The 284,514-nt window shown below is 38.0% G+C and overlaps 3 protein-coding genes and 1 long non-coding RNA gene across 6 annotated transcripts; 3 read left to right on the forward strand and 1 right to left on the reverse strand.

Moving 5' to 3' along the window:
* Nucleotides 1-1,976: 1,976 nt before the first annotated feature.
* Nucleotides 1,977-43,344, forward strand: OTUD4 (OTU deubiquitinase 4). 2 transcript variants are annotated; one of them, XM_079921136.1, is made up of 21 exons: nucleotides 1,977-2,264; nucleotides 6,494-6,604; nucleotides 9,763-9,813; nucleotides 15,400-15,446; nucleotides 16,149-16,221; nucleotides 17,370-17,451; nucleotides 19,107-19,239; nucleotides 21,751-21,808; nucleotides 22,058-22,175; nucleotides 22,272-22,336; nucleotides 24,806-24,900; nucleotides 25,965-26,065; nucleotides 26,163-26,349; nucleotides 30,180-30,342; nucleotides 32,631-32,754; nucleotides 33,053-33,108; nucleotides 33,631-33,705; nucleotides 34,657-34,795; nucleotides 35,305-35,565; nucleotides 36,853-36,893; nucleotides 38,324-43,344. In XM_079921136.1, the coding sequence occupies exons 1-21, from the start codon at nucleotides 2,106-2,108 to the stop codon at nucleotides 39,533-39,535; spliced, it is 3,351 nt and encodes a 1,116-aa protein (XP_079777262.1). In that variant the 5' UTR covers nucleotides 1,977-2,105; the 3' UTR covers nucleotides 39,536-43,344. The 2 variants fall into 2 exon arrangements, with proteins under 2 accessions (XP_079777262.1, XP_079777263.1); XM_079921137.1 differs by having other exon boundaries at nucleotides 6,494-6,577.
* Nucleotides 43,345-44,454: 1,110 nt separating this feature from the next.
* Nucleotides 44,455-82,098, reverse strand: ABCE1 (ATP binding cassette subfamily E member 1). Its single transcript, XM_079921138.1, has 18 exons — nucleotides 82,090-82,098; nucleotides 76,682-76,815; nucleotides 75,590-75,675; nucleotides 72,938-73,035; nucleotides 71,820-71,937; nucleotides 71,320-71,457; nucleotides 71,090-71,159; nucleotides 70,775-70,871; nucleotides 69,764-69,853; nucleotides 65,019-65,140; nucleotides 62,219-62,440; nucleotides 61,150-61,209; nucleotides 60,992-61,050; nucleotides 59,604-59,714; nucleotides 59,370-59,512; nucleotides 59,132-59,254; nucleotides 49,360-49,471; nucleotides 44,455-47,791 (listed from the first exon to the last, which is right to left on the reverse strand). Exons 2-18 carry the CDS (start codon nucleotides 76,782-76,784, stop codon nucleotides 47,744-47,746), a joined length of 1,800 nt encoding a protein of 599 aa, XP_079777264.1. The 5' UTR covers nucleotides 76,785-76,815; nucleotides 82,090-82,098; the 3' UTR covers nucleotides 44,455-47,743.
* Nucleotides 80,170-155,584, forward strand: ANAPC10 (anaphase promoting complex subunit 10). 2 transcript variants are annotated; one of them, XM_079921139.1, is made up of 5 exons: nucleotides 80,170-81,638; nucleotides 83,823-83,949; nucleotides 99,144-99,234; nucleotides 110,214-110,334; nucleotides 155,171-155,584. In XM_079921139.1, the coding sequence occupies exons 1-5, from the start codon at nucleotides 81,627-81,629 to the stop codon at nucleotides 155,399-155,401; spliced, it is 582 nt and encodes a 193-aa protein (XP_079777265.1). In that variant the 5' UTR covers nucleotides 80,170-81,626; the 3' UTR covers nucleotides 155,402-155,584. The 2 variants fall into 2 exon arrangements, with proteins under 2 accessions (XP_079777265.1, XP_079777266.1); XM_079921140.1 differs by lacking the exon at nucleotides 80,170-81,638 and adding an exon at nucleotides 82,332-82,433.
* Nucleotides 155,585-181,368: 25,784 nt separating this feature from the next.
* LOC307186189 lies at nucleotides 181,369-284,177 on the forward strand. The gene is made up of 3 exons (XR_013828267.1): nucleotides 181,369-181,607; nucleotides 183,032-183,215; nucleotides 283,940-284,177. It is a non-coding gene; the product is annotated as an uncharacterized lncRNA (long non-coding RNA).
* Nucleotides 284,178-284,514: the final 337 nt, after the last annotated feature.

A 284,514-nucleotide genomic window follows, 5' to 3' on the forward strand; every position in this document is an offset into this window, starting at 1 on the left:
TATCAGAAAGTCTGTTGCTTATTAATACTACAGAATCTCATTTTAAGAATTCAATATTTAAGCTCTATAGTTTAGATATTACTTTACTTTCAATTCCTCTGTGGGTTTATAAGGCAAGCCATATTTAAAAAAAAAAGAAAAGCAAGCCATGTTGTAGGTAGTAGCAATACTGCATAATTCTTTTTGAGTGGAATGAGAAGTATATGCAATGTATATATTTTTAAAGAAAGAAAAGCGACAGGTTTGACTTGAAACTAGATTTTTCTAAAAGTGATTCTGAAGTGTTTATTTCTCTACAAAATGTACAAAATTTAATAATGGGACAAGAAAATTCATTTAGGTTAGAATACTTTTTTGTATTCTCCAATACAAAAAATCGGATATTGAATCTTTAAACCTTAAGAAATCAAATTTAGAAGTTCAAAGGAAAGTGAATATGGGAGTCATTGTTTGCACCAAGTACCAAAAACAAATTTCTAAAATAGAACTTTCGGTAATTTGCACTGGGCTCTCACCATCTGGCCTGCCTTGCCCCCATTCCAGAGCCTGCCTGACCACATGTCTAAACCTACAGAAACTCTCCAGTCCCCCCAGCCCCATCCTGGCACACCATGGCCTCAAGGCTGGAGTAGATTTTATGGTTAACCATGTCTTTAAATGATTAGGACACCAGATGCTGTTGTACTTTAGTAAAAATAAAATTCTGGTGTCACAAAAACATGCTGGATAAATTCTAGGTTCTAAAGCATATATTGTCATTCAACTTCGTAGGGTGGGAAGTTGAACGGGAATCCTCCAGCAAGCACTGCTGGAACCCAGGGCAAGTCCAGCACGTTATCAAGCAATTACGAGATGAATTTTTCAAGAAAAAATATCTAAGTTTTTCCGACCGGCGACCATCTCTTTGTGCCGCGGTGGGCAGCTACAGTGGCACGGTGAACCAAAATGTCTGTGGCAAAGGCATCATCTTGCTATAGTGCACGAGCTTGTACATCTAATCTCTAACAGGAATCAGCAGGCCACGGTTGATTTATGGACAGCCTGTGTCGCCCCGCACGGTGCCAGTTCCAGGAGCCTTCGCCAATTAGCTCTATTTTCTGTTTAAGCCGTTAAAGCCACCTCCATGGAAACGCCAGGAGAAGAGGCCGGGGAGGGGAGCAGACAGGTGCGCCCTGTGTTTGGAAATACACAAAGGGCCGACCCAGCAGCCTCAGTGTCCCTGGCGACTCCACGCACGCAGGGCACGCGCACTTCCCGCGGCCCCGCGGCGCAGTGGGCGGACGGCCGGGCGGGGCGGCGCGCGCAGGTTGCTGCACGTCGGCCAGCTGAGACCCTCGGCCTGCTCGCGGACGCTGTGCCCGGAAAGCTCGAAGCCGGCTCCGGGCGGCTGCGGCGGCGCCGCGCTGTAGGGACTTGTAGTCCCCGTGCCTCCCGGGCGCCTCCGCCGGGTAGGCCGGCCGCGCGTCCCCGCCCGCCGCAAGCCGACTTCCTGCCGCTGGCCAAACTACATCTCCCGCCGTCCTCTCCGCTGTCTGGCCGAAAGCGAAAACAAAATCTGGGCTGCGAGCGTGCTGCCCTCCGCTGGGCGCCCCCGCCCGCTCCCCGCCCCTCCGGCGCCCTCCTGTGAGGTGGGGAGACGAAAGGCCGCGTCTTTCTCTTTCGGCTTCCTCGGCTGCCGGTGTTGGGGCCGCAGGCCTCGCTTCACCTGAGCCGGCTCCGCGCGCGCTCGGGTGCAGGGCTTTCCTCGCCTCAGCCGGGTCGGGACAAGGAAACTTGTGCGGGCGGCGACCCCCGGGCGCAGTTGCTGAGCCGGGCGGCGAGGCCGCCGGGAAGTGACTCCTAGCTCTCGGGTTTTCGTGAATTTCTCCCCCGTTGCCCCTGGGCGCGTGGGCCCTCGGGAGGTGGCCGCGTGCGCCTGGCCATGCATTAGGCAGGGCTCCCCTATGCGCGCGGACCGCTGCCTCGGGCCGCCGCCTGCAGCCGCCGCCGCGTGCCCAGCCCGAGCCCAAGCCGCCGCCCGCCCCAGGCCGGGGCGTCGAGGAGCCGGCGGCGCGGCCATGTGGGGCTAGCCCGCGCCGCGCCGGGCCTGCAGCGCGACCGGCAACATGGAGGCGGCCGTCGGCGCCCCAGACGGCGGCGACCAGGGCGGTGCGGCGCCCCGGGAGGACGCGACGCCCATGGACGCCTATCTGCGGAAACTGGGCTTGTATCGGAAACTGGTCGCCAAGGACGGGTCGTGCCTGTTCCGGGCCGTGGCGGAGCAGGTAATGGGGCGGGGGCCGGGCGCGGGGAGGCGGCGGGGCCGGGTGGGAAGCGGCGGGCGGGCCGGGCCGCCTACCTCCCGGGCTGCGCGTGGCCCCGGCGTCCTCACAGCGGCCCATTGTCGCGCCGGAACCGGACGCTGCTCCGGGTCTGGAAGCTCTAAATCGAAACTTAAAGACCTGTAAATTATCTGGGTGTCGTTCCTCCTGGCGAAGAGGTAATGAGTTGAGGCCAGCCCGTGAGGCCTGCGGAGAGCCTTGTATCCTTGCTTCATGGCTGGCGACAGGGCGAAATGTTCTTTTCCCCTCCTCTTGGTTTTATAAGCACAGAGTTCCCACCAGTAAACCGAATGTTTCCTAGAGGAGGTGGTGCACCAGACTTAACTCGCGGAACATGATTTTTTTTCCTGTTGCTGGACTTTGGAACGGAGGGTAGCCAAGCCCGCCGATGTCAGCTTGAATCAGAAGGGGGAAAATGTACAGTTTGGGAAAGCCAGACTTTGGAAAAGGTAGAATGTTTGCAAAGAATTGTCTTTGAGCAGATTCCAGTCTTTTTTTTAATGCTCTGCAAGGCAGTGTAGGTGTACTAAAAATAATTGACTTAAAAATAAAGTCTGTTTTGGAGTTGGTAGTAGGAAGGAAGGGTATATCTGGAGTTCTTTAGGCCCTTGGCCGAATTTTTCCCCCTTAATGGTCAAAATCACTTCCTACCACAGTTCTTGGGAAGATGTTTCTGATTTTTTTTCTTTTTTTTTGTAAGAGAGCTTATTCCCTGTTATATAATACTGTAGTTGGTAGGTATGCAGTCAGCAAAACCCATCCTGTATTGAAAAATAGCTGTTGAAATAGTTGGACAAAAGTTTCACATTACTGCCCTGGTGTGTATTTCCTACCGTTCACAGTTTGCTTTCCTTTGGCCTAAGGTCCACCCCTCCCGTCTCCTCCCCGCCTTTGGAGTTTTTCTGTTTCTCTTTCTCTCACCTTTTTTGAATGCTAAGTAGCTTTCACAACTTCTATTTGTGAGTAAATGTTTTACTTAACATCTATAGACCAGTCTATTCTTATTTTTTTCAATATCCAAAGACCAGCCATTTATTTTCCAAAGGCCCTCGTTTTCACATTAGTAGCATAACATCATTTTTTTTTTTAAACAAGAAATGTATTTAGCAAAGCTCCAAACCTTTGCATTTTGTTGCAGGCATTGTCATTCAAACATTCTTCTCAAAGCTTCCCAAATCGAGCTCTTTTTTTAGTTCAATAGATGTCTCTTATTTTTAGAATTTTAGGATGTGCTAATGTTGCTTTGGGATATGTTCACACAAACACATCCCAGTCTTTACTATCAGAAGGTAAACAGTCTGTCCCATTCGTGAGTTTCCTGGATCTCCATCTGTCCTGCTTCCTCTGCCTCAGCCTCCCTGGACTCCTTAGCACCTCCAGAAGCAGAAGGAAGAGGTGGAAGTGAATTCAGTCCCTATTGATACATATTGTTAGCTCTAGCAAGAATTTGGTAAGGAAGGAGGGGGAAACAAATAGAAATAAGGAAAGTATGGTGCTTATTTGGAGTTGGATTATCTACATCCTAGTTTATGTTGAAGCAGAAAGGTGTGTCTGGTTTCAGTACTACATGCTGTAGATAATTGGCAAACTTGATTATACAGAATCTCTATTTTTAAGTAGAAAGGAACAAGAGCTAGCTGGTTACACTAAGAACTCATTGCTAACATCAGCTAACACATTATTATTGTATCTTATTGTGATGGGATTTAAGTTAGGGATAAGGGACTATCCCTTCCAATTAGGTGATTCTGACTTTTAGTATACTGAGCTTTTAGAAAGCTTAATACCGTGACTCTTGGGGGCAGCTCAGTTCTTCAGTAGACAAGGACCAAAGGTAATAGCCTTCATGGCCAAAGGCAGTGTGTGCATTGCAGGGGGAGGCGGAGGACAGTAACAGACAGCAGCCTCAGGCTGCCCTTTAAAAATGTGTACAGAGGATTTACTTTTTTGCCAACGATTTCTCCAATAATATCAAAATAATTATAATTTCTAACAAGGAGTCACAGTAGGTAATCTAAATGGCGGCCTTTGGCGGGGGGAATGGAGAGGGAGAGACTTGAATTAGCAGGAGTCTTTCCCTCCAAATTACCTGATTTAGATAGGCTCTTCCCTTTTTACAGTTCTGGACGTGGGCCTACAGGAGGCCTGACCTGAATCAGCTCTGTGGCCCTAGAGCTAAAAATAGGGCGCTCTTAGAGGACTTGGAGAAGCAGTGCGTCTCGGCCTTTCTCCGTGTTTATCACCGTCTGCCCTAAGTAAAGATTGGAAAGCCTCCTATTTCTAGCTTATTTTCATGTATACAGTGATTTGCAAAGATATTTGTCATACCATTTGAATTCTTCCTGAGTGTCCTTGAACTTGCACAATATTACGCTTTTTAAACAGTTGTCATTTAACCTTGCTTCTCTTAACAGTGCTTGGCTTTGTAAAGCCCCGGCACCCCGCACTTGATCAGAAGTTGCTGAGAGTTTTGCTTCTGAGTAACAGGTTCAGATTTCATGTGCTAATAAAATCTTTGTTAAAAGAGGAGAAAAAACAAGAGATATGCCTGTCATTGTTTTTGGTGGAAAATAAGCTTTATTCACTTATGTCTGCCACCTGTTGCTAGGTAAATGGCTTTAAGACTAGCTCCACTTTACTAATGGCAGGAAAGCCTGATCGGATGACACTGTGGTTTACTCAGACTAATACGTTGATTCATAATAGTGTCTAGCATAGCTTCTGTGAAGGAAGTGTTGCTAAATTGTCATTTGTTGAATTGGCAAAGACATTGTGTGGTGGTTATTTTTTCTACTACTCAAATCTACTACTATTTGGGTAGTCCTTCCAGTGCTGGAAGCTTAGAATATGTAAGGATGCTTTTTTGTAGTACCCAAGACAACAATATCGGCATACTCTGTTAAGCTGAAAAACCAGCTAGTATGCTGAAGACAAATTCATTGCTCACCTCAGCTAGTGCATCTTCAGTGTGTCTCAGTGTGCAGGGACCTGCTAGCTGTCTAAACAGTTGTGCCTTTGGTTCTGTGGGTATAAATGAGCCCTGGCTGTTGCCCACAGTGACCTGTAGAATGTGCAGCTGGAGCTTCCCTTTTCCTGAATTCTCTGCTCACCCTGAACATAAGGGAGAATCACTCAATTGGAACTCTAACTCTTAAAGTTACTTTATAATAATAGAAATTCTCAAGAGGCCTTGAGAGTAGTTTGAGATGTGATTATTTTATATGTCAGCTTTTTTTCTCCTACCTTGACCTTGTAGAGTACCGGGAATACCTTCGTTTGAGACACCTAGTTATAGAAAAAAAAAAATCTCTTTTTAGCATGGTAGTTAAGCCAGAGGGTTTCAAACCAAAGCTTTAGACTTTTATAAGAGACAAAATGCCAGTAAGTTATTCTTTTGTTGAACTAGTTGTTTAACAGAAGAAAACAGAGGCTACAAAGTGGGAGGATTTGGATCATCTTTGTAGTATGACTTATTTCAGGTGGTGCTTTAAGATTTTGGGCAAAAGAGCAAGTTTCAAGGCTGTTGGGATGACAGCACACAGGGGCACGTTTGCATCCTGTGTGTTGCTCCCTGGATGTTCTTTCAAGAATCATGTAAGCCTGACAGCTAAAGGATTTAAGAATGAGTGCCTTAATTTTTCTGAAACCACGGTGGACTTAAATTTATACATAAGGCAAATAGTTCAAAATTACCGGGAAAAAGAAATTTCTCTCTTATGGGCATAAAGCCGCAAAGACGATTTGTGTTGAAGTTTCCTGTTTGTTCTCTTTTGCAACAAGCATAGGATGAGGCTAAGCCCTGCATTGCAGGAATTCTGTTAGCCTTGCTTTGTGAAGAGCAAAGTTACAGTAGAGGGCTGGCCAGGAGAGGAAAGTGTCTTAAGTTTGCAAAGATTTCCCCAAAGGAGTAATTTCAGTGACTTAAAGGAGAAATGGTAATAAGCTCTTTATAGAGTGACATCTGGCTTAAGTACTGCTGTTTGTATGTGTCGTGTCATCTCTCTGGTTAGTGGAAGAGGTGGGAACGAATAAAGAGCTAGAAATGATAGTAAGGGAAAGGGAGGCGGATGTCTGCTGGTTGTGAGGTTATGTTGGGTGTGAAAGAAGGCACTAGGTCGTAGCTTGAATCTTCTAACAAAGTGCTTGACAGTGTGCTGCTCTTTCCTTTGCAGGTGCTGCACTCTCAGTCTCGCCATGTTGAAGTCAGAATGGCCTGTATTCATTATCTTCGAGAGAACCGAGAGAAATTTGAAGCGGTAATTTGTAATTTTAAACATATAATGGTGTGTTGACTTATATTTACATTTTAGCCTTTAGAATGGTCTAGTGGGAATTTCACGGGTTGGATCTTAATACAGGTTTTGAAAATAACCCTTATAAAAAAGAACTGCTGGGTTTCCCTGGTGACACAGTAGTTAAGAATCCTCCTGCCAAGGCAGGGGACACGGGTTCGAGCCCTGGTCCGGGAAGATCCCACATGCCGTGGAGCAACTAAGCCCGTGCACCACAACTACTTAAGCCCGCGTGCCTAGAGCCCGTGCTCCACAACAAGAAAAGCCACCGCAATGAGAAGCCCGCAAACCGCAACGAAGAGTAGCCCCCGCTCACTACAACTAGAGAAAGCCCGCATGCAGCAACGAAGACCCAATGCAGCCAAAAATAAATAAAAATTTTTTAAAAAACTGCTTTTTGGAATTCAAATCCAGTTACAGCTGTGATTTTTTTTTTTTTTTAAGGCCATTTTGTGGTATTCATTTATTCAGACATTTAGAAAGCTTCTGTGACAGATGGGTCACTGAGCTGTGGAGGCTGGAAGGATGACTTAGGCAGGACCCTTGTGTATTAGGAGTGAGCTTTGTCTGATGTGATCAGGGAGTAAGGTCTTGTGGTTAACAGTTTTCCGTGATTGGCGACCCCATGTAAATTGTAAAAATTGCACACTTAGGGTATAAGAAATATGCTGAGCATAGCTAGAGTTGAGCCTTTGATTTTATCAGGAGGCATTTATAAATTTTTAATTTTCAGGGTTCATCATTGTGAACTACCTATCAAAGCATTGTAATTATGTAAATAATGATTAGTAGTTAATAGAATGTAGTATAGTTAATTAGTAGTTAACAGAATATCAACTTACTGTAATTTTCTCAGTAGTGTGTAGTAGGCTGTGAAATAATGCCACAGTGACCTATTTTCATTTTACATTGAAAGCCTTATAGGATTTACTAGTTATTGGTTTTATGACTAGAATTATCATCTGACAACTTTCAGTGGTATTTTCCCCCCGTTGACTGCCAGAAGAACATTGACACTTTGCATATAACTCAATTCCAAGACTTAATAGGTAAATAGTGTTTAGATGTGTTCTTGGGTTGGAGTTCCTATTTTCAAGCAAAATTTTATTACTGGTGACATTTTTCTGGGTGCCATGTTATAAGATGGACAGTAATATATTCCAGGAAGGAGAGGTACCTGCTTGATCAGGAGATTTGAAAACTTGTTTTATTAATAAAAAGCTGGTAGTGTGGAGGCTAGATAAGAGAGTATTATAGCAGAGAGGAGGGCAGGGGAGTGGAGTGGTCCTTGAGTATTTGAAGAAATTACAGGTGAATTAGTTATTACTGTTATTGGCTGCTGTTGACAACAGTGGAAATTGCTAACATTGGTTGAGCATTTACTGTCTGCCAGGAGGCGTTGTTTTAAGTGCTTTGCATATATTTATTTAGCTCTACCATCCGAGGTTGAAAGTTCCAAGGGGGAAAGTTTTGCTTTCCTTATAATGAATACTTCTAACAGTTTCTATTGGCCAGAATTGGAAAAGACTCTCATGGGAAGAAGGGTGTGCCTTTTTACTGACCATGGTTAGTTGGGGCCTAGATGAATACTTGCTGATTAGAAAGGAGAATCTCAGATTGGATGCAGGCTTGTGTCAGAACACGGCTTAGGTCTTTTGCAACTTTAAATGGTTCTGTGGGGTTGTTTTATGTTTTTTAAGTCTATAGATAATCAACTAATACAGAACAGTAGCCTCTGATTGGTGGGATATTTGAAATATGTGGCTATTTTATTACAAGTCTGTGTTGAACCTTAGGATACTTTTTGGAAATTTGGAAATATACAGTCTATAAAGGAATTAATCTCCGTCTTAAAAAAAAATCCATGGGGGGCTTCCCTAGTGGTGCAGTGGTTGAGAATCTGCCTGCCAATGCAGGGGACACGGGTTCGAGCCCTGGTCTGGGAAGATCCCACATGCAGTGGAGCAACTGGGCCCGTGAGCCACAACTACTGAGCCTGCACGTCTGGAGCCTGTGCTCTGCAACAAGAGAGGCTGCGATAGTGAGAGGCCGATGCACAGCGATGAAGAGTGGCCCCCGCTCGCACAGAAACGAAGACACAACACAGCCAAAAAAAAAAAATATATATATATATATATACACACATAAATAAAAAAAGATGGTGTGGGCTGAGGAATGGAAAAATAAAATGTGGTCCATTCACACAGTGGGATATTATTAAAAAAAAATATCCATGGGCATTTAAAAGATTTTTATAGACCGGGGAGTGTATTTTAATGGTTTTAAGTGTATCACTTTGTTAAATTAACTGAGACTAATTTAAATAAAATTGAATTTGGTGTTTCAGATAAATGTCTTTTTAGATCTTTCAGTTAAATTAGTGGAATTGCTGTGAGAAAAGCAAAAAACATTATTATATAGCTTGAATAAACTCAATTTTTTTATATGTTAAAGTAACAATGAAGCAGGCCATATTAGAAAAATCTTGTTGATTCTTCAAAAGATCTTTAGCATTATTAGTTCTCGTCCTTGTTTTTAGTATAACTGACCTAAGAATGAATATTCATATCTATTAGTAAACTAATATTTCTTAGCTAGTGCATCTGTCTTTAATTATCTTCTGAGCATTGGCCATTACCAGGTTTGTCTTTAAGTGCTGCTTTTATCATGTAATTTCTCTGTTCACAGTGTCACCTGCTGGGACCTTGAACTGTCTTCTCCCTAAGTCTGATAGTCCTGCCTGGGCCCCAGGCCCTCTGTGAATAGGTGTGCAGTTGAGTTCCTCTCTCACTGCACTCACCCCACCGAGTGGCCCTGCTCCTGCTGGCCAGGTGGCTCCTGTCTTCCCAACACAGTGCTTGCTCTCCACCACTTCCTCATGATGCTGTCCCTGTGCCCATCCAGATCCTGTCCAGGAAATGTTTCCGGGCAGTGTTTCCTTCTTTAAATCCTTTTGTATGTTTATGATGTTTTCTTAATGATGTATGTATTTTCATAATTAGATTTTATCTGTGCATGTGTGTATATATAATATATATATTTTAGTATTACTGATGTATCCAAGGTTTGTGTAAAAATTCAGTAATTCACAGTGAAGAGATTAACTTTTGCTTCGATGTATTTGTAATAGACTTTTTCTCTTTTTGCAGTTTATAGAAGGGTCATTTGAAGAATATTTAAAGCGTTTGGAAAATCCACAGGTATGCAGTAATCTTCTGACGTATTTCTGTTTTTTAGATGTTAAATAATGTATTCAAAATTCATTACGAGAGATTAATATTACAGTGTATGGAGGGGTTTCCTTATAAACTTTTACTATCTTAGGTGCACGTTTTATGCAGCATTTAATTGGAAGACAGTTGGAGCTGTGTACTGTGCACTGTTGCCTCAGTAAGGACAGTCGTGCTCTCTTTATCTGTCATAATGGCATAAAAGACCTAAAATAACAGTGCTGATGATTTCCAGGGTGCAGTGTTGGTATGTGTATGGGGCTTGGTGGACAGGGCAATATTTAATTGCTTCCCTAGGCAACTGAGAAGACAGTTTCTTTTATGGAGGTTCCATTCCCCATAAAATGGTCAGTGTGAGAAGTAGGAAGAGACCGTTGGGAGTAAAAGGACAGCACTTTCCCACCATGTCCCATTACCAGCACTTCCTCAGTCATTTTGAAGTTAAAAGAATTTTTCTTTTTTTTTTCTTCTGCTGTCAAAACTAATGTTCTCTGTGTAAAAATCCAAATGTTAATGGCATACCATGTAGAATGTTCCCTCATCCCCCGAGGTAATCGCTGTTAAGTTTAAAATGACATTACCAAAGGAAAAAGCTAAGAGAAGGAGTCAGAGAGGGAGGAAAGGGAATAATAACATAGGAATAGGGTGTTTGATCAATGTTTGGTGTCTCCCTTCAATTCCCTAACTCTAATTTGAGTGCTTGTTGTGGGCCAAGAATGGCCAGGCACCCGGGAGGCAGAGGTGACTGGGATTTGGATGCTGTTCTCAGGAGTTTCCCTATAGTAGGGAACATCTCATACCAGTGAGAAGGTACATGTGTCGTAAGAAGTATAGGTATGATGCTGTAGGCATTCACTTTTATTCCTGGCTGGGTAGGCAAAGCAGGAGTTTGAGAGTAAGAGGGCACTTGAACACTGAAGAGCTTCTGGATAAGAAATGGGTGAAGGGCATTTCCAGGTAGTGAAAATTGTGCGCAAGACAGATAAAGAAAGCAGTTGGGTTTGTGTGGAGCACGGAGCACACGAAGGTGGGAGGTGGTGAGAAATGTCCGAGGGCAGGCTGCGGTGAGCTCACGGGAGAGCATCACTGCCAGCCTCATTAGCTTGGAGCTGATAGTTGAGGCCAGCATTTCTCAAAGCATCGCCTACAGGCCATTGCATCAGGAAAAATGCAGATCCCTGGCCTCTATTCCAGACCCAAATCAAAGTCTCTGCGCCTGGGGCCTGGGAATCTGGCATTGGGAAGTTTTTCAAGTTCTTTGAGGCAGGAAGTGAGTTATGTTTTGTTCACTGCTTTGAAGTGAGAATAGTGCCTGGTGTTTTTGTTAACTGGATGGATGGATGGATGAAAGAATCTTGTGTAAAGGTAGTTTGGAGGTGGATGAGACCAGAGGCAGGAAGACCAGTTCCAGTGGTTTTGAAAAATTGTTTAATACGCGGAGAAGTGGGCACACTATAGTAAGTGTAAAAAAAGGAAAATTAAGTATGGTATTACTCCAGTTTTGGTGACAAATACCCTCTGAAGATCTTTTCTCTAAATCCGCTCAAGACTACATTTTTATTTCCGTGATTTTGAAACTGAGTTTTGCCCACAAAAATGGACACAAATTCATTTTCCTGAAGTTTGTAGGTTTTTTTCTCTTAGTTTATAAGCCTCTTTGAAGGCAAGAATTACATATTTTGTTGCTTTTGGACTTCCCGTGGTTACCTGTCAATTTGGGGTGCCTGATTGATCAGTTTATGTGTGTTGAGTGCATGTTAAAGCCGTATTGCATTATATGTAACAGGTAGGAAAGATTAAACACCAGAATGTTAACAGTTCTCTCTAGGTAGTAGTACTACTGGTGATTTTTGTTTCCTTTGTAGAATATGAAGGAAACAACAAAGACCGTTTATTAATTTTTAATCAGAAAAAAAACCCCACGGTGTCATTTTATAGTCATCTTTGTGCAGCAGTTCAGGCTCTTGGGCTATGAGGGTCCGAGAAAGGATAGCAGAGACATGTGGGAGTGGAGAGAAGGGGACAGAGGGAGGAAATGAGGCAGTGAACTGAACTGAGACTGATGGGGGGGGGGGGTCTGCAGGAACGGGGAGGGCAGGTTGCTGCGATTTTGCACGTGGGACAGGTGTTTCCTTCCCAGGGTGCTGGCCAGCCAGATTTGTTACCCTTAGGGCACCCCTCCCCAATCCGGTCAAACCTCCTCCAGGTGTTTCGGGTACCAAACAGGACAGTCGTTTGTTCTTCATTATTAGCAATAAATATTTATGTCTTCCTTTGTTTCTCTTTCTCCCTGATATATGGAATGTATGAAATGAAAAGAGAAATATAGTTGATGGATAAACTCCATTGCTTCATCCAATTCTCAGAGAAAACATCCTTCTCCTTTTACTTAAAAATACCAGTGGAACATTTTGAAAAATGCCTCAGACTTTTTGCAAGAATATATTTTTGTCCGCTTTACGTAGGTGAAATTGACATACGGTAAATTTTTAAGCTTATAATTTGATGAAATTTGACAGATGCATACAGTTGTGTGACTGTCCACAGACATCGTATAGGACGTTTCCATCACTCCACAAAGCTTCTCATGCCCTCCTTCTGCCCTTAATCCCCCCACCCCCATATCCACTGATGTATTAAGTTTTGCCTTTTCTAGACAAAAAAAAAATGGAATGATATAGTTTATAGTCTTATATGGCTGGCTTCTTTCACTTAGCATAATGGAAACATTTTGAGATTCATCCATGTTGTGTGTATCGGTAGTTCCTTTTTTTTTCTTTTTTGCGGTACGCGGGCCTCTCACTGTTGTGGCCTCTCCCGTTGCGGAGCAGAGGCTCCGGACGCGCAGGCTCAGCGACCGTGGCTCAAGGGCCCAGCCGCTCCGCGGCATGTGGGATCTTCCTGGACCGGGGCCCGAACCTGTGTCCCCTGCATCGGCAGGTGGACTCTCAACCACTGCGCCACCAGGGAAGCCCCGGTAGTTCCTTTTTATTGCTGAGTGGTCATTCTCTGTATGGATGTACTGCAGTTTGTTTAGCAGTTTACCAGTTGATGGATATTTGAGTTCTTTCCAGTTTGTGGCTGTTATGATTAAAGCTGCTAAGAATATTTGCTTGCAAGTCCTTCTGTGGGCATGTTTTCTTTTCTCTTGGATTAATACTACTGGGAGTGGAAATGCTGGATCATATGGTAAATTTATGTTTAACTTAATGAGAAATTGCCAATCTGTTTTCCAAAGTGGCTATGCCATTTTGCTTTCTCATTAGCAATAAGTGAGAATTCCAATTGCTCTACATCTTCCTCAACACTCAGTATGCTCAGCCTTTTAAATTGTAGCTGTGTTGGTGGTTGTATAGTAGTATCTCATTGTGATCTTAACTTGCATTTCTCTAGTAATGTTGGGAATCTTTTCATGTGTTTATTTGCCATCCATATGTCTTTGTTGGTGAAATGTCTATTCATAGATTTTGTCTTTTTTTTTATTACGTTGGTTTTATTGAATTATAAGAGTACTTTATATTGAGTATAAATTCTGTACTGGATATATATTCTTCAGTATTTTCTTCCGGTTTGTATCTTGTCTTTTAGTGTTCTTAATAGTGTCTTGAGGAACAGAAGTTTGCTTTGATGACTATTTAAGAACATTTAAATTAGTTTTTTTGATACAGTGTAGTTCTTGAGTTAAAGTAGATTTTGTAGACACGATGTGCTCTTACCCACAATGAGGAAGTAGATTAAACATCATACAGAGTGCTGAGTAAATAAAATTATGGCCTTAAGGTAGAAGATACTGATAGAACATAGATTTTTTTTTTTAATAATTAAAAATTGACCCTGGTTAGAGAAGACAAGAAGGTACAATAGTTAAGAAGATAATTCATATATCACATATGATAGATGTGTGTACTTAACCAGACTACAACAGAATTTATTCTGAAGATTAAATATTTATAAAATGATACATTATTTGAGAGGTGGTATTGTGTTGACACTAGTAGAATCGTTTTCCATTTCCTAAAGTGGATATGTGGATTCTGCATAAAGTGAATATAGCTTGTGTTTGTGATCTAAGCTGGCTGGTTTCAGGGAAGGGTTTCCTCTATACCAGAGGGTATCTTTTGTAGCAGTCGATGAGAAGCTGGGATTGTTAGGCAGAGGCCTATTTTAAGAGTCTGTTTCAATATATGGCACCCATTGCATTTCGAAAAACAGAGGCAACTTTTGCGAACTATTGAAATGCAGAGTCTTTGGGGGGAAAGATGATCCTTTTCTGAGAGATCAAACTATCCTCTTAAAATCTTTCCATATCTCAAATTTGTTTTCTTTGAAGGAGAAAGTAGCAGCATTCATTTACCATAGCTCATTATTTTTAGTAACTCTTGGTATTAAGTCTTCACTAATTTCACAAGTAGTTTAGGAATACATTCTCATGGTGGAAGATTTAATACAGAATGAAGAGTGAAAATCTTTACATTTCCCTCATCTTGAACTTCCTGTCTCCGCTGTCAACTTAGGATATATCCTTCCAGACCTCTTTCTATGAATATATGTATTTTTTGTTTTGCACAATAGGATTATTTCATCAACTTACTTTTTACACATAATAGTCTGAGTGATCTTTCCAAGTCAGTTCATCATTCTTTTTGATGGTTGCATGATGTTTCCATACATAGTTTGGATGAACTGTAAAATTATTTAATTATTGCTTATCTATTAGTGGAATCTTGGGGCTATCTTTAAAAAGTTTTTTTAAACTATTACAAATAGCTATAGTGGACATCCTTGTTTATATACACTTTTGTGGACATATGAAATATTTCTTTAGGATAGATTTTTTTTTTCTTTTGGGCTGCGCTGTACAGCATGCAGGATCTTAGTTCCCTGGCCAGGGATCAAACCTGTGCCCCCTGCAGTGGAAGCACAGAGTCTTAACCACTGGACCGCCAGGGAACTCCCTAGGATAGATTTATACAAGTTGAATTGCTGGGTCAAAGAGTATATGGATATTTAAATTTTTGATCTATACTGGCCCTTTCCTTCTGAAAAGCTTAAGGACTTAAAAGAGACTCCTTTAGTACTAGAACTTCTACCACATGTTAAAGTGATTGCTGGGGCACTGCTTTCTTTGTACCTTCAATCATCCTGAAGAGAAAGGACCTGCCCTTTTTCATCCTTCCTGATTCTTGAGTTCTGCTTTGAGTCCACATCCCGTTTTCTGGGCACGTATCATGTGCTAGGCTCTGTTCTGGGTGCTAGGTTGGAGGGCAGAGTCTTTGCCTTAACAAGTTCTCAACTTAGAGATACTACTCCGTCATCTTGCCACATCAATAGGAACTCTTATTCTAGCTCTGTTACTAAGGATTTTTGTGACAGAAACTTGAGCTGCTTTTTAGTATATGTTATAGCCTGTTTTATAGAAATGTTTTTATAGTATTCATAATACTAACAATATTAATGAGCTTTTGTAGCTAATTAGATATGTCATATAAAGATATGTATTAAGGTATTGTAAAAAGTAGGAGACATTTATGTGCCAACTTTTTTTGTTCAATACAGGAATGGGTTGGACAAGTGGAAATAAGTGCCCTTTCTCTTATGTACAGGTGAGCACTGTAATAATGTAGGTAAACAAAAATAAAGTCAGTGGGAAATTAACATGTTCCATTGTAGTCAAGTTGTTAAAATAGCAAAGCAGTTTTATGCCTTGGTTGTAAAAGCATCTTTTCTAATGTTCTGCTTTTTCAATTGCATCAGTTAGATTTTGACATTTAGGTATCAATGTATAGAGATTTTAATTTTCCAAATATTTTTGGAATGGAATATAAAAATTTTTCCAGGCCTATAAACTATATCACTTACCATCAGCCTTCTAGAGAAATGATGTCCTACTCTGAAGGCTGGTAGCATTGAATGGCCACTAGAACAAAGGCAAAACGCTATATTGTCAATTTTACAACTTTTGCCCATTAGCGGAGCCGGTGAATGCTCTGTTTTTCCTTTTTGAAATGTCCTTATAAATATCATCTTCACAATTCCTCTGGTTTTGAGGTCTACTTTTAGAATTATATCTGAAGTTACATGTATGCAAATTACATTTAAAATTTAATTTTTTTACGAGGATACTTTTATATAAGTATGTTAGAGCTTAGTTATTCCATTACTATCTTTTGTTCACTGCTCTATTTCCAGTGCCTAGAATATTGCTTGGTGTATACTGGGCTCTTGAGTGAATGAATGAATGAGTGATTAAATCTCAATTCATGAAATATATTTCATCAGAAGTAATTTCTACGTGTTATTTTCAGGAAAGATTTTATAATTTACCGGGAACCAAATGTTTCTCCTTCACAAGTAACTGAAAATAATTTTCCTGAAAAGGTAAGAATTTTTCTAAGTGTTTCTAAAGGATTTAAGTTAAAGAACCACTCAGTTGCCATCTTGACTGCCTAAGCTATAATTTTTAAGTGACTTTTTGAGTTTTTTTAAGTTCCTATTAATCATCCATGAGTTACATTATTTTGTATTTGTTTTTTCCCACAAATCACTGTGTTGAACTCTATCATAACATTTTACTAGAGAAAAAAAATTGAGATATTGGTGTATGTGATTAATTAGACTATTACTGTTTTACATCAATATAAACAGTAAATAGAAAAACAACTTGTGAAAATGGGTTCTGCGATTGCATCCACAAATACTTTGGTAATTGTGATGTATTTCCCATTGTAAAGATAATTTACTGGCTAAGGTGCTATTATTTAGTCACAAAGCAGAAACAACTGAAAAATGATGTGAAGCCTAGAAAGGGGACAAAAACATGATTCATTATTAGAGAACTTTGTTTTGGTATCATCCAGGCCAAGTTGAAGTGTCTTATCACCATGCAAATGGTGGTAAGGGGGCAGGGAACTGAGTGAAATAGACTTTATAAGGACTTACAGGTTTCCAAGGTGCTTGGCTCTGGATCTGGCCTTTCCAGTATAATTTTTGGAATATGACGTAATCTAAGCAAAATCAGTGTGTATTTTTCTTAGCGTAAGTGATTGACTTATGCTAATACACATAAGGTAATACACATAAGACTTACCTATACACGTACAATACACATAAATGATTGACTATTTAGAAGGTACTTAAAACTGTAAAGCAGAAAAAATTTACCTTTGATTCTGCTTCTTAGAGGTAAGCATTATTTAAAGTAAGGTTTTAGAATATTTTCTTACAGTCTTTCAACCCTCATCTTTAGGTAGTTGAAATCAACATTGTTTTCATATATTGTGTGTGATTTTTGTGATCCCATAAGCATTTCCCCAAGTCATTAGGAACTTTTGATTCATTGGCTGTGTAACATTTCAGCATATGGATGTACCATAGTTGACCACATTGGAGCTTTAGGTTACTTCTAAAATATTCACTTCCTACTAGGAAATTTATTTATTAGTAATTCAGAGATATTAGAGATGTAAGTTGCTATGTAAATGTCATATATGAAGGGCTGAAAAGTGTATTTTATTTTTCCCTTTCAGGTATTACTGTGTTTTTCAAATGGCAATCATTATGATATTGTCTATCCCATAAAGTATAAAGAGAGCTCTGCTGTGTGTCAGTGTAAGTAATCACCCTTGTGCTTATATAGGAAATTTTCTTCCTAAGCATTATAGTCTTAGTGCAAACAAGTCAGGGCAAATGCACTGTTTTGTTGTAAATATATATTTCTGAGATCCTTAGGTTACCAAAAATGTTAATACTATAATAAAAACTTATTTCAGTAGGAAAAAAAAGGCACTAGTATAGATTAGAGTTTGGCTTGTAAATACAAAGTTATTTTTTCTTGCAGTAATTAATTTCAGTAATAATGATTTGTATGTGTTTTTAAAGCTGTTAGTGTATAGCTTGAAAATCTAAATGACAGAGGAAATCAAGTATTTGATCGTATTTGGCTCTAGACCTGGGTTTCTTGACCTTGGCTCTTAATATTTTGGGCCGGATAATTCTTTGTTTTGGGGGTTGTTTTGTGCATTGTAGGATGTTTAGTAGTATCTACTCTGTAGATGCCAGTAGCGCTCTCTCTCCCATGTGACAACCAAAAATGTCTCCGGATTTTGCCAAGTATTTCCTGGGAGGATAAAATACCCCTTCCTTCCCCAGTTGAGCATTACTGCTGTGGTAGCTCCTTCCTGCCTTCTTACTTTATCTCCTTTATCATCTATTATGACAAAGTGCACATGACTCATACAAAGCCGTGGTGCTGGGCATGTGATGGGCGTTTTTCCTCTGTTCTTTAGCTGGGGGTGACCAGTAAAGACATGTGTAATGTAAAATTTTAAATTGATCTATTTGAGATATGGGAGTCTAGCTGTCTGTATCCTGGGCTGTGTCCTCCACCTGTCCCAGCTAGTCAAAATCTGGACATTTCAGCTTTGGGAAGGACAGCTCATGGTGCCTACCTTTCCTGTACTTCTCAGAACCTGTGGTTCGGATGATATTGGCATGGATGCAAGGTGGTCTGTGAGAAAGGGGGTCTCTCTTGGGGACTCGTTTAGGGGGGTGGGCACCATTGTCGATGAATTCTTCGTGGACTTGTTTGGGTAAGGTTCAAAGTGAGAATCCTGAACTCCCATGTGTAGGTTTTGAATGTTTGGTAATATATATTTCTGTGTTTTCTGGAATTTGGTTTTTTTTCTTCTTTTTTTAAAGCAAAGAAGTTGTCTAAATATGCTTCAGTGGCTGCTGAGAATAAATTTTACAATGGTTTCTCTTTAGTCCATTATGAAAAGTTATCTTCTTTCTAGCAATCTTAATGTTCCTTACGTTTTCCATCCAAGCCTCTTCAGGTTGGGCAGGTTGTGTGACATCTCTAGTTCTCAGTTTCTTCATGTATACGGTTAGAATAAGAACATTTCACTGTGCTGGCATTAAATATGAAGGTGGTATGTAAAGGCTTAGCACAGTGTGTGGGATGTAGTCATTGCTCACTGTGCATGTTTAATTTTATCATACTTGGTTCAAAGTTGTGATACCTTTTTGTGTTATTGTTAGTTTTAAAAATGTCAGTATATTATATAATGATTTTTGAACTAATTAACTGCAAAGACAGAAATCTAGTTCCTCTCTATCTAGGTAACTTTCTGATTAAATTGTGTTATTGCTCATAAGGTGTTACAGGTGTTTAGTTAGGATTTGGAAGCCCGGGCAATCTCAATGTTATGTTAAAACGTAAAGTGAGTTAATATTGTGTAACATCTCTCTTTTGTTAATTGCAGCTCTGCTTTATGAATTGTTGTATGAGAAGGTATTTAAAACTGATGTTAGTAAAATCTTGATGGGACTAGACACCTCTGAAGTAGCTGATGAAAACAACAGTGAAATATCAGATTCAGAGGATGACAGTTGCAAGTAAGTAAATTTCAGTCGTAAAATATCTTTGTAGTGCCATACAAAGAAACAGTTCAGTAAATGCTTTTGCATGGAGTAGCCTCACATATTGAGGTATTATGGTATTCCTGAAATACAGCAATACAGAAATTTACGCAGTAAATTTCTTTTTTCCTGCCACTAATTTTATCTCATTTCTATTATAGGATCGTTTCTTTTGAAGGTTGATTTTGTTTGTTTCTTTGTTTGTTTTTGCTAAGCATCTATTTCTGTGTAATCGTGATGCACATATCTCTGAAATAGATTTGGTCCTGCCTATATGTGTGTATATTCTAAAATTTTAAGGTTAACCTGTCAATTGCTTACATATCCAGTGATGAAAACGGCCATTTTGATTTCCTTGACTTTCTTTTATTGTTTTCTTTCTTAGATAATGCCGCCTCCTTTTCTTTTTATATAATAAAAATCCCAAGTTGGGGTATAAGTATGTGAACAGCTCTGGATAATGCCTTTGTTTATGTTGCGAATAAACACCTTTTAACTTAGACTCTGCAGCTTATTTTTCTTTTCCACTTAAGACATATAGGGTAGTGGTTAAGAGCTTGGGCTGTGGACATCCTAACCTGGTTTCATTCTTGGCTTCCTGCCAACTAACTGAACTTGGGGCAAGTTACCTAAATTCACTAAGAAGCCTCAATTCTATAGGTATAAAATGAGGATATATTAGTATTTCTTTAAAGTGGAGAATTTATAAGAATTAAATGAGATAACATGTAGAATGCACAGCCTAGTTCCTAGGTATAGCATCCAACGTATATTAGTTTTTATCAGTGATGTTAAGAAGCTTACTCTGTATTTTATAAGAACTGACCTATTTCATTCTTGGTGAAGCTAAGAGTATATCATTCCTTTTGTATGAGAGTATGAAAGTACCCTTCATGGTGTCACATACTGTGAAACTAGAGAAAAATAAAATGAAGCCTCAGGATATCTAATTCTTTATTAAACACTTAAATATATCTCTATTTGTAATTCCCAGCACTTCTTGAATTAAACTGTAGATCCTGATTGAAAATTCGGTTGACTACCATTTTTACATAAGAAAGAAATGAGTCAGATTAAAATCTGGGTCTGCCATTGTAAATTTAATCCTAGAATAGACTAATTAACTTTGCACAGATGGAAATTCTGCTGCATGGTTTTCTCCAGGTGCCTAGTATGATTAAGGCATGTCATTGAGCATAGGGGAATTTTGAGGGAGAATGAATAACTAGCTTGTTGTAGCTTATTAACTTGGTGTGTGGGGACTTCCAGCAGATGCCCTTTGGTTGCTGCTGCAGTTTTAGCAACAGCTGGGTCTGGGATGGCAGCTGGCAGGTGAAGTAGGCGAAGTGTGGAGTAGAGGCTAGTAAGCTGGAGAAGTGTACCAGGGATGGTGTGCTCATTGTAATGATCAGTTTTCCTCTTTATACTATATTATTGAAGCCCTTGGAACATGGAAGCCTTTCTAATTAATTTTTTCTTGCATTATTAGGATTTCCTTTTACTTGTGTCATGTCTGGCTTAGGGAGGACCAAGCTTCATTTAGGGAAGAATGCTACATAATCATGGCAAGACAGATGGGCATAGTGTGTAATATCCAGGCACTGTGCTCCTGTGCCTGGATCTCTTCACGTTCATATTGATCAGTCCTGAAGTGTTAGAAATTAGGGTGCTTGTTTAGTCCAGACTCTAAATACTTAGAGTCTCTTAAATATTGCTGCATTTAAGGGTATAGATTTGGAGATTGTCCTAAAGACTAGAGATTGATTTATTAAGGAGGAGGAATTATACGACAGAAGAGTACAGGTAGCCTCTCACCTCATCACCCACTCAACTTGCCATCAACTTGTCCAGCCTCTTGCCTACCCCTGGGTCTTTGCACTTGCTGTCCCTTCTGCTTGCAATACTAAATAGCCTATGGTTTGCTGTCTCATCACATTTAATTCTTTATTGAAAAAGGCATCTTCCTTCATCCCATTTTTTATTATTTGATCCTAGGTCTCAAAACTAATTTTTTCCTACCTTTTTTTCCCCCAAAGCACTTAGCAGCATTTAACATACTGATTACTTATTTAGTTGGTGTCTACTCTTACCTGATTGTATATCTTGTTGTAGCGGAATATTTTGTTTAATGGAGCCTCATCTATATTTTGAAAGGAAATTTTTACATTAAATGTTTTTATGAACTCAATTATTCTACCAATGCAAATTTCATAGTTTATTTCTGTTTCTCTTTTCTTGATGATTGAGTCAGTAAGAATTACTGATAAAAATCTTTGACCTATATACATACGCACGTAAACACATGTACATATATACATATATATATGTATATATGCACAGTTATACTAAAACTTGTTTGAGCTCCTTGGAATATGTATAAGGTTGAGTTTTTGGAATATAACTGGGATTTTATATGACATTAGAACAAGTTAATTGCATGCAAACATTTTTGTGCTCCTAACGATGGCTGTATTTCTTCCTTTGTAGGAGTAAAACTACCACTGTTAATGATGTGAATGGATTTAAATCTTTGTCAAGTGATCAGGTATTTTTATTTAATGGTTTTTAACTGCCTCTTCAGTATAAGAAAGTATATGAATTTATAGTCTTAATTTTTTTCTCTTTTCTGGTACATTTTCAATAGAGTCAGGATCATCTACTAGTAAGACATTCTTTGATGGCCTCTTAAATTTTTAAAGTGTTCTTCTTCATTTGATTTTACTCTTATACATATCTCAAACATGTTTTGAAAGCATTTCTGTGTTGATTGGACTTCCTGACTTTGTTTATTTAGCACCCGAAAAGCAGTGGGAACTCTCCTAGCCTTCCTTTGTCTAGAAAGGTTCTTAAGTCACTCAGTCCAGCAGTCTATAGAAATGTGGAATATGAAATTTGGCTGAAGTCTAAACAAGGTGAGTTAAAAAAAAAATCTGTATTTTCCATAAATTTGCTTTGAGGCCCTTGAAAATGATTATGTCAACTTGATACAATGCTGATATTCTTTACAGCTCAACAAAAACATGATTATTCCATTGCTGCTGGCTTACAGTATGAAGTTGGAGACAAATGCCAAGTAAGTGATTACTTAGAGGAAGTAAAGATTTGACTTGAAATCTTATTTATTGTAATAGGAATCAAGAAAACAGCTCAAGTTTGGATGTGTTGTTAATTTGGGATTTCAGAATATATTGTGTGTACATTTTAATAGTTATAAATATTTAGCTTTTGAATACATTACCGAAGTCAAATATATCTTAAAACCATGGCGTCCCATCACATGATCTTTAAAACAATTTAGTCTTTGATATTACTTGCCTCAAAGAAGTAACAGTAACGTCTTAGATTTTTAGATAATTTCATTACAGTTGACAAATAATTTATTGAAATTGATTCAAACTTGACATTATAGGTCAATTTGGTATATGGAAGGCATCCTGGAAGATTCTGATAATACACAGTTTTTTGTTGGATTGAGATAAGAAAGTGAACAGTAAGAGAAGTTTTTGCCATTTACTTTGAATAAGCTGCTGCTTTGGGCTTAAAACTGTTGATTGTTAAGGGGGAAAGTTGTGTTAGATCAGTGTTTCTTACGTGGAGTGATTTTGCACCCCTACCTCCCATTTAGCAATGTCTGCAGACATTGTTACAGCAGGGAAGGTGCGACTGGTATCTAGTGGGTGGGGGCCAGGCATGGTGCCAGACATCCTAGAGCGCACAGGACAGCACCCCAGCAAAAAATCATCTGGTCCCAAGTGTTAATAATGCCAAGACTGGAGAAACCTTTATGAAAAAATATTACTCTTTCTAAAACAAAAACAACACACACACAAAATAATTGTTATTTGGAAGATAATTTTCATCAAAAATGGTCTTCATCAAAAAGTGTTGCCTTTTTAAAACTATTTTAAAATAGCCATTGACAAACATTTCTTCTTGACTTGTGGAGGAAACACTTGTTTCCTTGGTGATAAAGTGGTTTGTGAAAAGTGTCTGGGGGACCAGGATTATTTCTGGAGGTCAGTGACAGACTTTACCTTAAGAACTTTTAATAGTGTTCTGATTTGGGGGTATTTTTAAAGGGAGAGGGAGAAGATATGATTCATTTAGGTTCTTCCTTACACGATTGTCAGAAATGTGCCCTAATCACAGAACAGAATTGGGGAATCTTTTACTATAGAGATTTGGGGAACTTGGAACAGAACAAAAGAGAAGAGTAAAGCCAGGGCTTAGGGCACTCCCTCCCTCCCTAACCCCACTCAGTAGAGAAGAGAAGATTGCTTGTTTTATGCTGCATCGCTAAAATTATGTTACTTGTTATTTTAAATCAAGCATATTTGCTTTGGGATTTCAGTTGCTTTTGTAAAGCAGATGCTGTTGATAAGGTAGATGGTAAAGCAGGTACTTGTTTTAATTTTTTCCTTTTTAGAGTACTTTTTTTCTATTTCTACCCCTTGACTACTTCACTTGGATAAAATTTAATTGAAATTTTATTACGGAAACTGCTGTGACTCAAGGTGACTTTTATTTACTCAAGCAAGCTTGTAAATGTAGTTTAAACTTCTAATAAAAACTAACTTCAGAAAAATATTCTTTATTCTTAAACTCTGGAAGAGAGGAAAGCAGTGTCCTGCTGTGACTGAAGGACGAAACCTCGGCTTGAGGACTTTGATCCACAGTTGGCCGTTCCTCTGCGTATGGGTGTGGAGGGCTGACTATACTGTGCCATTTTACATAAGGGAGTCAAGCATCCAGGGGTTCTGGAACCAGTCCCCCGCGGATGCCGAGGGCCAACTGTACTGATAAAAAAAGGCGGAGGTGGCTTCACGCAGGGCTGTGTCCATCAGGCTCCCAGTGCAGTGCTTAGCGGCGCCCTGTGCTGTGTGTGCCGCTTGACTGCAGGAGGGGACCTAAAGGCTTATCGTCCTGTTAAGATTTGCTGTTGTGTAATAACCAACTGTGTGTCAGAGAAGAGATGACGGATCTGTTTTTAGGGAGAAAAAGGTCACGTTTACATGTGACAATATTGTAAATGTTGGAAAAGTGAGAAGACAATAGTGATTTTAATAATAGTTGTTCTCCTTTGTTGAGTGGTTGCTGTGTGCAGCCTGGTGTCCTTTATATATATCATGTGTACCTCATTCCACCTCCATGGGTCCTATGATGTAGGTACTATAATTAGCCTCATCTTACATATGAGGACACTGAAGCATGAGATAAGTCACTTGCCCAAGGTCATATTGCTGGTAAGTAGAAGAGCGGGGCCTGGAGTCCTGGTGTGTGTGGTGCTGCCACAGCCCTGCCTCCAGAACCAAGACAGTTTAGAAAAAACTTGGAAGAGTAAACAAAGAAAAGTATTTTGGATGGAGGTACCTAGGTCTGGGAGGTCAGAGACAATATTATTGTGTACCTTTTGAACTTCGTTTTGTTTTTAACTATATATGTTCATTTTCTCTTTAGTTGAAATTGAAATAACAGTTTAAAAACTGATGGTTGATGCGAAAGAATCAGGTGACTGATTTTTCTTTGCGGAATCGTTCAACAGGTTAGGTTGGATCACAATGGAAAATTTTCTAATGCAGACTTTCAAGGGGTTCACTCTGAGAACGGGCCAGTTTTGGTCGAAGAACTTGGAAAGAAGTATGTACTGCTCTTCAGCTAAGGTGTTCATTCACCGTCTCTTCCACTTAGCCTATTGTATAATCGTGAGCATTTCTAAATGTCCCTGTGTATTTGCAAATTCATTTAAATGTATTGCCTGTGTGTAGAGAAATATATTTGTGTAGATCTTGTAGAAAAAATAGTTGGAGTTCAAATTTAGTGTTATCCGTGTTAAGGTATTTTAAATAAATATTTGTTTTGTTGCTTACTGTTTAAAATGTGCCATTCTTCACTAAGGCAATTTGGAAAATCAACCGTATTGTAGCTGTGAAGTGGGGACTTTGGAGGACAGGGACCACATTCATTTCTAATTTCATTCATTGCTGCCTTGTGTGCAGTCTTCAGTAAATGGTTATCTGATGGAGGAGTGAAATACTTGCTATTATACAGTGTTACTTAGAGCAACTTTTGTTTCAGTTGCTGCTGCCTTTATTAGAGGAAAAGGCAGTAAATCACACCTAAACTTTACTGTGGAAAATGTCAAACATACACATATGCGAGGAGGATAGTCCAGTGAACCCCAATGTAATTATCACCCTATTTTAACAACTAACAGCAGGTTTGGCAGTCTTTTCTGATCTCTTCTCCCTAACCCCCTTAAAAAAGATGCAAGTGGAATTAGAATATTTGAAAGCAAATCCCAAACATCACAGCATTTCTCATAGACACATATATGCCTCTGTGTGTCTCTAACACGGTAAAGACTCCTCGCTTCCCCGTCCTTAGCTACAGTACTTTCATCACATCTCACAGAGTAATAGTCTTTCCTTCTTTATCTAATCTTTTGCTTAGGTTATGATTATGGCCTTTTAGTCTTCTGTCCTTGTAGGTTAGAAAATGTGCTTTTGATTTATGTCATCTTATTTGATTAGAGTTACATCTGGGTTGCTGAATGCTTTGTACTTTAATGTGTTTTCAATATAAGAACTAAACCTGGGAATTCTTAGGTAAACAGAAAGTAAAATATTTATGCAGGATACTTAAGTGGATAGTCTTGGGGGGAGCACGATAAATTACTGCAAGTCTTTTCTCTCCTTTTAAAGACTCTCCCCGAAGAACCTCAGACCGCCTTCCTCAGAAAGCTGGAACACGGTGGCAGGGAAGAAGATGAAAAAACCTCCTTCTGGACAGAATTTCCATTGTGGTAGGAGCACGCCAGGTTACCCTTCCTTTGGGGAGGTGACGGTGCTTGGGGGTGTCTATAATGGGAAGATTACGAGGTAGTTTGGCTCTTGCCACAGATGCGGACTACAGAGGGCCCAAGGCCCCGGCGAAGCCAGGAAAAGCCCCGCCCACGCTGCCACCTCGCCTGCAGCACCCTCCGGGGCTGAGGCAGCGCGTGCCCCCCGGCCACTCTGCAGCGCCGCAGTCTCAGAAGCCCTCCAGTGAGCACAGAAGTCTGAGCAGGACACCCACACAGGCCACAAGGTAACCGTCCCAAAGGCAGGAGAGCTAGAAACTAAGTGAGAAGCATCTCTTTTACTTTCTGCGTCACGTGCTTTTAAAAAGTCGCAATTTTTGTTCGTATACTTGTCTACAGCGTGACATTAAAAGTATTGTTGATAGAATAACGTGAGGATTTCAGTTCTTCATAACTCTCTTTAAACAAATCAAAGTGATTTGGTAGGGTCAGATATCTTTGTTTTTGAATAACTTTTTTCAGATGATTTAGATCGTAACCTGGCACCTCAGAGTTTTCCGGTAGCTTGTAATGTGTTAAGTACTGAATTCCAAACTGCAGCCCCAATTCCTTGCAGGGTGAGGATATTCCCCTTTACATAGGAACTTAAATCAACCAAAATGGTCAGCTTACTCTGTTCCGACAAGTTTGGATTTTTGTTGTAATGTGTCTAATACTGAACAGGTTGCTGTGGCCATGAACTACCAGCATTCTGACTGAATATGCAGAGGCAGATGAACTTCAGGGTCGTAGTTTCCTGTGCCGTGGATTTAAATTTTTCCCTAATCTGCCCTTCCTTGGAGTAGTAGTTACAGAGTAGTTTATATTCTTTGGGGGAGCTTTCTTTGAGAAGGTGTGTCTTAAGTGGAGGCTGTCCTCTTCCTGTGAACTTGGCCACGGCTCCTGTGGGTGCTTGTGGCTCACCTTCCCCATCCAAGCTTGATCTCCCCGATCATCTGAACAGCTCTAGCATCTTCTTATGTGCTTGCTAAGGTCTGGTCTTTAGTTTCTTTATTTTTGGCATTTGGGCATTCCCCTTTCTTGGGAACGTACTTAACATTTTGTCATTAAAGACAGTTTATGTAACATCTTTAAGACAGAGTTGTAGGTTCTTAGGCTGACGTGGTACCAATACTGTGTAGTTTCCTGGGGCTGTGGTAGCATAGTACCACAGACTGGCTTAAAGCAACAGCAGTGTACTCTCTTACAGTCCTGAAGGTTGCAAGTCTGAAATCAAGGTGTCAGTAGTGCTGTGCCCTCTCTGCAGGTTCTAGGGGAGAGTCTGTTCCAGGCCTCTCCTGCTTCTGGTGTTGTCCACAGTCCTTCGCGTTCCTTGGCCTGTAGGTGTATCACTCCAGTCTCTGCCTGCATCATCACTGGTGTTCTCCCTGGGTGTCTGTGTCTCTTCTAGTGAGGAACCAGTTATAGTGGGTTTAGGGCCCACCTTACTCTGCTATGATCTCATCTTAATGGCATTACTTCTGCAGAGACCCTATTTATAAAGTCACATGCACAGATACGAGGGGTTAGGACTTGAACGTATCTTTTTTGGGAGATGCAATTCAATCCGTAACAAATACCAGTACTTCATATCCATTACAGTTTTTTTAATTGAGCCAGCTGTTCGGGATAGCAAATTAATTGCTATTGTTCGAAATCCAAAACACTGAAAAGTTTGTTCTGATAATTCTCCTTCCTATCCCTGTTGTCCCAGTTGTCTAGCTTCCTCTGCAGAGGCATCCAGTGTTAACAGATTCTTGTGTATCCTTGAAGGGATGCTTATATGTGTGTAAAAAGTACATATGTGTTCATAATCCAGTTATCCAAAAGTTCTAATGAGAACAGATGATTAAAAATCAATCATAAGAAAGAATTCCCTCATCCCTCAAGGGTGGTCACTAGATACCACAACCGTGAGAAATGGCCTGGGTACAGAGTACTCAGGGCCGTGTGTTCTTGGCACACCCAGCAACAGTGTGCAGGGGCATTCGGGGCCCACGGTGGGTTAGCCTCCCCCAACAGATAGCACTTATGTCACTGAATCACCTAGTTGTGGCTGAAGTCTGATGTGCGGACATTGACCAGACTCCACTAGCATCTGGTGGTATCTTACCCAGTACAGGCAAAGTACCTAAGAGGACTAACTTACTTTGAGTATTAGCTTTGGAAACCTAAAAATGTGAAGTCAGTATAGGAAGGTCGTGGACAGAAATGAGATTTTTCTTTTTAATAAAATTCTCATTTTTTAGTGGACTAGAAGAGCCTTTTTTTCTCTTGAACAGAGGATACTCTTTAATGTCTTAAAGTTTTAAAAAAAGAACGTACACAGACTACCAAATGACTGATTTAAATACACTTTTGTTTACCACAAACTGAAGTTTTATCCAGTGTGTTTCTAGTGTTTTGTCCAGTCTGTTAGTGATTAGAATGATCAGACAGACGCGGTCCTTTTCTTGTTTATGTGTTAGCTACCTATTACTTGGTGTATAAAACATGTGATGGCAGAAGGCAGTGGAGAGTAACATAGACATAAAGCTTTGGAGAATTTTGGCACTGTGACTGATTATGTGCGAACGTAGTTGTACTTGCAGTTAGTAAGCCCTCTAGCCTGTGGGAGTGAGAATGAATTTTACTAGTGTGTTAAATTTAGAGACTGCTGATGGTTGAATATTAAAGGAAGATTCTAAAAAATTCTAGTCAAAATTTAGAATTTTATAGCTAACACTCCAGTGGATTTAAGTCCATTAGAATTTATCTTGACTTCATTTCTAATATTTCACACATTGGTTTGGAATTCTCATTATAGAATAAAAAGAGCAGTGATGTTGGGCACTGACCTCTTGCTTTTTAAATTTCTTTCTCATTGATACTGTCTCTTCCTTTGGAGAAAACAAAACAAAGTGTAACAAAAACCAAGCAGGATTGCCACGTACGCTTTCATTACGCAGGTGCCGAAAATGGTAGACGTGTCCGTGCTGAATATTTCCCCTCCCGCTAGGCTCAGGATAGGAAGGTTCTCAGTGGCGCGCGAGGGTGAGACGTGGGCTTCGGGTGATGGGGCGCAGAGGTTAGGGAGTATTGACTTTCTGGAGACTCCTGGCACTAGCTGAGTCATCTTGGGAGTCTTTGACCACTGGGGTTTGAGAAGGACTGGTCTAAGATTGAGGGTCCAGGTTTGCTCCCCTGTTTTTTTCCCTAATACTCGGGGGTTGACATGTGCCCCATTGGAATTAGGGTGTGATTTTAAGTGGGACTGAGGACATGAAATGGCTGTTCTTGATTTCAGAGGTAGGAGAATCAGATGGTATCAGTTGTGTCCTTCCCACTCTTTTTAGGGAGCTGCATCTCTTCAGTATATTTTCCCTGGTGGCTTTGGGTTTTCATTTCCCACTGTTGTGGAACTATTAGACAAAGTGTAGAAATAGTATTCATATTGCCTATAATAATTTTAATTCATATAAAAATGTTAGGGTTATGTTATAGGCTACTAGACTCTATTCATGAATTTTTTTGTCTCCTTCTTTGACCAAAGTTATTGAAATGACAGCAGTCTTATCTGTAGTTAGTATCTAGCCTGGTGCATTTTTTTCTTCTTTTCACCTTTCATCCTCCCTTGGTAGTGTCATTAAAAAGCAGGAAGATGGTCGTGGTGTGTTTTTGAACGTTGTCCTTTACTTAGAACAGAAAATTAGAGTGCTTTTGAGGCCTAAACTAGTAACCTTCCCTTTCCTTCGAAAGAGAATTCTTATGAAAGTATTGGAATATGGTGCAAAGAAAATATACAGTGCTTACATTTATGCCTTCCTGTATCACTTGGAAGTGAGTTATATTTTTCTTTTCTTTCCACCCTATTTTAAGTTTGTCTTCTTGACTCTGAAACGTAGCCTAATGCTCCAGGGGCTTCTGTTTCCTAAACATTTATTAATCAGGCAGCTAAAAGTTCTGTAATCTCACAGTGTAGCTAAACTGGTCCAATATTTGAATTGCTCAAAGCGTTGATTTATATTATTTTAGGTACTCAGTACATTTTGTCTTTTTTTTTTTTTTTTTCTCATGACAAGAATGTTTTATTTGACAGGAAACCTGATCGTGAGAGAGCTGAGGATTTTGATGCCACGACTCGAGAATCTAACTATTTCGGCCTCTCTCCGGAAGAGCGCAGAGAGAAGCAAGCTATAGAAGAATCTCGTTTACTCTATGAGATTCAGAACAGGGATGAACAGGCTTTCCCAGCCCTTTCCGTATGTATATAAAAGGGGATTTTAAAAGTTATCCTTCAGAAGTCTTTCTTAATATAGTTTTTGTATTAAGCCATAGTTTTAAATGGTAGACTAATAGTTTTTAAACTGGAAGATACCTTGGTGATTATGCAGCTATCCCTCCTTTTCATCTTCATGAGTAAGGTGAGGTCTAAAGATATTTCTAGTTGGTGGCAGAGTTGAGGCAAGTAATAAATTGGTTATCTCACTTTAAGTTTAGTATTTTCTTTTTTTAAAAAATTTATTTTATTTTTGGCTGCGTTGGGTCTTTGTTGCTGCACGTGGGCTTTCTCTAGTTGCGGCGAGCAGGGGCTACTCTTCGTTGCACTAGCCCGTTGCACGGGCTTCTCATTGCATGGCTTCTCGTTGCAGAGCACAGGCTCTAGGCACGCAGGCTTCAGTAGTTGTGGCTCGTGAGCTTAGTTGCTCTGCGGCACGTGGCAATCTTCCTGGCCCAGGGCTTGAACCCTTGTCCCCTGCATTGGCAGGTGGATTCTTAACCACTGCGCCACCAGGGAAGCCCTAGTATTTTCTTTTGAACCAAAACTCGTTTGTTTTTGCTAGCCAAAGCCAGTAACTTTCCCTAAGCAGTAGAGGTTCATGATTCAGTTAACGAGATATATCTGTAAAACCGGAAAACTCTTTTCAGTGTCCCTTATTAAACATACCAGGACAAGATTAACCTAGTACATATAAATAAGAGCTGTTGTTCAGAGTGGTCGCTGTTGGAGGTGGCAGTACATGCAGCCCTGCGGCTTTGCCCTTGCTCCCTGTGTCAGACGCTGGGCTGTGATGGGTGCTTCTCTGATGAGACAAGTGTTCCCTACCTTTAAGTTTCTGACTTCTTTTGGGGGAGTCAGAAGGGAAAACAGCTCTCATGTAGCGTGAAGTAAGTGCTGTGAGAGGAGGGGTCATTGGCAGCACAAGGCAAGGGTTAGCTACTTGAGTTTGGGGGCACTGGGCGCCCTGTGCCTATGGTCTGAAATATCGGTAAGTGACACCAAATGACCTGTGATGGAGAGTGGTGATTGGAACACTTTCTTTTTTTTTTTTCTTTTTTTTTTTTTGCGGTACACGGGTGTCTCACCGCCGCGGCCTGAGGTAGTTCAGTCTGGCACAGGGGCTGGAGTTTAGGAATTACTGGACGAAGTGCCCAAATTCACATGTGAGTTAGGCATGGTCTTTAGTCTCAGTATATTTATCTCTGTGATATATTATTTTTCCATAATATTTAGAAAATAAAAAACTACAAATCATTTAAGCTTCTACTCACAGCTTTTTGTCCTTTTTTCAGTTAGTGAATGGGGAGAAACAACTACTGTAATGTGGGAATAGATTGTGAAATTTTTTGATGTTAAAATGGAGTCTTCATAGTCATTGTCTTTAAATAGGCATTTGATCCTGTCTTGGACTTGATAGCGACTCAGGTTTGTCTTGTAGAAAAACGCCTGCCACAGAGGGCTGAGGTCGTCTTCTCAGCCGTGTGCAGCAGTTACTCACAGATGCTAGAAGAGGAGAGACCTTCAGTGGTGACTTAGCTGAGAAGCCAGACTTATTCCAGTCCCCGTGTTTCACCAGTTAGAAGTTGGAGCTCACGTGGAGCTTGGGTGATTTGTTGACAGTCTGTAGCGTGTCAGTGGTAAGCGTGCTAGTGCGCTGTATCTGCCCGTTTGCACTTGGGTGTTTTTCCCCCACCAAGGGCTGTGGCTGAGCTATGGCTGCTTTTGAAGGCTTTGTGCAGAGAATGGAAGTGTAAGTTGCAAAGTGAAGGTTTGGGCAGGGTGGCTTCCTGAAACATGGGCATACGAAGAAGTCTTCATACTAATTTAGGCCAAGCGTCTGATTGCCTTATTAGTAAGCCGATTACTATAGAGTATATAATATGAACCCTAGGTCCTATTTTTTTGTAGTTTGGGAAGTATAAAGATAGGGCTATGAATTTTTTTTTTTTTTTTTGGCGGTACGCGGGCCTCTCACTGTTGTGGCCTCTCCCGTTGCGGAGCACAGGCTCCGGACGCGCAGGCTTAGCGGCCATGGCTCACAGGCCCAGCCGCTCCGCGACATGTGGGATCTTCCCGGACCGGGGTACAAACCCATGTCCCCTGCATCGGCAGGCGGACTCTGAACCACTGCACCACCAGGGAAGCCCGGAGCTATGAATTTTGAGAGTTTTAGTTAGATGTATGAAGAGTAAGGTTAATTAGAAGATTTTGTTCATATATTTGTGAGTAAATCTTTAACCCAAAGTGTTGGGTTTTGTTTATTTTAAGAGCTCATCAGTCAGCCAGTCAGCTTCTCAGAGTAGCAACCCAGGCGTCCAGAGAAAATCATCACATGGAAGCGATAGAAAAGGAAGCAGGCGGAGAATGGACACCGAAGAAAGAAAAGATAAAGGTATGTTATTTCATCATTTGAAAGCAGATGCGAGAGATCTGTTTCTGGCTTAAAGTCAGACATGGGGAAAAGAACTTTCTTTTTAAATGATTAAGCAATGTACTGTCACGTCTCACTGTTGTAGAGAAGCATTGACTCAAGCTAAATAAAGCACATTGTGTTATTCTGAAAACTATTATCCACTGACTAAACATGGTTCAAAAGGTACTTTTGGCTTTCTCTGTCTTCACGTTTTACTGCTGTGTCTTCACACCTAACTAGTGAACGATGCCGTCTTTTTTATTCTGATCTGTTTTAGACTCTGTCCATGGACATATTCCCTTGGATAAAAAGCCGGAGCCAGGCACACTGGAGGTAAATGTTTTAAATACTAATTGCGTCTCTTTCGTTTTCCTTAACGTTGTGATAGTGTAGAAGGAGATGGAGATGACTTCATCATTTTATAACAAAGTGTTAGGGAAGTAGAAAAGCAGAAGAAAATTGAGAAAAAATTACAGTGCTTGAGGTGAATTCACTCACACATTGTAACCGTTTCTTCAAGGATACCTTATGATGACCTATCTGAATCGGTGGAACATAGCTTAGCTTTACTTTCCATTACTCTATAGCAGATTGAGATTTTTATGGGAAAAGTGCTGTTTTGAAACCATGCTCCCAATAAAAACTGCCCAGTAGTCTGATGTGATGAAGATATGGAGGCAAAATCCCCCACCTGTTGGAGCCCAGGTACAATGGAAAAGAGTAGCTGGTCGTCAGAGGGTGCAGGCAGGTGCGGGTGGGGTGAGCTGTAAAGGCGGCCATGGTTACCCCAGAATGTGGGTCTTTGAAATGCAAAAGTATGCTTTTTTTTTTTTTTTTTTTTTGGTGCTTCCAAAGAATATTAGCAATGATAAATGTTCAAGAATTACATCACCGTCAAAGAAATTAGAGTGCCCACCTCCTACAGAACAAGTAAGTACATTGTAGTGTTTGACATTGAATGCTCCATTCCCTGGGTTTCTTAACTCTTACTGTCATCATTAAAAAACAGAAAATACAGGAAATGGGAGAATTTACTCTATCTAGTATCATAATTTGGAATACAATTATGATTTTTCTCTCATTCTGTTCTTGGTTAGTCTAGAATGTTCTCAAGTTTTAATGGGATGTTATTTTTATAATCGCCATTGTCTGGACATAGAAGCCACTCTTCTGAATTGATTTTGAATAAGTTTGTATCTGGCACCTTGTGTTGCCTTTGTGGTGAGTTGGCTTGCAAATGAGATTTTTGAAGGGAAATTATGAATTTCTGTTTTACTTCAAAACTTTAAAAAAGAGTTAGACAACTCTGCATGCTTAACAGTTATTTCATAGAAGGGAGGCAATGGAATGATTGAAGAGATTAGAAAAATACACATCTAAAGTGCAGTACCACTGATTTACAGATTTAATGATGAAGGAACCTGAGTTCTAGCAGATTATTTTGGTTCTTGATCTAATACAGGAGGAGAGAAGGTTCTTATCCTTTGCCTTTCAGTTAACATCCTTCATGTCAGGTAGAAAGCGTACAGTTTTATGCTAAGTCTTTGTGTGAGGAGGTTCTAAACTCATGAATTTCAGGGTGATTTCAATGATTTTGCTTTCTTGCCTTAAAAGCCTTGTGTTCAAGTTGCTTTGTAGTTTGTTTCTAACCCTGCCAGTGACTTCTGTGACTTTTGGTGGGCAGTCACTGGTTAGGATCACATTTGTTAGTATGGAAGTTTTAGCTACTGTGTTTTTTTCTTTCATTTCTAAGACCAGAGAAAGACCATTTATGTAGAAACCACAGGTGTGTAAAAGGCAGGCAACTCAAGGTACCTGTGGTGGTTGAATTAGTGTTAAGCAAAATGAACTCTTGTCTTTTTCCACCCCCTCTCCTTGAAGAAGCCAGCAGAACATGTGTGTCTGTCCAGTCCAGCTCCCCTTCTGGTGTCCCCAGAGGTACATCTAACTCCTGCCGTGCCTTCTTTACCAGCCACTGTGCCAGCCTGGCCAAGTGAACCTACAACTTTTGGACCAACAGGTTAGATAAAAATTTAAAAAGTTCAGTGAATCAACCAGCAAAAGCCTTCCGAGTCTTGAAATTCTTGAGTGTGAGCTTGACCTCCGAGCAGGATTAGGTGTGTGGAGCCTCCCGGAGCACTGCCCTGCTTCCAGCTTTGTGTGGTGCTCATTTGAGGTACGCCCTCACAGCCTCGGCAGCAGGTGTGTGAGCTCCGGTTGCCCGGTGCTGGCAGCACAGTTTTCACCCCCGTGGGCCAGCTCTCTGCCAGGCTCCGTGTCTTGTTCATAAGAGCTGTTATTAGAAGATACTGACTCAAAGCGTGTTTTCTGGGCGCTTATTTCCTCCTTTGTGTCCAGGAGCGTGTTTGGTTGACATTAGTACTTCTTTAGATTGCTTAAACACACACCGTCTTACTAGCTATACAATTTTATAGCACTCTTCACCTTTTAGCTTAATGTAAACTTACATTTGTAGAGAATTATTTTTACCTCTTTATAGCTTTTGATTCCTTTCCCTTTCTTTTGTAGGTGTCCCTGCTCAAATTCCTGTTTTGTCAGTGACACAGACTCTGACCACTGGACCTGATTCTGCTGTGTCCCAGGCTCATTTAACACCCTCTCCAGTTCCTGTGTCAATACAGGCCGTTAACCAGCCCTTGATGCCTTTGCCTCAGACACTGAGCCTTTACCAAGACCCACTCTATCCTGGGTTTCCTTGTAACGAAAAGGGAGATCGAGCCATTGCACCACCTTATTCACTGTGTCACACCGGGGAGGACCTGCCTAAAGGTGAGCTCCTTCTCCGAGTTCAAGTTGATTTTATTTATCAAGTACTGGTACAAGTTCAGTGAGAAATGTAAGTAGAGGACAGAGGTCGTGTTGCTGAGTAAGCCAAAGGACTTGCTTGGGGAGGACAGCAGAGGTTCAGCTGTTAGTCACTCATCACTCCTGTTTCAGCTTCTGTTTGATTGGTGTTTTTATATGTTTAGTAATATATAAACTATTATTTATAGCAGCCACCCCTCCCCTTACTCCCCTGCGCCTGTCATTTTTTCAAAAACATTCTGGGGCTTCCCTGGTGGCGCAGTGGTTGAGAGTCCGCCTGCCGATGCAGGGGACACGGGTTCGTGCCCCGGTCCGGGAAGATCCCACATGCCGCGGAGCGGCTGGGCCCGTGAGCCATGGCCGCTGAGCCTGCGCGTCCGGAGCCTGTGCTCCGCAACGGGAGAGGCCACAGTAGTGAGAGGCCCGCGTACCGCCAAAAAAACAGTCTGAAACCATTTTGAATTAAATCTTAATAGTGTTACTAACCAGATAAGTAAACAGTACTGAGTTTTCACATCAGTGGTTTGGTGTTTGGAACTACTCGTATTACTTCATCCATGAAAAAAATGTAGAGGAGAATGAATAGAAAACATAATAACTGTCATTATAGTACTACCTGCAATAGTATATATTTTTTAAGGAATTCTTTTTAAATTCGTGATTTTTTTTTTTAAAGTTTAGTTTCCAAATTTCCTATTTGAAAAACTGAAGGAGTAATGTAGTGACTCTCTGTGCTCTTTACTTGGATTTTTGTGGATAATTTTCTGTTATTAGTCAGTGGTTTGATGTTTGTGTCTGTGGGTAACCGGCTAATGTCAAATGAATACCTGAGCTAGTATTATCCTACTAATCTTGTTAATGATTTAGGTTTATGTTGATTTTTACTCTTACCCCCAACTTTTTTATTTCATAATATTTTAAACCCCACAGAGAAGTTGAAAAGGAAATGCAGTGAGCACCTGAGTTTTCTTTGCACAGATTTAAGTTTAGTCATAAAAATCTCAACTTAAGCCATTTTGGGGCACGGCTGTTGGACTAGATAAAGCATGTTGAATCTGGAATTACCCTACAGTAACAGAGTCTGGTTTTGGTTATATTACAATTTTTAATATATGTTTTATATCACAGGCTAGAGAAAAACAATTCAAGTAGGCAAAGTTGTCCTTAGAACTATATATCCTTTGAGGGTAATGAACAAAAGCTTTTTGTGAATGTATCATTTTAGTGAGTGACGATGTTACTTATTTTCAGATAAGAACATTCTTCGATTCTTCTTCAATCTTGGTGTAAAGGTATTTACATTTTGTCATTTTGAAGTTATTTTAAGTTAATACTGTTTTAAATTATTACCATTTAAATAATCTTAACTCTTATCCTGTTGGTCAATAACCTAAGGTTTACTAAATCTCATTAATTTAAGAAGTAACATTTTCAGTACCATATAGTTTGTTTTTGGTGGTGATTGCAGCTCCAGTATTTGCTTGCTTTTTCTTTTAATTGGCAGTGGTTTAACCCTGTGAGTATATTCGGGAAACAGCCTAGTGGAAGTGCTCCTGTGAGGAATTAGGTGAAAGGGCTGGGTTTGAAATTCTGCTCCTGCACTTCTTATCTGTATGGCCCTGGGCAAGTCATTGAGGGTGTCTGAGCCTGGCTGTCTTCATTTATGGAACGGGGAGGATGCTCTTCTTCTGTCTGCCTCAGTTGCTTGAAAGGCTGAGAGGAGGCCACCCGTGGAAGGTGGAGCTCACTAGCAGAGCAGAGCTCCCTGTGGGAGGTGATCAGCCTGGAGATGGCTTGTCTTAGAAAGGGCTGGAGAACTCTCTTCTCGTCAGTGCGGTGTTGTCTGCTGTCTTGGATTCGTTTCTGTGGCTTCTAGACTGTTAATACATGAAATGAGGTGCCCTACTGTGTGTGGCCTATGGACCAGTTCATAAAAGGAGACTTGATTAATTTCTCCATCTGCTGCATTCATGCGTAGTTTATATTTATCTAGTTAATGTTGGCTGTAGCTGATTGGTTAATTAGCCAGTTGTCTGGTAAATTTTTCTTCGTGTTTTGGTGTTTAGCTGAACCTCTTGCAGGGGAAGGATTTGGAGTACTTCATCTTCGGTATTTATCCTTATCTGACTAGAGGTCTGACTTTAATCCTTGCAGTTGGATTGCTCTGGGACCTCCTCTGACTGTGGAGTCCAAATGTTGGGGGTCACCTCCTTCTGTAACAGCGTTTTCATGGTAGAACACGTCTAGACTAGGTAACTAGTTGGCACGGGGTCACACACTGAGTTAGTGGTAGAGCCAGAACATGAATGAATGCAGGTTAAGCTAAACAGCCAGTGATCGAGAGACCGGAAGTTGGAGGCTCAAGTGCTTGATTGATGGTGGTGGTTTCTGAGATCTGTATCACCCCAGATCACTTCTGTGCAGTTAGATCTAAAGGATGGAATTAATGATCATGATAATCTGTAGGTGGGTTCATTACTCTGTCTCCTTTCAGACCTCTGTAGCGGGACTTGGAGTTGGTTTCAGGGTAGGAGCAAGGAATGGAGTCTCATAGCCGTGACTCAATTTTGTAATTCCTTTGCATGTTGTGTATCAGAGTGATCTAGTATTTGGACTGCAGTTTATGGTCTTTGCAGGCATGAGAAACTTGTCTTGAGCCCACTTTGAACTTCTCCCCGCCCCCCGTATTGTTTATCTTACTGGTTTTCTTTGTCTTTTGTAGGCATATAGTTGCCCTATGTGGGCCCCGCATTCTTACCTGTACCCTCTGCACCAGGCCTACCTGGCAGCCTGCAGGATGTACCCAAAGGTCCCTGTCCCCGTGTACCCTCAAAACCCTTGGTTCCAAGAAGCTCCGTCTGCTCAGAATGAAAGTGACTGTGCCTGTCCGGACGCGCACTTCCCCGTGCAGCCTGAGGCCAGTGTTAACGGTCAGATGCCACAGGCAGAGATTGGACCGCCGACGTTTTCTTCAACCCTGGTTATCCCTCCGTCTCAGGTGTCTGAAAGTCATGGACAGTTGTCTTATCAGGCCGACCTGGAATCTGAAAACTCTGGGCAGCTTCTTCACGCTGAATATGAAGAGTCGCTGAGCGGCAAGAACATGTTCCCGCAGCCATCTTTTGGACCGAACCCATTCTTAGGCCCGGTTCCCATCGCACCTCCTTTCTTTCCTCATGTTTGGTATGGGTACCCTTTTCAGGGATTCATAGAAAATCCAGTAATGAGGCAGAATATTGTTCTGCCCTCTGATGAGAAAGGAGAATTGGATCTGCCCCTGGAAAATCTGGATCTTTCTAAAGAATGTGCTTCAGTTTCAGCAGCAGACGAGTTTCCCGAGGCTGGAGGTGAAGACACCCATCCTCTCCCTGAAGCCAGTGTGAGCGAGCACGGAGGCCAGGTGGAGCAGTCATCCCAGACACCTAAGTCAGAGCTGGCGCTGGCTCCCGTCCCTCCTGTAGCAGAGGGAAAGGCTCGTCTTCCCACTCCGGTCCTAAACAGAGAGAGAGAAGCTGTGCCTGTTGAACCTGAGCCTAAAAGGACCATTCCGAGTCTGAAAGAAAAACCAGAAAAAGTGAAAGACCCTAAGACTGCTGCCGACGCGGTCAGTGGGGCCAGCTCTGTGGACAACAGGGTGCCGAGACCAAAAGAAGAGAGCTCAGAGGATGAAAGCGAGGTGTCTGACATCCTGAGAAGTGGTCGATCCAAGCAGTTCTATAATCAGACTTACGGAGGCAGGAAGTACAAAAGTGATTGGGGCTATTCTGGTAGGGGGGGCTACCCTCATGTGAGAGGGGAGGAGTCCTGGAAAGGGCAGCCAAGCAGGAGCCGAGATGAAGGTTATCAGTACCATCGGAATGCCAGAGGACGGCCCTACAGGGGGGATAGGAGGAGGTCAGGGCTGGGAGACGGCCATCGCGGACAGCACACTTGATGGTGTTGCTGCGGCATTTTAGAGCAGAAGCCCTTTCTTAGGTGGAATGTTTCTGAAGTCTCTGAAAAAAATAACATTAAAATAAAAACCCAAATTGGAACTCTCTCCTCCCCTCCCCCTTTACCCTCACTCATTCTGGACAAGAGATTTTTGGATATGCGTTTAAGGGGGCAGGTGAATTCCTGGTGTTGCCATTTTTCTTCGTTCAAAATCTGTCTATTTATCGGGTGACTGCCCCCATAAAAAGTAAGAAATAAGTTTGTTAAAGTATTTTTTATAAACAGCTTAATATAAAACATTATAGATTTAGTGTTTGATTTTTTTCCTTATATAAGTTTAATTTTCAAATGTTGGAAACGTGTGCTTTATAGTGTTTACTAAAGTGACAAAATACATCATTTGACACACTATAGATTCCAAAACATAACATTGCACCAAATAGAAATGTATATTTTATTATGCAATGCCTTAGTCATAAACTGGGCTCAAACAATTCTTAGCCTAAAACACTGTTGTCTTTTGAAATGCTTCCAACCCAAAGGCCTTTCATCTCAATATCTGTCAAACTTGAATAATGTCTTCTCTTTAATATTACACATAAGGCAGCCTATTAACCTGTGTCTTAGAAATGTTGTATATAGTTCTTTTAATATTCATAGGGTATATTTTTGAATTTTGGTGAGTATTTGTTGAACTTGAGATTGCATACAAGAATAGATGTTTAAGAAATAATAGGAAATCTAATGAAATGGCTGTTTCCACCAAGAATTCTTAGCACTGGTGTAAATATCATGGTGCCTACTCGAAAGAAATGTAGATGCTATGCATTTTGAAAATAATCTGCATCTGTTAAAACTGCAGAAGTTTTTTAATGCCACTTTAACACTAATGCACTGACAGATTTAAATATTTTGTGAGAAGAAATGTTAAAAATTTTTAGCTTGACAGGTTTCTATAGAGTTACTGTGTTTCATTTTTCCCTTTGCACCGCACTCAGTTATGTGTACCACTTTACATTTGCATGTTCAATTTGTCACGGCTGGAACTATTGTACAAAAAAGGATGATTGTGACTTTGAGTTCTTCTAGAGGATGCTGCTAGACAGTGGATTTGTTTGCATTTAATAGCTTGTCACCCCTTCGGTAACATGTCTCTGATTCTGCTTCCTTCCAGTCTCTTGCAGTATTCACTAGACTTTCCCTTTGCATGTTGCACTCTTTTCCCATTTGGAGATTTGATTCTCTGAATTAACACAGTATTCATTCATCTGTGTTACTATATAAAAATAACTGTAGCTTATATTTCTTATTTGTACATACCAATGTGAAGTTCTACCCTTTTTTATGTTCTGCTTTGATCAGGAAGTTTTGAGTGCTATGCAAATAATGTAGTAATTTCTCTTTGCATGCCATGTGTAATATACCTAGCCAAAAGTAGATTTTTTTTTTTTAAAGCAATTACTTTAAAAGCAAATACAATTCACTTGAATTTGACAAACTGAAGCAGATGAGTTTTCTGGGTTCTCTGATAACCTACGGGAATGTTTGGATGCCAGCTAGGCTCAGTGAATCTCCACTGTACTGTAATAATGGTTATTTACCTCTGTGTTGTTTTAATTACCTAATGTCTTTGTAACTGCTGATTTGAGTAGTGATTAGTGTGTAGATGTTTTGTAACATAGGATTTTAGAGAGCACTTTGAAAGATAACATTTTATTATGATGGTGCTAGGTAAAAATTTGTAAAGACTGGGATGGTTGTGTGGAAAAGAAAAAAATTCTTGAGAGAACCTGTTGAAAGGAATTTCTGTTGTCACCTTCTAAGCTAGAACAACTGGGGAAGGTACTGCTTAAGCAATTTTTTTCTTAGTTAACATCAGCAGTTGTTACGGAATGAGAAGATGAGAGGGTCCTCCACTTTCAGCTCATGCTTGTATATGTAGGATTAGCTTACCTGATAATTTTAATGAAAATTACATTAGATATAATGACCAGATTTTAAAGTTCAATGTGAGTTTGATCTCAGGAGTCCAAAAGAAATCGCTATTTCCTGTCTCCTTTGTTTTATTGACTGGGATTTGATCGTCCCAGTTTCTTCTCGAAATGTTTAAAAATTGGATAGGAAAGAATACTGTTTATTTCTTCATTGTCGCTCTGTCTTACCTCAGTTGAGTAACAGAATACTCTGTAGTTCCTGAAGGAAATGCCGATTTGCTTCCTGTTTCCCATACTTACCTCCAGGACATGATGGAAACAGTGCTGAAAGAGAACTTTAGCAGTTGGTACTTTACTCAGTGACCTCTGGAATAAGAATAAAAGAACTGACTTTGGATTATTAGTTTTAAAATTATCTGTCTTTACGTGAAGGTCAGTTTTGTTTTTTTTTCCTTTAGGCTTGTTATCAATATGTTAGTCCAGGGGTTTTGCCTTATGCTGAGGTCACACTAGGGCCAAGAAAGCTTTTGTCCTCCTTCGTTTTAACTGAGTCGTATGGTATGTTGACATGAGATAAAATGTTTCAGAGAAAAGCAAAAGCTTAGAAGTGAGAATCATTTGTATTTTGAGTTGGAAATTATGGAACTTACTCTATTATGATACACATTTTGAAGAACAAATGTTTAGAATGACCAAAGCTCACCTGTTCTTTTCATTTTAGTTGCTTTTGCTAAACTTGATTCCAGCCCCTTTCCTTTTAGCATTGTGTATATTTCTCTTCTTCATTTCCTCTCAGATAAATCTTCAATTCTTGCTCCACATACCTGTTGGTGGCAGGATGCTAGCATCTGTGTGGTCCTCATCCTGTTTCCTGGTAACCTGTATGTTCATTTTCATGGCTGACCTAAGCTCAGACCCTGCCTTGGCCTGGCAGGAGTAGGTTTTCCCTACTGATACTTTATCGTATTTGATGCAGACTGTATATATTCTTGCAGTGTGTTTCCTTTGTGACTCAAGGTTGAATAATGCCTGTGAACTGCAAACTTGCTTATGATTGACTTGGTGCAATAAAGTTCCTTTCTAACCATTTCTGGTTTAGAAAACATTCAGCCATCCTAGAAACTAGCAATATTTATTTATGCCTCATTTATTTTACCTTAGTCTTTCACTTATGGGTACTAAGCAAGGTCCATTTTAGTGTAGCTGAAGAGACTACATATTTGCATATTTGGCTACACTATTTCTGTTTACTGTATTTTGCTTCCTATTTAATGTCTAAATGCTATTGTGTTGTTTCCAATCTTAATGGCTCAGTTCCAGTGTATCAATTTCAAAGAACTAAGGTTTTGCTACTAGTGGCAGCCACTTACTCTCCCACTAATTGGGATTTCCCACTAATTTAGGTTTTTTCCTCCCCTGAAATACAAATTTTAGAAAAATCCTACAAGAGGGATGGGTGCATGTCTTAATGCTGGGAAACAGCGACTTTGGGGTTGAATTTACTTGAATGGATTAAAAATTGCATTGTTACAGAGCTAGAAAAAAATTTATGTATGAAAAATGATAATAGCCTTACACTGAGTACAAATAATACTTAAAGCATGTGAAGATGTGATCATTTGTGATGTTACTTGTAAAAAAAAAGTATATATACATCTTTTGAAGTGTTGAAAGGAAAATAGTACTTTATATTCTTTATCATATCACTTTTTGTAAGTGTTGAATATATTCCTGTTTATTTTTCTATGTTCTGTTTTGTAGCCTTAAGAAGTGTTTCAAACATATCTGAATGTATAAAATAAGAGTAAATGCCCTACATGGTGTGATGCTGCATTATATATAAAACTGTGTGCATATATTAAATTTTGTCCCTTGATTCTGCTTGTGATTCTTTGGCTCTAGGGCTTTAACTGGGTAATATAGCATATAAACCTTAAGAGAAGTTTAAGTAAACTCCTAAAATTAAGAGTTGTTTGCCATGGTTTTTACCCAGTCAGAAAATCTAGTGTGTGTGCAATTAAACACCACCCGGGCTTTATCATCTGTGAGGTAAGTGCTGTTCTTTTCCCTACGGTACATGTATAATAAAACGGGGGTCACGCAACTAGTAAGTGGTAGAATTTGAATTTGAACCTAGCTGAGTGGTTTGAGAGCTAGTCCTGTCATTTTTCTCAGCAGTCAATAAATGAAATGGGGATGTGTAGAATAAGAATAATTTATAAATGACTCCGTTTTTTTAAGTTAAATAAAACACAAAGTTTTATTTGAAAACGGAGGTAGCAAGTATACTTAAATACTTTGAAAATCCAAGTTTCTTAAGGCTGTATTTCTTCGTTAAATCAAGTCGCCTAAGAATATTGCTAGTCAATACTCATTTAACCTACTCTGGACTTTCTCCGAGTGGCTTTCTCAGGAAGCAGAGCCTGGAACAAAGGCTTCATTCAGCACAGGGTTTGAGAGACAGGTGACTTAGGTGCAGGGGCAGCAAGCTGGGAGGGGGTATCCCAAGCCCTATAGGCCAGTTTGGGGCTGCCCGAGAAGGTGAGTGAACTATCACAGAACCTTGAAGGGATCAGAAGGAGAAAGGAAGGAGGAAAAGGGGGAAGCATTTCTCTGTTAGCTGTGTTGAGTGCCAGCACCTCTTCCCACGGAGTTGATAGGGAAGAAAGCAAGATGTCTGCTGATAATGGCTGAAGCCCTTGCAGAACTGGCCACTCGATGTGGATGGATAAGGTGAGACCAGCTGAGCAGTGGGCCACAAGAAGTGTCCCATGCCGGGTTTCTTTAAAAGTTTTCAGAGAAAAGCAGAATGGTCTACTTTTCAGTTTAAGTATATTTGTTTTACTTTCACTTGTTGACTCAAGTGCAGGTCTAGGGAATGATATGAGGATGTAAATAAACTGCAAAAGAGAAAGTAAACACAACTTCCCTTCACGGACCATAATTTATAAGCTTTTCCAAAAGTGAATCATGCACTCCTCAGAATAGTGAAGCTACAGTTGTTGGTATGAACATCAAGAGTTTTCTAGATCCTCCGAGTTCAAAAAATTCTGTAAGCTAGTTTCATTTTTAAAAAATAAATTTATTTATCTTTGGCTACGTTGGGTGTTCGTTGCTGCGCGCAGGCTTTCCCTAGTTTGCGGTGAGCAGGGTCTACTCTGTGTTGCGGTGCACGGGCTTCTCATTGCGCTGGCTTCCCTTGTGGAGCACGGGCTCTAGGAGTGCAGGCTTAGTAGTTGTGGCACATGGCCTTATTAGTTGCTCCGCAGCACGTGGGATCTTCCTGGACCAGGGCTCCAATCTGTGTTCCCTGCATTGGCAGGTGGATTCTTAACTACTGTGCCACCAGGCAGGTCCACTAGTTTCTTTTAAATGAAAACCTTGGTTTTGGGTTAAACGCCTTTGGGTAGAGTAAGAAACAAAGTAATGCTATGCCTATCTAGGGATGTGCCTGTTACTGTGTAACTTAGTTCTTTGCAATTTTCTATGATATGTTCAGAAATCAGGAGCCAAAAATGGAGACCAGAAACCAGAGGGCACAGACATGAAGCGACACTAATGCTCTGCTCCACGAGAAGGGACAGATGGTCATTTTTGCCAGTCTCATTAGCTGAAAACTTGTAGATACAGGAGACAGACTTGGGCACATGCAGGGTTGGGAGCTGGAACTATCCACTACAATCTGCCTGTATTACCCTTTCCTCTCACTAAGCTCTTCAGTGCGCATGCTGACTTGTCTCTGACCTGTGTTCTGGTTCACATGGATTTTCTTACCATTTTTATCATTACAGGTGCTCCTTTCCCTGGGAGCTGCCTCCTTCATGTAGCTCCCACCCAGAACTATTTCTCTTCTGAACCACGTGGTGCTCACAATACACCAGGCACTGGGGTTGAGGGCTTGACATATGTGTATCTAAATGAATGAGTGAAATTACAGAACCAACTAAGTAGTTATCCATTCTTTCTACAGAAACAAAGAACCTCTATGTAGATTCATTCCTTCGATACAGTAGGCAAACGAATGCCAGACACCAAACTGTACATTGAATCTGTAAGCGAGAGAAAGCACTGGACGACTTCAAGATGCTATGGTGTAAAATCAGGTTAACTTAAATTACATACATACACTTTTTGTAAAGACTGCTGCACACTAGGTTGACTATAAACAATTTATATGTACAAAATTTAAATTCAAAAGGTAATGGCTGTATAATATATGTCTCCTTTATTCCCTGTTCTTAACCATCAAGTTATCCTTCCCAAAAGCATTAACTTTCTTGAGTATCCTTTTGTGTATTTTAGTATTTTGTACATTTTCATATAAACAGTGGTGTATTATAATAAATTATGTTGCACCATGCTTTTTTGCTTAGAGATTTTTTCTAATCAGGATATACTGAGCAGTTTCATTCTTTTCAAAAGCTAACATCTGCATTCATGTATTTGAGTTGGTAACAGATTTTATAAAAAAAAACCTTTTCCTTGTGTTAACAGTTTTAAGTCCTTTTCTACTGCTATACAAAATTTTAAGTAACATGTAAATCTGTTTTAAAATTTTCATTTACATGCAAAATAATACAATTGATACATATTTTATCAGCAGTAAGTAGAAAGAACTGTGCTCTTATAATACAAATATTTTAAGGACATAATACAGAATCAGTAAATAAAAACAGCGTTTGTCTTATTTTATTCGATACATTTGAAATAATGATTCACAAATTTAACCTATCTTTAAAAATAGGCAATACTTATTTTAGTATAATCCCATTTATGTACAAAACAAACCCTTTACATATTCACAGTTAAGTGCACAGAAAAAAGCATGAAAGGATATATATTATTAAACATAAACACTGGTAACATTTGGGAGAGTAAAATAAAGGGAAATCATAACTCTATTCCATATATTTCTGTAATATTTGAAAATTTCACAACAGACATGTATTTATGGATTACTCAGATAAAGCAATATTTTTAAAAGGCCTAATGGGGCTTAGTTAAACCATACTTTCTATCCACTGTTTGCATATTAATTAAAGCTTCTATTGTTTCAAGAAGCTCTAAAAGTTTGTTCAATAATTTCTAATTTTCCTAAACTCTTTTCCTCACTTGTAGTATAAGTTAGTTCCAGCTCAGCGCATTAGGCAGAAGTATAATTGAAAGTGGTTTTACACTACAGGTATCCCACTGTTCAAGAAATTTGGATAAGTCTTTAGAACTCCAGCTACACACTATCCAAAACTAAGAAAAAAAAGTCAAATAATATCCTTTATATCCAAACCTGGAAATGAATATATTTGGTACCAAGGGATACTCTGTATTGCTATCTGGGGACCGCTTTGCGTTAATGTTGCCTTTAGGTAAGTGGCTCACAGTCCTTGGCTGCCCATCAGAAATCTCTGGAAGTTTAAAAATACACAGATGCTTAGGGACCAACTAAAGATTTTGAACCTGTACTGTATTTTTAAAGGAAACAAATATTCTTTAAAATGCTTTTTCCAAAATCTTGATCAGTGATTACATAAAGGTATGTTTATAGAATGACATTACCTTGAGAATAATTACAGAATATAGAATCTTATGAAATGCTACATCTAATTCAGAGTAAAGTTAGGATTTATTTTTTGGGGGGGGGGGGGGTGTTGAAATGATTTTTTTGCTAAAGATATTCAAAAGCACCAAAAACATTGTCAACAATGCTTAAGTCGGTAATAGTCTTTTCCCAGCAGTGGTGTTCTGTGGCAGATAATCTTCCTTTGAAAGTCTAAACACATTGACAATTTAATGCAAAGACTGAAAACAAATATATATAATCCTGATGTTTATTTATCAAATTTCATCAGTGGCATCATCGACCGTCTTTTAAAATAAGGGCAGTTTCATTATAGTGGCATACCTGGCAAACCATGTAAGTACAGAAACCTTTTTCAAGATTTTTAAAAGGGGGCAACACTGCTCAGCATTTGGTACCTGTACAGCTACTGAATATCTTCCCATACATCATGAAAACTTGGAGGTAATTTGTATAGCCTGAAATGTCTTCATTTTAGAATGTTACGCACAAAAAGGGCCTTATCATCAAGAACAGAAAAGTGGCATTTGCCGTATTCAGACTACAATTTAAAACACAACTGGCTTTATGTTACAGTAAGTAAATTATACTTCAATCTCCAGAGCATGTGGGACATAAAACCTGATCTAAGTTTTATATGACAAAAATCCCAGTAAATGTTTCTTTTAATAAATGGCTTATCGATATTCTCAGATTCACTCTAATCATCCAAGAAAAAGTAGTTTCCACTCTTCTTTTGTTCTACATCCTAAAAAATAAAATAGAGAAGCAATAAAAATCAACACCATTCTCCTATATGTAAGGGTAGGGTAGACTTTCACCTGCAGAATTACTTAGCAGTGTTTCTAAGTGTCTATACAACCTCTCTGCACTCACTGGCTGCTTCTGGATATGCCTGGTTCCACTACTTAAAGGCAAGATTACTATCTCTGCTACCCATCCCTACTGCCTGGACAACCTTCCTGCTGCACACCTCACACAAAATTCCATTACATAAAATACTTAAACATATAAAATTTTGTTATATAAAATACTGCTTCCAGAAAAACTATTAAATTCCATTTTCATCATTTTAACTTTAAGCTTCTGGTAAAAAGGTATCACTGTCAGTTTGAGAACTGCCTATTACACAAAAAGTATATAAAAATAATTTTTCCCAGCACTGTTTACAGACTGGCCAGTAATGATCCAACTACCTACTTGCCTAGCTGCTTGCTCCCTTATTAGGACTGAGGTATGACTGTCTAGGATGAGTGGATATACAGAAAATGATAAGTGTACCTGGGGACTGATCTAAGTCTCTACCCAAGAAAACTACAACACAAAGTGTTTGTAATGCTTCAGAAGAAATTCTTATGAAAATTAAGCTGTGCATAATAAGTGTTCTAACATTTAGTTCCTCTCTTCTGCTTAATATGCTTTTCAAAACTGAGAAAACTCTTCAAATTTAATTTAAAACTTGCCATTTCATTATCCTGGCCAGAGAGTAAACATTTATAAACAAAATATACAGTGAAGGCTAAAGGCACCCAGATATTATGTTAGATGCTTAAGAATACATGATGTGCACCATGTCTCTGCCTTCTAAGAGGACACATTTTAGTAGCGAAGCTAGAGGAGTACAAATATGAAAGGACAGTATGTGTAACATACTTCTAAAGCTTCTAAGTATTAAGGAGGATGGCTAGAGGGCCATGAAATGTAAGCAGCATTTTAAAGAAGCACTGCAGGGATACCAGAAACACAGAAATGCTTTTTTAGCATTCATTTTTCTTTTTTTGAGAGATGAAGAAATGACTTATCTTCTAAAAAACACACATTTCACAGACTGTATCAAGTGTAGGGTGCAAAATTATTTTACATACTACAAAGAAAAAACAACCACTGACAAAATGTTTTTTCATTGTTTAGGATTTAATGCTCATTGAAGAAGTCTGTTTAGACTCTTAAAATATGTATTTTAATCATGTGTTGCTCTTCTGCGTGCACAAAAAGAAAATGTGTAAGAAATATTAAGGTATTTGTAAAAACTTCTGTTTCAAGTGTAATCTTTCTGAAGACATTAAATGGCAAACTCAACAGAAGCAGTACAACAGTGGGTGCAACTCAAACAGACAATGCAGCAATGGCAGCTACATCACAACTGCTGCCTATCAGACTGAAGTATACCATCAGATACTGAAATGTGAAAAACATGAATCTTAGAATTAATGAAATGACATAAGATTTTAATGACACAGCCTTCCATTTAAAACATGCTTTTCAGTTATTTACACTGAGAAGTTATCTGTGATTTAAGGTAATTTTTCTACATACCTTAATTGAATTGAGTTTGTTTATTCTTGGCCTATAGTTGTTTGGATCTCTTCTAAATGTAATTTCAAGCTGAGACAAAAATTTATTCATGCCAGCCAAAAGTGTCTGAGGACTAGGGGAAAAATAAAATCTATCAGTTGTGATTGAATTTTACCCCCCCAGTTTAATTACTTTTTTAGGATGAAGAGTATTACGAATCACTGTTCCCTCTAATTCCCCAATCATAAGTCATCTGGATAACAGTATAGTCACAGTACATTATAAAGTCTATATTCAGAAATGTCTTTGCTTGGACTATGTAGTTTGTTTGGCTATATTTTTATGCAAAACAAACACAGTTTAAAGTGCTTCTGATCTGGAAAGAAAGTCAGCGAGAAGTACTGCTTTAGAAAAATAATGTAAGAATTTCAAATCTAAGATATTTAGGGGAGAAGAGAATTTAACAGAAAAGGTAATATTTATGTTAGAAATTAGGCACAAAGCAATATGTACAACATAATGGTGTTTAGTAGTAACACCTTTTAAAATTTCTATACTTTATTCATCTTTTCTCACCCAAACTAGTTCTTAAATCATGTTAAGTCATATCATACATGTGGAATTTTAAGCATTTTGTAAATACAAAGGGAGAATCACTATTTGAATAGCTTTATATAGTCTAAAAAATTTCCCTAACTCTCAAAGAAGTTATGTTATTTTCAGTAATTGATACATAAATTTTAAATAGAAAAAAAAAGAATTCTAAGAAGTTTAGTACTTCTATTCCTTGGATGAATTATTCAAATAGCAAATCCATTCCTCCCTAAACCAGCAAACATTGTTGGTATCACATGAACTTGCTGTTTTTACAGGTCAAATGGCTGAATATCAGGAATTTCATACAGTTCAACCTAATAAGGTTTCAGCACTAAAAGTGTAAAAAATTTCTCATAAAAAAAAATTTCCCATAAACTAGTGTGAAAGTTCTTTATATTACAAGTACTCTCAATCAAGCCAATAAGGAAAAATGAGAGAAAAAGGGGACGGAGGAGGTAAAATCATTCATTTTTAACCCTGCTGTACATTAATACCAGATATCTAGGGTGTAGTGAGCTTTACCACTAGCGGTGTAAATGGGGCAAATCATGCATCCAAATAATGAAACAGACAAAATTGAACCTGAAAGAAAAGGTGAGGGGCCCAAAGCTCCACATACTTATTCCCCTGGGTCAGGAGTTTACCATAGTCTAAAAAACGCTATTCTACCCAGGGCCATCCAGTACCGAATATGAATAATCTTGGGAGTTACAAAATCACTTCTAGAATTTCTGGTTATCTCTTTCCTTATTAAAAATGAAAACAGTATGACTAATGTCTATATGTTGATTGGAAATTTTAAAATAATTTTCTGGGGAGATTCAAGATGGCAGAGAGTAGGTGGACGTGGAGTTGATCTCTCTCCACGGATGCATCAGGAATACATCCATAGATGCAACAATTCTCACAGAACACCAGCCAAAAACTAGCAGAAGACCTTGGACACCGGAAAGGAGTATAAAGATTCCTGCATAACCGGGTAGGATGGAAAAAAAGAAGGGAGAAGGAGAAGAGGAAGCCGGATGGGACTGCATCCTGGGGCAGGAGAACTGAAGCAGAGGAGAGATTCCCGAATTTGGGGAAACCTCCTCTATGACGGGGAAATTGATTGGGACAGAAGGGAAGCATCTGAGGCTGCTGGAAGAGGGTGAAGCTGCTGATCCATAGCAGACAGGACAGAGTAAGAAATACACAGATGGCCCATACAGTGGCCCTACGTGACCCAGACTGGGACGTGTGTTCACAGGTGTGCAAGGGGGCTGGGAGCTGGTGTGTGGGGACTGGAAAACAGGCCCAGAGCAAAAGTGCTGTTGGCTGTGGGAAGACGGACCAAGGGGACAGGAGGGAAGAAATCCGCAGCAGGGAATGCCTATGGAGGAAGACTGCACTGCCATGGAAGCAGGGCACTACTGCTGAGTCCCACGCAGGGCCATTATTGTAACCTCTCTCTCCCCACATATCGCTGCCTGCCAACAACAATAAAAGAAGCCCGCTCAGGGCTGGCTCTTGTGTGCTGGCTGTGAGATATAAAAAAGCCCCCTCAGAGCTGGCCCTCATGTGCCTGCTGCCAGGTGTCGGAAAAACCCCGGCCAGGGCTGGCTCTCAGGTGCCTTACGCTGGGCGCCGGAAAAGGCCCTCACTAGGGCCATATCTCTTGAACCCATGGCCGCCGGCTCCCCTGTGCATTTGGTGCCGCTGGGGCTCCCGTGATCCAAGCAGTCATACCACCTCTGCACCCGGTCCTCACAGGGCCAGACCCAAGAGCTCCAAGGCAGCCTCACGACCAGACTCCTGCAGGCAGACCACACGCAGAGGTGGGGATAAAACCAAAGCTGAACCCCAGGGACGGGGCAACTAAGGAAGAGGATGGAAAATCTATCCACTGGCAGCACAAGCTGCAGATTAAATCCCCACGATCAGCTAGGAAGACCCTGCGTCTATGGAACATCTGAGTAGACCGATGAGTGTTCCCACAAATGAAAACAGTCCAGCTTTGGCAACTGTGGACTTTGGGGGCAGCACACGCAGGAACTGGGCCACATCAGAGCTGGAGGGGTCCCCAGGCCCACAGAAGGTCCAGAGACCAGCCCAGAGACAGAGGAGGGGTTCCTGGGGAGGTGGAGGGGGGCTGTGGCTCACGGTGTGAGCAAGGACCCTGACAGCGGAGACCCCAGGGAAACAATTATTACTATTAATTTTATTATGTTTTGATTCATTCTGTTGTTGGTTCTAGCTTCTTATTTTGTTCTTGGCTTGCTTTACTTTCTTTTTTTGTTTTGTTATTTTAGATTTTTATTTAGTCTTTTGGGATCTCTGTGTTTTATAACATATTTTTATCTTTTTTTGGTATATATTTATATTTTTACTTTGCTTTTCTGTTGGTCTGTGTTCTTGTCCCGAATTTTTTTCTTCAATATATATGTTTAATATTTCCATTTCTTCTTTGCTTTTCTGTTGTCCTATGTTTTTCCCTTTTTATTTTACTATTTTCTAAATCATTTTTATAGGTTTGTTCGGTTTCCTTGCTTTATTATTCAGTGGGCACACTGCTTTCCTTTTGTTTTTAGGTTATGTGTTTTTGTTAGTATTAATCCTAATTGTTTGATTTCATTTTTGAATTGTGCTATTTGTCTGGTTTTTCTCTTGCTTTTTTTGTTTTATTTGGCTGTTTTGGTTTCTTTTACATGTGTGTGTGTTTCCGTGCTTCTGGTTTTTTTTGTTTGATTTTGTTTTTACCATTTCTCCAGGGTTTCGTTTGTCTTTTTTTTTAAATACGTTTTCTATTTTGTCTTTTTTATATTTCTGTTTCTACACTGATTTTCTGTTGTCTTCTTTCCCCTTTTTCTTTGTTTTTTTAATATCATTTTTGTCAGTTTGTTTTGTTTCTTTGCTTCATTCTTCAGTTGGCACTCTGCTTTGTTTTGGGTTTTTGTCAACTTTCTTCTTAATTGTTGATTTTGTTCTTGGGTTCTTTTGTTTGTCTGGTTGTTCTCTTCCTATTTGATTTACTTGGCTCTGTTTTGTTTCTTTTGTGTGTGTGCATGTTTCCTTGTTTCTGTTTCTGTTTGATTATACTTCTTACCATGTCTGGGGTTTTGCTAGTCTTTTTTTTTTTAAATCCCCTTTATTGCCAGGACAACCGACTTGTGGGGTCTTGGTCCCTTGAACAAAAGTCGGTTCTGAGGCTCTGGATTGAGAGCAACGAGTCCAGGATGCTGGACCACTACAAAATTCCCAGCCCCAGGGAAGATTAATCTCTGAGAGCTCTCACGGAGGCCTCTATCTGAATCCAAGACCCGGCTTCACCCAACTGCCAGCAGCTCCCAGTACTGGACGCCTCACAACAAACAACAAGACAGGAACACAAACCCACCCATCAGCACACAGATTACCTAAACTCATACTAAGCTCACAAACACCCCAAAACATACCACCTGACACAGCCCTACTCATCAGAGGGAAAAGACTCAGCTTCACCCACCAGAACGCAGGCACCAGTCCCTCCCATCAGGAAGCCTACACAAGACACTGGACCAACCACACCACTGGACAGAGAACAGAAGGAAGAGGAACTACGACCCTGTAGCCGAGGGAAAGGAGACCTCAAATAGTGTAAATTAGACAAAATGAGAAGACACAGAAGTATCTTACAGGCAAAGGAGCCATCTAAAAACCCACAAGACCAAATAAATGAAAAGGAAATAGGCAAACTACTTAAAAAAGAATTCAGAATAATGACAGTAAAGATGATCCAAACTGCTGGACACCGAAACAAGAAACATTTAAAAAGGACCTAGAAGAACTAAGGAGCAAACAAACAGTAATGAACAACACAACAACTGAAATTAAAAACACTCTAGAAGGAATCAATAGCAGAATAACTGAGGCAGAAGAATGGATAAGTGACCTGAAGACAAAATGGTGGAAATAACTGCCGAGGAGCAGAGTAAAGAAAAAGAATGAAAGGAAGACAATCTCAGAGACCTCTAGGACAACACTAAATGCACCAACATCCGATTTATAGGGGTCCCAGAAAAAGAAAAGAAAAAGGGTCTGAGAAAATATTCTAAGAGATTGTAGTTGAAAACTTCCCTAACATGGAAAAGGAAATAGTTACCCAAGTCCAGGAAGCACAGAGTCCCATAGAGGATAAACCCAAGGAGAAACACACCAAGACACATATTGATCAAACTAACAAAAATTAAATTCAAAGAAAAAATATTAAAAGCAGCTAGAGTAAAACAAAAAATAACATACAAAGGAATCCCCATAAGGTTGTGAGCTGATTTTTCAGCAGAAACTCTACAGGCCAGAAGGGAGTGGTAGGATATACTTAAAGTGATGAAACAGTAAAACCTACAACCAAGATTATTCTACCCAGCAAGGATCTTATTCAGATTCAACAGAGAAGTCAAAAGCTTTACAGACAAGCAAAAGTTAAAAGAATTCAGCACCACGAAACCAGCTTTGCAGCAAATGCTAAAGAAACTTTTCTAAGCAAGAAATAAAAAAGAAGAAAAAGACCCACAAACAAACCCCCAAACAATTAAGAAAATGGTAATAGGAACATACATATCGATAATAATCTTGAATGTAAATGGATTAAATGCCCCAACTAAATGACACAGCCTGGCTGAATGGATACAAAACAAGACCCATATATGCTGTCTACAAGAGAGCCGCTTCAGACCTAGGGACACATACTGACTGAAAGAGAAGGGATGGAAAAAGATATTACATACAAATGGAAATCAAAAGAAAGCTGGAGTAGCAATACTCGTATCAGTTAAAATAGACATTAAAATAAAGACTGTTGGGGCTTCCCTGATGGCGCAGTGGTTGAGAGTCCGCCTGCCAATGCAGGGGACACGGGTTCGTGCCCCGGTCCAGGAAGATCCCACATGCCATGGAGCGGCTGGGCCCGTGAGCCATGGCTGCTGAGCCTGCGCGTCCGGAGCCTGTGCTCCACCACGGGAGAGGCCACAACAATGACGGGCCCGCGTACCGCAAAAAAAATTAAAAATAAGAAAATAAATAAAGACTGTTACAACAGATAGAGAGGGACACCACATAATGATCAAAGGATCAATCCTAGAAGAAGATATAACAGTTATAAATGTTTATGCACCCAACACAGGAACACCTCAATACATAAGGCAAATGCTAACAACCATGCAAGGAGAAATTGACAGTAACACAATAATAGTAAGGGACTTTAACACCCCACTTATACCAACGGACAGATCATCCAAACAAAAATAAATAAGGAAACATGAGCTTTAAACGACACATTAGACCAGATGAACATAATTGAAATTTATAGGTCATTCCATCCAAAAACAAAGGAATACACTTTCTTCTCAAGTGCACACGGAATGTTCTGCAGGACAGACCACATCTTGGGTCACAAATCAAGCCTTGGTAAATTTAAGAAAACTGAAATCATATGAAGCATCTTTTCTGACCACAATGCTAGGAGACTAGATATCAATTACAGGGGAAAAAAACTGTAAAAAATACAAACACATGGAGGCTAAACAATACGCTAGTAAACAACCAAGAGATCACTGAAGAAATCAAAAAGGAAATCAAAAAATAGCTAGAAACAAATGACAATGAAAGCACGATGACCCAAAACCTATGGGATGGAGCAAAAGCAGTTCTAAGAGGGAAGTTTATAGCAATACAATCCTACCTCAAGAAACAAGAAAAATATCAAATAAACAACCTACCCTTACACCTAAAGCAATTAGAGAAAGAAGAACAAAAAACCCCAAAATGAGCAGAAGTAAAGAAATCATCAAGATCAGATCAGAAATAAATGAAAAAGAAATGAAGGAAAAAACAGCAAAGAGCAATAAAACTAAAAGCTGGTTCGTTGAGAAGATAAACTGATAAACCATTAGCCAGACTCATCAGGAAAAAAAGGGAGTAGACTCAAGTCAACAGAATTAGAAGTGAAAAAGGAGAAGTAACAACTGACAACACAGAAATACAAAGGATCATGAGAGACTACTACAAGCAACTATATGCCAATAAAATGGACAACCTGGATGAAATGGACAAATTCTTAGAAAAGTACAACCTTCTAAGACTGAACCAGGAAGAAATAGAATACATGAACAGACCAATCACAAGTACTGATAGTGAAACTGATTAAAAATCCTCCAACAGCGGGGTTCCCTGGTGGCACAGTGGCTGAGAGTCCACCTGCTGATGCAGGGGAAACGGGTTTGTGCCCTGGTCTGGGAAGATCCCACATGGCACGCCTGCGCTCCACAACGGGAGAGGCCACAACAGTGAGCTGCCCGCGTAACACACCAACAACAACAAAAAATCCTCCAACAAACAAAAGCCCAAGGCCAGATGGCTTCACAGGCAAATTCTATCAAACACTTAGAGAAGAGCTAACACCTATCCTTCTCAAACTCTTCCAAAATATAGCAGAGGGGGCAACACTCTCAAACTCACTGTTTGAGGTCACCATCACCCTGATACCAAAACCAGACAAAGATGTCACAAAAGAAGAAAATTACAAGCCAATATCACTTATGAGCATAGATGCAAAAATCCTCAACAAAATACCAGCAAACAGAATCCAACAGCACACTAAAGGATCATACACCATGATCAAGTGGGGTTTATCTCAGGAATGCAAGGATTCTTCAACATACACAAATCAATCAATGTGAAACACCATCTTAACAAACTGAAGGATAAAAACCATATGATCATCTCAATAGATGCAGAAAAAGCTTCTGACAAAATTCAACACCCATTTATGATAAAAACTCTCCAGAAAGTGGGCATAGAGGGAACCTACCTCAACATAATAAAAGCCATATATGACAAACCCACAGCAAACATCATTCTCTATGGCGAAAAACTGAAACCATTTCCACTAAGATCAGGAACAAGACAAGGGTGCCCACTCTCACCACTATTATTCAACATAACATAGTTTTGGATGTTTTAGCCACAGCAATCAGAGAAGAAAAAGAAATAAAAGGAATCCAAATTGGAAAAGAAGAAGTAAAACTGTCACTGTTTGCAGGTAACATAACACTATACATAGAAAATCTTAAAGATGCCACCAGAAAACTACTAGAGCTAATCAATGAATTTGGTAAAGTAGCAGGATAGAAAATTAATGCACAGAAATCTCTTGCATTCCTGTACACTAACAATGAAAAATCAGAAAGAGAAATCAAGGAAAGACTCCCACTTACCATCGCAACAAAAAGAATACCTAGGAATAAACCTACCTAAGCAGGCAAAAGACCTGTACGCAGAAAAGTACAAGACACTGATGAAAGAAATCGAAGATACAAAACAGATGGAGAGATATACCATGTTCTTGGATTGGAAGAATCAACATTGTGAAAATGACTACACTATCCAAAGCAATCTACAGATTCAATGCAATCCCCATCAAATTACCAATGGCATTTTCCACAGAACTAGAACAAAAAATTTCACAAGTTGTATGGAAACACAAAAGACCCCGAGTAGCCAAAGCAATCAAGAAAGAAAAACGGAGCTGGAGGAATCAGGCTCCCTGACTTCAGACTATACTACAAAGCTACAGTAATCAAGACACTATGGTACTGGCACAAAAACAGAAATATAGATCAATGGTACAGGATAGAAAGCCCAGAGATAAACCCACGCACATATGGTCACCTTATCTTTGACAAAGGAGACAAGAATATATGATGGAGAAAAGCAGCCTCTTCAATAAGCGGAGCTGGGAAAACTGGATAGCTGCATGTAAAAGAATGAAATTAGAACACTTCCTAACACCATACACAGAAAGAAACTCAAAACGGATTAAAGACCTAAATGTAAGGCCAGACACTATAAAACTCTTAGAGGAAAACATACGAAGAACACTCCATGACATAAATCACAGCAAGGTCCTTTTTGACCCACCTCCTAGAGAAATGGAAATAAAAACAAAAATAAACAAATGGGACCTAATGAAACTTAAAAGCTTTTGCACAGCAGAGGAAACCATAAACAAGACAAAAAGACAACTCTCAGAATGGGAGAAAATATTTGTAAACGAAGCAACTGACAAGGATTAATCTCCAAAATATACAAGCAGCTCATGTAGCTCAGTATCAGAAAAACAAACAACCCAATCCAAAAATGGGCAGAAGACCTAAATAGACATTTCTCCAAAGACATACAGATTGTCAACAAACACATGAAAAGATGCTTAACATCACTAATTATTAGAGAAATGCAAATCAAAACCACAATCAGGAATCACCTCACACCAGTCAGAATGGCTATCATCAAAAAATCTACAAACAATAAATTCTGGAGAGGGTGTGGAGAAAAGGGAATCCTCTTGCACTGTTGGTGGGATTGTAAATTGATGCAGCCACTATAGAGAACAGCATAGAGGTTCCTTAAAAACCTAAAAATAGTACTACCATATGACCCAGCAATCCCACTACTGGGCATATACCCTGAGAAAACCATAATTCAAAAAGATTCATGTAAATATTCCTGCAATGAACACTGTGGTACAACTGCCAGGATATGGAAGCAATCTAAATGTCCATAGACAGATGAATGGATAAAGAAGATGTGGCACATATATATCATGGAATATTACTCAGCCATAAAAAGGAACAAAACTGAGTTATTTGTAATGAGGTGGATGGACCTAGAGTCTGTCGTACAGTGAAGTCACAAAGAGAAAAACACATACTGTATGCTAATGCACATATATGGAATCTAAAAAAACGTTAATGATGAACCTAGTGGCAGGACAGGAATAAAGACACAGACGTAGAGAACGGACTTAAGGACATAGTGGGGGGAAAAGGAAGCTGGGACGAAGTGAGAGAGTAGCACTGACATATATACACTACCAAATGTAAAATGGATGGCCAGTGGGAAGCTGCTGCATAGCACAGGGAGATCAGTTTGATGCTTTGAGATGACCTAGAGGGGTGCGATAGGGAGGACGGGGGGGAGGCTCAAGAGGGAGGGGATATATGTATACTTATAGCTGATTCAGTTTGTTGTACAACAAACTGTTTTACAACAGAAACTAACACAACATTGTAAAGCAATTATACTCCAACAAAGATTAAAAAAAAAAGAGCCAGCCAACTTGAAATAAATAACTAAATAAAGTAAGTTTCTAAGTGTTGGAACTTAGTTTAGAAAATAGTTTTACCTGTTTGCAAGTGTGTTCTTAGATGGAACACCATCAAAAACAATGACTCGATCTGCTAGATAGGTGGCCATGATGAAGTCATGTTCCACAACAAAGGCTGTCTTCTTAGCATGGAGTATGAAACTAAAACACATGATTTTGAAAAGCTTTATATCATCATATTCAAACACTATATTAAGCACTTTTGTCTGCCACTACACACGACCACAGGTAATACTCTTTATGAGTGGGACATTACCGTTTGACAACTCGAGCAGCCATCAATCTTTGCTCAGAATCCAAATATGCAGATGGTTCGTCAATTAAATAGACATCAGCAGGTTTGCCCAAACAAAGAGCTAAAGCTACTCGCTGCAGTTCACCACCAGATAATGTTTGCACCTATTTGCAAAAGAAGTTCAGTAAACCATGTAGAGACATTCAAAGTTTAAAATAATAAAATGATAAAACAACAAAAATTATTTTAGAGTACCTCTTGATCGATGATGTTTTCAATTTGCAGAGGCTTCATTACATCAGTCACAAATTGTGGATGAGTGTAAGCATCTCTGATCTTTTCATGTAGTAGCTGGCGAACACTTCCCTTATTTAATGGAAAAATGGAATTATTTAACGGAAAAGTATAGTATTTAATGGAAAAGTATTGAAATTTTATTTCAGTATAGAACTACTCTAATTTTGAATCTTGAGAAAGTTAAGCTACACAGCAAAAGTATATCAATTTGCCACCAGCAGATATCGATAGTATTTAGATGCTTATCCATCAGCTATGACATGTTTTGAGACTTTAAAAATTAAAAACCCACCATGTCCAAGTTAAAAAAAAAAACCAAAATCTTAAAATTTGAAAGTAGTAAATGATAAATGTTTCAGGGAAGAAATCATTAGAGACTAGGAATACTTCTAAAGGTCAATATGGGTATCAACTAATCTTAGGCAATCTGTGAGCTAACACAAAATGCACGATAATATGACAGGGATAAATTTAAGATGTCTTTTAACTTGTTATTTGAGAAGAGGGCTGAGTTTGAGAACTTAAAAGCTAAGCTTATAGAAAGTATCAATGATAAAATTTTCATTGTAAGCCACGCCGTCTCAAATATTCCCAACATGAGTGAGTACTGAGCATAGATACTGTAATTAATAAGTTCATTACAACACCTGCAGAAATCAAAGGAGGTTAATTTCATGTTTTAAGGCTCATCCATATTGTAACATGTATCAGTGTTTTATTTCTTTTTATGACAGAATAACAGTGGTTCTACCATTTTTCATTCCCACCAGCAACGTATGAGGTTCTAATTTCTCTGCATCCTCAGCAATACTTGTTATTGTCTTTCTGCTTTAAGTCATTCTAATGGATGTTATGTGGTCTCTCAATGTGGTTTTGATTTGCATTTCCCTAATGACTAACGATGCTGTGCATCTTTTCATGTGTTTATTGGCTATCTGTATATTTTCTTTGGAAAAATGTCTATTCAAATCCTTTGCCCATTTAAAAATTGAGCTGTAACAGTTCTTTATATATTCTGGATACTAGTATCTTATTAAATATATGATTTGCAAATAACTTCTCCAGTCCTGTGGGTAACTTTTCACTTTCTTGATGTCATCTGCAGCACCAAAACACATTAAGTTTCTGAAGATTTATTTTGGAAAAAGATGCCAAACAGACTTAAGAGTTTTCTAGTAGTGGAAATGAATAAAGAACTGTAGTAGTCCTAAGATCTTCCTTAGCCACCTTATTACACCTGTACAGAAACTAATTTAGAGAAAATTTTTGATATAGTGTAAGATTAATGCTCTAGGTATATACACATATAAACTCTTCTTCAATAACAAAATAACAGAATAACTCACGGTTGATTTGGGACTGATTTTCTGTGGCTTATAACTGACATTTAAAACTGGTACTTCCCCTGCAAAGTAATACAAATAAATAAGACACTGAAAACGGCCCAGATCTTCAAAGTTTACTATGTGGAACAGAGTAAAAAGACTCAATATTACAACAGTACCTCCTTCATCAGGTTTAAGTCTCCCAGCAAGCATTCTGATAAACGTCGTTTTACCAGTACCTGGCAACAACACAACATACAAGAAATTGACTTGAAAGATGCTTCACATTTACAGTAAATCACTAATGTACTACTGGGTTTTAACTGAGAAATTAGTTTTGAACAAATACACTGACACTACTGAATTCTGAAGGTTATATAGAAAAATACTTGAACTTTCATGATTCTTCTCTCAAGTATCATTCTAAACTAATTAGGAGGAATATAGACTAAAGTTTATGACAGCCATTTTAACAAACGGTGGTCTATAAAGTCTTGGGTTAGTTCTTGAAAGACTTATTTAGCTAAAATATCAATGCACACAATTTACTGTTAAGACAGGACAATAATTGTTATGGTTGATACCATCATCATAAAGGCCAGTTACATGAAATATTTAATTGCAACCAAGCTCAAAATTCCTGTTAACTAAAAACTGATACATTGCAACAATCTTCATAAAATTTTTTTCTTCTACAGTTTTGTAAGCTGTAAGTACACAATTCAAATCTTTTTCTAAAAATCATGAAAGCCATACCAGATATTTGGCACTCAAATTCATCTCGTAACTATGTTTATGACGATAATGTATTACTAAAAAGTGTTGGTAATACAACTATTTACAAAGTTAGATTAGCCTAAATTTAAATTAAGAAAGGTTCCAAGTGGAGGAATGCAAGAAAAACATTTTAAACTAGACTGCTTCAGAACTATCAATTTATCCTTTCCTTCCTAGTCAGTTTCTAAGATGAATAAGTGCTATTCATATCAATTTATACATAGAAAAACCAGCTTAGAAAAAATCTTATTCTCACTGAAGGTTATGAAAACAAAATAAGAAATATGAACTCGATTAAATGACAGATTAAATCATATGTTGTCACAAAATGTGAACTACACTGAGAAATGTAGGAATTCAATCCAGCTCCCAGAACTATAACTGAGTCAAAGTTTTTCATGGAGTAATTAACACTCAGTTACTGGATAAACAGAACAAACTTCCGAATATCACAAAATAAGGAAAACTTACCATTTTCACCCAACATCACCATGATTTCAGAATCTGTAAACTCTCCAGCTACAATTGCTAGCTCAAACTCTCCCATCTTTTTCTTCATTCCAGGATATTTATACATACACATCTTTTTAACTTCTTCTTCATTTGCTGTCTCAGCTACTTTAAAAACAAGTGATGCATCTCTGAATCTCAAGTTTTCTGTTGGAACGTAGCCATCCAAAAAAATGTTTATGCCTGTTGGAAAGTCATTGAAATAAATTAGTAAAGATCACTTAAAGACTAAACTTTTTCCACAAAAATAAATGATCATGTAAAAGCCAAAACCCTAGGCTCTCTTGTGAGCAATCTATGCATAGATTTAAATTTCTGTGGATTTATAGCATGCAGTGTGACAACAGTGTTTCATGTACCTAATGCCAAGTTTAAGTAATTCATGTATGCCTATATACACAAAGCATAACTTTTCATTATTACGTGATTTTTATAAGATTTTTTCCATCAGATTTTATGTGAAAGCCTATGATGCCATTTCTTCTGTATTTTAAAATAAAAAATTGTAATTTTTCTCTATAAAATGATAAGTAGGTAAAATGGAATATTTTCAGATTGACATAAAATAAATTAAAATAGTTTGAGCAATAATTTTTTAAAGATGATTTAAGTTACGAATATTCATTTGCATGGGAGACATAACCATACGTTCAAGTTATGATTTACTGCATTTGTTTTCAGATTAACTTCCCAGGTTTCAAAGAAATTTATAATAACAAACTATTTCATTAACCTTTTTTTTGGCTTCACTGTACAAAAACACCATTATCTAAACAGATTTTAATAACTGAAAGTAAACTAACATACTGTACATGAAAATTCCTCCATGCTGCAGTTGTTAAGAACCACAATGGCAGGTGCACAGAAATGGAAAAGTGGATTATTTGGGAAACAGTGAAAAGATCTGTTTTTAAAGTGTTTACTATTTATAAGAGGACAGTAGGTGAAGTTCCAGAAGGTCTTGAAAGAAAGTCTAAGGATATTATCCATGTCATCTGCAATTAAGAACCACATCTAGGCCTTTTCAGCCTAGAACACAGGTGTTCAACAAATATTTATTGACAGAATAAATAGATGTTTATTCCGCCCAAATTAGCATTTTTATATCTTAAACTATTTAAAAATTACAAATGTGGGGTTAAAAAGATTAAAACCAAAAATTAAATAAAAATACAAACTTGAAGGAAACTTAGTGGCCATTTAGTCCAAGTGCCTAATTCACCAGGTAAGAAAATGAAAGCTCAGAGAAGTGACTGTGGAAAAAACACTAACAAGTCAGCTTTATACATTAATACTGCAATGTCTCTCTTGCCAATTTAAAAATGAGTTCAAGCAAAAATTCCTTTACAGTTCATAAAGAGCTTTTACATATAATGTGTTAATTTCAGTATATTAAAGGAAAGCAGAAAGATTAAGTGCAGTTTGTTACTTGAATTGTTTTAACAGATAGGGTACATTAAAAACCTCACCAGGAACTACTTCTTGGCATAGGCTTTAGACATGGCATCTATAAATGGAATTATGAAAAGTGATTGCCAGGTACCCATGTCATTATCATCAATGCAATTCTAGAACTACTTTAGGCAGAGTAGGCATTCAATAAATACTTGCTAACTGAGGAGAATAAAACATTAATTGCTTCTGATATCATCTCTTAAGACTACTGGAAAGAAAACTGGGAAATCTCACAAATTTTCCCTTAAAATACCTACCTATCTCAAATGTATAGATAGGGACGTGAGAGCAATTCCTTCCCCACATCTTAAACTATTTATACACTTTTTATAAATTAAAAGATACCACTGCCTTTTTATGCAGAGTATGATGCAATATTAATTTCTTTCTCCAAAAGTTTCTTAGGTAACTCAAAAGCAATCTCTTTGAAGAGACAGCTTTAAAAAAAAAAAAAGAGCCTGTTCAACCTAGGGAGCTATAAGGCTACATGAATACTTATTCTTGTAGAATATGGTATTTTTTCAAGATATGGACTAAGTAGTCCTTTTAGGTGTTCTAGATTGCCAGCTTAAGGCATAGCTGGAGAGAAGAAATGTAAAAAAGTAAAAATAGGAATGAGGAAGCAATTAAGAAAGAAATTAAAAGGAAGAAGGTGTATGAGGTAGAGAGTGCACTGATTCTGTTTCAAGAGCCACTTAGTGGTAGGCTAGTTTTTACTTTTGCCTAACTTGCTTAGGGAAGAGACATGGAAAACAGACCAGAGTCCCTCTTTCCTGAAAGTAGAAGGAATAAGTGAAAATACACTTACTAAGCTATTTTATTAGAATTTTAGTCACTTACTAGACTATAATAACTATCTTATTAGACTTTTGTATAGTCTTAGTTTCACAGACTTAGGATACAGATAAATTTGAAACATGAAAACAAGATGAGCACTAAATCAATTTTAAGAGTTTTCCTACTGGTATTGGCCCGTCAAAGATAAAGCTGAACATGACAAGTAGTACAGTGATGCTGCAGAGGCCAAAATATAAAAGAAACTTTTAATGTAGCAAATAAATAGTGAAAGTGATAGAGCATTTTTACCCACAACAAAAACTTCTACAAAAAGACATAGGTTATGTTTAACAACTGATGTATATAACCTTATATATGTATATTCTATTGTGAGATTAAATTCCTTAAGGCCAGAGTTTTGGATAAGTAATATGACAGCAACACTTAACTACTTAGCATCAACAGCAATACATTTTCTAAGCATTAGAGTGAAAGAGAATACAGCATTGTGAAAAGTTTTTCAAGTTACCTTCTCTTACACTAAAAGGCATAGTGACAACACCATAAGCACTTGGTACGCCATATAAACAGCAGATGAAGTCAGAGAGATAGTCTAATACACTTAGATCATGCTCCACCACAATGATATATCTGAAAATCAATATAGATTTTTATTTTAAAATGTAATATAATATATATAATTAAAATATTTAATTATAATGAAAACTTTTACATAGTTTTTTAAAAAACTACAGTGTAAATTTCAGGAAGACAGATATATTTTTAAAAAATTAACCGTAAAGACCATATTAAGCTTAAGTTATAAAACATTTTCTTTAAGACTCATTATCAACGTTCATATTTCAAATTGTTTTCTTAAACTAAAAGAAAAGAGTTAACATGAAATAGTGTATGAATAAATGAAATAAATGTTTTGTTAATAAAATAAACTTTAAAATAAACTTTACAAAGCAGAAACAATTATAATAGATTTAAATCAGACCTATTCTAAACTGTTTATTATGCTCTTCAATTTATGCATTAAACCCTTCTACTTGTCCTGTCTCATGCTAGCTGTAGTAAGGAATGCACAGAGAATACAACAGAATCCTCAACCTGAGAATTTTCACTTCAGCTGTGGAGACAAGGAATAGATATGAAACAATACCAAAAAACACTACGTTAGCAAAATGTTTTTACAGGTAATAAAAATCTAGTGACGGTAAGAAAGAAAATAGGTTAGTGTGTGTACTGGAGCACTTTATAAACGGGATGGGCTATGACATGACTTTTCAAGTGGTAGGAAAAATGTATTGCTAGTATAGAAACTATTAGGCAAATAATAATCATAAAGCTTTTACGCATCTTATTCCTATTCAACTTAGCTCAAGATGTTCAAAAAGCAACGTCCTACAGACACCTAAAATTCTTTTTTTTTTAAACATCTTTATTGGAGTATAATTGCTTTACAATGGTGTGTTAGTTTCTGCTTTATATAAAATTCTAATTTATCAGCTTCCTGTACAAATAAAAACCAGCAATATTTTTATTGATGGAATCACTACTCCCATAAAAAAAAGAATTTTATTTGCAATCATATATTGTTTAAATTGTCAAGCATGTCTAATTCATTCTTTTCTTTCTCTATCTAGATTCTAATTCAGGCTGTCATTTCTATCAATATTGTTATAGGCTTTTAACAAACCTCATTTTCTTCAGGTCCCCAGATGTGGCTCTCAGTTCCAAATGAAACACATAACATCTTCAGACTTTCTTTTAAGACCTTCCAAAACTTTAGCTACTATAGATCTTCCTCAATTTATAAGGTTACACCTGATAAACCCATCGTAATTTGAAAATGCATTTAATATGCCTAATCTAACAAACATCATACTTAGCCTAGCCTACCTGAAATGTGCTCAGAACACTTATATTAGCCTACAGTTGGGCAAAATCACGTAACATAAAGCCTATTTTATAATAAAGTGTTGAGTATCTCATGCAATGTATTGAATACTGTACTGAAAGTGAAAAACAGAATGGTTGTAAGGGTACCAGCTGTTTACCCTCGTGCTCATGTGGCTGACTTGAAGCTGTGGCTTGCTGTCATTGCCCAGCATCAGAAGATAATATCGTACTGCCTATCGCCAGACCGGGAAAATATCAAAATTTGAAGTACAGTTTCTACTGAATGTGTATTGCTTTTACAATATTGTAAAGTCGAATAACTGGTCAACTGAACCACAGCATCTGTATTTCTTTTATTTCATTTATATATAGGACACACTGAAAAATGGCTCTTTGCTTGTTTCCTGAATAATCTACCCTTCTATCCCTGTGTGTCTAAGGGTGGTCTATCATTTCAATGGTCTAACATCCTGCCTAAAATCCTCACTTGCTGAAGTTCTACATAACCCTTTCATGGTTCACCTCCAATTCTACCTCTAGTAGGAACACCCTTCTTAATATGCAAATAAACTTTTGCCCACTGTTGAATGTGGTGAGCATCAATAAAAATGGCAAATCACCCAAGTGGGCCAATATTTATCCTGCCTTGGTATCTTTATTGGCAATGTTCCATTATCTGGAATAATTCTCTGCTTTTTTACCATTAAAATCTTCAAGGCCAAGTATAAGGCAGCATAGTTATTATCTAGTGGCTTTTAATGTGCTTTGAAAAGAAGAAAAAAATAAGTCACACCTCCTGCCTTCCCTACTTTCAAATGGAGCTTATGCAGAAGTCCAAAATGTTAAAAAAGATTTAGGAGAGCCACTCTAATTTTCTGAGGGTTTGGGAAGAAACAATAATCTGCAACATGAGAAATGTATGCTATGAAAATTTACACCCTACACTTAATTTTGGGTTATCTGTTGGTTTTTAATCTTCCTCTCGCATTACTGTTCCCCTCTCTAATCCATCCTCTATTTCTTGTTGTTTATTGGAGGATATGATCTTCAAAATCTTTTTACAGCATTAAAGACTGAATGTATGCCTTGATATGTTGTAGAATTTCAGGATGCAGATATACTTCCTGTAACTTTTTATTATCAGTCTATCACTACAAAGAAATTATTTTGACCCTTTACCTATAAAAATGAGACCCAGCACATCTGAGAAAATCTAACAATCATTTTCTTCTCTTTGTCAATCTAACCTGTTTTGGCATGTTATCCTTTTTACAACTATGGTTACTGCCCTCTCATAACATAGAATGTAGTGATTTGGCTGAATATTGAAATACATGTCCTTTTAGCTTTTTCATTATGGTTAAAGCATTATATAGTATTAAAAAAATTATGTGTAAATGTAGATAATATCTATGATATTCATTTCAGTAAAACAAAGGAATATAAAAATGTTTTATAAAAAGGTATTAGGATTGAGAACTACTGACTTGACTGCTTATGTATTCTTTAATTTACCTTATCCTGAAGTCCCTGAATATTGGGACATTTTATACTCTTACTTCCCCCAAAGAGGCTATCATAATGCCCTGGTCTAAGAATGAAGTGAAAATTATGGCTACGCTTTGGCTCAACTAAGACTGTCTCTTTACCACTGATAGTCCAAGTTTTACTTCAAGGTATGTACATGGATCATTTGCTCCTTGAATCTATGGAGTCAAGTTTTCCAATTCTGGAAAATACCCAGCCATGACCTTTTCATAGCTTTATTTTTCAGACTCCTATTAAGACATATGTAAATCCTCTTCTCATTCTATTCTCTCTTATCCCATTCTCCATGTCTCTGAACCTTCCTTCTGTATTTCAATCTTATTCTCTCTCTGCTGTATTCTGGTAGCTTGCTCAGACCAACTGTTCAAGTTTCTCACACTCTTTTCTGTTGTACCTAACCTGTCTAATCTGTCCATGTCCATGTCATGACTATACTTTTAATTTCTAGATTTGTTTGGGTTTTTTAAATATTTACCTGTTGCTTTTTTGTAGTATCATATTCTTAGTTTTAAATCTTCATGTTTTAAATTATTTTAAATATTATTTTATAGTCTCTTTGAGAATGTCACTCAAAGTTCCTGAAAGTCTAAATCCTGCTGTTTGTTGTGTCTACTGACTCATTTGTAGACAGTTTCCTCCTATCATTTATAACCCTGGGCTTAAAGCTCCTGAGTCTTTACCTGTAGAAATCCTGTGTGACCAGGGTTGAGGGCATATGCTTCCAGAGTGGTTTTATATTTGCTTCATCTAGGTACCACAGAACTAAAGATTCTAGGGCCCTCTTGTTATGTTACTTTCTTAACATGGATGGTTCTTAGACTCCCCTGATCACATAAATTTCAATTCCATATCCATGTGAGCTGCCAGTCCCTAAAGAGATCTGAAGGGGAGCCAGCCCTCCATTTCCAAGGATCTCAGTGAGTGACAGGTATATGTTTCCTTGACATCCTCCTGTGTTTGCTCTTTTGCTGAGAAAGCAGTCGTTTGAGAGTCCTGGCATTTTGTGTGATAATTCAATACAAGGCCTTGCTTCTTGCCCACAAGTGGCTGTTAAAGCTCAAGACTTACTACAGAGACAAGCAACGTCCCCTCAAGAAAGCCATCCTTGTTTTTCCCCTGTAATTTACAGTTCTCTCTTTGGTTTTTTGATCCCTAGGGATTTCTCTTGCTCTGTTGTAAGATCAGCTATGAATTAAATCAGCTACTAAAGAGAGGAATAGAAAAAGCCCTGGGTTCTTGCCATATCACAAATTGGAAACCTAGAAATAACTAGCTTTTCTGACCTTAAAACATCTTCATCTGCAAAATGGGAATACCACCTAAAGATTCTTACTTACAAGTTTACTAAGGCGCAAATGAGATAATGGATATAAAAACTCTGCAAACTACAAAAGCACCCTACAAATACAGGACGTTGTGATTACTTAACAGAAGTTTTTAAGACCTCCCTTGTGTTCAGTAAGACCTGGGAAACCGGAATTACTCTGTTCTAAAATTGTGTGTATGAGTGACATATCCATTTGAGGATCTGGTAAAAGTTAAGGATCTGCTTCCCAGAAATCCATACATATATGCCAAAATTTGCATATCACTACAGAGTATTCTTAGGCTCCCTGGAAACAGGTATGGTAGTAAATGGATCTTGCATTAAGAATCTCTTTTCTAGATAAAGGAAGGTAAGTTCAAGTGATAGCTCCAAAAACCAAGATGGAAAACACACACATATATGTGACATTGATGGTCCCAGTGTTTAAACTTTAGAAATCTGTGAAAGTCCTCAAACAAAACAGCACAGGCATATACCAAATCTGTACTTACCTATCTGGATTTATTAGAGATCGTATAGTAATAGCAGCCTTTAAACGCTGCTTGACATCTAGGTAACTAGAAGGTTCATCAAACATGAAACTATGAAAAAAAAAGCAAACATAATAATTTGAAAGGCAAGTATGATAAAATTCTATCTTGCATGTTATTTTAAAGCACTGAGATATAGTTTCTGATTTAACAACAACAAAAATCCCCTTATAATAATGAGGAGCCCACCCCATAATGGTAAAAATTTCTGTATTCTGTTCAGAAGTAGAAGGAAGAAAATAAATTACGAAAGGCAGGACTGCATATCAAGTCTGGGGAGAGACTCCTAGATTAGGCTAACTTACAAACTGTTATCTCCTCATGAAAAATATTCTGATATATTCCGAAGTAATTCAGAGGGCTCTCTTAATTGGCTAAAGTCGGTTGCACTAAAGCAAACAGAGTTTTTGGAAAGGAGGGCTCTGCCCAGAATTACAGAATACTTTATGGAGAAAAACTAGCCTGCATTGGATGCCAGAGTAGAAGTATGGAAAAAGACGAGAGCAAAAACTATCTGGGAGAAGAGAGGCATTAAAAGGTAGAAAGGAAACTCGCCTTTTTCACTTCCTTCTTCTCTCTCACATGGCAAGCCACCCTGATTTAGGATAACCTAAAAAACCTGATTTTCCACTTGAGCTATGGAAAACCTTGCCAGCCTGGTAGGAGAGCTTCATCTTAAAAAAATGTCCTTCTTATGTATAAAGAGAGTTTACAAAATAAACAGCTGACTTCAGATTAAAGAGCTCCAGAACCCATATGTTGTAAGGTACTTACCTAAATGAATTTTTTACCCCTGATGGAATAACAGGGAAATGGGCAATGGATGCACAATTGCTTCAACATCTGACCTCAAAGTTAAAACATTAGATACTCTTCCTATTAATTTCTCTCAAACCACTGCTCTATTAGCAGCATTATAAACAAAAACTCTAAAGTAGGGATAAGATTTACAAAAAGTATAAAGTAACCTACATATCAGCTTTCTGTATACAAACGACAGCACAGGCAAATCTCTGCAACTCTCCTCCTGAAAGATCTTCAACATTGCGTTCTTTTAGATGGGTTAAATCTACAAAGAACATAGAGGCATTGTGTTCAATATTATTTTATTTTACCTCTTCAAGGTAAAATGTATATTGCAAGTCATTCTCTGTTTGAATGTTTCTGTTGAAAATACGACAACTACTAGAGATTTTTCCATTTATTTCAGTAATCCATATAAAGATACCTATCTTCATGAGTTAAGTTCAGGGCCTATTAAAACACATACACAAAATAAACACTTACCGAGCTGCTGACATACAATTGCTTGTGTCTTTGTTTCATCTTTTCGGTCCAAAATACACCCCACTGTCCCCTGCCATAATATATCAGAAATAGAATTATTTTCCTTCAATACTAAAATTCCCTCACTATTAAAAAGAGTCACAAAATAAAACAAGTTTACTTTGATTTATCTTTTATATGTCCACCAATATCTGTAATATCCACTAAATTTCTCCTAAAAAGCAACTGACCTTTGCAGCCTTGGGAATCTGGTCTACATACTGAGGTTTGATAATGGCTTTTAGGTCATCTTCAAGAATCTTGGTAAAGTAATTCTGCAATTCAGATCCACGGAAGTAAGTCAAAATTTCTTGCCAATCAGGTGGGTCCTAGAAATATATGTATAATTACCTGAATTTAATAATACAGTTGCAAAGAGGATGAATGTTATACAAAATAGAACACATATCCAAACAGAATACCTCTGCTTCTAAGATAATATTAGAGGTGGATTTAATTTCAAATCAAGAAAACACCAACTCATAACAGTTTACGAAAGCTCAGAATTATCAGTTAAGCAGCATTAACAGATTTTACCTAAAAAGGAGTTTCATTTATAGTTTCTCAGCATTAATTCCACAAATAATCTTGAAAATAAGAACATTAAAAAATAAAATCACACATACTCTCTCCTTCATAGCCTCATAAAACTGAACCAAGATATTCATTTTTATAAGGTGGTAATACATACATCATATTTTCCAAGGTTTGGCTTTTGCTTTCCTGCTAAAATTTTTAAAGCAGTTGACTTTCCAATACCATTAGTTCCAACTAATCCCAAAACTTCACCTGGACGAGGAATGGGCAACCTGTCATAAGTGTACAAAAATAATAAGACAATTCAGACTTATGTAGAAAAAGTGACGTAATACCAGAATGATGTACTTTAATGCGCTTGCACTCCACACACATTCATCAATAAGACAAAAGAGATATATGCCAGGTATTACTGGCTATTAGGAAAAAACAGCAGCCAAGATTAACTTAAACTGTTGTTAGGAATGCATCCATGACTAATATACTCCAAATTTTATTTATTCAACTTTCACTCAAAGTCTATTCTAAAGTAACAATTTTTCTTTCCAGGTAAGGCTCAGTTTTAATGTATAATAAAATGGTTTGGTAGAAAATTGCACAGCAGGTGCAACCTCACACTGTCTTTCTTTTTTTTGGCCTGCCATTTACTTACAAGGAGAGACGTGCCACATCAACCAGAAATATTCCACTCATTCTCCCTGCTGCAGTAGGCCCCTTAAAGCTGGCAGGTTGAGAAATACCCTTTTATTAGTTAAATCTAGACTCCTAGATTCAAAATATTAGTGTTCAGCAGATTAAAAACCTCAAAGAATGCGTCATTAACAATATATGTCGAAGTCCAGAGTAATATTCTCTGCAGATTACGAGATTAATAGATAAATAAAATCAAGATGAGTTCCCTTAAAAGTATTCTGGGGATAAGGATATTATTAACAACAGTGATTCTCACCCCCAACTGTATATTAGAATCACTGGGAGCCTTTTCAACTTACTAAGTCCAGACTGTACATCCAGAGATAAGATGTAATTCAACTGGGCTGAAATTACCTGGGCATTAGTAGTTTTAAAAAGACCCTCAGGTAATTCTAATGTTAGCTAGAATGAACCACTGACATATACAGTATGATTCTGCATGATGTTATAATACTGTATTTTGCTTTAGTGGATGTAAAAGTTAATACCACTTTTTTTCCATTTTTGTTATTTCTCTGAAGATTCCAAATGGATTTACTCTTGACTGAAATAAAGAAGAATGTTGACTTGGAAATATACCTGTGAAGCTTGAAGGCGTTGGCACAGTATCGATGTGTTGTTTCTTTTTCCAAGTTGCTTGGTAAATTGACAATTGATAAGGCACCAAAGGGGCACTTCTGTTATTTAAAGAATTAGTTTTCTGTTAATTCTTAGAAATATAGGCATGACTAAAATGAACAGATGAAGAAATTTTTATAATTTATCTTCCAAAAGTGGGAGTTTCACATAGACGTAAAATATTGTTTCATTTCCTATCCTTTGCTTAAAAAAGTTAAGTTCCTTGAAGGCAAGAATCATATCTAATAATTCTGCATTCCCCCTAGTGACTGGTATAATCCTGGACATTTAATATGTTTAATACTTACTGCAAAACCTTACAGAACTGGAGGCTTTTGTATGAGAAGGTTAAGAGCAAGATAAAACACGGTTATTGAGCATACAGTTCCATATTCAGTCAATGAGAAACGCCTTCCCTTTATCTTCTTCCTGTCTCTGTATGCTTCCATTTCTACCTTGTAAAGTCCTTTAAGGTCATGGATTGTACCTTTCTTGGTCTACTTACGTCCCAACAACAGCTAGCATAGTATTTGCACAGAGCAAGGACTAACGTCTTTCCATTGTGATTTGTAACCATCCCATATGAAAAAAATACTTCATATTCCAACTGAGAAAATTCACATAAAAAACCTCATAGAAAAACTTATTCAAACAATAAGTGACTATCAATCAGATAAATGCCCAAGGAACAAGAATGGCAAGAACTGGAAGGTGATTTAAGAGTGGTAACGTGGCTAGAAAAATTTCTCAGCGGTACAGATGACTATAAAGGTACAACCAAAGAGTATAACCTCAGATTAGAAATCTGTTCAGCAGAACTGTTCAGTGAGCTCAGGGGACTAATTCAAGTCTCTGTATATAAAGATTTCAGGGAATTCCCATTTCCTAAGTTACAAGAACATAGAGGTTTAAAAAACAACACTCTCTGTTTGTTTTCTAGCAAAATAATCACCAACCTCTAAAAAAAATTAATTCTTTACACGAGATTTTTTCTGCAAACGGAATTACCTCCATTTACAGAATCCTCTATTACTCCATCAACGTACATAAAATGCTTACAGGCTGCAAGTAATTTAAACTTCTCTTAATCTACAAAGAAAAAAATAGCCACATTGCTCATATATGTGGTGCATTACAAGTATCTTAGTGTTCAGGGGGTATACACTACCCGCCCCCCACAAACAATTCATCACATCAGTTTCTTTTCAGCCATTGAAGTGCATACCCCAAATTCTGGAATCTCATTTTTTTATAGCAGTGAGGAAAGAAAATAAAATCGAATATATTGTTCAAAATAAGATTTCCACCACCCAAAACACTGGCAGGCAAATAATAAAAGATTAGTAAGTATTTGCTGGAAGAAATATCTCCTGCTTATATTTTAAAAACAAGAAAAAACGCTTTCAGGTACCAAGTCTGGTACTTCTGGATACTTAACCGAGGATTCAGAAACCAATGTAAAATACACAAACCTTATTAGAAAAAATAACAGATGGTATCCATATTTTGGGAAATCTCCTTTCTAAAATATATTATCTGTAAATAAAAATAACTAATTTAAGAACTTTATACACTGGCTCCTAAATATCTTTTATGAACTAAAGTTGGAAATCCATCATTCTTTAGTAAAATACCCTATTCAAACCATTCAGTATAACAAAAACTGAGGTATCTTGAAAAATTACACTATTGGGATAAATCCAACAATAGAAGAATGTATAACACAGCAAAAGCAGTACTTAAGGATTAGGTTAAATTAAAAAAATTTTTGGCTGTGTCCATTTTTATTTAAAAGTGTGAATTTAGGGGCTTCCCTGGTGGCGCAGTGGTTGAGAGTCCACCTGCCGATGCAGGGGACACAAGTTCATGCCCCGGTCCAGGAAGATCCCACATGCTGTGGAGCAGCTGGGCCCGTGAGCCATGGCCGCTGAGCCTGCATGTCCGGAGCCTGTGCTCCACAACAGGAGAGGCCACAACAGTAAGAGGCCCGTGTACCGCAAAAAAAAAAAAAAGTGTGAATTTTAAATTAAACACAGGGACTTCCCTGGTGGCGCAGTGGTTAAGACTCTGCGCTCCCAATGCAGGAGGCCCAGGTTCGTTCCCTGGCCAGGGAACCGGACCCCACGTGCATGCCACAACTAAGAGTTTGCATGCCACAACTAAGGAGCCCTCGAGCCACAACTAAGACCCGGCACAGCCAAATAAATAAATGAAATAAATAAATTTAAAAAATAAAATTAAACACAGACTTGAAAAAAATGTATGTAATGTGACTCATATTTTTTATATTTCAAAAAAGTTCTGGTAAAGACTTGGAGAATGTCCGTCTCATAAAAGGGTGAAAAAAAATTAATTTTGGTTGGAAATGGCTTTACGAAGTTGCATACAGCAAAAATAACTTTTATTATTATTTTTTAAGGATAACTGTTAAGTGGGGTGATTAATTAATTGAAAAAGCAATAATAATATTGATATAAGAACACTATTTTTCTGAATTTGTATTCTTTATTCAATGTTTTATATTTGGCTCTAAAAATAGTTATAATGTACTCAGAAGTTTTAGATTTCATTTTTAGGTTACAAATTTGATCCAATAAATAAAATATCACTTACTTTAATACAAATACCACAACCAATACAAAGTGTTTCAGAAATCCACGCTATTTTGCTCTGGGGGACAACCTCTATGCATAATTTTCCTGGCAAAGGAAAAGATAGAATTAAGTCATTTCTTCTGATGTTCTAATTTTCTGAACACTGTTATTTCGGCAATTCTGGTTCCAAATTTCCATATAGAATCAAGTTTTCAAAAAGAAAGGCCACAGAAAGAAATATAAATCAGTGCTTTGGATAGATTACTGAACTTAACTACTTATATGAATACTGTTGTCAGGCAAGGCAGAGATGACTCTAATATGCTTATTTGTTTAATCTACTACGGGAAGAAAATATGCTAATAAAAATACAGCAGATCCTAAAACAGCTTTACTTTTAAGCTGACTGACCTGAATATATAATCCATAAAATATGCCTTGAAAATGGTAATGTACACCAGATAAGGGAATGAAATACATTAGCTAAATCAGGGAAGCTCCCCAAAGGTATGTGGACATCTAATACACAAACAAAATTAAACCTGGCATTAGGGATATTAATAATGGAATTTCTGAATAGCACGGTAGACTGTAACATATGACATCTAAATTTCCTTTTAAGATTTAGTAAGCTTATACCTCACTAGTATATTTAAAGTAAAAATTATTTTGTTTAGCCCTTAAAGACGACCAACAAGTCATCAATTCTGAATGGTCGTAAATTTATTTACTCTTGAAAATATAGCAAAACTTCATGAATAGTCATTCATATTAAGCTTTTTTTTTTTTTTTTAAGGAGAATACTATCAAATATCAATACAAACATCTTGGCAGTCCTTTCTTCATGACTTAAAGTAACCATAGGATTTTGTAGGACAGTAAGAATCTCAGTAATTTGAACTCTGGTTTGATTTTGTATTCAATGAACTTAAACAGGATCATTTAGTCACAAAGCATTAAAAGAAATTTAGAACAAAATCTGGTCTTATTTTTACATTTTAAAGAAACTAACGGGGGAGAAAAGTATATACTAAAGCCTATAGAACCATAAAGACAGTGTATTCCTTTTAAAACCTTCTCTTATCCTTAAATGATCCACAGAACAGCTTACCCATTCGAACCACAGGGCAACTCTTTTTGCACTCCTGCCGACACTTCTTAGGTTTACATTTGTCATGGTTGACAATAGCAATTCTTGTTAATTTATCCGCCATAATTCTAAGGAAGTAACAATATCCAGTTCCTCTATTAAAGAAAAATTAACAAAATTATGGCATAGTCAATGCAATTAGTTAAGAGAAATAAGTCACAGGCATAAAAAGTTAGACAGGAGGAGATAAGTTATCACTATATTCAGATATTAATACCTGGAACTAGTTTAAAAAAAACTAGTAAAAGCAATAAAATAATTTGGTAAGGCTGGAAAAACAAAATTTTACATATAGTCCATTCATCAGAAGATTTATATAATGAAGGAAAAAATACCACTTTCAACAGTCAGAAAAAAGAAAAGATCTAGGGATCAACTTAACAAGATATATATACACATGTGCAGAAACTTTCAAAATACCACTGAAAGACACAAAAGACCTGAACAAGTAGAATGACATGCTGTCTCAGTTTTCACAATAAAGAATAGTCAATATCAGAGATTTCAACCTTCCCTGAATTTATATATTTAATCCAATCTCAAGGAGAGAAAAAAAAAAAAAACTGAATCAGACAAATCAAATCTAAAGCTCTTATACAAAAAGAAAAGTAGTAATAGCCAGGAAAATGGAAAAGAGCAAGGGGGAAGAGGGAACCTACACTTGACATATGAAAAAAATGATATAAGGCCTCAGAAATTGATGCTGATACCAGTGTATGAACACAGACCAATGAAACAGAATAGTAAGACTTGACATGAAAACATACATATGATAAAGGTGTTTACTTCCTCCCTCAAACTAAGCATCACTTCATGGCTTAGCCATCTGACTACAATGCACTACTGATGGAAATGGCAAATAATTATTAAGGGTGTAACCATCATGTTGGTCAACTGGAAAAAGTAAAAACTGCTTTACCTGGGAATTTACAATATGGCCATGATGAATTTTATGTTAACGGCACTGAAATGAAAAGGAGACCAAGTAACTATATGTATATACTCACTTTTGGAGCTTTTTAAAGTCTTGATATTTAACAGCACCATCAATTATGTAGTTGAGGTCAAAGTTAACTTAATCTTTTATAATATTGGACTTAGTGATTGACATTAATTTTCTTAGAATGTGATTAAAGTAAGTAATTCGAAAAAGTGCCTTACTACTCCAGTTTATTCCAATATGTAATGAAAGAACCTGAAGCCAAAAGATTATTGACCAACAAAGACATTCTGTTGGCTTTTTCTATCAATGACTGTGATCCTCTATCTAGATTTTTCTTGACAGACTGCTTCCTCTTATAGAACTCTCCAGTCCTTCTCATAACCCCTCAATATCATTAGGCTTGGAGGGGAATAAAAGATCTTGCTCCTCAGTACCGCTCCCAGACGATTCTCTCTCCTCACTAAAAACAGCCACTTTTGCCTCTTAGGTCATCCACCCGCTTTAGTCATTTACCGACCATCAGATCACTCCCTCCCATTCTTTGAAATTTCGGCCCTTAGCTAATGTTCACTCTAACAACTCTTGTCATAACTCTTGGTGATTTTAATATATTCATAGATGATCCTTCTATTAACAGCCTGTCATCTCAGTTCATTAACCTCTCTCCTCTAGTGATCTTGTCTTTCACCCTACCATAGCCACTCATTCCTTTGGTCAAATCCTTCACCTTGTCATTACAAATAACTGCGTTTTTTCCATAACCTACCTTTCAAATACCCCATTCTCCAACCACCATCCCTATCTTTTCAGTTCACCTCTCTCATACACAACAATCCAACAACCCCTTGAACTCCCCCATTCCTCAGACCTAACATTATCTCTCAATTCTACCACATTTCCACTGTCCTTCAGCCTTTTGTATCTTTGTATCTCTGTACCCACCTAAAATTCCGTTGTCAATCACTTACACCCTCATCTATAATCCTGGTTAATCACAACTCTTCACCTGCACACATGCAGCAGAAAATGGGAAGAGAAAAAACAAAACCATGCTGACTAGTATCATCTCAAGTGAAACTATGCCAACCAGCAACCATACTATATGTATTTCCATAGCTAAGTCCCTTTGCAAACTAAAAGATATCTGCTAAGGAGAATGTTCCAACAATTCTCTCTCATGTCTTTCACATCACCAACTATTCTTTCTACTGGCTTATTCCCATCAGCATTCAAACACTACATTATCTGACCCCATCTTCCTCCATTGCTTCATTTCTCCTTCCTTTTATAGTGAGACTATGTAAAAGAGTTGCCTATAGTCAGTGTTTCAAATTTCTTTCTAGGTATTTTCTCTGGAATCCATTCCAGCCTTTAGTGCCCATCATTCTATCAAAACAACTTGTCAGGTTATCACTGTTTTTCACATGGCTAAAGCAAATGGTTGTCAATCTTTGCTTCAGGGTCTTGGCCTTTCTGCTCCCTCTGCCTATAATGCTATTTCCCCTAGTGAGTCACATGGCTCACTCCTTCAAGTCTTTAATGTTTATTCTCAATGAGCCTTCTCTAGCTATATTACCAAAAAATATAAAACTCTCTTGTTTTATTCTTCTCCTTAGCTCATATATGTTTCATATATATGTGTATATATGGTATATGTACACGTTTACTGTGTGTATGTGTATATATATATATATATATATATATATGCATTTATATATTCTCTCTCTACACACAGACAATATTTTTCCCTCTCCAAGCAGAAGGTACTCCATCATGAGTGCAGGAATTTTTGTCTGTCTGTTTATCCCAGTGGCTGGACCAGTGCCTACCACATAGTAGGAGCTCAAACATTTCCACTGAATGAAATGAGAAAATGAATTTGGACATAGTAAATCATTTTCCTGTAGGTTATAACAACTTCAGGAGTCCTGCAAGTTACCAATATTTTACAGTGACAGTTATCCACTAAAGTATATTATTGGAAAAAAAAATCACCCAAAAGGTAACTAAAATTTTATGTAATAAACAGTTACGCTGATAGGTTCACTTTACCCCTTTATAACCTTTAGAAATTGGTCCAGGCAGGCCTCCTAAAGATTAGAATAAGAAGAAAATAAATGACTTTTGAACTGCTACAAAAAAGCTATCATTCTGGAAGTGCCAACTCCCTAGAAACTGAAGACTCTTTAGTTAGCTATTAAAATAAAACTGGACACCATATTAATTATGGTGAATGAGCATGATGAATTCCCCTATAGGGGATAAATCTTCATTGATTTATCAATGAAACTGCTTACGTTAAAGTTTATTTCTGCCAAACTACTAAAATGTTTCATCTACTATTTCAAACCATTTAAAAAACCAAATGACTATAAAAGGTGATTTTTATAAAATAAAAACCTACCAGAGATGGTTAATAAGCTGATTTATATAAAAAAGTGATAAATTATAATGCATTTAAGAAAAATGAATACAGATTCTTTGTAGAACTGTTAATTAACAGTGTAAACACTATTATTAATTAAATTTCTATGTTAGTTTCAAGAATTGGCAAAAAAGAGCCCCTCCTTTTTTTTTCCATGAGAAAGACATAGCACATGAAAGCTTGGAGGGGAAGCCTGTAGTAACTGACTCCTTGAAGGTATTTCAAATCTGAAAACTGTGCTCAAAATAGGTACTCAAGGGACTTCCCTGCTGGCGCAGTGGTTAAGAATTCCCCTGCCAATGCAGGGGACACAGGTTCGATCTCTGGTGCAGGAAGATCCCACATGCTCCAGAGCAACTGAGCCGGCGAGCCACAACTACTGAGCCTGCATGCTGCAACTACTCAAGCCCGCATGCCTAGAGCCCTTGCTCCACAACAAGGGAAGCCACCACAATGAGAAGCCTGCGCACCGCAACGAAGAGTAGCTCCTGCTCGCCGCAACGAGAGAAAGCCCGCGCAGTAACGAAGACCCAACTCAGCCATAAATAAATAAACAGATATATAGATAGATATAAAAACTTATTTAAAAAATAGGTACTCAATGACCTTCACTGTCATTATTCCAGCTGAGAGGAAAAAGGAAGTGAGATATGGAAACCATCTGCAGTCTAAGACCAAAATTATTTTAACACCCTGTTCAAACATTTGAAAGGTTGCTGTTAACGAATGATGCTTATGTCATGTGAGATATTCTAACCTATGCTATTGCAGGTCATTAATTTTATAAAACATGTAAGTTGGGAGTGGTGCACAACTCTGACTTCAGAGTCTTAAATTGAAGACAATTAAAAGGGACACTAAATTAATAACTGCTTTCTCCTTACTCCACCCCAGCAATTATATTAAATATTCTTCCTAAAAAAATTTTTTTATAGGGGAGAACAAGGCTTTTCACTAAAACAAAAACAACACTCTTTGGTTCAGATACAGATAAGAGCCCTTGATTAACACTGACAAAGCATTATCGTCAAGCAAATGGTATAGAATGAATATTCTCATTATCAGGGACAAAGGTACCGAGGACTGCAACACACATACCACTGTCATAAATGCCTAGTAAGCAGTCCTGTGCAAGAGAAGGCGAAAAACCCTCAAGCAAAACAAAACACACTGTTCTTAAGGCTACTTCTCACTCTTACGATTTTACCGTAAAAAATGAGAAAACGGGCTTGCGTAGTTTATGGGGTGTGGGAATCGGCTTTAGCCGTCGTTCCTGCAATGCACGAACCACTGAAGGGAAAATAAAGGGCCTTTCAATAAAGACCTGATCGCAAGGAGTTTAAGATATGATAAAGGAAAAGACGGAGAAGTCACCAAGGGGGAAAGTGATATAAAAGTGCACCCGAAATGTTAAAGGCGTTCACCTGGGAGATTATTTGAGCTAACCCTGGTTACAGCAGAGTACACGCTGCTGTGAGCACAGTGACGTCTGGCCATCATGTCTACAGACGGGGAGTGGACAAGCAGGATTCGACTTCATGGCGGCAAAGGTAATTCACTCATTCCACAATCCCCAAACGGTGGAAGAAAAGGCTTCCAAAGGTGCCAGGGGAAGAGTGGGGGTGGTAGGGGACGCTCTGCGTTCTGAAGGCTGCTGTAAGATTCAGCCCTAGGGCAGGAGCGGGGGAAAGGGGGGACTGGAGGCTGGACCGCTGAGGGGATGGCAGCTAAGGCCATCTTCGGGTCCCCTGGCGGGGGTGGCGGGCCGCAGTGGCAGAGTGCCGAGTCAGCTGGAGAGAAGCGCGAGGCGTCCCCAGCTCTCGGCGGCGCCCGCGCTCCGGCGGTTCCAGCTGTCTCGCTCAAGCCGGCTGCCACGCGCCGCTGCCGTCTCCACCGCCGCCACCTGAGGCCTAACCAAAGGCTCTGGGAGAACGTCCCTACGGTGTGTAGACCGTGGCAGACTACAGCTAAAGGCCAAACCCTTCCAGGCTATTCACGTACCTGGAGAAACAGATTCCCCTTGCGGAGGGGAACGCAGAGGCCAAATCAGTTCTTGCTTTCACTTCTCAGCCACACAACGTGTTCCTACGGCCACTGGCCAAAATGGCGGTGCCCAGCCGCCGCCTCACGCATGCCACAGGGAGGTAGTGCGCGTGCGCGACAGGGCGCGCTGCGCGGAGCCCTGGAGGGAGGTAGGGCGAGACGGCGGAGAGTGACGTCATTGTGCTGCGACCCCAATTGACGTTGTTGGGTAAGCGAGGCGGGCCTGGGAAGCTGAGTGGGAGTGGCGCGGAACTGCAGCGGTTCCTGAAAACCTGAGTGGCGGCAAGCCGGGTCTGCGAGCTGTAAGTGCGTGGGCTTTCCCCGAAGTGGAGAATGGTTCTAGCTTAAGCAGACGGGTTCTCTTCCCCAATGTCAATCTCCTATTTCGCTCCCGATTTCCTCAAAGCTGGTGGGTCAGGAATGGATCCTTAAACGCTGCCTATTCTCGCACTTCGGGCAGAGGTGTCAAGCAGAACCCACGGAGTCTGGTCCAGACACTGCTCGTGGTGGCGTTCTCTCCTTGGCCTCAGCTCCTGAACGGTGTGGCCACGAACCCGTTCTTCTCCGAGTTCCGTGCTTTATCCACTTGGTGGCGTCCAGTACCAAGTTCGGCAGTTAAATTCTGCTCCAATAATAGAGATGGGCCATTTTTTTGGACAATTTGACATGTTTGGGTGTTTGGCAATGTGGCCACAGGTTTAATCGTCTCATCCCAGACCTTACTTAACTTGCAGGTGGCAAATACTTTACGATTGAAGCTATTCATTCATCTGTTTATTTATTCAGTAAATTGCTAATGGAGCGTTTAAACCTCAGGCCTTTCCAAAGTTTGCAGTCCAGTGTCTATTATTATTTAAAGAGTATCAACTGCTTGTGTGGAGATTAGGGAACAACTGAGATCTGACTCAGGAGGTGTCAAGGAGATGGTATACAGACCTTTTGGCACAGGTTTATAACAGCATTTACGTATAACGATGTTCAATAGCTGTAACTTTGCACTACCGAAGCAGTTTTACATGTTGTTCACAATCCACTATTTTTTTTTTCACGTTTGGATATGCCTACCAAGATTAACAAAAGATGAAGTAAACTTGTGGTTTAGAATAGGCCAGTTATTCACTTCTAGACCTTAAAGGCATTTTTCTGACTTTATGTACTATGGTAAGAGCACATATAAATGGAGCTTTTGACAACTAATGAGAAGATGTGATTTTTCTCTGCATCACTTAACGAATTATTTAAAATGTAGACCAATATTTACATATTCCTGGAATAAGAGTATTTCAGTCTGACTTTTCTAGGGAAAAACTTCATTTGGATTGGAATTTTTACTCATAGAGGTATACAACTGCATAGCATTATAGGAGTGTAGATCAAATCAACCCATTTGACAGGAAAGGAAATAAAGCCCAAGGCGAGGCTGAAGTTGACACCCTGATCCTGTGCCCTTTGACTACTATAGTCTGCTGCTTTGCACAACTTGTAAGTTATAATATGTTCTATTTTAGAAACAAAAACTGAATTCCCAAGAGTTTTTAATTACAGTGATTATGTCAACTGCTTTCGAGAAATAGATGATTAATATCCAGGATATATTAGTGATCGATTTGGCTATTAAATTTTTACTTTTATGTTTTGTAGAAAGATGCTCAGGTCTGGGTATAATGTGGATACTTTTTTTTTCTACATAGAATATTTTTAAAATGACCACACCAAATAAGACACCTCCCGGTGCTGACCCTAAGCAGTTGGAAAGGACTGGAACAGTACGGGAAATTGGGTCACAAGCTGTTTGGTCACTCTCATCTTGCAAACCAGGTAAAACAAAACAACACAAAAATGCTGTTCATAGTAACTGCTGAAAGTTTTCTTGTGCACTGGACTAACTTTAATATTCTTTCTGTTAAGATGCTTTATTTTAATTCTAAAATAAATCTAATTGGATTTTCATTTGTTATATATCTTCTCAATTGCTTTACTAGTATCTGCTTCAGTTTAACTGCACATGTCTCATAAGGTCTCTCCCTCTTTTTTTTTTTTAATATTTATTTATTTACTTAGGCTGTGCCGGGTCTTAGTTGCAGTACAGTGATTGCTGTGGCACTCGGGATCTTTAGTTGTGGCATGCAGACTTAGTTGCAGTATGCGGACTCTTCAGTTACAGCATGCATGTAGCATCTAGTTCCCTGACCAGGGATCGAACCTGGGCCCCCTGCATTGGGACCATAGAGTCTTACCCACTGGACCACCAGGGAAGTCCCTCATAAATTCTCTTTTTACCCTCTCTCTGGTATCATTCAGTTATTTGGTTAGCATTTTTTTTTTTTTTTTTTGCTATTTCTCTGGATAGGATAAGTGGTTGATACATTTTCTGAGTGATTACATATACCCAAATAACTTTATTTTACTCTTGGTTGGGATAGAATTCTTGGGTGGCAGTCCTTTTCTCTCAAAAATTTGTGGATCCTGTTTTACCATTTTCTTTTTCGTCATGTTGCAACTAAGAAGGCTATGCCTGTCTCTCACTTTCTAAGTAACTTGTTCTTTCTTTCTGGCAGCATTTAAGCTCTTTCTGTTTATTCTTAGACTTCAAGAGTTTTGCCAGGATGTGCCAGGATACATGTGTACCTTTTCTCATCTGTCTAACCTATAATTTGATGAGTATTTTGAGTCTGTAGAATCAAGCTCAGAGAAAGTTTTTTAGCTTGAGTAATGTTAATGATAATGTTATTGATTTGGTAGTCACTTTTCCCTCAGAAACTTCTCCTATTTACATGTTGTCTCCTGTAGTGTCTTCCCACTCAAGCCTCTTCTGTTTCCCCTTAAGATTCTTTTCTCTCTCTTTTTATGAGTAGCTGGGGATATACAGAAAAACTCACCCTTTTTGTGTTTATAGTTCTATGAATTTTTTTGTTTTTAATTTTTAAAAATTAATTAATTAGGGGTTCCCTGGTGGCACAGTGGTTGAGAGTCCGCCTGCCAATGCAGGGGACACGGGTTCATGCCCCGGTCCGGGAAGGTCCCACATGCCGTGGAGCGGCTGGGCCCATGAGCCATGGCAGCTGAGCCTGCGTGTCTGGAGCCTGTGCTCCGCAACGGGAGAGGCCACAACAGTGAGAGGCCCGCGTATGACAAAAAAAAAAAAAAAATTAATTAATTAATTTATTTATTTATTATTTTGGCCGCACCACGTGGCATGTGGGATCTTAATTCCCTGACCAGGGATCGAACCCAAGCCCCCTGCAGTGGAAGTACGGAGTCTTAACCACTGGACTGCCAGGGAAGTCCCATAGTTCTATGAATTTTAACAAACACATCACAAATAAAGAATATTTCTATCATTCAAAGAAATTTCCTCATGTCCCTTTGTAGTCAGTCTTCTGCCCCCTCCTAAACCCCTGACAACCTCTGATCCATTTTGTGTCCCTTTGGTTTTGCCTTTTTCAGAATGCCATATAAACGTAATCATACTTTATGTAGCTCTTAGGGTCCAGCTTCTTTCACTTAGCATAATGCATTTGTGATTGTTCTATCAGGAGTTGGTTCCTTTTTATTGCTGATTACTGTTCCGCTGTACAGATGTGCCACAATTTGTCTACCTATTCACCAGTTAATGGACATTTAGGTTTACGGTAGCAGCTTCCCAGATGGTCCCAGTGATCCTTGTTTCCTGGTATTCGTACCCTTCTGATGACCTCTGTCACATTGTGTCTGGGTTAGTCTCTGGGATGAGGAGAATATGGCAGAAATGATGGTATGTGACTTCTGAGACTAGATCATAAAAGACATTGTGGCTCTGCCTTGCTGTTATTTGGATCACGCACTCTAGGGGAAGCCAGCTGCCATTTTGTGAGGAAACAAGGGGACCTGTGGAGAGGTTGGTGTGGCAAAGAAACAGGGCCTTCTGACAATAGCCAGTGGGGAACTGAGGCCTTTTGTCAACAGTCAAATGAGTAAGCTACCTTAGAATGGATTCTCCAGCTCTAGTCAAGCTTTTAGATAATTACTTCAGATAACTTGACCGCAAACTCATGAGAGTCCCAGAGCCAAGCTGCGCAACCAAGCTGGTCCCAAATTCCTATCCCACAGAAATTGTGAAGTGATGCATGTTTGGTGTTTTAAGGCGCTAAGTTAACTAAGATAAGGTTGCTTCCAATATTTGGTGATTATGGATGAAGCTGCTATAAACATTCATGTACTGGTTTTCTTGTGGACATATATTTTCATTTTTCTTGAGTAAATACTTACAAGTAGAATTGCTGGGTTCTATTGTTTTTATTTCTTCCTTTGCATTAGCTAAGACTTGCAACATGATGTTGCATAGGAGTGGCAAAAAGGGATATCCTTGCCTTATTCCTGATCATAGTGGGAAAACTTCTATTTTCTCACTATTATATATGATGTTAGCTGTTGTTTTTTTGTAGATAATATAAAGTTGAAGAAGTTCCATTATATTTCTAGTTTGCTAATAGATTTTGTCTTGAATGGATGTTGGATTTGTCAAATGTTTTCTCAACATCTAATGATATGATCATGTGGTTTTTCTCCTTTAGCCTGTTGTTTGTTTTGATGGATTACATTAGTTAATTTTAGAATGTTGAAACAGCTGTGCATACCTGGAATAAATTCCAATTGATTGTGGTAAATAATTCTTTTTATACATGGATTCAATTTGCTAATATTTTCTTGACAATTTTTGCATCTGTGTTCATGAGAGATATTGTTCTTTAATTTACCTTTCTTGTGATGTCTTTGTCTGATTTTGTTATTAGGGTAATGTTGCCTTTATAGAGTCAGTTAGAAAGTATTCCCTCTGATTCTATTTTCTGGAAGAGATTATGCAGACTAGGTATTATTTCTTCCTTGAAAGTTTGACATAAGTCACCAGTGAAACCATCTAGGCCTGGTGATTGCTTTTGGAAGGGTATTAATTTTTTATTCAATTTTTGTAATAGATATAGGCTTATTCAGATTATCTGTTTCTTCTTGTGTGAGTTTTGGTAGATTGTGTCTTTCAAGGAATTGGTCCATTTTATTTATCAAATTTGTGGGCATGAAGTCTATAATACTCCTTTATTACCCTTTTTATTGTCCATGGGATCAGTAGTGATGGCCCCTCTTTCATTTTTTATATTAGTAATTTGTGTCTTCTTTCTTTTTTTCTTGGTTAGCCTGGTTAGAGGTTTATTGATTTTATTGACCTTTTCAAAGAACCAGCTTGTGGTATTGGTAATTTTTCTCTATTAATTTGCTGTTTTTAGTTTCATTGATTTTTTTCTTTGATTTTTATTATTTCTTTCTTCTGCTTGTTTTGGATTTAATTTGCTTTTCTTTTTCTAGTTTTCTAAGGTGAATGCTTAGATTATTGACTTTAGAGCTTTCTTCTTTTCTAATATATATGTAGTTCATGCTATAAATGCTAAATTTCAGAAAGCAGTGCTTTCTGTTAATGATTTCTAGTTTAATTCTGCTGTGGTCTGGGAGCACACTTTGTGTGATTTCTATTCTTTTAAATGTTTTTATTGTGTTTTATAGCCCAAAATGTGGTCCATTTTCGTTAATGTTGCATGTGAACTTGAGAAGAATTGTGTATTCTGCTGTCATTGGATGAAGTAATCTATAAATATCAGTTTGATCTAGCTGATTGACTGTGCTGTTCAGTTCAACCATATACTTGCTGATTTTCTGCCTGATGGGTAAACGTTAAGATTCAGAGGCTAAAATTTCTTTAGTGTCTTTGTTTTTGTCTCCTTGTTATCTTTGGATTTCCCTAGAGACTCCTTAAATGGCATCTAAACTTGCAGTTTTTTGAATTTAACCTCCTGATATTATGTTGGAGCCCTGTTGATATGGTGGTAAGTTATGGGGGGAATGGAAGTGTTCTATAATCCTTTGATTAGATCTCAGTCTTTTAGTGGGCCTGTGTTCATGGCTGTGACCTTACAAGCACTTCTCAACTTTTCTTTCCCCACTTAGATGAGACAGGAAGGCTAGAGGGGGATGGAGTTGGGTATTTTCCCTCCCCCATGTCAGGCTCTGGTAAAACCCATGTTGCTTAGGTTCTGCTAAAACAGTTTTCCTTTAAGTCAGGCCTTTGTTAAAGGGGAAGAAAATGCTTTTGGTTTATTTCATAAAGATTACTTTCCCCCTCTATCTGCAGGAAGCACTGGAGAATTTTCTCTGATCTTTACCCTGAAGAGAACCTGGTGGGGCTCCTAGAGGTAAAACTCATGAAAATGTGGAGTCCTCTCTAAGGCTGGGCTTCCAGGAGCTTTTAATCTCTCAAGCTAGTCTGTACTCAGTCTCTAGCAATTAGTGAATGAACAATTACTCAATTACTCTTTAAGTTTTCCTACCAGTTGCTAACTCTAGTGGTGGTTTCTGCTCCTGGTAAGATGTGATTCTGTTTTCTGTTCTCTTCAGTTTTTTGGATGGTGGTTTGCCCTGTGACCTCTTTGGGACCTAAGAAAAATTATTGGTTTTCAGTTAGTTCAGCTTTTTTGTTGTTGTTGTGAGGATGAGAGTGACATTGTCCAAACTCTTTACATGTCACATCGGAAACTAGAAGTTCTTCCTTTTACTTTTAAACTGTATATATCTTTTTATTTGAAGTGGATTTCTTATAGACAGCATATTATTGGGTCTTACTTTTTAAAATCCAGTCTGACATTCTTTATCTTATAATTGGGAGTATTTAGACCATTTACACCTAATGTACCTACTGATGTAATTAGATTTAAAACTACGACCTTGGAATTTGGGGGGTTTTGTCCATTTATTCCCTCTTTTTTAAACCTGATTTTGGATAAATTCAGTATTTTTTATGATTCTGTTTTATCTCCACTATTGACTCATTAGTTATACATCCTTTTTGAAATTTTTGAGGGATTGCCCTAAGGATTACACTGTACATCTTTAATTGTCACAGTTTACCTTCAAGTAATATTATACTACTATAGATATGGTATACAAATCCTTCAGTATACTTCCAATTAATGCCCATGCTTTATGCCATTTTTGTTATGTATTTTATTTTTGCATATTTTAAACCCCCAGAATATATTGTTGCTATTTTTGTTTTAAAAGATCAGTTATATTTTGGAGTGATTAAAAAACAAACTTTATGCTTACTTTAACGTTTTCAATTTGGGGAACTTTTTATTGTTTTGAATAGATCCAGGTTTCTGTCTGGTATCATATTCCTCCTGTCTGAAGAACTTTCTTTACATTTTTTGTGTTGCAGGTCTGCTAGCACTGTTTGGTTGAAAAAAATTTCATTTTGCTTTTATTACTGTCATATATGTTCCCTGCATGAAATTCTAGGTTAGCAGGTTTCTCCTTTTACTACTGTAAAAATGTCATTCTGTATCTTCTGGCTTGCATAGTTTCTGAAGAAAAGTCTGCTGTAGTTAATGTGGCTTTTTTCCTAGCTGGCTTTAAGATTTTATCGTTAATTTTCAGCAATATAAACATTATGTGTCCACGTGTATGCGTGTGTGTGTGTTTAATCCTGCTTGAGATCCACTGAGATTCTTGGATCTTCTGGTTTAATGTCTTGCATTACTTTATGAAAATTCATGGCCATTATTTCTTCAAGTATTTCTTTTGCCCCATCCTCATCCTTCTGGGAATCCAATTATACATATGCTAGACCATTTAATTTGCTAGACCATTTGGTATTTGTCCCCTTGCTTTTAGGTGCTCTATTTTTTGTTTTTTCTTTTTTTTTCTCTTTGTGTTTTGCTTTGGGGTTTTTTAATTGGCCTAGCTTCAAGTCTACTACTTCTTTCTTTGGCATTATTGAGTCTACTAATGATTCTGTCTACGGAATCTTTCATCTCTGATATGGTGTTTTTTATTATGGCTTTTTCATTTGACTCTTAAAGGAGTTTTCTCCTATGTTGAAATTCCCTGTCTTTTCCTGCATTTCATCTACCTTTTCCCCTAGATTCTTTAACGTATTAATCATAGCTATTTAAAGTCCCCATTTGTTAGTTTCAACATCTGGTTCATCTCTGAGTCTATTTCTAGTGATTGCTTTATCTTTTGATAATATTTGTTTCTCTTGCTTGTTTGTGCGTCATAAATGTTTACTGAATGCCAAACATCACATATAGATTAGTAGATACTGAGAAAAATGGTATTTATACTTTGAAATGGATACCTGTTTTCCTCTGTCAGCCTTTTATAGTGGGGGTTGTGTTAGTTAGGAATTGAGCTGGGTTTGAGTTTGTTTGTTTTATTATGGTTACTTTCAATATCACAGGCTTCAAATTCCTCTAAAGATGCCCAGTACTTATGGCGGGGCTGTTGTGCCAGAGGAGTTTTCTTAATGTTCCTCCTCCACAATCATTTTCAGTTATCTCTGTATCCCTGTGCTTCAGAGGGTGTCTCTCTCCATCCTCTTGCCCTGCCTCCAGCAGTAAAATGCGATGGTTGTAACTCAGTGCAGGGGATCAGAGGCAGGATTTCTTCTCTGTTTTCCTGGTCTAGCTTCAATCCTAGACAGCCCTTGCATGTCTGACCTCCAGGTTGGGACTTTCTCAGCATTTTGGTCCCTCCTACCTATGATAGTGAAACTCTGGACTTTCCTAGGAGAGAGTTTTCTGCCCCATCCCCAGAGGAAGGAGTGTTTTCTGCTTCTTCCCCAAGTGTAGAGTGTTTTTTCTTTTACTTTTCTCCCAGCAAGGATAGGTCTGTGCGGTTGGGGTTTTTGCTTTTCCTGCAGTGGCAGTCTGTCCCCTCCTCCAGGCATGTACCACTGACGTAGGCTTTCCAATCTCTTGTTTTCCCCAAAAAATGTCCTCTAATGTGTACAGTGAGGCCCTTAGAAAAGAGTCTGAGAGTCAGAGTGAGTTCACCTTGTGTTTGTGACTCCCAGGGCTGCTATACTTTTATGATAGCCCATGCTTAGCCTTTAGCAATTTGTTGAAATTCTACCTGATTTCTCCTTCTATGTTTATTTGCTCGCTGATCCTTCCTTCCATGCTCTACCACAGTTGGGACAGGCTGCCCATCCTTTCTCTCCTAACCTGGGAGCTGACCCTTCTTGGATTTCAGGATATCTGGTTGCTGCGTGATTTTAAGCACTCATGTTTTCAAGAAAAATTATGAGTTTGTAGTTTATCTAGCCTTTTCTTGTTGTTTGAGTGAGGATGGTGCCTTTTTCTAGCTTCATGTATCCTAGACTGCTTCAGAAGTTTCTAATATTCTTTTTTTTCTTATTTTTTAATTTTTAAAAAAAATTTAAATTTTTGGCTGTGTTGTGTCTTCATTGCTGCACGCAGGCTTTCTCTAGTTGCGGCGAGTGGGGGTTACTCCTCCTTGCGGTGTGTGGGCTTCTCCTTGCAGTGGCTTCTCTTGTTGCGGAGCACAGGCTCTAGGTACACAGGCTTCAGTAGTTGTGGCACGCGGGCTCAGTAGTTGTGACACACGGGCTCTAGAGCGCAGGCTTAGTAATTGTGGCACATGGGCTTAGTTTCTCTGCGGCATGTGGGATCCCCCCGGATCAGGGCTCGAGCCCGTGTCTGCTGCATTGGTAGGTGGATTCCTAACCACTGTGCTACCAGGGAAGCCCTCTAATATTCTTTATAGCACCAAATATTTCTGTGAATTTGCTCAAGTTGAGTATCTTCTATTGCTTTACTGAGTAGCATAATTCGACTGGTGCCATACTGATGTCAGTAACAGGGTAAGAATCAGTGCCAGTTCACATTCTTTTATGCTGTGGGGCTTGGCAGAGGACAACACCTAGAAGTTACTGGTCCCCTGAAGATGCCCCACTGCTCTGACATCTTGGAGGTGCAGAAGAGAACAATGGCTGACACTACCAGAAGAATGGTGGGGATCACTTAAAAATGTGTTGGGTATGAAAGTCTTGAAATTCATCATTGTGCTGTCACACATTTTACTTCTGTGATTTTCAGCTTTGTGTTCATCAGTGAAATATAATTATATGATTATCATTTTGCATGTTATGAATGACTGAATAGTCTTTATTAATGCGAAACAGCATGAGAAAGTTAGTTGTTTAACCTTTACTTAACCTTACTTCTTTATGGTCAGATATTTTTCAGTTCAAGTCAGCAGACAGTTGCTGAAATCTGTAACACTGTTAGAGATTAAAAAATAAAAAAGACACACAGACCTTGTTGTCAAGGAGTTCACGATCTAATGGAGGAATTGTATCTTTAAATTAGTCATTATTATACAATGTAATAATTTATGACTTTTATTTGATGCTTCCTAAGAGAGGTTCTGTTGTAAGTACTTTGCATGTATAAAATAAACAACTGTCTCAGTAAAGTCTCCAAAAGTCGTATGAAGTATTTACTGTTATTTTTTATCATTTTCCAAATGAGGAAACTGTAGTACAGACAGATTAAGCAGTTTGGCAAATATCCCCTAATAAGTGGGAATGCTGGGACTCAAGGCAGTCAGGCTTTCACTAGGTCGTACTGCTTCCCTCTAAGCATGGGCTCAGTGCAGTAGTGGGCCAAAGGAGAAAGTGATTGACACTGCTTCAGAGGATCAGGGAAGTCTTCATGGAGATGATGCGTATCTGGCATGATGGGGCAAGGTAGAATTTCACTGGGGAAGGACATAAAGGCAAGAGGAACAGTATGTGCAAAGGTGTATAGCTAAGCAAAACATGGTTCTTTCGAAGAATTGTGAGTAGTCAGTAAGACTAGAACAGAGGGAAGTGGCATAGGTGAAACTAGCTAGTTAGGAAGAGGCCTGATCATAGGGGGCTTTGTTAAACAGTTCATACCTGGGAGTTCCCTGGTGGCCTAGTGGTTAGGATTCTGGGCTTTCACTGCTGTGGCTTGGGTTCAATCCCTGGTCAGGGGACTGAGATCCCGCAAGCTGCGCAGCATGGCCAAAAATATAAAATTAAAAAAAAAAAGTTCATACTTTATTGTACAGAGAGTATGAGCCATTGAGTAATTTAAAGTAGCAGAATGAAACAGTGTTTGTTCACATTTGAGAACTGTGAAGGATGGACTGAAGTGAGGCAAGATTAGAGGTAAAGAAATGAGTTAGGAGATATGCAGTAATTCAGGTGAGCACTGATATAAGGGAGAATTTTAATAAACTTTCAAAATGTTAGTATCAGTCTTTGGGAGATACAGATGTACCTCACTGCTACAGTATGGTTGGTGGTAGATGGCTTTGCAAAATTATTATTTTATCTTTGGAAATGCTGGTTCAATATTTCACTCAGATTAAAGTTGGAATGTATTTAGTAGATTCAGCTTAATTGAATACGCATCAGAAAACAATTCCACAGTTCAGCACAATTGTCAGTCTCTGCCCAAGAGACTGGAAAAACTAAAGGTCAGATTTGTGTGGTTGCCGGCATGATACCAGAGTCTTATTATAATAATTTAATCATTTAATTTAATAAGCATCAAATGCATACCATGTTGGGAAAGAAGATTAGGAGAAAAATAGGTACATTTTCTATGTTTGACTCTATGCGTGATATTTTATAAGCCGACAAAAATAAGGGATTTGATGAGGCTGTATTTTGTGAATACCTAGAACATACTTTCCACTTGATCCATATCTTCTACCAAGACATTGCCTTTATGAGTTAATTTTGAGAGGCATAATTGGGTGGTGTAAGTTCTATTTTTCTTAAAAAAAAAAAAACCTGACGAAATTTTTATTTTCTTTTCATGCTATAACTGACAGTTATGATCATTGAGTTAAAGAATTTCTGAGTTGAATAGCAATATGTGCTTTGGAGAAAATAAAACAGCAATATAATAAATAGATCAAGGAGGACCTCTCGTGGGAAGTGAAATTTGCACTGACATGTAGATGTTAAGAAGAATCCACTATGCAAAGATTTCAGAGAAGAAGCTTCCTGACACAGGGAACACCTAGTTAAAAGGCTCTAAGCTAACTGGTTTGGCATGTTCGAAGTTCAGAAAGAAGGCTAGTGTGGCTGGAGAGTTGTAAGGAGGTTAAGTGGTAGAAGATGACATTGGAGATATAATTAGACATGGGTCAGATTATGTGAACTCTGGTAGGCCTTGGAAAAGAATTTGGATTTTAAGTACAAAGAGAAATCACTAGAGATATTAAGCAGGGAAGCGAGATGATCTGATACAGAATTTTTAAAAGATGTTTAGGTTAACTGAGTTATTATATGAGTTAATAAATATTTCATGATTTAATATATATAAAATGCTTAGAAATGTGCATGGCACATATTAAATGTGATATCAGTGTTTGCTATTATTATTAATTTATTGATATGGGTTAATCTTTTAGATATATTAAATGAAAAGAAAAATGCAAAGTGTAGAAGTATGTATAATATGCCATCATTTGTGTAGAGAGGAAAAAAGAATATATATATTTGCTTACATCTGTGCAAGGGTATGTAAGATACTGATAACTTGGATTATATTTGGAGAAGGCAACTAGATGCTGGGGGGAGAGAGACTTCACCATGTTCTTTTTTGTACCTTGTGAATTTGATCTAAAATGAATATACTACTTAGTCCAAAAATAAAACATAAATTAAATCTGTTTTGCTTAAATTTTTTGAAAACTCCGCACTTAATTTTTTTAATTAGTGTAAATTATTATGATTTTAATCAGGAAAAACAATACCAGATAGGTTTCCGTTATCTGGAATGGCTGGATGATATAGGATTTCCAGATAAATTTGCTGAGGAGCAAAGAGGAGGTGGATTCAGGCTTTTACAGTGTAAAAGAGTAGTGTGAAGAACAATTAACAAAGGCCTTCATAGGAGGTAAGGCAGCTGACTGAGAAATGTTGAGTGTGATGAGAATTCAGGAGAGCTTCTACTTCATGAGGTACAAAAATGATTAAAGGGGATTCCACAGTCATTTTCTTGGTGACCTTAACTAAAAGGGCAGTGGCTGTACTGGTTCTAAGGCAAGGGGGGTATCCCTATGTCACAGGGTCCAGTTGCTGGCTATAATACCCTATGGGTCAATGGTGGGCCCCATGTTTTTGGGTGAGTAACTCAAGGACATTCTCTTCCCCTTTTCATATACAAAAAGGAAAACAGGAATCTGATAATTGGGATGCCCAAAGGCAGGTGGGCTTATCAAACTCTCCTTTAAGGCCTTGATGGCTGTGTCCTCCTGTTCTTCTCATAAAATTGGGTCAGGGCTGTTATCATTAAGTAAAACATATAGAGGCTTTGGCCATAAAAGAGAAATTTGGAGTCCAATTTCAGCAATAACCAGCTAGCCCGAGAAAACCTTGCAGTTGGCACTTAAGGGTTTTGGGAAACTTAGGACACCATGAAATCTATTGGGATCTAGGTGTAGCCCTTGTTCTGATTTCAGATGTCCTAAATATCAAACCTGAATTTGGGCCAACTGCAATTTTTCTTTGGCAATCTTACGTCCCATTAAGGCTGAAAGCTTTAGCAGGTGGATGCCATTTTCCTGTGAGGAAGCTCTAGAAGGAGAACAAAGAAGCAAATCATTCACATATTGCCACAAAGTAGAACCCCTAGGGAGTTTTATGTCGTCCAGATCAGCTTTTAGCATTTGTGAGAAAACAGGACTCTCAGTAAAACCCTGAGGCATTACTATCTAGGTGAATTGTATTTCTTTCCAAGCGAAGGCAAAAAGGTGTGGGCTTCAACTGGAATACTAAAGAATGCACTGCATAAATCAATTACAGTTAAGAATTTACTCATGGTAGCAATGGGCATTAGTAACATGTGAGGGTTAGGAACAACAGGGTGTCCAGGGATAAATAACAATGTTGTTTATTGCTGGTAGGTCCACCCTTAGGTTTTCTCACCAGTAAAATGGGAGAGTTACAGGGACTAGTAAAAGGGATAATGAGGCCTTGAGCCTTGTAATCTTACATTATGGGCTTTATGGCTTGAAAGACTTTCTTACTTATAAGGTATTGATTAATTCCTGGAAGAGGTTTTGAGGGGTCTGTTTGAATCTTGATGGGAGGTGTGCTGTGAATTTTGTTAACGTCAGTTGGAGATTTTGCCCATAAGGAGGGTGGTAGCTGATAATAGGGACAAATGATCAGTGTTTCTGGAATCTGCTCTACTACCATCAAAGATGGAACAAATAAAAGATGTCAGAGGGTCATTTAGTTCACCTGGTTGTTTATTCTGATGACTACCATCAGTTTCTAAAATTATTTTCCCCTTTTGGGAGAAATTCTGGCATGATAATTCTCTAAGAAGTTTCGACCTAATAAATGAATAAGGATGGATGAACTGAGGGGAAAGAAAAGTGTCCAACTCTCAAAGGACCTAAACAAAAGGGAACGAGTTCAGAAACAGGAACCTCTTGAGGATCATTAGAGAGTCCCACTATTTGAATTGTTTTAGTTCTCTGGGGCGGGGGCTGTTTTATAGTAGTGGGGTTTAGAGTGTGGCTTCAGTGTCAGGACTGGAAGAGATTCCTTCCCAGTCTAGAGAAATGTTTCTCCAAACTGATTGAGAGCATTGGGAAGAGCCCTATAGTTCCTCAGAGCCCTGTCATTGAGAATTGGGAGGACGTTGGAGAGGCTGGTTAGAGGGCTGAAGGCACCTGAAACGCTTAAATTTGTAACAGTGTTTTTTCCAATGTCCTGACTCTTCGCAATAATAGTAGAAACTAGGAGGGTTTTGGTTCTGTTTAGGAGTCTTCATTTGCTGGAATTGAAAATTAAGAATTTAGGCGGTCTTCCTTTGAGGTGACTCATCTAAAATGCCAGAGAACTGGTTTACCAGATTAACTAAATCTGGAGTGAACATAGTTTCCCATTCCATCCTGGTCCTTTTTATTAGACAGGAAGGGTCCCAGTTCAGCCTATTAATAAACATAGTTAAAAACGACCTGGGTGGAATCAATATCTGAAGGAAGACCAGAATTTTCTTCAAAAACAATTAGAAGTTGATTGTAGTAATCATAAACAGGTTCCTCAGACTTTTGTCTGCAAGTCTGAATTTTGTTCCAATCAACAGACTTTGGAAAAGCCTCAGGAATTGCTCGATGAAGTTGCCTAGCGATTGTTCAAGCCTGGTCATATGATAATAAGTTGGTGGACTGGTCTCCCAGTTGTAATTCTAGAGAACATTCAGGATTTTTCCAATTAGCAGTTTTCAGTTGCTGGGCCTGGCCGTCACCAAAAAGCTATGAACTAGTTGATAGGAGTCAGAGAAACCAGGTTGATAAGTTTTAATGACTGTATTAAATTCCTCAGCAAATATGTGAGGATCTTCAGTTACTTTGGGAAAATTTTGAATATGGCTTGCGGTTCAGCTTTGGTCCAGGGAAATACGAAATTAAGGGTCTAGCCTCTGGATCCTTTGAAGGCTTAATATTAAAGGGGCAGGTTCTGACAAGTTCAGAGGAAAAGGGAGTTGGGAAAGTTTAAGAGAAAAGGGGAAGGTTAGTGAGAGAATTAGTATGGAGGAATTGAAGGAATAGAGCAGGTGTAGGCAGCACAGAAGGGAAGGAGGAAGAGGGAGCCAGAGGTGGAGTCTGGCCACCAGCAGCTGAGGGAGGGAGAGAAGACGATGCCTGAGGTGGCGCCTCAGACAGCCAAGGAAGATAGAGCCTGAGGCTCCAGGAGCCATTGTATCTTTCTTTAATCATTTGTTCGCCTCAGTTAATCTTAAAATTTTATTTTGCAGAGAGGCAATTTTAGACCCCTGATAATGTTGAGAAGCTTCAAAATACCAATCAAACTAAGCATTGCACTCAGTTCTGGAAATTTTTGAGCTATTGTAGTCCATTTCAGTGCTAAGGAAATTAAGTTAGGGATTTCAAAAGTTCTTTGTAATAGCCATTTCTATTCTACATTGCTTTTGGTCAAGTTGGTCCATTTAGTTAGAAATGTGCCTGAGGAAGGACCTTGGCTTTTAAACAAAATCATCTGGAGTCCTCCTAGGGGGTGGGTACCCTCAAAATGTTTAGATAACTAGGATCTCATTTCTCAGTTTTTCTCTGGAGTAAAAGAACGATTTCCAAACAGCTTACAGCACAAACTGCTCAATTCAAACAGCTTGCAGGCTAATCCCAGCCAGTTCGAAGAAGACAGCTTGGTTTTAGAAGGAGCCAGGCCAAAGACTTTTATTACAGCCAATTTCCATAGGACAGCCCCTTCCAAAGGAGGAGGATGAAGAAAACTGGAACAGTTTCAGAGAAACAGCCCCTGTTGCCGAATGAATGGGCCAAAGGTGTTTTCAGTCAGATTTGGTTGAAACAGTCTGATCTCAAAATTAGACTGACCTGCCAAATGAGTACTCATATACAAAACAAAGCCTTAACCAAAGAGATGAAACCTTAAAATAGATCCCGAGTAAAGCCTGGAGAGCTTCAAATGCAAAGAGGGCGTGTGCTGAGATCCAAGAGAAAGACTTTCAAACTCCAGGGTCAGTGAGAAAGCAGTGAGTGACAGTGGGTTCAATGGTGGGTACTGCACCTGTTTGCTTGCCAGCCTTGGAACCATTGGGGGTCTTTTCTCGTCCCCGTAGAGGCCACCAACATGTTGATCTGAAATAAATAGTCTGCCAGATATTGCTCCAGCAAAGATGGGTTTACTTAGGATCAGCAGAGAATTGCAATTCAGAGTCTGCAACCATGGCAAGCCAAGTGCAAGTTTCCACACTGAAGTGAAGTAGCACACTTTTACAGAGAGGAAAAGGAAGTTGGGAAGGCTATAGTAAACAGAGAGGCGGTGGCTTTTCATTGGCTGAGTCCTTGCCAAGAAAGGAGACTTTCTTCTTCTTCTTGGGCTCCGTTATGGTCACAGGGTGTGAGAACTTCCCCTTCTGGTCTCCCAAATCTGTTTAATTGAGATTTCTGTTTATTAATTTTTTATGCTTCTGAGAAGTGAGGTCTGGTTAAGAGGATTGAAGAGTTTTGGTTAATTTAAATTTCACAGTACTCACTATCCTCTTTATCAAACTTTCTGGACAAATATATGTGGTAATTTTGTATTTTGAATATATGGCTCTTTCTTTATCATGAGAATTTATTGTCACTCGTGGTGCTTTCAGGATTTGGAGTGGATCAATTACGAGATGACAATCTAGAAACTTATTGGCAGTCAGATGGCTCCCAGCCTCATTTAGTGAACATCCAATTCAGGTAATATATTTTTGAATTTTTCAATTTATATAGGTTATAAGTAGACAAAGAAATTGATTTTATTTACATAAAATTTAAAGAAATATAGAAATTATATTGAAATGCACTTAACTCTGCTTTTTATAAGCCTTAGAGATTACTTTTTGACTCAACTAGATTATGTTTTAAGTTTATTGTCTTATCCTTTATGAATTCTTTTTTTAATCAACATTTTTTATTGAAGTATACTTGATTTACAATGTTATGTTAATTTCTGTTGGACAGCAAAGTGATTCAGTTATACATATATATACATTCTTTTTTTTAAATATTCTTTTCCATTATGGTTTATCATAGGATATTGAATATAGTTCTCTGTGCTATACAGTAGGACCTTGTTGTTTCCTTTATGAATTCTTTGTGGTACTTTACGCAGTTCCTTTTATGTAGATATTTCTCATATATACTTTTCAATATCATTTATTTCAGAAAAGTATGCTTTGCTTATGACCCAATGCAATGCCTTAATGCATTGCGTTAAGTACACCAGGAGTGATGATAAAAAATTTATTCTAACTTATTACTTCTAAGGACACTTTCAGTTTTGAAATGCTTACTTTTGGGGGGAAATGGAAAACCGCCATATGTTTGTCATTTGCTTTGAATTTATTGACAGATGGAAACCAGTTAACTTGCTTATCTTGCTCCATTTACACCATCTATTTTAACATTCTGTAGCATTGTATTTCTGGTTTGTTTTTATTGTCCTAGGATATAGATCAGCACATTTCTTATGAAAAAGCCCAATAGCAAATATTTTAGGCCTTGTGTGCTAGCTGGTCTGTGTTGCAGCTACTCATTAATGTCATTATAGCATGAAAGCAGCTGTAGGCAATGCATGATGACTGAATTTAGCTGTTCTAATTAAACTTTATCTTACAAATGTAGGTGGTGGGCAGGTTTCAGCCAGTCGGCTGTAGTATGCCAATTCCTGTCCTAGGGTATTAAATATGTATACACCAGAAATGAAGGTAACAGCTAATATTTTTTTAAAGACTTTAAATACCAGATATTTTGCTAAATGCCTTCCCTATTTATTTCCTTTAGCCTTTACAGCTATTTTTATCTTTATTTTGTAGTCTTAGAAGCAGAGATTTAGATAAATCTCTTGTAACTTGCTCTAGGTGTCTCATATAAGTTGAATCATAAAATATTTGTCCTTTTGTTTCTCGCTTAACTTAGCATAATGTTTTCATGGTCCAGCCATGTTGTAGCATATATCAGAATTTCATTCCTTCTGAATAATATTCCATTGTATGTATATAGCACATTTTGTTTATTATCAATGGACATTTGGATTGTTTCCATCTTATGGCTATTGTGACTAATGCTGCTATGAACATGATGGACAAATATCTATTTGAGTCCTGGCTTTCAGTTCTTTTGCACATATACCCAGAAGTAGAATTGCTGGATCAAATGGTGATTCTATGTTTAATTTTTCGAAATACCACCATACTGTTTTCCACAGCAGCTGCACCATTTTACATCCTGAACAGCAATATACAAGAGTTCTGATTTTTCCACATCCATACCAACACTTGTTTTCTATTTTTTGATAATAGCCATTGTAATGGGTGTGAAGTGGTATCTCATGGTTTTGATTTGCATTTCTCTAACGATTAGTGATGTTGAGCCTCTTTTCATGTGCTTATTGGCCATTTGATATCTTTTTTGGAGAAATGGCTAAGTCCTTTGCCCATTTTTGAATTGGGTGTTTTGGTTTTTTGTTGATTTTTAGGAGTCCTATATGTATTTTGGATATTAGTCCCTTATCAGATACATGATTTCCAAATATTTTCTCCCATTCTGTAGATTGCCTTTTTATAAAAGTGCTTAATTTTGATGAACTCATTTTGTCTATTTTTTATGCCTTTGTTGTCATATATCCTTGTTTAGTTTTTAAATCCTTTTTTATAAGTTACTGGTTTTGAGTTACTAATATTTTGTTGAAAAATTTTATGTTTATATTCTTGAGGGATATTAGTTTATCATTTTCATTTATTGTAATATCTTAGTCTGATTTTATTACTGGGTAATATTGGCCTGATAAAATGAGTTGGGAAGTGTTTCTGCCTCTATTTTTCTTTTTCTTTTTTTTAAACCATTTTTTAAAAATTGAAGTATAGTTAATTTACAATGTTGTGTTAGCTTCAGGTGTACAGCAAGGTTATTCGGTTTTACATATATATATATATATTCTTTTTCAGATTCTTTTCCATTATAGGTTATTACAAGACATTGAATACACTCTGTGCTATACTGTAGGCCCTTGTTTATCTATTTTATACATAGTAGTGTATATATGTTGATCCCAAACTCCTAATATATCTTCCCTCCCCTCCCCCCCAACCCCAGTATCCCCTCTGGTAACCGTAAGTTTGTTTTCTATGTCGGTAAGTCTATTTGTTTTGTAAATAAGTTCATTTATACCATTTTTAAGATTCCACATATAAGTGATATCATATGATCTTTGTCTGACTTACTTCCCTTGATACAATAATCTCTAGGTCTATCCATGTTGCTGCAAATGGCATTATTTCATTCTTCTTTATGGCTGACTAATTTTCCATTGTGTATATATACCACATCTTCTTTATCCATTCATCTGTCTTTAGATATTTAGGTGGCTTCCATGTCTTGGCTATTGTAAATAGTGCTGTAGTGAACATTGGGATGAATGTATCTTTTTGAATTACAGTTTTCTCCAGATATATGCCCAGAAGTGGGATTGCTGGATCATATGGTAACTCTATTTTTAGCTTTTTAAGGAACCTCTGTACTGTTCTCCATAGTGGCAGCACCAATATACATTCCCACCAACTGTGTAGGAGGGTTCCTTTTTCTACACACCCTCTCCAGCATTTATTATTTGTAGATTTTTCTAATGATGGCCATTCCAACTGGTATAACGTGATACCTTATTGTAGTTTTGATTTGCGTTTCTCTAATAATTAGCAATATTGAGGATCTTTTCATGTGCCTGTTGGGCATCTGTGTGTCTTCTTTGGAGAAATATCTGTTTAGGTCTTATGCTCATTTTTTGATTGGGTTCTTGTTTTTCTGTTATTAAGCCATATGAACTGTTTGTATTTTGGAAGTTAATCCCTTGTTGGTAGCATCATTTGCAAATGTTTTCTCCCAGTCTGTAGGTTGTATTTTCATTTTGTACATGGTTTCCTTTGCTGTGCAAAAGCTTTTAAGTTTAATTAGGTCCCTTTTGTTTATTTTTGTTTTTATTTCCATTACTTGAGGAGATGGATCCAAAAAAATCTTGCTGCGATGTATGTCAAAGAGTGTTCTGCCTATGTTTTCCTCTAAGAGTTGTACAGTATCTGGTCTTACATTTAAGTCTTTAATCCATTTTGAGTTTACTTTTGTATATGTTGTTAGAGAATAGTCTAGTTTCATTCTTTTACATGTAACTGTCCAGTTTTCCCAGCACCACTTATCTTTTCTCCATTGTATATTCTTGCCTCCTTTGTCGCAGATTAATTGACCATAAGTGCATAGGTTTATTTCTGGGCTTTCTATCCTGTTCCATTGATCTATATGTCTATTTTTGTGCCAGTACCATGCTATTTTGATGACTATAGCTTTGTAGTATAGTCTGAAGTCAGAGAGTGTGATTCCTCCAGCTCCATTCTTCTTTCTCAAGATTGTTTTGTCTATTCGGGGTCTTTTGTGTTTCCATGCAAGTTTTAAAATTTTTTGTTCTAGTTCTGTAAAAAATGCCATTGGTAATTTGATAGGGATTGCACTGAATCTGTAAATTGCCTTGGGTAGTATGGTAATTTTAACAATATTGATTCTTATAATCCAAGATATCTTTCCATCTGTTTATGTTGTCTTCAGTTTCTTTCATTAGCATCTTATAGTTTTTGGAGTATAGGTCTTTTGCCTCCTTAGGTAGGTTTATTCCTAGGTATTTTATTCTTTTTAATGCGATGGTAAATGGAATTGTTTCCTTAATTTCTCTTTCTGATCTTTTGTTGTTAGTGTATAGGAATGCAAGAGATTTCTGTGTATTAATTTGGTATCCAGCAACTTTACTGAATTCATTGATTAGCCCTAGTAGTTTTCTGGTAATGTCTTTGGGATTTTCTATATATAGTATCATGTCATCTGCAAACAGTGACAATTTTACTTCTTCTTTTCCAATTTGTTTTCCTTTTATTTCTTTTTCTTCTCTGATTGCTGTGGCCAGGACTTCCAAAACTATGTTGAATAAAGGTGGTGAGAGTGGGCATCCTTGTCTTGTTCCTGATCTTAAAAGCTTTTAGCTGATCTTAAAAGCTGATCTTAAAAGCTTTTAGCTTTTTACCATTGAGTATGTTAGCTGTGGGTTTATCATATATGGCCTTTATTACATTGAGGTATGTTCCCTCTGTGCCCACTTTCTGAAGAGTTTTTAACATAAATGTTTGTTGAATTTTATCAAAAGCTTTTTTTCAACTATTAAGATGATCGTATGGTTTTTATTGTTCAATTTGTTAATGTGGTATATTACATTAATTTGTGGATATTGAAAAATCCTTGCATCCCTGAGATAAATCCCACTTGATCATCGTGTATGATCCTTTTAATGTATTGTTGGATTCTCTTTGCTAGTATTTTGTTGAGGATTTTGGCATCTATGTTCATCAGTGATATTGGCCTGTAATTTTCCTTTATTGTGGTATCTTTGTCCAGTTTTGGTATCAGAGTGATGGTGTCCTCATAGAATGAGTTTGGAAGTATTCCTTCCTCTGCAGTTTTTTGGAATAGTTTCAGAAAGGTAAGTGTTAACTCTTCTCCAGATGTTTGGTAGCATTCACCTGTGCAGCCATCTGGTCCTAGACTTTTGCTTGTTGGGAGTTTTTAAGTTACTGATTCAATTTCAGTACTGGTAATTGGTCTGTTCATATTTTCTATTTCTTTTTGGTTCAGTCTTGGGAGATTGTACCTTTCTAAGAATTTGTTCATTTCTTCTAGGTTGTCCATTTTATTGGTGTATAGTTGCTTGTAGTAGTAGTCTCTTATGATTCCTTGTATTTTGTGGTGTCAGTTGTAACTTTTCCTTTTTCATTTCTGATTTTATTGATTTGGGCCCTCTCCCTTTTTTTCTTGATGAGTCTGGCTAAAGGTTTATCAATTTTGTTTATCTTTTCAAAGAACCAGTTTTTAGTTTCATTCATCTTTTCTATTGTTTTTTTTTTTTTAGTCTAAAAGGATTCATATAGAATCACTATTATTTCTTGCTTAGATATTTGATAAAATTCACCATTGAAGCTATCTGTTCCCAGAGTTTTTTTTATGTGAAGTTGTTGGGTTTTTTAATTAAACATACAACATCTTATTTCTTTAATTGATTTTCTATTCTTGAATCAGTTTTTTTTTTGCCATAGCACAGATTTTCTCTTTAATTACCAATTTTTCTCCCATGTTCATTGAGACATTTCTCCCCCAGAAAAATATAGTTTTTTTATGCCTCAGTTGTCAGCAGATTTTTTTATTTTTTATTTTTTTAATTTAGTTTTTATTTTATATTGGGGTATAGTTGATTTACAATGTTGTGTTAGTTTCAGGTGTACAGCTAAGTGACACAATTATAAATATATATATATCCATTCTTTTTCAGATTCTTTTCCCATATAGGTTATTACAGAATATTGAGTAGAGTTCCCTGTGCTATATAGTAGATCCTTGTTGATTATCTGTTTTATGGAATCAGTTTGATAATTTGTTTTTTTCAAAGAACTTGTCCATTTTATCAAAATTATCTAATTTATTGACCCAAAGTTGTTACTAATATTCAGTTATTACAATATTGTGATTTATAAGAAGAATACATGGTTATTCAGATGTCTCATATATACTTGGTCTTTGTTCATAGCTCCTGGCTCACAGCTCCCCAAACCCTTGGAATTTCCTGAATTTTAAGAGCAATGGGGTAACATTTGACTTCTTGCTTTCAGGCTCTTGAAAACACTTTAGGGAAGGTGACTTTTGGATTCCGCTCAAGGGTGGGAGCTGGTTGTGGGGAGAACCAGCCGTGTGATTAGCAGGTTGGAACTTTCAGTTCCACCCCCTGATTTCCAGGGAAGGGAGACAATGTTTTCCAGTATGTTCACATTAGTATTTCCTATTGCATATGCTCTTCTTCAGCTTTGCTACTAGTTAATCAAGAGACATCTATGTCTCCCCTCTTGAAACTGGTCAGGCCTTTGTGGATTTCTTGTCTAATAGAGTACGAATGTTATGATACTGTTATTTCTAAGGCTTGATCATAAAAGGCAATCTGCCTTGTTCTCTCGTTTATGTGATTCTCTCCCTTGATACCCATCTACCATGCTGTGAGAAAACACACATCAAATGGAGAAGCCCATAAAAAAAGTGAATCAAAACCCAAGCTCTCAGCTAGGCTCCCAGCTGACAAGTGTCACCAGCTTACCACCATGTTAGTGAGCTGTCTTGGAAGCAGGTCCTTCACCTCTGAAGTCAAATAGCCACACCCAGTGCTGTGTGGAGCCTTCCCCTCTGGGCCCTGCCCGAATTCCAAATTCATAAACAAAATAATGATTATTTTTTTAAGCCACTAAGTTTTGAGGTAGTTTGTTATATACCTATAGGTACATGTTTATGTTTTCTCTTTTTAAATTATTATTTTTTAATTCCATTATCTCAGTCTTTTCTACATCTGTCTTAATTGACTGATTTTTCCTCATTATGGGTCATATTTTTCTGATTCTTTGCAGTAATTTTTGATTAGATGCCAGATATAGTAAATTTTACCATGTTGAGTGTTGGATTTTGTTTTATAAAGACGATTAGACTTTGTTCTGGTAGGCAGGTAAGTTCTTAAGAATCAACTTGATCTTTCTGAGGCTTCATTTTAAGCCCCTTTACTGTGGTCTAGAGTACCTTTTACTCTAGGGTAGAAGTCAGCAAACTTTTTGTAATGGGGTAGATAGTAAATATTTTAGGCCTCGCGAACTATGTTTTAAGCTGTGGCAACTGCTCAGCTTTGCTGTTGTAGTGCAAAGGCAGCTATGGACAGTATGTAAGTGAGTGGGTGTTGCTTTGCTTCAATATTACTTTTTTTACAAAAATAAGTGGTCGGTCACATTTGGCCTCTGAGCTGTGGTTTGCTGATCCCTGCTCAAGGGCAGCGAGCCTCCAGTTTTTTTTTTGGTTTCGGTACCACTTTAAACTTTTATTGAGGTCTCCAAAGATCTTCTGTCTACTTTTTATATCCTCTCAGTATTTACCATATTGGAAATTATAGCTGAGGAATTTTAAAGTATCTATTTATTCATCTAAAGTTAAATAATTAACCTATTATTATGTTAACATAAATACCATTTTTAGATGAAAAATAACTGTCTCTTCCAAAACAAAAAATAGTGAGAAGAGTGTTATTGTTTTACTTTTTTTGTGAATCTCTTTAGTGTCTGGCTTCAGAGGAGACAGCTGGAGTCACACATATGCTTCTTCATTAAATCTTTTACAGTATCCCGTGTCAGATCACATCTGGAAAACTCCACTGTATACTCATAAAAGAATGATTCTGAAAAAGGCAAGTAACATCTTAGTGTTATTAGGAAAATAGTTGTGACCTTGTTGATGCCCTGAAAGGATCTTGAAATCCCCTACAGATCCCCAATAGATCCCCAGACCACTCTTTTTTTTTTTTTTTTTTTTTTTTTGCGGTACGCGGGCCTCTAACTGTTGTGGCCTCTTCCATTGCGGAGCACAGGCTCCGGACGCACAGGCTCAGCAGCCATGGCTCACGGGCCTAGCCGCTCCGCGGCATGTGGGATCTTCCCGGACCAGGGCACGAACCCGCGTCGCCTGCATCGGCAGGCGGACTCTCAACCGCTGCGCCACCAGGGAAGCCCCCCAGACCACTCTTTAAGATCACTTCTCTTGGGCAAGATTAGCCTCATGGAATACAAAGGCTTGATCCTTCTGGGATCTCAAATGAATGTCCTAGACATTTGAGGAGCTATTTGGATTCTCCACTTCGGTTATTGGGAACTCTAATGTTTGCTTACTCTGTGCAAAGCTCTGGGAATTGTTTGGCTTACTGTTTCTCAGTAATTGTCCTTCCCCCAGCAACTGTTCTTTGCATGTCTTTGTGGAGTTTCACCCTATCTATGCCTGTGTAGATTGGTGTTCAAAGACTCAAGGGGACTCCAGGCAGATTTTTGGAGTTTTTGCTCAGTATAGCTCCTTCCTCAGTTCAGTGAGACTGCAAGATTCTTTTAGGCTTTTCTCTGCCTGCATAGCAGTTGAGAAATTGCCATCAGTCAGAAAGCCCAGTTATTCATAGGGCTCACCTCATTCGTTTCCTTTCTCTCAGGACTTACAGGCCTTTGCGTCTTGTCATTCAGTGTCTGCAGACGATTGTTCTATATGTGTTGTCTGGTATTCTAGTTGTTTATGGTGGGAGGGCAAGTCCTGTAGCACAATGTATGTGCTTCCTTCCCACATGCATTGCCACTGGACAAGCAGCATGATTTTCTAAGCAATATTATTTTTAAATTTTACCATGAGATAAAATTTATAAATAATTTTAAAAGGCTTTATGGAATAACAGTTTTAACTTTATGGGAGGTCACAGTTTCCTTCTCAAATCTAATGAAACTACATATATAGCATAAGTTATACATATGATTTCTGGGGCTACATAGACCCAAGGGTAAGAACCCATGATGTAGCTCAAATTTAAAGAATTATAAACATCTACATGTTAGTGTTAAATGGTGTTAATGACAATGCTGGATAAGCTAAGTACGATTAATTAATAGGAAGGTTATAGTAGTTAAGATCATATGAGGCAGGCAGATACATGCGTAAACTACAACACTGCCCACCTACTAGCTTTGTGACCTTAAGCCAGTTATTAACCTGAGTGTTACTTTTTTTTTTTTAATCAGTAAATAGAGGTGATAATAGTTCCTGTATCACAAGGTTAAGGAGTCAATGAGATAATACATATAAAGCATTGCTTCTGGGCCAGACACAGAGTATTCACTTATTCACTTGCTATTTCTGCTGTGTTTATAATCATTAGTGTTATTATTATTCTTTGCCTCTCTAACCTAACCCTGGTTATCTTGTAGGTTCAGCGACTAAGTTATCCTGAATTTAATAACTTAGAGATGAAATTATTCTAAGCAAAAGGTTTGGTCCTTTAGATCTGCTTTTGTTTAAAAAAAAAAAAGAAAGAAAGAAATCCTTAAGGGTAATCTTCATGATCTTTGATCTCTCCATGATAAGAAAGACCTTTCACTGCCTGTTTATGGCTGGTGCATCAGAGAAAAGATCTTTTGTATGCCCTTCAAAATTTCCTCTTCTTTCTTGCCCTTCCCCTCCTGTCTCCGCAGCAGACAGAGAAGGATGTCAGTTTGATACCGCTGGCCTCTTTTGAAAACCTGGTAATGGTATTTATCCTGTCAGCAATTCCTGAGTATTTAGCGTTTTACATCTTGATCTGTCTTTATTATTTGAGGAAAAGTCCTTAACTTTCCCCATTCCTTTCTGATGAAAAGCTTGAGCTATAGAAGTTTGGTCCCCTCACTAAGAGCTATAGATCCCCTGCTGTTTTTATAGACTGACTTTTGACACAGGCTACTTCTGTTCAAGGAGCTCGTTATTAAGTGAGTGCCAGTTTATATCAGATCTTAACTTTTAAAGCACGTTTAAATAGACTTCTTTATGGTTTTTTGGTTGATATTTAAATTGTCTGTTTTTTTCCCCTAATGACCACAATAATACATGCTTATTTTGAAACATTAATCAGAAAATATAGAAATCATAAAGAAAGAAATAAGTTTCACAACATCAAAATAGTCACTTTTACTATTTTTGTATGATTCTATCTAGACCTTTTTCTATACATATGTAGGTTTATATGACTTTAAAAGTTTTTTTGTTTTTCCCAAAATGCAATCCTTTTTTATATTCTGTTTTGTAATCTGCTTTTTTTCCCTACTGTAACTACATATCTACGTGTATCTCAAATAGTTGTGTAGTACTTCATTAAATTGGGTATATTGTAATCTGTTTAATTCTGTATTGAGATGGACATTTAGGTTGTTTATAATTTTTCAGTAATTTAACTGCAGAACAATAACGATTTCTCTTCATCTGCTTTAGAGTAGTGTTATTATTGTCCTTTAACGCATTCTTAGAAGTTGAATTTGTGAGTCAAAGGCTTTGTACCTACTAACTGGATATGAAAGTAACTTTTTCTAATCAAATTTGGGTATTATCAGTTATTATCATATTTCCCAATATGATAAAAGACTAATGTCTATGTATGTTTTAATTTCTCTTTCTTTGATTATTAGAGATTGAACATATTTTCATGTTTTCTGGCCACTTGCAGTTTTCTGAGATTAATTTTTGTTATGTAGTCTTGGCTTATTTTTCTAAGATATGTATGTTTTAAAAACAGTAGAATTTTATCTCTTGCATTAAGTAATAAGATTATAGTTTCTGTTTTTTTAAACATTTTTCTTTTTGCTAGAATTAGTTTCTCACTTAGCTATTTTCAAGTATTAACATAGGAAATTAAGTAATTAACTACTAACTAGTAAAGAAAAACAAGCTTGTTAGAATAATTCCTTTGTCTAAAATACAAATGAGAACTGAAAACTCTTAATGCTTGTTTGCAGTCTAAGGTACCTATTTTGGCTAAACTGTTTCTTTTTTGCTTACATCTGTTTCTTGATCATGTTCTAGGTAAGAGATGTCTGTAAAAGTATAACATGTGTATCTATTTTTTCATAAGTTCTTCATTTTCATCATTGTTAAAATTAAAGAACATGGAAATTATTGATTCAAATACTCATTTTAGCAAACTATATGACTTAAAATCAGAAGGTAACGTGTTTTGTATATAATCTTTCCACATGATAAAAGGCTTGTTGTTTTTACTTTATTGCTTTTAGAAGAAAAACAACAGTGAAGACATTATGTATTTATGCGGACTACAAATCTGATGAAAGCTATACTCCAAGCAAGATCTCAGTCAGAGTAGGAAATAATTTTCACAATCTTCAAGAGATTCGGGTATGTCTTTAAAATTTTTTTAAATATTTTGTCCTGTAATGTTTGCTCTTTAGAAGATGGTCACTTTTGACATTAAACAGATTAAAATGTTAATATATAAAAGGAAAATTGTTAATATTTTACAGAACATATTTTAAATTTTTTATATTTTTAATTTTCTTTTGAATTCTGAATGTCATCTTTATTTCTTTCCCAACATCTTATTATGGAAATTTTCAGACATACAGAAAATCTGAAAGATTTAAATAGAGAACTTCAACATACTTATATCCTAGATTCTACTGTTGTTAGTGTTTTGCTATATTTGCTTTATTATAATCTGTCCATTATCTAATTTTTATGTCCATTTCCAAATAAGCTGCAGATATTTATACACATCACCCCAAATGCTTTAGCATGGTATACGATAACTGGAATTATTAATATTTGCTTAAGGTTTATTTTTTAAGGTAAAATTTATATAAATTTTGCATAAATCTTAAGTATATTATCGGTGAGTTTTGACAAATGCATACATCTGTGTAATCCCAACTCTTGTTAAAATTTAGAACATTTCCATTACCCCAGAAAATTCCCTCATATTCCTTCCCAGTCAATCTCCATCTCTATCCTAGCCTTAGAGGTAACTCTTGTTGTGATTTTGTTTATTCATTCATTCATTCATTCCATAGATCAGTTTTGCCTGTTCTAGAATATCATATAAATGAAATCATACGGGGTATACTTTTATGTAAGACTTCTTTCGCTCAGCCTAATTTTTTTGAGATTCATCTATGTTGTTGCATGTATCAGTACTTCATTCTTTTTGCTTCCTGAGTTGTAATCCATTGTTTGAATATATCACAATTTATTTATCCTCTGATAACTTTTTGAAGACAGTAAGACAGTGCTTTTGTGACCTGAATTTTATTAATCCCCAAATATTTACATTTCAGAGATATCTTCAATGATTTTGAAATGTATACTTGGAAAGTTCTGGCCCTTAGCATTTTTTCTTTTCAGAAAATCATTGAGCTCAAATAATCATTAAAATCTTTTCAATTAGGTGGTTCTGAGAGATCTGGGAAGGATGTGTGATTTTTGAAAGACTTCCAGTTACTTTGTGGCCTGGACTCTTATTTGACTTAGTGTTTATATTTAGATTCTATCTCTAGAATCTAAATATTTGTATTTCTTCCCTGAGTTAGTGATAAAATGCTTAACAAAAATCACATATACTTTCATTGCTTTCTCATTAAGTGCAGTGCTGTTCTCTTGTGAAATCTGCTTATGTGTGAACAAATAATAAGTAAGGACATTGTCCACAAGTACTTTTTGTTGTTTGTTTTTTTGTCCTTCTTTGAGGTAAGTTCATCACTTCTTGAGAGGATTAGCTGGTTTTCTTCCAGTTATCTTCCTTTACTTTTAAAGAATAATCCTATAAATTTTCTTGAGAACTAATCTGGTTTTGAAAAATTGTCATAAATTAGATAATCTTCTAGTTTAAAAACATTTCTTATTTTGTCTGACAGACTATACTGGTTAATATGTTCTTCCCATGCTTGAATAAATTCATAAATAGATCAGCTCTTAATTTTTATTTAAATTTTTTTTCATTTTTCACTTGTTTCATTCAGAATCTTTTAAATTCTTTTTGTTATCATAATCATATTGGACCATTTGCTAGACCTTCTTTTAGTCGTGTATTTGATACATTTAATTAGTGCTTAGTGCTTAAAGACTTGAGATATTTACTTCTTATACTTTAATTGTTAAACGTTTTATATTTATCATATGATTGGGTCCCTCATATTGAGAAGCTTTTAGGGCACAGAGTCAGCTTGTTTGGGTTTACAACTAAAGATTTGTCATATACTTCTTCAGACAGGTTGAAATACGTGAAACACTAGAAATAAAAGGTTTTATTCCAAGATATGTGTGGTATATATTTGTAATGTCCACTAGATGTCACCATTGTCCTGTAATTGCTGGTCTCATAAGCTTAGTGATAAGTTCAAGACCTTAAGTAGTCTTAGTTGTACTAGTTTTTTCTAGAGTATATATATTCAAAAATTCTTTAATTCATTTTGGGAACTATACATCTTCATATCTGATCTAGATTTAGATCAGATTTATGTATTAAATATATGTTTGTATTTTGTAAATTAGAGAAACTTTAAATGATATTTGGACCATTGTAGAATACTTTTAATCTAGTCTTTGCTTCTATGATTTAAGTCATGAAACATTGGTCATATAGAATAAGGGCTCTTTTAAATAGTCTCTTAATTTTATTCTAAGTGTAGTGACCACATAGCCTCATGAGACCAGTAATACTAAATATTACCAGGTGATAATGTAAGTTGTTTTCCTGAAAAACTTAATGAACCTACTGCTTTTCTGCCACAGTTCTCACTAAGGAACCATAATTTTTGGATTTTGCTTTAAAATATTAGTGCTACCTTTGCAGCTCATGGTATAAAGAATACTTTTATCTTTACTTATACATCTTTATATGTGATTTACTCTGTGTACCGTTTTTCTTTTATAAGTTTAAGAAATTAAGAATCTGATAGCACTTTGTTTTTTAAGGAAAGATAAGCAGATCATGATTTTGTTTTCTAACATTATTCTCCTATAACATCTAAATTGTTATTATAGAAAAGTCTTTGCTTTTTCTAACTTATATACTAAGATGAGAGATTAAAATAGTGTGAACTTTTATGAGGTTTTTAGAACCATCATTTTATTAGTTATAGGCCTGATTGACTGAGTGGAAAATCCAACGAAATCTTTTTATATTTTTCCATGGATGCTTGCCCACTGGAGGGTGTAGTATGTACTGGAGTGTTTTAATAGGTTTTCCCTTTTTACTAGAAATTATGGATTTGTTTACTTGAAACACTCTAAAACCTACTTTCTTTATTATTGATTTGAAATAGCAACTGTTACAAAATTATAGTTCAGGGTGAGGAAAGCTAATAGGTTACCCTACTTATTCAAAAATTATTGGTTTTCTATCATATGTTTCCCTTCATCTCAGTTATGAAACATGATATATCTAGATCTTTGTTACCTCTGTTGAAAAATCTCTACAAAAAGATCAGACCCTTCCTTTACTATTCTAAAATGCATATTTTAACTTTTATACCTGAGGAGGGACTTAAAATTAAAACAGAAATGAAGTTTAGACTTTTCTGCCTAACGGATACAAGATACCAACACTGGGTTTGGCCAATTAGAACATTTTTGGCACCAGAGTTGAATTTATTTACGCTGTTCATTCTACTTTCTTGTTTTCAAAGTTATCTATCCTATGCAAATTGGAAACCAACAACCTAAGAACATTTTATAATATGTTTATAATTTATTGCTTCTACACAAGAGACTATTTCAATATAGAAGTGAGAATTTAGCATTTCAGAGTCTGTGTCATTATCTTTTGAAAATATTTCATCTCCGTTGTGTTATTTTTATGCCAGAAATCATGTTCATGTTGTCCAGGAAGTTATTTTGGAGATGTTTTTGAATAAAGATATAGTTGCTTATTAAATGTTTAAATCATTTGTATTTTAGCATTATGTTTTGGTTTGATATTGTTCTTTTCCTTTGCTCTCAGAAGGGAAAATATGTGTGAAGGAAATTTTTCGTTTAGAATGAGGAACCAAAAGAATACTATATATTAAATGTGCCCATTTTAACATTTTAGAATACATCTCCAGCTAAAATCTGAGAAAACTTAAAGTCCTTTTTAATTTTCTAACTAGTTATTTCTCTTTTAAAAAACTGTTGTAGAAATTTTTCTTCTTAAGTATAAAACCAAAGTCATTTATTAGACATATAGTGACAGCTCTCAAAATTATTTCTATACAGTTTATGAAAAACAACTTGGTAACTTAAGGTTAAGCAGATGTTTTCAGCATATGTGAAAGTTGTCATTTGGTTCATTGTTAGCATTTTGCTTCTAAAATTTGTAGGATAAAATATTGATGGAGCACAAGATTGAGCACTGAAGTGAATATTAAGCCTTGTTTTTGTCTTCAGATAATCAAGCTGTTACCAAGTGATTTTTTTTTTTAAAGAGGAGGCTCGAAACAAGTCTTCAATGTTAAGAGAGCTGTAATGATATTTTCCTTTTCTTCCATGTGGGTGAGCATTTTGGCTCTCTACCTTGTGTCTTAAATCAGTAGTGTGGCTATGGGAGTCCATATATGGTACTTTGACAGAAGTGGTTAATAAGTCAGCTCTTCTGTTAAAATAACATTTACTATTATAATTTGCCTTCCATTAATGTGTGTGGTAGAGTAAGGAGATGCAGACAAAGGCTCTGACTCTCTCCATTGATCTTAAAATCTACTTATATTTACTTTCTTATGAGGGGCCTATTTTAAACAACTTGTTATAAAGTAGAATGATTTAGGCAGTATCTACAAACATAAATTGGTTTGATAAGACAAAGTGTTTAATTTATTGAACCTTTGGAAAAAATAGTTTTTATTGAATTTAGCCAATTTAAAAGAAAATATTTTTAAAAATTAATTTTTATAACTAACTTTAGGACATCTTTGAAATGAGTGTAGAATGCTTTGGTGAGGTACACGTAATTTTTAGGCTGGAAATGTCTCTTATCCCTCTCTAAGAGTAACATATGCAATTTAAAAGAATATTCATAATTATAAACATTACTTATTTCTAAAATGGAGTTGAGGTATCTATGCATTTGGGGTATATTTTCTCTTGAAACTAAAATACGTTACACAGTAGAGTATCATATATATTTTTAAGAGAGAAAAACATTCTTGTATCTCTTGTTTTTTGTTTGACCATCAACTTAGACTATAGATTTTTTTGACTAGCCTGGCATTCCTATCTAAGACAGATTCATGCTTTGTTCAGTAAATATTTATTTAGGGGCTTCTAAGTGCCAGGCACTGTGTTAGGTACCTGGGATACAGCAGAGATAGGCATGGTTTCTGCCCTTAAGCACTTCGTAGTCTGGTGGAAGAGACAGGCAAATAAGTCAACAATTACAATATAGTCTAGTAAATACATGCAGGGGGTATGGGAACACAGTGGACTATTAGGAATATTAGTTAAAATTTTTTTTCTAAAAGAGGTGGTGGTTCAACTGAATCTGAAGGATAGATGGAAAGCCTACTCAGGTGGAGAATAAAGTGGAGGTGTTCTAAAAGGGGGCACGGTGAACATAAAGGTATGGGAGCATGAGGGCCTGGCATAATGGCAGAACTGCCAGTAATGTAGTGTGCTTGGAAGCTGGGTAGGTGTGAGGAATCCGCAAGAAAGACTGGAGAAGTGTTTATTCATTCAACACATTTACTGTGATGGTAATATGGCCTCTGTACATAAGGAATCTACATTCTTGTAGGGAATAAATATATAATTGTTCCATTGAATATACATAGGCGAAAGTCAGATTGTGCTTGCCGTCAGGATTCCAGGGAGTTTAGACTTTAAATGAGGAAACATTGATCAAGTTAAATCTTGGGAATGATGGGGCTGGAGCAGTGTAAAGACCAGGTATGTAGTATCCAGGTGTAAATTATGAGGCTTTAACTAAGGTGATGGCAGTTGGGTTCAAGAGGAAGGGATGTGTTTGAAGTAGAATCAAAAGGACTTGTGACTGATTGCTACCTGGGGTTACTGGGAGTGCGGGCAGGTGGTTCAAGGAGGTAGGAGGGGGCATCTAGATTTCTCCTCATGTCTGGCAACTGGTTGGATGTTGCGATTAATCAGAAATGGAGTGCAGAGTTAAGGAACACTGAGGATAGGGATAGAGAGAAAGTTTAAGCTAATGGGATTTATTTTTGCCACTGACTTCTGGTATCTTTTCAGATGGAGGGACTTTACAGTGGGTAGTCAAGTATACGGATCTGAACCTGAGGAAAGAAGTCTAGGTTAGAGGTGTAGATTTGGGAATCATCCATGTGTAAGTGGAAGCTCTGGTGTGAGTTTTGATTTCATTCAGGGAGTGTGTATAGTTGGAATGAAGAGTACCAGGGCTGGAACTGTGGAAATGCCAATATTCAAGGATAGAAAAAGATCATCCAATGAAAACAGCTGAGAGGAACTGCCAGAGATGAGGAAAAAAATCAAGAGAATATGATGTCACAGAAGCTGATAATGGTCAGGAATCTAGTTAGATAGGGACTGAAAAGTTTCCTTCCTAAGCCTGTGTGACATGTTATAATAGGCAATTTATTTAATGCAGTTCTGAACTAAGACAGTTCTTGCAAGTAGTTTAATCACTCTTTGGAGTGATAGTTTCTAAATTTATAGATTTGAGACTAAGTTATTTGCTTTCATAGCAAGAATTCCAACTTTTCCTATCATACTATTTGTGCCAAGTAAGAAGATTCTGATGGGTATTCTTGGTTTGTTTCATAATTCTTTGAATTGGAAGGTTTTGTACTGCTGATGCATACTTAAAGGGAACTACGAAATTGATGAGGATCCTTTCAAGAGATTGTGCCGTATGGTTGTTCTTTTCAGGTGTTCTTTCACAGCAGTTATGGAGGAACTGCACTCTTTTTTGTTGTTGTTGTTTTGGGGGTTTTTTTGGCAGAGTGACAGTAGTAACAGCCAAGGGCAAAGAAAACAAACAAACGAACAGAATTAGAAAACCTTTTATTAACCCTATGGCAGGATGTAGTACAATAGAAACAGGTACTTTACTTACAACTGTGAAAATGAGATATGGATCATCAACCCCTGTTATATAAGGAAAGCCTACTTAGCATGACCAGGCAGACAGGCCACGGGTGCGCATCTGGCTGAGAACCTAGCACCGTTTGCCAACAGTAGGCATTTAATAAAATGTTGTCAAATAAATATACCAGTGGTCAGTCCATAGGCTTGTCACTGACCCTTGCTTGTGTAGTTTGCTTCAAAAGGATTATCTGAATAAATCTGATCAATTCCTTCCCTCAGAAATTTTTTTTTAAATTTTAATTGCAATAAAAAAATAACATAAGATTTGCTGTCTTAACATTTTTGAGTGTAGTAGCATTACACGGTCCAGTCCGGTAGCGTTAAGTATATTCATACTGTTGTATAACAGATCCCCAGAACTTTTTCATCTGGCAAAACTGCAAATCTGTGTGCATTAAACAACTCCTCCTCAGTTTCCCTTCCCCCAGCCCCTGGTAACCACCAGTCTGCTTTCTGTCTCTGAGTTTGACTACACCTAGATACCTCATATAAGTGAACTCATGCAGTACTTGTCTTTTTATGACTAGCTTATTTCACTTAGCGCAATGTCTTCAAGGTTCATCCAGGTTACAGCATGTGATAGGATTTCCTTCCTTTTTAAGGCTAAATTATATTCCACTATATGTTTATCCATCCATCTGACAATGGACTCTCGGGTTGCTTCCACCTCTCAACTATTGTGAATAAAGCTGCTATGAACATGGGTGGGCAAATATCTCTTTGAGACCCTGCTTTTAGTTCTTTGGAGTATAAACCCAGAAGTGAGATTGCAGAATCACATGGTAATTCTGTTTTTAATTTTTTACCTCTCTCAGAACTATGACTCACAAGAAACAGGCACGTTAGCAGCAAGACTTGATGCAGAAAGATAGTGTTTTGGAGAGGGTGGGTGAGGTGAAGGGCGTTTGCCAACTGAAGCTTTAAAGTTAGAAGAATATAAAGTATGAGGTATGGGAGGAGGCAGGATGGTGTAGAATGACTATAGAGTGGATGTAAAGACAGAGACAACCAGGGGAAAGAAAAATAGGCTGGAACAAGTGGCTGGTGCCCCAACATGCTTCATTTCCTGACCTTTCTCATACCTGGTTGTTTACTTTCCCCTGGGTTCCCATGGATATATAAACTTTTCGGTAAGCCCCCGCTTCCTGTAGAAACTTTTGAGTGAATTTTTATTCTTGGCAACTAAAATGACCCTGAATAGAACAGTAATTGCAACTGAAAGAGCTGCAGCATATCTTGCTGAAAAATACCTGCTGAAAATATTTATCGTAATTTAAAAATACATCGCATTGAGATGAGCCTACTCAAGAACTTTCATTTTTTTCGTCAGCCTCTTATTTTACATGTGGTAAATGAAGAACTAGTAATCTCCAAAACTTAGAGGCAAATAGGTGATTTTTTGATGGGACCAGTGTTGGCATTCAGAAGAGAAGAATGAGCATGTCTATTTTGACTTAGATTGGATTGACCATCATAGAATCATTTTTGAATTATTGTGTTCACCATTATTTGTGTTTATCGTTACCTTTGCTGTTTATTAAGTACTTTCTACATATATGTCACTGTGCTAGGCAGTCACCACTCACTATTTCATTTTGTCTCTCCAAAGCTCACGTGGTAATTAGATGTTATTATCATCCCCATATTCAAATCAAGCTGAGGCTTAGAGAGGCGAAATGGATCTTTTGCTGTGTGGCTCACTCTAAACATGAGAATGTTAGAACTGAAAGAAACTTTAGAGGTAATTTAGCTCATCAGAAGCTCAGATGCTGAGCGTACAGGCAGGTAACACAACACCAAGAATCCATGCCTTATCCAAAGGGGGACAGCTGCTATTCAATTGCAGCCTTTCTTGCCACAGGGAATATAGGCGCAGGGTTGCCAGTCTTTTAATTTTTAAAGAGAAATCAGAAATCTGGATTTGAATATGAAATTTCCCCGTTTTAAAAACATGCTAGGCAAACAAGGTATATCCACTGCTGGATGTGGCCACCAGTTAGCAACTTCTAATCAAGTACGATGCCATTATTTACAAATGAGACACCCGGAGGTGAAGCAGGCTGCCCAGCGTCACACAGCAAGGCAGTGCTTTAGCTGGGAATCAACGTTCAGTATGTATTCCTTTCATTTTTTTTCTTTAAAAGAAATCACATTAGATTACAAGTTACCAAAATATTTCTTCAAGTTTTTCAGAAAAATCGAAGTGTGTAGCTGGGGAAATGAGCTAGTTAGTGAGTGATAGGATAGATTAACTATTGATTTTTGAAATGTATTTAAAAATTGTTTACTCCCTTGATCTATCCTGTTGAAAATTGATTGCTACTTGCAATGCTAATGCTGTTGGCATAAATGTTTATAAATATTTGTTTTTCTTTTTTGCTGATTGCTTTTGCTTAATGATTTTATAAAGAGCTTTAAACAGGGTAATTTAGAGAATAAAATTTCTAAGGAAAAAAGAAAAAAATCTCCAAGTTTCAGAATAAAAGAGTGAGAATATTGGGGTAGAAACTCTGGGAATATAAGCCAATAGATACTTTCTTCTGTGGCCCTTTTCCTTCATAATCGAATCAAGAAAAATCATCATATAAGGGTTTGTAGGTTTTTTTGGCAGCGGGGGACCTTTCCTCTTTTATTTGCAATTATAGTTGATGGTAGAAAACAGAAACAGTAGTCCAACTATCTCAGTGCCATTTTCAGAACAAATTGTCTAGTTTGAATTAGCTTAAGAATGATAATTAGCTAATTAAATGGTCTATAGCTAGTCTTGATCTCTGGTGCTTAATTAAGTAGGACAGAGGGACTAGGCAGAGGAGACCCTCAAGGTACTTCTGATAAGAAAAGAAGATCTAGAATCAGACTGAGTGATACCATAACTCTGAGACAGTAGTAGGGAAATTGTTTAGATATTAGCTGTCTAACAATTTTAATTGTCTCAAGTCTTTATCTTGTTTTAAATTAATATGGTGTTTCCTAAGTAGCTGTGTAAATTTACTATTGCTTATTTTTAATAATGAAGATTATAAGTTCTTATTCTGGGTTTTATATAATCTATACGTTTCCATTCTTTGCCACCAAATGAAGAAAATTATCACATAGTTACAGATACCTCAGATTGAAATATATAATACCAAGAGAATGAGAAGACAAGCCACAGACTGAGAGAAAATATTTGCAAAAGACACTTCTCATAAAGGACTGTTATCCAAAATGTGTAAAGAACTTTTAAAACTCAGTAATAAAACAACCTGATTTTAAAAAGATAGGCTAAAGATCTTAACAGACACCTCACCAAAGAAGATATACAGGTGGCACAGAAGCATATGAAAACATGCTCCATATAATTTGTCATCGGAGAAATGCAAATTAAAAGGAGATACCACTACACATTTTGTTAGAATGGCAAAAATCCAGAACACTTACATTGGCCAGTATTCACGAAGATGTGGGGCGACAGGAACTCTCATTCATTGTTGGTGGGGATGCAAGATAGTGCAGCCACTTTGTAAGACAGTTTGGCGGTTTCTTACAAAACTAAACATACTCTTACCATAGGATCCAGCAGTCATGAACTTTGATATTTACTCAAATGAGTTGAAATTCATATCCGCACAAAATCCTGCACACAGATGTTTATAGCAGTTTTATTCACAATTGCCAAAACTTGGAAGCAACCAAGACGTTCCTCAGTAGGTGAATGGATAAACTGTAGTACATCTAGACAATGACAATGGAATGTTATTCAGCATTAAAAAGAAATGAACTCTCAAGTCATGAAAAGACATGGAGGAACCTTAAATGCATACTCCTAAGTGAAAGAAGCCAATCTTAAAAGGCTGCATACTGTATAATTTCAACTATGTGGCATTCCAGAAGAGGCAAAGCTATGGAGACAGTAAGAAGATTAGGTATTGCCAGGAATTGGGGGTGGTGGGAAGATGAATAGATGGAGCAGAGAGGGTTTTTAGAGCAGTGAAAATACTCTGTGTGATACTATCAATATAATGATGTGCATGTCATTGTACATTTGTCTGAATCCATAGAATGTACAGCATCAAGAGTGAACCCTAATGTAAACTTTCGACTTCAGATGATTATGACGTGTCACTGTAGGTTCACCCTTGGTAACAAATGTACCACTCTGGTGGCATATGTTGATAATGGGGAAACTATGCATGTGTGGAGACACAGGGTATATGTGAAATCTCTCTACATTCCTCTCCATTTTGCTATGAATCAAAAACTGCTTTAAAAAATAAAGTCTTTATTAAAAAAAGAAAAGAAAATATGTGTATACTCTCTATCTCCTCACCACTGAGGGTAAGCAGTTTTCTTAGGGTTTAACTGGCACATATAAAATAATGATTATAACAAAGTGACAACTCCTGTTTTCCCTACTTCTTCCCTGAAATAACATACTTGTTAAATAAGCAAATGAGATTTCATAATAATAAGTACCCTGATTTTTTTCTGTAGGAAAACATCTCTAATTTTATAATAGAAATCAATAAAATAATTATAAAAGAGACTTATAGCCAGTAATTACTAAAATTCTATTTTAGTATATTAGTATATCTACTTATCTATATTTAGAAAGCAACTTTGAAAGTACATAGATTCTAAGTCTGTAAAATGTTTAGACTAAATCGTGTTTTTACTCTAATTCTTAAAGAATCCCAGTTAAAATAGTCTTATATTCTTTAACTTACTGTATTTCAGTTTTGTATGAGTTAACTTAAGTTTTCAAATTCGGTAAACTCCTCTGAAGTTGAGGAAAAGGTACTCTGTGAGTATTTAATGGTAGATAGTGCCTTGAGAGTAAATTAAGTTTTTCACGCAGACTACATCATCCTTTGAGATCCTGTTTTTTATGTTTTACTTAAAATTTAATTAATTAATTAATTTGGCTGCATTGGGTCTTAGCTGTGGCACACGGGATCTTTCATTGTGGTGTGAGGGCTCTTCGTTGTGGCGTGCGGGCTTCTCTCTAGTTGTGGCGCCCAGGCTCCAGAGTGCGGGCTCAGTAGTTGCGGCACGTGGGCTCTCTAGTTGTGTCGTGCAGGCTCTAGAGCGCGCGGGCTCAGTAGTTGCAGTGTGTGGGCTTAGTTGACCTGCGGCTTGTGGGATCTTAGTTCCCCTACCAGGAATTGGACCCAAGTCCCCTGCATTGGAAGGTGGATTCTTAACCACTGGACCACCAGGGAAGCACCTGAGATCCTGTTTTTGCTTTTTTTTTCACTTCACTTAATTGTAGTGAATCTGGCCCATCACTATATGTTGTTTACATGGTGTCTCTTTTGACACTAACTGTACACAATGATAACTGTGGCCTTTGACTTATTCCCTAATTGCACTTTCTTTGAGATTCATGAGAAAAATGAATAGCCCTTTAAAAAAAACAGATTGCATCCGTTTTCATTGTCTACTAAGTATTATACTCATTTTATATATAATTGCTAAACCCTCAAAACTTAATCTGAAAGCTTTCTTTTCCTATGTTTTAGGAATTATAGTAAAGAGGTGTTACACACAAAACTTGTGTAAGAAATGACTGTGATGCCAGTAGTCTCAAAAGCTTATTTTTAGATCTTCAGACTAATCTTCTAAGAGTCAAATTTCATATATGTTTTTAATTGGGATTTGCTTGAAGACATACATGTTCTTTAGCTATTATAACTATTATACTTCGGCAGCATTATTTTATAAAATTGCTTTTATAGAATTTATCTTTACTATTAATCAATAGGCCTACTTTGAGGCACCTAAGAAATTATGAAATTTGCTGTTGTAATTCTGTTAGGAATATTGTTGAGAATGTAGTCTACTATATCACAAAGTGGCCTTTTTGTACATATCCAGAGTAAAGATTTCCTTCAGATCTGAATTCAGGAAAAGCAGTTTGGTTTTTATTTTGCGCACACACACACACACACACACACACACACACATACACACATACACACAAGTTCCTCTGCTTAAGAGCTTTCAACTTAGGACTTCCCTGTTGGTGCAGTGGTTAAGAATCTGTCTGCCAATGCAGGGCACACATGTTTGATCCCTGGTCTGGAAGATCCCACATGCCGTGGAGCAACTAAGCCCATGTGGCACAACTACTGAGCCTGTGCTCTAGAGCCCGTGAGCCACAACTACTGAGCCTGCGTGCCACAACTACTGAAGCCCACATGCCTAGAGCCCGTGCTCCGCAACGAGAGAAGCCACAACAGTGAGAAGCCCACGCGCTGCAACAAAAAGTAGCCCCTGCTCGCCGCAACTAGAGAAAGCCCCCGCGCAGCAACTAAGACCCAATGCAGCCCAAAATTAATTAATTAAATAATTAATTAAGTTTTAAAAAAGAACTTTCAACTTAAGGACTTTGGTAGATATGAAAACTTGCCTGTTGTAAGAGGGCAGTGGGTCCGGGGAGAAGTATGTCAGCTCTGTTAGTTACCAATAGGTGGTATTAGCAGTTGCTTCTATAGTTAAAACTTTGCACATGGGATTAAATGGACTTAACGATAGCTCTTTGGAATCTAATCTGTTTCTAAGTAGAAGAGCCTCCGTACTGTCAGAACCAGTAATGATACTCACTTTGCTTTGACTGTCAGGAACTATGGAGCCAAATTTGTGACCTACTTATAAACAATTCTATGTATATTTCTGTACCCTAATCTTACCCTTCTGCCATTTATTTAAGAATTTTATGCCATATTTCTTATCAGCTGCCACAAATCTTTGATAGCTTCCACTTGCATAGGAGCAGTATCTGTCAGTCACCCTCATGCCTAAGTACCTGGCACGTAGGTGCTCAGTTAATATTTGTGCAATTTTTTTTTTCTGCAATGGCACTTGTATTTATTTTAAAGATAGTGTAGGGGCATCTGTTTTACCTTTACTTTGCTAAAGAAAAGCGTCCTAGGCAGATTAGTTCTTAAACTGATTCTACCTTGGCAGCCCCACTTTCTGGTGTAAGCATAAGATCTTAGAGAAGATAATGACTAAAGGGAATATAATTTACTTTGGGAGAATCTAGGAGACTTATAACTTGCCTCTTATTCCTGGCCCAATGGTGATAAGCTCAGGTTAAGTATGATAAAGAAGGCACTTTAGGGAGTAAGAACAGACTGATGAATGAAAAGAACTCTCTGCCTGCCTTCACTCTTCAACCATAGTATTTAGGTAGCTGCGTCACATTTAAGATAATAAAAAGATAAAAATCAAGTCAAAATTATTCTCAGCTAGTTTGTAAAATCTGGTTGTTAAACGTTACCTTTTTCCATTTAAAGTTTTTATCATTTCTCTGTGGAAGAATAGTGAAAGGCATTGAGAGATGTTCCTGGCTTTAAATTACTTACGTTGAATGAAGAGTTACCTTATGTTGAGAGAGAATTGTTGAATGCTAATATGGAATTCAAATTTGAAAATTTTCTGTTGACTAAGATCAGGATTATCTGTAGCATGGAATTACCATGACTCACTGAACTCCATTTAACCTGAAGTCGTAGTCATTTGAAACTTGCTGTTATTCCCCCAGAGTCATGTTGTACTTGCCCTTGAACGCATAGTTCTCTAACCTTGGCTTACGGGGCAAAAACCCAGTCTGTTTCGTAAGCTGTAGTCTGGGTTTTAAATATTGTATTTAAAGTGGGACAGAGGATGAGACTTAAGCCAGAGGAAGGAACATGTTTCTAGATTGTCTTTGCCACATGCTGCTTTAATTGTAGGTTTTAGAGTCTGTCAGATCAGGGTTGAAATCTTGGTACTATTATTACTTCTTTATTTTGTAATATAGGGCATTTTCTCTGTCCTTTTGGAGCCTCTGTTTATTTACTTAAAAAAATGAGAATCACAATCTTGTTTGGGTGGTCGTGAAGATTAAATGAGATAAGCTGTGTAAAAACATCTGCAACATAGCAAATACTTAGTAAGTTTCTCAGTCAATGTAAGTTTATGTCCTTCCATCCTCCTTTTTTCCTTAAGTTTTGTAATGGTTGCTTGCTTTATCCTTACTCATGCAAGATTGCTGAAGGTTAGAAAGTGCTAGATAAATGTGTCTTATCTTTATTAAGGCATGTGATAGTAAAGGAGAGTAGGTAGGTTATCTTGCATTCAGTTCCTCACTGCCACATCTAAACATGAAGAATTGCTTTTTAAAAATTTAATGTTGATACTTGGCATTTCAGTATCAGTTGTCCACACTTGGATAGCGCATACATCCCATGCAGGTTTTCTAGTTGTTGTTGTTGTTTTAAACCTTAATGAAATTTCCATTGGCATTGGATTAAACATACAGATTTAATCCTTTGAAACAACAGCACCAGTGGCATTATTTTGTGACTTCAGTAAGGGAATAGTTTAGCAGTTTTAATCTTTCGGATATGATCCAGTTAATAGCATAAAATCTGTTGGATCACATGTTGGACCATTGTGTCAAAATATTGGATCTTTCTTTACTAAGGTAATAGCTCACTAACGTGGATACTTCCTTCGATTTTGTACTCTGTTCTTGAAATTTTTTGTGCTTATGAGATTTATTTTGATGTATTTAAAAAATAAGCAAAGCTGACTTCCTACTGATGACTCTGAATTCTACTTCTCAGTCTTTGTATTTTCTCTGGAGGATGTATTCTTCTGAATTAATAGAATATTTATAGTAATACATTTATAGAGTAGGGGGTATAAACAGTCATTTAAAAAAATTATTTATGTACATCTTAACTGCCGCAACTTTTAGCCAAACCAGTATTTTCATAAAGGTTTGTCTATCCTTATTGCACAAATATTTTTACAGACATTTCCACTAAGCAGTGAATGAAGCCCTGAGAGTCACTCTAGCCAATCTGAAGGCACCCAGAGCAGAGAATTTGAGAGTAGTATTTGAGTTTTGGAAATGCACAGTGTGCTCTTCTTGGTAGGCGTTTGCTTTTAGGGCAGTTTGGCCTAACAGTTGAATGAATTGCTTCTGTTTAAAATTCATAAAGCAAAAATAGAGATAATCACAATACAATTTTTGCTAGAACATATTTTAAATTGACTCACTAGCTCAGATAGTTTAAAAATTACTTTATGAAAAAGTTATTTAAAACTTATTTTAAAAATCCTTCTTTGCAAAAAATTGATACCTTGATACGTGGTATTAAGATAGCTTTTCACTTCTTTGTGGCCCAGAATAATAGACAATACTTTTGGCTTAGAAACCGGGAGTATTGGGTGTGACAGTTTGGATGAGTTTGTGTGTATGAGCAGGTAATATATGGGGGCAGGCCTGTGTGTGGGAGATCACATGTACATTCATATATGTGAGAATACATTTGGGTTGGAAGTGAAATGAAAAAAACTGGAGTATTGTCTTACTGTTAATAAAACTTTAGTGTCGATATAATTAAATGGATACCAGACACCCGTATTCATTCATTCATCTTTTTCTAATTGTTGCTCAGTAATAATTGGGCATCATTCTTTTACAGGATAGTTTTGAAGTTTGAAAGTACTCTGTGGTCCAGTTATTACAAGATGATACTGTGAGATGTTGGGGGATTATCTCATATTTCTTAGGCCGAGTGATGTTGAAAGACCACACTTCGGCAAACTAGACACATCTGGTTTCATATCTCAATTTTGCCACTTACTAGGTTCCTCATGCATAGAATAGGGATAACAATGCTTTTAAATTGGGTTCCTGAGACAGTTAAGTAAGATAAAATTTGCAAAGTACTTATTCATATTGCCTGTCACAGGGCAAACACCCAATGATGCAAATTCTCTTTTGTGTTTTTCAAAAATAATATTTGACAGCATAAATATTTTTTGAATATTTGAAGTAAAATACAAATTAATTTCCACAATAGCTTCTGGCAGAGTAGTAGTGCTTTCTGCGCCTTGGGAGAAATCTTGATATATTCTTTATTTCGTTGTATAAACCATATAAGCAAATGTAGGCAAAATAGCTGATTATTGTTTTTTAAAAAGCTTCAACATTTTTTGATAAACTTCCATAAAATAGAAATTACTCTATGTAATTTGTATGTCATAATTTACAAATCAATTCAATTTGAGGCAAATGTAGTGTTTCTATCAGATATTAAACCACCAGTTTGGAGAAAATGACGTTACTATGGCATATTATTAAGATAAACTTAAAATCCCATTAGATACCAGTATTGTCATGTTTCTGAGGTTAATTGGGTGCATTCAGTTATAGGTTATGAATGGTCCCACTTGAATAATCCACCAAGCTATCAGGCAGAAAGACCAATAGTTGACGGGACTAATTGACCTTGTCAGTGTAATAGAAACATTTAAAAATAAAATTCTCTTTGCCAACAACATTGCAAATGAAAACCCCAGAAGAAACTGTTATGTCCTATAACTGTCCTGGAATGCTGTGATTCAGTTAGCAGATTGTGGATGGAGGTAGGTCATGGTGGGTGGGAGTTGGGGAGATGGGGGATGTAAAGGGTAGGAGGGAGAATTTCGGAGGGAAATTAATTAGGCAAATGTTAGAGAGAAACACACAGTTTTAAAATGGTTTTAACCATCTTGAATCTCTAAAAAGTAGTAGTGTCTTTGAATTTCTATAAAAGTAGTGTCTTTTAAGTTGTTTTTTTCACCCTTCTTGTTCTGTATCTCTAGCTGTTTTGTGCAAATTTGATAGTCATTATTGCAGTGAGTTCTTTTCTGAACAGTAAGAACACATCTTTGACAAAGCACAGTGCTGTAATGAGGATGAAACATATTTGCTATCCTACAGTCTTGCTTTATTTAAATATTTTACCAATATAAGATGGATATTATCTTATATCCTTGATTCTAAAATAGCTTTCTGTTTTTGTTTGTTTTTTGGTACAGGTTTGGATTTGTGCCAGAGTGGGGGAAGGGAGGAATGTTGGGAAGAGACACAGAATGAGAAAGAACACTCATTCCATGACAGATTTTGACGATTTGGTTTTCTCTCTCTCTCTCTTTTCTTTTTTGGGGGGGTGGGTAATGATGAAGACCATGTATTTTATTAAAGAACCCCCAAAGCAATATATCAGTGTTGCTTAAAGAATGCAAGTGTTTTCAAATGCTTTAAGAAACTTAGTGAACCAATTATAGGCCTTGGTCTTTAAAGGAATAAAAAATCTTTAGCTTAAAACTCATTTTGGGTAATATGGATTTCCAAAATCAGCTCTGAGAAATTGTGTGGCAGATATCAGCCTTCATTGTAATACTGTAGGAGGGTTATAACAGTCCTGTTTCATTTTCCTTTTTAAAAAAAGATACCTTTTACATTGTAAGAAAAAGACAGTCAAAATGTTAAGTGGGCTTCAAAAATAGTAATAAAAAAAGATTTGTAATGGAAAAGAATTGGTGGTATATTTCACCTAGAGTAAGAAAGACAATGTGTAATAAGGGATTTTGTGGTTTTACAGCTCAGTGCATGTGTTTGAAAGCTGTTCTCTCAGCAACGTGGGTGGCAGGTTATGCTACCATATAATGTATTGTAGTTGGCTCTCCACACTTGTCAGGGTTAGTGTTCAACCACTCGGAAAATTTTCCCATTGTTCTATCATGTGAACCAAGACTAGTGTTGAATTCCCAATAACTTACAAAAAAAAAAAGGTTTGGAATTTGATTACATCTTATTGTTTTAATACAGTGCTATATATTTTAGTATTTTATTTAGTACTGCATTTATTTTTCAGGCAGAAAATATCAAAATTAAAAGCTCATCTTATTCATTTTTTAAAATAGATTTTACAGAAATTTGTATACTGAATCTTGCCCCTTTTTTCTGTCTTAACACTCTATTTCCATCTTAAGCATTTTGCTTTAGATGGACCATGGCTCTTGGCAGCCAGTGCATTTTTAGCAAATAATACTGTTTCTAGTAAGAGTTGCAGGAAAAAAAAAAAAAAAAAACTTAGTGTGAGGTCCTTGTAAACTGAACCTTTGGAACATTACTTTATTTCTCTTTTCCCCCCTTTTGTGCTTCTTCTCTATTTGTGTAATGGTTATAAATTACATCCTTTGAAAAGAAGAATGAAAAATATTTTGTTATTTTCGTAGTTGATTTTTTTCTTTACCTATTATTTTAAAAATACACAGAGAAATAAGCAATTATGGTATTGAAATTCCATTGTGCCAGCACCTCCAGAGCATAATCCAAAAAAAATAGAAAACCGCCTGCTGGGTTGTCTGCAGTATGCTTGTGTGAACATCAGTGTCTGCTGTTCACACGTCACTTTTTTACTGAAAGTTCCTCTCGGAATAAAGACTCTGTGTTTTCTGAGTGTAGTGAAACATTTGTTGGTCCTTAGGTTTTAAATTTGTGAGGAATTCTGTTTATAGGCTAAGTTGTCATAGATGTATATTACACGACTGTTACTGACACATCAAGAAGTAGAGAAAAGGCTCGTATGTTTATATACTGTAAAATAATAAAAAACTTTAAATGAAATTATAAAGTATTAAAGGTGAGAAATAATGAGCTTTTGTTGAAGATATATATGAAGGATTGATTTAAATATTGACTTTTGCCCTCTAAAATCTATTTTATTTATAAAGTAAAGTGTATCTTGGCTAGATGAATATAAAAATATCATAAATTTGTCCTGTACTTCAGGACAAATTCAGATATTTGAAATTCAGATACTTAAATATGATGAATTCTTGACAATATTGAGTCAGTAAAATTTTTGAAGTGACCCTACGTAATTACTCTAATCAAGGAATGTATTAGAAAGTATATTTTTGGATCCTTAGGTTAATTCTTTCACTTTAATCTTATTCACTTCATTCATTTTTATTCTTATTATGCTGTTGGGTATCTTATTAGACATAGACAGTAAATTTACAAAATGTAATCCAGTGTGTTGACAGCCTCAACCTTTCACTCAGACTCATAAAATATCAAAAAGAGAAAGCATTTACCAGATAATAGGGAACTTCAGGTTTAAATTTGGTGAAATGGAAGTTAATGCCCACAGTCTGCCATAAGGTTTATCTGAGTCATTCAACGTCGTTTGTTTTTTTCTTAGAAACCTTCCATGTAGAAGTTAGTAAAGGAGTAAATATACACATATTTTGGCTGAAACTGAATTTTTATCCATTTCAACTATTTTTCATTGAGAGAGAATTTCAGGTTGGTTCGCCTCTGAATTTCACTCTGAGTTTCTTCATCAATTAAAATGCACTTTTACATTTTACAATAATTGTATGAGCCTTTTAATTATTGTTTCTTCTGATTATTAGAATGAGATTACTGTCTATGTGAGATCAGTTATTACATTTAGTCAATAGGTCAGTAAACAGTGATGCTTGCTAATCTCTCATGTTCTCCTCAATTTGCTTCTTATTACTCAGTTGTCTTAACCTTTCTTTCAGTCCTGTAGATGGAAGAGATTGTCATCTAAACAAGATATGTCTCACACATGCCTCCAGGAAAGGGGAGTAAAAGCACCAAGTCCTTAACATACTAGTTTTCTAAGGGCCTAAGACGCCTGAGTCTCCTGATTGCCACGAAGCCTAATTGCTCACGGGGCAGCCTGGCGCGCTGCCATTTCCCCACTGGGCTGTTTGTTGGTGCTTGTGAATAGAACAGAAATGTCTTTGCTTTTTCTACTCAGTTGTCACTGATTGCAGTTTTAGGAATCTAGTTAACATTTTTCTTAAAATGATAGTAATTCACGCCAAGGTGAAGTCAAACTTCATAATATCTAAGCAACGAGCAGTAGAGTTAGTTCAATGCTTTTAAAATTCATGTAAAATAAAATTCATTACTTCTTACTCCATAATATTCATTTTGTATAATCCACCTTAACCATTCTAGACAGATGTTCTAGATTTGGATAAACAATTTGAAAGTAAATTATAAGGTGGTTCTTTTTTGTACTTTTGTGAACAGAATCTGTTATATATATGAATTATAGGACCAATGGAAATCACAGACCTAGCAAGCAAAGTATGTGTGGGACTACTTCAGTTGTTTTGAAAACCTGTTATTGAGAACACTAGAGATGTTTGCATTTTAATTTCCAATATAACTGGAGGTGTGTATTGGGTTTTCACCTCTGCCTGGACCTATAACAAGAACTTCTTTTGTTCCCAATGTCATGTTTTACCTCTAGGCACCGTAACTAATAGGAAACAACGAGTATTGTGGTACTTTCACAGAGTTGAGTTACTTTCTTATTTTCCTCCCAATCCCCTTCAGAGTTCCACATCTCTTTAAGGCATAGGTATTTCAATTACACTTGAACTGCAAATATTATTCAGAATATATTTTTGCCTTATTTTTTATTCCAGAGAGACATACGTCAAGACTACTTTATTACTTCTGTAATGTTCAGAGTTTTGGCAGGGAAATTACTTTCAAGTCCTGGCTTCATCCTTCACCAGCTAGGTGACCCTCGGCAAATTATATAACCTCTCTATGAACTTCAGGTTCCTCAGCTGTAAACTAGGGCTGTGGTGTCGGGATGATTAAAACAAGTGTCAGTTAAGTGCCTTGCACATGGTAGCAGCTCACTAAATGGTAGCTGAAAGGAGCAAAGCCTTGAAAACTGGTAATGTTTTCATAGGCTGTAAAAGCATGTGCTTTTCTATAGAATCTCATGAAATTGGGAGTTTCAGCTGTATATAGCTATTGGATATACATTTATATCTTTGGGTTGATAAAGATCCAGGAGCGTGAGCTTTGGAGTCATCTGCTGGGGTTTGAGTTCCTGTTCTGCCACTTAACTCTGAACCTTGGAAAGTTAGTTTCTCTGGGCCTCAGATTTCTCGTGTATAAAAGGAAGATGAAAATAGTGAACTCATAGGGCTGTTGCAAGGCTGGAATGACTCAGTACCTGTAAAATTTCTTAAAACAATGCCTGGCAAAGAGTAAGCGCTCCAAACATGTTATTTGCTGTTAACTGTTATTATCTCATAGAGGAGGAAAAGTCACAAAGCCAGAAAACTTGAATGGAGTCAGCCTTAATTAATGGATGTCTCTTTCATCCACTCCTAAATATTTCCCATTACCTTGCTTTACAGTCCCTTTCAGAGCTCCATATCTCCTTAAAGTGTATTTAGGATTATACTGCAGTCAGAATTCTACTTTTTAGTCATTACCTCCATAGAATTGTGATATCCTTGCAGTAAAAGTCTTTACATGTCTCTTGATCAAAAAGTATTTGTTAAGTTTATCACCTGCTTCTTATAGGTCTTGCCTTAGTTAGCTTTTTAACAGTCCTTCTGAAGGCAACTTGATTGTGAAAAGACTTTTTGAAGGCTTCGTTGAGATACTAAAACATCTTTTTTCTTAATCATTTATATACTTATTATTTATTTCCTGCTTTATTGAGATAATATTGACATATATGTAAGTTTAAGTGTACAGTGTGATGATTTGATACACACACACATATATATATACAGTGAAATGATTACCACGATAAAGTTAGTTGACACCTCTATCCCCTCACATAATTACCATTTTGTTTGTGTGGTAATAACATTTAAGATCTAGTCTGTTAGCAACTTTTAAGTATATAATACAGTATTGTTAATTCTAGTCACTGTGCTGGACATTAGCTTCCCAGCAGTTATTCATTTTATAGCTGGTTCCTTTTAGCCAATATCTCCCCAGTTCCTTCACCCCCAGCCCCTGGCAATCACCATTGTACTCCTTGTTTCAATGAGTATGGCATTTTTACATTCCACATGAGAACATACTGTATTTGTATTTCTCTGAACTATTTTTTAAAAGGTAATTGGGTCTCCATGTATCCTTCTGCTTCAGTTGGATTTTTTTAAATAAGCAGTTATTCACTTAGTGGTTAAATGATTTACATAAAAAGTATTTCATAGTGATTCTTTGGTATCTTAAATTGCTGATTCCCACATCTCTTTTCCAGTGTTTCGTAGTACAGCAGTAGGCCATCAAACAGCCTTCTCCTTACATGTAATTCTGCCATGTATACTTAAAGGCTATGTTTAACCTTTCCTTGTTGTGAGTTTCTTTACTATTAAGATTTATGGTGCTAGGATGACAGTATATGATTTAAATTTGCTATACCTTAAAAATTACTCATGTATGTGAAAAGTCTAAATTTGTAAGTGTTTACATAACGTTTTGTCATATCTACCATGCATACAAATTGTTTCTCATTTTTGTTCTAGAATAAAAGATAAATGAATATAAAATGTAAATGAAATATGCATTTGTTGATTTTAGAGCTCATTTAGTAGCAAATTATAATTTATTTGGAAGCTCAAATACTGGGAAAAAGCTAAGCCTCATACGTGGCAGGAGGAGTACTGCAAGTGTATGCTGGTGTTGCTGCAATTGTTTCTGTTGTGTGCTTAGTGCTGTCTCCTCCCCAAAGTCCATAAAGCACACATATAGTTTATGTGTGTATATAACCTGTCTAATGTAAGAAATTGAACTTTATGAGCATCCCAGAGCTGGGAGTATACCTCCTCCCTTCCCTATCACAGTCCTTTCCATACTTTTTAAAGGTAACCACTCCTAACCTTTTATGATGATTTTCTTAGTTTTTTAAAAAAGAGTTTTACCACCTTTGCATGCATCCCTAAGCAATAGATTAGTGCCTGTTTTTGAACTCTAAATGGTTTAGACTTGGTATCGTCAGATTTCTCCCTTCCTCCTCCTTATTTTTTTTTTTCCAACTTGATGAGTCTTACTCTTTAATTTTCAGTTCTACTAACTTTAACTTCTTTTCAGTTTAACTTTTCAGTTTGATTTTTTAAGTTTAAGTGTATTTTTGCTACAGTAAAGTATGTACATAGGTTGAAAGTCTGAAAGGACCGCAACAGCACTTCTCTCTCTGTTCCACACCCCCATCCTGTTCCTCGGGAGCAGTTCTCTTATTCTTAGTTATTTTAGCCGTTTGGGGGGTTCTTTTTGGTATTTGCTTTCATATTTCTCCATGACATATGTGCATAGATAGCTATAGTAGTTATGTGCTGTTCTACATAGCATGTGTGCACATATCTATAAAGACATGATCTAATGATGTCTTACTATGAAATATCAGGATTTAGCCCTATAATCCTGTTTCTTCTCTTATATACTTCTCTTCATCTTCCTAGTATAGTTTTTCATGCTACTTGCTAAATCATTTTATATGTTTTCACTGTCATGACCATGTATTGTTTTTATACCTGAGTCATGCTTTAAATTTCCTTTTCAGGCATAATTTTGTTTTCCTAGAATTAATGATTGCCTCATTTTTTTCCTGAATTTAAAAAATGTTATCAGTTACTGATATATCCCTAAATTCTCTGACGGATCTATCAAAAACCTCTGGAAACATACATACTCTTTCGGTTTCACATTTGTTTCATGGAAACATCCCTCCTGGACCTTCAGCCCAGCTACTGTGTCCGTGCGTCAGTGGAAGTTCATTCGGGGAAGCAGAGCACTAGTGTGTGTGTGTGTGTGTGTGTGTGTGTGTGTGTGTGTGTGTGTGTGTGTGTGTGTGTGTATGGGGACTGGTATATAGTAAGAGATTTGTTTCAAGGATTTTGCCTTACACGAGTAGGAGTTGGTTAAATAAATTCTATGAGGCTGGTTGTTTTCACATCTGATGCCACAGCTTGACACCACGGGGCAAGGAGTCAAAAGTGAAGATGGATGTGTAGCGGTGAAGGGCAAGGGCAAGCTGGAATCCAGGAGCACCAATTCGAGGAACTGGGATCCACGTCAGTTCTCACTGCCTCCCACCTTGTGATGCCAGTGTCCTGCAGAAGGAGCTAATACCCTTTGTCACGGAGCAGACACATACCTGGCCTGGGAGTCAGAGAAGATGCAGGAGGACCCAGGGGAAGGTGGAGCAATTGTAGGCCTGGCTGCTGCCCCACGACAGTGGGGTGCGCCAGCAGATAGTGACAACTTGTGTGATCACTAGTTTGGGGATCTACAAAACTTGTGGAATCACCTACATCAAAGCACAGAATGGCTGCTGCTTCACATCTGCCTTCGAAATCTTGCATGCAAATATCTCTTCTGTCTCACCTAACCAGAAACATGCCAGGAAGGGAATTCTGGGAAATGTAGTTTAGGTTAGCCTCGTTGGCACGTTACAGAGCCACCACAGGTGGCCTTGAGAATGTTCCTCTCAGATCTCTGACCGCAGGGAGTAACTGACTGATGGCCCCAGCTGCTGCTTTCTGGTATCCATCACCACGTCTGTGCCCCCAGCCAGTGAGTGAGCACAGCAGGGGTATTAACGGAGGCTCATTCCTGGGGACTCTGGAGTCTTCTGTCAGGCAGCCGTGGCTTAAGGACTTCTTGACAGCCTTGCCAAACTTCCCCTAGAACTGCACTGCAGTCTAACACATACACCCCTCCCTCCTTCCTTCCCGTCTCCTCCTGGGCCCAGACCTGCATGGTGTCTGACAGCTCTTCCAGCCTCCCCTGGCTCCCTCCCCATTTTCTTTCACAGATGTTTCCTTTAATAAATTTCTTGTAGATCTGTTCATGTCTTGGTGTCTCTTCGGAGGACTTGGACTAACAGCCATCTTCTTAAGACATCCCTTCAACATCATCTTGGGAATTTCCTTCACTTTTTTCTTTGGTAGATTCCTTTTTCCCTGGATCCCATGTCTTCATCTTTCTTGATTTACTTCCTCTTTTGGTGAAATGCATCCTCCACATGGAAGGTAAAAATGTTGAAACCTTGCATGACTGAAACCTTTATTTTAATCTCACCCTCGAGGGATGATTTGGCTGGGTATGGAATTCTTGTTTGGAAATAATTTTTCATCAGAATTTTAAGCACATTCTCCATTGCCTCATAGTTTTCTGTGTAAATGTTGAGAAATACAATGCCACTTTTGATTACTGATGCTTTGCATGTGACCTATTTTTTTCTGCAGAGGTTTTTAAAATCTCTGTACCTTTGATGTTCAGAAATTTTATGATGGCTATGCCATGGTGTGTGTGTGTGTGTGTGTGTGTGTGTGTGTGTGTGTGTGTGTGTGTGTTTCCTTCATTTTACTAAGTGCGCAGTGGTTCCCATCAATGTGGAAACACCTGTCCTTTAGTTCTGGGAGGTGCTCTTATGTTCCTTCATATTTTTCCTCTATTTTCTCTGTTGTCTGTTTCTGAACTTACATTTGTTAGCTGTGATACTTCCTGCATTGAGCCACTGATTTTCTCATTTTTTTCTCTTTTCTTTTCTCATATTCCAAGCAATTCATTTAACTTTGTATAATTAAAAATGTATGTATATATATATATTTCTAAGACCTCTTTTTGTTTCTTGGTCTTTTAAAAAATAGCATTCTGTTCTTGTTTTAAGGATGCATTCTATTATGTTGTAGAGGATATTAATAATGCTTTGTTTTGTTTTTAAATTTCTTGTTCTCCCTTCACTGCTTCTCTTGAGAGTTCCTTTTTGTTTTTGCTTGTTTAATTTCCATTTTTTGTTTTTGTTTTCTTTTTTTTTTTTAACGTGCCTGGAGATCCTTGGCTATTTTCTCATAGCCTAGGAGAGAGGCACAAATTAGCAGTTTGGAAGCAGTTTGTGCTCATGATAGAGTTTGATGCTGACCAGGCCTTACAGCAATGTGGTCAGGCTGGTACCCTCACCTCTTTGCACACATGCCACCTTCTCAGTGAGGCCTATTCTGACCACCTTACTTTAAAATGCACACACCTGCCCCCTGGTACTTCTGATCCTTCTTTCCCTGCTCTATTTTTTTCCCATAGCTCTTTTTCTTCCTCATAGCACTTTCATTACCTAATATATAATACCTTATTTATTATATTTGTTGTTCATTTTTCTGTCTTCCCCCACTAGAGCATCGGCTCCATGAGAGCAGAGATTTTATTATTTTTATTGATATCTTCCAACCATCTGGAATAGTGCCCAGCCCAAAATAGGCATTCAATAAATATTTATTAAATTGGGGAGACTCAACACTATGTGTAACTCTTTTCTTATGGGCTTTTTCTTTTTCAGCTTTTCTCTTTTCCTTATAGTATGATTTTTTCCAGAAAATAGTAATTCATTCTCCGGCCTTGGAGGCACGGGGCGGGGGATAGGAGGTGGGATGTGGAAGAAGCTTCAGGGTGATCTGCCTGGGAGTCAGCATCCTTATAGCTGAGCAAGATGAAGGGAGCTGAGGTTCACTGTTAAGTATGTAGATGTTTACTCACTTTTTTTAAAAAAAATAAGGTGCTGCCATCTAGTCTTGCTTTACCTGAATCTAGAGCCTCCCTTCTTTAACTTGTACTGATAGTATAAACTTGTAGTTTTCTGTAGGAGTAGGGAAGGGATGGTCACCTGCCTACTTAAACTGGGGGCTGGTGAGAATCTTGGCATCAAACTATTCCTTATATGGACTTCAGCTAGTTTTATTGTTTGCTTTGTTCATTTTTAACCTAACCTTGGCACCCCTACCTTCAGAACTACCTGGTGCTTTCAGTTTCAGAGATATTAGGGTACAATGCACCTTGCTTCTTCTTAACCTCTCCTATTCCCTTTGCATTTGTGGATTTATTCATTTTTCAGATTCTTCAGCTGTCATTTTCGTTGGGTTTTGGGAATCCATTATTTCCTAAACTATTTTTCAAAGCATTTGTTAATGATATTTGTCAAAATGGTATGTGCATAAGAATTGATGGGTGATTAGATATATTTCCTGAATATAAAATACATTAGTTTCCAATAAATTGATCATTTTCTCTTACTACACCTGTCACGGTTTCCAGTATCCAGTACATAGTAAGTGTACAGTTTGTTGAGTGATGAACAGATTTGACTACTGGATTCAAGCTGTAGTGTGATGGCATTTTAATATATTGCTTGGAAAGTTTGAGGGTAAAAGTACTTTGCATGTGCTTATGTACTTGTGTGTTTTCTAGTGTCAAGAGAGATTTGAAAAAAGGTATCTACAGTTAGCATTTAAGGGATAGAGTGCAGGGATTCGAAAGTGGAGGCAAAGAGTTGAGAATAGTTGTCCTCATTAACCATGAGTGCTAGGTTTCTGAAAATGAAACAAACAAAATCTTGGTAAAAGATTAGGTAGTTACTGAACTTCAGACTTAAAGAAAAGTTAGTTAGGGGGACCAGGATCTCATGTGACAAACCAAAAGTTCTTTTATTATTCTTATTTTTACAAATATAAAAATAATTCACTAAACTGGAGCATACCTAAGATGCTTGACCCATTTTAAATGACATACAATTAGTGTCTCTTTGCCATCTCTTGATCTTTGGAATATTTTCAGAGTCAGTTTCATGCACAGTGTAAATTTGCTTTTGCCTTACTGCAGGTTATATGGCTAAAACGTAGGTCAAGGACCACTCAACATGAGGCTGAGGAGGTAAGCAGAGACTAGATCACGCAGGGCATTGTCAACCGTGTTAAGGATCATGGGTTTGTTTTTACTATAATGAGAAACTAACGAAAGGTTTTTCAAGTTAACATTTTTGTCAAATGACTCTGCTGCTAATCTGAGTTTAGATTAGAGGAAGACGGAAGTGGCCATGGCAAGACTAGTTGAGAGGTCACTAATAATCCTCGGCAACAGATATTGCTGAATACCTGTGCCACATTCCTCCATCTCTCTTCCTTGCCCACAGAGACCGCTTTTCACAGTAAAAACAGAAAATGCCTGATACTCCATTTCCAACTCCCCTTTCAGTTAGTGCAGAGGCATGTGATCCAGAAATGCCCAATGGGAAATCTGATAGCTTCTGGAAAATATTTTCCTCCTTAATTAAAAGAGGAGAAAGGCTTTTTGGACATTTGTTGTATGAGAACATGACGCTTGCAGCTGCTGCAGACATCAGACACAACAGAGCATGACAGAGCAGAAAGGTCTGGGCCTTTTTTTTTAAACTTTTTATTTTTACATGGATACAAAAAGTCGACATATCATAAGTGAACAGCTCACTGAATTTTCACAAAATAAGGACACCTATGTAATCAGCAACAAATAAAAATCCAGAAACACATAAAAATCCAGAAGCCTTCTTTATGCTTCCTTATGCTCCTTCAAGGCTAACCATTATTCTAACTCCTAACAATATAGATTACTTTCACCTGTTTTTTTTTTTTGTAATCTGTTTTGTTTTTATTTTTCAATTTTTCACTTTAAGAGATGCCATCATATTTTGCATATGCTCTTTTGGGTCTAGCTTCTTTTACTCACCATGTTTGTGAGAGTCATATGTTTGGGTAGTTGTAGATTGTTCATTTTCATTACTATAGAATATTATGTTTTGTGAATATACTCCAATTTATTCATTTGACTGTTGGTATATATTTGGATGGTTTGGCTAACTAGTGTTCCTGTGAGTATTTTAGTATACACACTGTTGAATATATGTATGCATTTCTGTTGGGTATATACCTCTTTGATTTGTAGTAGCTCTTTAAATAGTCAAGATAGGTGTCCTTTTCTATACATATATACATTTCTATACATTTCCCAATCAGTGGCTTGTTATTTCCACTCTCTTAATGGTATCTTTTGATGAACAAAAGTTCTTAATTCTAAGATAGTTAATCAGTATTTGTTGGTTGGTGCTTTTTGTGTCCTGTTTAAGAAAATTTTATCTACTCCAAAGTTTCAAAGATATTTTATTTTCTTTTGGAAGTTTTATTATTTTACCTTTGATATTTAAATCCAAGTTCATCTGGAGCTGATTTTTGTTTATGGGGAGAAGTGAAGTCAAGATTATTATTTTTTCCCCCAAATGGAAATCCAATTCATCAGCATTGCTTGGAGAGACCATCCTTTCCCTACTGCACCAATGTCATCTTTGACAAAAATCAGATGACTGTAAATGTGTGGGTCTGTTCCTGAACTCTAATCTGTTCCATTGGTCTATTAGTCTGTCTTTGCACTAATCCTACACTGTTTCAGTTATAACTTTATGTTGACCTTATATCCAGTGACCTTGCTAATTAACCTTTCTTATTAATTCTAATAGTTTATAGATTCTTTTTGTATTTTCTAGATGTGCAGTCATATAATTTACAAATAATGTTATTTTTTCTTCCCTTCCAATCCTTGTTCATCTTCTCTCTTTCCTTCTATCCCTCTCTCCTCTGTTCCCTTCCATTTTCCTTGAATTATTGTACTGTTTAAGACCTCCAGTACAATGTTAAATAGAAGGGGTCATAGTGGATGATTGTCTTGTTTATAATCTCTTTATGAAAGTTTTCAATATTTCTCCATTGTATACAATGAGTACTATAGGTTGTTTGAAAGATGCTCTTTTTCATATTAGGGAGATTGAATTCTGTTCCTATTTGCTAAAAGTTTTAAGATCATAAATGGGTATTGAATTTGTCAAATGCCTCTTTTGTGTCTAACAAGATGATCATATGATTTTTCTCCTTTTTTTCTGTTAATAAAGTCAATTACATTGATTAATTTTTAAATGATAATCCAACCTTGCATACCTGGACTAAACTCCACCTGGTTTGATTTGATTTGCTAGTAATTTGTTCTAGATTTTTTTCATTTGTGTTTCATGAGAGAGATTAGTCTGTAATTTTTCTTTCTTATATTTTCCAACTATTGGAAACAAAGTATTCTGGCCTCATAAAAAACATTTTAAAAATGTCTCTCCCTTTAATATTCTCTAAGCATTTGTGCAGAATTGATATCATTTCTTTAAATATTTGGAAGAATTGAATGGTAATGCCATCTGGACCTGGAGTTTTGTGATGGATTTTAAATTATGAGGCAGTTTCCTTAATAGATATAGTTCTATTCAGATTTTCTATTTCTCCTTTTTGTTAGCCTTGATAAATTGTATTTTTCAAAGAATTTGTTGACTCTGTCTTCTGATATATATGATCTGTTCAATCTGACAGATTTCTAGTTGCAGATATTTTCAGCTCTACCATTTCCATTTAAAAAGTATATTCCAGTTCTCAGATGAAATTATTTCATTTATTCATCTTTCCCTCTTATTTCTTAACTCTGTTAATAATAGTAATTTTTGATTGATTGCTAGACTAGACTCTAGATCTGTGCTGTTCAGTAGAGTATCCACTAGCTGCATGTGGCTTTTGGCTAATCTTAATTGAGATGTGGTATAAGTGTAAAATGCTGGATTTTGGAGACTTGGTACAACAACAAAAAAAAAGGGCTGTAAAATAGCTCAGTAACTTTTTATATTGATCACATGTTGAAGTGATATTCTGGATACTCTAAATATAAAATTAATTTGTGCTCTTTGTGCATTTGAAAATGTAGCTATTAGAAAATTTTAAACTACATATATGCCTCACATTTGTGACCCACACACTCTTTCTATAGGACAGTGCCACTCTAGATGCTGTTTTCTTTTTCTAGAGAGTTCAATTTTCCAGAGCTAGGCGGATGGGCTGAGAAGCTTTACTCCTCTCAGCCTTCAAGTTGAGTTGACTTGCTGCTGTACTGCAGCTTTGGTAAGGTTCCATCTGCCTCTGTTCTATAATACCCCTATGTCGTGGCCACTCAAGGCTGTCATTTAGGGGCCTGGTGTGTTCACTGGGCAAATTCTAGACTCTCAGACTTGTTTCCTCACCCCTGAGAGATTGCCAGAAACTCTGCTCTTCTTCTGAGAGACCCTTGATTATCCCTTCAGCCTCCCATTCCAGACAACTTCACAATGTGGCAAATATTTTGAGGGGAAAATAGGCCATGTGCTTAAAGCTCTTGAAGTCTCTAATTACATCTTTTCTGAAAGACCACTAGTCATAGCTCTGCATGTTTCTCTGACTTCAAGAAGCAGCCCTCTATCTGGGCAAAACCATGATTTGCAGCATCTTACCCCATCCTAGAATCAACAAATGCCCCCATGGTTAAAGTGGGTACAGAAAGACCGGCAACCTCTCTGAGGTTCTCTCCTCACCAGAACCTGGCATCCTCTAGTCCTCTTTGTTTTAGCGGCTCTCTGATAACTCTAAAGTGATGATTTAAAAAATTTTACCTATAGTTATTCTCAGTAGGAACACTGTCTGCTTCAAACTACTTCATTCTCTTGGATTTAAAAGAGATATACTTAAAGTCCAGACCTCTCTGGTGTGGCTTCTATCGTGGAATCTTTCTACCTTGCCTTGCCTTGCCTTCTGTAGATAATGCTATCCTTTGCTCTAGAACCTTTAAAAGTTACCTCTTAAAAAAGAGAATATAAAATTTTGAATCATCAGCATATAGCCATTTAAGGTATCTGAAGTCAGGGGTCTGGATACGATCGTATAGGACAGTTGTATAGATTAAACTCTGTATTGTGAGACTAGTTTTAGGTCAGAACTGTGAGGAGTGCAACACTTAAGGAAGAGAAAGAGGAGTCTCCAGAAAGACAAAGAAGAGATGAGAAAGGTAGGAGGAATATCAGAAGAAGGTAAAGTCACAGAGTCCACAAGAAGAGAACATTTCAATAAAGAGGGTGCATCAAATTATGTAGAAAGGGTAAGAAAGTTTGAAGTGAAAAGGACCCTGTGGATTTAGCAGTAATGAAATTTATATTATCTTATTACCTTACAACATTCTTATGAAGAAAGCATAAAAATTATATGAGAATAAAATTTATCCTAATCTTATTTATGATCTACAAAAATGACGATTTCATATGATTCAGACTGATAGATGGAGAAGTAAAGGTTTACCAAAGAGAAGTAATTTGCTTAAACTCAAGAGTAGACACGAAATTCAAATCTTGTTCTTTTGACATCTGGTCTTACGTCCTTTGCACTGCACTACATATTTTTATCTATTGCTATCATTTCTTAATTATTCATTACTTAGATAAGTCTTTTCTCCCTCTTTTTTTTTGCGGTACGCGGGCCTCTCACTGCTGTGGCCTCTCCCGCTGCGGAGCACAGGCTCAGCGGCCATGGCCCACGAGCCCAGCCGCTCTGCAGCATGTGGGATCATGGGGCACAAACCCACGTCCCTTGCATCAGCAGGCGGACTCTCAACCACTGCGCCACCAGGGAAGCCCTTTTCTCCCTCTTCTTACAAAACGAAATCATAATTTTATTATGTGCGCATGTATTTGTTTATATTGGCTATTTTTCTTTTCTTTGTCTTAAAGGGACATTATTATTTTTTCCAGTTTTATTGAGAAATAATTGGCACACATCACTGTATAAGTTTAAGGTGTACAGCATGATGGTTTGATTTACTTATATTGTGAAATGATTACCACCATAGGTTTAGTTAACATCCATCATCTCATGTATTGATAGATGGTGAAAAGAAGAAAAAAAGATTCTCCTTGTGATGAGAACTCTTAGATCTACTCTCTTAACAACTTTCCTAGGTATCACACAGCAGTGTTAGCTATGGTTTTCATGGTGTACATTACATCCCTAGCATGTATTTATCTTATCTGTTTTTCTTTTTTTTTTTTTTTTGTTTGCGGTACGCGGGCCTCTCACTGTTGTGGCCTCTCCCGTTGCGGAGCACAGGCTCTGGACACGCAGGCTCAGCGGCCATGGCTCACCGGCCCAGCCGCTCCGCGGCATGTGGGATCCTCCCGGACCGGGGCACGAACCCGCGTCCCCTGCATCAGCAGGCGGACTCTCAGCCACCAGGGAAGCCCTGTTTTTCTTTTTAATGATAGTTAAGTCTGGTTAACTTGTTGTTGTCCTCCAAAGATGTTCTGCAATTTCTTCTTAACATTTCTTTACCATTTTGGCTTTTGATGAAATTATTGTTTTTAATTGACATTGACTTCAAATGTAATTCAGAATTGTTCATGTAGATTAGAATACTCTCTAGGTCTTGTCTTTTTGTTATGCCTCTTTTTTTAAAAAAAACAAGTAACTTTAAGACCAGTTAAACTATGTAAACTTAACTCTCCAGGAACTCTTTCTGGAGGAAATTTCTCTACATAGAAACTTTTTCAGACTTACAAGTCCAGAATTAATATCTTGACCCTCTGTAATAGAGTGACTGATTTTGACCTTCTGAGGTGGTCCCTTCTTCACTAGGGTAAAAGAGCTTGCTTTCCATAGTGAGCTCTTTGAGTTGGATTCTGTCTTTCTTGTTAAGGTGCCTTTGTGGTATCCTTACTTTTAACATATTTGGAACTTCTGAAGTTTCTTTTGGATCATATTAGACTTTCTTTTGCTACAAGTAGGTCATGATTGCTGTTAACTGGTTCTGTTCCTTCCTAAGTGAAAGAATGGTTAAAATGCCAGGATCTGCTGCTTCTTGTGGTAACAGTTCTCACATTGAGGTTCTATAGAATTTCATCAAGTCACAGCTATGGTTAATGAAGGAGCAGAAGGTAGTGAGAGTGGAGAGCAGAGGGCAACTTTCTTGAAGCAACTTTCAAGTCATTGTTCTTTATTCTATTTATTTTCCAGGGATATGTGATTAGCAATAGGAAGGGACATGTGAACAGCTTTGTATTTAATATTTGATGTTATTTTATTTTATTTTTTTTTTTGCGATACGCGGGCCCCTCACTGTTGTGGCCTCTCCCGCTGCGGAGCACAGGCTCTGGACGCGCAGGCTCAACGGCCATGACTCAAGGGCCCAGCCGCTCCGCGGCACGTGGGATCCTCCCGGACCGGGGCACGAACCTGTGTCCCCTACATCGGCAGGCAGACTCTCAACCACTGCGCCACCAGGGAAGCCCTTGATGTTATTTTTATTAACAAATGACTTCTTTTTTTTTTTTTAAGATAAGCTTCGTTTATGGTGGAGTTAATACTTATATATATCCTTAGAGGATATATATCCTTAGAGGATACCCTTAAATAAATCAAAGCCAGAGTAGAGTTGTGACTTAGAGATTGCTGATAGGAAGCAGAAGATAGGAAGCAGAAGATCCTGAAGCGGAGAGATCGCTTCATAGAGAAACTCTAATGGATTGTATTTATATACAGTTTTCACTGATAGCAGCTGATATCAAGGAAGGAATGTTGAGGAAAGGTAGTAGCTCCTATTCAGAAGTGACTTGGTGGGCTTTGGGCTGGCAGCAGTGCTGATGTTGTGGGCCATCACATGGCTTGTCCTGCCACTAGGTGGAAGACCTACTATGTAGGCTGCCCCTAAAACACACGTTTTATAAGTAACTAATTAAATTACCGAACAAGATCATGGTCAAGTAATGAAATGAAGTGAAATGAAATGTTGAAGAGAGATTTATTTCAAACTAACACTAAGAATTGGCTCAGCTTATTATAGCTGTTTGGGTTAGTTATAAACACCTGTAAAGCAGTGTTTTTTATGCAGAATTTTCACCAGTCTTATATAAAATTTTCAATATTTATTATTTATTTGCTACCCTTGCAAAGAAAAAAACTAATGTTTTCTATTTCTGTGTAAGAAAATTACCACAAACCTAGTGGCTTAACACAACATGTATTTATTATCTCACAGTTTCTGTGAGTCAAGAGTCTAGGCTATCAGAGAATTCTTCTGATAGAGAACTGATTTGGCAAGGTCGGGGGGGGGGGTCACTGGTGACTTTGAGAAGATTGGATTCAGTGTGTGGACAAAATTTAGATTGAAGTGGGATAAAAATAACTAGGAGGTGAAAAAAATTTTAAACTTTTAAAGGAGTTTTGCTGTGAAAAGAAATAGAATTGGGGCAGTATGTGGAAGAGGACATAGGATCAAGAAAGGGTTTTATTTTTAATGTTTAAGATGACAGATATGGCACGTTTGTAATGCTGATGACAGTGATCCAGGAGACAAGAGAAAATGATTTGGAGAGGTAGTGACTACAGTGGGAGCAGAGTCTTTGGCTGGGAAAGAAAGGGTGGGATCTGTTGAGCAAATGGAAGAACCATTCTCACAAAGATGCAGGGGCAGTTCAACTACAGTATAACAGCTGGTGGGAAGATGGTAATTTTTTTCTCTAATTGCTTCTATTTTCTTAGTGAAATCAGATATCAGCTCAGAGAGAGAAGATTAGAGCAGGTGTTAGGATTTGAGGGGACGCTCAGAAAGAGCTATTCCAGAGACAGTGAAAGCATATTTTCTAAAGGAATATAGTAAGAGTTTTGCATGGTGCTACATATATACTTGCATATATACTTGTCTTAAATTTAAAGTGAGAACCAGTCAGCATGTTGATTATTTTTCTCCAATAGGCATTGAACAGGAAGAGAGTTAGGTTTAACCAGGATTGTTGTGTTCTCCCTCAGAAAAGTATGAAACAGTAAGAGAGGAAATTGGATTTCAGTATATAAAGGGATTGATTATCATAACGCATTGTGGGGTATCATTGAGGAAAAATGGGAACTGAAGACATTGAATGGGTTAACGAACAGTAAAAAAGCAGATGGAATCAGTAGTCTGGCTGTTTGGCTGGGGTTGGTGTTATGGCAGTGGCGTCACTTGAGAAAGCTGGTGACTTGGGCTGTAGAGCTGGGGTGCTTGAAGTCAAGATGTCAGCGATCTTACAGCTGCTGCCCATGATCCAATATAGAGCATGATGGTGGGGGAGGGATAACTGAAGTGGAGTGAAGATAAAAATTATTGGAAATGAAGAAGCTGAAGAGGAGAATCTGGATCTTTAAATGGATCATCTCTGTGGATATTGAAATCACCAAGAAGGAGGATTCTGTTCCTGGAGCAATGGAATACAGTCAATGACATGTTAAAATCATGTGCTGAAACTTTCTGAAACTATTCCTCTTTTGAGTTCCTCTCCCAACCACACCAAATTACAAACAGATTTTTTAATAAGGTAAGTATGTTTATTGAGAAAAGCATAGATAAGACATAAACTCAATAAAATGAGAATGATCCATATTCTCACCATTATAGATATTTCCTATTTATATTTTGGTGAATATCCTTTCAGACTTTTGTATCCATACAAAAAATCATATATATAAGATCATGCAATACATGCTATTTAGTACTTTGCTCTTTAAAACTAACCAGAGGTAGCTGCAAATAACTGCAAACATATGAAGAGATACATCATTTTGAATTGCTATCAGGTATTCCAGGGTATGGATGTACCATAATTAGTGACTGTTTTACTATTGCTGCATAAAAAATCACACTAAAACTTAGTGGTGTTAAACAATAGTAATCACTTATAATCGCATGGTTTCTGTTCAGGAATTTGGAAAGAGCTTGGCTGGGCATTTCTCTCTTGGAGGCTTTCATGCAGTTGCAGTCATATGTCAGCTAGGCTGACTGGGACTGGAGGATCCACTTCTAAAGTGGTTCACTCATATGGCTGGCAGGTTGGTGCTAATCGCTGGCTGAGGCCTTGGTTTCTTTCTACATGGGCCTCTCTATGGGGCTTCTTCTTGTCATGGGAGCTGGCTTCCCACAGAAAGAATGATCCAACAGATGCAGGCAGAAGCTGCAGTGCCTGTTGTGACCTATCTGCAGATAGTCACTTCTGACATATTCTATTTGTTGTACAAAGTCAGCCCTGATTCATTGTAGGAGGGGACTACGCAAGGCCGTGAATTACCAGTGATCATCCTAGGGGCTGGTCACCACAACCACCCTTCTACTGGTGGCTATTTAACTTGTTTCCAAGGAATATTATTATACCTAGCATCTCTGTGCCCTGTCTTAAGTATTTCCCTGTAGTTTCAGAAGTGGAGTTGCCGAACTACTTTTCAAAATGATTATTATACCTATTTAATTTCCAAATCAGTCTATGAGAGTATACATTCCCCTCACCCTCACCAATACTTAGTGTTTGTAATTACTTTAATCTTTGCTAATCTGATAGACATTTTATAATATAGAGAGATATAGATATAGATAGATATAGTATCTATTTAATTAGTAGTGAGATTGAACAATTTCCTTGTGTCTGTTGGTCCATTGCATTTCTTTTTTTCTTATATTATTACTGATATTAGTTCTTCATTGTCAAATTTACAAGTGTTTTTTCTCACTTTGCTATTTGTATTTTTATTTTCTTTTAGTCTTGTAGATATTTTTGATGTTCATGTAGTCGTCTGTTTTTTTTTTCCCATCATATTTGGGTTTTTGAATTGCTTTGAAAGGTGAACCCTACCAAAAGATTATAAACATGTTCCTGTATATTTTTTCTAATACTCTTGTAGGTTTGTTGTTGTGATTATTAATTTATATAGTATTAAAATTAAATATTTAAGAATTTACTTTTGTGTTTGGTATAAAGTTAATATCTAAACTTTTCATTTAATCAACCAGTGTTACAGTGCTGTATTTTTTTTTTTTTTTTTTGCGGCACACGGGCCTCTCACTGTTGTGGCCTCTCCCGTCGCAGAGCACAGGCTCCGGACGCGCAGGCTCAGCGGCCATGGCTCATGGGCCTAGCCGCTCCGCGGCATGTGAGATCCTCCCGGATCGGGGCACGAACCCGTGTCCCCCGCATCAGCAGGCAGACTCAACCACTGCGCCACCAGGGAAGCCCTACAGTGCTGTATTTTGATCAATCCATCCTTTCTTCACTGTACATGTTAGTTTTCTACTCAATATCCATTCTCCCTAACCTTCTCCTATTAGAACTCCAATTTTATTCTGCTCCCTACCCTGCAGAAAGTAGCCATGTGCTGCCACCTTCCCCAACCCTTGGAAGTGAATCCTAATTGAGCCAAACCAATCATGGTGATTCCACTCCTCTCCTGATTGACTTAGGGATGGATATTCAATAAGAGCTTCAGGGAAGATGTGCTTGTTCTTAAAGAAGGGAACAAAGAGAGGAACAGTACTTGATTTCTTCCTCTGGAGAAGAAGTGTAGGAGAAATTAAGTTTGGGACAATGCTAGCTCACCCACACTGGAAGAACAAAAGGAAGATAGCACCTTGGTCCTAGATAGCATTTTTGAGCTTCTGAATTAACCTCTCCTGTGACTGTGTTAACTCAGGTATTTGAACTGTGTGAGGTGATAAATGTCCTCATCATTTAAGCCTCATTGAGTTAGATTTTATGTTACTTGCAGCCAAATGCATTCTGATTCACCTGCAATGTGAAATGCAGTACCACACCATTTATTTAATACAGCTTTATACTAGATGTTAGTATCTGGAATTATCAGCCCTATTCCTCATCCCCATTTTTATTTTTCACATTTTAACTCTTCCTACCCCATCCTTTTTTTCCAGAAAAACTTAATTAATATTTCTGTCTCTGCTTTCTTTTTGGTTTCATCTGTCAAATGTATTTTTACCATCTGCTTGTATTTAGAATATTTCTTAATCACTGCGTTAACACACAGGTTTGTCTTTTTAAGATAATATGTAGTTACTTAGATTTTGAGGGGTTTTTTTAAGTAACAGTTTTAATGAGATATAATTCACATACCATACAATTCACTGATTTAAGATGTATACATTTTTATCACCCCCCAAAAGAAACCCTGTACTGATTAGTAGTCACTTCCCATCCTGGCCCCCAGGACTGAGCCCTAAGCAACTACCGGTCCACTTTCTGACTCTATGGATTTACCTACTTTGGACATTCATATAATAGAATCATATACAATGTGGTTCTTTATGACTGGCTTATTTCACTTATTTTCAGGGTTTATCAATGTTCTGCATACACCAGTGCTTCATTTCTTTTTATTGCCAAATACAATAGTATTTATATCGTATGCATATACCCCAATTTGTTTATCCATTTATCAGTTGCCAGACATTTGGGTTGTTTCCATCTTTGGGCTATTATGAATAATGCTGTTACAAACATCTGTGTACACATTTTTGTGTGGACATATGTTTTCATTTCTTGGATATAAACCTAAGGGTGGAATTGCTGGCTCATATGGTAACTGCGTTTAATCATTTGAGGAACTGCAAGACAGTTTTCTAAAGTGGCTGAACCACTATACATTTCTACCAGCAGTGCTTTAAGGTTCCAGTGTCTCCACATGATTTGGGGGTTTTTTTTGACTCTAAGAAAAAACCTGAGTTTTTATGTGTGTGCATTTTTTATCGTGGTAAATATACATAAAATTTACTGTTTTTAATCATTTTAAAGTGTATAATTCTGTGATATTTAGCATATTCACAATGTTGTGCAGGTGTCACCACCATCCACCTCCAGAACTTTATCTTCTCAAACTGAAACTCCATATCCATTAAACACTAACTCCCCATTTCCTCCTCCCCCAGCCTCTGGCAGCTGCCGTTCTACTTTCTGTCCCTATGAATTTGTTTCCTCTAGGTACCTCATCTGAGTGGAATCATACAGTATTTGTTCCTTTGCCACTGGCTTATTTCACTAGCATAATATCTTCAAGAGAATCTGAGCTTTTTTAAGGTGGTGTTTGGTACATGCATCTTTCATCATCTTATTTTATGCTGTCTATATATCATCCTGCCATGTCCTTATATAATATTATTTCCTTTTTTCCCTCTCTGTAGAGGAAATCTCTAGATTTTGAAATCAGCACCCTACTTTTAATTCTCTTATTGTTCCCTTTTGTAGTTCTTTTTATGTTATATATGTAGTTACATATATGACATAAAGGGAACTGTGTTATGGTGAAGAGATTAGTGGCCAATTTTCTCTTGCCCATAATTATTTTATTTTTTTGGTATAATATAGGATTTTGGACAAAATTATTATTACTAAATTATCTGTACATTATGTAAACATTACATTAGTGTTTAAAAGCATAGACTCTGGAATCTCACTGCTTGTTTTAATCACACCTCTGCCACTTGCCAGCTGTGTGACCTTGGTGAAGTTATTTAAACTTTCTGTGTCTCAGTTGTTACATTTGTCACATCAGGATAATAATATTACCTGCCTCATTGCTAGGATTAAATAGATTAATTTACTTAGTGCTCTTAGAGTAGTACCTGGCACATAACATGTGCTATATAAGAGTTTACTGTTATTATCATTAGCATTCTCCTTGAAGAATTATTGTTGGCATTTACATTTTATTTTATAAAAATTAATTTATTGTTTTTGGTTAACTGTGTGTGTGGTTTTTTGTTTGTTTGGTTGGTTTTTGGTTTCTTCCTCACTGCTAGCATTTTTATTATGTCCTCTTTCTTGAAGTCTTATTGTCATGTTTAAGTGGTATCTGTTTGTACTACTCTGAGTAGTTTTTTCAGGTGTGATCCGCTGTCTTGTTTACCACTATATTTTCGGTCCCTAGAACATAGTTTGGCACGTAATAGGTGTTCAGTAAAGATTTGATAAGTGAATGTGTGCCTGGAGTCCTTGCATATCTGTCAGGCTCTGGCAAAAGGGGGCCTTAGAGGGAAATTGCAAGGCAGGAAGAGGAAAAGGGGACTTGCTTCTTTCTGTTTGAACCCTGTTTGCTTCCCATCATCCCAGCAATGTTTCTTCACAGCAGCCGGTCCTTCTTCTAGCAAGGCTTGAGTCCAGTTTGCAGTTTCTCTGACTCTCACGGTACAGTCGTCCCTCCATACCTGCGGGGGATTGGTTCCAGGACCCCTCATGAATACCAAAATGCAAGGATGCTCAAGTCCCATCTATAAAATGGCACAGCTCAGTGGGCCTGTGTATCCAGGGGTTCTGCATCCACGGATATGGAGGGCCGACTGTACCACCCCCTGAAGCCACACATCTGAAAAACCAGCACTGCTAGCCAGTTGGCACCCCCTCCTTGAGGTCTGTATGCCAGCCCCACAGGGCCCTTCCTCCAGAAACCCAGCACCAGCCCAGCAGCTCCCTCGTAGAGATCTAAGTTCCAATCCCTCTATGAACTTCTCAGTCTTAATTTGTCTCTTTGCTTTGTTCCCCAACCTTAGAACTGCACTTCTGGTACTTGTTCCCTCCATGATACCTTAGTATTCTCCTTGGCCTCTCCATTTCTCTAGTTAGCAACTTGATTCCTCCTTAGGGAATTCTCTCTTAAAATACCCTGTGTGTCTCCTGACTCCACCCTGACTGAGACAGCTTATCTGTCTTATGAAATTATGTCACCTTTCTGAAGGTAGACTCTATCAATAACTATTCTCTATGTCAGGGATCAGCAACTGCAGCCCGTGGGCCAAATCGAGCCTGTGTCCTACTTTTGTAAGTAAAGTGTTACTCAAACATAATCACATCCATTCACTTTCATATTGTCTATAACTGTCACTTTGCAAAGGCAGAGATGAGTAGTCATCATAGAGACCACATGGTCCACACCACCTATAATGTTTGCTGTCTGGTCCTTTATAGAAAAAGTTTGCCAACCCCTATCCTACATCTATAGTTAGCACAATTTTTGGTATTTAGTAGACATGCCAATAAAAAATGTTAAGCGAGGGAATATATGGAGGAAAGAGCCATAAAGGGAGATGGTAAAAAGAAAGAACAAGGAGGAATATAGAAAAATTTACATTTTAATGGTGATGAAAATTTTATTGAGGTCCAGATCAGATATAGGGGAAAGAAAGAAAGTTAAACTGGCAAAATTTTACCTTTCATTAATTTTCTGTTTAAAAATATAAAAAATCATGTAAATAAATTTTGCTTAAAATATATTAACCTTTTAATCGAACTGTTATGAAAAAACATTGAAATTATATCTACCATGTGTACTTGAATTGTTTTAAATCCATGAAATAAGTTAAAATATGGCAGTATCAGAATAATAACATTTTAGAGTTGACTGAGAATTTTAAACAGAGCACAATAGAACTGAAGTAGACACATAAGTTGGTGTTTATGACTTTTGGGCAATGTAGTTGATTGTGAAGCCATTTGAGAGATGTTAACAGCTACACACACTTTGTAATATACATTTAGTGACTGAGATCAGTAAACTTTTTATGTTCTGAAGAACTAGTTTACTGATAGTATTTATTGAATAATTTACTACATTTACAATTCCGTACATATCATGCCCCAAATCATATCCTGTAAAATCTTAGTATAACTTCCAGTACAGTGAAGCACTTAAAAAATACTCTGAAAATAACATTGAGTCTATCAGAAATAGTGGTTGAATTTGTCAAAAACATTCTATTAGGAAGGAGTTGAGTAGAATTTTAGTTTTACTTTTTGGTCATTACTGAGATTCATTATTGTACATTTACCTAGAGAATAGATTATCCCAAGCAGAGCTGCTTTCCCCTTTCTCTGAACTCCTGTGTGTATCTATTATAATAGTTTCCTGTTGTTGCTACAAAACATTACCGTACACTTAGTGGCTGAAAACAACACACAATTATTATCTTACAATTCTGAAGGTCAGAAGTCCAAAATGGGTCCAATGGATGAAAATCAAGGTGTCAGCAAGGTGCATTCTTTTTAGGAGCTCCTAAGGGAGAATGCTTCTTGCTTTTTCCAGCTTTTAGAGGATGCCCACATCCCTTGGCTTGTGGTTGCATCACTCAGCCTTTGCTTCCATCATCATGTCTCCTTTACTGTCTCTCTTATAATGACCCTGTGATTACATTGGGCCCACCCAGGTAATCCAGGATAAGCTTCCCATCCCCAAATCTTTAACTTAATCACATCTGCAAAGTCCCTTTGCCATTGTAAGTTAATGTATTCAGGGGATTTGGGGAGGAACATGGACATCTCTGGGGGCCTATTATTCTGCCTAGCACATCTTTCTTCTTTTATTTAGAATCATTGAATGTCAGAGCTGAAAAGGACATTGGATGAAAACTTGTCCAATCCCTTTACTTTACACATGAAGAAGATGAATGAAACCAGAGGCTGTTTGTCTGCCTCTAAGCACTCTTTAGGTGTGAATCAGGCCTAATTTATGTTTTGTATGCCTAACTATACTTACAATAATACCTTGAACATTTTAAGTACTCAGTAACTATTTATTGCCTGAATGATTAAAAGGTTAGTGATAGAAACCAGATATATCTGGTCTCTGACTCAATTATTTTAAGTTAGTGCTAATAGGAGTTTATAAAAAGCCACTGACTGACAATACCATAAAGGGTAGAGATTCATTTATTCTTATATTTTGTAATTAAAAGGAGGAAATTATTCCTTCTTAAAAATAACTACCTTTTTTAGTATTCCATTTCTCTGTCTCTTGTCTCTTGTTTTTCTAGAGTAACTCATGGAATCCGGATTTAGTTTCTTTTATATTCATTGCCATTGGGCTGGGTTGATAAGATAAACCTGTATTTTTCTGTAATGCATATTTTTCAGCTGTGTCCAATATTTAGGACAATTGAAAAATCAATACTTATCTTTTAAAAACTATTTCATAACTTTAGGAAAAATTTTAGAAATTTAGGTTTATTTTTTTACTTATAATTTTTCTTCCCTTGTTAAGGAAGGATAGTTTGGACTCTTGGTTAAAATAAAATGAAAAAAAATTTTTTTTAATTAATTTTTGGCTTCGTTGGGTCTTCATTGCTGCACACGGGCTTTCTCTAGCTGCGGCAAGCATGGGCTTACTCTTTGTTGCGGTGTGCAGGTTTCTCATTGCAGTGGCTTCTCTTGTTGCAGAGTGCGGGCTCTAGGCACGTGGGCTTCAGTAGTTGTGGCATGTGGGCTCAGTAGTTGTGGCTCGCGGGCTCTAGAGTGCAGGCTCAGTAGTTGTGGCGCACGGGCTTAGTTGCTCCGCGGCATATGTGATCTTCCCGGACCAGGGCTCGAACCCATGTCCCCTGCATTGACAGGCAGATTTTTAACCGCTGCGCCACCAGGGAAGTCCCAATAAAATGAAAAATTTTTTTAAGTTTATCTGGCATTTCTTTTTGAAAAACATTAAAACCTAGATTTTAGGTTTAGATTGTCATTCAGATAGATAAATCACTTACTATTTTCCAAGAAAAAAAGCTTTGTCTGATACTTGTGCAATGACTGATTTTCTTTTGTTAATATTCTTGTAGTTTATATAGAATCTGATTTATTGTTATGTGAGTTTGGATATATTAGGCATGGTTCTTGAAATAAAATATACCAGAAGCATTATGTTCTAAGCATTTAGAGTCTTTTCTTACTTGTATCAGCATGGTTTTTCACTGGCCCTATACATTTATACATGGCTAAATCATATACACGTTTCTACAAATACTAAGATTGCAAATAATTCTATTTTTATTTTGTCTACAAGAATGGTACATGTAAAGTGCTTAGCAACTGTAAAAATGGACCATGGTAAAAGTGCCCAATAACTGATAATGTTTATTATATTGTCATGCTGTCCATGAGACAGCATGAGAAATGTTAATTATAAGTCAACTTTAGAATACATTCATTATAATAAATTATATTCATTGGGTGAAAACATAATCTGACTTTTCTTTTCTTGGCAGCAACTTGAATTGGTGGAACCAAGTGGCTGGATTCACGTTCCTTTAACTGATAATCATAAGAAGCCAACTCGCACATTCATGATACAGATTGCTGTTCTAGCCAATCATCAGAATGGAAGAGATACCCACATGAGACAAATTAAAATATACACACCCGTGGAAGAGAGCTCCATTGGTAAATTTCCTAGATGTACAACTATTGATTTCATGATGTATCGCTCCATAAGGTGACCTTGAAACAGAACAAAAGTCATTAAACATATCTTTATCTTGTCAGTAAAGATTAAATCTGGTATCTTTATTGAAAAATGGATCAATTATTTTGCAATTTTTTATGCATTGAAAAGTATTTTATTGTAACTTTAATAAATAACTTTTGGGTCATACTATGTTTATTTTCTTTAACATATAATAAAGCTCACATATTTTATAATTATTAAAATGAATTTGAGCCAATCATTAAATTTTTCTTTATGTCAAAAGAAAACCAGTTGAACTGAAAATTTTTAAGATATACACAATTTTTTATTAACCAGGTAATTATTTCATATAGTGATCATGCATTACAGTAATGATTTACTGTGTGTTTGGGAACAAAACTATGTTTTACCAATAGATATTATCTTTAATAGGCCAGAATTATTATTTTTTTCTATCCAGAGGAAGCTTCTTCTATTAATACTCGGTCTTTTTAAAAACTGTGTCAAAATAAGCTTAGCATTCAGTGTGTGATGAGAACCATTCTGATTTGGGGAATGTAATTAATTGTGTCATAATTATTGTACTCCCATGAAATATTTTTAACCCTAGGGTTGTCTCTATCCTGATATTATGTCAGCAATTGCCAATATAATCTGCTGTTTATTCTAATTCTAATGCTGTTTATAGAACAGTTTCAAATTTGTGTCTGACACTGAAGCATTCCCTAAGGGATAATGTAGCTCATGAAAATTTTAAAAATATATGAAATTGTTCTTTACATATAAAAATATTTTAAAGTCCCTTAAATGAGGTTTCTTTCCATGGTTTAACATGAGTCGATTTGATTCTGTATATCTCCCCCAGCACCACCCACTACCCCATATCCTTACTTTGGGGGAGACAGAACTTCTCCATATTGGCTCTTTTTTTTTCTTTTTGTGGTTGTGCCGCATGGCTTGTGGGAATCTTACTTCTCCGACTAGGGATCGAACCCGAGCCCTTGGCAGTGAGAGCATGGAGTCCTAGCCACTGGACTGCCAGGGAATTCCCACCATATTGGCTCTTGTTTGGGAAAGATTCCTCAGAGGTTCTTGCATTACTGGGTAGACTGAAGTCTTAAATTAGCAAAGTTTAGGAAATAAGTATGTGTTTGATTTATTCTGGCAGAGTACTAATTTACATGGATGCTATAAAAAATGAAGGTTTCATTTTTTTCACTCAGCAGAATCTCAGCTCTTTTTTCTATGAGTTCCACAAAGAGTTTGTCATTTTCATTCTGTTGTCTTTAAAGTAAGAAGCATGGTAAGTGACTGTATCATCACCAAAAAGTCTGTAACCAAAACTCATTTGAGATCAGTGAATTACTCCCAAGCATAGATGTCAGATGCTGGGAAGGGTAGAAGAAAAACAGATGGATAGGAATTAAAAGAAAAGGAGAGAATCAAGAAAATAAGAGCAATATATACTTGGCACTGTATTGATGTTCTGCGTTAGTCTGATAAGGAAAACATTCATGTAAACAACAGGCAGAGTCTAAGAGGCAGAGAAATCTAATAAAAAGTACAGGAAGTTTTATTAGTAATAATGTTACTACTTGCTAACTGCTTTTTAAAAATTTGCTTAAAAGAAAAAAGGAGGAGGACTAATTATCATTTACCTGATCCAGTCTGTTACTTCCTACTATTAATAGTTTGTGAAAAAAACTCCTACAATTAGGAAGAATTAAGAAGAATGTTGGGGAAATCACTATGTTTTCTAGTTCTACTCCCTTTCCCTGTTTTTCATAAACCAGCTGAGCACCTCATTAGGCATGGGAAAACTTGGTAGCCCCGGATTGTGGAGGTAATGCTTCCCCTTATTTTAAGGATTATCTGAAGTCCTGATAGACCATGTATTACATTAACAATGCATAATTATCTGAAGCAGTTTCATTTCTCTTTTGAAAGAGCAAATTATATAGCCAACAAAATATTTGTATCTAGAATATATAAAGAACTCTTCTTATCACTTAACAGGAAGAAGACAAACAATCCCATTAAAGTGAGCAAAAGATTTAAACAATCATTTCATCAAAGAAGACATATGACTGACAAATAAGCATATGAAAAGATGCTCAACTTCATTGGATGTTAGTGAAATGCAAATTAAAATCGTAATGAGATACCATTTCACAGCCACTAGAATGACTGTGGTTAAAATGACGAGGAGGGGGAAGGGTAAGCTGGGACCAAGTGAGAGAGTGGCATGGACATATATACACTACCAAATGTAAAATAGATAGCTAGTGGGAAGCAGCCGCAGAGCACAGGGAGATCAGCTCGGTGCTTTGTGTCCCCCTAGAGGGGTGGGATAGGCAGGTTGGAAGGGAGATGCAAGAGGGAGGAGAAATGGGGATATTATGTATAGCTGATTCACTTTGTTATACAGCAGCAACTAACACAACATTGTAAAACAATGATACTCCAATAAAGATGTTAAAAAAAAAAAGACAATTGCACGTGTTAGCAAAGATATGGAGAAAATGGACCTCTTGTCAAACTACTGATGAGGATGTAATTAGTGTATAACCACTTTGGAAAACATTTTGGTAATTTCTTAAGTTAAACATATACCTGTGTGTGGGTATTTACCCAAGAGAAAAGAAAGCGTATGTCCGTACAAAGACTTGCACAGGAATGTTCATAGCAGCTTTATTTGTAGTACCTAAAAATTGGAAACAACGCAAATGTTGATCAATAGGAGAAGGTATAAACAAATTGTGGAAAATCCATATAATAGGATACTACTCAGCGATAAAAATAAATGAACAGTTAATACATGCGACAACATGGATACATTTACAAAATAATTATGCTGAAAGAAAGAAACCACAAAAAAGAGTATATAGTGTATGATTCTTTTTTTTTTTTTTTAATTCTAGAAAGTACAAACTCATCAAGTGATAGAAAGCATATTAGTGGTTGCACAGGATGGGGAGCAGACAGAAGCAAGAAGGCATGAATTATTTGGGGGGATGACAGAAATGTTCATTATCCTGACAGTGGTACTGGTTTCACAGCTATATACATATGCCAAAATTTATCAAATCATACATATGTGCAGTTTATTGCATGTCAATCATACCTTAATAAAGCTGATTTAAAAATAGTTTATTCTACCTGTTTCACATAGGAATCACCCAAAGAGGCTAGATTTGACATAGTTATATTTCTTACTGTATAGGATCTGAGAATAAAAAACTAACATTGAAAAGCCATCTTAACAGTTAATAAAACAATGACAGCAACTTCACGGATTCATCCGTAATCAGTATACTTTTTGAGTATTGATCAAACTGCAGTTATGAGATTTAAATATTTAAATTATACATGTAATTGAAGTATTAGACACTTTAAAAATCAGCTTATTACCTGTGGAAATACTGTCACAAGGAACTCTTTGTATAAACCTGGAATTTTAAAAGACAGCAGTTCACTGAAGGCTAATAAATACCCAACTCTAAAAAGACTAATAGATACTGAATGTTGAATTAGACATAATAAGGAAACCAAAGTAAATCTGATGCAGACTTTGCTTTCCAGTTGCTTATAGTCTACTAGGGGAAATAATAGGTCTCTGATAACCAGATCAGAAATTAGACTGGTAAGATCTCTAACTGGTGGATGGAAAAGAGAGAGTTAACTTCCTATTCAGAAGTTAGAGGTGAAGCTAAAAGAAGGCATTGTGGAGGAGGTGGAACTGTAGAAAGAAAGACTATTTGTAATATCAGCTAGTTATTCACTTTTTAAGCCTATTCTCGAATCCAAACTATCATTGTTTTTACGTGAATAACAACAATTAATTTGAAACAGATGATTTGTATGTTAGGAATCCAGTGATGTTTTGTACTTTTGCTCTCATTTGAAAGATTCCAACAATTAGAACACAGACCAATCTTGAAAAGTAATTTTAGACACCATGCCTTCTGTTCTTTTAGCCATTATGACTACTAGTTTAGTACAGATTAATACACTACAGTATAAATTTTTATGAGTATAAAATTTTATAACTCGAATACAAATATTTGATATGTTTCTAGTGTTTTAGAAAATTTTACTTTAAATTCTTAATAACATGTTGACTTATTATATGTCATTTTTAATTGAATTCTTGGTTCAATTACCTTTTAAAAATGATAAAAGTTGCAAAATATGTTAAATTAAAGCATTAGGGAAAATAATACTTTGTAGTTGTGGTTATTTGGAGACACTTTTACTTTGTGGAGCTTTTAAAACAAGTTAATCTTCTTTTGCCCACATTGTTTTGACTTTCCCCACTTCTACTATGACTCCCTAGAGTATGGTGTTCGGAAGTGTTTGCTGTACAAAGCTGTTTACCAGCCATCTACAAGGAAGCTCTCTGTGCTTCATGATCTGCCATTTAGTTGGGCCTGCTTCTGTGCAATGGTGTCTAGAAAGCGTTAGAGAGAGGAAGACAACAAAGGAAAAACCTCAGGGATTAGTTTATTAATTATCCATGATAATGATTTATTCTATTAACAGGACATATCTTAAGGCTAATTAATTACAACTCCCCCCCACCATAAATCTAAGAAAATGTCTATAACCCATGGCAATTATGTAAGAAAAGTTGAAATTATTTTTTAGTAATACTAACCAGTCTGTATTTCAGTTTTATGTGAAAGTACCCTCCCTTTTTTCTATGGCTAATCCTGCCACCATTGTTTGTCTTCTCTTGTCCTTTCTGGTTAGAATCAATTTACTATTTTGCCAACATAAGCAAAATTACAGTTACACCAACTTAAAGGTATTCTATCTTATGAAATCTTTTTCTGAGTGAATTGGTATTTCAGGAAGTGGTATTTCACATCATGTATAATTGAAGCTCTAGTATTTACCATCTCAGTTGTTTTAATTACTGCATTTGTGACCATGAGCTTTCCACTGATGCAGTTCAGTGGTGACCATAAGATGTTTTTCCACTATGTATTTGCTTTTCCGGTGTTGAGAGCAAATTACGATTCTCTCCCTGTGGTCCTAGAAATAACTCCCCCAACTGTTTTTATAGACTTTATTCTGAGACCAGCTCTCCTCTGTACCCTGGCATTCATCTATAGCTGGAGATCCAGATTTTAACAGATCATTTCCTGTTATTACTATAGCAGTATCAAAATACTGATCACTTACCAAGAAGCAAAGTATCCAAAACACTGAAGTAGAGAGTTCAGCCAGCTGTTTGTTTTCCAACTGTTAAAATTTATAAGAATCACATGTTAAATGAATATGGAGAAATAATGAAATAGAGGGTAGGCTCAGTAAAAGGAGGATGATAACAAGCCATCCAGCTATTAAGTTATAACACACTCAGGTGTCTACCAAGACAAAGGAAAGGAATTTTACTATTTATCTTAAAAACAGTGCTTATTTTTAAGGTAGCATTCAGTAACTGATAGGAGATGCAAGGAAGTCCTTGTCATGAAATTCGGAAGTCTTCTTTCATTTTTTTCCATCATCCAGGCTGTTTAGAACAAAATTCATCATTTCTTTCTTGAAATGTTCAACTGTTAGACTGGTATTTGGGTGTAATTTTGACTCTTCTCCTTCATCTTTACATACTCAGTAACTGTAAGCCCTGCAGATTCTTTTTCCACATTAATTATCACTTTTGGTTTCACCCCATTCACATCATTCTAGGTCAGTTCAGTCTTACCAGAAAAGAAACGACACCGGATAAAACTTTCTAATGTTGCAAACGGGAATAGATGCTAACCGCCCTGTAAGTTCTTTAATACACATGCACATTTCCAGAGGTAGGAAATGAATATCACGCTAAATGAGAAGCTCCAGTGCTCTCTTACCCTGTCCAACTAGTTCTAAGCCAGTCTATTAGACCCACTCTTACTCCTAATTCTAGTTCTGAATCCCTTAGCTGCTGGTAGCTACTTCTTGTTTGTTCTCTTTTGGCCCTTTGGAATTTCACGATAAGGACTATTTTTGTAGCTCCAAACTTGTCTCCCCTCAGTGTTGTTTCCTTAGGCCACGTTGGGTAAGTTTTCTTTATTTTGATCAACTGAATAGTACTCTCTATCCTATACTATCTCTAATAACATAGCTGATCATGTTAGTAACACTGTGCCGATGAAGAAAGATAAATACGGTTTGGCATATGACATTTACTAAGGCTGGAAAGCATGCAATACATTTTATAAAGAAATATTTAGAGGGGAATAATCCACATGTCATTTTGTCATTATTAAGGATACTTGATTACTCATCCCTATTAAATAAAAAAGTTGTTGACTCTACAATGCTGTGATCAGTTGTACTGCATATAGTCTCCAGGAGAAAATTATTCCATGTTTTTTCAAACAATCAACCTATACGATTGAATGCCTTATATCCTGTGTAGAATACAAATAAGTAGAAAACGTGTTTCCTATTCAGAAAGAATTTATAGTCTAGCTGATGATAGCTAGGAACACAGAGACATTCACACATACTTAACAAAAGGTAATATTGACTGAAACAGTTAAGTATTATTTTAATAAGGACAAATATCACCAATGCCCAGGGTAGTCAGTAAGGTTCTTATGGAAGAGAGAGAAATTCATGTACATAAGGGTATCTGAAGAGGCCTTCTTCTTAGGTTATGTACAAGTTGAGAAATAGTGAAGATGAAGGTCAAAGTATCACCTTCTTTTCTAACAGACAACAAATTGAGGGATGTGTTTTTAAGTCTTAGCTAATTTGGGCTTTTCTAATAATGAATCCTTAAGATTCATGTCATAGCTGGTTGCACTGAATGGGTCGGGGAGCTCCCTAGAAGGAGAATGGAACTGAGCCATATAGCTTCAGTTATTCTTCCTATATTTACAGATCAAATGTTTACCTCCTTGGGGATGGAGTAAAGGGGTGGAGAGAGGCTCCGAGTAAAGGAACTGAGTTTCCTTTCAGTTGGGAATCATCAGGAGTGGGGAAGAAGTGTTCCAAAATTTATACTCTGGTTCCAGAACAATGTGTAGGTTTAAGTGGGGAGAGAGAAAATGGGAGAGCATTTTAGGCATGGAAAGCTGTACACATTTGTGAAGGAATGAGGAAGTTATATTCAGACTACAGTAAGCAGGGTGTTAACTTTAGTAACTATGTAACGTCAAGTTATAAGATGGAAGAAAGGTAGGGCAGGGTCGGGTCAAAGTTTAATCTTACCCTGTTATGTATAGGGTAACTATAGTTTTATATGCATACCCTTATATTCCTCTTATATTTAATGCTATATTAAAACTTCGGAGGAGAAAAGATGCAATGTGGGCAGCCTAACACCCACCACCATTATAAGTTGTGAAGGAGACCATGGAATTAAAAACTATTTTTTGAAACTAGTTTTTGTAAGTCAAAATATTTAGTTAATATTTGTCTTACATAATTAAGATTGGACCTTGGAGAAGACTATCAGAAGTTTGCCTGGATAAACAGTTGGGTGGAAATCTGTGCTTTTCCAAAGGGCATTCCTCAGAGGATGATGCTTGTGGAATCACGGAAATGTCCACCCAGTTTGGATCCACTGTTCCATGTTCCCTCCTTCCATTCCAGACGTTTAGATAATAAAGGAAATTCTTAGAAAAATCCACTTGTAAGCAAGACCATCAGAAATCATACATACATAGCCCCAAATAAGGCTCTCAAGTGGCCATTATAAACAATTTAACTTCTTGGAATATGGCATGTTATGTGTTTAAACAAAGTCATTAGTAGAAATACAACTTGATTCCTTTGGGTCCAATTTGTGCTTGTCTTACATCTAATTACTTTTGGATTCAAAAATAAGAAAGACTTCTTTTAGAAATGAAGTCTTTGAAACAGTATTAATTCATACTATAATCCCTTTTAAAGATATGTTAACTGAATCATGAAATATACTAATGATATGAAGAAACAATATAGTGTAAGCACAGTTTCTTGTTTTAAATAATAGTAACCATTTTGCATATGCTTTTTGTGTAGCTAGTGAATATAATGAGGAAATATTATTTTAATGGAAGGGTCCTGTGTGTGAAATTTTCTATTATTTGCAAGCTAAAAGGAAGTGACTCAGTAATATGGGAATTATATGAGCACTTGAATCCTATCTATGTAATCTTTGGCCAATTTTATCAGCCTTTTTCTTTCTTTTTTTTTTTTTTTTTTCTTGCGGTACGCTGGCCTCTTACTGCTGTGGCCTCTCCCGTTGCGGAGTACAGGCCCCGGACGCGCAGGCTCAGCGGCCATGGCTCATGGGCCCAGCCACTCCGTGGCATGTGGGATCCTCCCGGACGGGGGCACAAACCCGCGTCCCCTGCGTCGGTAGGCGGACTCCCAACCACTGTGCCACCAGGGAAGCCCAGCCTTTTTCTTTTTGAGAGAGAGAGAGAGAGGGAGAGAGAGAGAGAGAGAGAGACAGAGAGAGAGAGAGAGTGTGTGTGTGTGTGTGTGTGTGTGTGTGTGTGTGTGTGTGTGTGTGTGTGTGTGTGTAGCATAACATATACAGTGAAATGCACCAAACACTACTAGCTCAATGAGAGTAAGGTCAAAGTGGATATCCATGTCCATGCCAGCGGGTAACATACCTTCTTGGAAGCCCTCTTCATGTCCCATCTCCACCACTATTCCCTTCCTCCTTTCCAAGATTACCCTCTACCCCTAATCAAAGAGTGTAGCTAAGTTTTACCTATGTTTAATGTACAATAATATACATTATATCCATATGTATATACAAATCTGCAATATATTTTCTTTTGTATTGGTTTCCTTTTACTCAGCATGATTTTTGTAATATATATTTACTGTAGCATGTAGCTATAGTCTGTTCATTTTTACTGCTATATATCTAGTATTGTATTGTAGGAATACACCATAATTTATTTATTCACTCTACTGATGTTGGTTATTGTATTTTCCCATTTGAAGCTATTGCAAAATAATGCTGTTATGAAATTCTAGTGCCTGTCTTTTGACTCATATCATATGTGCATTTCCATTAGATATGTATATAGGAGCCATATAGTAGCTTGCACAGAGGGTACACGTATGCCCATCGTTTGTAGGTAATGCCTGATCACTTTCCAAAGTGTATGTATCCATTCACATGGCAACAGCAGGGAGTAAGAGCCCTGCTGCTCCCCTTACTCACCAATCTTTAGGATGGTTGATCTTTTAAATTTTAGCCACTTTGGTGAATGTAGTGTTACCTTATTGTAGTTTTAATTAGTTATTAGTTCCCTAATAACTAATGAGGTCAAGCCACTTTTCATACGTTTGTTGTCAATTTGGATAGCCTCTTTTGTGAAGTATTCTAGTCTTTTGCTCATTTAAAAAGTTTGTCTTTATTTTCCTTATTGATCTATAAAAGTGCTTCACATATTCTGGTTATAAATGCTATGACAGTTATAAATGTTGTAACTATTTTCCCCTACTCTGTGGTTTGCCTTTTCATTCTCTGAAAGATGGGATCTCTTAATGAACAGAAATTATTTTTAATGTAAACCAATTTAATAATCTTTTCCATGATGTTAAGTGTTTTTTTGAGCAGTAAGAAGTCTTTTGCAACATGAGCATTATGAACATATCCTCTTACATTATCTTCTAAAAGCTTTATTTGCTTTGTTGTAGATTTAGATCTGCAGTCCACCTTAGATGATAGGACTTATATTTCAATTTTTTTCTTCCCTATATGGATATCCAATCGACCCAGCACCATGCACTGAAGACCATAATTTCCCATTGCTCTACAATGTCACCTTTATTTCAAATCAAGTGTCTATATGTGTATGGTATGTTTTTGAGCTCTCTATGCTATCCAATTTGTCTATTCTTGCATCAAAACCATACTGTCTTTATTACTGTTGATTTGTAATACATTTTTTAACATCTTTATTGGAGTATAATTGCTTTACAATGGTGTGTTAGATTCTGCTTTATAACAAAGTGAATCAGCTATACATATACATATATCCCCATATCTCCTCTCTCTTGCATCTCCCTCCCACCCTCCCTATCCCACCCCTCTAGGTGGTCACAAAGCACCAAGCTGATCTCCCTGTGCTATGCAGCTGCTTCCCGCTAGCTGTTTTACATTTGGTAGTGTATATATGTCCATGCCACTCTCTCACTTCGTCCCAGCTTACCCTTCCCCCTCCCTGTGTCCTCAAGTCCATTCTCTATGTCTACGTCTTTATTCCTGTCCTGCCCCTAGGTTCTTCAGAACGATTTTTTTTTTTAATTAAGATTCCATATATATGTGTTAGCATATGGTTTTTGTTTTCCTCTTTCGTAGAATGAGTTTGGGAGTGTTCCTCCCTCTGCTATATTTTGGAAGAGTTTGAGAAGGATAGGTGTTAGCTCTTCTCTAAATGTCTGATAGAATTCGCCTGTGAAGCCATCTGGGTCTGGGCTTTTGTTTCTTGGAAGATTTTTAATCACAGTTTCAATTTCAGTGCTTGTGATTGGTCTGTTCATATTTTCTATTTCTTCCTGATTCAGTCTTGGCAGGTTGTGCATTTCTAAGAATTTGTCCATTTCTTCCAGGTTGTCCATTTTATTGGCATAGAGCTGCTTCTAGTAATCTCCCATGATCTTTTGTATTTCTGCTGTGTCAGTTGTTACTTCTCCTTTTTCATTTCTAATTCTATTGATTTGAGTCTTCCTTTTTTTCTTGATGAGGCTGGCTAATGGTTTATCAATTTTGTTTATCTTCTCAAAGAACCAGCTTTTAGTTTTATTGATCTTTGCTATCGTTTCCTTCATTTCTTTTTCATTTATTTCTGATCTGATTTTTATGATTTCTTTCCTTCTGCTAACTTTGGGGTTTTTTTGTTCTTCTTTCTCTAATTGCTTTAGGTGCAAGGTTAGGTTGTTTATTCGAGATGTTTTCTGTTTCTTAAGGTAGGATTGTATCGCTATAAACTTCCCTCTTAGAACTGTATTTGCTGCATCCCATAGATTTTGGGTCATCGTGTCTCCATTGTCATTTGTTTCTAGGTATTTTTTAATTTCCTCTTTGATTTCTTCAGTGATCACTTCGTTATTAAGTAGTGTATTGTTTAGCCTCCATGTGTTTGTATTTTTTACAGATCTTTTCCTGTAATTGATATCTAGTCTCATAGCGTTGTGGTGGGAAAAGATACTTGATACAATTTCAATTTTCTTAAATTTACCAGGGATTGATTTGTGACCCAAGATATGATCTATCCTGGAGAATGTTCCATGAGCACTAGAGAAAAATGTGTATTCTGTTGTTTTTGGATGGAATGTCCCATAAATATCAATTAAGTCCATCTTGTTTAATGTATCATTTAAAGCTTGTGTTTCCTTATTTATTTTCATTTTGGATGATCTGTCCATTGGTGAAAGTGGGGTGTTAAAGTCCCCTACTATGAATGTGTTACTGTCGATGTCCCCTTTTATGGCTGTTAGTATTTGCCTTATGTATTGAGGTGCTCCTACGTTGGGTGCATAAATATTTACAATTGTTATATCTTCTTGGATCGATCCCTTGATCATTATGTAGTGTCCTTTGTCTCTTGTAATAGTCTCTATTTTAAAGTCTATTTTGTCTGATATGAGAATTGCTACTCCAGCTTTCTTTTGGTTTCCATTTGCATGAAGTATCTTTTTCCATCCCCTTACTTTCAGTCTGTATGTGTCTCTAGGTCTGAAGTGGGTCTCTTGTAGACAGCAAATATATGGGTCTTGTTTTTGCATCCATTCAGCCAATCTGTGACTTTTGGTGGGAGCATTTAGTCCATTTACATTTAAAGTAATTATCGATATGTATGCTCCTATTCCCATTTTCTTAACTGTTTTGGGTTCGTTATTGTAGGTCTTTTCCTTCTCTTGTGTTTCTTGCCTAGAGAAGTTCCTTTAGCAGTTGTTGTAGAGCTGGTTTGGTGGTGCTGAACTCTCTCAGCTTTTGCTTGTCTGTAAAGGTTTTAATTTCTCCATCAAATCTGAATGAGATCCTTGCTGGGTAGAGTAATCTTGGTTGCAGGTTTTTCTCCATCACTTGCCAGTCCCTTCTGGCTTGCAGTTTCTGCTGGAAGATCAGCTGTTAACCTTATGGGGATTCCCTTGTGTGTTATTTGTTGTCTTTCCCTTGCTGCTTTTAATATGTTTTCTTTGTATTTAATTTTTGAGTTTGATTAATATGTGTCTTGGCATATTTCTCCTTGAATTTATCCTGTATGGGACTCCCTGTGCTTCCTGAACTTGATTAACTATTTCCTTTCCTGTATTAGGGAAGTTTTCAACTATAATCTCTTCAAATATTTTCTCAGTCCCTTTCTTTTTCTCTTCTTCTTCTGGAACCCCTGTAATTCGAATGTTGGTGTGTTTAATGTTGTCCCAGAGGTCTCTGAGACTGTCCTCAGTTCTTTTCATTCTTTTTTCTTTATTCTGCTCTGCAGTAGTTATTTCCACTATTTTATGTTCCAGGTCACTTAGCCGTTCTTCTGCCTCAGTTACTCTGCTATTGATCCCATCTAGAGTATTTTTAATTTCATTTATTGTGTTGTTCAGCATTGTTTCATCTTTAGTTCTTCTAGGTCCTTGTTAAATGTTTCTTGCATTTTCTGTATTCTATTTGCAAGATTTTGGATCATCTTTACTATCATTATTCTGAATTCTTTCAGGTAGACTGCCTATTTCCTCTTCATTTGTTAGGTCTGGTGGGGTTTTATCTTGCTCCTTCATCTGCTGTGTGTTTTTCTGTCTTCTCATTTTGCTTATCTTACTGTCTTTGGGGTCTCCTTTTTGCAGGCTGCAGGTTCGTAGTTCCTGTTGTTTTTGGTGTCTGTCCCCAGTGGCTAAGGTTTGTTCAGTGGGTTGTGTAGGCTTCCTGGTGGAGGGGACTAGTGCCTGTGTTCTGGTGGGTGAGGCTGGATCTTGTCTTTCTGGTGGGCAGGTCCACGTCTGGTGGTGTGTTTTGGGGTGTCTGTGGATTATTATGATTTTAGGCAGCCTCTCTGCTAATGGGTGGGGTTGTGTTCCTGTCTTGCTAGTTGTTTGGCATAGGATGTCCAGCACTGTAGCTTGCTCGTCGTTGAGTGAAGCTGGGTGCTGGTGTTGAGATGGAGATCTCTGGGAGATTTTCACCATTTGATGTTATGTGGAGCTGGGAGGTCTCTTGTGGACCAGTGTCCTGAAGTTGGCTCTCCCACCTCAGAGGCACAGCACTGACTCCTGGTTGCAGCACCAAGAGCCTTTCATCCACACAGCTCAGAATAAAAGGGAGAAAAAGTAGAAAGAAAGAATTAGTAGAAGTAGAAAGAAAGAAAGGAGGGAGGGAGGGAAGGAGGAAGGAAGGAAGGAGGGAAGGAAGGAAAAAAAGAAAGAAAGAAGATAAAGTAAAATAAAATAAAGTAAGATAAAATATAATAAAGTAGGCTTCCCTGGTGGCGCAGTGGTTGAGAGTCCGCCTGCTGATGCAGGGGACATGGGTTCGTGCCATGGTCCAGGAAGATCCCACATGCCACGGAGCGGCTGGGCCTGTGAGCCATGGCCGCTGAGCCTGCGTGTCTGGAACCTGTGCTCCGCAACAGGAGAGGCCACAACAGTGAGAGGCCTGCGTACCGCAAAAAAAAAAAAAATATATATATATATATAATAAAGTTATTAAAATAAAATAATAATTATTAAGAAAAAAAATTTTTTTTAAAAAACGGACGGATAGAACCCTAGGACAAATGGTGGAAGCAAAGCTATACAGACAAAATCTCACATAGAAGCATACACATACACACTCACAAAAAGAGGAAAAGGGGAAAAAATCATAAATCTTGCTGTCAAAGTCCACCTCCTCAATTTGGGATGATTCGTTGTCTATTCATGTATTCCACAGATGCAGGGTACATCAAGTTGACCGTGGAGCTTTAATCCGCTGCTTCTGAGGCTGCTGGGAGAGATTTCCCTTTCTCCTCTTTGTTCTCACAGCTCCTAGGGGCTCAGCTTTGGATTTGGCCCTGCCCCTGCGTGTAGGTCGCCGGAAGGCGTCTGTTCTTCACTCAGACAGGACGTGGTTAAAGGAGCCGCTGATTCGGGGGCTCTGGCTCACTCAGGCCGGTGGGAGGGAGGGGCACGGAGTGCGGGGCGGGCCTGCGGCGGCAGAGGCCGGCGTGACGTTGCACCAGCGTGAGGCGCCGGGCGGCGTGACGTTGCGCCAGCCTGAGGCGCGCCGTGCGTTCTCCCGGAGGAGTTGACCCTGGCGGGCTGCACAGGCTCCCCGGAAGGGGGTGTGGATAGTGACCTGTGCTCGCACACAGGCTTCTTGGTGGCGGCAGCAGCAGCCTTAGCGTCTCAGGCCCGTCTCTGGGGTCCGCGCTTTTAGCCGCGGCTCGCGCCCGTCTCTGGAGCTCCTTTAAGCAGAGCTCTTAATCCCCTCTCCTCGCGCACCAGGAAACAAAGAGGGAAGAAAACGTCTCTTGCCTCTTCGGCAGCTCCAGACTTTTCCCGGACTCCCTCCCGGCTAGCCGTGGCGCACTAACCCCTTCAGGCTGTGTTCACGCCGCCAACCCCAGTCCTCTCCCTGCGCTACGACCTAAGCCCGAGCCTCAGCTCCCAGCCCCGCCCGCCCCGGCGGGTGAGCAGACAAGCCTCTCAGCCTGGTGAGTGTCGGTCGTCACGGATCCTCTGTGTGGGAATCTCTCCGCTTTGCCCTCCGCACCCCTGTTGCTGTGCTCTCCGCCGCGGCGCCGAAGCTTCCCCCTCCGCCACCCGCAGTCTCCGCCCGCGAAGGGGCTTCCTAGTGTGTGGAGACCTTTCCTCCTTCACGGCTCCCTCCCACTGGTGCAGGTCCCGTCCCTATCCTTTTGTCTCTGTTTATTCTTTTTTCTTTTGCCCTACCCAGGTACGTGGGGGGTTTCTTGCCTTTTGGGAGGTCTGAGGTCTTCTGCCAGCGTTCAGTAGGTGTTCTGTAGGAGTTGTTCCACGTGTAGATGTATTTCTGGTGTATCTGTGGGGAGGAAGGTGATCTCCGCGTCTTACTCTTCCGCCATCTTCCCAGAAGCCCCGAGTAAAACATTTTTCTTCACTACCACCTCTCCCAACATTCAAACTACCCTGTTAGCTTTGATATGTTGGCCAATATTCTCCAGAGCCTATGTAGGTAGTTTCTTGCTCTACGTCAATGTTTTTGCAAGTACTTTTGAGGAAGGAGCCTCAATTTACACATTTCCAAGAGCAGGCCATTTTTCCCCACAGTAGCTAACTCTTAAGTGCATTCACAACTTTATATTATTACATGGTTTCAAAGTAATTCAGTGGCAAATAATTCAATGTTTATATTTCTGGTTTTGCTCTGATCTTTCCTCAGAATGCAGTTATTAATCTTTCCCTTAACAGCTGTTCACCCATTTTTCATTTTTATGTGTGCTAAGGAATGCAGCATTTGTAATAGTTATCAGAATTTGGGGGAATTTTAGACTAATTAGTTATATGATAATTCTCTTGGTTATAATTATTTAGTAGTCTCTAACAGCTATTTCTATTGTGTTAACTTCTTGGGTTTTAATCTAATGTTTTTGGGCTACAGAATCTACCTATAGTGTGTAGATAGATAGATATAGATACATGTTTTCCCTATAGATATATGTTCTCCCTTGTTTTTAAATCTCGGATTGTGAGCTGATTTTCAGCAAGGCTTTATCTATAAATTCCTGTGCAGTCTGGGTTAAGAAGGTTATCCCAGGATAGCTTGTGGTTTACTTTTGTATGCTTAGGGGATCCCTGGCTTAGGACTTCGTCTTTTGTAATTTCTTGACTTGTGGCTTCCTAGACGACATGTGACATAAATTCAGTCCTCTGTGTTGTGCAGGCCTATATTAGGAATTCTCAAGAGATTTATTTTCCCCACTCAGAGCCCAACCACAGGTAAGATAGTTTCCCTATTGTCTTGTGTTTTCTTTTGCTGGTGGACAGATTTTTTTTCTCCCGAGAGTTTAGCACTTCCAGTTTTATGTGGGGAATCTTAGTTTCAATTCTCCATCTTGCAAGAGCCAAGTTATTGTGTATCCTCTGCTTTCCCTTAGAAACCAAACTCCTAGATTGCAGCCACTCCTCCCCACCCACCATTGAGGCAAGCACAGGGTAACCTACTCATTGTCAGTCAAGTTTTCAGTTGCTTCATTATTCCTGGCACTTGGATATTTTTCTTTTATATGAGCTTAGCTGTGCATTTTTTTTTTAAAAGTGTGTGTAACTTTTCCCAGCATTTCCAGTTGATATAGCAGGAGGGTTTTTAATGTATAATCTGCCATATTGCTGAAACTCGAATCTTGAATTCTTTCCACATCTATAAAGTTTTTTAAAAATATCATTGACTTTACTTTTCATAGTTTGAGTGGCCTTAAAATGGCATACTTTCCCTCTTTTGATTTAATTTAAAAAATGGTACCTAATTCTGATATTACTAGACCTTGCCACATCATAAATTCTACTCAGAGGCACAGAGGAAATAATTAACTGAAGATTGATAGAAGACTAGCTCTTTTATCTTGGTCTGAGAAAGTAACCTTGAGAATACATCCCATGTGAATAAATAACACCAAATTCAGTATGGTGATTACCTTGGGGCCCAGGGGAAAGAGGAATTGAGAAATGAGATCATTATGGGGGTTCAGTTACATTTGTAATGTTTTCTTTCTTAAGCTGAATAGTGTATACCCAGGGGATTATTATATTCTTTATATTTTTAAAAATATATATCTGAAACATTTCATAATAAAAAATGATTGTAAAAGGAATTATCGCCATAATGAAATTGTACCATATCTTCTTTCATTCAATGGAAGATACACGGGGCATTTGTCATTGTCACGTGCATTTGTCAAGTGAAAAGATAGTTTTCCATCCTCACGAGGTTAAAGAGTAAGTTACTTCAATTACTGTTAAGATTTAGTCATTTCCATATTAGACTCTGTTTCCTCATGCCTGTTAAAAATGTCATATGATGCAGCAGAGCAAATAAGCCCGTGGGCTGCAGCTACTGAGCCTGAGCTCTAGAGCCCACAAGCCACAGCTACTGAGCCCACGTGCCACTACTGAAGCCCACACGCCTGGAGCCCATGCTCCGCAACAAGAGAAGCCACCACAATGAGAAGCTCACACACTGCAACAAAGAGTAGCCCCTGCCCGCCACAACTAAAGAAAGCTCGCACGCAGCAAAGACCCAACGCAGCCAAAAATAACATAAATAAAAAAATGTCGTATGACTGACCATAAATTTTAACATGTCGGGTGATCATGCTCTTTCCAACTTGGGGAGTAATTCTAGCATTATCCAGAACAACAGGATAAATCTGGAGCACCTTCTGTGCTAAAAAGGCCTTTTTAAGTGTTTTTGCAACAAAATCCTCTGCTGATTTTCTTTGTTCATGTTGATTACAAGCGCTACTGTTTAGTGATCTTGTTCACTCACATCTCTTCACCCTGAAATAGGAAAGAGGAAGGAAGGGTTGGCATATAGAGAAAGGAAGGGTTGGCATATAGAGGGACCCAGGTTCTTTCAAGTGTTTACTGAGGCCTGGTACTCTTCTTGATTCCTTGTGCAGACTCCCTCTTGTCCTCATAACAACATTAAAAATAGTTAACATGGGACTTTCCTGGTGGCACAGTGGTTAAGAATCCACCTGCCCATGCAAGGGACACGGGTTTGATCCCTGGTCCGGGAAGATACCACATGCCGTGGAGCAACTAAGCCCGTGCGCCACAACTACTGAGCCCGCATGCTGCAACCACTGACACCCACATGCCTAGAGCCCATGCTCTGCAACAAGAGAAGCCATTGCAATGAGAAGCCCGCACACCGCAACGAAGAGTAGCCCCTGCTCACCGCAACTAGAGAAAGCCTGTGCGCAGCAACAAAGACCCAATGCAGCCAAAAATAAGTAAATAATTAATTAATTTTAAAAAATAGTTAACATTAACTGAGCACTTTCTTTGTGCTAGTTGTTATGATAAAGCATTCTTTGTGCATTATTGTATTTAATCCCACGATATTCCTGTAACTATCATTATTCCCTTTTTAGAATGAAGGAAACAAGTTGATTAGTTTTACTAAATTGCGCAGTTACTAAAACTAAGTTGAATATTCTAAGTAATTCTGAAGTAGCTCTCCTCTCTCTGTCAAGTATATAATATATATGAAACACGCAGAGAGAGAGAGAACGAGCTTCTTTTGTTCTATATTACATCATCTAGTTTGGATACCACATAGCAATAACTTAATATTACTTGAGCATCAGAAAGATTGATGTAGCTGTTATGAAATGTAGGATTTAGCTGATTTCTATTTACAAGCAGTAAAATTTGAAACAGGAAAAGACAAGTAATGGTTCATCAGGGTACAGGGGTGGTTGGAGGGCAGAATACTTGTAAGAATAAACTGCTTCAGGCCGTGGTAAAATACCTATTGATGCTGATGGTATGTGTGGATAAGACAGGTATGTGGCCTCTGGTTTTATGTTTTCTGTCATACCAAAGACTATTAAAAGGATAATATTGTCCTGGGAGCCTCACCTTTGACCTAATCAAATAAAACCCTCCCCCCATCTCTACTGTTAGGAGAGAGGGGGTGGTGCAGGATGGAGACACAAAGATAAAAAAATATAAAAAATTGCCCAGGCTATAGGAAACATCCTATTTCTTTACAGATTAAGCTCATTGCTTTTCAGAAAAAGAGCAAGAAAGAAGGAAGAAAGGAAGGAGGGAAGGAGGGATAGAGAGATGGAGAGGAGAAAAGATGGATCAAATACAGAGAAAACTATTCACTTCTATTTCTCTCTGTTACTTAGCGAAGAAGATGCTTGCATGACTCTTTTGCGACTTTATAACTTTGAAAAGAAATCAAGTGATTTCATTTTTTTTTTTAAGTGATTTCATTTTAACAGAGCTTTGTAAATAGCAAGGGATCTCATTCCCCCAAGCTTTCTTAGAGAAACTCACAGATCTCCAAATTTCTTCTTGAACTATTCTTTCTGTTTCATACTGAGGCTTGTGTTTAGTTTGCACCGTTTCAGTAATTCTGGGCCTGGGACACTTAGACATTTAGGGGCCCTTCATTGGATTAGCAATAAATCATAAATGAGTAAGTATAATCTCAATTAAAATAGTAGTTCCTCTGTCCAATTTACCACTGACATGTATGTGATCGAATCTAAATCCTACTATGCAGGATTCCCGTGGTGGTCCAGTGGTAAAGAATCTGCCTTGAAATGCAAAGGACACGGGTTCAATCCCTGGTTGGGGAGCTAAGATCCCACATGCCTCAGGGCAACTAAGCCCGCGCGCCACAACTACTGAGCTCACATGCCTCAACTAGAGCCTGCGTGCCGCAAACTACAGAGCCCACGCGCCCTGGAGCCTGTGCACCACAACTAGAGAGAGAAAACCTGCACGCCACAACTACAGAGAAGCCCGTGTGACACAACGAAGAGCCGGTGCACCCCAACAAAGATCCCGTGTGCCGCAACTAAGACCTGACGCAGACAAAAATAAATAAAATAAATAAATAATAAATACATCTTTAAAAATAATAAAATAAATGCAACATAGCAGCAAGTTTTTAAAAAATCCTACGATGATAATATTATAATAATTATTAATAAATTAATAAAACATTGGCTCATAAGACCCGGAGGCATGATTATGGGTGTGAGCAGATGTTTTCTTTTGCCTTCAGAATTTCACAGGTGTCCAAAAACATTGTAAAGATGCAAGAAGGGGCCAGTCTAAGGACAGGTGCCCTGGGGTGACCAACAAAGAGCTCTGCTTGCATGAATATTTTGCTGTTTTGTAGTTTTAAAAATTCACAATTAAACTAAAATTAGGTCTTGTGGAAAATTGTGAATCTCTTTTCTCCAAACTTTCTTAGAAAGATTCAGGCATTTTCAGTGCTCTCCCTGATGCCAGATTTTGAGCTCTCTATTGTCTGATTCCTTGGGCAGCTGCTACCTTACTACCCCTTCCCTTATGTTTCTGATGAGAAAAGTAGAAAATTTTATTAGAAATCTTGCAGTCCTTTTGAAACTCTTTCATAAAAATTTCTTTTAAAAAATGTATGTCCATTTTCTGTACATAGAACAGGAAAGTGAATTATTCAAATATTTTGTAATGTACTTTATTGTTTACAAAGCGCATTCATGCCCATTGCCTCATTTAGATGTTTAAAGCGAATTCGTCAGGTAGTTAAGGTGGGTTGCCCCATGAGACAGATGAAGCTGAAACCACTGGTAGTAAATGACCCAGGGCTTCTGACTCCTCACCTTGCACTCTTTCCTTATTTTAATTTATTCCTTGACTAACTGCCAATGAAAGGCTTCCATTTAAATGTGGATTCTTGGGTTTTCGTATCTAATATTAACTTTTTGAAATTCTACAGAGTCATTAGAACTATAAGGGTTAATTGAGGGACAAGCAATAGTTGATGACAGTCTACCTCCATTAACTGACTTTGCTTTCTTTTCCTGTGTTTGTTCTGGGTCTCAGAAGTACAAGATCAAGTGTGAATGGAGTATGGGGAAGACTTTGTCACTAAACAAACACTTAACTGATTGCTGCTGGATGGTAGGCATATAATAAATGGCAGCTTCAAAGAACATTTCAACATGATACAGAGGGAGATTCTTAATTCAAGATTGTAAAATTTAAACACCTTCATTAATGGGAGCCACGTGGGGCTGCACACACTCTGGGTCACTTCTTTCTAGAACTTTGGTGCTCACGATATTTCCTGTGTCATCCCATGAGAGCGGTGTTAGCTCCAAGTATGCAACTGTGATGCCCAAAGGTTGTGAACTCTAACACCATTGTGTTTATTTTTATGAGAATTAGGTCAAGATTAGCCTAAGCAGAGGCATCACACTTTTTATTATCAAAAATTTTTATATTATCAAAAATAATTAGGATCACAGCAAAATGGGAAATAAAATGTGTTTTATACTGTATCTTTACAGATGGATTTCGCAAAGAACAGTTAGTTAACCATAGATCCAACTGGGGGATCCAACCATCGATCCAACTGGGGATACATTTTTAATGATTTGCAGGTAGTTTAGGGAAAAGCTAAATAAAAAAATTCCAGCCCCAACTGCTCTTCTAAAATGGGCTAAGGACTATAGCTGTGAATTGAAATAACCTGTGAATTTTTCTAACCAAAATAAAAATACCAGTTATGAAATATTTCTTTTACTCATTGCCAATTCTTTAATAGTCCATTAGGTATTTCTAGGAGGTGGAGTAGTTGAAATGAAAATTTGAGCTCAGAAAGCTGAAAGGCCAGAATCTTGGATAAACTGGCTGAGGTGAGATAGAACTGGGTGTGAAAGGAGGCTTTTTCTGTGGTAGATTTGCCTTCAAACTGGGCATGTGTTTCATTTGGATAAGTCTTTGAAAGTTCCAGGAATCATTGAAAAAAGAGACTTGAAGGAACTTAGAAATAACTAGTTTAATCCTACTGCAGCCAGAGAGTAGATCACTTCATGGAGAAGGCATTCAGTTGTTTCTGTATGACTTAGCTACACTCCACTGTCCTTTGCAGATTAAAAGTTAAGTAGCTCAACTTGGTTAAAGAATCCACTCTTTTATCTATCATTCTATCTCCACATTAGACCCTTGTTCTAAAACCAGGTTTCTTGTATACTACCTCTCCTGGCCTGATCCAGAAGTTATTGATTGACTGTGTTGTCCTTTATGTCATTGTTTATAGGGAAAGCTGGTCTGTACACTCTATTTCATTTCAGCTTCATGGTCAACATTTAAGAACATTTCAGTCTTTCTGTCATTTGAACTGGAAATGCTGGCAATAACAGGGTTAGTAATTATACGATTAGTAATTATGTCACCAGTAGTGAAGCTGAATATAGTTTTATTTGTTACGTTTTCCTCTAGATAGTTCTAGGAGTGATTTTTCAATTCCCAGGTCCTTTTCAGAACTAGCCTTTAAAAAACAAAACAAAACAAAACCCTTAACTACAATGAAAGCAGTTCATTTGCTCATTTACAAAACAGAAACAGACTCACAGACTTAGAGGACGAACTTATGGTTACCAGGGGGAATGGTGGCGGGTAGGGATAGATTGGGAGATTGGGATTGATATGTACACACTACTGTATTTAAAATAGAGAACCAACAAGGACCTACTGTATAGCACAGGGAACTCTGCTCAATATTCTGTAATAACCTAAATGGGAAGAGAATTTGAAAAAGAATGGTTACATGTATATATATAACTGAATCACTTTGCTGTGCACCTGAAGCTAACACAACATTGTTAATCAACTATGCTCCAATAAAAAGAAGTCAGAAAAGAAAGAAAGCAGTTCATTTATAAGAGCCCCTTTTTTTGTGAGCCCACTTATAACGTAGGGACACTGGCATGGTATTTTTATTTTGGTTAGAAAAATTCACAAAAAATAACCTACATAAGTAGGTTAAAAAGAAGATGCACTCATATGTGGCATTATTTCATTGAGAACAATTTCATTCTAAATTATAACTTTTATTCTTTTTTTTTTAATGACTGCTTCTTTAGATAGCAGCCATTCCTGGTTTCATTCTTTAAATACCACCCTAAGGAGCAAAGCTAAAATAGGTACCTTCAGCTTTTTTGTACTGTAGAGATTTTATTTTAGAAAAAAGAAATCAAATTTCCTTGGGGCAAAAATTGGAAATTTGGTTTTACACAGGGTTCTTCAAACTAGTAGCTATCCGAAGAAAAAAATGAGATAGAATTATGGAATGTTAGCTCTAAACACCCTTTAGTTTAATATCTTTACTTAACAGTCAAAGAAACTGGGGCCTTATTGGCCAGCCAGTTCTCTAGTTGGTTATACAGATGGGTAGTGGGGACGTCTGTGGGGATTTCTCTTAACTCAGAATGATTCTGTTGCACCCAGTGTATTTGGTTGTATTTGGCTTCGGAAGTGGTGAAAGAAGGGAGGCTAAGAAAAAACAACCCATGACAGCTTTATGGCCAGCTCGTTAAATTAAATCCTTCGCTTGACACTGTATTGCTTTCTTTGCTGGGTGTGGATTGACAGGTATTGATGAAATGTCTTAGGTTCTAATTCAAAATGCCTGGTGATGAATTATAACTTTGACAAGTTGAGATTATCAACAAAACACAGGGTGAGTCTATGGACCTCAGGCTGCAGCAGCCATTCTACTGCCTCTACCAAGTCTCTCTCTGTGCTTTAACAAGGATGCACTTGATCTCTTCACCCCCAAGGAATAGATCAAGTGCTTCAGTAAATATGCCATTAAGATTCTTCATTGTACTAAGCCATTAATACATAACTCAGATACGCTGGAAGCTGAGAACCTACAGCCACCCAAAGAAACATATAAATGGCCTAAAGAAATGTCTAGTGCTGTATCTACTTTGATACTTCATTATTAAATACAGTTTTAAAATTGCCTTGGAAGTAATTTTTCTATGGCTTTGAATAAAACCAGAGTAGAGAAAATAGCAAATTCCTTTCCAATCTACTCTAAATTATTCCCTCTGCCACTATGGCTACTTTGTTGTGGTTCTGAGTATATTAATTCCTTGACCTTGGGCCTGAATCAGGCTAAAGTTTCCAGAGTATCTTTTCACCACCAGCTAAGCCTCTTTGAGATTTCACTTTCCTATTGAAGAAGCTAAATTAGAAGCATTTTAGAGATGTTTACTATGGATGTACTATTTTGTTCTCTGCTATTTTATTTCTTACTTTTCTGGACATAATTCTTACAGTAATAGAATAACATGGTAATAGAATTTTAAACCACATTGGACCCAAGAGATCAGTTAACTCAACTCTTCACTTTAGAAGTGAAGAAATTATAGGTCAGAAACCTGAAGGCACAGTTGTTTGTGTTGCCTTTGCTGTCTTAAAGGAATTTGGTATCTGTAGCTTATTCTTTTCTTAAAACTATAAACTTATTTATCCTCTCTAATCCTTAGTCATGATTTGGTTTTCATCACCTTCTAGTGATTGATATGATGTTTGGGGTGAGAAAACTTAGGTACAAGAGATGACTTGGCCAAAGTCAGAGACTGAGGTAAGATAGAGAAAAACTTGGTGTTGAATTTACAGGTGCTAGTCCTGAGAAGCCCTTTTTAAAAAAGACTTGCACTCATTTCTTTTGATATTAAAAGAAAATTACAAATCTTCATTTTCACATTGATCTTTAATATTTTATGTGGTTCAAGAAAGACTTCTGAGAGTCAAATACATCCTGCAAATTTTGTAAAACAACCATTTAAATGGCTTACCTGGAATGATACACGGACTTATTAAGTGCAGACAATTTTATAACTCCTTTGTCTTTGTTGAGGGGAAGGGGTGGTTATGAATGACTTCAGTGAAAGACTTTAGGCTGAACTGACAGAACCAATAATGAATATGAATGTAGGAAAAGCGTTGTCCATGGAAGTCTTCTTTGAAAAGAACCCTTGTGGTACTAATATCCAACCGTGTAAGAAGTTGTCTGCCTCACCTTCAGAGTCATATGATGATCTTTATGTATGATACAGATTCAAGTCATTTACTAAGTTGGGTTCTCATAACTCTTTATTATCATTTATAGTTTAAACAAAACAAAGGCCACTGCGCTTAGGCAAGCCCTTTTTTTCCTAATTAGCTCTCAGGATATATTTTATCTGAAGAATGGGCAGGTTTTAGGTATCTATTATTCAGAAACAAAATAATTAAGAATAATGAAGTCATGGGATTGTGGATGACTTTTTACAATAAACCTGTGTTACTTTTGTTATTTCGATTTTTAAAAGACCAGAAATAAAAACCAAAGAAATGACATTTTATGGTGATTTTATTTTCTGATCAGATCCCTTGGTAGTGCTCCCCTAAGACCATATGTCATAATACCACCACTGAATTTCATTTCTATTCAAATGCATAAGTTTTTAGGAATCCTAGACATTGGGAATACCACGGTGGCCCACGGCCACGTCAACCTTGTGAAAATGTTGTCATATTCATTTGCACTGTCTTCTCCACTGTATCTTAAGTTCTCCCAGGACAGAGACCATGTCTTACTCATCTTTGTATCTCCAGTTCATAGAACAGTGATGCACTCAATGAATGTCTTTTGGTTGAATCTGTGAATTGAGTTCTGTAATCCTGGTGTCCGTTCTGAGTTTCTTCTGGGTAGGATAAAATTTCAATTCTAAATGTATAAAACAGGGTATTGTCCTAATTCGGCATTCATATATAACTTGATACAGCTGTTAAATAAACAGGGAGGACGCTGCAAGGCACAGTAAATGGTAAGAGTATGCGCCCCTCTCCAGGCCGATGACATGGTTTGATTAACACAAACCAGGATTTTCCTTTCGAAGCTGCAGAACCTGTTGCCTATTTACTGTCAGAACAGTTTAACATCAGCTGTGCTATAACAAAAACCATTGTATTTGACAGACATTCTCCAGTATTTAAATGAACAATACTGAGTAACCCCATACAACAGGTCAACTCATTCAGCTATTGGAATGTATATTTTACAGCCAACCTACCCGGGTGGGTCCGTGGGGATACAATTCTACTTAAAAAAAAAAAAAAAATCAGACATTCACCAAAGGCTAGGCTGAACTGTTTTTACGGTCAAGGCAGCCAACTGGTGGTTTTTAAGAGTGCCTGGCCGGGAGGAAATTCCCCTCCTCCCCGTTCAGCCCAGGGGATCCTAATCCCACCTCCCAGCCTGCTGCTTGCTCAAGGTCACAGGAGTCTTGAGATTCTGAATAAAACTGACAGGAAAAGAGATAAGAGAAACATTCCTGAGAAGAGGGAGTGGCCTGAGGTAGGGGGGAACAGAGTGGAGCTCCTGGAGGAAGCCGAGGGGATAAAACCGAAAGAAGAGAACAAGTTCAGATAGGTGAACAAAGGCTGCTCAGCGCCTGGGTCGAGATAGGATAACAAGGGGAGACCAGCAGGGTGGTGCCGGAGGAGGACAGCCCAGGGGTGACCCCACTGTGTGCGTGTGTCAGGGGAGGGTGCCTTAAAGGGCTCAGCTACCCAACCTGTTTCTGCCTTTGGATCTAGGGTCTAACTCACAGGGAGAAACCACTGCTTCTACCAGTTGGGCAACTGATGTAAAAGGGCACAGACACCACCGAGACTGGCTCTTAAGCTATGGAAGCACCACAGGTACATCAGAGATGCTGCTCTCTGCTCCTGAAGAAATTATTGCAAAGTATGAAGCCAGGGAACAGGTAACAGCCTTCAGAATGTCTCAGGCCCAAAGTATCTTCTGTGTTCACGGCACGGAACACTAGGGTCTCAACTGAATACTCACCTGAGTATTTGAGCAGAGTCAACATTACTTTTTGAGAAAATAATTTGTCCTTGTCTATAAGGAAAACCCCCATGTCCCATTTCTGCACCAGAGTGGAGAATGTCTAGTACAGAATGTCAGGTTCTTAAGAATTTTAAAAACATAAGGTCAGCTCTGTCACACAGAGATCCCTGATGTCAAAAATGGGGCTCTTTTTCAATGAGCACCATGGAATATCAACATCTCAGGTAACCAGTAGAGAATTCAGTTATGAAGTGACAGCAGTTTGCTCACCAAAGCATGGCTGGAATATCTGTTAGGTTTAAGAGATCTGTTAGGGCCGAGGGTCAAGTAGAAAAAAAATTGTGTTTTAATAGAAAATTATGTCTCATCTGTAGCCTACACTTCTAGATAATCAGATTCTAGCCTGGTTCGTTGCCATGGAGCTATTTTGCGACTCTGTGAGTTTTACGTAACTGATAGATATGTACATTATGTCTGATCTACTAGTGTTTTTGATTTATTTCCTCTCCCACATGGAAAAACTAGTTTTGTCCCTATAAACTAGGGACTAGTTTACGCCTTATAAATTTGTGTTTTGACTTTTCCTTTAAACGGTTAAACATATGCCTGGTTCCCTCATATCATATGATTTGTTAAAAAAAAATCTTTAACACGTGTTTATAGCTCTATGGGAGTTATGATTTTACCTTTTTCTGAAAATTATCTTCTACTGTCTCTTCCGCTAGACTCTCAAAGCACTATTTCTCGACTAGGGGTAAATGGGACACTAATAGTTACATGTTTTACAAAATGTTCAAGTGACCCAAGGAATCTCTGAAGGAAATCTGTCAAGAAGAAAATTATTCCAGCCTAGCTCAAGCTCTACCACTAGCCTGACACTTTTATTGTTTATCTTGACATTCTGGTGCTTTCTCTGGTGCCTCTGTTCTTTCCTCCTCCCCCAAATTCTTTTAGGCTTGTTCTCTCTCTGGAGAGGTAGCTTCAGGGCTTCAGGAGCGTCAATAAGGCAAAGCTTGCCAGTTCCTGCCTCTTCCTGTATGTTGCAAACTGCCCTAAGTCCTTTTTTGAAGAAGGTGGATTATATTAATCCATAAAATAATGGCTTCCCCTCGCCCCCCTCCATTTTCCAACTATCAGATAGCCAAAAGAACTGAAGGTTCCCCTGATGAAGTTGAACATGACTCATTTTATCTAAAAATGACATTTTCCGGATGTGAGGAACGGTTAAGAACTATAAAGAAAAACTTATTTTGCAAATTTTGCTCAAGTGCAGAGTATCTTGGGTGTTGTGTTGTGACTTAGATATTAATGTTTGCCATTCCGTCAATGCTTACCAAGGCCCACTGTGAGCTGATAACCATGCAAGAAACTCAGCCTCCAAGACCAAGGAAAAACAAAATCTCTGTCTTCAAGGAACTCACAGGAGAAAAACACACGTGTACAACTAACCACAAAATAGTCTGAGATCGCTGCCATGCTTCGCAGTATGAACACTATGGGAGAAACAGAAGAGGTCCAAAAAGTGAGTATAATTGCTTGGTAAAGAAACTTATCTAGCATTTTAATTGAAGGGTTGTCCAATCACTTTACAGATGAGGAAACCCAAGTCCCCAAAATGTTATAGGATCGCAATTCATCCATAATATAAGCACAGATAAAAATTAAAACGGGTGATTGCACTGTGATTGAATAGCACAGACATTTCACCTCTTAAACTCTAGCTGCTATGTTGTCTGTACAGTGAATTAACCTGCAAAACGTGTTGCGGTGTTTCTAGCCTGCTTGTGAATGTAAAGGAGTCATTTGTAAAAGGCTTTTGGCAGGCTAATGTCTCAGGCCTGGGGGAGAATTTGCTGTTATCTGAGCTGTTATCTGAGCTGCAGTCTTGGGAGGTCTCCCTGGGCTAATTCGGACAATCTAGTAGCTGGGGAAGTTGGGATGGTAGTGGTGGTGATACCCCTAGCAGTGTCTGTCTCCTGGGCTGGCAAGAATTAAGCGGAGTGAGGGCTACAGCTTTGTTGGCTGAGGTTCAAGGCTGGGCTCCTATCCCAGCAGGGAGCTAGGGTGAAAACCAGAAGCTGGGCAGAAGGCCAGTCAGATCAAATGGTAGCTCATTCCCAGGAGTCTCAATTCACCTCCAGGAACACTGGACAAACTGCTTCCAGATTCTGCTCACTCATGAGAAGGAAGCTTCTAACATATGGACTGACTGAGCCATTCCCAGCTCAGGGCTGAAATGGGGAGCATCTGGGTAGGGCTGGGACACTCAGGGATTGGCAAGGATGAACACTATCTGTCATAGACTTGGGGTTTCTTATAAAAATATACCTGTTAGGGGAGAATACAAAAAAGGATAAAGGGGAAAATTTAGAATTAACAGTGAATTTAAACACTTCGGGCTTTTCTCTGTGTGTGTGTGTGTGTTTGTGTGTGTGTGTGTGTATATGTATAAATACACATGGATATATACACATGTGTATAAATTAATTCAATATTGCATATATTATTTATTAAACTGTTTTTCCACCCAATATTTTGTGTACATTTTAAAAATTATTAAATGTATATTTTTATTAGAAATAACTTTTCTTATTACACACATATAAGGGACAGTTGTCTAATTTGATATTCCGCCCTGTTTGTATAATTAATTTTACCCCTAATCACGGAGAGAATTTAAGAGTTGAGAAGGATGTGATAGTCATCCTGTCACCCTCGTTCTACAGATGCAGAAATTGAGGTCCGATTTGATTGAGTGATTTGCAAGTTTAAACACAGCAGGTTTAAATAGAACCAAGGCTAAAATCACTCCAGGGTACTTTCTGCTGTATAGTGATACCCTGAAATATTTATTTCATGTGTGTATGGCTCGTCTGCCTTGCCAGGCTACGAGTTCCTTGAGGACTGATTTAGCATTATGTGGTACTTTGCTACTTCAAGTGTGTCTTCAGACCAGCCTTAATGGCATTATCTGGGAGCTGGTTAGAAATGCAGATTCCCGGGCTCCGCCTCAGGCCTTATGAATCAGAAACTACAGCTAACAAGATGCCTGAGTGACTCATATCCACACTAAAGTTTGAGTAGCACTGAGGGAACGGTCATTAAGTATTTGTCGTTGTTATGGTGTTTGTGTCCCTGCCAAATTCATATATTGAAACCTAATCCCCAATGTGATGGTGTTTGGAGGAAGGTCTTTGGGAGATGATTAGGTCCCCAGGGCTGAGCCCTCCATCTGTGAACCAGGAAGTGGGTCTTCACCAGACACTGAATCTGCTGGCATCTTGATCTTAGGCCTTCCAGCCTCCAGATCCATGAGAAATACACTTCTGTTGTTTATAAGCTACCCAGTCTCTCGTATTTTGTTATAGCATCCCAAACAGACTGAGACAGTGGTATTACTTGAGTCTTTTGTTCACAGCAATGGAAACTGACTCCAAGTACCTTAAAGCAGACACAGGAGTAATAGCATTTGTTAGAAAGAGACTGGTGTATTGGAAACCAAACCTTAGGGGTTAAGCTTCTAAGGGACCTTAGAAATGGGACCCGGTTGACCTTTTCTGTGCAGCTCTACTGTAAGTGTTATGCCCAGTTGCAGTGTCTTTCCATTCTAAGTTTTAAATGCACATGCAAGAGAAAGCGGGGTGAGACGGCGAGGGAGAGGGGGAGAAAGAGAGAGTGGGGGGGAGAGAAAGAGAATATTTTTGCTTAAGTTAGGTTTATATTCTCTTGTTCAATGACCAAGGTGCAGGGTCATGTTGCAGCATGGACACTGGATGCCATCCCTATAGCCATAAGACATTCCTAGAGATGGGAGATCATTGAGAGGCAGGAGCCATTACAAAAGTTGCCTGCTGTGATTTGTAAACTAAAGTGGTCACGCTTTCCAGTAATGATTGTGCATAAATGTATGAGAAGAGCCTATTTCTAAGTCTTTCCCCCTCTGTGGCCCCTTTTTCTCTGATTTTCATTGTTGCAATTTCTCCATCAAAGAGAGCGTACATTCTACTGATTTCAGCAATTAACATTTTGCTAATGACACCCAAATGCGCCTCCAGCTTGAATCTCTTTTCTGAGTTCCAGCCTCCAATCTCCAAATGTTGTGTCACTACTTAAAGTTCAACATCGCCAAATTTGGGTTCATCATATGTCCCTCCTAATTTCTTTACTTTTATCAAGATGTGACTGTTTTCCATGATAACTAGCATCTGTGGCTCCTTTCTTGTTTTCAAATGTCAAATCCTGAACTTTAAAATGTGAATTTCTTTAATATCTCCCTTGCATCCTTGCTGCCAGCCAGAATGCAAATCCTCACCCTCTCTCATTTAGATCAAGGCCTGTTGCCTTACCATGACCCTCCTCCTTTCCAGTCGTTCTGTCTCACCATTAGATTTTTCTTAGACTTTACTTGTATCATCCACTGCCTACTTCAGAAAATATTTAATATTATTTCAGGACATTTTATATATACGTCTGAGGTCATCAGCACAAGATAACATTAGTAACTCAAAGATCCCCATTGTCAGTGATATACTTAAAAATTATTTGAAAAAACAATTTTCCTAGAAATATTCTATGAGATAGATAGCCAACCCTGTTAGAGATGAACAACATAGTGTTGACATAAAGAACAATATGTTATTATAACAATTAAACTATTTTTTTTTTTTTAGAAGATGTTGGGGGTAGGAGTTTATTAATTATTTTTGCTGTGTTGGGTCTTCGTTTCTGTGCGAGGGCTTTCGCTAGTTGTGGCAAGCGGGGGCCACTCTTCATCGCGGTGTGCGGGCCTCTCACTATCGCGGCCTCTCTTGTTGCGGAGCACAGGCTCCAGACGCGCAGGCTCAGTAGTTGTGGGTCACGGGCCCAGTTGCTCCACGGCATGTGGGATCTTCCCAGACCAGGGCCCGAACCCGTGTCGCCTGCATTGGCAGGCAGATTCTCAACCACTGCACCACCAGGGAAGCCCCAACCATTAAACTATTAAAGGAAAAACTGTTTCCTCTACTCACATAGACACTCTGACACCAAACCTGTGGGTTTTCCACACCAAGCAATTTTCCAGTTGTCTGGACACCTACCTGGGTGTCCTATAATTCAGTTATGACATTAACTACCTGGAGTTAGTGCAGACCCCACAGGTAAGTGCTCTGGCCCACAAGACTTCCCCTCACTTCAGATGCCAGTCGCAAGTCCACATTGTTAACCTGTGCTTCTGACTGAATGGCTATGTCAGCATTTTCCTAGAGAGAGGAGCATGATTTTATTCAGATGCTCAAAAGCGTTCTTGACTAAGAAGGGGACATCTTCTTCATATGTAGATTCCCAGCATCTAGCACAGAGCCTGTTATAATAATAGGCATGCAGTAATGATTTCCTACATAAGTAAAGCTTATTTGTTTATTTCTGAATTCCATTGCATTTATAGCTTTAAACTGTCAGATAATTAGTACTTAGTTATAGACTATTCTTATATTATGCATTAATTGTTATATAATTCATTCATTATTTCATTTTAGTTCATCTTTTCCGCTAATCGAGATTGTAAGGACAAAGATCCTGCCTTATGTTTCTTTTCTTTGTCCCATAGTACCCAGCACAGTACCAAGCATCTAAAATTTTTTTTAAAACTCTGGTAGTTGACTTGTCTTACAAGCTCATTAACCCAGGAATTTAATTTCTATGTAGTTAAACAGAAAATTTGAAGGGCAGATCCACAACTGGCCTGGTGATTATGATGGAGACCTGAGCAATTACTACATCATTCTAAGGCAACTTTCAGGTCTTCTCACTTATGGGGACACAGAAAAATAATTATTAATTTGATTCATGTTTTTTCACTGTCCACATATTCATTCACTGATTTATTTAACAAATATTTGTTGGGTTCCTACTATGTTTCTGGCACTGTATGAGGCACTAAAGAAATAAAAAGGTGGTTATTCCCTGCCATTGAAGAGTTCATAGCCTAGTGTAGGACCAGACCTGTAAAGATTGACCGTAATGCAATATGTCGAGTGCTGTTATGGAAATAGCTACAGGGTGCTATCAAGGAGTGAATAAATATCTATAGAAGTCATATACATCTTTATAGAAGAGGTGACATTTGAGCAAGTTTTGAAGGATACATAGTAGTTGCTAGGCAGACGATGAGCACAGCTTATTTCAGACAGAGACTTGGAGGCAAGGGAAAAAAAATTGTATTCATTGAATAAGTATGATTGAGAAGAGGCCTGAGTTGGAGATAAATTATGGGAAGTGGGTGATTCCAGGAACATTTCTGAGTATACATGGCAGACACCCTACTGGGCAATGGGGATGAAGCTGTGGATCAGACAAACATAAGCCTTATCTTCTGGAACTTACAATGTAGCAGAGAGGACAGAAGTTAAGTACACAGTGCAATGCGGGCATTTAATAGGAGACCTTATTTACTCTGACAGGGAGGGAAGGTAACATGTAAGCTGAGCCCTGAAAGATATACAGGGGCTGTACAGGAGAAGTGGAAAGAGATGGGGAAGAAGATAGGAATATATAAAAAGTAACTCAAAATGGATAAATGACCTGAACATAAAAACTAAACGCTGTAAAACTCTTTGAAGAAACTGTAGGGGTAAATCTTCATGACCAGGAATTTGACAGCTAATTCTTAGATATGACACCAAAAGCACAAGCAACAAAAGAAAAAAATAGATACATAGACTTCATTAAAATTAAAAACTTTTGTGCATCAGAGGGCATTATCAAGGAAGTGAAAAGACAACATACAGAATGACAGAAAACATTGACAAAGTACATATCTGATAAGGGTTTAGTGTCCAAAATATTTAAAGAACACTTATAACTCAACAACAAAAAGACAAACAACCCAGTTTAAAAAATAGGCAAAGGACTTGAACAGACATTTCACCAAAACAGATATACAAATGGTAACCAAGCATATGAAAGAATGCTCAAAATCATTATTCATTGGGAAATACAAATCAAAACCACATGAGATACCACTTCATACCCACTAGGATGGCTATAATCAAAATGTCAGATAATAACCAGTATTGATGAGGATGTAGAGAATTGGAACCCTCATGCATTGCTGATAAGAATGTAAAATAGTTCAGTTGCTGTGGAAAACCATTTAGTGGTTCTTCAAAAAGTTAGGAATTAAGCTACAGAGTTACCATATGACTTGCAATTCCATGCCTAGATATATACCCAAAAGAAACTAAAAACAGGTATTCAAGCAAGTGCATGTACAAGCACGTTCATAGCAGCATTATTCATGATATCCAAAAGATGGAGATAGCCCAGATGTTCATTGACAAATGAATGGAAAGACAAATCATGGTATAGATATACAATGGAATATTATTCAGCCACAAAAAAGGAATGAAGAACTGATACTTACCACAACATGAATGAACCTCTGAAACATGTTAAATGAGAGAAGCTGGACACTAAAGGCCCCATATTGTATGATTTCATTTATTTGAATTGTCTAGAATATGCAAGTCTACAGAGACAGAGAGCAGTTTGATGGATGCTGGGAGATGAGGAGAGGGGGAAGGGGAGAAACTGCTTACTGGGTAACGGGCTTTACTTTGACTTTTTTTTTTTTTTGGACAAGCCCCACAGCTTGTGGGATCTTAGTTTCCAGACCAGGGAACCCACACCCTCAGCAGTGAAAGTGCAGAGTCCTAACCACTGGACCACCAGGGAATTCCCTAAAGAGTTTTACTTTGGAGTAATGGAAATGTTTTAGAAAAATATAGAGGTAGAGGCTGGACAGCACTGTGAATGTACTAAATGCCACTGAATTTTTCACTTTAAAATGGTTAATTTTGTTCTATTTGAATTTCACCTCAATAAATTACTTGAAAAATTCTGTTATCAGTGATCTATAAAGCCTAGGGTGGTGGAAATTTTCTGTGTGAAGGCAGGAAGGCTCTAAAAGAGTCTGAAAGAAGATAATTGTGGCCAAAGCATAAAAAACTTAATAGAATCACTAAAAAGTAGGTTCTACTACTTGCCTTTGCCTATTGGCATAGGCAGAGGCCAATACTGAGGTATTAATAGTAAGGAATTTGTTGAGGGGAAATAAGGAGAAGGATGTCATGATATAATTCATGTCTTTTAAAAGATTACTGTGCTGTGTAGAGATGTTAAGGGGTCATGGAACATCCAGGGAGTCTGTTTGGGAGGTTATTTTAGAGATCTAAGCAAGAGACAATGGTGGCTAAATCTAGGATGATGGCAATGGGAAATAAATGGACATGAAATTGTCCACTGAGACAATATTTCTCCTAATTAGTGAGAAATAATTAGGAGCTTGATGTTTGATTAGATGTAGGGGTAGGATTGCCAAATAAAATACGGTGAAATTTCAATACTTGTGAAATAGTAATACAAAAAATTATTCATTGTCTATTGAAATTAAAATTTAGTTGAGGGTCCTGTATTTTTAATTGCTAAATCTGGTAACTCTACATGGAAGGTAGAGGAAAGAGAATTCTGACGTCTAAGTTTCTCTCACCAGCACCTGGTAGGTAATATCTGTTCTTACTGAGACTAGGAACACCGGGGGAGGAGTGTTCCGACACTTCTTGGAGGAGGGGGACATCACACATTCAATCTGAATTGTAACCGTATAGTCAGTAGACTAAGATTGGTAGAATCACTCAGGGAATGTTTGCAGAGTGAAAAGAGAAGAATGTCCAGGATGTTATAGGATCACTGGTAATTAAAAGATGATCAGAGAAAAAGAAGCCAGCGTAGGAGACTGAGAAGTGGCTCCAAGACTGTAGGGTGGGATCCAGGATGGTGATGGTGTGGAAACCCAAGTGGGAGAGGGCTTCATGGAGGAAGGAGTGCTCAGTAACAGGGATCCCCAACCCCTGTTGTGGTACCAGTCCATGGCCCATTAGGAACCGGGCTGCACAGCAGGAGGTGAGCAGCAGGCAAGTGAGCAAAGCTTCATCTGCTGCTCCCCATCGCTCCCCATCACTCCCATTACCAGCTGAACCATCCCCCTATTCCCCTCCTCCTGCCACCCAGTCCATAGAAAAATTATCTTCCACAAAACTGGTCCTTGGTGCCAAAAAGTTTGGAGACCTGTGCTCTATAAGATCGAAGTTACAGAGAAGTCAAATCAATTGGGACTGAAAAGAGACAAGCAATTTTGGCAATTAGGAAATGCTGGGGGACTTAAATAAGAATTCCATCAGTGTGATGTTGTAGGGAGAGGACTGCACAAATCTAAATTTAATGGGTTATGGAATGACCAAGTAAGGAAATAGAAGAAGCTGTAAATTAGTAATTAAGGGAATTTTGCTGGAATATCTAGTCAGACAGTGGTGGTGGTAAAGAACATCAATTCTAAATTCTGTATGTTCTCTTCATCTGTTAATTTTTTCTGCAGAGCACTGAAGCAAAAGATTAAGAATCTGTTTTCTAGACTCTAGACAAACATAAAATGAAGGAATTTAGTTTTTCAAGATACTTCCTTTTGTTCTGCAGAGGAAGACCACAACTTTTTGTATGTGAATCAACTTTGATGTAAGTAGTAGTACTACAACTGGACTCTAGACAAATACAAAATGAAGTGGTTTTTCCCCTGTTCTTAAAAAAAAAAAAGAAAAGGTTTGTTTGCTTTTCAGTCCCAGTGATTTACTTTTTATTTTTAAAATTTTTAAATTAAAAAATATTTCCCGATGATTTTTATAGCCACTTTTTTGAATATCTGGAGGGTTGATTAACTATATTTATCACTTTATAATATGCAGGGCAGGTGGGTTTGTGGCTCTATGAGCTAGAGATAGGAGACTGTGTCTAAATGCTAAGTCAATTAACATTGATTTGGTACATAGTGAAGCATATACCATGTTATAAGAAAAATAAATATAACTTAAAAGCAAAGAAACACTAAACACCCAGTTAATTTATGGTGAAGCATACTTAGTTTATGATTTTGGTTAATACATAGTTTAACAAGAACAGTGTTCTGCACTCATTTTTATTAAATACTGTAGGTGTTTGCTGGGGCATGAGGTAATAACCCAAATACAATTAAAAAGACCATAAAATTATGGTCTCCACATGGGCTCCCAAGGATGGGTCTGTTTGAGGATTCTAGTCATCAACATTGGGTGGTCTGCTATTGGTGCATGATACTTAAATACAGCTTTTTCCCCCTTAGGTCTGTAAGGTGTTAAGGTGTTTTTATAAAACCCCATAAACCCTTGTTAAACACTTTTTTTTTCCATAAAGTAAACTTCAATCTTTATTTGACGTGTTTTCTGTGACACTATTTTGGCATTTTAACAAATCCTTTAAAGAATCACTCTAATAATTGCATGCACCTCTGGGGTGGGGGGTGGAGGGATATTTATTCAGCTTTTTGTACATCACATGCCTGATCCACTAAGCAACAAGCACAGCATTTTGGAACATTTTAATTTAATAAGGAAAAAAGATCAAAAGAATCTCCAGGTGGAGAAAGTTAGACTAATATGGGTGTTGCATATTAACTGATTGAAAGGAAGATTTGACTACCAACTGAATTAACTATAATTCAAATATATAAGATTATTTACTATGATGAGGGCTTCCCTAAACACTCCAGAAGAAATAGCAAGCACTTTTCCCCACCCTGATACTCATCATTCCCTTTCCCTGATTTATATTTTCTCTAGAGCATTGCCTTCGAAAATAGTGTATAATTTATTTGTTGTGTTTACTATTTTTGTTTCTGTGAGAATGTAAGTTTTATGAGAAAGGGACTTTGTCTTTTTGTTCACTATTGTGTATTTAATGTCTAGGACAGTGCTTGGGACATAATGGCACACGATAAATATTCATTGAATGAATGAATGAATGAATGAATAAAGGAGTGAAGGAGTAAATTACATTCCATTTGTGTTCCAAGATGTAGTGTGAACTTCAGCTCTCTGAGTCCAGATTTCATATGCATGTAAGTTTCTCTTAAAGATCTCATTTCTCTCCCCTTTCAGTCCACATTTTGAATCACAAAATCTTGGCATCATTAGTAATAATATTTGTATGTTTATAGGAATCATGTGAAGTCAGACCATGAAGTATTTAGTATAAATGAATTTGCACCCTAGAGTTTCTTCCAAGTAAAAACAGGTGGTTATGTTAACTTTTTCTTTTTTTCTTTTTTTACTTTAAAAGAAAGAAAACACTTCAGTTCACAGCAATGTTGATATTTGCAGACTCTGTATTTCTTAAAAATATTTAACTAGGGAGGAAGATTCTGGGAAGATGGCAGAATAGAAAGCACCAGAAATCTGTCCTCTCACCTAGACAACAATTGCACTGGCAGATGCAATTATTTTGGAACTCTGGAGTCTGTTAAAGGCTTACAGCTTCCAGGGAAAGTCTTTGATAATAAATTGCAGTTAATTTTAATCAATTTCAATTCAGCACAGTAGCAGCTCCCCAGCCAAGGCAGACAGCTGTGTACTTGATCTTGGAGCAGCTTGCAGGAGCCAAGGTAGGCATTGAGGACTATGTCCTCTAAATATTGAAGATCTGTGTTCTGATTGCTTGTTCTGATCATAGAAGTGAAGACACAGATGTGGCCAGCTATTATTTGCACCACCCCCCTCCATTGTTGCAAGCCTCTTCGCCTGGTTCAAGTGACTTCCAGGGGAGGTAATGAGTTGGCACCCCCCCCCCCTTTTTTTTTAACCCTCCTTCATTTTTCTGTTTGTCCCCTTTTGGGAGTCAGACGTTGAAGCCTAGGACATTCAAAAGCAGCTGTATATATAGAGGAAATTAGAAAGTCATTACACATGCCCAGGGAAAGGCACAGGCTCAGAAGGGACCTGCAAAGACCTTAAGTTTACACCTCAGGGCAAGCTTAATACAATCAAAATAAGACAAAAACATAAACCAGCAAGCCCTTGAGAAAGGAGGAGAATCTAATTTCAAGAGATACCACATTATTAGATTCAAATATCCATTTTTCAACAAAAGAAAATCTCAAGGAATATAAAGAAAGGGAAGTATTGCCCATTCAAAGGAAATAAATAAACAAACAGAAACTATCCTTGAGAGAGACAAGAAGGTAGACATACTAGACAAAGATTTTAAAAACCACTGTTGTAAAAATACTCAAAGAACTAAAGGAAGATGTGGGGAAAGTCATATAAACAATGCATGAACAAAATGGAAATGCCAATAAGGAGACAGAAAATTTAAAAAGATGCCCAGGAGAAATTCTAGGGCTGAAAAGTACAATAACCAAAATGAAAAATTCACTGAAGGGATTCAAAGGCAGATTTCGACAGGCAGAAGGAAGATTCAGCAAACTTGAAGATAGGATAATTGGAATTATCAAGTCTGAGGAACAGGAAAAAAAAGTAAAATTAAAGAAAAGTAAGCAGAGTCTAAGGGACTTGTGAGACATCATCAAGTGGACCAACTTACACATTGTGGGAGTACTAGAAGGAAAAGAAAGAAAGGAAGTGAAGGAGAGATTGTTTGAAGAAATAATGGCTGGAAACCTCCAAAATTTGATGAGAGACAAGAAGATAAACATCTAAGGTTGGGAATTCCCTGGTGGTGCAGTGGTTAAGAATCTGCCTGCCAATGCAGGGGACATGGGTTTGATCCTTGGTCCGGGAAGATCCCACATGCCACGGAACAACTAAGCCCATGCACCACAACTACTGAGCCTGCGCTCTAGAGCCCACAAGCCACAACTACTGACCCCACGCACCACAACTACTGGAGCCCGCAAGCCCTAGACCCCGTGCACCACAGCTACTGAGCCCACATGCCGCAACTACTGAAGCCTGCACACTCTAGGGCATCATGCCTCAACTACTGAGCCCATGTGCTGCAACTACTGAAGCCTGTGTGCCTAGAGCCCATGCTCCACAACAGGAGAAGCCACCACAGTGAGAAGCCCGTGCACCGCAACAAAGAGTAGCCCCCACTTGCCGCAACTAGAGAAACCCTGCATGCAGCAACGAAGACCCAACGCCAACAAAGCAAACAAACAAACAAAACCTAGGGTCAGTGAAATCCAAGTAGCATGAATTCAAAGATATCCATACTGCTATTATTATAATCAAACCATTAAAATTCAAAGACAAAGAGAATCTTAAAAGCAGCAAGAGGAAAGCAAATGGTCACACACAAGTGGTCCTCAATAAGATTATCAGCAGATTTATTATCAGAAAATTTGGAGGTAGGAAGGCAGTAGGTGGATATATTCAAGTGTTAAAAGAAAGAATCTGTCAACTAAGAATCCCAAGAATCCTATATCCAGCAAAACTGTCCTTGAAAAGTGAGCGAGAAATTAAGACATTCCCAGATAAACAAAATCTGAGTGAGTTCTTTACCACTAGACCTGCGCTGCAAGAACTCATAAAGGGAGTCCTGCAGGTTGAAACAAAAAGACACTAGACAATAACTTGAAGCTTTATGAAGAAATAAAGATCTTAGTAAAGGTAAACATATGGGCAGTTATTAAAGTTAGTATTACTGTACCAATAGTCTATGACTCCACTTTTTTTGTCTTCCGCATGATTTAAGAGACTAATACATTTTTTTAATTTATTGTAAAAGCTAGTATTATTATAACTTTTGTCTGTAACTTCACATTTTGTTTTCTACATAATTTCAAAAGGCTAATGCCTTTAAAAAACCAAAATATTAGTTTAAGTTTTGGACACACTGTAAAAAGATATAATTTTGTGACACCAGTAACTGAAAGGGGTGGGGACGTAGCTATAAATAAGCAGAGTTTTTGAATGTTTTTGGAGTTAAGCCAGTGTGAATTCAAATTAGCCAGTGTGAATTCAAATTAGCGTTATAAGTTAAATGTAATCATCATGGTAACCACAAAGAAAATAGTTATAGAGTGTACATAAAAAGAAATTAGAAGAGAATTAAAACCTTTTACTACAGAAAAATTAACTAAATACAAAAGAGACCGTAATGCAGGAAACGAGGGACAAGAAAGTTACAAGGCATATAGAAAACAAATAGCAAAATGACAGAAATCCCTCTTTATTAACAATTACTTTAAATGTAAATGGATTAAACTCTCCAATCAAAAAACAGATTGGCAGAATGGGTTAATAAACAGATCCAACTAAATGCTCTCTACAAGAGAGACTCATTTTAGATCCAAAGACACAAATAGATTGAAAGTGCAAGAATGGAAAAAGATATTCCATGCAAATAATAACCAAAAGTGAGCAGGGGTGGTTATATTAATATCAGACAAAATAGACTTTAAATCAGAAAAGTACAAGAGACAAATGAGGACATTATATATTAATAAAAGGTTCAATACAGCAAAAAGATATTACCATTATAAACACTTATGCACCTAATAATGGACCATCAAAATATATGAAGCAAAAATTGACAGAATTGAAGGGAGAGACATTTCTACAATAATATTTGGAGACTAAAATATTTGACTCTCAATAATGGATAGAACAACCAGACAGAATATAAGTAAGGAAATAGAGGACTTGAACAACATAATAAACCAACTAGATCTAACAGGTCTAATACAGGACACTCTACTCAATAACAACAAAATACACATTCTTCTCAAGTGAGCATGTAATGAATATTTTCCAGGATAGACATATATTAGGTCACAAATGAACTCTCAGTAGATCCAAAGATATATCATACAAAGTATCTTCTCTGACCACAACAGAATGAAGTTAAAATTAATCACAGAATGAAAACTGGAAAATTCACAAATTTGTGGAAATTAAACAACTAATGGATCACAGAAAAAAATCACAAGGGAAATTAGAAAGTACTCAGAGAGTATGATAGACTGAATGTTTGTGTTCCCCTCAAATTTGTTGAAAATCTAACCCCCAGTATGGCTGTATTTGGAGATGAGACCCTTAGGAAGTAATTAAGGTTAAATGGGGTAGTAAGTATGGGCCCTTGATCTGATAGGATTAGTATCCTTATAAGAAGAGACACCAGAGAGTCCTCTCTCTCCCTCTCTCTCTCTCTCTCCCTCTCTCTCTCTCTCTCTCTCTCTCTCTCTCTCTCTCTCTCTCTCTCTCTCCCTGCCCTCACCAAGGAAAGGCCATGTGAAGACACACTGAGAATGTGACCATCTGCAAGCCAGGAAGAGAGCTCTCACCTTGATCTTTCCAGAGTTTCCAGAACTGTGAGAAAATACATAATTGTTGCTTGAGCCACAGAGTCTGTGGTATTTTGTTACAGCTGCCCTGGTAGAGAGATTTTGGTACCATGAAGTATGTTGCAGCTGTAAAAATACCTGAAAATGTGGAAATGGCTTTGGAACTGGGTAATGGGTAGAGGCTGCATATTTGGGGGATACCTGCTAAAAAAAAAGCCTCAGTTGCCATGAAGGGACTGTTGGTAGACATATGGATTCTGGTGAGGGATCTTAAAGCAAAGAGGAGAGCCAGAGAGAAAACCTCCATCTTCTTAGGGAATATGTAAATAATCATAAAGAAAATGTTGGTAGAAATATAGATGTTAAAGGCCATTCTGATGAGGTCTCAGATGGAAATGAAGAACAGGATACTGGAAATTGATAAAAAGGCGATCCTTGTTATAAAGTGGCAAAGAAGTTGGCTGACTTGTGCTCTAGTAGTTTGTGGAAGATTGAAGTTGTGAACAATGAAATTGGATATTTAGCAGAGGAGATTCTAAGCACAATGTTGAACGTGAAACCAGGGCCTCTTGACCACTTATAGTAAAATGCAAGAGGAGGGCTATGAATGAAAGAAGGAATTGTTAAACAAAACAGAACCAGAACTTAAAGATTTGGAAAATTCTCAGCCCCTCCATATTGCAAAAAATGAGAAAGCATGTAATAAGGAGAACACCGAGCATGTGGTTGGACTGCAACTCAATGAAAAGATTATGGGATTATAGGATCAGAAACCCTGCCAGTTTGAACTGAGGGGACATGGGTGAACTAAATGAAAGGAGGCTGTTGGAATTCTTAGATTCAAGAGAAAAGGACAGTAGGGCTATTTGGCTGTGAACATGTACTATTCTTCAAGAAAAGGGAAGAATCATCCTGAAGGTGATTCAGAGATCATCAGGCTCATGGCCTCAGTTTCAATGGCCAGACAGCCTCTGCTCAGCAGAGCTGTGGAGACAAGGTTCCTGCCTGGCAGAATTGCAGGGGTGTGACCCTTGCCCAGTAGAGCTGTGGAGATGGGTCCACTGCCCCAGTGAGTCCAGAAGGTGGGACAGCCACCACAGTGGGTCCAGAAGACAGACCATCAAACAAAATAGGACTATCCTGGGCCTTAAGCTCTAATGGAATTTGCCTTGCTAGGTTTTGAACTTGCTTGGGAGCCATCGCCCCTTTCTTCTTTCCAATTTCTCTCTTTTGGAATGAGAATGTCTACTCTATGCCTGTCCCACCATTATATTTTGGAAGACCATAACTTGTCTGGTTTACAGCTGGAGAGGAATTTTGCCTCAGTATCAATTGTACCTGGAATCTCACCCATATATGATTTAGATCATTTTCAGATGAGGTTTTGGGCTTTGGACTTTGGGGCTCTTGATATGGAATGAATGTATTTTGCATGTGAGAAGGAATGAATTTGGAGGGTGTAATGTTATGGACTGAATGTTTGTGTCCCCTCAAAATTCATATGTTGAAGCCCTAATCCCGGTGTGACTGTATTTGGAGATGGAGCCTCTAAGGAAGCAACTAAGGTTAAATGAGGTAAGAAAGGTAGGGTCCTGATCCAATAGAACTAGTGTCCTTATAAGAAGAGACATCAGAGAGCTCTGCCTGCCTCTGTCTGTCCGTCTGTCTGTTTCTCTCTCTCTCTCTCCACGGGCACAAGAAGAGTTTGTGAGAGCACGCAGTAAGAAGGCAGCAGTCTGCAACTCAAAGGGAAAGTTCTTACCAGATACCAACTCTGTTGGCACTTGATCTCCAGTCTCCAGAACTGTGAGAAAATAAATTTTTGTTGTTTAAGCCACCAATCCATGATTTTCTGTTACAACATCCCAAGCAGACTAAGACAGCGACAAATGAAAATGAAAGCACAGCATACCAAAACTTATGGGATGCAGTGAAAGCAGTGCTAAGGGGGAAATTTATGGTTATAAACACTTACATTAAAAACCCAAAAAATATTTTAAATCAATAACCTTAACTTTACAACTTATGGAACTAGAAAAAAGAAGAACAAACTAAACTCAAAGTTAGAAGAAGGAAGGAAATAATAAAGAGTAGAACACAGATAAATGAAATTGAAACTAGAAAATCAATAGAGAAAAATCAACAAAAACAAAAGTTGGTTCTTCACAATGATCAACAAAATGGACAAACTGTTAGATAGATTGACTAAAAAAATAAAGAGAGAAGACTCAAATTACCAAAATCAGAAATGAAAGTGGGAATATTACTACTGACTGTAGGATTAAAAGGATTATAAAAGAGTACTATGAGTGATTGTATGCCAACAAATTGGATACTTAGATGAAATGAACAAATTCTTAGAAACACAAAACCTACCAAGACTGAATCATGAAGAATTAGAAAATCTGAATAAACCTATAACTAGTAATGAAATTGAATCATTAATCAAAAATTTCCTAACAAGAGAAGCCCTGGACCTGGTGGCTACACTGGTGAATTCTACCAAACATTTAAATAAGAACTAATATCAATCCTCAAATTTTCCAAAAATTGATGAGAAAGAAATACTTCCTAACTCATTCTATGAAGCTAGCCTGATAACAAAGCCAGACAGAGAAACTTACAAGAAAAAAAAAATGTAGACCAATATCTTATGAATGCTGATGCAAAAATTGTCAACAAAATACTAATAAACTGAATTCAACAGTACATTAAAAGGATTATACACCATCACCAAATGGGATTATTTCTGGAGTGCAAGAATAACATATGAAAATCAATCAGTGTAATATACCACATTAACAGAATGAAGGAAAAAAATCCATATGATCATCTCAATTGAGGCAGAAAAAGCATCTGACAAAATTCAATACCCTTTCATGATGAAACCATTCAACAAACTAGGAACAGAACGAAACTACCCTAAAGCATAATAAAAATAGTATATGAAAAATCCACAGTGAACATCATTCTCAATCATGAAAGTCTGAATTATTTTCCTCTAAGATCAGGAAAAAAGTAAGCATGCCTGGTGTTGCCACTTCTTTTCAACATAGTAATGTCCTAGCCAGAGAAATTAAGCAAGAAAAAGAAATAAAAGGCATCCAAATTTGAAAGGAAGAAGTAGATTATCTCTGTAGATGTAGATTATTTTTCTGCCCAGGGCTCTAGGATGATATACTTTATTTCTCTAACTCAGTAAGTAGAATTTCTCTAGTTTTTATTTTATTTTTTTTATAAAGAAGCACTCCTGGATCCCTGATGTTATGCCAGTTTTACCTCCCTGGGTAAAGGTCTATCCTTGAATTTCTTTTCTTTCCCAGGCTTGAAATTCTAGCTCCTAGACAGTAAGACTCATCACTAGTCCTGATTACCTAGTGAGGCCCATATTTTTGGCTTCAGCTTACCACTTGTATTAGTTTGATAGGGCTGCTGTAACAAAGTACCACAGATTGGGTGGCTTAAACAGCAAAAGTTTATTGTCTCACAGTTCTGGAGGTTAGAAGTCTGAGATCAAAGTGTCAGCAGGGTTGGTTCCTTTTGAGGGCTAGGAAGAAAAATCTGTTTCATGCTTCTCACCCAGTTTCTGGTTGCTTTGCTAGCAATCTTTGGTATTCTTCAGTGTGTAAGAGCATCACCCTAATCTCTGCCTTCATCTTCACATGATATCTTTTTACATGTGTGTGTCTATGTCCAAACTTCTCCTTCTTATAAAGATACCAGTCATATTGGATTAGGGGCCTGCTGTACTCCAGTTATGAAGTTATGACCTTATCCTAACTTAAATACTTACATTTTCAATGAAACTGTTTCCAAATCAGATCACATTCTGAGGTACTGTGGGTTAGGACTTCAATGTATGAGTGTTTGGGGGGACACAATTCAACCCATAACACTACTCTTCAAGTTCCTTCTTCATTTCTAGCACCTGCATATTTCTCATTTTAAAATTTATAACTCAGCTATTTAATTTTGTTTGATTGTACTATTTTATTCAGCATACCAGTTTATATTTGAAGTGAGGGGGCAATGTCCCACATCAGTACAGTCCGCTAGTTGGCTGGGACTTTGTTTTTCCGTGATTTAAATGGTGAGAAAATTAAAAAAGAATCATCAACTAATATTTTAAAAGAAATTAATAAGGGCATAAAAGAAGGAACACAAAATTTTAAAAAGATATTAGCAATAAAGAAAGGGTAGGTTTGAAAGATTACTTAGGAGAACTTCTATAAAAGAAAAATGTAGTCATTGGAAATATAAAATTCAATGGATACATTAAGCCATATGTTAGACACAATTGAAGAAAGAGTTAGTGAACTGAAAGATCAATCTGAGAAGGTAACAATAATGCAGCACAGAGAGGATAAATGGGGGAAAGGTAAGAAAAGAAAAGAGTAAGAAAGGGGTTAAAACATGAATTTTAATTTTAAATTAATTTAATTTTAATTTAAAAGTTAAAATGAGGAGATCTAACATTTGCTTCATGAGGAGCTCCAAAAAATATAGGAGGAATAGAGAGAACTAGCAATTCCCGTATGTGAAGAGATAAAGGCAGAGACTTTTTCAGAATTGAGAAAGGCATTGATTTAGAAAATGCCAACTGTGGTTAATTCCTAATTATTCAAGAGTTGACACTTGTCCCACTTGCCTAGGTAAGGAAACACTAAGGAATATCCTTAATTTTGTGTTGGTATTTCTGGGAAATGATTTTGTTGTGGAAGAGGTTGAAACTACTGGCTATGAAGTAAAAAGACTTATCTGAAGCCTTCTTACATTTTTCTCCATTTCCAACTTGCATTATATTACAATAATACAAATTATGCCCTTTTAGTTATTGAACGATCCATTATCAAAGTAGAATTTAGTGCATTTGTGTTATTGAGCAGGTTAATGAATTAAATAATATATTAAGTTCAACTTTCTCTTTAAAGAAAATTTAGAAAACGTTTAGACTGAAGCTATGGCCATACATTCTTAGGGTGTTTTTACAGTGCTTAACTAGTACATGGTTCTTATTCTGAATGTAATACTTGTTTTGGAATTTAAACAATAAACAATATTTTATACATATTTTTGCTTAAAGTCACATTTTGTCATATTTGGCTGCAAAGCATATGGTAGAATCAGCACAGTGCCTATCCAATGGAAATATGAACAGGACCACACAAAACGGTTCCACTGTGTCATTTTGTTCAATGTGGCTTCACGAAAATAAACTCTTCTCACCACAAAAACTTGCTTGTCATTTCCCACTTTTTAAAATGATCACTTTTAACTTCATTTCCAGCACCTTATCCCTTTTCTAACCGTTGTCTACTCTAAAGTGATTTGAAGATTTGTTTATTTTGCTTTGGAATCACTCATTCTTCATTTTTACCACATTTCTAACTATAAAATGCATATTAAAACATGTTAAGCTTTTGGGATAGTTTGATGTTGGTAATGTAAGATTTTTGGCTCATTCATTTAGACTTTTGTGGTATTCGTATTCGTATATTTGATATTTTTCTGTGTTCTAACTTTTAGAGATTTTTCTTTTAGCACATAATTGAGAACTGGCTTAATTCTCCAGAACATTCAACTTAAACTTTATTCAGCTTTCTTTTTCAGTCTATTTATCAGACAGTGTATTTATGGGCATTTTTTATCCAGGAATCTTAGATTTTCTTTATGCTAACCCAAGACACAGAACTGAGCTTCAAAACAGGCGTGAATTACTTCCAGATATCCTAATAGGTGAGAGACAGAGTAATGGCATAATGTTCCTTGCATCAGCAGAAAGGCAAGACTTGGGCAATCATGATGCCGTCTATTTCCAGTCATTCATAGCCTACACTTTCTAAAGGGTAACATCCTAAACAGGACACAATATTCTAATAAGGATTTGATACAGAATATTGTTGAGGGGAATTTTAAATGCCTATTACCATTCATTTTAATACATTCTTATATCACATAATGCTTTTATTATGCTTGTTTTTTTCTCAACTTCAGCACCATTGAAAATTTGGACCAGATAATTCTTTGTTGTGGGGAGATTTTGTTGTGTGTAGTATGTATAGTAGTATCCCTGGTTTCTATCCACTAGATGCCAGTAGCACCCTCCTCAATCATGACAGTCAAAAATGTCTCCAGACAAATTGCCAAATGCATCCTGCGGGGGTAAAATCATCCCTGGTTGAAAACGACTGGTTTAGGGCATTATATTGCTAACTCATTCTGCTCACAGTCAAATCTAGTATTGACCCTTACTCCCAGGTGTTTTTCTTCTGTCCTTAATGTTTACCTGTCAACTGTACTTTATTTTGCATGTGAATGATTTCTTTTCATTTCTAAGTAGATGTATTTTGTCTTCATTTTTCACCTCATATTATAAGAAATTTACCCATTTCATCAAAGTCATTTGAAATTTATTTTGAACAGAATACAAACAACTGCATATATTCAATTTTTTTATTTTGAACATTAGCAAAGGTAAGAAATGTAAGGATTATCCCTGTCAAACACAGCTTAGAAGTGTTCTCCAAATTGATAATGTATCACTAGTAATTGCCCTTTGAATGCAACCCCCAAATCAGTCATTCACTTCTTTAATATACACATGGCCCCAAGCCAACTTTTCTAAATGTCTTTAACTTTGTTTTGTGAAACAATCAAAATGCCTTATCAAAATTAGGAGCGATTACATCTCTACTTACTCCATATCTCTTTGGTAGAAACAAATAATTGTCTCTCAAAGTTTCTTTTTCACACAGTCACATTGGTTGCTTGCTAGTGATTGAGTGGAATCACTCTTGAATTACATAGGAGAGCACTGTATAGTCTGTGCTATTCTGTGAAAATGGAGTATGCTGAGGATGGCCAACATCTGTCAAAAGCACCCTATTTATAAATCACAGATGGTGGGAAGTGGCACTTCTCTTATAGACACACAAAACCTTTATGGTTGGGCTATGAATAAGCATTGTCAAGCATCTTTTCCCCCAGATTTCTTCCATCCCTCCCATTCTTCCTTCATTTATTTATTGCCCATTGACCTATTTAGTCAACTAACAATTACTGATTACTCACTATGTATCAGGCATTAAGAACACAATGATGAAAACAGTAGGGACCTTGCCTTCAAGTAGCAGAAAGACTAATTTGGGGAGTGGGGTGAGGGAGACAAGTGGACAGTTATTTATACTACAATGTGCCATATGTGGTGATACACTCCTATATTCCATTATAGGAGTATGCAAGAGAGGTGGTACCAGGGAGTGCTTCTCAGAGTGATGTCTGAATTCAGAATTTAAGGTGGAGTAGGAATTATTCTGGAGAAAAAGTGGGAAAGAGATTCCAGGTGAAAAGAGTGGAATGAAAGAAGGCATGATTGGGGAAATTCAAATGGTTCGGTCTAGATGGAAAATTCTCCTCTTTCATCAGAAATAAATTGAGGAGGAAACACTGAATATAGACCACCCATGATTTATATAAATATAGTTAGTGCCACAGCTCATGACTGTTTTTTCCTCCCAGGTTTCTACTGGTAATGGGAATATCTAAAAATTGCCACATCATTTTTGAGTGGATATTTCTTAATGGAGACATAGATGGTTTTTCTAAAGGAATATCAACAAAAACATTGTTGCCTGACATACTGCTGACTTTGGAATCAGAATTAATTTATTCCCCTATTTCCCTATGATAATAATACCACATTATGCTATTTTATACCAATATTTTTAATTGTCATACCTAGTGAAAAAAGAGGTAGCCAGTATATAACCACTGCTTAAATCCCAAGGAAATTAATGCTCTCTTTCATTTATTCACAATAGCTATGCTCTCTTTTCTTCCTACGTCTTTTTTCTTTTCTCATTTCTCATTTTCTAATTCATTCTTTCTTTATCTCTGGCCTTAGCACTCCTACCTTCATCCTACCGTATCTTGTTATAGACTGGACTAGGCTCTGCTTGCTGTTCTCTAAGGGGATAAAGAATTAGATCACAGATCATAAGTAATCCTCATGTTTGTTTGCAGATGGGCAGAGTCATTTTTGTACCAGTTTATTTTAAGTTGAGAGCGAAGACTAATCTTGCTCATTTTTATTTGGTAACTTAAAAAATTAAACCAAGACATTGATCCCCTACCTGAAAATAGGCAGCAATTACTATCCTACACTTAACAGATAAGGAAATGTGTAAAATACGCAGTGGACCTGCAGAGGATTTGTAGTAAATCAAAGAACGTATCAATAATCAAGCATGATGCATTGAATGGACTCTGGGTGTCATTTATTTATATAAAATAATCCAATTACATTCTTTCAAATGACCCTTCTCATAGTTGGAAAGCCATGATATATTCTTGTACATTTTGGTGATGATTGATATTTCAGTGAGAGTCGATATTTCTAGAATTTGCATTGGGAAGATACAATTTGCTGTCATAAAGAAACTCTCCTTGATATCATAAGCATGTGCTGCAAAACCTCTCTTGGGAAGAATTGGCTCATTTCATTAGGCATCAATATCTAAGGTAGCCTGAAAAAAGAAGTGAGATGGCCTTGGTTTTGTGTAGGCACAGTTTGGCCCCCAAAGATGTCCATGCCCTGATCTCTAGAACCTGTGAATATGTTACAGGGCAAAGAGGAATTAAGGTAAAAGACACATTTTAAAGTTCCTATTCAGCTGATCTTAAAGTAGGTGAGTCTGATGTAATCCCAAGGGCTCTTAAGTGTGCAAGTGGGAGATAGGAGAAGTCAGAGCAGTGGGCCGTGAGAAAGACTCAACCAGACCTTGCTAGATTTGAAGGTGGAAGGATGCCATGAGCCAAGGAACAAAAGCAAACTGGAGAAGCTCAAAAAGGCAAGAAAATGAGTCTCGCTTGGAGCCTCCAGAAAGGAGTGCAGCCTGTAGACGCCCTTATTTTAACCCAGTGAGAGTCATTTCAGATGTCTGACCTCCAGAACTTTAAGATAATAAATTTGTGTCGTTTTAGACCACTACAATTGTGGTAAATGGTTACCATAGCAACAGAAAACTGATCTAAAATTACAGAGAGGGAGTTGGGACCGGATGGAGGATTCATCTAAGTGGATTCTGCCATAAAGCCAATTCTCTTGTAATTTAGGAAAAAAAAGTGTTAACTATAGGATTCCCAAGAAATGACACCCGTGGAAAGATATGAAGTCCTATACCACTTCAGTAGACTTGGGCATAAAAACTGACATAGACATTTAGAATACCCAGTGTCACTTTCCTCAACTAGTCTGTCAATATTGCTAACATTCATCCCACTAAATATATGTGAAATGCATAGTATCCTGTTTTAATAACAAAGTGGGAACGGAGCATATTTATTTTCTAAGATATTACCTTTCAGAAAAGAAAAGCATTGACAGTTTCTTGCTTGCCACTAGGAAAAAGGTATTCTACTGGCTCTGGACTTCACATGAGGACACTTCCTGGCATGGCAAACAGTTGTTGGTTTCTGCACTTATATATCACAGTAAAAATAATCTGCTTTTTCTTTTAACCCCTATTACTTCATTTTCATTGCAGAAAATTATTAACCTAGGTTCATGATTGGTATGGTAAATCGATGGAAAAATTGGTCCCAATTCTCTATCCCTTCTTGTAGTGATACCCTTCACAATATGATTTTATAACATCTTACATCAAGAGTCCCTTGAATCTGGGCTGGCCTTGTGACTTGCTTTGGTCAAAAGAATGAAGCAGTAGCCCCTATTATGAAATTAGGCTTTAAGAGGCCTTGACCATTTCAACTCTCTCTTGGACACCTGTCTTCGCTATGAGAATAAGTCCAGGCAACTTGCTTGAGGATGATAAACCACATGAAGTGGAGCCGAGGCATCCTCACATCTACGAGCCAGCACCCAGAAGCATAAGCAACACCCATAATTGACTTGCTCACCAAAGAGGTAGTGGGGAAGCCACACAAGACCAGAAGGACTGCTCAGCTGAGTCCAGCCTAAATTGCTGTCAAAGAACTTTCAGGTAAATCGCGTGTCTTAAGCTATTACCTTTAGGTTGGTTTGTTACACAGTCAGAAATAGCTAACTGTAGTAATATGTTTTATGGGGGGTCTATGAATGCACTTAAACTTTGTGTAAAATTTGGTGTGTGTTTATGTTTTTCCGGGAAGAACTTTTAGCACTTAGCAGTTCTCAGACAGTTGTGGTCCAGAAAAGTTTTATAAATCATTGCCTTCCTTATTGGTTTAGCTATAGGCTTAATCAAATACTAGATGTTAGACCCATTCACCTATTGCATGAAACTACTCGGATTCTTTTTTTTTTTAATTTAATTTTATTTATTTTGTATACAGCAGTTTCTTATTAATTATCTATTTTATGCATATTAGTGTATATATGTAAATCCCAATCTCCCAGTTCATCCCACCACCACACACCCCCACTACTTTCCCCACTGGGTGTCCATACATTTGTTCTCTGCATATGTGTCTCTATTTCTGCCCTGCAAACTGGTTCATCTGTACCATTTTTCTAGATTCCACATATATGCGTTAATATACGACATTTATTTTTCTCTTTCTGACTTACTTCACTCTGTACGACAATCTTTAGATCCATCCACGTCTCTACAAATTACCCAATTTCATTCCTTGTTATGGCTGAGTAATATTGCATTGTATACATGTACCACATCTTCTTTATCCATTCCTCTGTTGATGTACATTTAGGTTGCTTCCATGTCCTGGCTATTGTAAATAGTGCTGCAGTGAACATTGGGGTGCATGTGTCTTTTTGAATTATGGTTTTCTCTGGGTATATGCCCAGTAGTGGGATTGCTGGGTCATATGGTAATTCTATTTTTAGTTTTTTAAGGAACCTCCATACTGTTCTCTAGTGGCTGTATCAATTTACATTCCCACCAACAGTGCAAGAGGGTTCCCTTTTCCCCACACCCTCTCCAGAATTTGTTGTTTGTACATTTTCTGATGATGCCCATTCTAACTGTTGTGAGGTGATACCTCATTGATTTGCATTTCTCTACTAATTAGTGATGTTGAGCAGCTTTCCATGTGCTTCTTGGCCATCTGTATGTCTTCCTTGGAAAAATGTCTCTTTAGGTCTTCTGCCCATTTTTGGATTGGGTTGTTTGTTTTTTTGATATTGAGCTGCATGAGCTGCTTGTATATTTCAGAGATTAATCCTTTGTCAGTTGCTTCGTTTGCAAATATTTTCTCCCACTCTGAGGGTTGTCTTTTCATCTTGTTTGTAGTTTCCTTTGCTTTGCAAAAGGTTTTAAGTTTCATTAGGTCCCATTTGTTTATTTTTGTTTTTATTTCCATTACTGTAGGAGGTGGATCAAAAAATGATCCTGCTGTGATTTATGACAAAGAGTGTTCTTCCTTTGTTTTCCTCTAAGAGTTTTACAGTGTCTGGTCTTACATTTAGGTCTCTAATCCATTTTGAATTTATTTTTGTGTATGGTGTTAGGGAGTGTTCTAATTTCATTCTTTTACATGTAACTGTTCGGTTTTCCCAGCACCACTTATTGAAGAGATGGTCTTTTCTCCATTGTATATCCTTGCCTCCTTTGTCATAGATTAGTTGACCATAGGTGTGTGGGTTTATCTCTGGGCTTTCTATTCCTGTTCCATTGACCTATATTTCTGTTGTTGTGCCAGTACCATATTGTCTTGGTTACTGTAGCTTTGTAGTATAGTCTGAAGTCAGGGAGTCTGATTCCTCCAGCTCCGTTTTTTTCCCTCAAGACTGATTTGGCTATTCGGGGTCTTTTGTGTCTCCATACAAATTTTAAGATCTTTTGTTCTAGTTCTGTAAAAAATGCCACAGATAATTTGATAGGGATCGCATTGAATCTGTAGATTGCTTTGGGTAGTATAGTCATTTTCACAGTATTGACTCTTCCAGCCCAAGACATGTTATATCTCTCCATCTGTTTGTGTCATCTTTGATTTCTCTTATCAGTGTCTTATAGTTTTCTGAGTATAGGACTTTTACCTCCTTGGTAAGCATACCTAGGTATGTTTATTCCTAGGTATTTTATTCTTTTTGTTGCAATGGTGAATGGGATTGTTTCCTTAATTTCTCTTTCTGATCTTTCATCGTTACTGTATAGGCATGCAAGAGATTTCTGTGTATTAATTTTGTATCCTGCAACTTTACTAAATTCATTGATTAGCTCTAGTAGTTTTCTGGTATCATCTTTAGGATTCTCTATGTATAATATCATGTCATCTGCAAACAGTGACAGTTTTACTTCTTCTTTTCCAGTTTGTATTCCTTTTATTTATTTTTCTTCTCTGATTGCCTTGGCTAGGACTTCCAAAACTATGTTGAATACTAGTGGCAAGAGTGGACATCCTTGTCTTGTTCCTGATCCTAGAGGAAATACTTTCAGTTTTTCACCATTGAGAATGATGTTTGCTGTGGGTTTGTCATATATGACCTTTATTTTGTTGAGGTAGGTACCCTCTATGCCCACTTTATGCAGAGTTTTTATCATAAATGAGTGTTGAATTTTGTCAAAAGCTTTTTCTGTATCTATTGAGAAGATCATTTGGTTTTTATTCAATTTGTCGATATGGTGTATCACATTGATTGATTTGCATATATTGAAGAGTCCTTGCATCCCTGGGATAAATCCCACTTGATCATGGTGTGTGATCCTTTTAATGTGTTGTTGGATTCTGTTTGCTAGTATTTTGTTGAGGATTTTTGCATCTATATTCATGAGTGATACTGATCTATAATTTTCTTTTTTTGTAGTATCTTTATCTGGCTTTGGTATCAGGGTGATGGTGGCCTCATAGAATGAGTTTGGGAGTGTTCCTTCCTCTGCAGTTTTTGGAAGAGTTTGAGAACGTTGGAAGTTAGAATGTTCTCTAAATGTTTGATAGAATTCACCTGTGAAGCCATCTGGTCCTGGACTTTTGTTTGTTGGAAGATTTTTAATGAGTTTCAATTTCATTACTTGTGATTGGTCTGTTCATATTTTCTATTTCTTCCTGGTTCAGTCTTGGAAGGTTATACCTTTCTAGGAATTTGTCCATTTCCTACAGGTTGTCCATTTTATTGGCATACAGTTGCTTATAGTAGTCTCTCAAGATGCTTTGTATTTCTGTGGTGTCTATTGTAACTTCTCCTTTTTCATTTCTAATTTTATTGATTTGAGTCCTCTCCCTCTTTTTCTTGATGAGTCTGGCTAAAGGTTTATCAATTTTGTTTATCTTCTCAAAGAACCAGCTTTTAGTTTTATTGATCTTTGCTATTGTTTTCTTCGTTTCTATTTCATTTATTTCTGCTGTGATCTGTATGATTTCTTTCCTTCTACTAACTTTGGGTTTTGTTTGTTCTTCTTTCTGTAGTTCCTTTAGGTGTAAGGTTAGATTGTTTAAGATTTTTATTGTTTCTTGAAGTAGGCTTGTATTGCTATAAACTTCCCTCTTAGAACTGATTTTGCTGCATCCCATAGGTTTTGGATCGTCATATTTTCATTGTAATTTGTCTCTAGGTATTTTTTTGTTTCCTCTTTGATTTCTTCAGTGATCTCTTGGTTATTTAGTAACGTATTGTTGAGCCTCCATGTGTATGGGTTTTTAGTGTTTTTTCCCCTGTACTTGATTTCTAATCTCATAGTGTTGTGGTTGGAAAAGATGCTTGATATGATTTCCGTTTTCTTAAATTTTCCAAGGCTTGATTAGTGACCCAAGATGCGACGATCTGTCCTGGGGAATGTTCCATGTGCACTTGAGAGGAAAGTGTAATCTGCTGTTTTTGGATGGAGTGTCCTATAAATATCAATTAAATCTATTTGGTCTGTTGTGTCATTTAAACCTTGTGTTTCCTTATTAATTTTCTGTCTGGATGATCTGTCCATTGGTGTAAGTGAGGTGTTAAAGTCCCCCACTGTTACTGTATTACTGTCGATTTCCTCTTTTATAGCTGTTAGCAGTTACCTTATGTGTTGAGGTGCTCCTATGTTGGGTGCATATATATTTATAATTGTTGTATCTTCTTCTTGGGTTGATCCTCTGGTCATTATGTAGTGTCCCTCCTTGTCTCTTGTAACATTCTTCATTTTAAAGTCTATTTATCTGATATAAGTATTGTTACTCCAGCTTTCTTTTGATTTCCATTTGCATGGAATATCTTTTTCCATCCCCTCACTTTCAGTCTTTATGTGTCCCTAGGTCTGAAGTGGGTCTCTTGTAGACAGCATATAGATGGGTCTTGTTTTTGTATCCATTCAGCGAGCCTGTGTCTTTTGGTTGGAGCATTTAATCCATTCGTGTTTAAGGTAATTATTGGTGTGTATGTTCCTATTACCATTTTCTTGATTGTTATGGGTTTGCTTTTGTAGGTCCTTTTCTCTTGTGTTTCCCACTTAGAGAAGTTCCTTTAGCATTTGTTGTAGAGCTGGTTTGGTGGTGCTGAATTCTTTTAGGTTTTGCTTGTCTGTAAAGCTTTTTATTTCTCCATTGATTCAAGGATCTGAATCAGATCCTTGCCGGGTAGAGTAATCTTGGTTGTAGCTTCTTCCCTTTCATCACTTTAAATATGTCATGCCACTCCCTTCTGGCCTGTAGAGTTTCTGCTGAGAAATCAGCTGTTAACCTTATGGGAGTTCCCTTGTATGTTATTTGTCATTTTTCCCTTGTTGCTTTCAATAATTTTTCTTTGTCTTTAATTTTTGTCAGTTTGATTACTATGTGTCTCGGCGTGTTTCTCCTTGGGTTTGTCCTGCCTGGGACTCTCTGCACTTCCTGGACTTGGGTGGCTATTTCCTTTCCCATTTTAGGGAAGTTTTCGACTATAATCTCTTCGAATATTTTTTCTGGTCCTTTCTCTCTCTCTTCTCCTTCTGGGACCCCTATAGTGCTAATATTGTTGCATTTAATGTTGTCTCAGAGGTCTCTTAGGCTGTCTTCATTTCTTTTCATTCTTTTTTCTTTATTCTGTTCCGCAGCAGTGAATTCCACCATTCTATCGTCCAGATCACTTATCCGTTCTTCTGCCTCAGTTATTTTGCTATTGATTCCTTCTAGTGTATTTTTCATTTCAGTTATTGTATTGTTCATCTCTGTTTGTTTGTTCTTTAATTCTTCTAGGTCTTTGTTAAACATTTCTTGCATCTTCTTGATCTTTGCCTCCATTCTTTTTCTGAGGTCCTGGATCATCTTCACTATCATTATTCTGAATTCTTTTTCTGAAAGGTTGCCTCTCTCCACTTCATTTAGTTGTTTTTCTGGGGTTTTGTCTTGTTCCTTCATCTGGTACAAAGCCTTTTCATTTTGTCTATCTTTCTGTGAATGTGGTTTTCCTTCCACAGGCTGCAGAATTGGAGCTCTTCTTGCTTTTGCTGTCTGCCCTCTGGTGGAAGAGGCTATCTAAGAGGCTTGTAACTACTCGGATTCTGACGAAGACAACTTTTTGTTAGAGTGGGAATAAAAACAGAAAACAAACAAACAAAAACAAACAAAAAAACATTTCATGGGTGTATGTGTGCATGCCCATGCACACTTTTGTCAATTGAACTGGAAATCTTTGGATCTCTTTTCTAGATATATGCTTAACATATCTTTGATATCATTGAATACGTAGTAGTTAAGTCTTCTGTGCACTGCTTATAATTAAATGCTAGAGTATTAGATTAAAAGATGAATATCAAATGCCAATACCCTACCTAATCAGACTGACACTGCAGATTGCATACGTTACATATGTTTTTCTTTGAAGAATTTGCTATTAAAATACCTTCATAATCCATTTGCATCCTCACTCTGAGCTGGTCACCTCTCCTCCTACCTCACAGAGAAAAAGCAAACAATCAGAGGGGAATTTTGTCAACTCTTGTGTAGAACAGCAGTTATGTGAACTCAATAAAACTGGTAACATAATGACCTATTACTTAATTCATAAAGCTAATGGAGGCTTTAGCAATTGTTTAATTGTTTTAACATCGAAAGCTAATTTTTTTTTTACTGGATTCCTATCCTGAAGGTTGTGGTGTATATCATTTTCCATCTGATGTCTGTGTTGCCCTTGGTGAGCTGATGAGGGCAACACACAGGGCTCTGCTTGAATGTTGAGCGTTTGCTCTGCACTTATCTGCCATGTGCCAAGCCTTGAGAGCTGTGCCTTTTCCCCAAACTCAGATCTTCTGGCTCATTGTCAGTCAAGTCATGCCAGAGGTGCTAGCCAACAAAAGCATATAGGGAAAATAAATTTGTCATAAGAAAAGTACAGAAAAGTAATCATTTTCGGGTAGGACTACAGTAAGAACACTGTTAGGCTGCATTGCACTAATGTTAAAAACAAAATGCCTTGCCAAACAGCTTAAAAAAATTTTTTTTTAGTGTGTGTCAATTAAAGCACAAGTGTTTGCACACTTCTGTCATAGAGTTAGACACAAATTCAATTATACACAGAAAACCATAGACATTGGCCAGAATTTTTTACCCAGGAACCAAGATGGTTCTATTTTAACCCTTCCCCCACACCTGACCCAATCGTGTTTTCACTAGCCAGCTCCCAGGTGTGAGTAGTGGAGAGATGGGGGAGGGGTGGATGGGGGTGGTTTGAATTTCAGTAAAGCATAGCAGGTGTAATGGTGGTCCCAGAGAAACACCTCCTTTCCTTTCACAGAATAACAGGTCATTTCACTAAGAAAAGAGCTGGGTTTTCTCCAGCCCTTACACCTTACAGCTTCAAATACATACCACATAGAGAGGATTTCCAGAGACTACAGAAGGGCTGCTCTAAACACCCAGTGGCTGGAAGGTGTTTCAGTACTTTGTATCTCCTCTAAGGGAGAGCACAATATTAATAATTTTGTTCCCTTCTTTTTGGCTCTGAAATATTTGGAAATGCATTAAAAAAGATAAAAAGAAGGTAAGGCAAACTACAAAAGGTTGCTATTCTAGATATTTAAATACTCTTTTCAAAGACAACATTGTCTACTCTATATGCACCTCTCCGATTCTAATAGATTTTGTCACCCAAACATGTAGAATGGAATAGGAAGAGAAATCTGAGGGGTCCTTCACGTGCCATATTTGCCGCAAAAATAGTTTCTGATGTTACTCTAACAGGGACTTGACATTTGGTGGGTTCTTAGGCTGACACTGGGAGGACCAGGCATGAGAATTTTCTCAGTGAGGTAATGAGAGCAGGCAAAGGAGGTGGTGCTTACTACCCAGTGAAAAAGAGAATGAACCACACATAAAGTCTATACAATTTGCAGGCAGTTATAGAGGGTCCCTTTACTCCTTCCACATTTCCTAAGTCACATATTCTTTGGTTACATCTGCATCCTTTCTTTTCCCCAGCAAGGTGGCCATCAGAGTTCATTTCCACTAGGTATTATCTGTATAAACATTTCAGATCTGCAGGATGGGAGGTACACACTGTGTTTTGCCCTGACTCACATGTCTTCTTAGGGAAGGCCATGTTTATTATCCTCAGAAGATGAACAGAAGATGAACATGATTTAGGGATTGCTGTTGTGCTTGTCCTGGGAGATACGTGTTGGAATGAAAAAATCCCACACAAAGAGATTAGGCACAAGTTGAGCTCTGAAGTTCCATGCTCTGTTTCCTTTTATTATTTTTTTTTCTTTTTAAGAAATTGTTCTCAGATTTTCCTCTTACATCGACCCAAGATAGTCTTTTGAATAACTTATAATTTTTCAGCTGCCTCCACCCTCTGTTTTTGGATTGCTTTTGTTTTTGAACTCTTGTGGCCACTTATTTACTGATGGTTGAAGGAGTGTCATAAAGCAGCAACGTTACTTGCTAGATATTCATAATTACTGACACATGCACACACACAGAAAATATATACCCACATCCATTCACACATAAATTGATCTCTGAATGGATTCTAAGGTGGCAGGAAGAGAACCCGTAGTTGGTCTAGTAGAGCTCAACTTGTTTTAACCATTTTTTTCTTATAGCAAAAAGAACTTTTAAAAAGTTTGTATAGTAGATGAACCTTAAAAATTTTTTCTTAAAAGTATTTTATGCTGTATAAATATGGTCAACCATTTTAAAAATTTACCTAATCTTTATTTCAACTCAGGATTTTCAGAAACCTGAGGGCTCAGCTTCTTCCGTAGTTTGTGTGATAATTATCTACAGTTTAGAAGCAAGAGTGCAGGCAGAGCCCAAGTTTCCAGGACAAACTTAGGTCTCTGAATTGTCATCACTGACTCTCTAAATTTGATCTGAAATCTGGGGATATAAAAATGTTAGCATTTAGGAAAAGTTGGGAGATCACGTGGTTATAATTTGAGCTATATTTTAAATGCCACAGAATTTGATATTTAAAAGAATTCTATGGTGAATCTTTTTTTCTTTTGTGTAAAGAATTGTCTTGGAATCTATTTTGGGTACAGATCCAGACCTTCCTGTCTTGCTGGCTTAGGTGAGGCACTCCTCTTTTGCAGACTCCCAGCCTCACAGCAAGTAATATCTGTATTGTGAGTTTTAGTACTTACAATACATATACAATCCTCTAACATGACTTCGGAAACTTTTACACTAAAGTACCCTCAATGATACATGAACATGAACTCTAAATTTGTCTGCCCTGGGGAAGTCTAGCCCAAAGTGATCCAAATCATATTCGAACTTTCTTTGAATACTTTACCTTCAATATTAATGCAATGTTTATACTATGATTCATAACAAATCCTTGCTTATTTTAATTTAAAATGTTTTAAATGACCTACCATTGTGTAAATTTGGTGCAATAGGAAGAGGTGCTGTGTTCATTCTGTCCCACTCCAGCACACTCAGCATGGCTTTAAGGCAGCAGAGAATTCACATTTTTATACACTCATCTATTAACATATTTAGCAAGTGGTATTTTGAGCGCTTCCTCTGTGTTCAGCACTGTGTAAAGTACTGAAAGAAGACAGATTCTTTCTTCAATTATCTAATAATCTAGTGGGGGGGGGGATAAACATGGAAACTCATAACAAAGTCTATCAAAGCTATGATTGAATTGTGTACAGTTTACAGTTAAAGCCCCAACGCATGGGGGAAAGGGGGTCAAGAAAACTTCACAGAGGAGGTCACATTTGAAGAATTTCCTGAAGCTGAGTGAGATGTTCAAAGAGAAAGGGCATTCTGGACAGAGGAGCAGCATGATCAAAGGCATGGAGGTGTGAAAGGGAGATGTTTCAATGTTGGGGTCCTTGGGGGTGTGGTAGGAGGGTCAGAGATATAGGTAGAAGCCAGATTGTGTTGGGCTTTGTATACTGTATTTCAGCACAGAGTTTATCTTGTAGATGGTCAGGAACCCCCAAAGAGTTTTAGGCAGGGGGCTGATGTGATCAGCTTAGCCGCAGAATGGATAATGAATTGAAGAAAACAAGACTCGAGGCAGAGAGATGGGTTAGATGACTATAACAAGAGTCCTGGTACAAAGTGATGACAGCTTGAACTAAAGCCATAAGTGGAGAGGAAGATGAAGGGACATATATGAGAGATGTTACAGAGATAGAATTGACAGGACTTGGTCATCAATGTGATGTGGGAGGTTAAAAGAGAAGATAAAAGGAAGAGAAGGATTTAAAATGATTCCGAGGTTTTGGTGGGGGATGGCAAATACTGTAGTGCCTTAATACAAGAGGAAGATCATTTTTGTTTATTGTTGGTTGATCCTGAGTGTTTGCATATGCCCAACAGAAATGGTACACCTTGTTGGATAATGAGAGCCTCCACTATGGCAACAGGAAGTGAGTCTGATGGATGTGAGTCAGGCGTCTCTGGGTCACACCCTGTAGATAGATTTCTGCTGTGCCTTTTTTTTTTTTTTTTTTTGGTACGCGGGCCTCTCACTGCCGCAGCCTCTCCCGTGGTGGAGCACAGGCTCCGGACGCGCAGACCCAGCGGCCATGGCTAACGGGCCCAGCCGCTCTGCGGCACGCGGGATCCTCCCGGACCGGGGCACGAACCCACGTCCCCTGCATCAGCAGGCAGACTCCCAACCACTGCGCCACCAGGGAAGCCCCTGCTGTGCCTTTTGAGATAGAGAACTTGTGACTTCCTCAGTGATTGAAGTACCCAAAGATCTGTAGGTTCTGCTACCTCTGCTCTCGGCCAGCCTCCAGTTGAAGCCCTCAGACTTGTACTCTGTCCAAACATTTCCAGCTCCAGTCTTTGCTAACCCAATGCCAAACTTTTTATTCAGTATCTTGGCCACTTCCTCTCTCCTTCTCTGTCTAGCTAGGCGTACAGCTATCACGTGGTCAAGCAGTCTCTAAGTGACGGACTACTGCTGCTGCTAGGCTGGCTGGCCGCACTTCCAGAAATGCAGTCGATAAGGAGACAGTGAATCAAACCGAGTTAGACAGTTGCTTACTCATGGCACAGTAGGAGTACGAGCTTCATGTTTGCATCAGTTCCTCTATTCCCCAAGTATTATGGACAATGTGGAGCAGACCCAGTGAGTGCCAGGCGTACAGTGGTCCGTCAGAGATGAAGAACTCTGCACAAAGGAACCCCCTAATCTTAAAGGAGCTGCTAGCAAAGCTGCCCGGTCTTGGCCCATGAGGGAGAAATTATCTTTATTTTCCTGGTTAGGAAGCCTAGCTGCCTTCTGACGCAGAGATAGGCACTGCATTTATCTTCTAAGGTTATTTGCTGTACTAATATCCTTGAAAAGATAATCTGAGATGTGTGGCTAAAAATGCCATGCATAATTGCTTCCCAACAATAACTCCCATTTCCACCAATTTCTGAGGGTTGAATCAATGAGTTTAATTTAGGGAATATTAAATTTGAGGTGTTAATGGGTGTTAAGGTAGATACCCCTTAATATATAGCCAGTAAACAGTTGGCTATATGTACTTTGAGCTCCAGGAAAGGAACTGTATCAAGAAAATGATGAGATTTTCATCCACATGAGTGACAGTTAAAACCACAAGAGAAGATGAGGTTATCCAGAGAGCATATAACTGAGAAGAAGGCCATGAGTGGAAAGAACTTTGGGAATTAGCAATGTTTACCTGATAGGAAAACAAGAGCAACAGAGGAGTTTAAGAAGGAATGGTCAGAGGGGAGAAAGAGAATTAGGAGAGAGTTACACCTTAGAATTCCCAAAGAGGATACATTCCAAGAAGGGAGGAAGCAGTAATATCAAATACAACAAAGAGGTCAAGTAAGATGAAAGTTGAAAAGAGTCCATTGGCTTGAGCAGTTTGTGACTCTTGCAAGAGCATTTCAGTGGAGTGGTAGGTAGAGAAATTAGACTGTAGCAGTATGAAACATGAGAGCGAGCTAATGGAGAGAGAACAAAGCATGCAGACAACTTTTGAAGTGCTTACCTTAAAAGAGAAAAGGGTACAGAGTAAAACATAAATTTTAAAAAGAGATTGTTTAAGAAAGAAGAAAATTTCGAGGATATATGACTAAGGGAAAAGAGGCAGTAGAAGGATTGAAAATGTAGGAGAAAGAAGAACTAATTGATACAGCAAGATATTCCTCTGGCAAAGAATGTATATTAGGTTCCTGTGGGTGCTGTAACAAATTACCCAAAGTTTGGTGGCTTAAAATAACAGAAACTTATTCTTTCCTAGTTCTGGAAGCCAGGAGTCTGAAATCAAGGTGTTGGCAGGGTGCCTCTGTCTGGAGCCTGGGGAGAGTCCTACCTCGTCTCTTCTATCAATAGCTTCTGGTGGTCGCGGGCTTTCCTTGGCATTCCTTGGCTGTGCCCTCGTCACTCCAGTCGTTGCCACCATCTTCACATTGCCTTCTCCTCTGTGCACTTGTGTCTTCTCTTCTGTTGGTCTCACATCTCCCTCTACCTTTTTCTTACAAGGACACTTGTTATTGAATTTAGGGCCCACCTGGATGATCCAGGGTGATCCCCTCATCTTGAGATCCTTAACTTTTTAAAAAATTTATTTTATTGAAGTATGGTTGATTTACAATGTTGTGTTAATTTCTTCTGTACAGCAAAGTGATTCAGTTATACGTATATATACATTCTTTTTCATATTCTTTCCCATTATGGTTTATCACAGGATATTCAACATAGTTCCCTGTGCTATACAGTAGGACCTTGTTGTTTATCCTTCCTATATATAATAGTTTGCATCTGCTAATCCCGAACTCCCAATCCTTCCCTCCCCCACCCCCCTTTCCCCTTGGCAACCACAAGTCTGTTCTCTATGTCTGTGAGTCTGTTTCCATTTCCTAGATAAGTTCATTTGTGTCATATTTTGGATTCCACACATAACTGATATCATATGGTATTTGTCTTTCTCTTTCTGACTTACTTCACTTAGTATGATAATCTCTAGGTCCATCTGTGTAGCTGCAAATGGCATTATTTCATTCTTTTTATGGCTGAGTGATGTTTATATATATACACATACCACATCTTTATCCATTCATCTGCCGATGGACATTTAGGCTGCTTCCATGTCTTGGCTATTGTAATTAGTGCTGCTATGAACATAGGGGTGCAGTTATCTTTTCAAATTAGAGTTTTCTCCAGATATATGCCCAGGAGTGGGATTGCTGGATCATATGGCAACTCTATTTTTAGTTTTTTGAGAAACCTGCACATTAAGGTCCTTAACTTAATCACATCTTTGAAGACCCTTTTTTTCAAATAAGGTAACATTCACACTTCAGAGATTAGGATATGGACATATCTTTTTAGGCGGCTGCCATTCCACCTACTACAGAAACGATCAAGAGTAGAGGTAAAAGAATGAGTCTGGAAATGGGATTTGAAGAAACTGGAGAAAGGAAGTTAAATAGGGATGTATAGAAATTGGAGTGGGTGGGTCAGAGCCCAAAGAATTCTCACCTGGAAGCCTCGCATGTCTCTATGAAGCAGGAGACAAGGTCATTGTTCAGAGGAAAGACAGTAGGGTTAGGACTGAGGGTAGGAGAAAAATGAAATATTATAAAAGCCATGGATGTGGGAGGAAAAGTTGACAGAGAACAGATAAAAGGCAAAGGGGCATGGGGAGGTAAGGTGTTGGGGACTACATATTTGTAGATGTTATACTTGTAGATTTGACCATACCTTTATTCATATTTGGTTATATTTTTCATCAACAGAGTGCAGTAAAACAAAACAGCTACAACATCAAACAAAGAAAAGCAAAACAAATGCCCATGAAAATGAAACAGCAGCCTACTAACTTAGTCTAGACCAGACCAGCATATCCACTGCTTTCTCACTATGAAACCTAGGGAAACACCAATAGTGGCTAAGGCACAGCCAGCATTAATGTGGGAGAGAAGGGAATGAAAGCCTTCAGTCATTGGGAGCTCCATGGGGAGCAGGGCAAATTGAGCTGAATTTTCTTTGGCTTCTGATCTAAAGTTTCTCTAGAAAAGGCTTTTCGAGGAAATGAGAGAAATGCCAAGAAGGGGAGTGTGCTAACTGTGGGGTAGATAAACCTCTGAACATACTGTGCTTGTCCAAATGATCAAACCGTAGCAACAAACTTCGGTCTGTAACTTTAGCCTTATTATCACTTAAAAAAATTAACAGGGGAATATTTACTGGGCACCAGCCATGCGTTGGCCTCCATATTGCCCTGAGTCCATATTTGATGGAAATAGTGCCAACATTTATATAAATGATTCCAAGCAAGTTCTGATCTTGAGTCTTCCCACTGTGGACCATTAAACCCATGTCCAAATGTCCAGACGTTTATGTGATCAGAAGAAGGGATCAGGCATTTTTCTGGCATCTTTCACGTATAAGTCAATGAGTTTAAATGGAATCTTGATACTTGGATTAATGGAACAGAGATAAGAGATGAACAAGAATTTTGTTGTCTGAGTCCATGATATTCATTTCTTGGTTTCTCAAGCTAAAATGATGTGGGTTATAGTACATTGTAGTTGCTAGAGTTCATATTCTGTATATGTATCCTCTATGCACCAGGAGGCAAGGGAGTGACTGTATACACCTTATAGCAGTGCTTCTCAAACTTTATTTTTTGTGTGTGATTTTAATAATAGCTAATATTTATTGAACACTTACTATGTGACAAGGTCTTTACTTTGTCTTTATAACAACTTATAATGTAGTTATTACTGCATTATCCTTATTTGATTGGGACAGAAGGATTAAACAATTTGCCCAAACTTGCAGTGTTGTTTTTTGTTTGTTTTGTTTTTAAAGTAATATTGAAGTTTTTTTTTAAAAAAATTTATTTATTTTTGGCTGCATTGGGTCTTCGTTTCTGTGTGCGGGCTTTCTCTAGCTGTTGTGAGCGGGGGCTACTGTTCATTGCGGTGCTTGGGCTTCTCATTGTGGTGGCTTCTCTTGTTGCAGAGCACGGGCTCTAGGCACGCAGGCTTCAGTAGTTGCAGCACAAGTTGTGGCTCGAGGGCTCTAGAGCACAGGCTCAGTAGCTGTGGCGCACGGGCTTAGTTGCTCCATGGCATGTGGGATCTTCCTGGACTAGGGATCGAAACCGTGTTCCCTGCATTGGCAGGCAGATTCTTTTTTTTTTTTAAAACATCTTTATTGGAGTATAATTGCTTTACAATGTGCTAGTTTCCGCTGTATAACAAAGTGAATCAGCTATATGTATACATATATCCCCATATCCCCACCCTCTTGCGTCTCCTTCCCACCCTCCCTATCCCACCCCTCTAGGTAGTCACAAAGCACTGAGCTGATCTCCCTGTGCTATGCAGCTGCTTCCCTTCAGCCACCCATTTTACATTTGGTAGTGTATATATGTCCATGCTACTCTGTCATTTTGTCCCAGCTTATCCTTCCCCCTCCCCATGTCCTCAAGTCCATTCTCTATGTCTGCATCTTTATTCTTCTCCTGCCCCAGGTTCATCAGAACCTTTTTTTTTTTATATTCCATATATGTGTGTTAGCATACAGTATATGTTTTTCTCTTTCTGCCTTACTTCACTCTGTATGACAGACTCTAGGTCCATCCACCTCACTACAAATAACTCAATTTCATTTCTTTTTATGGCTGAGTAATATTTCATTGTATATATGTGCCACATCTTCTTTATCCATTCATCTGTCTTTGGACACCTAAGTTGCTTCCATGTCCTGGCTATTGTAAATAGTGCTTCAGTGAACATTGTGGTACATGACTCTTTTTGAATTATGGTTTTCTCAGAGTATATGCCCAGTAGTGACCCAGTAGTGACTGACCAACCGGTGTGAGGTGATACCTCATTGTAGTTTTGATTTACATTTCTCTAATGATTAGTGATGTTGAGCATCCTTTCATGTGTTTGTTGGCAATCTGTATATCTTCTTTGGAGAAATGTTTATTTAGATCTTCTGCCCATTTTTGGATTGGGTTGTTTGTTTTTTTGATATTGAGCTGCATGAGCTGCTTATAAATTTTGTAGATTAATCCTTTGTCAGTTGCTTCGTTTGCAAATATTTTCTCCCATTCTGAGGGTTGTCTTTTTGTCTTGTTTATAGTTTCCTTTGCTGTGCAAAAGCTTTTTCTTTTTTTTTTTTTTGCGGTACGTGGACCTCTCACTGTTGTGGCCTCTCACGTTGCAGAGCACAGGCTCCGGACGCGCAGGCTCAGCGGCCATGGCTCACGGGCCCAGCCGCTCTGCGGCATGTGGGATCCTCCCGGACCGGGGCACGAACCCGCGTCCCCTGCATCGGCAGGCGGACTCTCAACCACTGCGCCACCAGGGAAGCCCTATGCAAAAGCTTTTAAGTTTCATTTGGTCCCATTTGTTTATTTCCATTTATCTAGGAGGTGGGTCAAAAAGGATCTTGCTGTGATTTATGTCAAAGAGTGTTCTTCTTATGTTTTCCTCTAAGAGTTTTATAGTGTCTGTTCTTAACATTTAGGTCTTTAATCCATTTTGAGTTTATTTTTGTGTATAGTGTTAGGGAGTGTTCTAATTTCATTCTTTTACATGTACCTGTCCAGTTTTCCCAGCACCACTTATCAAAGAGGCTGTCTTTTCTCCATTGTATATTCTTGCCTCCTTTATCAATGATAAGGTGCTCATATGCACGTGGGTTTATCTCTGGGCTTTCTATCCTGTTCCACTGAGGCAGGCAGATTCTTAACCATTGCACCACCAGGGAAGTCCCAGTTGCACTGCTTTTAAAGGATGAAATCAGTGTTAAAACGTGGACAATCTGATTCTCATAAACACTAAACAACTACCTCTGCATTGCTATTACTTTGTCTAGTTTGTCTCTGTAGCATCCAATTCCTATACCACCCCTATACCAGTATTGCATTCTTACAGTCACAAATAGTCATCTAATCATCAATTCTTAATGTCCCCTTCTTGACTTCTCTATAACTTTTAATGAAGTCTGTTTCGAAGCATTCTCTTCCCTTGATATCTGTAAATATTCTTGCTTTTCTTCTGCCTTTTCAACACTGCTATCTCCTTTGTCTCCTTTTTTGGCTCTTCTGAATTTGCCCACTAAGGGAGGGTTTGTCTCAAATCTTCAAAGCTCAGCCCAAATATATATAGTACTTTAATCTCCTTTAGGAATAAAAGACCCTTAAAGGAAATCCTCTCAGCAAAACCCTTTTTACCCTAGTAGAGCTACATACTGTAACTTCCACTCTAGGCCCAGCCTGGGGTCGTGTTTCTCAAACTTTAATGTGCCAGTGACTCTCCCGGGAATCTTGTTAAGATGTAGATTCTGTAGGTTTGGGGATGCGCCTGAGATTTTGCATTGCAAACAGCCTCCCAGATGACACTGGTGCTACTGGTCCAAGGAATATATTTTGAGTAGCAAGATGTTAGACTATTTAAAAAACTTGTGGAGTACTTACACGTTGATCCAAAAATATGTGGGTCTGTAGATATAGCATCAGAAAAAATCGTATATGACAATAAGCTGGAAATGTTTCCCTTTTGAGAAGATCCATAATTTTTTAGACTCTCAGTAAGTGTTCATATTGACCATAAATCCACTTAGCTTTCTCTGTGGTGAGTATCCAGCAATTAAAAGGAGCCATAATATCTACTCTAAAGATAATGAGTGAGAAATTTCTTAGTTTTGAGGTTGACGGGCTCTATAAGTACATCTCTAAGAATTTATAGGATTTTTCTTTTTTTCTTTTTGGTATTAAACCTCATGAAGAAACTAGACAACCTCTTGAGAAGATAGAGCTTTTGTTTTCATAATCAGATTTTAGTAGTAGTTTTGGAGGCACTTTTACTAAGATTAATTAAGCTACTTGCAGATTTAGCTATTCAGCATCCATTTTCTTCCTTCTTTTCTATCAGAACCCAATTTTGTGAAAGTATTGCCCCCAAAACCATGGAGCCATGAGCCAGGGGATAACTGGTGCCTCCCCAGCTCCAACAGTGGGTCTGGTCTATTGAAGGGTAATCCCATTCCTTTTGCCAGTGGTGGGTTAGGAATGAGGTGTAGAAGCTTCAGGGTAAGCTTCTAGGACACAGTTTCTTCCTCCTAAGAGAGATCCACAGAAGAGAAAAATCATCATCTGTATTTTATGAGGACTCGAACTCCAGATCTGCCTAAGTCACCTTGTAACCAGCCTGAGAATAAAACCAACAATAGTGGAGAGATGGAGAGAACTGATAACGTCATTAGCCACTGACTTAACCAATCTTACAGACCTCGCGATTTCTGGACCTGTTAATATGTGAAATAATTTCTATTTTTTAGTATTCTGGCTAGTCTGATTTGAGATCTCTGTTACTTGTAAGTGAAAACATCCTCTCTTTTATCTTCACACCAAATAAAGTTGAGAAGGACGAGACCTGGAGAGTGCTCGTCTCTACCTAAGTTGCTCGTAGAATCCTCAAAAGGATAACAGTGCAGTGGAATTTATAACTATCTTATTAAAGCCATAGAAAGTCAATTTAGTTACATTGAAATAGCCAACCACATTGATTCTAGTCCGCTAGGTGAATGGATGAATTTCTTTAATTTTAACAAAGTTTTCCCCAAAAAGGTATTATTTAAAAAATAAATTTTCACATTATACTGATAAATCTGGGAACTGAGCAGTCTTTTCAAACATTGATGTATTTATTTGTATTTTCCATTTTACATACTTTGTGTGGCTTCTGATGAGTGGCCCTAGATTATTCATGACTGCTTCTACTGTGCGGAGGTATATTTTAAGAAAAACAAGTCACCAGCCACTCTTTCTGCACTTTGAACACACACATCGCCAGAGTGGATACTGTTCAAACGTGAAAAATTAGAACTCACATTACAGTTCAGGCTGCTGCAATGCTTTGACACTGGCTTCTCCCAAAAGTAAATAGTCTGAGTTTGTTGATCATTTTTTTGTTAAAACTCCATTTGTGAGTGTTGTGAAATAATCTGTACATTTGCCCTGCTGAGTATGATGCTGTGTGAAGCAAAGGGGTTGAAGAATGACTTCTTTATAATAGCATATGGCAAATCTCTCTAATGAGAGGTGGTTTACTGGACAAGTCTACACGTGGTCCTTGAGAGCAGGTGTCTGGAGAAAATCCTGCAACATTTTCAAGTATACTGTTGCTGGCAGTTGGCAAGAAAAGGTAAAGATCTGAACACAGAGGATCAAACCAGAAAGGAGAAGAAAATGCAAAACGATAATGAAAGAGAGACAGAGAGAGAGAAAAAAAGAAAACCTAAAAACCCCAGCTTACCAGCTTCTTTCTGCATTAAGGAAGCATATAGCCCCCATTAGAGGGCTCTAAACACGACATGTTACCTCCGTGGAAGAGAAAGGTCTTATCGTGCCCACACTACTAAGTTACCTAAGGCTCCTTTCTCAAAAGAGAATGGACGCAAGTGACCAGCTCATGTCAGTGGGGAGTTAAATTAAACCAGTCAACGCTGGTCTGCAGAAGCTGAGAATGAAATTTATTGGGGGAAAATGTTCATTTGGACAAGTTTTACATGAGAGTTTTGCGTCCCATGCTCAATGTCAAATGCAGGACTGTCACTCATAATTGTGTTTTTGTGCACTGAACAAAGGCGCCTGTTCTGGGAGGTGAGTGGGGGTTGCAATCAAAGCCACGTTGCACTTGCCAAGCCGGAACCCTGGCTGAGGGCTGCATTTGCTGGGAGCCAGGGGTGCATTTTTTTCATCCCACAAATGTACTTTCTTCAGTTAAGCCATGTGCTCTCCCACAGGGGCATCTTTTACTAATTCACCAGGTGGGAAAGAGGGGCATTTAAAAAAAGAAATGGTGCTTTTTCTAATTTGTCCACCTTGAGAAGACACCTTTTTCCCCTCTTTGGCACAAAGGGACATATAAACTAACAGCTGCCCTGTTCAAGAAGATTGAGTCTGCTCCCAAAATTGGACCATAGGAAAAGACTAACACAGAGGGAAATTGGGCACTTAGCTACTGATCTGTAGGCAGATTACACTTATACTTTGAGAACTTTTATTTTTGAAGGGTAGACATGGCCTTATTATCTGCATGCTATTCCAGGAATTGGCCTGGTCTGCTGGTGAAAGTTAATAAGCTGTAGGAGGGAAGAATAGGCTTATGTCCCTAAAACATGAACTCTATAATCTTACCCTTCCATTGCCACCCAGTGTTCCCTGGTCTTACTAGTCTTAGGAATGCAAAGTGAGCAGAGTTGATAGGGAACATTTTTTCTTTTATTCCATATGGCATATTACACTTTATGTATGACTAGGGAGGGAGTGAAAACAAAGCAATCAAGAGCAAAAGGAAATCACAGAGTCTATTCTTTTCTTCTTCTCCTTATCAAAGTTTTTTTTTTGTTTGTTTGTTTGTTTTATTTTGTTTTGTTTTGTTTGCGGTATGCGGGCCTCTCACTGTCGTGGTCTCTCCCATTGCAGAGCACAGGCTCCGGACGCGCAGGCTCAGCGGCCATGGCTCACGGGCCCAGCCACTCCACAGTATGTGGGATCTTCCCGGACCGGGGCGCGAACCCACGTCCCCTGCATCGGCAGGCGGACTCTCAACCACTGCGCCACCAGGGAAGCCCCATTTATCAAAGTTTTAGTGGTGATTTTTAACTCTTTTATTAATTCTTTTGGTTTGCCAATATCAAGAGAGAAAACACATTTCTCAAACAATTCTCTTCTTTACCAATGTGATGCATTTTTTGATTTCTCCAATTATTTAGTCTCCTTTCCTTGTGAGAAGATTGTACATTTTTACCCTGAAGTTCCCACTCATCAAGGAATATTCTTCCTTGTCCCATTGGTATTCGGTTTGGCCACATGACTTCCTTTGGCCGGTCATATTATACTTGAGCAGATGTGCTAAATGTCATTAAATGGTCAGCAATTATAACTTGGTCTTCCCTGTACCATGGGAAGGCATACAGGATGGCATATCCTGTATAGGGGCTGCTTCTCCAGCCTGGGTCACAGAATGAGAAGTCTTTGGAGTAGACTCACGACCTATCTGCAGCCTACATGTAACACTAGTGCTAAATAAACCTTTATTTTATAATATTTTATAAAAATATTTTATATTTTAGAGATTTGAGGGATCATTTGTTATTATAGCAAAGCTGACTAGGTACAAACCACGAAATGCTGCCTAACAAAAATCCTAAGAGAAGTGGCATTGACTTCTTTTTTTTTTTTATACATCTTTATTGGAGTATAGTTGCTTCACAATTTTGTATTAGTTTCTGTTGCACAACAAAGTGAATCAGCCATATGCATACATATATCCCCTCCCTCTTGCGCCTCCCTTCCACCCTCCCTATCCCACCCCTCTAGGTGGTCACAAAGCACCGAGCTGATCTCCCTGTGCTATGCTGCTGCTTCCCGCTAGCTGTCTGTTTTACATCTGGTAGTGTATATATGTCGATGCTTCTCTCACTTTGCCCAAGCTTCCCCCTCCCCCCACCGTGTCCTCAAGTCCATTCTCTACTTCTGTGGCATTGGCTTCTGGCCAGTGTGTAGCCAGGAAATTTTAATTAAACACAGGGAAAACAGTGGCAGTCTATGATGGGGAGTGGTGTAATGGCTATCCACAGTAATTTGAAGGCAGACGTTCAAGGTACCTATGACATTCGGTTAAGATGTGGTGAAACAGAATGTCACTGAAGTGCCCTGGCTGCTCGTAGACATATTTGACAAGTAACTGTAAAGAAATGAGCTCAGAAAAGAATTGGCCAAACAGGGATGAGAGGAAAAAGAGAATTTAGAAGTGTTGAGACTGGCAGGCTTGAAATATGTAACTGTTTCTCCCATCAACCAGTAAAAGGTAAAATTTAGATGGGCTTCCCTTGTGGCGCAGTGGTTGGGAGTCCGCCTGCTGATGCACGGGGCGCGGGTTCGTGCCCTGGTCCGGGAGGATCCCGCGTGCCGCGGAGCGGCTGGGCCCGTGAGCCACGGCCGCTGAGCCTGCGCGTCCGGAGCCTGTGCTCCGCAACGGGAGAGGCCACAGCAGTGAGAGGCCAGTGTGCCGCAAAAAAAAATAAAAATAAAAATAAAATTTAGAAATGCTTTGAGTAGTAACAGCAGCCGATTAAAACTTAATCTTGGGTCAAAGAATAAATCAAGGGGCATGGCTACCACATCCCTTGTTAAAACCTCTAAATGGGGCTTCCCTGGTGGCGCAGTGGTTGAGAGTCCGCCTGCCGATGCAGGGGACGTGGGTTCGTGCCCCGGTCCGGGAGGATCCCACATGCCGCGGAGCGGCTGGGCCTGTGAGCCATGGCCGCTGAGCCTGCGCGTCCGGAGCCTGTGCTCCACAACGGGAGAGGCCACAACAGTGAGAGGCCCGCATACCGCAAACAAACAAACAAACCAAAAAAACCCTCTAAATGTATTATGGCGTCCCCCTCCCTGCAAATAAATCCTCTCAACTGGACAGAATGGATCAGAGAAAAGAGATAGGGGCATGTCTCTCCAATAAAAGATCGGTAAGCTCAAACCGCTGGTAAGGGCAGGTGGGGGAGGGGTGTCTTGAAAAAAACTGTAAGTGAGGCCGCTGGCACATGGATCTAACTGGAATCAAATAAATATAAAGCCAACAGTGTGGTGTGTGTGGCGGGGAGGAGAGAGAAACAGAGAGACAAACAGATTGTCAAGGGAGCCACCAGCTTGAATTTTTTAAAAAGACCGTTCAAGACATAAAAGCAAACCTTTGGGTCCCTGAACGTCTACAGGCAGAAAGCAGGCTGAGAAGCATGCTGACAAAGACCCTTAGGAGCCTCTCTTTTTGCCTGGTTCCCCTCCCCACCCGCAACTCTAGTGAGAATTCCAGCCATTTTTGATATCTGATCGCCCTCAGTATCTGGATGAAATAATTCCTCATCCCCCTACTCTTGCTATCTGATCACCCTGGCTTGCCTTCAGCAAGAAGCCTGTTAAGTCGGTTTAGCATGAATCCCCCTACTCTTGCTGTCTTCCTCTTAGTAATTTTCCACCCACTGACCCCCCTCCTTCTGTTTATTGACTATAAATCCCTACTTGTCCTTACTGTATTCAGGTTGAGCCCAATTTCTCTCCCCTACTGCAATAGTCTTGATGACTATCGAAATAGTCCCAAATAAAGTCTTCCTCACCATTTTAACCAGTGTCAGAATAACTTTTTCTTTAGCAATGCTCAGACACAAAAGGGGGACAGATTGTCCGGTGGCCTCTGCAGATGTAGTCAAGGAGGAGAGTGACAAAAGAAAGTCCTCTGGGAGGGCAGAGGCAAGAGCCATGTAGAAAGTGGACCGGAGAACGACTTCCAGGAAGTAGAACTAGTGCTGAGTCCAGGAGGCTTCTTCCCCATGGAGGAGGAGGCCTTTGCAACATTTTGCCCTGGATAGTGGCATTGCTCCTGGTAAGTGACTGCTGTGTATCTCCCTGTCTTTCTGAAGAGGGTTTCTTACTGATCTTATTTCTGAGCTACTACTATGTCTTATGTACGTTAACTTGTGTTTTGGTCCATGTCTCTGAAGAAAGACGAGACATACCCAGGTGTGGAATAGAGAGTATTAGGAGATTCTGGACTTCAAGTGTGCTTCACAATCGGATGGAATTGTGCATGTGCCGGGGAGGAAGGCAACTCTCTGTAATTCAGAGGTTAAACTGCGGCAGACTGTGCCATTGTCCCCCCTCTATTTACTCTCCGTTTCCTCAAAGAAGATGATTCATTCATCCTCACTCATTGCCGTGTGATTTGCAGGAACCCTTCCCACCCTCCCCTGCCACGTAGGAGGGGTGTATTTTGTGGAAATAAGCAAAGACCACCCAGAGGAGAACGAACAAACAGAGGCTATTTATTCAGAGTTTGTTACATAGCAAAGCAGTCAGCCTCCATCACTTGCATTTGGCAGAGAGTCAAGGGCAGGCAGGGGAGTAGGAGAGCTATTTTATAGTGAACGAAAGGGAAGGCTTCAGGTATGCTGATTGAGGTTGTTGGCTGGGAGAAGCTGGAGGCAGGCTCACCGGAAATGGGGAAAGTTATGTGATTGGTTTGCGAGGACATTTGGCTTCTCTGGTTAATCCTGAGTTGGAAGCAGGGGCAAAAAAAATCTGGCAGTCGTTGACCAAGTGCTGTCCATGTGGAGCCAATTGCTACAATGTTGTGGTTTGGCTTCCTGGGCTGGTTGCTGCCGGGGTTGGAGGTCAGAGCTTTATTGCATAGGTCTGGCCATTATCCACTTCTGTGTTCAGTCTCTCCACTTTATCTCATTGACATTGAGCTTAGCAATAGGACTTCTTCAGCCAATAGGATGTGAGTGGGCATCGCATACGTCATGTTCAAGCAGAAGGCTTGAGAGTCATTGTGTGTTTGACTCTGGACTTCTTTCCCCTCTGCTGTGAGATTGGCATGTCTGATGCAGTAGCTGCTGCTTTAGCCTGGGTTCCAGAATGTAAGGACTCACGGAGCAGAGCCACAGCCAAAAACACAGCTGCAGTGGACCTGGAGTTCCCGTGAAATGTCAATGAAAAAAATAAACCTTGGTTTTGTAAGCCATTATCAACTGAGTTTCCTTGTTTAGGCAACAAAGCTAACTAATGCACTCATCCTCTGGTTTGCATCAGAGAGACTCTGAGAAGAGGATGTTTCCTAAACCTAAACACTGAAGAATTAAAGGCATTTTTTTAAAAACAAACAATATCTGCACCAATGAATAATCATCATAAAAATATTGATAATAGCAGCTACCATCTATACTTAGTGATTCTGAAATTTTCATGTAGTTCACTAAGAAAATGTAATTCACCAGAATTCCTCTGAAAAATCTGTCTAGAAAAATACTTCAATGACTGGTAAGGTGAGACAGTGAGAGGATGTAGGTGGGGCAGAACTGCTCTTAGTAAGTGGAGAGAGGGTTTGTTTTGTTTTGTTTTGTTTGGGTTTGGTCATTATTGTTGAACCAGAGAGAAAAGTGGACTAGGAAAAGAGGCAGACAGGAGGCAGAACCAATGAGATGGTGGGAGACCACGGGGCTCAATGTAGTCAGCCCTCCCTGTGAGCCCTTTCCTCCAAATCTCAAGTACATTTGTGAAATTGATGCAACGTCTGGGTCAGGAAACTTGATGAGCCTGCAAAGGGGCTGGGCTTCCCTCCAGATTGACCTGCTGAGGTTGCCTGGTGGGTGCAGAAATATCAAAGTAGAGATAATTATGGCCGTGAGCCATGGAAAGTTACAAGAAGTTGTGGGAAGGGCTTTCAGTGGTCACAGGCTGAAGAGCTGGGCCAAATTCAACCAGATTTCTAAGTCTTAGAGGGCTCCTGTTGGTAGACAAATTGTATTAACCAAAGCCTACAAGTAAATACTATTCCTATTTCACTGATGAGGACGTTGAGACCCATAGCAATGACATAACTTGCCTTGAATCATGTAGTGAGTAACCTGAACAACTAGGATGAAAGTCTGATATGAATTCTCCCAAGGCTATTCTCTTTGTTCTCTGTTATTCTGGTTCCACGTGAAATTTAAATTTTGATGATACATTTACAGCCTCTCAGAGAAATTTTAATAAAGGTAATTATTTAGGGAGCTCTTTACTAAAAATTTTCCTTTCTGAATGAAATTTTAGTATTGTGCCTTCTTTAACGTATTCAACACACCTTTTAAAAACCACAAATTGTCATATCGCTTCTGGCTTAAAACTCGGTGGAGGTGAAGGATCAAGTCTCCAAATCCCTTGCCAGGGCCCCCATGCCCAGTCTGACCTGGGCCACTAGGCCCCCACTCCCATTTCAGCTCACACCACACTCTGCCTCTGTCTGAGTTCCAGCTGCATGGGCTTCCTCAAAGGCACCACTGTACTCTTGCATTTACCCTTTTCCTAGAAAGTTCTTTCCACTGTCCCCGCACTCTTGTCAAAAAAGAAAAAAACTTTCATGGAAGTAAACCCTGCTCACCTTTCAGATTTCAGCTTAAATGTTTCTCTTCAAAGCCACTTTTCCTAACTACCTGTCCACTCCCTCCAGATTAGGTCCTGTCCTCTTGTTAAATATTCTCCTAGCTCTTTGTCCGCCTTCTTTGTAAATACTCGTCTTCAGTTGTAGCTATGAATTCCTGTGACCATTAGTTTAATGAGAGGCTATAGAGTTGTACTGGTTACAAAGGGAAAGTGAACCCGCGTTGCGTGGATTCAAGCCTCAGCCTGGCCATTTATTAACAGGGTGGGCCTGGCCCTGTTACTTAAGCTCTGTGTCTCCTTTTCCTCTTCTTTATAATGAGCATGAAATAATAGTATACCTACTTCTGGGAAATCACTGTTTCTCTACCATCTCACACAGATCACTTCTGACCCTAGATGTGTGGGTTTTTTCCGCCATAACAAGGCAACTCAGATGTCTCCGGTGGACATCTACTGGGTATTGTACAATTTAACTCAGTTATGACACTCACTGCCCAGAGTTTGCACTGACTTCACAGGTTAAGGGCTCAGTCTAGCAAGACTGCCCCCACTTCAGATACCAGTCACATCTGGTGGATCCCTAGGGTACCCACAACTTCTGTCTGACTTGGCTACAAATCAGGGGTTTCCACCATCCCCTCCTCAGGTTTGATAATATGCTACGATGGCTCACAGAACTCCAGTAAACATTTACTTATGTTTATCAGTTTATTATAAAGGAAACAGAGGAATGGCCAGATGAAGAGGTCCATAAGTGAGGTCTGAAAGGGTCCTGAGTTTAGGAGCTCCTGTCCCTGTGGAGTTGAGGTTTGCCAACATGGTAACTCATCAAATCTCTTCATTAAAGAGTTTTTTATAGGGTCTTAATTTCCAGCCCCAGCTCACCTCCCACCCCTTCTGAAAGATTGGTGGTTGAGGCTGACCATTTTCACTTAGGCTTTCTGGTGACCAGCCGCATCCTGAGGGTAAGTATGTAGATTCGGGTGTGATCAAAGGACTTATTATTAACAGCAAAAGACACTTCTACCACTTAGGAAATTCCAGGAGTTTTAGGAACTCTGTACAAAACCCAAATATTATAACAAAATATGCTCTTAACACCCTTGTCACTCAGGAAATTACAAAGGTTTTAGGAGCTCTGTGACAGAAACTGAGGATGAAAACCAAACCTATATTTATTATACCTTCTTCATATGGATGTTATGAGCATTAAATGAGTCAGTTCTATGGAGTGCTTTGCATAAAGGGGGATCATTCTTAAATTTAAATGAAAAACAGACTTACTCTTAAAATAGGTTCCTTGGAGGTAAAGCAAATAGAAAGAAGAATTGGATATGCACAAGTCCATACACGTACACTTTTCGGGACTGAAGGAAAATAGTAGACTCAGATAAACAGATTGAAAGCGTCATTTTGTAATATGGCTTTTTCTTTGAGGCAGAATGGTATGGTCATGAAAACATAAGTTTAAAAAATGGGTTTCAGTATCCACTGATCTACTTGTTGAATTATGTGTAGTTATTACTTTTTAACCAGTATGAACGACAGCTATTGAAGTTGAAGGTCAAAAACGTAAAATAATAAATGGGCTTCCCTGGTGGCACAGTGGTTGAGAGTCCGCCTGCCGATGCAGGGGACACGGGTTCGTGACCCAGCCTGGGAAGATCCCACAACAGTGAAAGGCCTGCGTACCGCAAAAAAAAAAAAAAAAAAAAAAACATAAAATAATAAATTTAGTCAGGGGAAAACATATTGATAGATTCTAGAAGGCAGTATTTTATTTGTTAGTCAGTCATGTGATATCCTCTAATCTCTCTCATTTTTTTGCAGTCCACAACTATAGCCTCTTGCGTGTCTAGAATAGCCAAAACAATTTTTGAGAACCATGTTGTGAAACTTACCCTACCAGATATTAAGGCTTATAAAAATTAAGGCAGTGTGATACTGCTGCAAGTATTGAAAAATAAGCAATCAAAGGCTAGAGGACCCAGAAAATGACCTATGAGTATACAGAACCCTGGAATAGGACAGAAGTAGCATTAAAATTAGTGCAGTAAGGACGAGCTAGTTATCAAACAGTTCTGGAATAATCAGTTATCCACATGCAAAACATAAAATCACATTTCTGTCTCATAGATCTACAAAAATAAATTCCAGACCTATTACAGAGGTAAACATGAAAAAGTTCAAGACTTTAAAAGAATACATAGGAAAATACCTTTATGATATGTAAAAAAGGATTTCTTAGATAAGACACAAACAGCATGAACAAGGAAGGAAAAGCTTGATACATTTAATGTGAAATTTTTTTGTATAGCAAAAATAACTTTAGTAAAATGAAAAGGCAGCCACTAGATAGAAGACATTTGCCATAGTCAAGATTTAGTAACCATAATATATAAAGAACTCACATAACTCAATAAAGAAATAAGCAATTCAACACAAAAATGAACAAGTTCAGTGAATTTGTTCCCTTTTGAATAAGCAGTCAACATATGAAAAAATAAGTAATCAGTAATTGCAAATTAAAACAAGATAATTTTTTGCACCCATCAATTTAACAAAAATTAAAACGACAATGACAAATTTTGATGGAATTTTCTGTTGGGTACATAAATTGGCACAATGGTTTGGAGAACATTTTGGTAATATCTAGTAAAGTTTAAAATATATACAATTGTCCCTCGGTTCTGGTGAAGATTGGTTCCAGGACCCCAGCAGATACCAAAATCTGTGGACACTTAAGTCCCTTATATAAAAGGGCCTAGTATTTGCATAAAACCTATGCACATCCTCCTGTATAATTTAAATCAACTCTAGATTACTTGTAATACCTAATACAATGTAAATAGTTGTTAATACCATGTAAAAGCTGTATAAATAGTTGCTGGTGTGTGACAAATTCAAGTTTTGCTTTTTGGAATTTTCTGGAATGGGGGAGGTGATATTTTCGATCTGTGGTTAGTTGAATCCATGGATGTGGAACCCATGGATATGGAGGGCCGACTGTATATACCATGACCCAATAATTACACTCCTGGTATATACCCTGGAGAAACTTACATGCATGTGCTCTGTATCAGTCAGGGTTCATTTCTGAGGAAAAGAATCTATTCTAACTATGAAGCAGAAAGGCACTTATTAGAAATTATTTAATGGCTTTAGAATTATCGAGAAGGCTAAAACCTCTAGGTTGTGCTTTAAGAAACGACTCCCCCATATCACGGAACTGGGCCAGCAAAGGAGCTGCTGCCTCTTCTATGATCAGGGAGCTGCTGGCTCCAGAATCATATTGCCAGAGTCAGAAAGTTGTCACAGCAAGTAACCGTCGTAATCAGGAAACTGTCACGATCAGAAAGCTACTGCTATCGCTGCTGGATCCAGATCAAAGCCATGTCTGCTGCGATCCACACCAACAAAACAGATACCTTGCCCTGGCTCTTGACACCTGCAAAACTCGTGACTAGCCCCTGGGACTTGGCCAGCACACACTGCATGATCATGCTTGCCAGCAGAGAGCACAGAGCACAGAATGCAGGCTCTGCTTTACTTCTATGTCCCAAATCTTGTTGAGTTCATCTGATTGGCAGAATATAAATTACTAATATCTAATCACTGATCTCTGTGATTCCTCTTAGAGATGTGGTATTACCTTTGGTTTGCTGTTGTGGAAAGGTCTGGTGGTTCCGGAAGCTTTCTTTTGGCTTTCCTACCAGGTAATAGCCATCACTCCACAGGTCAGGAAACTAAGTGAGGATTCTTCTAGTTGTCAGTTTTTTTTTTTTCAAATCTGCATACAGGAATAGGGACATAACCACAAGATGTGTTCAAGAACACACTGGGCCCAGTGAGAGATTGACTTTGGATCAAAGTTCCATGTATCACTTGACCACAGTAAGTTTCCCTTCTTAATAGTTGACCACAGGAGCAATATAGGATCCCAAGGATTAGGATTTACCCAGAGCCAGAGCCCAATAATTCTTTAGATAAAGATCTGGGTAGTTCCCTTTTCCCAGGGCACAGGTGTACTAGTGAATACCAGCCGGTGCCTTTGGGGCAGCCTAGGTGGCATATTTATAGTATGGACCTGTGGCCGTGTCTCAGCTTTCTTCTTCAGGTGATCCTGACTTCCTCATTCGTGGGACTCTGGTCTTCAGATCTGGGAATTGGGCCAGCACCCTTGGTTCCCTATCATTTTGACACAAGTCAGGCCGCCATTTATCAGTCAAAGAGGCTCTTTGACTTTGCTGGGGGGTATGGAGAATAGGGCAAGCTGTTCTGACTATCCCCAAAGTCCGGTTCTTATGTAATGAGTCTACTCCTTTACCTCTAGTTGCTACCTGCTGCTACATGGTCTTTGCTACTCTGGGATGGCCTCATCCTTATTTAACTCAGGATTCTATTTCTGGGGAAATATCTGCTGCCTTGATCCCCAGCCTGCAAAAAATGAGGCTGCAGTGATTTTCAATGTTTCGGTAAAGAGAGGGTCCTCCGAGCCCTTTCAAGGCTCACAGCTGTGGGTGGGTAAGTCAAGCGTGTTAAATTTTCTCCAACATCCCTACCTCCCAAAGTCTCTGAAAACTTTTCTCTACCTTATATCAAGGAATTTCTAGTACCTAACTTTATTTAGTGTAGGCCACTGTTGAGTTCAGCTTCAGTTAACCAAACGAGTGAACACTTTAGATTACTTCCACTCTGTGAACTGGGACACTGAATCCAGAATCTCTGGTAAAAGCATCCATGTTGATAAATTCATCCTCAGCTATCGCTCTCAGAATTCATTCCCAGAATTCTCTAGGTATTTATTTATTTATTTAACTTTTTAAAATTTAATGAGTTTATTTTTTATTGACGTATAGTTGATTTCCAATTTTGCGTTAGTTTCAGGTGTACAGAAAAGTGATCCAGTTATATATATATATTTTTTCAGATGATTTTCCATTAGAAGTTATTACAAGATAATTGAATATAGTTGCTTATCTATTTTAGGTACAGTAGTTTGTATCTGTTATTCCCATACTCCTAATTTATCCCTTCCCTCCTCCCTTTCTCCTTTGGTAACCATAAGTTTGTTTTCCATGTCTGTGAATCTGTTTCTGCTTTTTTTTTTATAGATTCATTTGTATTATTTTTTAGATTCCAAAATAATACAAATGAATCTATATAAAAAAATACTATATGAGTGACATATAATATTTGTCTTTCTCTGTCTTACTTTACTAAATTTAATATTCTCAGATCCATCCATGTTGCTGCAAATGGCAGTATTTCATTCTTTTTTATGGCTGAGTAATATTCCATTGTATATGTATACCACATCTTCTTAAGCTAACCATCTGTAGATGGGCACTTGGGTTGTTTCTGTGTTTTGGCTATTGTAAACAGTGCTGCTATGAACATTAGGGTACATATGTCTTTTCAAGTTAGAGTGGTCATCTTTTCTGGATATATACCCAGGAGTGGGATTGCTGGATTGTATGATAGCTCTATTTTCAGTTTTTTAAGGCGCCTCCATACTGTTTTCCACAGTGACCGCAACAATTTATCTAGGTTTTTATTAATACAACTTAGCAAAATCTTAAGACTATTTTTTTGTGTAAGATTTCTCCTCTTCTGTCAGATTTTGTGCTTACCCCCTGGGGTCTGCTGGGATCTGACTCCATGTCTGGATTGAATAAGGTGTGGAAGGGTATAGCATAAGGAGAATTGGCATCTTCTTACAAGATAATTACTGCAGGTGCAGTCAACATTGGGCCTGTAAACATGGCAGATTTATCTGATAGAATTGGGAGAGGCTACATTGGAAAGTTCAGTGGACTTGGAGGTTCGGGTACTCAGAGTCATCTAAACCCATTCAAATACCCTTATTCCAATTCATAGTGTCCCACTCTTTCCTAATTAACGTGCTTTCACGTAAGAGGCCAAGTGAGGCTGTGAATTTAAGTTGTATTTCAGCAACTTGTTGCATCTGTAGTTAGTTATATCTGCCCTACAGGTAAGAGGTAAAGCATTCATTGAGGCCAATGATTCTCAAAATGTGGTTTCTGGACGAACAGCATTAGCATCACCTTGAAACTTGTCGGAAATGCAAATTCTCAGGCTGCATCTTAGATCTACTCAATCAGAAATTCTGGGGGTTGGGGACCCAGCAGTCTGTATTTTAACCAAGCCCTTTAGGGGTTTCTTAATCATGCTGTAGTTTGAGAACCATTATTTTAGGGTAATTATAAAAGTTCTCTGATCTGTGCACTGAGTTAAGAATTTTAAATATGGAGATTGCTCTTATCTTTTTTTAAACTCTCCAACGCAGTTGGAATTAGCCAACTCACCCCACATTTCTTTTATCCCTCATTCTCACCATAAGTGGTTATTCAAGTAGCCAGCTGATACACAAGGCTTCCATTTGATAGGTAATTCATTCTCAGCAGGCATAATTTATCATCTATTGTTAATGGGATTGTCATGGCTTTCATATCCACACAGGTGAGATAACCAATTCCAAGAGTTCATTTCCTTGAAAATTTGTTGCATGCAACCCTACCTGATATTAATTACCCAATCATGTAGAACTCAACTGCAGAGAACAGAATTCACTTTAGCTAGTTTAAGCAATCGATCTATTACTGACAGAGAAGGATCTAGTTGTTTGGGGGGCATGAATTTAATATAAAAATTGGCAGCTTCTTTAGGAAAAAAATACAACTTTACAAATTAGGTATGAAACTCAAAATTTATTCATAGTGAAAAGTATAACAAATGACGAATTCTAAAAAGCTGACATTTACCACAAACATCACAAAATCTAGCAAACTGATACAGTATTTTTATTAATCAAATGCTTAATGCACCTTTAAAGTTTTTTTACATTTTTGCTTTTATTTGATAATAATTTTATAGTGTCACTTTTATAGAGTGAATAAGATATTTCTGTCTTTTTGTTGTAACTGAAATTTTGTTTTATTGATAGTTTAGAAAATGTCTTTAATCTTTCCAACTCATTATTGATAATGCCGTGTAAAGTTTTAGAACTATTGTCAGACTGAGAAAACCACTGTCAAATCTCTTTTTTTTATATGAACTATAAGATTTGAAGTTTTCTACAGATTAGCCCCTGGCTCTGTCAATTTTAAACTTTGTGACTCTCCCACCGCCCAGTTGAAGGTGCAAGACACCTTCAGACTGTGATGTGACCTCTGGATCTGTCCCCTCATGTCACAAAGCTGGATGAGTCCACACACTGGGCATTAGGAGAGATCACAAATACAAAACTATGTCTGTTAACCCAATCTAAATATGTACCTAACTCAATTTCTTCTTAGCTAGATCCACAAAATGCCTAAGGCCGCTCCATCAACACTGGAGACAAATGTCACTGAGGGGAAGTTTAAGTGGAAAGAGACAGTAGCCTTAATTTATAGTATTTATAGTAGTTAAAATATTGTACTTTTGCAGTTTTTATAAAAAACACACAAAAATCCATCTCTAATGATAGGGTATTCAGTGAAATCAGTAGGATGAAAAAATAGACTCTCGGTTGAGCTTTCAGGTATGACATCCAAAGCTACACTACAGAATGCACTACTGAGGTCATCTCTTTTATGATCAGGAAGCTGCCAGCCATAGAAGCAAACCACCCACTACCCTGAGCAAGAAACTGTCACAATCAGAAGACTATCATGTCATCAGGAAGCAGTTGCTGCCCCTGCCAGTTCCAGACCCACAGCAGAGCTGCATTGATTCACATTGACAAAATGGACACACGATGCCCTGCCTCTCAAACCTCATGAAGTAACTGGACATTAGGACCCCTTCCATCACTGTGTAGAAAAACCCAGTGTGTGTTAAATGATCCAGCTTCTAATGAAAATTTTTAAGAACTGACTCATGGCACATTTACTAAGCATTCTGAGGTCATTAATTTTCACTGGCATTGCTGCTTGGACTCAGGATTCTGATAGTTGAACAATAATTTTTTTAGTTGAAATTTTTTTGCCTTGGTCTGAAGTACAACAATAATGACTGCTAACATTTACTGAGTACTTACCGGTGTGCTAGGCACTGTGGTAAGTGCTTTATATACAGTAATTCATTTAGATCTCACAACAGTTTTAGGAGGTAGGTAGTATTTTTTTAAATAAACTTATTTATTTATTTTTGGCTGCATTGGGCCTTCATTACTGCATGCGGGCTTTCTCTAGTTGTGGCGAGCAGGGGCTACTCTTCGTTGCGGTGTGCGGGCTTCTCACTGCGGTGGCTTCTCTTGTTGTGGAGCACGGGCTCTAGGTGCACGGGCTTCGGTAGTTGTGGTGTGTGGGCTCAGTAGTTGTGCCTCACGGGCTCTAGAGTTCAGGCTCAGTAGTTGTGGCGCATGGGCTCAGTAGTTGTGGCACACGGGCTCAGTAGTTGTGGCTCATGGGCTCTAGAGCACAGGCTTAGTAGTTGTGGCGCATGGGCTTAGTTGCTCCGTGGCATGTGGGATCTTCCTGGACCAGGGATCAAACTGGTGTCCCTTGCATTGGCAGGTAGATTCTTAACCATTTCACCACCAGGGAAATCCCAGTAGGTGCTATTATTATCTTCATTTTACAGATGAGAACATTGAGTAATAAAGGTTGAAGAGCTTGTCCTAGGTCACATGACCAAAAAAGTGATAGGGCTGAATCCAAGTATAGCTGACCCTAAAGCTTGTGTAAATGTTCCATCTCTCAGACACACTTTCCTAAGTTCTCTTTGATAGTTTTTCACTCAGATGCTGTAGAAGTAGATTCCCCACTTCCCCTTAACCTCTACCTTCCAGATTTATTCATCTTAAATGTTTAATACTCTAGGAGATATAACTTCCATCCAGGGAAGAAAGTCATTCTAGAATATCAACTTGAAGATTCGGCAGTAGACAGAAAGAGGACATTCTAATGTTACTCTGGAATTCACTAAAATTTATGCACACCGCACCCACACATATATTAAATTCTCTTTAAAATGAGGGTTTCTGAGTATTAATTTCATATTATTTACATAGTCTGGTGAGTATAGCCTTTTTAAAATTCCAGACCTATCTCTCATTCTATTTTGCGGTTTGTATAACTGATTGTTTGACCACTTCTGAAATAATTCTCCAAAGCTACATGGAAGAACCCACCTCAAACATTCCCATCTAGTGCATTTATCAGGGAGAAAAACATCTGGCAAGTAGCAAAGTGTATTCATGGAAATATTATGTTTTCAAAAAACAAACAAATACAAGCAGTGAGACCTTGGGTCCTGGGTCAAAGATTTGGGGTATTTTGTGAATCATTTTCATGGGTGTGGGTCAAAGCCTTTCTATTTTAATAGTTCATTTTAGAGAGATTAAAAATGATTTCCCTGAATGTTGACAGAGAAAGAAAACTCACAGAGGCCCTTTACACTCAACCTTGGCCCAACAGCAGTAGCCATGGGGGTTAGAGGTTGCTGTAGCAATGACCTGTATTACATAATGCCTCCCATCTGCCCACAGATGTGAGAGTTTGCTCAAATGTTTTATTGGATTTTTATTACACTTTCATACAGCTCCAGCCCATCTGTGTTTGCCAGGCTGGGTGCAATTTCTAAAATACCAAATCCATTAGCTCTTCAATACATGCAGATATATCTTGAGATATGTTCTCTGACCAGGTCCCTGGTGCCGTTTGGGTGATACTAACACATGTTTCATGGATATAATAAATAAAATTGATAGGGTAGGCACTGCAGGCCTCCTGATTGGTGATGATGATGATGATGATGACGACAGGGATGTCTGTCTGGATCAGCTCGGAGCCAAAACCTCTAAATGAGAGTCAGTGTTCTGTGGTTGGTAACATTAATCCTGCTCCCATCCATTCATAATTGATCTACAGGGAGAGAAGACAAGAAAAACATAATAAAACAAAACAAGAACAGTTCAGATCAACTCTGCCTTAGTTCAGGCTGCTATAACAAGAATATCACAGACTCTGTGGCTTATAAACAGCAGACATTTATCTCTCTGTTCTGGAAGGTTCTGAAGTCCAGACTAATCTGCAGACAGTTCTGGAGGTTAGAAGTCCAAGATCGAGGTGCCAGAATGGGTGGGTTCTGGGGAGAAGCCTCTTCAGGGTACAGACTGCTGACTTCTCCTTGTATCCTCACATGGAGGAGAGCAGAGAGAGGAAGAAAGCTCTCTTGAGACTCTTTTAAGAGCGCTAATCCCATTCACAAAGGATTCACCTTCATGAACTCATCTAATTCTAATTAACTCTCAAAGGCCTCACCTCCTAATACCATCAGTGCGGGAGGTAAGGGCTTTTTGGTTTTGTTTTTAAATATCCACCATTGTGGTTTACTCACATTAGTGGAACACTGTGCAGCAGTGAAAACAAGCTATAGCATCATGGATAAACACGAATGAAATTTTCAAACAGAATAATGTGCAAAAAAGAAAGTTGTAGAAGAACACATATAGTATACTACTGGAAGACTTGAAAACATGAATCACAATACCTTTTTTCTAAAAAAAAATTATTTATTTATTTTGGCTGCGCCAGGTCTTAGTTGCCGCACACGGGCTCTTAGTTGCGGCATGCGTGCAGGATCGAACCCAGGCCCCCGGTATTGGGAGAGTGGAGTCTTACCCACTAGACCACCAGGGAAGTCCCACAGTACCTTTATAAAATTGAAGTATAGTTGATTTACAGTGTTGTGTTAGTTTCAGGGGTACAGCAAAGTGATTTAGTTATATATATGTATTCTTCAGATTCTTTTCCATTATAGACTATTGTAAGATATTGAATATAGTTCCCTGTGCTATACAGTAGGTCCTTATTGTTTATCTGTTTTATATATAGTAATGTGTACATGTTAATACCAAATTCCTAATTTATCCCTCCCCCTACCTTTTCCCCTTTGGTAACCATAAGTTTGTTTTCCATGTCTGTGAGTCTGTTTCTGTTTTAGAAATAAGATCATTTGTTTTAGATTCCACATAATAAGTGATATCATATGATATTTGTCTTTCTCTGTCAGACTTACTTCACTTAGTATGATAATCTCTTGGTCCATCCATGTTGCTGCAAATGGCATCATTATTTCATTCTTTTTTATGGCTGAGTAGTATTCCATTATTATACGTACCACATCTTCTTTATGAGAGGTGGGGATTTAACATATATATTTGGTGGGGAGACACAAACATTCAGTCTATAGCAAACTCCATGTAAATTTTTTTTGACTAATAAAAGTGATTTGAACAAATTTTTTCTCTGTACCCCATCAATCGTTTGGTCTTGAGAGTAATGGAACTAAGAGTTCTCTCATTCTGACACCAATGATAATAGCACCTTCATCAATCTGAGATGTCACTACCATGTATAGCTTGGCAAGTCCAGGATGACAGACTCAAACCCTTTTCCCTCTCCACAAGAAGAACCCATGTCTATCTCGTTCACACCCCAGCTTCCAGCATGATGCCCAGCATGTGGTAGGCCCTCAATAAATATGTATTGAGTCAATGACGGAACAGATACAGGTTTGTACTGGGTGTGTCTTTTCCGTCTGGCTCCTAGTTACCAAGTGCTTCACGACTCAGTAGATTTCTAGTCTACTGCCCACTTTATATTTTGTGGTAGAATTTTAGTTAGTCCTAACCACCATTCGTCATGAAAAATGCAATCGTGGAACTCCTCTGAGATCCTAAGAAAACTTTCAGTTGCATATTAGAGATTCCATGCTGGATAATAGTGGCTTTCTTAGGCTGAATTATTCGTATGGTTAGTTGGAAAGGTCTGCATAATAAAGCTGGGCGATTTTCATCTTTCGATTAGGGGTAGGAGTTGTAGGAGACTAATTTTATTCCTTAGCTTAAACTGAGAAAGCTTTTGTGTTTTTTAGTATCCATTTCTGGCAGCCCTCTATCAGTGGATGGGGTTTCTCTTTTTCACAGTCACATAAGCAACTGTTCTATTCAGATGCCATTTGTGAATGTAATACATTTTCAAGCTGTTTGTTCCAGTTCAAAATGTTTCACGTATCCTCTAAAGCCAAGAAACAATGTCCTCTCTTTTATATTGTAGCACATGCAAAGTTCATCGAGGTGTTATCACATGACTCATTTCATTTTTACTTAAAAGGAAAATAACATCAAAGACATGCTGAAGTAGCATTCTTTTGGCAAGTAGGTCCCTGGCTTCCTAGTTCGGATTCCATGCTTCACTGTGCCAAATCCACTCAGAAAAGCAGAAATGTTTGCAGGTGTCATGGAATTCCAGTGTTCGCTTGCACTGGGTAACCCTAGAAAAGAGAATTTCTGTACGTGAAGCTAATGGTGATTTGTCCAAAGAAAGCATCCTTGAGTCTCAGGCTGAAAATAAGGTATTTGGTTGTGTGAGAGGATGAGCCCAGCAGCTGGTAACCCAGCAGGAGATTCTTCCCTGAAAAATTGTGATTATTTTCACATGTAAGGAAAGAGACAAATGAATATCATTTTCAAACCTCTATCTGACTAAACACACCAACCAGAAATGCATCTACCTACATCATTTTAAAAGAAGTCCCGTGGGGCTTTGACAGCATGTGAGCTATTCTCATTGACCTTCTTTCACTGAATGTTTCTCACACTTATTTGCTCTTTATTTTCATGTTTATAAAATGTGTTCCCAAGCCCTTTAGGATAAAATCAACAATAGTGCCCAGGGCTTCAGCTAAAGATTCCCAGTGGGAGGGTCTGAGCCTTTTGTTCCGAAGGATCTAATAGAGTGCGAAGCTGACACAGAAATGGGAGGACCTTTCAGCTAAAATTAAAGTCTTTGTCCCTTCATTAGTTGAACTTGAACTTCACATTTCTGAAGTTCTGCTAGGTTACTTTTTTTAAAATTCTGATTTAATCAAGGTGAACAGGGAAGCTCGTTAAAATCTCTCTTACTTTTAACAAGAGAGTGCAAAAAAATCCCGTTTGTTTGGTACAGCTAACATTCCTGATTTTTTAAAATGAAATTTGGAGAAATTGACTTGAATCTCAAGGGTACATTATTCTTAATCGTTAATAAAGGGTTTTTTTTAGAAAAAAATTCTGACAGAGACTTCATTTTATTTTATTAGTTTATTGACTTTCTCAGCTCCATTGGGAAAGGTGAAGTGTCAACAGTCGGACGTTTATGTGATTAGTGAGCTAATATGACTAAATAAAATTTATATTATTTTTGGTTTGAGGGAATCCTTGAAAGTGAGAGGAAACTTTCGACTGTAAGTTCTATATTGATCTCCTAACTTCCATATCAGACTTGCTGTATCTTATTTCTAATATGAGCTCATTTCTGGCTTTCTTCAGTTAGCAGGAAAAAAGTGAGAAAATTAAAGTATAGTGATTGAGCATGTGCAGACAAGTGGCTCTGGCATTTCTATGATCTCGATTATACAGTTCTTTTGTATTTCCAAATTGCAAGAAGAACTTACTGCCAAAACCAGTGGAACCTTGTCAGATTCTGATGCCATAGAGTCTATGAGGTAGCAGTTTTCGTTCTCTTTGAGAATGGAAATTTCTCCCCTTTCTACCTCCCTTACCTCTCCAATCATCAAAACATACGATCTCAGTTCTTCTCTAGTATCTTTCCAAGCGAAAGCTGGTAGGGAAAATTAAGGAAAAGCCCAATCAACTGAAAAGGAAATTTCTTTTCATAATTTTTTGGGGTTTTATTATATTCTTTGCATGACACAGAGCTCCCTGTATTAACTCTGGGTATGCAAATTCTTGCTACTCACAGCAGGAGGTAATAAAGATTCTATAAAATCTTCCAATTTTAAGTAAATTAGACATGTAATAGGCCATTACTGTTTTATTACTCTGATCATAGCAGATGTTTAAGGTGATGACAGTGAACAGGGGGAATGAACTATGAACATGCCATTGGGTAAATTAACATTAAATTCAGGTTTTAAAAGGTACAATTATGTACAAACACTGACTTATCCGAAGCCAAAAAGAAACACCAAACCCAAACAAACAAACAAACCGCTTCAGAAAATGCTTAGGGGATACCCATTATGTGCAGAGCCCAGGGAAGAGTAGGGTACTGTGAGAATAAAAAGATGAATAAAGCTTTAATTAGCGGGGAAAAGATACTGGCTTATAAGGAGCTGTAGCAGGAGGCAAATTCTTCCATTTCTAGACCTCTTCTCTGATTTTACCCAGAGGGTCATAAATTCAGATGCCTACAGGGAGCAGACAGGTAAATAAAATTAGTGAAACCAGTGAGACCAGTGGCTAGCTGAGGGACACATGGTCATTGTAAAGGCAGCCATTGCTCTGAGTTCCCTCTAATTATTGCCAAGTGGAAACATGAGCCCAGTGTTATCATAATTTCCAATTTTTTCAAGAGAGGCTGGAAATCGATTTTGTTGGATGAAATCTCCCAATTTTTACATGCAGTTAGATAACACTGTTTTTAAAAACACTGTCCAGAGCAAATAAAACTCATGTGTTGGCTCAGCCAAAAACAGGCTGCCATCTGTGACCTCTGCTTTTCTCCCTGTCTTTGGGTTGACCTCATCCATTCCTATGGGCTATAGCTTATATGCCTATAATTTATAGCTTATATCCCTATAGCTTACAAATTAGATATGTCTTGATAGCCATTGGTGCTAGCTGATCCTGCTTGGGTAGCTTTTGAGGGTATCTCTTAGACTCGCCACTGTTTTCCTTCCTGCTTGGACAAGGTGTTGAATCAAGTAGCGTTGATCTGGAGGAGGACAAGACGGCAGAGTAGAGGGACCTTGCGCTCACCTCCTTTCACAAGCACACCGGAGTCACAACTAACTGCGGAACAACCATCAATAAAGACTGGAACCTACTAAAAATGGTATTCTATATCCAAAAACAAGGAAGAAACCACAACGAGATGGTAGCAGGGACGCACTTGCGATATAATCAAATCCCATACCCTCCGGGTGGGTGACCCACAAACTGGAGAATGATTATATCGCAGAAGTTCTCCTATAGGAGTAAGAATTCTGAGCCCCACATCAGGCTCCCCAGCCTGGGGGTCTGGCATTGGGATGAGGAGCCCCCAGAGCATTTGGCTTTGAAGGCCAGTGGGGTTTGATTGCAGGAGCTCCATGGGACTGGGGGAAAGCAGAGACTCCACTCCTGGAGGGCACACACAAGGTCTTGTGTGCACTGGGACCCAGGGCAAAAGCAGGGGTAGGAGCCTGGGCCAGACCTTCCTGCTGGTCTTGGAGGGTCTACTGGGGAGGTAGTGTGGGTGGGGGGCAGCCGTGGCTCTCTCTGGGGTCATAAAAGCTGTTGGCAGACATATCGGGGAGCGTTCATCTGCATGAACCCTTGCCAGAGGCAGACATTTTGCTAGGGTCATTAGCACCAAGACCTGCCCCCACCCCCAACAGCCTATAAGGCTCCAGTGCTGGAATGCCTCAGGCCAAACAACCAACAGAATGGGAACACAGCTCCACCCATCTGTAGGCAGGCTGCCTAAAGACTTCCTGAGCCCTCAGCCACCTCTAGACACACCCCTTGACATGGCCCTGCCCACCAGATGGCCAAGACCCAGCTCCACCCACCAGTGGGCAGGCACCAGCGCCTCCCACCAGGAAGCCTACACAAGCACCTAGACCAGCCTCACCCACCAGGGGGCAGACACCAGAAGCAAGAAAACTATGATCCTGCAGCCTGTGGAACTGAGTCTGCAAAAACAGGTCAGAACCTACCCTGGGACCAACTGGTCCCTGGCCCTTGGGTGATGAGAGGGGAGTGTACTGCTGGGACACATGGGACATCACCTACAGGGGGCCACTTCTCCATGAGAAACATGACTAACCTACTACATACATAAAAATACAAATAGAGATTTAAACAAAATGAGACAGCAAAAGAATATGTTCCAGACAAAGGAACAAGATAAAACCCCAGAAGAACAGCTAAGTGAAGTGGTGAAAGGCAATCTACCCGAGAGAGAGTTCAGAGTAATGATTGTAAAGATGATCCAAGAACGCAGGAAAAGAATGGGTGCACAGAGCAAGAAGTTACAAGAAGTTTTTAACAAAGAGTTAGAAAATATAAAGAACAAGCAAACAGAGTTGAAGAATACAATAACTGAAATGAAGTAGCACTGATCTGTGTGGAGCTGGTCTGCAAGAAGCATGTGCAGGATGTTGACAGCATGGAATGGAGACTCACCTGCATTTGTAGTCCCTGTGGCAGAGTATTGCCCTCAACCCCAGCTTCGGCTCACAGGACTTGGCTGTCAAGGACACCACTTTCGCTCTAGGTACTGAGAAAAGACTGGTGAGTCTTCAAGCACCCTTTGACCAAGGTATGAATTCCTAAAATGACCTCAACATTTCATGGTTAGAACATATGTATAACCCTCAATTTTCTCATATATGCTGTACTTCCCCTGTAGACTCCTCAAATTCCTCAGAAATTATAGTCACTAAATCCCAAATCTTTACCATTTTTGTGAGCTCTAGGCTCCATAAATTTCTCTAGAAGTTAGCAGTTTTTTGCAGTAGCTTGCCTATGAATGGTGGAGCAAATACCTTTGTGCTACCTCAGTAAACTCATCCCAGAAATCTTTTAAAACATTCCAAAGTAGCTGTTCCATCAGTGGATACACTACACAGTTTTCTCTTAAAATATGTTTTTGCGAAATTTACTATTGACACTAACGAAAGCTGCATGAGTGTAAGAGTAGGTACTCAATAAATATTGGTTGAATGACTGCTATACATCCCCTAGTATATATATATTTTGTGGTGCCTGTGCACTGATGCACACACTCATACACACAAATCATTGTATATTAACTATTGAAAAAGATCTAGCAAGTACCATAAACTGAGATATGTAGACACACCAGTACTTTCATTCATCTGTAAATCAAAGTCCAACGTTGCACAACACACTTTAATTCTTATTTCTTAAAACTTTAGCATTTTTTTCTATGTGACAAAGGAATATACCTTTATTTGTTGCCAGATTGTTATACATATATCATTTTGCCATTTTAATACAGGGGAAAGAAAAAATGAGGAGAACTCAATAGTATGTGGCTTTTTGTACTTTGTTGTTAATCAGAAATCTTGAAAGAGGCTTCTAAACATCTATCAACAAGGTTAATAAATTTTTTCAAAGTAAGAGATCGGGTATAGCATGACTTTAAACTGCAGATAAAATTATAGAAGCTTGTCTCTAGTTTATTTTACAGTTACTTTAATATTTTGCTAATTATGATATGTTCACATTCTTATAAGCAATGTTATATATATGTATAATGTATATATATATAAATATATATAGTGAGGTTCCTTATCATAAAAGTGGATGTAAACATGCATTTTAAATAAACTTACTTTCTTTGAAAATTTTTGATCTGCTTCTTTTCAGAAGTAATTTAATAGTCTTTTTTTTTTTTTTTTTAAACCTCAGACTATGGCTGATAAAGAGGTAAAAATACAAGACGCTTCGGGTCTGGCCTTTTCTTATTATTGGCTTGTGCTTGGATTATTAGTACTATTTTCAATTTGTGGCTTTTGGTAGGAATCTTTGTAAGCCACCTGTTCATTTTATGAGATTAAATTTCATTAAAATGCTTAAATCTGTGTAAGAGGAACAGGTAGATTGTGATATATTGTAATACACTGAGTGGACGAGGGCACCTGTGGTGGACGCTTCGGGCTGTTGGTCAGGATCCATTTTCCTCTTCTTGCGCCCATAATCAAATACATTTCCTGGCCCTTCTTGTGGTTAGGCATGGCTGTGAGACTAAGTTCCAGCCCATGGAAGGTGAGCTGAAGCAATGTGTACCTCTTCTAGGCTGGGCCCATAAAAAACATTCCTAGGACTGATTCTCCATGTCCTGTCCTTCTGGCTGGGAGAGGTGCAGATGGCCATGTTGACCTTGAGCAGAAGTTGGCAGAGTTTCATTAACCTGAGCGCCCAAGTGACTTGAGCTATTCTGCCGATCTGATCACCAACCGGCTACCTGAGCTAGAAATAAACGTCTGTTGTGCTGAGCCGTTGCGTGTTTCATCGTTATTACTGCAGCCCAGCCTCCCTGAACTGAGGCACTCTTTGCCACACCCTCAGCACTGCTGAACTCTCAGCCTTCCTTCAGGAAGACTCACAGCCCCTGGGTGATACGGGACCGTCTGTCTGTATCTGCACCAAGTGACGATACCTGTTGTCATTCTTATTTTAACTGTTAGTGAGGCTTACTTTCTTATTGTTTAGATGAAATGTCAATAGAAATAGAAGTTCTAATTTTTCTTCCTGCATCCTGGGATATGTTGCATTTCACTTAGCAAACTATTACATTAAGAAACTTGACTCTGTGGGTTTCACGTTTCTTCACTGGGTCAACGTTGTAATTGCTGTAAAATGACAATATAAGTAAGAGTTTGGCATTGTTAGGAATGCATTATTCTTAAGAACAGGGAAAGAGATCTGATTCTCATTCTATTGTCCTGGCAACAGAAATAAGAGCAGCATGAAATGTGACTTTCATTTATTTTTCATCGTTTATATGCCTTTTTTGGGATTTCGTGACTGACCCTCCTTACTCCATAGATCCATCAGTTGTTAATTTGCCATGTGTGAAGAGTTTCAATGTTGCTACCATTTTATTTCTTTTTTGCTTTTCTTTCTCTCTTTCTTTCTTTTTTAATTGAGTGATGGGAAATAGAGCTACACATGAGTTCCAATTCCATTTGGTGTGAGACTGGGCAACTTGATCCAGTCCAGATCTGACTCTCTCTCACTGGGGTTAGTTTTTGCTTGTGAAAAAATGTTCTTCAATAAACCCTATCCCCTGCCCTCCCACCCGTGGAATAAATCACAAATGCAGAAGAGAGCTGCTCTCCAGTTGACACACTGCCACTAAATAGCTTCATCCTGTTTTCCTGGCCCCTTCCCCACCTGCCCATCTTCAATTTATACGAATTGATATTAAGCAAATCTATAACCACCCAAAGTAGACGGCACTTTTAAAATGAGTAGGGCAGGCAGAATCTCTATGCCCTGGTTGACAGAATTAAAACTGATGAGAAAGTAAAACATTACTTCAAATGTTTGCTTAAGGATGGGGAAGTTGGGCCCAACCCCTTTGTATTGCCAAATGTTACATGAAGCATCGTAAAATCAAATTCTCACATCTTGTTGTCCTCCCATTAGATCACATTAAACTCTGGCAGTGAGGCCAGCCCGCCTTGGTGGTTTTCTGATTTGTGGTTTGCACTTGGCTCTCCTCGCAGGCTTTAAAAATGATTTTATTTTGTGAACAGTCAGTGATAGTCAGACTCTAGAGTAAACTTGCCTGGGCCAACATTTGCAGTAATAACATTTCACATTATCAAGAGTTTCCTGAAGGACTGCAAAGAATGAAAACAAAGAGGAGCTTTTCTGGTAGTAGTTGTTTTTCTTCAGATGCTGGTAACCTCCCGCGTGGAGAGGCTGTGAATTTAGGCTTTGAAGAGCTCTTCACAAGCATCTACAGTTCTATGCCTTTAAGGTGAAACTGGAGAACTGGAACAGATTTGCGTTTTCTTGTTCCCTGCCTTGCTGAATATGTAACTGATTCTCCCTTCTTCTTTTCTTGGGTGGTTTTTCTGATTATCTCTCTCTTTCAGTCTTCTTCTGGCTGGGAGGTGGAGGGTGCTGTGTGGGGGAAGGGAGGGAATGTTGAGTTTAGATGAGGATTCCATCTAAGGATTCCAAATAAGGACCTTCTCAGTGCTCTTCTAGTGTTTTCACCAAAAAATATGTCTGCTGCTTATATGATAAAATGAAAAACCATCTTTAGAGTAAGGCATACAACTGGTGTCCTAGACCTGTCTGATGATGATAGTCATGATGAAAATGTTGATTATGATTATAATAATTCATTAATTAAAAATAACAAATAAATGAGCTTAAGAAATTTAAAACGAATGTCAGATAGGTACACACTACCTTGAAGTGTTTAAAGATTCAACTTCTTTTATATTTAGCTTTTTTATTGTTTATTTTAAAAATTGTGGCAAAATATACATAGCATAAAATTTTCCATTTTACCATTTTTAAGAGTACAGTTCAGTGGTATTAAGTACATTCACATGGTTGTGCAACGATCACCCCCATCCACCTCCAGAGCTATTTTTCATCTTGCAAAACTGAAGCTCTGTACCCATTAAACAATAACTCCCCATTCATCCCTCTCCCCAGCCCCTGGCAACCACCATTCTGCTTTCTGTCTCTTTGAATTTGAGCTCTAAGTACCTCAGATGAGTGGGATCATACAGTATTTGTCCCTTTTTTGACTGGCTTATTTCACTTAGCATAATGTCTTCAAGGCTCATCCATGTTGTAACATGTGTCAGAATTTCCTTCTTTTTAAAGGCTGAACAATACTTCATTGTGTGTATATATATATATATATATAAATGCCATGCTTTGTTTATCTATTCATCCATCGGTAGACACTTGGGTTTACAGACTCAATTTTTTTCAGCTGGGTTTGAATGGCAAGAACTGATCTTTTGGAGAGAACTGAATAGCCATCCAAATTATCTTCGTTTGAAATTCTTGTAAGCCAAGCTAGGTGAATAAAACTATATCAATCAGTTTACCAACATGTATTTACCAAATGTCGTTACGTGACCTCTTTCGCTCTTGAAAAACTAGTCTTTTATTATTCCAAAGATATGTCATTGTAAAAAAAAAAAAAAGACATACAGAAAAGTATGAAGACAAATATAAAGAACACATAAAATTGTAGCCTGTTGGCACTGTGAATATTTTGGGGTATGTTATATCAAAAATTACGTAAATCTAAATATTATAAGCATTGTAGATATAAATATAAATAGGGATTTTTGTGATTTTACAGAACTGGGAACAGGTTCACACGCTTGAAAACTGCTTTCCTCAATTAGCAATATATTGGGGACATAAATAAATATAGTTTTATTTTGGTGGCTTTTAAATATTTTAAAGTCGTGGACCCTTCCTTCATAGGAACGCTCAGAATACTGATTTATAAAAAATGGAAAGTTTCTAGTTGAAGTGGGCAAGAGAATTGCAGTATTCACCATCGCAGGAATGACAGTTCCTCTATAGTGGTTTTTGAGGCACTCCTCAGAAACCCTAAGACTCTGTCGTAGGTTAAATTGTATCGCCCCCAAAGATGCTGAAGTCCTAACCCCCAGCACCTGTGAATGTGACCTTATTTGAAAATAAACTTTGCAGGTGATTAAGTTGAGATGAGGTCATTAGGATAGGCTCTAATCCAATATGACAAGTGTCCTTATAAAAAAGGAAAATTTGAACACAGAGACACACACACACATACACAGAGGACACCATGTGGAGATGGAGGCAGAGATCAGTGTGATGCAAGCCAAGGAACACCAAAGATTGCCAGCAACACAAGAAGCTAGGAGACAAGCATGGAAGAGATTCTCCCTCCCAGCCCTGAGAAGGAACTAACCCTGCGGACACCTTTGGCTAAGATTTCTAGTCTATAGAACCGTGAGACAATATATTTCTGTTGTTCTAAGCCACCTGGTTTTTGGTACTTTGCTGTGGCAGCCCTGAAAAACTAATGCAGACTCCCAAAATCATGATTTGAAAATTACTGCTTTATACTATTATTTTAAAAGCCTGCAGGTGTTCCATTGTATGGAAGAAGATAATCTACTTAATCATTCCCTTATTAATGTACATGAATAGTGAGAGTGTCCCAATATTTTAAAGAACGATGCTGTGAACATCCTTTCAGGTAAATCTTTGCATATTTGCCCTGTTGTTTTCCTCAAAATCATTTGTAGGAGGAGGAACTGTTGGGCTGTCATAGGAGCATTTGAAATTTTGATATTTACTGCCAACATGCTCTCTAGAAAGCTCATGATAATTTACTGTACTGTATTCTCTCCCTAGTGTCAGAGTATACACTGACAGAGTGTACACAATATACATCTCTCCAATCCTTACTGGGTATTGTCATTCTTTCTTTTTTAAAATCTGAATTTAACATTAATTTTTAATCAAAGTAATATATTTAAATAAGTGAATGAATTTTAGAAGACTTACAACAAAACCCTGCAGTCCTGGCCACATCCCTCTCCACTGCTGCCTCACCTCAGTGGCACCACTATCAATTCTTAGAGCTTCTTCTGGTTTTCACACTTATATTTCTATATATAAATATTTCTAAATAACATGCTTATGCTACTATTTTTTTTTAAATTTTAGGTATTATCTACTGACTTCCTATTATGGAAGATAAGGAATTAGCTTTCATATATGAACAATCCCTCCCCTCACCCCATTCTCCCAAACAGGTTATATCACAATTTTGGCTAAATCAATATTCAGAGTTTACATTTTACATTATTGTGATGACATATATTATTTGCAGCTGAGTCATATAGTGTACTATAATTCAACTATTTTTCTTAAATAACTCTCCCTCCCCAGAGTTAATAGTTAACTAATTTTTTTCTTTGCTTAATTTTCTAGATTCCTATTACTAATTCACATGAAAACTCTGCCTGAAGTCTCCATGTCTTCTCAATACATTCTAATACTGTTCTATCAGTTTCTTCTTTTCTTTTTCTTGGAATTATCCTTCCTGTAGCCATTCAACCGCCTACCTTTACTCTCTAGATCTGCTGCACATCTGTCAGCCTAGATTTTTTTTTTCACCGTATTTCTGGGGCTCTCTTTTGCCTTTCTCCTGTGTTGAATCGCCTGTTTCCTGGATCATATGTCTTCCTGTTTCTTGATTTGCAACCTTGCAGTAGAATAGTTGCTACTGAAGAGTTACAAGAGTGGCGGAACCCTTCACTTTAGTGGGAATGCTCTTTATGATTCATCTAAGGCATCATGTAAGTTGCTGGTAGTATCTTCTATCAAGTTGCCTAAGAAAACTTTTCTTATCAGGAATAATTGATAATTCTAGCAAACGTCTTTTCATAGGTACTGAGAGAATGATACAAGTTTTCTCTTTTAAGCTCTTAGTGTAGTGAATTACAGTAAAAAACAGGCTAATGTTAAACTATCCTAGCATTTCTGTGAAAAAGACTACTAATCCATGATGTAATTCTCTTAATGTAGTGTTGAGTTAAATTTCCTAGTATTTTATTTGGCATTTTTGCCTCTATTTGTCTTTCTTGTTTTGTTTGTGGGTGGTTTTTTCCCCTCTATTTTTATCTGCTTATGATTCAGTGTTATACTATATTTGTAGAATGAACTGAAAACTTTCCATCTCTTTTTATGTTCTTTAACAGTGTAAATAATACAGGAATTATCTGTTCTTTGCAGGTTTAATACAATGTGCCCAGAAGATTGTCTGGGCATTATGCCCTTTTCAGGGTTTTTATTTCCCCTTAAATTTCTTTTATAGCCTTTTCAGGATTTCAGTTCCTTTATGAGTCAATTTTGGTTACTCAGTTTTTCCTACAGAATAATTGATTTCAACTAATTTTCAAATTTGTTTGGTATAAATTTGTATTTGATTTGCTTATAATTAATATCTTTTCCCACATCTTTCTTTCTCAATCCTAAGGTTACTTATATGTCTTCCTTCTTTTATCATTATCACATTTGACAAAATCTGTTTATTTAATTGCTCTGGAACTAGCTTTTCATTTGATTAGTCATCTACTTATTTTTGTTTATTACTTTCATATATATTATTTTTTAGTTATTCAATTATTTGTTCTTCCCCCCACTCCTACCGCCCATCTTTCTCTCTCTCTTTAGCTTCTTGAGTTAGTACTTAATTCATTTAGTCTCAGGATCTTCCCCCTACTCCAAAATATAGGTTTTGATCTGTACACTATTTGCATCATTGGTAGATTCTGCAAATGTATCAATATAATTTATGCCAACATCAATATAAACGTTCTTCTTAATTCTTTTTATCTTCTTCCTGTTTTTTCTGATATTAATACTATACAGAATTATTTTTCTAGTATTTATCTTTCTAGTTCTTTGCAGTAAAATTTTCTGTGTCATCTTATTTTACAGATATCTATTATAATCATCATATAGCTGGTTCCTGCATCCTGTCTCTTCACTCTGAGTTTTGCTGTATTTTTATATTATGATTAATGATATGTTTGGATTTATTTTTTCTATTATATTTACTATGCATTTTTTTCTTTTTCTTTCTGATTTCCTGCCATTGGCTTCCAGCATCCAGTGTTGGTGATGAGAAAATGGATACCAATCTGATTCTTATTTCTTTGTGAGCAACTCCTTATTCTACTCTGGACATTTTTAGGATTTGTTCTTTACTCTTGGAGTTCTGAAATTTCACCAGAATGTATTTAGGTATTTTTTTCTCCATTACTTCTAAAACTTTAAAATCTATGATTTCATTACTTTGGGTAATTTTCTTCTTTTATTTTTAATAACTTAATTATTTCCATTCTTTCTTTCTTCTGGAATTCCTATTTGACAAGTGTTAGAACTCCTACATCTATTTTCCATGTCTGCTCATGTATAGTACAGTGCTATAGTACTGTGTTTTGGGATAAACTTTCATTTCAATCTTCCAGCTAAAATATTTGATGTTTTTCTATGTCCATACTCCTATTCAGTCTATATATTATTTAAATGAATCGTTACATCTTAAATTTCCAATTATTTCTAAAATAATTTCATATTATTTTTCATACATCTTTTATTGATGCAATATTTTCAAATCACTCAGAGAATATATACATATTCTGATATACATGTGTATATATACATATATATGCATTACAAGAAAGTTTTCTCATGTTTCCTTGAGGCAAGCAGGCATTCAGCAGTAGCAGTTTCTGCATCTCCCCTGGTGAGGAAGTCCACATTGCTGAGCCGAGCATCACTTCCACCTCTGCTATTGGATCCAGTCAAGCCCTAGGGTAGCCAGGGAAAGAGCCTGACTGAAATTCACAGAACAGGTTTCATCCCCCTGACTAGGTAGGCTTCTCCTAAGTAGGTTCCCTTTGAATGTTTGATGAACATTTAGTGGAACACAGATATTGTTCCATTCTCTGCCATTTGAGGAGTCTACCCATAGGCCTTTTCTCCAGATCTTTTCATAACAAATTCTCTAATTTTGTTCCTTTTCCATCCATGACCATCTGGCCTAAACCACATTCTCTTGCCTATGAATGGCTGGAGAATCAATACCTCTCTCTATCTCTCCTTCAGGCAAAGTGAAGAACTAGGTACACAGCTTAAAGTTTTGCCTGTTGCAATCCTGTTGATCTGTCAGGGCTGTCTCAAACATCATTTCCTCTAGGTTAGGCTTTAAGTATACCTCCAGAAGGAGATGCTTCCTCCCTTCTTTAAAATTCCTTCACGTTTTGTACTTTTCTCATGATACTCCTCTTACTTCACCTGACATTATTGTAATATTTGTACATCACTAATCACCTTCTTCTACAGTACAAATATCTCGGGAATAGGGATCATTTCTTAGTCACCTTTATATCTCATGTAATACTAATAAAGTATTTTATTTTCTTTTTTTATTTTGGCCACACTGCGTGGCTTGTGGGATCTTAGTTCCCTGACTAGGGATTGAACCCGGGCCCTCAGCAGTGACAGCATGGAGTCCTAACCACTGGACCGCCAGGGAATTCCCACTGATAACGTATTTTAGACTTGTATGCCCAATAAATATTTGTTGACCAATTGAAATACATCCAGTAACACTCTAGTAGATATTGTGCTAAATATCAAGATGAATATGGATGGTACACTTTAAGGAGTTTGTAGACTGCTCAAGTTGAAGAATATCTCAGCGCTGTACCTTCAAAGAGGACAAAGTTTATAATATTTTAAATGGGGCTACAATTAGTGAGTTGCATTCTTCACAACTTACTGGGGCAAGATCAATAGAAGTGTGGGGATAAGTAAATGAACTTATTTCCTTCAAGCTTATTTTTCATGAATAAGACTTTGCTGTAAGAAGTAGTTGAACCATAAGAAAGAGTTAATAAAATAGTCACAAATTTGCTTTACTTTCTAGCCAGTCCTAGCTTAAACATGGTGAAAAAGAAGCGTTTTGGATATATTAGTTATGATAGGATGTACTCTGTCTTCTCAGTTCCTGCAGTACGTGCAACTTCCTGGTGTGTGTTATTCTCAAGTTCCATGACAATTAACTGGCGACATCCCTCCCCAGCTCCCCTTCCTCCTTCTGATGGAAGAGACTCCGGATTGATTTTGACTCCATTTTGGGGCCATCTTCAACTGAGTTAGCTGTTGACTTGACAGTCACAGGGTTTTTCTTCTGCCATATTCTATTAAGAAGGGAAAATGGGTGGAGAATAAACTTATTATGCCATATTCTATTCAGCTACTGGTTGTGCTTGGGAAATGTAGGAAGCCAAGAAGGAAAGGGAGAGGTACAGTCTGTGGTGACTTTGAATCCACCAGACTGGGGGTATATAAATTTCTCCAGTCTCTGCCTGAGTGAGACGGATGTTTTGCAGGTTCACAGAAGATGATCTTCTCTCTGTGAAAACATGGATGTCAAATGTTATATTCAGACATGAGCAATGACTGGTCTCTGTTGTTCCCGAACTAGGGAAATGGGTGCCAGTGGAAAAATCAACAGGTCGAGCTGTCACTGAGGAAAGCAGTTCAGGGAGATTTTGTTTTACCCTCTGCCAACCTCAGTTCACCAATGTGCAGCCTACATACGTTTAGAATTAGCAAGTAATGTTTTATCCTTCATTTCCCCATTGCCCATTTCCCCGACTCTTGAGGTTGCTTATCCAAAATGGAACTAAGCTTCCAGGCTCCTTGGAGGTCACCCATCTCTTAATACAGGTGCAGTGGAAACAGCTCCCTCCCAACTTAGCTCTTCCAACTGACCGCCTTGCTTACTGAGCTCATTAGGTCCGGAGCTGTTTTATTTTCATAGCTCTCCAGAGGGCTAACGAGCTTTTAAGAAACACCTGCAGCAATTCCAGATTCTACACAGCCACCTAAGTTTTCAGAAAATGTTTTCAAGAGTAGTGTGTGTGGGGTCGGGGTGGGGCGAATTCCTTGCCCAGATAAATGGAATCGCGACTACAGGCAAAGTTAATCCAGCATCCACATTCACTTTTTTTTTTTAACTGATATACCCAAGCTCTAATGCCTTCACTTCCCCTTCATTTACAACGGCAAAGCCTCCTTGACCAGAAAAATAACTGTGTAGTTGGCAAGAGCTGAATAGAGGTCTGCTTAAATGATTTTTAATTTATGTTAAAATGCTAAGAGCAGTTTTCCAGGTCCCCATTGAATACCTCACAAAATGAAGTTTTACACAGCCTACCTTTAAAAAAGGAGCTAAAAGATTTAAAAACATTCCCTTTAATTTTAGCTGCCCCAACTCTATCTTTTATTCTTGCCCTACTGGGATCCAGCAGTTAGTGCGGAGTTTTTACTTAGTTGGTCTTCGAGCCCTGCTCGGGAAGTCAGAGACCTGTTTTCCATTCTTGCCTCCAATTCAAAAAATGGTGTTAGTCTGAGCTTATCACACTGCCCTTTTGCTTGTCTTCTTATAAACGGAACAGTGACTTTATGTAAAGAATCATAATCATGTCATTGGAAAATAGCGTTTCTGCTGTTTTTTTTTTACATTTGTAACATGTATTCTTCTTTTTTTTTGATTGGTATCTTCTTGGAAAGAAACCATGAAATAATTGACCATCTAAACTGTGAACTCCTTACACTCTTGATTATTATGGCATAATTTTTAAACCACTGCCACTTGACATCTAGCTTAAGGTTTTAACAATGTTTATTGAACAAATATATAGTCATGGTGATGTACCCCAGGAGATAAGTGCTTAAAAAATAAGAGTTATCTCAAAAAGAGTCAGGTACCACAATGTTCATTGCAGCACTATTTACAATAGCTAGGACATGGAACCAACCTAAATGTCCATCGACAGATAAATGGATAAAGAAGATGTGGCACATATATACAATGGAATATTACTCTGCCATAAAAAGAAATGAAATTGAGTTATTTGTAGTGAGGTGGATGGACCTAGAGTCTGTGATACAGAGTGAAGTAAGGCAGAAAGAGAAAAACATATACTGTATGCTAACACACATATGTGGAATATAAAAAAAAAAAAGGTTCTGATGAACGTGGGGCAGGAGAAGAATAAAGATGCAGACAGAGAATGGACTTGAGGACACGGGGAGGGGGAAGGATAAGCTGGGACGAAGTGAGAGAGTGGCATGGACATATATACACTACCAAATGTAAAATGGATGGCTGGTGGGAAGCAGCCACATAGCACAGGGAGATCAGCTCGGTGCTTTGTGACCACCTGGAGGGGTGGGATAGGGAGGGTGGCAGGGAGACGCAAGAAGGAGGGGATATCGGGATATATGTATGCATATAACTGATTCACTTTGTTATACAGCAGAAACTAACATAACATTGTAAAGCAATTATACTACAATAAAGATGTTAAAAAGAATAAGAATTATCTTAAATGTTGAAGCAGTTTAAAAATGTGCTATTTTGGGGCTTCCCTGGTGGCGCAGTGGTTGAGAGCCCGCCTGCCGATGCAGAGGACGCGGGTTCGTGCCCCGGTCTGGGAGGATCCCGCATGCCACGGCGAAGCTGCGCCCGTGAGCCATGGCCGCTGGGCCTGCGCGTCCGGCGCCTGTTGCTCCGCAACGGGAGAGGCCACAGCGGTGAGAGGCCCGCGTACCGCAAAAAAAAAAAAATGTGCTATTTGAAAGAAAATTAATGAGGCACTCTCCAAATAAATAGAGATACCTTTTAAAAGAGTTAAGACAATAGCTGTTAATTATTATTCTTCACTGAGGTGGTTAATCATCCAATGCATTTTTACTTTTTTAAAAAATCATTTAAGTTTTTTAAAATTTAGGTTTTTGCCTATACCTATGCTAAGTTCCATAGGAGACATTAAAGACATGTAAGGTTCTTATTCTCATGCAGTTTATAGTTTAGTGTATGGCGCAAGATCAATGTGTTTGCGGGGGGTATAACACAAATGATCGGTGTTAAATGAGGCACACTGATTCTTTTTTTTAAAAAAATGTTTTATTTTATATTGGAGCAGAGTTGATTAACAATGTTGTGTTAGTTTCAGGTGTATAGCAAAGTGATTCAGTTATGCATATGCATGTATCTATTCTTTTTGAAATTCTTTTCCCATTTAGGTTATTGCAGAATATTTAGCAGAGTTCCCTGTGCTATATGGTAGGTCCTTGTTGGTTATCTATTTTATATTATTATTTTTTAAGTAAATATTTATAGGTACTTCGTTGGACACCTATTAAGTCTCTAAGTGCAAAGATAGTCATGAAGCATAGTTTCCAGTTTAGAGAAATTGCTCATGTGAATGGGAGCTGTGAGGAGCTGAGGACATCTCGAATTGTTCAGATAGTGTTAACTAGTCCTTATTTGGGAGCTTTATAGAATATTGCTGCAGCGACAAGGTGGCGGCCCCTAACTTGCTTCTGGCTTTTTTTTTTTTGGACGCGCCTCGCAGCTTGTGGAATCTTAGTTTCCCAACCAAGGTTTGAACCCGGTCTCTCGGCAGTGAGAGCCCAGAGTTCTAACCACTGGACCGCCAGAGAATTCCCTGGTTATCTATTTTAAACATAGCAGTGTGTACATGTCAATCCCAAACTCCCAGAGGCACGCTGATTCTAAATGCAAGCAGCTCAGAGAAAAAAGACAACATGGAAATGTAAATGATCATGAAAATTTAAGACTTAGGCTAGGTAAGAGAGGAGAGATGGGGCATTTGGGGATGTGAAAACAGTGTAAAAGGGAGGTGCCTCGATAGCCAGATATTCAGTTCTCTACTAGGCGTGTCCACCTAGATGGCCCCAGTCTAAAAACCAAACCAAACTGAACTTACCATCTTCTCTCTGAAACCCTCTCTCCTTTTGTGTTCCAGAATCCAGCAGCTGACACCAGTAACTACCCATTTTCTTAGACTACAAAACCGGGAGGGATCCTAAAGGCTCTCCTGTCCCTTTCCTCCTGCTTCAGTTCTATCCTTCTCTCTCTGTTCTGGGGCTGTCTTTTGAGAGCTCCCAGGAAGCTCACTGCCACAGACCTGAGCTCAGCTCCATACTGTCACTGACCGTGTACCCTCCCCCTCATTTCAATTCTTCCCTTTTATTAATTCCCTTTGGGAGTTGTGTCCTTGAGTTTCTAATCTTGGCCAAATGTTTTCAAATCAGTGAATAGTTCTCGATTGACTACCCAGCTCTATCTGGCCCTTCCCTGAGTTAAAGCTTCTGGCTTAGTTTGCTAGTGTCCCCACGTGGCAGTCCATCTCCACCCAGCCCAACTAGCAGTGACATCAGACTCTGGCTATGGTCCTAGCTTTCCTGATCCCCTCTTGTCCATTATTACTCTGTTTACCTTCGTTTGGGTGTTCATAATCTTTAGCCTGGTATGGTAGATTGAGTTAATACATTTGGCGAATATTTACTCTCCCCTTCCTCACCCTATGGGTGGAGAAATCCTGTGCCCTATAGACACTGAGCTTGGCTGTGCAACTTTGGCTAGTGTAATGTGGGCAGAAGGGAGAGTGTGCTAGCTCTGAGCAGAGGCTTCAGGAGACGTTGCATGCTTCTGCCCACCAGTCTGTACTCCTGCCATCCGTCCATAGGAGGACATGGTGTAGAGAAGCTGCTGCTCCTTCATCCTGGGTCCTGAAGTGAAAGACCCACGGAGCACATGTGAATCCACCCGGAGCCTGCAACCAAGCCCAGCTGAGTTCAAATCAACCCACAGTTGACCCACAGACCCAATGAGTAAAAAATAAATGTTTGTGGTTATAAGACACCAAAGTTTTGGAGGAAATGAATATTTGTTTTTGTAAACCACTGAGATTTTGGATCGTTTATTACTGTGGTAAAACCTGACACATATGTCTGAATGTTTGCAAAACCTCCTTTCTAATCTTCCAGTCTCTGGTCATATCTTCCTCCCACCTACCCTTCACATTGGATTAAATAAAAATTCTTCAGTAGGTCCCATGTCCTGCAGGATAAACATCCAAGAAGGAATAAAAGACTTACCTGCTCAGGCTCACCTCCCACTTTTCTCTGTCTGGCATTTTAAACTCCAGCCATGCCTCACGATCTAATGTTCCAGTGATTTCACATATTTGAATTGTATTTGTCTCTCTGTATTCTCTTTTGCAAATGCTGTCAATTCGAGCCAAATACCTCTCCCTGACGCTCTCCTTCTACTACCCCCACCCCCAATCCAGCATTTTTGCCTGCAAAGCCCTTATAAGTTTTCAGTGTTGCCACCTTCTGGGCATCTTCCCTGGCTTCTTGAAACTCTCAAAACAATTTGTACAATTCCATGATAGCATAAGTTGTTTTGAAATAGATTATTTTTATACCTCTCTTTCAGTTAGATTGTGAACAATTTGCTGATAGGAAGTTTCTCTTTTCATCTTTTTACTCTCAGGACTTAGCAATAAATGAAGCAATGAATGTTTAGTGGATTTTGAAGTTGAATCTGCATGATGTCTCTCTCATCTGGTTGAACCACTTACGCTGAATGTATAGCATGAATTTGATTATCCCATCTTTCTCACCAAGATGCTACTTCTCAAACTACACTTGAAACAGCGAATGAACACTCTCACATACCCAATGACCAGGTCAAGAAATGCAACATCCCTAGCACCCTCCTTCTTCTCTTACTGAATCACTACAACCTCTTGGCAGAGATAAGCACTGTTCTGACTTCTAACACCATAGATTTGTTTTGCCTATTTTTTAAAAATAAATGTATTTATTTGTTTTATTTTTGGCTGCATTGGGTCTTTGTTGCTGTGTGCTGGCTTTCTCTAGTTGTGGCGAGCGTGGGCTACTCTTCGTTGCGGTGCGTGGGCTTATTGCGGTGGCTTCTCTTGTTGCGGAGCACAGGCTCTAGGCGCGCGGGCTCAGTAGTTGTGGTGCGCGGACTTAGTTGCTCTGCAGCATGTGGGATCTTCCCAGACCAGGACTCGAGCCCGTGTCCCCTGCTTTGGCAGGCGGATTCTTAACCACTGCACCACCAGGGAAGTCCCTGTTTTGCCTATTTTAAAACAATACCTGAATGGAATCACAGGTGCACTTTTGTGTCTGGCTTCTTTTGGTCAACATTATAATTTGTGAGATTCCTTCAAGCTATTGTGAACAGCAGTAGTTCATTTTCACTGCTGCTTAGCACTCTTTGGCATAAATATAACACAGTTTATTTATCCATTCCCCTGTCAATAGATATGTAGTTTGTTTCCAGTTTTTGACTCATGAAAAAGGTATTATGAATATTTTTATTTGCATCTTTTTGCTGTGCATATAGGAATTTCTATTGAGTGTAAACCTAAGAGTGGAATTTCTGGGCCACAGAGTATGTGTACATTCACTTTTGGCAGAGGCTTCTAGACTCTTCTTCAAAGTGATTGTACTAATTTGTGTCCCCATCAGTGGTGCATGAGAGTTCTTATTTTGCATCCTCACCAACTCCTGATATTGTCAGTCTTTTTAATTTTAGTAATTCAGGTGGACATGTTTTGGCTTTAATTTGCCTTTCCCTGATGACTAATGACATTGAACACTTAAAAATATGTTTATTTACCATTTGGATATCTTTTGTGAAATCTCATTTTTCTATCAGATGGCCTTTTTCTTGTCTATTTGTAAGAATTCTCTGAAGTCAATTTGCTAATACTTTATACGTGTTTTGCTTCTATCTTCCCAAGAGAGATTGGCTTGTAATTCTTTTTTTGTTATATCTTTGTCAGGTTTTGAGTAAAGGTTATTCTGATGAGTTGAAAAATGTTCTTTATTCTCTGGAAAAGTTTATTTTTAATTTATTTTATTGAAGTATAGTTGATTTACAATGTTGTGTTAATTTCTGCTGTACAGCAAAGTGATTCAGTTATACATATATATGTATATACATATACATTCTTTTTCACATTCTTTTCCATTATGGTTTATCACAGGATATTAAATATACTTCCCTGTGCTATACAGTAAGACCTTGTTGTTTATCAATTCTATATATATGGGAAAATTTATTGTAAGAGGGGTGTTATTTCTAATTTCTTCTCTAAGAGTCATAGTGCTTAAGCTTATGGGCCCTGGAATCAGACTACTAAGATTGAATCTTGGCTTTCTGCTTTCTTATCATGTTGACCTTGGGGAATTTATATAACCAGTTTGTTCCTCAGCTTTCCCATGTGTAAAATGGCGATAATAAAAGTATCAACTTTATAAAATAATTGTCAGGACCTTATGAGTTTTACATGTAAAGATCTTAGTACGGTGCTTGGCCCATAGTAGGAGTTTAATAATTACAGCTATTATATTTATCCATTAAATCAATGCTCTTGCTTATGGTGTCGTCGTTTATAGAAGCTGAAGCTGTCTTCTCTTTATGGTGTTGGTTCAACAATAAACCTTACGTGGGTGGAGGATATAAGTAGAACCTTCTAAATGGGATGCAACAATCCAATTTTTCTTCACACTTGGCTTTTTCTAGGGCATACTTTTCCTCTCCTTTTTCTCTGTTTTGTACAATGTCAGGGAAGAGACATCAGAAGCTTTCTGTAGAAATAGTACCCAGAAAAAGACATGGATCTTAGTCACGGTACTTGCGGCAGTGTCATAGGTGAGTGTGGGTCCACATGGCAAATATTCCAGTGGTTAGAAGGGAGGCAGGACTTTTGATTTTCACTGCCTGGGTAACTGACCTCAGAGATCCTCGGTTTTTCTTTTTAACAAAAGGAAGCCCAGCCTTCCCAGGGTGTGGTTTGAATTCCTGATCTGGTGGTTGTTAGGGGCTCTGAAAGTACTGTGGAGCTTTAGGGCAAAGATAGAGTCATTACTATGCAAATCTTTTTTTTTTTTTTTCCTTTCAGCCTTTGTGCCACTAAAACGCCACTTAAGTGGGATGTCTGTTTTCATCTGGCTTAGAGCTGAGGTTTAAGATACATGGCTCTCTGATTAACTCTGAAACTATTAGCACCACATCTTCATCAGAAAAGCCACAGAAATTAGGGTTAACTGTGTCCCCCTGTGACTTTTCTCTTTTTCCAGCTTTACTGGTTTCTCTTTGCTTCCACTATGTCTTCTCTCTGCTTTTCATTTGGAAGGCTCCACACATAGCCTTCCTTTTGCACAGTTCCTGACCTACAGTAAGTATCTCATGCAAGCAGTGTTCCCCTCATCGTTTCCTTCTGAGCAATGAAAAAACAGAAAGATAACAAAAACTGCTGTGGACTCCTATTGTTTACAAGTTTCTGGTCTCTTGAAGAGAATCGTTCCCCTCTACTCAGTCAATGCAGCTACAGAAATCTGTGCCATTTCAAAAACTAATTTTTGTAAATTTGGGCTTTCACTTAACCTCATCTTTTATAGCACAGATCACATACACCTTATGAGTGATGTGATTCTGATGTCAGAATGAGTTGATGGATTTCCTTTGCATTTTGTGTATCTCCCAATTGTAATATTTCTAACTATCACAGATACGAATTTCAATTCAAAATCCTAGATGTGCAAGCAATGTGATATTATTTTTAATTACTAATTTTTATCTTCTTGCAATCAAATCATTGTTTTTCTTTCCCCTCTTCCAGAGGTTTCATCTAAGATTGAACGTGATAGAGACAGAATTGGTGGCCCTCATTCTTCACCTTTCCCTTGTCATGTAACTTTGTGTTGCCCTTGACTGTGGGACTCACTTTAGTCAGTGGGATATTAGCAAGCGTGATGTGATCAAAGGCTTGAAACTTGTATGTAGAGTTGTGTTTACTCACTCTTGAGTCTTCACTGTCACCATGAGAAGGAAAAGCCTGAACTAGCCCACCAGTCCCAGGAAAAGTGTGAGAGACATATTAAGCAGAATTTACCCCCAGTCGCACCAGCCTAGATCAGCAAACTCCCAGCTGACCTGCAAACACATAAGCTAACTCAATGGTTATTATTTTAAACCACTGAGTTTTGGGATAGTTTGTTATGCAGCATTTTTCCAGCAAGAGCTAAATGATATATTATATAAATTACAGTCAAGAGAGTGGCATCTTAGTAAGATTCTTTGATACATCCTTGTTCCCATCTGCTCTTTGATCATCAATGCATTGTAATCATGGTCATGTTTTTCTCATATTGACCCAATTATCTCTGGAGTCCAGCTCTCCTGTCTCTCAGCAACTACTGTGATTTTCCCCTGCTTTGCCAGCCTTAGTTACTCTGTGCTATGTTGAGGCAACTCTGAAAGACATGTTGCTTCTCTGGGCTCCACACAAGGACTGAGGCACAGTTTCCTCTGATATTTCACCCCCTAACCTATCTGAGGCTTCTGTTATTTTCTCTTCCTCCCCCAAGACTCAGCCCAGGGTTGGTAGAGGTGGAGGGTGAGGAATAGGCCTCTCTATCAGAGAAACAACCGAAGTCTAATGTCTGTCACTTCAACTCTTTTCTACCTCATCCCTCAAACCTTTTATCTTTCTTGGGGCAAAAAAATGAATTCTGACTGATTATGCATTCTTCTGAATCTGTTGTTCATGATGTAAAATTTAGGCCTTTAGTTCTTAAAAGCTTTCACTTAGAATTCTAGAAACTTGACATTTTTGTTTGTTTTCTTTTTTTTTTTTTTTTTTTTTGCGGTGCGCGGGCCTCCCACTGTTGTGGCCTCTTCCGTTGCGGAGCACAGGCTACAGACGCGCAGGCTCAACGGCCATGGCTCACGGGCCCAGCTGCTCCGCGGCATGTGGGATCTCCCCGGACCGGGGCACGAACCCGTGTGCCCAGCATCGGCAGGTGGACTCTCAACCACTGTGCCACCAGGGAAGCCGTGTTTGTTTTCTTAGTGCAAATGGTATGCAATGTTTTCTTAATGTCTTATGGTAAAGTCTTATTGCCTGAATGGCAGAGGGTTATAGGGTAAAAGAGAATTCTGAGGGAGAAAAACAGTGTATGTTAATATAGAAAAATATTATCCTCTAACACATTCTGTTTTCAATAAAAAGTAGACTTGCTAATGACCTGTATCTCCAGCCTCAGGGAGTTTTACATATATTCACAAACTCATACTAATCTGTAGAATGATATATAAATGCTAGTTACTGTTATCTGTTCTACGTTTCAAGTTTATTTGTAAGAAAGGTAGTCTCTTCTATGATGCTCCTCCTAAGGGACACATACGAAATATTTTCATTATCTGCACATGATTATGTGTACTTACAATAGACCATCCCCTTTGTGCGGCTATTACCAAGCTAATACTTTGTTATGGATACTAATCTTTTTCTTCTGTTCTGTTCTCTCTATTGATATATAACATTTTCCTTCTATGTGTGTGCCCTACTTACATTTTAAAAATATTTTGATTACATAAGTATTACATGAGTACATTCTCCTTTTTAAAAATTTATGACATTATAGATAAAACTAAGATCCCCTTTGGTCAGCACTTTCAATTTGGAATGGATCTTTTTCAGATTTTTAAAAACATTTTTTATAAATGTGTATGCCCTTGTGAAATTCACAATATTGTTTTTGTGAGTTTGCATGTGTTTTTATCATAAATTGTATCATACTGTATGATGACTTCTATAACTTGCTAATTTTACTCAACAATATGAATTTCATATTCATCCATATTAATACATGAAGATCATGTTTATTTCATGTAGTTAGTCTATAATATTTCATTGTATACATATATATATATATATTCGATATTTTATTTACTGTTTAATGTAGAGGCCAAATGTGCAGATTGTCTGCATTCAAATGCAAGCTCTACCACCTTGTATGACCTTAGGAAAATAACCACTGTGTGCTTCGGTTTCCTCATCTATAAAATGGAGATAATAGTTCCTGTATCATTGTTACTGTACGTAAGCAGTCAATGATCTTTTAAAGAAATGAAAAAATCAAGAAAATTGTCTTTCATTTTTACCCCCACATTTACAATTTCTGATGCTGATTACTCCTTTGTTTAGTTACAGATTTTTATTAGGTATCATTTTCTTCCCGTTTGAGGAACAGATTTCCTTCCAGTGCAGGTGCGCTGGTGATGTATTTTCTAAGCTCCTATTTGTCTGAAAAGTCTATTTTGCCTTCATTTTTGAAATGTATTTTTGCTAGGTATAGAATTCTAGATTGACATTTTTGTTTTTTACATATGTACTTTAAATATGTCACTTCACTGTTGTCTAACTTTGTAGTTTCGGCAAGAAGTTTGTTAAAATTCTTATCTTTGTAACTTTGTATGTAGTATGTCCTTTTATCTTGTTTCATTTCAGGTTTTCTCTTTATCACTGTTTTTCAATAATACTAATATGATGTTGTTTGGTGTGGTTTTCTTCATGTTTATTTTGTTTGATGTTTGTTGAGCTTCTTGGATTTTTGTGTTTATAATTTTTATCAAATTTGAAAAATATTCGTCTAATAGCTCTTCAAATATTTTCTCTGCCTTTGCATTGCTTCACAGCCCCTCCTACTAAGACTATAGTTATGTGTGTATTGGTCTGCTTGATATTGTCCTACTAGTCACTGAGGCTCTGTTCATTAAAATTTTTTTTCTTTTTGTGCATTATTTTGGGTAGTTTCTCTTTTTTTGTTCACTAATCTTTTTGCCTTTGTGTTTTATTTTCCATCTCCAACGGTTCCATTTGGGTTATTTTTATATCTTTCATTCTTCTCATTATATTTATTTTTCCTTTAAACCTTTGAGTATGTTTGTAATATTAATAATTGGTGTTTTAAAGTCAATGTCTGGGAATTCCCTGGCAGTCCAGTGGTTAGGACTCTGCAGTTCCACTGCAGGGGACATGGGTTCTTCAATCCCTGGTTTGGGAACTAAGATCCCACAAGCTGCACAGCACAGCCAAAAAAACTAAATAAATAAATTAATTAATTAAATTAAATAAAATAGATAACTCAGTGTCTGATAATTGTGTCATATTCATCAGTTCTTTTTCTATTTTTAATCTATGGATTTTTCTCCTGACTATGTAATGACATTTTCATGCTTCTTTGTGGGCCTGATTATTTTCTTATTGGATTCCACACACTAAAATTTACATTGTTGAGCTCCTGATTTTGCTGTCTTCCTTTAACAAGCATTGTACTTTGTTCCAGAAAGCAGTGAAGTTATGCAGTACTGTTTGCTCTTTTTGGTTCTTTTAGATTTGCTAAGGTCGGTTTAGAAGAATCTTTACTCTAGTGCTAGTTTAGCCCCAGTATAAAGTCTGATCTTTCTGAGGTCCCTACTAAATGCTCTTCATATCATGAAGTTTCTCTGCTCTGACTGTTGAACTAGCCCCATTCCGGGGATGCTTCAGCCCACTGATTTTCTACTTGCAGCCTCAAGGAGTTTTTTCCCTTGGACGTGGAGATTGGTATTCTGCCAAATGCTCCAGAGCAGGGGTTCCTAACCCCTGGGCCTGTTAGGATCCAGGCCGCACAGCAGGAGGTGAGTGGCGGGTGAGCCAGCAAGGGTGCATCTGCTACTCCCCATCGCTTGCATTACCACCTGAACAATTCCCCCTCCCCACCAGTCTGTAGAAAACTTGTCTTCCATGATACCTGGTCCCTGGTGCCAAAAAGGTTGGGGACTGCTGCTCCAGAGGACTATTTGCAGATCTTTAGAACTGTCTCTATAGTTTCCTTGTCTCTGGTACTCTGCTCTGTAAGTTCTAGTCACCTTGACCTCCCTGAACTATAATCTCTGTCCTCTTAACTCTGTTAATATACTGAAGATACTGGGGTGTGTATAGTTCCCTCCTTGAGCTGCCTAGAAACTGCCACGTGGCAGAAAGCGAAGAAAATCATATGGCTTATCTTATTTGCTTCCCTCTTCCCAAGGATCATAGGCAAATGCTGCCTGTTTCCCAATGTCTGAAAAGAGTTGTTTCATATATTTTGTCCAGTTTTCTTGTTATATTCAGTGGGAGGGTAATTCTCTTAACCCTTCCATGATATTTTTGTTTTCTATTAACCACATTTAAAAATTGTATTGTTCTTTCCTTCTTTTGAAGCAATTAAGTTTTCTTTGTTCCATAATTTTATTATATTGGTCTTCTAGTGGTTACCCTTGAATTTAGAGTTCTTTCAACAAGGATCTTGGATCAGGGTTACCACATACACTGACCAGGCTGTGCACTTAATGACTCCAGGGAAAATCATTGATATGTACTTGTGTTACATTACAGCTGGTATACATTAGGATCTTTTTATATGTGATCATATTTTTATTTTTTTCTTACTGTTGAATGATAGTTTTTCTGGATATAGAATTTTATGTTCAGAGTTATCTCTTTTCAGATATTTAAAGATACCACTCCATTAAAAAAAATAGTCTCCTATGTTACTTTTGAGATGTTGGGTATAAATCTGATTTTCCTTCCATTTTAGATTATCTGTGTTTCTGGTAGCTTTTAGGATTTTCTATTTATCCTTGATATTCTAGAATTTCAGTGCCAGTACTCAAAGTATAGATTTTAAAACACTTGTTTCTGCTTGGCAATCTGTTATTTTTTTCTATTTGAGGACTCATGATGTTAAGTTCTGAGAAAATTTTTTGCCATTATTACTTTATTTGTTGCCTGTCCTACAATCTCTCTAGTCTCTCCTTTTGAAAGTACTACTAAACAGATGTTGGTACTTTTAAATCTATTCTTGTCATTCAAATTTTTTTCATTAAAAAAACCTTTTATTTTATTTCGTTGCTGTGTGCTAGAACTCTTCAGCCACATTTTCCATTTCAATAGTTCTGTAACCTTGTCCTATTGAGAATTATCTATAGATTTTTTTTAAAAATTCTTATTTTGAAATGATTTTAGGCTTAAAGAAGTATTGTAAAAATAGAGTTCCCATACATTTTCACCCAGTTTCCCTTAACGTTAACATTACATAATCATTGTACAATTATCAAAACTAGGACATTAACATTGGTACAACAGTATTAATTAAATATAGACTTTACTTTTCCACTGGTGTCCTTTTTTGTGTTGTGTTTCAGGATCCAGCTCAGTATGTCACATTGCACTTAGTTGTCATGTCTCCTTATTCTCTTCCAAACTGTGATAGTTCTTCAGTCTTTTGTTATCTTTCATGACCTTGGCACTTTTAAAAATAGCTTTGTTGAGGTATAATTGACATATAGTAAATTGCACATATTTAAGATGGGTAATTTAATATTTTTGCATATGTATACACCTATGAAACCATCACCACAATCAAAATAATGAACACATCCATTATTTTTGAATTCCAAAACTTCCTTGTGCCATGTCAGAATCCTTCCCTATCGCCTTCCTTCACCTCCTGTGACCTTGCAACCACTGATCAGCTCTCTGTTGCTTTAGGTTTTAAAAATTTACTTTTTATTTTTTAGAGGTTACACTTCATTTAAAGTTATTACAAAATATTGGTTCTATTCCCCATGTTCTACAATACATCCTTGAGCCTATCTTACACCCAGCAGTTTGCACCTCCCCCTCCCCCACCCCATATTGCCCTTCCCCCCCACCCCACTGGTAGCCACTAGTTTGTTCTCTATATCTGAGTCTGCTTCTTTTTTGTTATATTCACTAGTTTGTTGTATTTTTTTAGATGCCACATATAAGTGATATCATACAGTATTTGTCTCTATCTGACTTATTTCACTTAACATAATGCCCTCCAAGTCCACCCATATTGCTGCTAATGGCAAAATTTTTTATTTTTTTATGGCTGAGTAGTATTCATATATATATAAACCACATGTTGTTTATCCATTCATCTGTTGGTGGACACTTAACGTTGATTCCATATCTTGGCAATTGTAAATAATGCTGCTATGAACATTGGGGTGAATGTATCTTTTTCAAATTAGTGTTTTTGGTTTTTCCAGCTATATACCCAGGAGTGGAATTGCTGAGTTATATGGTAGTTCTATTTTTAGTTTTTCGAGACACCTCCATACCTTTTTCCACAGTGGCTGCACCAATCACATTCCCATCAACAGTGAGGAGAGTTCCTTTTTCTCCCAACATTTGTTATTTGTGTTCTTTTTGATGATAGCTATTCTGACAGGTGTGAGGTGATATTTCATTATGATTTTGATTTGCATTTCCCTAGTGATTAGCAATGTTGCTCATCTTTTCATGTGTCTGTTGGCCATCTGCATTTCCTCTTTGGAAAAATGTCTATTCAGCTCTGCCCATTTTTTAATCGAGTTGTTTGTTTTTTTGATGTTGATTTGTGTGAGTTGTTTATATATGTTGAATATTAATCCCTTATCAGTCATATCATTTGCAAATATTTTCTTGCATTAAGTAGGTTGTTTTCATTCTGTCAGCGGTTTCCTTTGCTGTGCAAAAGCCTTTAAGTTTAGTTAAGTCCCATTTGCTTATTTTTGCTTTTATTTCCTTTACTTTAGGAAATGGATCCAAAAATTCTTGCTGCAATTTATGTCAAAGAGTGTTCTGCCTATGTTTTCCTTTAGGAGTTTTATAGTATAGTCTTACATTTAGGTCTTTAATCCATTTTGAGTTTATTTTTATATACAGTGTTAGAGAATGTTCTAATTTTGTTCTTTTACATGTAGCTGTCTAGTTTTTCCAGTATCATTTTTTGAAGAGACTGTCTTTTCTCCATTGTATATCCTTGCCTCCTTTGTTGTAGATTGACCAGATTAATAAATAATTAACTGACCAAATTAAAATTAGTGTTAATTTTATAGAAATTTATATAAATGAAATAATGCATTATGATGTATACTCTTTTTTTCTTTTGTCTAGTTTCTTTCTCTCAGCATAATTATTCTTAAGTTCATCCATGTTGTAGTGTGTATCAATAGTTCATTCCTTTTCATAACTAAAGAACATTTCATTGTATTGATACACCACAGTTATATATTCACCTGTAGATGGACATTTGGGGTTGTTTCCCATTTTTGGTTTTTAAAAATAAAGTTGCTATGGACATTCCTGTACAAATTTTTGTATGGGCATATGCTTACATTTCTGTTGAGTCAATAGATAGGAGTGGAATATGGTGATTGAGTGATAGATAGATGTGTGTTTAATTATTTAAGAAAACTGCCAAACTGTTTTGAAAGTGGTTGTACTATTTCAGATTCCCTCTAGCAGTTTATGAGATTTCTCCTTTTTCCACATCTTCACCAACATTTGGCATGATCAGCCTTTTAAATTTTAGCCCTTCCCTGGTGGCGCAGTGGTTGAGAGTCTGCCTGCCAATGCAGGGGACACGGGTTCGAGCCCTGGTCTGAGAAGATCCCACATGCCGCGGAGCAACTGGGCCCGTGAGCCACAATTACTGAGCCTGCGTGTCTAGAGCCTGTGCTCCGCAGAGAACAAGAGAGGCCGCGATAGTGAGAGGCCTGCGCACCGCGATGAAGAGTGGCCCCCGCTTGCCACAGCTAGAGAAAGCCCTCGCACAAAAACGAAGACCCAACACAGCCATAAATAAATAATTAAATTAAAAAAATAATAATAAATTTTAGCCTTTATAATAGATGCATAGTGGTATATTATTGTAGTTTTAATTTACATTTTCCAAATGACTAATGATGTCGAGCACCTCTGAAGGTGTTTATTTGCCATCTGCATATCTTCTTTGGTTAAGTGTTTGTTCAAACATTTTGTTCATTTTTGCTGTTGTTTTTGTTGTGTTTGTTTTTCTATTATTCAGTTTTGAGAGTTCCTTATTTATTCTGTATTCAAGTCTATTCTTAGTTATATATTTTGTAAATACTTTATCCCAGTCTCTGGCTTATTTTTTCATTCTGCTAAGAGTGTTTTCCAAAGAGCAGAACTTTTAAATTGTGATGAAATCCAACTTATCAATTTATTTATTTATGGATCATGTTTTTGGTGTCACATATTAAAAAAACACTTTACCTAACCCAAGAGCATGGAATTTCTCCTATGATTTCTTCAAGAAGTTTTATAGTTTTAAGTTTTTATCTTTGGGTCTATGATCCATTTTGACTTAATTTTTGCATGTGGTACAGGTATAGATCAAAGTTCATTTTTTTTTTGCATCTGTTGTCAAGAAGACTATCTTTTCTCCAGTCAATAGCCTTTGTACCTTTGTTGAAAATTAGTTGTCTGTATATGTGGGGGCACTTATAGAGTTTTTTATTTAAATAATTTATATTTAATTTCTAAGATTTCCAATTTTTTTATGTCTGCCTCATATTCTGTATCTGCACATTACTTTTTCAAATCTTTTTACCATTTTTAAAAAACATTTCCTTCAAAATTTTACATTTATGTAGTTTAAAGAATCAAATAGTTCTACGAAGATGGTTAAAGAAAAACAGCAACAGATCCTGCCTTCTGGTTTACATTCCTCCTACCCAAAGGGAACTAATTTCTTTTAGCTATTTTTTTTGTTATTTAATTTGTATGTGTCTAAATAACATGCTGTACTGCTACCTCTTGATCCCCAGTTGTAGGCATTACTATTCATCTTTCTTAAGGGAGAATGAAGCTTTGACTATCTTTTCCCTGTGTCAAACATACATGCATACTTTCTATCCTCAGCATACCTTCTCAGAATAGTTGTATATTTATTTTGTTGAGAGCAGTCTTTATTGCTTTTGTCTTTATGAATTTACGAAGGCTATGAAATAGCCTATGACAGACAACTACTTGTGTTTTATGTTTTCTGGGAGTTAATTTTCTTTGGGATGGGAGATCATTTGCTTAGTTTTCTAGGTATATTTCCAGCTCCAAACACTGCCAACTGAGCATCTCCTGATGTTAGATATAACAGGTACTTATGGTCCAATTTCACATTTTTGAAGGAATTTCAATCCTTTTAGGAGTTCTAATATGGACAGGTTGTCCTCTGTTACTGAAGAGAGGTCATTCTAGGATCACCAGCACCATCAGTTCAAAATTCCTTTTGGCTCTGAATTTCCTGTCTTCAGAATCCTGTGTATTACTCTTTCTTTGTGTACCCCTTCAGTTTGGTGGAATATAGCCTCTAATAACTTCCTGAGAAAGGATCTGTGGGAGATAGATTTATGAGATCTTGCATGTCTAAAATATTCTTTTCTTCTACCATCACACTTTATTGTTAGTTTCTTTGCATATATATGCCTAGTTATAAATCCTTTTCTTCATAATTTTAAAAAACATTTCTCAATTGTCCTCTAGATTCCAGTGTTGCTTATAAAAACATGGAGGACATTCTGATTCCTGAATTTTTATATTTGACCTGTTTTTCCTCCTGGGAATCTGTCAACAAACCTTCCTTAGTTTGGCACCATTCACCTGTTTCCATTTTCAATAGTAACTTCTGCACTAATTCATGAACTTCTTGGAGATTCCGTGGTGTACACTAGGTTAGTATTGGCTTTCTCTACTGGTGGCTTAGGATTTATTCTTCTCGGTACAGTTATTTAACTCTTGTCCAGTGGCTTTCTAGCTTCAGATATTTTATAGTGTCTTTTCACATTCTCCCCATGCTTGTAGATTGTTGCCTTAAAAGCTATTCCTTTAATTAGGTTTCAGAATGAACCAAAAAGAGATGTGTGTGCTCAATTTTCCATGTTTACCCAGCAGTATCGTGTTTTTAAAGCATTTTAAATGGATGTATAACATATTTAAAGTGTGTAAAACACTAATTTTAAGTTTACAGCTTGATGGATTTTTACATCTATCTACCCGTCTACTTACCTACCTCCTTACATCCCTAGATATCTGTCTATACATCTATCTAATCACTAGATAAATCAAGGTGTAGAATATATCTAGCATCCCAGAAAGAAGTTTTCCTTCCATGTCAGTGCCAGTTTCCAATAGTGATCTCTTCTGATTTCTATCATCATCAAATAATTTGCTTGTTCTTTTGATTAATAGAAAGATAATTATTATGCAGTCTTTTGTTTCTGGCTTATTTCACTCAACATAGCCTCTGAGAGATTCATCAATGTTGTTACATGTATCAGTAAAGCAGCAGAGGGCTGAAGCTGACTCATACCAACTTGCAGTTGTGTGCCTTTCCTTCTGAATTCTGTGATATTCTGTTGATTCTGTGATATTCTGTGATATTCTGTTAATTCTGTTGATAACTTGAAATTGGCCATGTTGGGAGTATTTATACCACAAAAATTAGAATAAACTACCAGTCAGGACTTTTCTCCTCCTTGGGGAGCCATTTGTTAAATGTTTTTGAGCATATCACTGCAGTAGTTTTTTTTTATTGCTGTGTAGTATTCTATTATATGACTATGCTATGTAACTTATTCACTATCTTGTTGATAGACATTTATGTTATTTCTAGTTTTTACCTATTATGAATCAAGCTGCTATGAGCAGTGTTGTTCATATCTTTTTAATAACATATATATTTATTTCTTTTGGGTACACACTTGGAAGTGTAATTGCTGGGTCATGCATTGGGTAGATATTTTGCTTTAGGAGATACTGCCAGTTTTCCAAAGAGGTTTTACCAATTTATACTTCACCAACAATGCAGTTGTTCCACATTCTTGTTAACTCTTGGTTTATCAGTCTTTTCAATTTTGCCATTTTGCTGGATGTGTGATGTCTCTCTTTGTGGTTTAAATTTGCTTGTGCTGATGAGTAATGAATTGGGGCACCTTTTCATATATTCATTGGCCATTTGTGTGTCTTCTTTTATAACATATCTGGTCTTTTTTTTTTTTTTTTGCTCTATTTTAAATTGCTTTTTAAAAGCACATTCTGCATAAAAGTCCCTTGTTGGATTTTTGTATTGTAGGTATCTTCTTCCACTCTATGATCTGTCTTTTCATCTCTTACTGATGTCTTCTGATGAATATAAATGCTTAAGATTAATTAAATCTAATTTAACAATTTTTTTTCCTTTATGGTTAGTGCCTTTTGCATCCTGCTTAAGAAATCTTTGCTTACTCCAAGGTCATGACGATATTCTATATTTTCTTCAAAAGTTTTTTTAATGCTTTTACTTTTTATATTTTTGTCCATGAAGAACACCAAATTAATTTTGGTGTATGGAATGAAGTAGGCATCAAGCTTTACTTTTTTTTTTAATATGGATATCTAATTGCTCCAGCATTATTTACTAAAATTTTCATCTTTTCCCTACAGAATTTCAGTGGCATTTTTTGGGTAAATCATTTGATTGTATATGGGTGGGTTTAAATGTGATTCTGTTTTTTTGTTCCATTGTCAATGTTACACTGTCTTAATTACTGTAGCTTTATACTAGGTCTTACAGTCTGATAGTATTATTCCTCCAAATTTGCTCTACTTCAAGATTGTTTTACTAAGTTCTTTAAATTTCCATATAAATTTTAGATTCATTTTTCAATTTCAAAAACAAAAAACATTGAATCTATAGATAAATTTGGGGAGAATTAATATCTTAATGATCTTGAATTCTTCCAATCTATTGACATGTTGTGTCTCTCAATTTATTTAGGTCTTTAATTTCTCTTTAATATTTTGTAGTTTTCAGTGTAATGGTCATACACATCTTTTTTTTTTTTTTTTTTTGCGGTACGCGGGCCTCTCCCTGTTGTGGCCTCACCGGTTGCGGAGCACAGGCTCCGGACGCGCAGGCTCAGCGGCCATGGCTCACGGGCCCAGCCGCTCCGCGGCACGTGGGATCTTCCCAGACCGGGGCACGAACCCGTGTCCCCTGCGTCGGCAGGCAGACTCTCAACCACTGCGCCACCAGGGAAGCCCATACACATCTTTTGATAGATTCATTTCTAGTTATTTGATTTTTGAATAAAATTGTATATAGTATTTTCAAAAATTTCACTTACTGGTTGTTTGTTACGTCCTAAAAATACAATTAATTTTTGTGTATCGATTTTGTTTTTAGTGACACTTTAAATTCACTTATTCTCATAGTTTGCAGATTGTTTTTTTTTTTTTTGCGGTATGCAGGCCTCTCACTGTTGTGGCCTCTCCCGTTGCGGGGCACAGGCTCTGGGCATGCAGGCTCAGCGGCCATGGCTCACAGGCCTAGCTGCTCCGCGGCATGTGGGATCTTCCTGGACTGGGGCACGAACCTGTGTCCCCTGCATCGGCAGGCGGACTCTCAACCACTGCACCACCAGGGAAGCCCTGCAGATTGTTTTTGATTTTCCATGTATATAGTCATGTTTTCTGCAAATAAAAGTAGAGCATTTTTCTTCTTTTCCAATCCTCATACCTTTTCCTTCCTTTCCTTTCCTATTGCACTTGACTAGAGCCTCCAGAACAATGTTGAAAATATTTGATAATGGTGTATTTTTTGTCCTTAAGACATTATTGGTTTTCACCACTGGGGGTAAGGGTGTGCTACTGGCATCTAGAGGGTAGAAGCCAGAGATGCTACTAAACATCCTACAATGCATGGACCATATTCCCACAACAAAGGATTATCAGGTCCAATGTCAACAACACCAATCTGAGAAACCCTGGTGTAAGGGAAAGTAGACTAACAGCTCCTAAACCTTAGGGCATGGCTGCTGATATTCATAACCTTGACCTTGAATCATGAGGGAAACATTAGATTATGATCAGCACACTCTAAAATGTAATGCAGTCTAGAAAGATTTATGTAAAAATGGTTAAGATTTGCAATGACTTGGGACTTAAAGACATGTTTCAATTGTCTAAAAAATTAATTTATGTGGAAGCTGTCATTTCCAAATCGTGCCAAATGCAAGAACAATTACAGAAAGGCAAGACCTCGTTACAATTTTTATATTGTTCAACGATAATTTAAAAAACATTTCTGGCTTACTGGTTTGATATTTGCACAAAGAGTATTAAAAAAAGAAAGAAGTTCTAAAACAAACCGCAGTTTGGACAGCAGGGCCCCAGTGAACTTTCTTCCTCTCTATAGAGACCTTTACACAATTGTGGGCCCGGACCTCAACCGCAGCTGGCTATCAGCTGGGAACTCACTCAGAAGGGGCTTCTCCTGCAGACCCATCATCCCTTTCACCTTAGGGCTGGGGCACCCTCAGCTGGTGCATGGAAGAGCCAAGTAAATTTGGTGTAATTGCAGCAGGCTTCTGGAATTCATCTGGAGGGGAGCGAAGGTGGTATAGAAGGGAACTATGCAGAAGTTCAGGAAAGGACAAACTGTGCTGAAAATAAAAAGAATATGCAACAACATCTGGAAATTGATTGAAAAAAGGCAACAACTGAAGTAAGTGCATCTGGGGAAGAGAAAACAGGACCCAGACTGCCATGGATCTGGAAAGATCAGGAGAGCAGAGAAAGTTCTATTAAAAAAAAAAAAAAAAGACCCTGTGGCCATGCAGCAGGAAGCAAACACACTTGGCTTGGCTTCCTGACCAAGAAATCTCTATTTGTATCTCAGCATGCTTCCTGAGTTATGAAATATGTACAGGAAGGAAGCCCAGAAGAGCCATAAATCCCAGTGGTAAGGAAAGATGGCACTGCTGTGGCAGAACACAAAAGGTGCAGAGTTGAGTGGAGATCGTCTCTGTAGCTAACAGGTCATCTGTTAGGCAGAAATAAGCAAATTTCATTGCCTCTTTGATCACTGCATTCCATCAATCTCCTCAATGAAATGTTTTCTTGAGTCCTGGATCACAATATCACCAAATAGCTCAGATGACACTGGCTCGTGATGTGGCATATGTGTATTTCTCTGTGTGTTTATAACATAACAATGAATAATAACCACATCAGCTCTGCTGGTCATAAATCACGCTATCATCACAGTTTCCCCTCATACAGAGCCAATCACGTTCTCCCTGTCCATCTGAAGAATGAAGAGAGCCCAGCATTATTCACTGGACCTCAGTGTCCTCATTTAAGTCACGAAGGGATGAGTGTGTAATGCAATCTTCATATACAAAGTGAGTCTGTCATATCAAATCTCCAGGGACGATGAGGTGAGGACCACCAGAGCTGCTAGCTGGTGTTTCTCATGGAGACTCAAAACTAGGACATAATTCCCTTCTCTGTTAGGACTGTGGTAGGATTCTTTGTCAAGAACATGGTCATGTTTCTCAGGAAGCTCACAGATTTCTTCCTATTGTGGTATTTTCATTCTCCTTTGTTAGCAATCTCTTTCCTTTAGTTCTTTTGGGAGAGGAAGCTTGGCCCACTCTACAATGCCGAGCCTTGAATCTTAAAGAAAGGATGCTATTCTGTAGTCCCTATTATACTAATCTGTGGAGAAGAGGAAGGTGGGGAAATCTACTATTTGGAAAGCATTTTGCCTCTAAATACAAAAAATGACACAGTACACAGACACCTACTATTATGGGTTGAATCCCTCCACCCCAAATTCGTAACTCCCAGTACCTCAGAATGTGATTGTGTTTGGAGTAGGACCTTTAAAGAAGTAATTAAGTTAAAATGAGGCCATTAAGGTGGGCCCTAATACAACATGACTGGTGTCCTTTTAAGAAGAGAAGATTAGGACACAGAGGGAAGATAATATGAAGACATACAGAGAGATGGCCATCTGCAAGCCAAGGAACAAGGCCTCAGAGAAAAACCAATGCTGCCAACACTTTGATCTCAGACTTCTAACCTCCAGAACTGTGAGCTAATACATTTTTGTTGTTTAAGCCACCCAGTTGGTGGTAGTTTGTTATGGCAGCCCTAGCAGACTAATACACCCATATACAGCTTGATGTGTTTTTCTGGATAAATAGTAGGGGAGTAGAGAAGTGAAACAGAAAACTTGTGTTAGGAAGCAGGCTACCATTGTAGGCAACTAACTGGGGCGCATTCCCACAAGAGAGCCCTGGGAGAGGGTACAGAACAAGCCTTAGAGGTGTCACTCTTGAAGCCATATATCTAAGAGTAAAATTGCTGGGTCACGTGTTAAATCCTTGTTTAACATTTTGAGGAAGCGCCAAACTCTACAGTAAATCCCCTACATACAGTCGAGTTCGGTTCTGAGAACACATCCTTAAGTCCAATTTGTTTGCACGTCCAACAAAGTTAGCCTAGGTACCCAACTAACACAATCAGCTATATAGTACTGTACTGTAATAGGTTTATAATTCTTTTCACACAAATGATACATAAAAAACAAATGCAAAAAATAAAGAAAACATTTTTAATCTTACAGTACAGTACCTTGAAAAGTATAGTAGTACCAACTCCATCACTGCTGCTTTTACACTTGCTTCTGGACATCCTGGGCTTGAAATAAAAATACTGTACCACTGAACTCTATACAGTACTGTATGGCAAAGTACACAAAAACACAGCCACTGGTAGAGGGTACACACACGTGACAATGTACTCCAGACGTGAACTAACTCACGTGATTGGACATGTGAACCCATGTTCACATTTTTGAAGGTTCGAAACTTGAAGGTTCGTATGTAGGGGACTTACTGTATTCCACAGAGGCTGCATCACTTTAAACACCCACTAGCAATGTCTGAAGGTTTTAATACTCCACATCCTCATCAATATTTGCTATTATCAGTCTTTTGTTATAGTCATCCTAGTGGTTGTAAAGTGATATCTTGTGGTTTTTATTTGCATTTCTCTAATGAGTAATGATGTTGCACATCTTTTCATGTGCTTATTGACCATTTATATATTTGCTTTGGAGAAATATCTATTCAAATCCTTTGTTAAATTTTTAATGTGGTTATTTGTCTTTTTATTGTTTAATTGTAAGAATTCATTGTGTTCTGTATACCATTTGTTGAAAAGACTATTCTTTTCCTCATTGAATGGTCTTGGCACCCTTTTCTAAATCAACTGACCATAGATGTATGGGTATATTTTTGGACTCTCAATTCCAGATGATTGATCTATGTCTATCTTTATGCAAGCACCACAGTCTTGATTACTGTAGCTTTATAGTAAATTTGAAATTGGGAAGCATAAATCCTCCAACTTTGTTCTTTTGCAAGATTATTTTGGCTATTTTGAGTTTCTTGCAATTCCGTATGAATTTTAGGATCAACTTGTTAGTTTCATCAAAAGGAAAACTTCCTTTGCATTTAGTTTGTTCCTCTAAAGGTGGAAGGATGGGTTATAGATCTGAGACCTTTCTTTTTTCTTAATATAGGCACTTATAGCTATAAATTTCCCTCTAACAACTGCTTTAACTACTTCCATAAGTTTGGGTATGCTGTATTCATTCATCTCAAAGCATTTTCTAATTTCCTCATGATTTCTTCCTTGAAACATTTTTTTTTTTTAAGAATGTGTTGTTTGATTTTCACATACTTGTGAATTTTTCCAATTTTCTTCTGTTATTGATTTCTCATTTCATTCTGTTGTGGTCAGAGAACATACTTTGTATGATTTCAATCCTTTTAAATTTATTGATACTTATTTTATGTCCTAACATATGGTCTCACCTGGAGAATGTTTCAGGTACAATTGAGGAGAATGTTCATTGTCCTGTTGTTGGGTGGAGTGTTCTATAGATCTCTGTTAGGTGTAGTTGGCTTATAATGCTATTCCAGTCTTTGATTTACTTGCTGACGTTTTGTCTAGTTGTCCTGTCTCTTACTGTAAGTGGAGTATGAAATCCCCAACTGCTGTTGAACTGTCTGTCTCCCTTCAATCTTGACAGTTGTTGTGTCATGTATTTTGGTGTGCCGTTGTTAGGTGCAGTTGTCTTTTGAATCAGATAGGAAAAAAATGAGTTATAAACAAAATTTTATTTATTCGGTCTTTTATTTTTACCTATGTCGTTACCTTTACTGGCACTTATTTTTCTCATATAGATTTGCCACTGCTTTGTCTTTTAATTTCATTTTAGTATACTCTTTAGTATTTCTTATATGGCAGGTCTCAGGTTCATTTTGGTTTCTCATTTATTTCTTTCAGAAAGAAGACCATGTAACCATCTGAGTGGCTATGAAAACCATTAGAAATGACTGATAAAATGATAAAACAATAATGACTCTTTATTATGAAAATATTTCATGTTCTCTGGAAAATACTGTAGTCCTTTTATTTTAAACCAGTTTAAAAAGTTCTCTTGTTTTTAAAACTGAAGAAAAAAACTTTTACGTAAGAGTGATGGAAAAAACCCTTCCTGAATGTAGCAATACTAATAATTAAATTATGAAAAGCACTTCAGTTTAAATTATGAAATAAATTCTTTCTGAAATCAAATCTGGATCTGCAAACAATGGTGTTTGTTTAAAAAACTGAACAAGGGACTTCCCTGGTGGTGCAGTGGTTAAGAATCCACCTGCCAATGCAGGGGACATGGGTTCGAGCCCTGGTCCAGGAAGGTCCCACATGCCATGGAGCAACAACGCCCGTGCACCACAACTACTGAGCTTGTGCTCTAGAGCCCGTGAGCCACAACTACTGAGCCCACGTGCCTAAAGCCTGTGCTCCACAGCAAAGAGAAGCCACCGCAATGAGAAGCACGCACACCGCAATGAAGAATA

The sequence above is a fragment of the Stenella coeruleoalba genome (genome assembly GCF_951394435.1).
Source record: "Stenella coeruleoalba genome assembly, chromosome: 4".
Taxonomy (NCBI): Eukaryota; Metazoa; Chordata; class Mammalia; order Artiodactyla; family Delphinidae; genus Stenella; species Stenella coeruleoalba.

Coding starts and splice junctions, on each gene's coding strand:
- OTUD4 (XM_079921136.1), top strand. CDS start 2,106: ATGGAGGCGGCCGTCGGCGCCCCAGACGGCGGCGACCAGGGCGGTGCG. Junction 21,809..22,057: donor AATCTTTGTCAAGTGATCAG/GTATTTTTATTT, acceptor TTGTTTATTTAG/CACCCGAAAAGCAGTGGGAA. Junction 34,796..35,304: donor TACAACTTTTGGACCAACAG/GTTAGATAAAAA, acceptor TTTCTTTTGTAG/GTGTCCCTGCTCAAATTCCT.
- ANAPC10 (XM_079921139.1), top strand. Junction 83,950..99,143: donor ACTCTCATCTTGCAAACCAG/GTAAAACAAAAC, acceptor TGGTGCTTTCAG/GATTTGGAGTGGATCAATTA. Junction 110,335..155,170: donor ACAATCTTCAAGAGATTCGG/GTATGTCTTTAA, acceptor TTTTCTTGGCAG/CAACTTGAATTGGTGGAACC.
- ABCE1 (XM_079921138.1), bottom strand. CDS start 76,784: ATGGCGGATAAATTAACAAGAATTGCTATTGTCAACCATGACAAATGT. Junction 71,458..71,819: donor CAAACCTTGGAAAATATGAT/GTATGTATTACC, acceptor ATATATTTCTAG/GACCCACCTGATTGGCAAGA. Junction 71,160..71,319: donor AGATTCCCAAGGCTGCAAAG/GTCAGTTGCTTT, acceptor ATATTATGGCAG/GGGACAGTGGGGTGTATTTT.